Source organism: Dermacentor albipictus, chromosome 9, assembly GCF_038994185.2.
Source record: "Dermacentor albipictus isolate Rhodes 1998 colony chromosome 9, USDA_Dalb.pri_finalv2, whole genome shotgun sequence".
NCBI classification, from domain to species: domain Eukaryota; kingdom Metazoa; phylum Arthropoda; class Arachnida; order Ixodida; family Ixodidae; genus Dermacentor; species Dermacentor albipictus.
Window position 1 is genome coordinate 110,212,636 of NC_091829.1, and position 212,635 is coordinate 110,425,270.

The 212,635-nt window shown below is 47.3% G+C and overlaps 1 protein-coding gene and 1 long non-coding RNA gene across 2 annotated transcripts; one reads left to right on the plus strand and one right to left on the minus strand.

Annotated features, from left to right (window-relative positions):
• Window positions 1-5,311: 5,311 nt before the first annotated feature.
• LOC135897493 (uncharacterized) lies at window positions 5,312-17,933 on the minus strand. Its single transcript, XR_010563045.2, has 4 exons — window positions 16,484-17,933; window positions 10,776-10,812; window positions 6,592-6,847; window positions 5,312-5,976 (listed from the first exon to the last, which is right to left on the minus strand). It is a non-coding gene; the product is annotated as an uncharacterized lncRNA (long non-coding RNA).
• Window positions 17,934-75,643: 57,710 nt separating this feature from the next.
• LOC135897479 (uncharacterized) lies at window positions 75,644-204,052 on the plus strand. Its single transcript, XM_070525235.1, has 19 exons — window positions 75,644-75,684; window positions 78,404-78,533; window positions 80,283-80,409; window positions 82,472-82,620; window positions 86,457-86,568; window positions 93,218-93,357; window positions 103,479-103,635; window positions 114,397-114,563; window positions 132,817-132,964; window positions 133,724-134,029; window positions 145,296-145,450; window positions 166,110-166,242; window positions 177,811-177,950; window positions 182,147-182,261; window positions 183,369-183,523; window positions 194,071-194,260; window positions 196,108-196,292; window positions 198,568-198,709; window positions 203,777-204,052. The coding sequence occupies exons 4-19, from the start codon at window positions 82,533-82,535 to the stop codon at window positions 204,006-204,008; spliced, it is 2,565 nt and encodes an 854-aa protein (XP_070381336.1). The 5' UTR covers window positions 75,644-75,684; window positions 78,404-78,533; window positions 80,283-80,409; window positions 82,472-82,532; the 3' UTR covers window positions 204,009-204,052.
• Window positions 204,053-212,635: the final 8,583 nt, after the last annotated feature.

Below are 212,635 nucleotides of genomic sequence, written 5' to 3' on the forward strand. Positions count from 1 at the left end.
CAGCAGAGGCCCACGCCATATTGGCTGCCGTTAAACACATTAAAGAAAGTAATATCCCAAAGGCAATTATATACACAGATTCATTGAGCGTTGTAAACGCTTTGAAAACTGTCAAAAAATATAAAAACCCTATCATTGTATCTCTTTACTCAACATTACTAACCACCTATGCTTCCAAGCAGCAAATCGTGGTATGCTGGGTGCCGGGGCACCGCGAGATTGAAGGAAACGTGTTGGCTGACCAGCTAGCCACATCCATCAACGCGAACGCTGCAGACATTTCCATGACTGTCCCTGTAATGGACCTTAAGCCCTCCATAAGGAAAGCGCTCAGGGCTTTCTGGCAGCGGTTGTGGGATAAAGAAACAGAAAATAAACTCCATGTTATCAAGCCATATCTTGGCAACTGGCCGCCGGTATCAAAGAACCGCCACACGGAAGTAATACTTTGCAGACTTAGAATAGGACATACATACAGTACACACGCATACCTCTTGTCAGGTGGTGATCCACCCATGTGTGATAAGTGTGGTGAGCCACTTACCGTGCTTCACATCCTGATGCAATGCAGAGAATTAGATGCAAATAGGAAAAAGCATTTTCCATTACCTCACCGGCAACAAATTCCACTTCATCCTCAAATGATTGTAGGCATAGAACCTTTCTTCAAACATGAATCCCTGTTTAGATTTTTAAAAGATGTAGATAGTTTCCATATTATAGCCCCAGGAAATCCGTAGCACAGCCTCTTAACAGAGGGTTCTGCTGCGGTAGCTGCATTGAAAGAAAGCACCTGCCTCCCAGTCTTTGGGCTCAAAGGCTTTAAGGAGGCATATGTGCTATTTCCATATTCATGAATTTAGCCCCATGATCACTTGTCACTCGTCCTATACCCAGAGACCACTCCACGTATCACTGTGATAATTTTATACCTATATATCGTTTTATGCTTCTACGATAGCGACTAATTTTAGGCCACTTTACAGCCATGTTACACCCCATCATCGTAACTCACCAATCAGCGCTTAACACATCATTATCAGTCATGGCGCTCTTTGGCCACACCTGGCCCTTGCGCCACTAAACAACACACATCCATCCATGTCAACGTGCAGGTAAACATTCTCTAAAAGAGCGCAGACCACTATAAATAACACAGAGCTATGGTACATTGTCAATATGGAACACCGAACAATCAAGCAAATATGTGTGCACGCGTTCCCAAGGTCTAACCAAAACATATAATAGTCCCCAGTGCATAATAACAATCATCCAGTATCTGTTAATAAACATGCTCTAAAGAATAACATTAAAGTGCTGAGAAAGATGGAAACAGCAAGATCACAGTGCTATGATGGTGTGAATAAGCCACTCCCAGCAGCAAAGAATTCTACATTTCCCATAGACAAAAATTGTTGCTACATGGTTCAATACTGTGGAATCAATGCAGAATGGGTTGAATCAAGCACAAAAATTAGTGTAATTTCTTAGTGGTCTTGTGCATTGATTTGCATTTGAAAGTGACCAGCATTCGTTCAAAACACATCAAATACGTAGCTTTCACTGTCTTATGATAGACATGGACATTTCTCTATGTACAGGTGCAGTCAAAAGTAAATGGAAGGCGCAAGAACGTGGCAAACCGTGTTGCAGCGCTTTCCAACGCCGGTTCTGGTAACTGATTAGCCCGGTCGCCAGCAAGCAGCACGCGCCATCAGCCGGCACGTATCTGTAGCGTACGGCCATCACTTTTGGAGGCTCGAACGGATGCTTGTTGCTTTTCAAATGCGCCACCAAGAATTTCTCTGGCGCTACCTACAATGTGTTTGATGAGCAATTCGCGCCGTTTGATAATACTCAGCATCGAGCACTGCCACGACTGTTTAGTCATGCTTTTGCCACGAGCGGCGTGTCGCAGGGTTTGTTTCTTCTTCTTAGGTTTACATGGTATATCGCGGCTTCTCCAGTGTCCGCTCAAGAAATTAGGAACAGCAATGAACAGCCCTCGCTTTCTTGCTGCCTTCATTTTATTCATTGTAAGTGGCGCATATACCCTCGCATATGTAAGAACGAATGCACACAAAATAATCAAAAGGACACAATGCTGGTTTAGTCTGTGTTCTATGTAACAGATGACGAGGTAAAATACATGAAATGCACGCATAGCGAATTGGCCAGGTAGTAACTGTTTCGTTATGTCTCGTATAGAGGACGATAGAACACTGGACTTTTGTTAACGGAGGTTAACTGGGTTTATTAAGCATGGAGTACACAGGAATGGGTGTGGTTACATGGAGGTACAGAGAGTAGAGTGTCTTGAGACGGGGCGGCGGCCGACCAGCAGGAGAGGAGCGGGAGAGCCAGACGCAACTTGATATGTCGTCTGCTCAGAGTTCATAGAGGAGGAGGGCTGCCGCGACGGTGGGAGCGGAGGTTTCAGAAGGGGCGTGCGGCCAGCACGTGCTAAAGCCCCTCAATCTCCCAAAGTAGCGCCATTCACTTCCCTCCTCCTCCGCTCGGCGCGGCCTCAACGGTGGCGCCGCCGGTGGTGGGCCTGCCGTAGCAGACGACGGCTAACACGCTACGGGAGGAAATCCGCGGAAAAGTTCGTTCGAGTCCTGCGGAGCAGTTTTTTCAATCTAGATCTTGCTTTGTCAGTCGGTAACTGGCCTTAAGAATGTCGTGTCAGATTTGCGGAAGAAATAGAGAAAAGCATCATTATTCAAGGCGTATTTAAGGCGTAAAGCGCGCGCACGTTGAAAGTTCCTGTTGCTGAAACACGACACAAGCACGCGGTGTGCTCAGACACGCGAGTAATTACCAGAGTTTCAGGTTTTGACAGCGTGAAAGTATGTGCACGTGGTTTCGTAGGTTAATTTACGTACCTGCAGGATGCTTTTGTTCGGCCGGCGCGTGAGAGATTCCGACTGTCTGCGGTCAGCAATGCCTGGCAGCAGGGCCGTTTCTGTTCCGCGCCTTTTACAGATGTACGTAGCTCATGCACAGGTTGTGGTGGCCATGAACAACGTTTTCACACATAGGCGGTATAGATAATTTGAACACGTACCAGCATATGAAATCGTTATTTATTTATTACAGTGCAAATGGTTAGAATTTGATAGAAAAAAAAAGAAGGAACTTGATGGGACAACTGGAAAGAGGTTCAGAAAATAATTATCCCCCTCCCCTCATTGGCACCAGCAACACTCTTGTTGAAGTGCTAATTTTATCTCTGTATACAACGTGCGTCTGTATTCTTTGGCGTTGTAAGTTTTCACAAGGAAGCAGTGTTGCGTTAACTGGAACAGTCAAGGCACACAAGACAGAAAAAAAGTTGATTCTTGGGTTTTACATCCCAACACCACGATCTCATAAGGCACGCCATAATGGGGGCTCCGGATTAATTTTTTTCCAGCCGGGGTTCTTTAACGCGCCCCCAATGCACTGGACACGGGCCCGTTTTGACACGGGCGTCAAAAGAAGAGGTTGGAGGAGCCACGGCACTTACTTCACAAAGCCGCGCGTTCTTTGCCACTTGCTCGAAGTCAGCCCGCCCGATCTTGTGAATACACACTTTTCTTCGTTTTGCGTTGTGCCCGGCAGATGGTAAAGCAAAAAGCTTTATGCCGTCACTGGGTCTGTTGTGGCAACCGTAGGCGCAGCAGCACGGCATCGCAATTAAGCACTCGGCCCTAACACATTGTATAAAACTACCGCGCTCCTTCAAACCGCCTGCCGTACTTTCGTCGCGTAGGCCCAAGAATGGGGGTCGCAGCGCGCTGGAAAGAAAAGATACACAAAAGCGCGGCGCCTGCTCTGCGCCGGAAAGAAAAAAATATACAAAAGCGCGGGGCATGCTTTCACGTGACACAGATTGGCCAATGGGGGAGCGGAGGAGGCTGGGGCGACAGGAGGGGTGGAGGAGGAAGCGCCTGGGTGAGCGGGGTGGCGGAAAGATCTAAGAATGGCGCTACTTTTGGAAAATTGAGGGGCTTTAGCACGTGCGGGATGATGGCGCCATCTCTTGAGCCTTCTTGTAACATCCTTCCTTTTTTGGCGATAACCTTTCAACCGACGACAAAATCCTCGAACCTCTTGGGAAGTCTTGTGTTTCTTTGAGGTCTGATGGTGGTGCGGTTTGCCTGATTTGTCGCGCTGGTATCCTCTTCTGGTGGTGGTGTAGTGTCGGGCTGTTCTTGTTGGCTTTTGTCGGCAGTCGCGGAAGGTCTTGGTCTGATAAATACTCGGTTCCTTCGCAGCACGCTTTCACCAACTTGAACTTCATACGACCTTTCGTCAATTCTTCTAGTTATTGTTCCTTTGACCCATGTCCTGCCTTTCAGTGGTCGAACTGTGACACTTTCACCTTCGCTTAGGCTCGGCAAATCCTTGGCTTGTCTGTTGTAGTACAGCGTTGCTTTTTGCCTTTTCGCCTTTCTTTTCTCGCTCACGTCGACTGCTTTAGGTTGCAGTAGCTCCGATGGTGTTGGCAAAGTCGTTCTAGTGCGGCGACTCATGAGTAATTGCACTGGACTAGCGTTGAGTCCTTGCAGCGGAGTGTTTCTGTAATCAAGAAACGCCATTTGTGGATCTGAGTGGCTGTCTTCTGCTTTCTTGAGCAGCATTTTTGCCGTCTTTAAGGCTGATTCAGCCATTCCATTGGAACGCGGGTATCCTGGGCTTGACGTTTTATGTTCAAAGTTCCAGCTTTTCGAAAAGTTGTCGAATTCCTCGCTGGTGAATTGAGGTCCGTTGTCGCTTATCAGGATTCTTGGTATTCCGTGTCTTGCAAAGTGAGACTTCAGTTTGAGTATTACTTGAGTGGAGCTCATTGATTTCAGTTGGTCCACTTCCCAAAAGTTGCTGTAGTAATCCACTGTGATCAAGAAGTTATTTCCGTTCAATTCGAAAATGTCGCATCCAACTCGCTCCCATGGATAGCTTGGTTCAGAGTGAGGACAGAGAGTTTCTCGTTGCTGGGAGTGTGCGTGCTTTTGACACACTTCGCACCCTGCGATGAGGTCTTTTAATTCTGCATTCATTCCAGGCCTATACATCTCCTTTTGTTAACTTTTGTTAACGGAGGTTAACTGGGTTTATTAAGCATGGAGTACACAGGAATGGGTGTGGTTACATGGAGGTACAGAGAGTAGAGTGTCTTGAGACGGGGCGGCGGCCGACCAGCAGGTGAGGAGCAGGAGAGCCAGACGCAACTTGATATGTCGTCTGCTCAGAGTTCATAGAGGAGGAGGGCTGCCGCGACGGTGGGAGCGGAAGTTTCAGAAGGGGCGTGCGGCCAGCACGTGCGGGATTGGCGCGCCATCTCTTGAGCCTTCTTGTAACAGTAACGTATGCTCAGAATGTCGAACGTAACAACGGGATTCTTTATTTTTCTTAGTAGGAAGAATTTCATCGAGTTAGTTTCACAAGAACAAAAAATACAAGGTGCAAAAGCAAACGCGGTTCAGAATTGTGTGTAACTGGCATTAACATGAATGGCTGCTTCCATGCTCCGCTGCAGAGAATCGTACAGAGATTGCACAAACTCGCAGTCTTGCTTAATGCGGTACTATTCCGCTGCAACAGCAAGCCACACTTCTTCTTTGCTTGTTGCACCCAAGTTCATGTGTGCCAATTTCGATTGAAGAACTCCCCACATTTTCTATAATGTTGAAGTCCGCGCCCTTTGGCATCTATTGCAGCTGTCAAACTCCTCGCTCTTCTAAGAAGTCTTTGACGACTTTAGCTTTGTGGACGGGGCTGTGGTCCTGCTGAAGCCAGTAAAAGCCATCCTTAAAGGGCCCGTCCAGGGCAAACGGGACGAGGTAGCTGTCAAGGATATCGCAGTGGCACGCCGCATTATACTTTGCTGGAAGCTGCACAAGTGGGCCCAGTTTATCTCTGCAGATAGCTCCCCAAGCATTCACAGCTGTGCGCCCACTGCTGAGCACATTGTGCAAATACCCAGGCTCATACCTGCGTGAAAAAAAAAAAACTTTATCGTTAGACATGTGGGCAAGCGCCATTCTAAAACTCGTTTTGCTGATGTGCAGACATGATCCTTAGCTTCCAGACAAAGTTAAAGGTCTCTGGAACAAATTCCAAAACGGCCACTCGAGCATTGCACACACAAAACAGCATCCAGATTATCACCCTTATTGCTCTGCCGCTGCATTGCCAGCCTGTCTTTATTTCACAAATTCTTCCAGAGCCCTATGCACATCGCACCTTATATTCTTCCCCCAGCATGCATATCTCATCACACCAGCCATCACCTACAAGTTGCCTGTCCACGGTACCGCACCATCACTTTTTCTAATTCCTTCTTTCTTCGTGCAGCTGCAGGCTGGAACAGTCTTCCAAACAACATTGCCATCATCAATCGCCCCAGTCTTTTCGCTGAAAATGTAAAAACTTTCCTGATATTGTGGAATTGTACTGTTAATTCTTGCCACCCCTTATGTAACACTCATTTTGTGGGGCCTTTAAGGTAATAAAATGAAATGAAATGAAATTATTCGCCCACGCCGAAGATATAGCACTGGCAATTACAAAGTTTGACATCAATAAGAGAATAATGTTAAATCTTACCTGCAGTTGTACAGGCGCCATAGGCACCCTGCAATGCAGTTTGTAGATCAGGCTGCGCCATCTGGCGGTTGAAGCAAGAAGCTTGAAGGCGTTCCAGGTGATCACGCGCGCATGGGGACGCTTCTTTGCTGCCATTGCCTCAATTGTTCAGTGTGCGCTTTTAGAGCTTCTGTCTTTTGCATCCGAAAGAGAATCTGTGCACCAGTTGAAGGTCCAACGGCGTCATCGGACTCTTGTCATCAGCCCCCTGCCAAAGCTGTCAAGAAGAAAAGTGGGCGGAGGTACTGCTCTGTAAAAGACTGTCACAGTTGTGAAGGGTCGCCAGGCGTGAGGCTGTACAGCTTTCTGTCGCAGCCTTGGGAGAAAAGACGCAAAGGCAAAAATGGATTATCGCTATGCGACGAGTCAAGTAAGTAAATTCCTATTTGTAAACGGAAATCGCTGCATATTACGCAAGCATCCAAGGATGATGTTCATATTTTAGTTTGTGGCAATCGGTTAACAGATTGTTGGCCAGTGTACGGGGAGTTTTCACGTGGTGGTTGCTTAAGCTTACTGTTTGGTCAGTTTCGCGGTTTGTAGGTTGATAACCTTTCCATTGAAATTGCAGGCATGGTACTGAGGATATAAAGAAAGCGCAGTACAACCATTGGCAATAGCTTGAGACGCACTGTGCTCAGCCTTGTGGCTTGAGAATGATGATCAAACTACTCGTAGACGTGTTCATCGCAAGTAATGAGGAACTGAATGTTCAATGGGAGCCATTCTCCGTATTGGTCGTGCTTTATTTTGTTTCGATGCTACATGCTCTTCGCGGCAATGTCATACGTGGTTGACTTCGGCGGACAAGAAACGCCAAACGACCTGCGCTGTCATGCGCTTTTCCTGCCGACCGACCACTTGGCTATTTGTCCATGCGATTATTCATGCGATTTATCCCGAACTGTTGTATTGGTACATAATCTGCTCTACGATGCTCTACCATAAAGAAAAGTTGTTGTGACACTCAAACTGGGGAGAAAACAGTGTGCATGAGGTGCATCAGGTTAGTAATACATGGAGAAAGCATTCATATGTGCAGCGTATTTTCCTGTTGTTTTAATCACGACCCTTCCATTGATTGACTCTACTACACCTGTTGCAGCAGATTGATGGTAATTACTCATGTTTTACTTATTTCAGTTTTGGAGACTCCTCAGATTGGCAGCCTAATTGGGATTCTAGGATGTGCTTCAAACATTTCGTGAATGGCGAGAAAAGCACAATTGAAAGCCACCCAGGCTATGTACCTACAATTTTTCCAGTAGTGTACAAGAAGAGGTCCACTTCACATACTGACTAGATTTAATTTAATAGGTAAGCTTCTCTCTGATGTCCTATTTGGGTTTTCGTTTGCGTCAGAAGCTGGGATTGTTGAATATGTTCCGTCTTTTCCCATTTAGCTTCACCATGGACCAGTTGGTCTCTACTAATAAATGTGAGTGCATGCGTGTACATGTGCCCAGTGCAAAAGACGTGTACTGAGAAGGTTCAGTGGCATTCAAGCTTCTGCAAGACTTCTTACGTTTGGGATCACTGCAAGTCCCCTTAATGTATTCAAGGGTGCTCTTCCCTGAGCTGTGGAACATGTCATTTTGCTTGCACTTATGTGGACACTTGATCTCGAGAAGGTATGTTTCTCCAGCCAAACAAAATATACCATTTGGGCTACCACACAGCAAAGGCTGGTCGGGGTGGATGAGCAGACCCATCTGAAATAATTTGCAATTATGTTACAGTCAGACACAACAGGTGCTCGAGGAATATGTGTCTTGTCAAAGGCTTTCATAATAGTGGTCAAGTAAGATACTAGTCTTTCAATCTCTTCAAAGCTTAATGCATGAGCAAGTCTAATGCAACTCAGTTCCACAATGTGCATCATATTTCGGTGGCACGGGCCAGAGCATCTTTTTAATTATCAATCATTATCATAAACACGCTTCAATCATATCAGACACGCTTCAGTATAAAAATTTTCGTTACTTTGGCTCCCTCCCTCATCTTGCAAGAACATCCTTATGTTACTTCAAAAATGTACTTGCTGGAGACACAGCACACAAATGTATTTGAGGATGGCTGCAATAATGTACATCTTGGATTTTCGCCAACCATTTCCACTCTATCTGACGTCGTGCGAACTTCAATTTTTACTGATGACTTGTTGCCAATACATGTTCTTACAACCTGCAGTTTGCACAACTGAAAGACATGGCGAACACACGCACATCATCGATGTGCCTCTACACAAGTTGCCAAAATATTCTCGATATGGCCAAATGTACTATTGATGCACACGACTGAGTTAAGGCGGCGCGACTTATCAAGGCCCTTCGTGCAGTAGAGGAAACCACCAATTAGCACTTTTTTGTACGAGATGCCGCAGTTACACGTCTCTTCCTTTCCGAAAAAACACAAGTGCTCTCGGGAGTTCTTTTGCAGATTGTACCCCCTTAAAAAGTACTTCATTAGCCGGTGCTTTGACTGGGCATCCTCAAAGTGGGAACATTTGTCCCATATGAGAAGGTGTGACAAAATAAAACTTCTCAACGACTTGCCAGCCAGCATAGCGTGTGCCGTTTACAAGTTGAACGAGCTGCCCATTCATGCCCTCAAATGCATATGCTGAATAATTCCATAATGGACCCCCATACTTTCACTGATGCAACAAGGTGTTGTGAAAGGTGGGCGTTGTATATCATGGGTGCTATTCCATACAGATCTTGGTACTCCCTCACAAACTCATACATTGTCCTGCCAGCTTTGTTTTTCTGCAGCAACTCTGTCAGCAAGAAGAAAGTGCATCACCCTGACAAACTTCAATCAATTCTTGTAATAAACTCTTGGCAGAATCTTATGTAGCACTACTGCAGAATAACGACAACCAGTTACCGTCGGTCTGGTGCTTTCCAGTACTTCCCTAGTTTAAGCGAGCGTGGCAGCCTAGAAATCTCCCAGATAGGTTTCAAAAGATGCAGCCGCTGGTCGATTTCATCAATTTTGCCTCCAAGACTGTATGGAAACAACATGGAGCTGTCATACCACATGAATGCCATGTGCCTAACAAAGGAAAGCCAGCGCACACAGTATGCATGTAGTCGACAACTAAACCTGCAGGAAATATTAAAAAATGCCAAATCGAACAGCACGTTTGAACCTACTGGCCCTTGCGCCATTAAAAACCACATATCATCATCATCATTATGGGCACGTTTGAACCTTTGACACCACATTGGGCTTGCAGTGTTGCCTCTGCTTTAGCAGCATTTCGCAAAAGTGTCTCGTGTTCTGGGCGCTGGTCGAGTAGAAACAACAGGGTACACTCGGACATGACCGCTGCCTTTCCTAACAACTTGTCCCTCATGCATGCACCATGCACAGCCATAAGAGCCATTAAATTGGCTCATGTTCATAACCATGGTTCTGGCCACTGTGTCGACGCAACAGCGCCCTGGAAAAATTTGCACATTTAGAACATTTCAGGTCTGTACACTGGAAACCACTGCTGGAAAGAATGTTCATTTGTTCAACAAATGGCTTGAGAAAGGAATTCATTTAGGTCTTGTGGTATGGAACCACAACCGAGTTAGAAGCATGTGTTTCGTTCTCACTTTTTGGAGTAATTCATTTATTTGAAGAAGCAGTGGCCAGATGCTGTACCCAGATGACTCGTAAAGAGGAGCACCATCTGTATTCCACGTTACTGACAAGTCATGAGTAGACATTGGCAGCTTGTGGTAACCCTGGCTTGTCGTTAGCTCGCCTACATCATATGACAACTGTCTAGGCAACAACTAAAAGTTTAGTGCAGCGAGCGAAAGTTTGCCCTTGACTTGTTTGGCAATGTCTAATATAAGAAAATAGTTTTCATTTTTTTCTAGTGTGTTGAAAACAAAATCAGCACCACTGGTGGAACAGTGTAGTTCCTGTGCCTATCTCTTGCCCAGATAAGTGAACAAGATGGGCAATAGAAGTGCAATGTGGCATTCTCCCTAGCATTTGTAATTTGCTTAAACAAATGTACTTCGACGTTGGTATGGCAGCTTCCTCAGGCACGTGGGCTTCAATGAGCTTTGGAAGACTCTCAATTGCCTCCTTTGTGGTGTTATGCCGCTGGTAATGTCCAAGAATAAGCACCATGCTCTCACCAACGGTCACACGTGATCCAGGGTACAGTGGCTCATCCTGCGAAATGAAAACAGTCCTGAATACTGAACCGTCATACATCACATCACCTGTATGCAGGATTACAATACATAAAAATTGTCAGGTTGACGGGTTTATGTGCACAGTAAAAGTTGCAAGTTAAGCCTTGTGAGAAGAGTTAGTTAAAGCAAGAAAAAAACAAGCACATAGGTGCAAGCTATGCCACATCAAGAATTCCCATTTACCTGTTCCTTTCCTTTCTGCTTCTATACTCAAATGCTTTGCTTGCACTATTTTGTTCTGTGGTTGTTGAAACACAGGTTGTGTTATACTTCTGTCAAACGGGCACCCACAAACTCTTTTTAACTCCGTCGTCTTTATTATCTCAACCATGCAGGGGCGCCTGTGTCAGCAGGCGTTTGGTGTGTTGCGACACCACGTACCCGAGCACACGAGGGTTGGACCCTCCCGCATGTAACCGTGCGCAGCATAGCCGTGTCCGGGGAAAGGGGGATCCTGGGGGTTGAGCCGATGCCGGGTGTTTGGACCGTTAAGGCCCCCCGGCGAAGGCAACACGCCTCTTTGGCCTCTGCTTAACGTAGACGGCACCTCCAGGCTGTCCCACCTGGGGGAAATCAGCAGTCGCCTTTTCCTGTCTCCCTCTTCAATCTTTTTGTTTCCTATCTTCTTTCTTTTACTGTCACTCAATACACTCAAAAATCCAGTACTTAATGAACTCTATTCCTTCTTGTGTAATAGCGTACACATCTAACCAGCATATTGACACGTGTACTTTATCGGGCGACCACGTTTCGCCGCCTAAGTGTTATCGCACAGCGCGGGACGCGCCTGCATGTATCCGAAGTTTCTGGAAAGTTATCGATGCTTCTATTCGGTGTCTGTTGTCGCCGTACCTTATGTTATCTGATTTCATCGCCTGCCGCGAATGGTGTAGAACTTTGTGGAAGGCACGCGGGTCCGAATGATTAGTCTGGAACATTCGACGACTGCTGTATAAAAGATGACGCGCTTGACCCGCTGATCAGATTTTCGACGATCGCCGACTGTGTTCGGCGCTCTCATTGTGCTATAAGTGTAGCCTGTTTTGTAGGCACAGGTTCGCCCAATAAAAATCTAGTTTTGCCTTTCACAGTATTGCTACTGTGTTCTTTGACGTCACGACCACGTGACATCTGGTGGAGGTGCTTTGCGTTCACGTACTGCCCCCTCAAAGCCGTGACCCAAGCCCATACGCGGAAGACAACACCAACGTCGCCAAAAACCAGCGAGGTAGCCGCAGGCTACAGGGACTGCCCCCGGAGGACGGACTTTTGCCTGAGACGACCAGGAATATCGCCACCAAGTCCACCCCAATGGCAGCCCCAGCGTCCCCCGTCGTGCTGCAGCAGCCCAGGGAGCCCCCGACGTTCCGCGGTTCAACGTTCGAGGACCCGGAAAGCTGCCTTGAGACGTATGAGAGAGCCGCTACATTTAACAACTGGAACAGCGACGACAAACTGCGACATGTCTTCTTCGCATTGGAAGACGCGGCCAGGACGTGGTTCGAGAACCGAGAAGCCACCTTAATGACCTGGGGCCTGTTCCGAAGCGGCTTCCTGCAGACATTCGCAAGCGTCGTACGCTGAGAACGAGCCCAAGCGCTATTAGAAACCTGGGTGCAGCTACCTAATGAGGCAACCGCGATCTTCACGGAGGAAATGAGCCGTCTCTTCCGCCACGCTGACCCAGAAATGCCAGAGGAGAAGAAAGTCCGCCTACTCATGCGTGGCGTGAAGGAGGAACTTTTTGCCGGAATGGTACGAAGCCCACCGAGGAGTCGACGAGTTTCTTCGTGAGGCTACCAGCATCGAGAAGACACTCGAGATGCGAAACCAGCAATTCGACCACCGCACGAACTCGACAAACTACGCCGAAGTTCAGTCACTGGCCACCGACGACCTACGCGAGACTATCCGAGCGGTCGTGCGGGAAGAGCTACAGAAGCTGTTTCCATCATCACAGCCTCAAGTGGCTTCGATTGCCGACGCTGTACGTGAGCAACTCCAACGACAACTCGGAGTAGCCCCTGAATCGCCGTAGCCTCAGCCGCAAGCGATGACCTCCGCCGCCTTCGCCCGCCGTCAAGGTCCCCCTCCACGACCGCGCCAGGGCCCCGTCACCGCCGCCCAGCGCAGCTACCCGAGGAAGACAGACGTTTGGCATGCTCCTGACCACCGCCCGCTCAGCTACCACTGCGGAGAAGCGGGTCGCATCTACCGACGATGCCCATATCGGGAGATGGGACTGTGAGGTTTCGCCATCAACGCTCTGCGCCCGCAGCTAGGCAAACGCCCTCGCGATATCGCCGACTACCTTGCCGCTACTCAGTGGAGCCCTCGATGGCCGTCCCGTTCGCCGTCCCCAAGCCGCTAACTGTCGCCGCAGCACCGACCATACACCGGCCCAACCCAGGGCCGCTCTACGAGCCCATATCCAGAAAACTAAAACCAGCAACCGATGGAGGTGCGGTTGCTGTTCGTCGAACTGACGAAGATCCTCCGCTGCCGACGAAGACGACGAAGGGACCATCTCGACGACATAATAATGACCCGCCGCCATCCCGACGAAGTCGGGAAGCCAAGACTACACCGACAAAAGACGACTTGACGACGCGACGTTCCAGCTTCAGTTCAACACGACGCAGCTGTGATCCGACGCCAAGACCTAACTGCAACGCCAGACAAAGAACCACTGACCTCGACGTGCTTCTCGACGGCCACGCAGTTGCCGCCTTAGTGGACAAAAGGGTCAATTACTCTGTAATGAGTGGACACAATGCTGCCCAGTTGAAGAAAGTTAAGACTACATGGGAAGGCCCTCAACGTTGAACCGCAGGAGGGCACCTCATTACGCCGACTGGAATCTGCACGGCAAGAATAACTATTCCTGACCGGACTTACCCTGCCACCTTCGTTATCCTCCAACAGTGTTTACGAGATGTCATTCTCGGTATGGACTTCCTGGACCAACACGGTGCAATCATCGACCTGAAGTCGAAGTCAATAACGCTGTCGGATGATAAAGCGATGCAGCCGGAGAGCCCTCCTAGTCACCACGCCTTGAGTGTGCTTGAAGATCAAGTGAGCATCCCGCCTCGCTCCAGCATTGTTATTTCGGTTGGCACCAAAACACCCGCTGATGTAGAAGGCGTCATCGAAGGCGACCGACGTCTACTGCTAGACCGTGAAATTTGCGTCGCAAGAGGGATCGCTCGACTGCATGGAGGGAAAACCGAAGTGTTGCTGACAAACTTCAGCCGGGAGTTCAAGCACACCAACAAGGGCACGACGATCGCGTACATCGAGGAAATTCTGGAAACCAGTAACGCATTTGTCCTCTCGGATTCCGCCCCATCTACCCCGACGACTATGGTGCGTCAGGAGAGGGTGCACGGTCTGCAAGTGATCATGTTGAGGTGCTGGTAGTCCACACAGAACCGCATGGAACCATCTCATAACATGGACGATGGAGGATGGCCATGGACTCGTAGATCAAATTACCTCGCGGCAAAGCATGTCACTAACTTGTTCATTGATTACACGACGTTCTGCAGGAGATGCACGATATAGACGTTGCCGCAGTGGTAGTTTTTTGAGCCAGTGTCGGTGCAGTGTGTAACACTTCACGTCCGGCTCAGGGAATAGTGCCCAAGATCGAAAGAACAAAATTCTAAGAGGCACAAAAGCTGCAAATGCTGGACCAGTGTAAGGCCATCGACAATACAAGAACCAAACATACCACTGGGCGATGTCAGATGTAAAACTGCAGTGAGCGCAGTGTAACTAGCAGAGTAATTGTCGTCGGGCATGTCCATAACTTGTACGTCGTTGAGTACTTCTACATTGGTACAAGACATTCCCTGCGGAGTCCTATAACATGGTATGGGAATGGCTTGCAAATGAAAATGGTACTGTAGCCCTGTGTGATGGCCACTGCCGCAGAACGTAGCAGCAGACCTTTCCGAGTTGTCAAGTGGATAAGTGGAGACGGTAGTGCAAGAGCATCTGAAATTCTGCTGCAGTACATGGACACGAGCATTGATGCATTAGGAGGAACGTAGGTGGTGGCGTCTTGGACGAGTAGTTTCCTCGAAAGTGAAGATTTCTCAGTGAGCAGTAAATCTAACAGTGGCGAGAGTTCTGTTTTGGCCTGTGCACAATGCCGTTGGCTAATGGCATTGTGACGTGAGACCAAATCCCAGCCAAGGATGTCATGAGAGCACGGGGGAAGGATGAATTCTATGTTGTATAGAATGTTGTCAATAACAAGCAGGGCAAGCCGCGAAGGAGTTAATGTGCTGAGTACTAACTTTGCAGAGGGACAGTCCAGAAAGGGGCACTGTAACTTTCTGAAGTAAGCTACAAAGCTTATTGTCCATAACACATACGGCAGCTCCTGTTTCCACAAGTGCATATGTGCGAGTTGCAAACGTCAACAAAACAAAAATGTTTGAGGGTCTGCATTGAGGACTTTCACATTTCAACGGTGCTTCAGCCCTTGCCTCTACGACTGTGACAATTAGTTTTACTCCTCCCGAGTTAGCGGTCGAGGGCGAATTGGTGACAGTGAATGGCAGGTAGTTGGCATTGGGCACAGTGTCGGTGACATAGCCGACGGGGAGTCGTAACATAGATGGTTGGCTGGCTTGTCACTGGTGGTGCGGCGCTACGCTGCGGCCTACTTCTGCACATGGTTACAAAAGTATGCAAAATGACTGGCGTAGCCGCACGCAAAGCATATTGGTCAGTTGTCGGGAGTACACCACCGGTTTTTGCTGGGGCAGGTCCCATCCATGCCAGAGGATGCATAGTACGAGGCAGCTGCTTATGACTGCATGGCAGGCTGCAATCGGGACCTAGCCACGACGTTGGTATAATGGAGAGGCATACCTGGAGATAGCGGTTGAATCCTTGCAACGACTTCAGCATAGCCGAGTGGTGCATTTATCGCGACCTGTTGGGGCGTCGGAACAACTACAGCGTAGCTTAGTGGTGCAGCCGCAGGAAGATGTTGGCGCTGGTCTGGCAAGATCTCGGCAATTTCTTGCTCGATTGCGTGATGGAGCAGATTTGAAGCATAAGATTTGAGGTAGGCTGTTTTATGTGCAGCGGCTGAGCGATGGTCATCAAAGAGAGCTCGCGTGCAACTTCCTGACAAACGCTTTGATTTCTGCTAGCAGAGCTGATTGTTCGGAGTTGGTAGCCAAACCAGCAATGTGTTCATTGCACAATGAAGGGCAACATGTCAATGAGCGCTGCCTGTGGAGCTCCTCGTAGCTTTGGCTTAGAGTGGTGATGTTAGTCACGGACTAAGGATTCTTTGCAAGTAGCGTTGAAAGTATCATCCTCTATTTCTTTCATGACACTTCAGGTTTTGTTGGGCTCCACCATTGCTGCAGCGACTCTCTTGCAGAAGTCAGGACATCTGCAATGTAGCTGATAAATGATTCACCCGGCTGCTGTGCACATTCTTCCTAACGCGACCTTCAATGCAGATTGCGCACAGCAAGGCGGCCAAACACATCCACTACACAGGTGTTGGACAAGGACCTCATGATCTCGTGGTTGTGTCAAAGGCTGGCCACAACCGCAAGATAGAAGAGCACGTTGCTTAGTTTAGTGGGATTGCCCCATTTGTTGTGGGCACTTACCGTCTCATATGACATCGGCCAGTCCTCCACGCCAGTGTCTTCCATGCCACTGAAAATGGCAAAGTCCCTGTGGTGAGGCACACCAGCGCACGACCGACTGAGGAGGCGCTTTCTGGGATGCGTCTTCAGGCATGGCTGAGCGTCCGGTACGGGATCAAAGTTCCAGGATTGATTTTGTAAGCCAAAGCACTCGCCATCTCTTGTAAAGGTGTTTATCACCAGTGTTTGGGCCGACCGTCATAGTAGGGCACGGACTCGGCATGGGCGGTGTTCCTCGAGCACACACTGGAGGTTGACCCACTAGAAAGTGCTGGAGAGGATGGCCCACTACAGCGTTCTTCATCACACTATAGTTTAAGTGTGCAATTTAAATTTGACAGCACTTTCTTTAGAGAAGAAAATAACGGAGTTTTGAGACACGGAGAGGCAAACTATAGTTGGTACCAACTACAAGTTTACAACTCTGGAATGCAACACTTGTGCTATATGTTGCCAAGTCTTCTAAATCACGGATTCTATCAATTTCAATTTGTTTTTGTGCTTCAAGCAAGTTTCACGTGAAAGTTAACGCGAGAGCATAATTTCATATACATGATGTCTCCATTGTATTTGCTACCTTGTTTAATGATGTAATCTGATGAAATTTCTAATAAAGCTGTGTTTCCGTGAACCCTTGTAACGGGCAGCGGGCTTGTCAAGCTGCCAAATGGCAGCTTTTATTCACTGCTGCCGTCTGTCAAATAGTTGAAATAAATGCATTGATAAATGGAAAGGACTAAAGCTGTGAATACTGAAATGCATAAAATTGTAAATACTGCAAGCACAGCAGCCTGTCATGCTTTGCTGGCAAACGAAAGCATGCAATGAAATCTGACAAAGTGTGAAATGATCTCGCAACAAGTTGGCCAGCAGTGACCTGAACCAGTGGAAAGTTTTCAAATGTTGCCTCTTCTCAGTTCTATTGCACCATTGAGAAATGCAAAAACAACAGTAAGGTGGGTGTGAAGGTTGCAGTTGTAGAAAGGCACTTTCCAGTCGCATCAAACATTTTAAATGCCTAAAATGCTCTCTGCGTACGTACCAGCCATGTGCAGCTTTCTGGCGGAGTCAATTTTTTTAGTGTCCTTTTTCTGACGATTCAGTTCGCAAAGCTGTTTATCCCACACTTCTACTTTGGAAAGGCATTGATAGGAAAGTTGCTCATGCTTTCTGTGGGAAAATGCAAGTCGCCATTCTACAGAGGCCAATCACTACGTTGATCACGAAGTGCTACAACCATCTGTGGAAATTATGCATTGTTATCGCTCCTGTGTGGCTGCAGTAATTATTGACAGTCAACGTGAGATGAATTTCAGCGTAATTTTTCTTTGTCTCATACAAATACAAAGGCTCTTTATTTCACATACATGCTCTTTATTTCAACTACAAATACAAAGGCTTTAAAAGTTCTTTCAACTGGCTACATAGCCTCTTCTCCTTGAGGTGGCATGAGTGGCTCCAAGCTGGTAGGTACAATTCCTGCCTCATAATGATTCAGAATGTCAAGCATGTGTATTTTACACGAACCCAAAAGATGGTCAGGCACCTTGCTCATCTGACCATTAAGGGATAATAAAAAGTGTTCATTGTTCGATATCTTTGTGTGTAGCTCTTTGGTTATATCATCAAGAAGTCTGTGTCATCTTTCTTGCGTTTAGTTTTTGGTGTTTTTTCGAGAGAAGAGGTTGGTGAATTGTGTAAAAAGGCAGTAGAAACATCTTGTGGAGAAGGCAAAGTAGGAAAAGATTGTGAAGAGGAAGAATGAGCTACGGAGCCTGAAAGATAAGTAGAGGTAGAAGGGGCATAATTAATAGTGTTTGTTTGTGTGGTGTCTGTGTCGGTGTGATGTCCTTGAACCATGGGCAGAAGTATTTGTGAAGGGCTTTCCGAACATTGGCTGAGAATTTCTTGAGCAGAATCTTCATCAAAGTCGAGGTTGGTTGTCGTTCTGCAAAAGAACACACTTTGAATTTCACTTTGTTGCTTTGCAATTTCTGCGCTGAGTGAACAACTGTTTGATACATAATGCCTTTTTGACATATGGACTTGTTTTCGCCAGGGCAACAGCTGAACATGTTGTCATGTTGACTGACTTGTTTCCCTAACTCATGCCTGCCAATTCTGCTGAAATTGTAAATAAAGAAATTGTGATGGTACCTGTACTGCCCTTTTATGGCAATGCAAGGCACTAGACGGAAGCATTGAATAATCAAGGAGTACAGGAGACATACGTAAAATTCTTGGGAAACATTTAAAAATATTATACAGCTACCTTATTCTTGCACAAGTACAAAATTGCCAATCAAGAAGGTCAGACAAGGAGACAGTGCCGTGCCATTCACTGCATGCATAGAGTAAGTATTCAAGCTTTACACTGGGAAGGCTTAAAAGATGAACGGCAAATATCTCAACTTTCGGTTTGTAGATGACATTGCACAACACTGGGGATGAATTGCAACAAATGAGTTAGGACTTTAAACCGAGAAGATGTAAATCTAGGTCAATTACTCAATGGGATCCCCGATCATGAGAAGGAAATTTACAGCATGTAAGCATGGGTTGGAATGCATACGACAGACATTATGAAATCCTGACTGCGATTGTTAAAAAAAGTGTACAGTCATTGCATTCTACTGGTGCAAACATATGGGGTAAGAATGTTGAGGTTAACAATGAAGCTGAAGTTAAGGGCTGTTAGTAGGATGTTAGTAGGTGTAGCATAAAAAGACAGGAAGAGCGTGGTGTAAATCGGAGAGTAAACTGAATAGCCAATATTCTAGTTTAAGATAAAAACTGCAGTTGGGCAGGCCATGCAATGCGTAGGGCATAGACTTACAGAATGGGTGGCGAGAAAAAGGCGCAGTCAAGAAACGTGGAAAATGAGGTGATGAGATGAAATTAGGCAGTTTGCAGCTGCAAGTTGTAACCACCTAGTGCAGCACGGGTAAGATCAGCCTTCGTCCTGCAGTAAGAAATGGCAGATAATGTTGATGCTTGGGGATTGCTTGCGCCAAGCAAGCAATCCCTGACAACAAATACAACTTGAAGCGTTGAACCTTGCTCTAAATGGTGCCTGGCATGATGACAAAATGAGATGACTTTAGGCATTCATGCCGGGCATATCAAGTCAAGCATTGGCTTAAAGTTAAGATGCATTTCTTAATACAAGGTCAGCCGAGCTTGCTGCTCCTCTAAGTATATAAATATCAGTATATGAGTAAATAAAGCGCATTCATCCCCCCCCCCCTCCAAAAGAAGAAAAGGTGTGCTCAGGGCAACACTCCCCCCCCCCCCGCTTTTTTTTCGTGTCCGTAGGTTAAAACGCAAACACTTGCAGGTTTGCCTATGTTGACTGCTCCAATTCTTTTCAATGTTCATGTGACCACCCATCCTGTTTAGAGCCATAATGCACTAAAGATAATGCGTTCAGTGAAGATATGTTTACTCACGGCCGCGGCTCCAGAGTGTCTCGCAGAAAAAGCATATCATTGAAATGTTTCCACGTGGATGTGGGCTCTCCAGCGGCTGCACCACTCTTCTTTTTTTGCGTCCCTTCGCTTCTTTGCAAAAGTGTCCCTCAGGTTGCGCCATCTTTTGCTGATTTTTACGATTTCATTTGCAGAGAAAAGGCACAGTTGATACATTTTCTCTAAATCAAATCACATAGTAGTGCCATAGTATTACCAGCACCTAAATGTTGACATGCTATTCAATAAGTTGTCTATTTGACCTGCTACTGAAGTTTTCCTGAGCACAGAATGAACACAAAATTACAACTGATGCATCTGCCCTGTACTAAAGCTCCAATGAACATAATTATAGGGTTTCTGGCAAAACCATTAGAAAATGTAGCTTGTTTGCGAGCTGCATGTTCTGCATAAGCTTGTGGCCAGCTCTGCATTTGATATTACTTTGCTGTGTGAACATTCTTTCAGTGAGTGTATGTGACCGCTACCTTTTTCGGTATTTGGCCGGAATAATTTTAACAATTCCACTCCCATGCCGTTATGCCGTTCCTTTTAGCGCTTCGCCAGTAGTCGGAGCGGAGCTCCGCCGGAATCATAGGCCGTGAAAAGAGTACGATACTTTCGCGCGGAATAATAATAATAATAATAATAATAATAATAATAATAATAATAATAATAATAATAATAATAATAACCGGCTTATTAATAGGCTTATCTGCAACATCAACTAAATGAACGGTCTAAGCTACACAGTGGTCCTTCAAAACGAACGGACGGGTTTGCGAAACGCCAGAAACAGGCAGCCAACTTTCACGACACATGGCGATGAAATGACGATTATCTGCGCAGTTACACCACACGCGCGCGCGCACACATAAATTGACCTCGTTGCTGGGCTACATGCTAGATGTTTGGTAGTTAAACACTGAGCACTCGCCGTTCGTCCCTGCTAGCCCTAAGCTCTTGGCGACGGCAATCCAGCTTGCGGTGCGAAGTGACGTATTCCTCTAGTCCACGCTTGTTTGGTCCCACAGCGCGCGGTGCCCGCGAACCAATGAAATTAACACTTCATTCTCGTTGGCACGAACTTCGGCGGCGTTCATATTGCTTTTTCGACCGACTCGCGCCGCTTCTGTCAAAGAAACAAAAAAATGGCGTCCCTTGAGCAGCAGGGCTGTCGGAGGTCGGGGGCTACGTCATGTCGATGCCGCGCTGTCATTGGCTGCGGCCGTCCGACCGACGCGGCAGTCGCACGACAATATTCAGCCGGTTGGTCGCATGCGCGGCCTGCTATCCGACGCCGCATGCGGCAGGTTCTGTTGGGAAACCGTTGAGTGCGGCAGCCGATGCGAATGGTCGTACGACCGATCGCACGGAAAACCGCACCATGTGTCTCCTGCACCTGCCACCTTCGTTATCCTCCAAGTGTTCACGAGACGTCATTCTCGGTATGGACTTCCTGAATCAACACGGCGCAATCATCGACCTGAAGTCGAAGTCAATAACGCTGTCGGAAGATAAAGCGATACCGCCGGAGAGCCCTCGTAGTCATCACGCCTTGAATGTGCTCGAAGATCAAGTGAGCATCCTGCCTCGCTCCAGCATTGTTATTTCGGTCGGCACCGAAATACCCGCTGACGTAGAAGGTGTCATCGAAGGCGACCAACGTCTACTGCTAGACCGTGAAATTTGCATCGCAAGAGGGATCGCTCGACTGCATAGAGGGAAAACTGAAGTGTTGCTGACAAACTTCAGCCAGGAGTTCAAGCACATCAACAAAGGCACGACGATCGCGTACATCGAGGAAATTCTGGAAACCAGGAATGCGTTTGTCCTCTCGGATTCCGCCGCATCTACCCCGATGACCATGGTTGCCGAACCAGACTACGACATTAATCCAAGTCTCCCCTTGATTAAGCAACAGCAGCTCAGAAGTCTGCTCCGGCGATACAAAGGCTGGTTTTCGACGTCATCGAGGATTCGACAAACACCAGTCGCCAAGCATCGCATAATCACCGAGGAGTACGCTCGACCACTCCGCCAGAGCCCTTACCGAGTTTCGCCGCGAGAACGTGAAGCTATAAGAGAAGTCGACGAAATGCTGCGCGACGACATCATCCAGCCGTCGAAAAGCCCGTGGGCATCCCCTGTTGTCCTGGTGAAGAAAAAGGATGGAACCCTACGTTTCTGCATCGATTATCGTCGTCTGAACAAGATCACGAAGAAGGACGTATACCCCCTCCCACGGATAGACGACGCATTGCATCGGCTCTGCAACGCTAAATACTTCTCCTCGATGGACCTCAAGTCTGGCTATTGGCAAACAGAAGTCGACGAAAGAGATCGCGAAAAGACCGCCTTCATCACCCCAGACGGTCTCTACGAGTTCAAGGTTATGCCATTTGGACTGCGCTCGGCGCTTGCAACGTTCCAGCGCGTGATGGACACGGTTTTAGCTGGATTGAAGTGGCAGACCTGTCTCGTTTACTTGGATGACGTCGTTGTATTCGCCGGAAATTTCGACGATCACCTTAGGCGGCTTGCCACAGTACTAGAGGCCATCAAGTCATCAGGGCTCACTCTGAAGCCAGAAAAGTGCCGCTTCGCTTACGATGGGCTTCTGTTCCTAGGCCACGTCATAAGCAAGTCTGGAGTCCGCCCTGACCCGCAGCCCATCGACAAGAAGGCAGTGCGTAGATTTCTTGGCATGTGTGCCTACTACAGGCGATTTGTCAAGGACTTTTCACGCATCGCTGAGCCGCTGACACAGCTAACTAAATGTGACGTCGAGTTCAAGAGAGAAACGCCGCAGGCCGACGCATTTCAAGAACTAAAACGACGCATGCAGTCACCGCCCGTACTTGCGCACTTCGACGAGCACGCCGATACTGAAATCCACACTGACGCCAGTAGCCTAGGCCTCAGTGCCGTCCTAGTCCAGAGAAAAGATGGACATGAACACGTGATAGCTTACGCTAGCCGGTCGTTGTCAAAAGCGGAAGGCAATTATTCTAGAACCGAAAAGGAATACCTCGCCATCATTTGGGCTACAGCGTAATTTCGCCCTTACCTATATGGCAGGCCATTCAAAGTGGTCAGCGACCATCACGCATTGTGTTGGCTAGCTAACTTAAAGGACCCTTCAGGACGGCTGGCACGGTGGAGCCTCAGACTACAAGAATACGACATCACTGTAACATACAAGTCTGGACGAAAACATTCAGATGCTGATTGCCTATCCCGCGCCCCCATTGACCCGCCGCCGCAAGATGACGAGGATGACGACGCCTTCCTTGGAATAATAAGCGCGGAAGACTTCGCCGAACGGCAACGAGGAGACCCGGAGCTAAAAGCCCTAGTCGAGTATTTGGAAGGGCACACCGACGTTGTCCCTAGGGCATTTAAACGTGGATTGTCTTCGTTCGCGCTTCAAAACAACCTACTCGTGAAGAACATCTCACCAGTCCGCGCCAGCTACCTTGTTCCGTCGGCACTGCGTCCAGAAGTACTGCACGCCCTACATGACGATCCGACCGCTGAGTACCTCGGTTTCTCCCGGACGCTATCGAGAATACAAGAAAGGTATTACTGGCCGCACCTAACCGCCGATGTTACCCGTTACGTCAAGACATGCCGAGACTGTCAGCGACGCAAGACACCACCAACAAGGCCAGCGGGATTACTACAGCCGATCAAGCCTCCTTACCGACCTTTTCAGCAGATCGCGATGGACTTGTAGGGACCGTTTCCGACGTCAACATCCGGAAATCGTCGTGGCGACGGACTATCTCACCCGCTTCGCTGAAACTAAAGCTCTACCGAAAGGCAGTGCAGCCGAAGTGGCGAAATTCTTTGTTGAGAACATCCTGCTGTGGCATGGTGCCCCAGAAGTCCTCATCACCGACAGAGGAACGGCTTTTACAGCAGAGCTCACGCAAGCCATTCTGCAATACAGCCAGACAAGTCACAGGAGGACAACTGCCTACCATCCGCAGACGAATGGTCTCAAGGAGCGCCTGAACAAGACCCTCGCCGACATGCCAGCAATGTACGTCGACGTCGAGCAGAAGACGTGGGATGCGGTCCTGCCGTACGTAACATTCGCTTACAACACGGCGGTGCAAGAAACAACACAGATCACGCCGTTTAAGGTGGTTTACGGCAGGAACCCGACGACGACGCTCGACGCCATGCTGCCGCACGTCACTGACGAGTAAAATCTTGACGTCGCTACCTATCTCCTGCGCGCCGAAGAAGCTCGACAGCTCGCCCGCCTACGGATCAAGAACCAGCAGCGTACCGACAGCCGACACTACAACCTGCGACGACGCTTCTTCGAATACCAGCCCGGCGACCGTGTTTGGGTATGGACCCCGATACGCTGACGAGGACTGAGTGAGGAACTATTGCGACGCTATTTCGGACCCTGCAAGGTCATCGTATTGGCGCACTGGACTTTGAGGTCGTGCCAGACGGCATTTCGCATTCACAGCGGCGCCGCGCACGATCTGAAGTGGTCCACGTGGTGCGCCTTAAACCCTTTTACGGACGCTGACGAACTTCCTTATTTTGTTGTTTTCTTTGCTACGAGTGCTTTTCTTTATTACTTTCGTTTGTTCGCAGCATCGGGTCGATGCTTTTGTTGAGGGGGGCAATGACACGTGTACTTAGCTTTATCGGGCGACCACGTTTCGCCGCCTAACAAGTGTTATCGCACAGCGCGTGACGCGCCTGCATGTATCTGAAGTTTCTGGAAAGTTATCGATGCTTCTATTCGGTGTCGTCGCCGAACTTTATGTTATCTGATTTCATCGCCTGCCGCGAATGGTGTAGAACTTTGTGGAAGGCACGCGGGTTCCAACGATTAGTCTGGAACATTCGACGACTGCTGTATAAAAGCCGACGCGCTTGACCCACTGATCAGATTTTCAATGATCGCCGACTGTGTTCGCCGCTCTCGTTGTGCTACAAGTGTAGCCTGTTTTGTGGGCACAGGTTCGCCCAATAAAAATCTAGTTTTGCCTTTCATAGTATTGCTACTGTGTTCTTCGACGTCACGACCACGTGACAATATCATTATATGCTGGGTGCCTGGCCATAGTAGCATCGAGCGTAACGTTCTGGCGGACGAGATGGCCACATCAACGGCATCGCAAGCTGTTAACCCTACAGCTGAGGTGCCTGTCACAGATCTGAGGCCTTTCTTGCGAAGGAGGCTGCGAGACCACTGGTAACGCATGTGGGACGCGGAAACATATAATAAGCTGCACCTGATAAAGCCACAGTTAGGATTCTGGCCCTCTACTACAAAGTCGCGCCGAACAGATGTCCTATTCTGTCGTCTCAGAATAGGACACACATTTGGCACCCATAATTTTCTGCTCACCGGAAGTGAGCCTCCAACCTGTGGTAGATGCGGGGAGATGCTTACCGTACTCCACGTCCTCCTGAGTGTCGGGAAGCCGAATCTGAGAGAAACATTTTTCCTTAGCATACCGGCAGCGCTTTCCTCTTCATCATGCAATGTTTCTCGGTCCAGAACCTTTTTTTTAATACAGACACAGTCCTAGGTTTCCTCAGAGATGTGGTCTTGCATCTTATTAGTCCCATACATTCGTAGCGCTTCCTCTCTTTAGAGGATGCCGCTGGGATAGCTGTGCTGCAGTGGCGTAGCCAGAAATTTCCTTCGTGGGGGGCTCACTTTGCCGCTCGGCCTTCTCCTTACAGAATTAGTCGAGGTATCTATCTATCTATCTATCTATCTATCTATCTATCTATCTATCTATCTATCTATCTATCTATCTATCTATCTATCCATCCATCCATCCATCCATCCATCCATCCATCCATCCATCCATCCATCCATCCATCCATCCATCCATCCATCCATCCATCCATCCATCCATCCATCTATCTATCTATCTATCTATCTATCTATCTATCTATCTATCTATCTATCTATCTATCTATCTATCTATCTATCTATCTATCTATCTATCTATCTATCTATCTATCTATCTATCTATCTATCTATCTATCTATCTATCTATCTATCTATCTATCTATCTATCTATCTATCTATCTATCTGTCTGTCTGTCTGTCTGTCTGTCTGTCTGTCTGTCTGTCTGTCTGTCTGTCTGTCTGTCTGTCTGTCTGTCTGTCTGTCTGTCTGTCTGTCTGTCTGTCTGTCTGTCTGTCTGTCTGTCTGTCTGTCTGTCTGTCTGTCTATCTATCTATCTATCTATCTATCTATCTATCTATCTATCTATCTATCTATCTATCTATCTATCTATCTATCTATCTATCTATCTATCTATCTATCTATCTATCTATCTATCTATCTATCTATCTATCTATCTATCTATCTATCTATCTATCTATCTATCTATCTATCTATCTATCTATCTATCTATCTATATATATATATATATATATATATATATATATATATATATATATATATATATATATATATATATATATATATATATATATATATATATCATTCAACGACCAGGGGAAAATCTCAATGACGCTGTCTTTTGTTAGAATGTATTGCGCAGGAGCAGCTGTCACCGCTCGTGTATTGCGAGCAATTGCTCCGAAATTATAGTCGCAACAGAGAGCACATGTAAAAAAGCAGGAGTTCTGCAAAATATACGAGGGCGAGTCAAATTAAAGTGAGCCAATGCGAATATATGATAAACGGGGTACTTTGTTTAAAAGTAGTCACCATGAGTATTTAGACACTTGTCCTATTAACGAGTCGCGTAATTCCCGTCTCATAAAACTCCTTGGGTTGCTGCCTCAAAAATCTGTAAATGACTACACGTCACCTTCCGACACGAATCTGGTTCCCTTGAGCAGATTTTTCAAATTTTACCAAATGTGGAAGACGCAAGGAAAGAGGTCTGGGCTGCATGAGGAATGTTGCAACGTTTCCCACTTGAACTTTACCAGTTTCCCCCGCAGGGGCGTCTGCGCAAGCAGGCGTTTGGTGTGTTGCGACACCACGGACCCGAGCACACGAGGGTTGGCCCCTCCCGCGTGTAGCCGTGCGCGGCTTAGCCGTGTCCGGGGAAAGGGGGATCCTGGAGGTTGAGCCGATGCTGGGTGATCGGACCTTTAAGGCCCCCCGGCGGAGGCAACACACCTCTTTGGCCTCTGCTTCACGTAGACGGCACCCCCGGACTGACCCACCCGGGGGAAATCGGTAGTCGCCTCTTCCTATCTCTCTCTTCTCAAACCTTCGTCTATATCTCTCACTTTTTTACCTTTCCTGTCTTCTTCTCTCTTCCAGTTACTTCCTTTCTCCACGGCGGCAAGGGTTAACCTTGTGTGGATATCCTACCTTGGGTACACCATATTTGGTTATAGTGACGGCGTACGGCTGGCGTCGTGCAGGCTTGGACACAAGCCCTGCCGCGTCCCCTCGTTGGGCTCCGTGGTGGGCGGTCGGCGCTGTTGCCGAACACACACACTTTCCTATGGCAGCTCAAATCTCTGTTGTCCATGATCGGCGTCTCAAAAGATGCCGCACCGAAGTACCGTTTCAATTCTCCTTTCGAAGCAACGCCCCATCTTTCCCCAAATACTATGTAGTTCACAGTGAAAGTAATACACCTATTAGAAAGCTTTCTCCATTCCTGGTCGCCAAATGCCTGAAAGATAAAATCGGACAGACATACAAAGCCTCCAAAATGTCTAGCGGGGACCTCCTCCTAGAATTAAATAGTAAAGACCAAGCAGATAAGCTGTCTGAACTTACCAGTATTGGCGAGGCGACAGTGACTGTTTCAGCCCACAGAACACTCAATACAAGTAGGGGAGTAATATCTGAAGAAGACTTTATTGGCTTAAGTGACGAGGAACTGCTGGAAGGTTTCCAGGAACAAAATGTGACAAAGGTGCAAAGAATAGTAATCCGTAGAAACGACCAAGAAATCCCCACCAAACATATCATACTTACATTTGGTACAAGCGTAATGCCTACCTCTCTGGATGCAGGGTACGTGAAAGTAAATGTCAGACCATATATCCCGAACCCAAGACGGTGTTTCAAGTGTCAAAGGTTCGGACATGCTTCACATGCATGTCGAGGACAAACAACTTGTGCTAAATGCAGCTCCAACGAACACCAATCTGAGAATTGCACTTCTTCCCCACATTGTGTTAACTGCAAGGGAGATCACCCAGCTTATTCACGGTCCTGCCCTTGCTGGAAAAAAGAAAAAGAAGTCATTGCTCTAACTGTAAAAGAAAAAATTTCGTTCTTTGAAGCCCGAAAGCGGCTTTCGTATCTTCCGCGAAGAAGTTATGCCGAAGTGACGCAGGCGGGGGCAGCGTCACAGAGGCCTCCGGAGTCCTCCGAGCCCACGCGCAGTGGTGCCGCAGTGACTCCTCCCGCCCCCGTGGTGGAAGCAGTCAGTACTGCTCCACCCTCTTCGACGGCCCTGCAGACACCAGCCCCGCAGGGACCTAAGATCAAGCGAGCCCCAAGGCCCGAGACACGTGTCTCGGCGCCTAACTCTCGATCCTCCAGCGCCTCAGAGAGAGCGATGGAGGTCGACGCGAAAACCCCGGTGTCATTGACACCGAAGGACAAGCGCTCTCTTGAGCGCGGTAAGAGGGACAAGATCCCAATAACCACCCAAAATAAGAAAGCGATAACCTGAAGGTTATCGCTCATTTGTATTAGCCTTTTTATCCATGTCACCTATAATCCCACCTCTTAGTTTTTCGTAGTGCCAGTTTTACCTTTCAATTTCAAGATGGCTTTTATTATTCATTGGAATTGTAGAGGGCTTTTACACAACTTAGGTGACATCAAAGACTTGTTAAGTAAATTCTCGCCTGTGGCCTTGTGCTTACAAGAAACAAACTTAGGCGAAAAGCACAAAAACATTTTAAAAGGCTTCACTGTTGTGCGGCGCGATCGTACTCAGGCGAACCGGCTTTCGGGTGGTGTAGCTATAGTCCTACAGAGTGGCATTGCAGCTAGAGAAGTTGCCATTAATACTCACTTAGAAGTCGTTGCAGTCACGGTTTTAGCACATAAAACCATTACCATTTGTTCAATGTACATACCACCACATTCACATTTTACTGTAAGAGATCTGGAGTTAGTTTTAAACCAGCTACCTAAACCTTTTTTAATAGCAGGTGATTTTAACGCTCATAACATATTATGGGGTAGCAAAACAACTGACACCAGGGGACAAACACTTGAAGATTTTATCCTGACTAACGAAATAAGCCTTTTAAACACTGGTTCGGCAACGTACTGCTCCCCAAGCACAGGAGGTATGAGCTGTCTTGATTTGGCGCTGTGCACTCCATCTCTGTTGATAGATTTTAAATGGAGTGTTATTAACAATCCCTATGGTAGCGATCATATGCCCGGCATTATTGAAAGAACATCTCCTTTCCCTACAGTACCATTAAGATCACCCCATTGGAAACTCCATCTAGCAGACTGGCCTCTCTTCAGCGAGAAGGCCAGTCTCGATGACATATCAGATGATCAAACAATAGACGAAATGAATGAAAAGATTATTGCCTCCATACTTGCTGCAGCAGAACAGACGATCCCGCAATCCTCCGGTTTCTTAAGGAAAAAACTAAAACCCTGGTGGACGAGTGAATGTACACAAACTAAAAAAGCACAAAACAAAGCTTGGGGTATCTTTCGGCGATACCCAACACAAGATAACCTCCTGTATTTCAAAAAAGCAAAGGCGAAAGCCAGGCACACGCGTAGGCAAGCCGAACGACAGTCATGGCAAGCATATGTATCCTCCATCAACAGCTCAATAACATCCAAAAGAATGTGGGATCAGCTTCGTAAATTTAGAAGCCAGTACGCTCCTTATACAATCCCCATACTCTCGCCTCCAGGTACACAGACGAATTTAAAAGAACAAGCAGACATATTAGGGCAGCATTTCCATAACATATCAAGCTCACTAAACTACTCCACTGAATTTCAAAAGTACAAACAATCAGCAGAAAAACAAAAGCTTCCGACAGCAGGAAGTTCCGAGAAACCATATAATGCCCCCCTAACACTTTCCGAAATTAACAGAGTACTCACTACTGGGAAAAAAACAGCGCCAGGTCCAGACAGAATACATTACACAATGCTCGCACATCTATCTTCAAAAGCAGTTAAGACATTGCTCCGCTTCTTTAACATAATCTGGGAAACAGGAAAAATGCCGAATGCGTGGAAAAAAGCCATTATAATCCCTTTCTTGAAAGCTGGAAAGCATCCTACAACAGCTACCAGCTACCGACCTATAGCACTCACAAGCTGTCTCGCCAAGTCATATGAATCCATTATAAACATCAGATTGACGTACGTCCTCGAAACTGAGAACCTGCTCGATAATCATCAGTGTGGGTACAAGAAAGGCTGCTCCACAACAGATCATCTAGTTCGGTTAGAACACGAGATACGTGCAGCCTTTCTACAAAAGCAATATTGTCTTACAGTGTTCTTTGATCTCGAAAAAGCGTATGACACAACATGGAGGTTCGGTATTTTAAGGGATTTAGCGGATTTAGGGATCCGCGGCAGAATGCTTAAATGTCTAGCTGATTTCATGTCCGATCGAACATTCCAGGTGCGTTTGGGAACGGTGCTGTCCAGCGTATTTATTCAGGAAAACGGAGTACCTCAGGGATGCGTATTGAGCACAACACTGTTTGTGGTAAAAATGAACTCGCTCAATAATGTAATTCCATCTTCTATAATGCATTCACTATATGTGGATGATCTTCAAATTGCATGTCGTGCATCGAACATGGCAACCTGCGAACGACAAATTCAAATTACACTAAACAAACTAACGCAGTGGGCATCTGAAAACGGCTTTCGCTTCTCAAGTGAAAAAACGATTAGTGTTGTCTTCACACAAAAAAGAGGCCTACAACCAGATCCCATCCTTAAACTACAGGATGCCACACTACCCGTGAAACAAGAACACAAGTTTCTGGGTGTTCTGTTTGATAAAAAGTTGAACTTTCTCGCACACATCAATAGTATTAAAATCAAAGAAAACAATGCACTTAACATTCTAAAAATCCTCTCCCGGAAACGGTGGGGCTCTGACCGTAAATGCCTGCTACACATCTACCGCACTTTGGTGCGTAGCATATTAGACTATGGTAGCATTACATATGGTTCAGCCAGACTATCTTACGTCCGACGACTTGATCCTGTCCACAACTTAGGACTACGACTAGCATGCGGTGCTTACAGAACATCACCTATACAGAGCTTACATGTTGAATGTAATGAACCTCCTTTACAGCATCGCAGAGCGCTACTAACGTTTTCCTACATACTCAGAATCCGATCCTCACCACAACACATATGCTACAACATCGTCACAAAGTGCAGCTCACGCTTACATTACACAAATAAACCAAACATGATTAGGCCGCTTATCTTGCGATACGAGGAATACTGTCGGGAATATGACATCCCTCGGGAAGTCTTCCAGGTTGCCAGAAAGCCAGAACGTTTACCCCCGTGGTGTGATTTCACAGCGTTATGTGATTGGACACTAACACATCTAAAGAAAAGAGACACACCACATCAACACATTATACAAGAATTCCGCTCTCTTCAAGACAAGTACATAAAATACATAGAATTTTATACTGATGGCTCTAAAACGGAAAAACACGTGGGTGTAGGGGCTGTAACAGAAAATTGGGAAACATGTATTCGATTACCTCAACATGCCTCTGTCTACACAGCCGAAGTGTACGCGATATGGACGGTAGTTCAAAAGATCATTGCTGACAAACTTGAAAACACTGTCATCTACACAGATTCATTAAGCGTACTGAAGGCTCTACACATGAAATCCCAAAGTGAACCCTTGCTCGGCGATATTTTGAATGCATTAACGTCAAACAAATATGGCAGATCAATTAAGTTATGCTGGGTACCAAGCCATGTTGGAATATTGGGTAACGAAGCGGCGGATAGATGCGCATCAATGGCAGCGTACAAAAACATTCAAAATACAGCACTTCCATATAAAGACAGTGTCAATGCGATTCGGAAGGCCTTGACGTCAAAATGGCAACGCGATTGGGACACTTGTTTAAGCAACAAGCTTCATCTAATTAAACCTGTCATTGGAGAGTGGAAATCATGCAGTCACCAGCAACGATTCTACGAGGTGATCTTGTGTCGACTTCGAATTGGACACACACATCTGACGCACAATTTCCTTCTCCGAAAAGAAAACCCGCCAACTTGCGAAAAATGTAACGAAGCTCTTACAGTCATGCACATCTTAATAACATGTCCACACATCGATACACTGAGACGGAGGTTTTTACACAGCCTGTATAAATTGCACATCCCATTACACCCTACCCTATTACTAGCAGATGACCCCCTAGTGCCATTTCCTAACCTCTTCGACTTTTTAGAAAAAACTGGCTATTTACACCAGCTATAATGTAATGCAGGGTTACCTGCCCTAACGGTCCTTTTATTTTGTCTTGTGACTGGCGCAGCATGGCCTTAGTTGCCTTTGTGCCACTAAACCCAAACTAACTAACTAACTAACTTTACCAGTTTCTTATTAACCACATCAGCGACGTAGGCACGGGCAATGTTGTGAAGCAACATGTTCCCAATGCTCAATTTTCCACGTCGTTCGTTCTTGATTGCGACACGCAGCCGATCCCACCTTTCACAATCTCTGAAACGATTTAGAGTCTCTCCAGGTTTAGAAAATTCGATCAATAATGGCCCCTAACGTTCTAAAAAGAAGTCAACACTTTTCCGGCAGAAATGACGGCCTTTCTTTTCCTTGGGAGTGGTGAATTCAAATGCTTCCACTGTAAGCTTGGCCGAAGTGTTTCAGGCTAGTAGTAGCGGCACCATGAGTCATCCTCGGTCACAATTGCAGACAAAATGTCGTCACCCTCATCTGGGGTTCTTTGACGTGCACTTAAATCTAAGTACGCGGGTGTTTTCGCATTTCGCCTCCATCGAAATGCAGCCGCCGTGACCGGGATTCGATCCCATGACCTCGTGCCCAACGAGGTCATGGGATCAACACCACGCATGTGAACGAGCCCAACACCATAGCCACTGAGCAACCACGGCCTTTTCAATTGTGTTGGGGATGATTGCATGGTGGATCGTCTTTGTAACTTTCATGTCCTTCTTTGAACAGTTTGCTACGATGCTTCACAGTGGCCAATGAAACGCAATGTTCAACGCATACGGCAGCCATTTGGCGAATAATCTCTTTTTGGGAAACATCTTCATTTGTCAAGAACCTCACGGCACCAAGCTGTTCAACTTTTGGAGTGTCCATTATGTCACGTAACCCTGTTCAACCCAGTGTATGAGAACATTAAAGAACATTTAACCTCACCTCTGCATGTCACTTGTAAATGAGATGCGTATGTGCTACGCGCATGCCTCGAAAATAATGAACCGAACCATTATTGCGCGGGGCGGGTCGTCTCACTTTCATTTGACTCGCCTTCGTACATTAGAAATGCGAAGATACAATGGAATATACATATGTGAAGATACAGCGTGATACAGGGCAAAAATTGGCACTGGAAACAAAGTTCACTGCGCATATACAGAAAACCTCGCAACAAGATGTTTAAATATACGTATAAGTCTCCAATAAATCTACGTGCCTAAGAAAAAGTCACTATATATAATGCGTCAAACAAGGCAAATAAACAGCTTGCGCAACCACAGATTCACAGATCACAGCACCCCCCCCCCTCCCTCCACTCCCAAGTCGCGGCGCGCTTCCTCCCCGCTTTTCTCCCTTGCGCACACAAGCGAACGCGTTGCAATCCGTCGAGTCCCCGCAATGCTGGCGGCGAGCGACTATGCATTGTTTCTTTTTCTCGTCTGCTAGCCAGAAAGCGTCCAAAACTCTGCCAGGTGAAAATGCAGTCGGCCAGAGAAAAACGAACGCGCATCCAAGTGCGCCGCGTGGTTGTCGATGCAGCACGAGGAAAACACATGCGCTCTGGCTGTATTGGCAGCCCGTGGGTTGCGAGAACAAAAAAGAAAGATGAGAAAGAGGCTTAATGTATCCTCGCGAATAAAAGTCTAGGTATAAAAATAAATAACAACTTAGTTACAATTGTGGCTTTAGTGTCTTGACATGGATGCTTTGGCGCAGGTAAAAAAATCATATTCTTTTCTGTGACCTGATGGCACAAATGAACCACCACAACGCTTTGTCTCATCGGACCTCGCTGCGTGCTTTGTCAACTTGTCTGATAGTATGTTGAGTTGGCTTGTCTCGTTGTTTGGCCCGATGTACGACTTTAAAAGTTCGATGCACCTTTGGCGTCAAATGTTTACAACAGCATTAAACCCACAAAATTCCGGAATCGAAAATTTAAAGCATGACTTTGGAAATGTCAATGCACCTTTCGCATCAAAATGTTATGAGAACTTTATACCCACAAAGTTTCAGAATTGAAATCCAAGCGCTCGGTATATTCCGCGGCCTCCACGAGATACCGAGCCCGCTCGCCATCAAAACGCCCTTGAAATTTTGTGCTCGGTGGGGCTCCTTGCGTTACGGTATGTGACTCTCGATGCATGGGCGTTTCCGCGAAATCCAGCCCGATTTCGCTATGTTCGCGCTAAAATGTCTTTTCGAGCATGAATTCAGGACATTCTTGACAAAATCGAGCACGATTTCCGGTGCCGGGAGTTGTTTTGGTCGGCGGCGCATGACAGCACGAAAAAATTTCGGGGGGGGGGGGGCTCAAGCCCCATAAGCCCCCCCCCCCCTGGCTACGCCCCTGCTGTACTGTATAGCTCATGCCTCAAGGCCCTTGTGTTTCTAGGGCTCTGGTGAGACAGTTGTGCTGTAGCCAATTTTTGTATCTTACATATTCTGCATATCATATCATATTCTTACGCGGTGCAGTGTAAGGCTCATAGTACTCGTGATTAGACATCGCCATCATCTTATAGCACGTAGATTTTACGCACTTTACAGCCACAGAACCACAGAACTCACAGCCTTCACAGAACTCATTCCACCGCGAAATCACTAACACTGTCTTGGCGCTCTTTGGCCATATCTGGCCCTTGCGCCACCAACTAAACAACACTCACTCACTCACTCACTCACTCACTCACTCACTCACTCACTCACTCACTCACTCACTCACTCACTCACTCACTCACTCACTCACTCACTCACTCACTCACTCACTCACTCACTCACTCACTCATTCTCCACTCCTGCATCTCTTCTTCAGTTTCTGCAATTAGCAGATATATTGCTATAACAGAGGTCATACCCCTGCGGCTGCATAATACAATAGTGAGCGTCTTCGTTTTTCTCGGGTTGCTCCGCCCACCGCGCTACGCACTTCCGCTGGGCGTTCGTTTTGCTCGCGCTGGACGGTTCTGGCTACCCGCGGGCTGCCAGAACCTGCCAGGACGATTTTGGTCTGGCTGCTCTCTGGAAGTTCTCTGGCTAGCAGACGACTAAAAGAGGCGATGGGCGCTCGCCGCCATCTTTACGGGGACTTCACGGATTTCAACGCGGGCGCTTGAGGACTTCAATTTATCTCGCTCAGCCAACTGTATACGGTCATCTCCGGATTTCCTTGCTTCTAGCGTTATCTTTTTAGGTTCTAACGCTCCGTTCCGCATCGCGAAGCGGTGTGATACGAGCCGTGGTGAACCGTTTGAAGCTTTTATGTGTGTGTGTCCCCTGATTGCTTCTTCGCGGTGGTAAACAGCGCGCCGCGCTCTTATGCGTGCATGTTATCTGCATCGTGTTCCACGCAAGTTGTAGACGCTCATTCACACATTGCGGTACATCTTGGTTTCGTCTTTCTCTGGTGGCGTTCCTTTTCACATATTTCGCGTATGTATATCTCTCCTTTCTCTGCAGTTAGCGAAGGCTTTGCAGTCAGCCCGTGTTCGCTCCGTCTCTCCGTCGTATGCTTAGGTGGCAGCTCGAAACCGATATGTGTTCGAACTGCAGGCCGTTGATCTAAGAATACACTGATTGCACTGGGTACATTTAGACACACGTACATTGGCTTATTGCTCTGATGATTGCGACCAATGTTGTTTTTCGTGTGAAACGTTTCGCTGGTCACAGGCGACGTGCATTTTCACGCGCCAGCCGCGTCCAGCTCCTTAAATGAGAAGCACCATCAGCCACAACAAACTTTCTGAAATCGAAGCTCAAGCAGGTCGGCGCGAAATTTTATGCGTATGAGACGTACCCGATAACCTGCTTTCTCATGTCTTGTGATGATACAGCGCCAACTCATCAATGTCGCCGGTGGGCGACGTGATCGCTGCGAACAGGGATCTTCCAGCTATCGCTTTCGAGTATACAATCACGATTTCGCGTCTTGTCATCTGCCGCGTCGGAGGCCATCTGTTGCGCTGCGCAAGGCGAGGTTGGCCCAGTACGCGTCCTGCGACGAGTCGCGCGAAATCGCGCGAAAGCGATCGTATTCCTGAATGCAACTATACATTTTCAAGGTGGCAACGCATAAATGGGCCGACTACGCCGAGCGCGCGTCGGCCTCGACGGGCGCTGCCATGCTGGTAGCATGTTTACATTTGGCCAGCTGTACCGGCGTTCGATTTTGCAAACTTCGGGCAGGTTCGGGTTGTCTTGGGATCCCAGCCCACGTGACTTCCTGTCAGAACCGGAACTAGCTGGCTGCCGTCTGGCTACCAGCGGGCTGCCAGAACTGCGAAAATCGAAGAGGCCCAGTATTTGGGGCTCACACACGCCTTTGATTGGGGGCACACACACGCCTTCTGCATCCATTACTGGATGCAGAACCAGGTTGAGCAGCACATTAGACCTTGCGGGAACACATGGTGGTATGCTGGCCTACCAAGTCACCACCTTTCATTGCACTCTCACCGGAAATTTGGTCCATGTACACAGCTATGAGAAGAAAAAAAAAACACGTCCACATTTTCCGCAAAAGCTCCGTGCTCACGGATAGCTCTGACGTATATTTCATTAATTCTGATACGCTTCAGTCAGGGCAGTCGTTCACTAAGTCACGGCAAAAATTCATAGCACAACCGATCGCTAATCAAGTATCGCTGCTTTTTAGCGTCAGTGCGCCAGAGGTTCGCGTGAGCAGCACCCGGTTCTAGATGTGTCAGAAAAAGAAAAATATAAATAATATTGCTAACAGAACTGTATATAAAAGATTACTAACGCTCAAACAAACAATAAGGCACAAAAGGCAGTGCAGGTTCAGCATACAATGCAGGTATAAACTGGGAAGCAGTGACCAGAAGCAGAGGTACAGCGCAAACAAACTAGCTGTAGCCATTTGTCAGGCGGGGCTGGAGTTCTGTTGCAAATTGTACACTGCTGTAAATTATGTGCAGATGTAATAAAGCCCACGGACGCGCGCGCGCGTCCGTGGGCTTACACACGTGTGTCCACGCACGCACGCACGCACGCACGCACGCACGCACGCACGCACGCACGCACGCACGCACGCACGCACGCACGCACGCACGCACGCACGCACACACACACACACACACACACACACACACACACACACACACACACACACACACACACACACACACACACACACACACACACACACACACACACGGAGACAAGAATGTATGAAACACGGAGACAAGAATGTATGAAACATTGAAACCGCAAGTTATGTACAGATGGAGAAAGCGAGACTTGAAGAAAACAATGGAGAAATCGGTAACATGTTATAGTAATTCAATTAAATTCTGGAGTTTTACGAGCAAAAAGCACGGTCTGGTTGGGAGGCACGTTAAAGTGAGGGATCTGGGATGAATTTGGACCACCTGGGGTTCCTTAACGCGTACCCTATGCACGTGCGCTAGCTTGTTTGTCGTTTGTCTTTTTTTCCCGCCCTCATCGAAATGCGGGCGCCGTGCACTGGTTAGGATTAGACTCCGCGATCTCGTGCCCAGCAGTGTAACGTCATAGCCGCTAAGCCACCACGGCGCGTAACATGTACGGATATGAGTAGTTGTACAGAAGATACACCATTTACAGTGCCTTTAACCACGTGCTGCATGCACCTATAATGTGCTGTCAACGGTTCCTGTCTAATATAAAACGAAGAAAAACACTCCATGTTGTCCGTGCCGCCCTAATAACAGCTGCGCCCTTGACCAAATTGAGGCGATTTATGTATTTCTCGTTTCTGTAACAGATTCCTACTCGGACGGCAAGACTCGCGGATGACCGTTCGTGGGTGAGACCTCGGGATCTGCCATGCAGGCGAAGCGCATGTCGATGACAGCGGTATAGACCAGCTGCAACGGCGTGAGCTAGCTAGCCGGCACGCAGAAGCGGACGCTCGTACTGCAGGATAATCGTGTCCCCAGACGAACCTCCACAGCCCAGCATACAGAACAACTCACCATGCAGGCGAGGCGAGGTTGTGCACATTGGTACGGATCGACTGCGTGCCACCATGCACGTGCGCTTGGCGCGAGCTTGCATGGAGCCAGATGCCCAGATGGCTTAGCTCAAGGCATTTTGGAGGCGACGAGCGCGCTATTGTCACGAAAAACTGGCGCGCCCTCGTATGCGGCGCAGCCCAGCCGGTGCTGACACTTTCCCCCGTCCTCTTGCAGACCCCCTAACGGTGCTTGCTTTACGCGCGCAATCGCGACATTCGAAGGCGCTGGAATTCCGAAATAAAGGAATGCGCGGAACGGGTCGTGTATACCTATGCTACAACGGGGCCGCACATGCAGCCACTCGATGCGTCCATCTAGAGAACTTTGTTTTAGGTTCGACTGGGCAACTGAAGTATTGCACGTCGGGCGCTCGCAGGGTAGCGTTCGGGAAGAATCGAGATATGGGGAGCCGCGATAGTTCCCGTGGCTTTACCACATATGGTGAGCAGATGCGCGCAAGGTAAAAGTTGGCCACGTCCCGTTGGGCGGTCCAGGTTTCCCGGGTTCCCCCTCATCCTTTCGTGCGCGCACTTCCACCCGTCGTAAAAGACCGCTGAAATAAAGATAAGTTGAACTCCCGTCAACCAGGTGGGCGTATGGTCTTGCTCTGTTTTTTTTTGTTTTGCTCTCCTTCCTCGTGATTTATGATATATGTTGTTCTGTTAAATCATCTTTCTTTGATTGAGGAGGAGGAGGAGGAATAACCTTTATTTGTGCACAGCGGATTTGAGACCTAGGCCTCTACCTAAATGACGGCCTCCAGCCCTTGGGCCCTGGCGGCATCTTCGGCCTGCTGGATTGCCTTGAGTTGGTCTCCCGGTGCACAGCTGAGGATGATAAATTTGTCCGCGGTGTAAGTGCTGTTGAGGATTCTTTGTGGGTAATTTCCACGCAATAAACATGAATTCTCCGCGAGCGAAGCGGTACAGAAGGTACCTAGAGCCTGAGCGATCGCGCTATGCTCCCCGACAGATTTGTGACAATCAACGCGTGAGGCAGGGCGATGCGGCGCATGCTGACGTCTGCGAAAGCTCGTCGGCCAGCGACGAACGCCGGTCAGGCTTGCTAACATACTCAGATTTCCGGTGGCTGATGTCGACGAACCGGACGAAGAATTTTTTTATTCCGAAGAAGCTGACGAAATCCTACAAGAACGCTTCGACTTACGAGCAGAAGCTGCTGCTTGCGAAGGAAAGGCTGGAAATGAGTGTGCAGATGTAATGCGACATCCGTGATCAGAACAGACTGACGATTTCGAGGATCAACGAGCTGACAACGGCGGCGATAGACAAACTGAGGGCCCCGCAGAACAAGCTTATGACCGCGACGAAGAGGAAGGTGAGCACTGCGAATTTAGTGACGACTTCCCCGAAAAACAAGCTGATGACCCCGACGAAGAGAAAGGTGACGACTGCGAATTTAGTGGCGACTTCCCCAATGGTAGCGACGACTCGACGCCCGATGACGCAGACGACAATGACATGAGGCATTTCTTCGAGAAGTGTGAGAAGGAAACCTTGCCTAATCAGGCCATGAATAAAGCCCAAGCGATGCGGCTTATTGTGGCCTATATTTTATATGCAGGACTGATATGGTCACAAGTGGCTGGACTGCTGAAGCTTAGTAACACGCTGTGTGTGACCGAAGTGGTGCCTGAAACAAAGTACCTCTTTAGGAAAATGTGGCAAAAGAGAATGAAGTGACTTGGCGTGCACTTCTTTTGCCAGCTTTGTTATGGTTACCTTGGATTCCAAAACCTCAAGGACAGATCAAGGGATTGCGCTTGTGACCAGTGTAGAGTGACGCAAACTCTAAGCTGGCTGTTCTTGAAAGGCAGCTTATTTTTGGTCTTTGACTTGAAGAAACAATTGCTCAGTGTGCTCTCGCAAGCCTCAACAGAAGTGTTTGAACGATTAAAATCAGCAGCATCCACACTATATGGGGTGTATTCTGATATCACTGATGGGCGCCTGTACCGCAGCATCAGGGAACGTGTGAATGCAGAGTGGTGTGACATCACTGGACTATCAACACTGATGGATCACCAGTGTTTAAGTCCAGCAAATACAGTGTGTGGCCCATTCAACCTTTGATTAATGAACTTCCATTTGACATTCGCTTCTGCAACATTGTTGGAGCATTGTGGCTTGCGAAGTGCCACCCTCCAGGGCACCTGTTCATGCAGACTTTTGTAAAAGTGTTCAGCAACATGAACACTATACTTTGGCAACATGCTGGAGAAAGAATTACTTCAAAAATCTTCTTGACACGCTGCTGCGTTGACTTTCTAGCAAGAGCTTCATTGTTAAATATGAAGCAGTTCAACGGCTTTTATGGCTGCTCATGGTGCTTGGAAAACGGAACTGCTGGGGAACGTATGTTGAATGTTTTTCTTGTTATATGAGTGCTCAGATGTTGCAGTTGTGTCCCTGAACAAAAGTTTTCCTACTGTTATAGCTTATATAGCTATGTTATAGTCCGCGGCAAGGCTGTACAATGTATTTATCTGTTATTTTGCTGTCGATAGGCTGTCCGGTTGCGCACGCACTCGAAGCAACCGATCTGGTTAACAGGGAACGCGCATCGGCACGTGCTGCCTGCCTGGATCACCGATGTTCGCATCAAGATGCCAAAGGACCAACATCGTCTTCGTTCTCTGTCGCCCACTCTCGCCCCATCGCTTTGGCCACCTGGTCTCGGCCAGCCCATTTAAGTCTGACTACCATCTACAAAAGGACTGCTCCCGCTGACACCCGTCGCAGTTGGCGGCAAGGCTGTACCATGTATTGATCCGTTATATTGCTGTCGACAGGCTGTCCGGTTGCGCATGCACTCGATGCAACCGATCCGGTTATCGGGGAACACGCATCGACACGTGCTGGCTGCCTGGATCGCCGATCTTCGCATCAAGATAGCAAAGGACCAACATCGGCTTTGTTCTCTGTCGCCCATCGTCGCCCCCATCGCCTTGGCCATCCGGTCTCGGCCAGCCCTAGCAAGTCTGACTAGCGTGTAAAAAAAGATTGCTCCCGCTGACTCCCGTCGCCGTCGGCGGCAAGGCTGTACCATGTTATCATCATCCTGGTTACGCCCACTGCAGGGCAAAGACCTCTCCCATACTTCTCCAACTACCCCGGCCATGTTGTCCCTGCAAACTTAATCTCATCCGCCCACCTAGCTTTCTGCCGTCCCCTGCTACGCTTCCCCTCCCTTGGAATCCAGTCCGTAACCCTTAATGACCATCGGTTACCTTTTCTCCTCATTACGTGTCCTGCTAATGCCCATTTCTTTTTTTTTGATTTCAACTAAGATGTCATTAACTCGCGTTTGTTCCCTCACCCAATCTGCTCTTTTCTTACCCCTTAACGTTACACCCATCATTCTTCTTTCCATAGCTCGTTGCGTCGTCCTCAATTTAAGTAGAACCCTTTTCGTAAGCCTCCAGGTTTCTGCCCCGTAGGTGGGTACTAATAAGACGCAGCTAGTATACACTTTTCTCTTGAGGGATAATGGCAACCTGCTGTTCATGATCTGAGAATGCCTGCCAAATGCACCTCAGCCCAATCTTATTCTTCTGATTATTTCCCTCTCATGATCTGGATCCGCCGTCACTACCTGCCCTAAGTAGATGTATTCCCTTACTACTTCCAGTGCCTTGCTACCTATTGTAAATTGCTGTTCTCTTCCGAGACTGTTAAACATTACTTTAGTTTTCTGCAGACTAATTTTTAGACCCACTCTTCTGCTTTGCCTCTCCAGGTCAGTGAGCATGCATTGCAATTGGTCCCCTGAGTTACTAAGCAAGAGAATATCATCAGCGAATCGCAAGTTACTAAGGTTTTTTCGATTAACTTTTATCCCCAATTCTTCCCAATCCAGGTCTCTGAATACCTCCTGTAAACACCCTGTGAATACCATTGGAGAGATCGTATCTCCCATATGATCCGTTATTTTGCTGTCGACAGGCTGTCAGGCTGCGCACGCACTCGAAGCAACCGATCCGGTTATCGGGGAACACGCATCGACACGTGCTGGCTGCCTGGATCACCGATCTTCGCATCAAGATACCAAAGGACCAACATCGGCTTCGTTCTCTGTCGCCAACCGTCGCTCCCATCGCATTGGCTATCTGTCTCGGCTAGCCCAATAAAGTCTGACTACCGTTGCAGTCGGCGGCAAGGCTGTACCATGTATTGATCCGTTACTTTGCTGTCGACAGGCTGTCCGATTGCGCACGCACTCGAAGGATGCGATCCGGTTAACAGGGAACGCGCATCGGCACGTGCTGCCTGCCTGGATCACCGATGTTCGCATCAAGATGCCGAAGGACCAACATCGACTTCGTTCTTTGTCGCCCACCGTCGCTCCCATCGCCTTGGCCATCTGGTCTCGGCCAGCCCAATCAAGTCTGACTACCGTCGCAGTCGGCGGTAAGGCTGTACCATGTATTGATCCGTTATTTTGCTGTCGACAGGCTGTCCGGTTGCGCACGCACTCGAAGTAACCGATCCAGTTATATCAGCGAACACGCGTGGACACGTGCTGGCTGCCTGGATCACCGATGTCGCATCAAGATGCCGAAGGACCAACATCGGCTTCGTTCTCTGTCGCCAACCGTCGCTCCCATCGCCTTGGCCATCTGGTCTCGGCCAGCCCAATCATGTCTGACTACCATTGCAGTCGGCGGCAAGGCTGTACCATGTATTGATCCGTTATTTTGCTGTCGACAGGCTGTCCGGTTGCGCACGCACTCGAAGGATTCGATCCGGTTAACAGGGAACGCGCATCGGCACGTGCTGCCTGCCTGGATCACCGATGTTCGCATCAAGATGCCGAAGGACCAACATCGGCTTCGTTCTCTGTCGCCAACCGTCGCTCCCATCGCCTTGGCCACCTGGTCTCGGCCAGCCCAATCAAGTCTGACTACCGTCTACAAAAGGACTGCTCCCGCTGTCTCCCGTCGCAGTTGGCGGCAAGGCTGTACCATGTATTGATCCGTTATTTTGCCGTCGACAGGTGAGTTCAAACGACCACCTGCCTGCGTTTTTTCTATTTTGCTCTTTGACGCAACGTGCACCACAATGCCTGATTGTAGTATTTGTGCTGAGCCATTGCCGCAAGACGAAAAGTTTCTGACGTGCTCTGTTTGCATTGACGCTTTTCACCTGGGTAAAAACAGCTTCATCATCATCAGCCTGGTTACGCCCACTGCAGCGCAAAGGCCTCTCCCATACTTCTCCAACAACCCCGGTAAAGTACGAATTGTGGCCATGCCGTCCCTGCAAACTTCTTAATCTCATCCGCCCACCTAACTTTCTGCCGCCCCCTGCTACGCTTCCCTTCCCTTGGAATCCAGTCCGTAACCCTTAATGACCATCGGTTATCTTCCCTCCTCATTACATGTCCTGCCCATGCCCATTTCTTTCTCTTGATTTCAACTAAGATGTCATTTACTTGCGTTTGTTCCCTCACCCAATCTGCTCTTTTCTTATCCCTTAACGTTACACCTATCATTCTTCTTTCCATAGCTCGTTGCGTCGTCCTCAATTTGAGTAGAACCCTTTTCGTAAGCCTCCAGGTTCCTGCCCCGTAGGTGAGTACTGGTAAGACACAGGTATTATATACTTTTCTCTTGAGGGATAATGGCAACCTGCTGTTCATGATCTGAGAATGCTTGCCAAACGCACCCCAGCCCATTCTTATTCTTCTGATTATTTCCGTCTCATGATCCGGATCCGCTGTCACTGCCTGCCCTAAGTAGATGTATTCCCTTACGACTTCCAGTGCCTCACTGCCTATTGTCTCTTCCGAGACTGTTAACAGTCTCTTCCGAGACTGTTAAACATTACTTTAGTTTTCTGCAGACTAATTTTTAGACCCACTCTTCTGTTTTGCCTCTCCAGGTCAGTGAGCACGCATTGCAATTGGTCCCCTGAGTTACTAAGCAAGGCAATATCATCAGCGAATCGCAAGTTACTAAGCTATTCTCCATTAACTCTTATCCCCAATTCTAGAACACCCGCCTCACGTGCAAGAGGTCCGTGGTCCGAATCCCGGTGCCGGCAATTTTCCACCTGATTAAAAAAAAATCCGCGTGTTGATAAAATTGCACAAACAGGCCTGGAGTGGCCTGATCCCGGTGACCAGAACCGGTAACACACTCCCTCACCAGAGCAGGATTGGCCACCCTGGTGCAGTATTTGGCCACAAGCTCCTATATGAACACATCAATCAAAAACAGCTTGGCGGTTGCTTAATCAACTTTTTCAATAACGTCAGCAGCAAAACGGGGATTCGTAGACTGCCCGGCATGCAAGACGCAAGCCGCCAAGCAACCTGCAATGGGTAATAAATCGGATGACGGAGCACTAGAACAACTTTTCACTGTAAACGATAAACTGGACCGGCTGACGACTACAGTCGAAATGTTGGCTAGTCGAGTGGAAGAACTACGACCTTCAAAGCTATTGAAGAAAAAAACTGCACAAACTGTTCTGCAGATGCAGTGGTCGCTCGATTCCCTTCCTGTTAAAGGAGTACTGACACAAAAAAAAAATCCATGTGGTTTTTTCTGCCTTAATAAGTAGTTAATGACCCAGTAATCACGGCACGAGACCTCATTTACTTCAGAGCACGACAGGTAATTATCTGCAGTCTTTTTTGTAGCGACCAGTCCAAGTTCCGGTTTCAGAGAGCAACGAAACGGTCCACCGGGAGTGTAAACAAAGTGGTCACGTATTCGCAAAAAGCCATGACGTATGCTCTGCCTCGCAGCCAGCGTGCGGCGCGCCGGCACGCGAGCTTCGTGTTGCTAGTCGTCTGCTACGCCTGCACGTGGTTTGCCATGTCCTCGCCATCATCGTCGTCGTCGTCCTCGTTTTCGTCGTTCAGCGGCGACGATTTCCTGCATGTGGGAGTCGCCGCCGTATTAGACGTGGCCAATCACTTTCAATTTGACCCAAACAAAACATACTCCTCAATAGATCTTAGCATAGCATCTCCTACTCTTCTACCTTACTTTCAATGGAAAGTTATTAAAAACCCATACGGGAGTGATCATTTCCCTGTAGTTCTAAGCACACTATGGCTAATGAATGCCTTCCACAATTACCTCGCTGGAGAACTGACTCGGCTGACTGGGAAACGTTCAAAAAGCTTGCTTGTTTATCCTGGGGCGACATGTGTGCTTTAAGCATAGACGCTGCGGTTCAATATTTTACGGCTTTTCTCCTTGACACCTCCTCCAAATGTATCCCTGTAACAAGTGGATTGTCCACAAATGCCGTCTTCCATGGTGGAACGATGAGTGTCGAAAAGCGCGAAAGAAGCAAAACAAGGCATGGGGTTTACTTCGGGATTCTCCGACAGCAGGAAATCTAGTCAATTTCAAGCAGGTCAAATCCCAGGGCCGAAGAACGCGGCGACAAGCTAGAAGAGAGAGTTGGAGAAAGTATATATCAGGCATTAACTCCTACACTGATGAAACAAAGGTTTGGAATAGAGTTAATAGAATAAAGGGTCGACAGTCTTACTCTCTGCCTTTAGTGAATACTCAAGGCGACAGCATGGAAGATCAAGCGAACTTTCTTGGCGCACATTTCGAACAGATATCCAACTCGTCGCACTACTCTGAAACATTCCAAAGGTGCAAAAGGCAAATAGAAAGACAACCATTAGAAAGGAAAAGCACAAAATACGAGGCATACAATAGACCCTTTTGCATGGCAGAGCTTCAGGCAGCCCTAAACAGCTGCAACCAATCTGCCCCCGGATCTGACCGCATCCTATATGAAATGCTTAAACACCTGCCGCCTGAAACACAAAAAACCCTTCTTTGTCTCTACAATTCTATATGGTCGTCCGGCCGCATTCCCTCTGCTTGGAAAGAGGCCATCATAATTCCTATTTTGAAACAGGGTAAGGACCCTTCTTTGGCAAATAGTTATAGGCCTATAGCATTGACGAGCTGCTTATGCAAAGTTTTTGAAAAGATGGTAAACAGTCGCCTGGTACATTAACTAGAAATTAACAAGAAATTAGATCAATATCAATGTGGCTTTATAGAAGGCAGATCAACGACAGATCAGCTTGTACGCATGGAAATGTATATCAGGGAAGCGTTTGTGCACAAACAGCTTGTGTTGTCCGTGTTTCTTGACATGGAGAAGGCGTATGATACCACGTGGCGCTTCGGGATCCTTCGGGATCTTTCTGCAATGGGCATTCGCGGCAACCTGCTGAGAATAATTGAAATCTATCTCTCTAACAGGACATTTCATGTTAGAGTTGGCAACGTGCAATCTCGACCATTCATACAGGAGACAGGCGTACCGCAGGGTGGAGTACTGAGCTGTACGTTATTTATTGTTAAAATGAATTCCCTCCACACCGTATTACCTCGCACTCTCTTCTATTCCGTGTATGTGGACGACGTACAGATAGGGTTCAGGTCATGCAACCTTAGCATTTGCGAGAGGCAGCTACAACTTGGCTTGAATAGATTCTCAAGGTGGGCGGACGAGAATGGTTTCAAATTGAACCCCCAAAAGAGCACATGTGTCCTGTTTTCTAACAAGAGAAGTGTACTACCACAACCCGATATTAACCTTAATGGAGAAAGACTAACTGTTAGCCCTGAACACAAATTCTTAGGTGTTATCCTGGACACAAAGCTTAATTTCGTCCCCCACTTAAAATATCTTAAAGAAAAATGCCTCAAGACCATGAACCTCCTCAAGCTGCTCTCTCGAACAACCTGGGGCAGTGACAGGAAATGTCTGCTGAGCCTGTATAAGAGTCTCGTACAATAACGCCTCGATTACGGAGCCGTGGTGTACCACTCCGCAACTGAGAGTGCGCTCAAGATTCTCGACCCAGTCCACAACCTCGGTATACGACTGGCAACAGGCGCCTTTAGAACTAGCCCTGTTGAAAGTTTGTACGTCGAGGCCAACGAATGGTCCTTACATCTACGCAGAACATTCTTAAGTTTTTCATACTACACTAAAGTAAAATCAGACACCGAGCATCCATGTCATTCCATTGTTAGCGACCTGTCCGCTGCCAGACTTTACAGTAACCGCCCACGTATTAGAACTCCTTTGAGCCTACGTTTGGAAGCAATGTCAGAAGAAATAAACATCCATCTCCCAGAAAATATCTTAATGCCTCCCACTCGCCTTCCGCCGCCTTGGGATTGGCAGACCATAGACTGCGATACCTCGTTTGTCGAAATAACAAAACATGCATCTGAGGCACACATACAGTCACACTTCCTGGAACTCCAAGCGAAGTACTGCTGTGCCGAATAGTATACAGATGCTTCCAGATCATCTGCTGGTGTCGCATATGCAGCTCTTGGGCCATGTTTTTCCACCTCGGATTCTCTAAATCCCAACACAAGTATTTTCACGGCTGAGGCGTACGCGATACTCTCTGCTGTAAAACATATCAGACAAACAAATATCAATAAGGCCATCATTTTCACAGATTCATTAGGCGTAATAAGGGCCTTAATGAGTTTTCGAAAACATAGGAATCCTGTTTTTAATAAACTATACATAGAACTATGCTTAGCTTTAATATACAACCAAAACATCGTCCTATGTCGGGTACCTGGCCATAGGGGCATAAAAGGCAATGTAGCTGCTGACGAAAGTGCAACGTCAGTCGTCTTTAATGAAACGGATGTTAATAGACCCATAGCAGCTACAGAACTTAAGCCCTTCTTACGCCATAAACTTAGGAAGTACTGGCAACATCAATGGGATAATGCAGTACAGAATAAGCTACACGTTATCAAACCAAAATTAGGGAACTGGATAACTGAAAGAACAGCAAGGCATAAGGAAGTACTTCTGTGTAGATTAAGAATAGGACATACGTACGCCACTCACTCTTACCTTTTGACGGGAAGCGAACCTCCGACATGTCCCAAATGTGGCAACAGGCTTACAGTTATTCATGTTCTTATCCAATGCACTGAAATAGAGGCAGAAAGAAAAAAGTACTTCCCCTCCGCTTATCTCCAACACATACCATTACACCCAGCATTCTTTCTGAGCAACGAACCTCTTTTTACTTTTGGAACAGTATTAAACTTTTTAACTGAAACTGACACCCTAAATGTAATTTGGCCAGGCTACTTGTAGCACGGCCTCCACCTGGAGGTCGTAGCTGCAATGAAACCATTTTCTAGAGCACGTGCCTCCCAGCCCTTGCTTTCAAGGCCTTGCTGAGGCACTAGTGCTACAGCCATTTGTTGTTTTACTGATCATCCATATCTCATGAAACATCTATTTTGATCGCAGACACCATCAATCAAAGTCATGTTTTTATACTTGGATTTTACGCACTTCAGAGTGAATAACTTTTAGGCCCTTTTACAGCCACATTGCATCACATGTATATTTTCCACCTTTTAGCGAATATTTTTAGGCCACTATGCAGCCGTGTATCATATACTCCCCACAATCAACACTCACATATCATTGACAAGCACGGATCATCGACTTGGCGCTCTTTGGCCACATCTGGCCCTTGTGCCAATAAACTCTACAAATCAATCAATCAATTGGTCCAGAACCGCTTTTTAATACAGACACAGTGCTACGTTTTCTTAGAGGTGTGGTCTTACATGTTATTAGTCCCATGAATTCGGAGCGCCTCCGCTCTCGAGAGCATGCCACTGCGACAATCGTTTTGCATAGCACATGCCTCCAGGCCCTTGTGTTTCAAGGGCTCTAAGGAGGCAGTAGTGCTCTGGCATTTCTCATAATCTGATGTATTTTACCTATCGTATCATTCTCTTTATATGCATCTAAATATTCATAGTACAAGTCATACGTCATCGCCATAATATTATCATACAGATTTTACGCACATTAGTGCGTATATTTTAACGCCCCTTTACAGCCATGTCACACCAACTTCATAGTAATCATAAGTACACTGCAAACCCATTAGCACAGACATGGCGCTCTTTGGCCAAACCTGGCCCTTGCACCAAAAAAAAAAAAACACCCATACATCATCAGGTCTTCTTAGGAATCTCGATGATGTGCAAGAACTTATCCATAAACACAATCCAAAAGTGCTGTGTTTAGAGGAAACACAGTTAAAATCAAAATACACAAACTTTCTTCGATAGTGTGTTACTTTTCGCAAAGATAGCGATGATGCTGTCGCATCATCGGGCGGTGTTGCAATTGTAATTCAAGAAAGCATAGCCTGTCAACGTTTACAACAACGAGCAGCTCTTGAGGCAGTGGTGGTTCGAGTTGTTCTGCTAAACAAACTTATCCCTATTTGCTCGCTTTATATACCCCCACACGACAAGCTAAGCAAGCATGAATTTCATTCCTTTATATATGAATTGCCGGAACCATATCTTGTTCTTGGCGATTTCAATGCACATAACTACCTGTGGGGTGACCCTCGTATAGATGCGCGAGGACGTCTTGTTGAACAATTCCTTTTTTCTTCTGGTGCGTGCCTGTTGAATAAGAAGGAACACACATATTACTCTCTTACAAACAGAACCTATTCTTCAATAGATCTTAGCATAGTTCCCGTCTGTACTGCCTGACCTTGAATGGGAAGTTACCGACAACCCTTACGGCAGTGACCACTTCCCTATGCTGCTAAGGTCACCTAAAGAAAACGAATATCCTCCACAAGCTCCTAGGTGGAAGATAGACACAGCCGACTGGGAGAAATTTCGAACTCTCACTAGCATCTCATGGGCTGACATGTCTTCTTTAGAAATTAATGCTGTGGTGGAGTATCTTACAACATTCATAATAGACGCCGCATCAAAATGCATATCCGAAGTGAGTGGTTTAGCATGCAAACGGCGCGTCCCGCTGTGGAACGACGAATGTAGGACCGCCCGTAAGAAACAAAACAAAGCGTGGGGGTCGCTGCGCGCCTCTCCCACTGCGGAGAATCTTATTAACTTTAATAAAGCAAAATCCGAAGGCAGGAGAACGCGCCGACAGGCCGGAAGGGAGAGTTGGCTGAAGTTTTTATCGAGTATTAACTCGTTTACAGATGAGGCGAAAGTCTGGAACCGCGTAAATATAATTAGAGGGCGACAAACATATTCACTGCCTCTGGTAAACACACAGGGTGATACGCTGCAAGACCAGGCAGACTCACTTGGGGAGCACTTTGAGAGTGTGTCAAGCTCAAAACATTCGGAATGCTTTCTGAAATATAAACAAATAGAACAATGTAAGCTACTCAAAAGAAGATGTCTACAGAATGAATCGTACAACTGCCCTTTCAGTATTGCCGAGTTGAGAGCTGCCTTGAGCTCATGCAAGAGCTCTGCACCGGGATCTGACCGAATCATGTATGAAATGATCAAAAACCTATACAATGACACGCAAGTTACAATACTCGCACTTTTTAACACTATTTGCGCTGTGGGGTACCTTCCAACCGCATGGAAACAAGCCATTGTGGTCCCTGTTTTGAAACAAAGCAAAGACCCTTCCTCAGTGGCAAGTTACCGCCCTATAGCTCTCACAAGCTGCCTTTGTAAGGTATTTGAAAAAAAAGGAATAATCGGCGACTAATTCACTTCCTTGAACTTAGCAAAGCGCTAGATCCCTATCAGTGTGGCTTTAGAGAAGGGCGGTCCACAACCAATCATCTTGTACGTATTGAAGGATATGTTCGTGATGCTTTCGCACACAAACAGTTTTTCTTATCGATATTTTTCGATATGGAGAAGGCGTACGACACAACGTGGCGGTACGGAATCTTGCGAGACTTATCGAGAATGGGCATCCGTGGCAATATGCTAAAACTGATAGAAAGTTAGCTGTCCAACCGTACCTTCCACGTGAAAGTCGGGAGTGTACTATCACGTCCATTTCTACAGGAGACTGGTGTACACCAGGGAGTTGTGCTCAGGTGCACGCTCTTCATAGTTAAAATGAACACACTCCGCGCTTCATTACCACCAGCTATATTTTATTCCGTATACGTGGATGACATGCAAATAGGTTTTAAATCCTGTAACCTTGCAGTGTGCGAAAGACAAGTACAGCAGAGCTTGAATAAGATATCTAAGTGGGCAAACGAAAATGGATTTAAAGTCAACCCCCACAAAAGTTCATGTGTTCTCTTTACAAGAAAAAGAGGCCTGGTTCCAGACCCGTGCATGGAACTAGGTGGACAACAAATACCTGTCAACAAAGAACAGATATTTCTAGGTGTAATACTTGACTCAAAGCTTACTTTCCTCTCGCACATAAAATATGCCAAACTAAATGTCTCAATACTATGAACTTACTAAAGACGCTATCACACACAGCATAGGGTAGCGACAGGAAATGTATAATGAATATTTATAAGAGCCTTATTCAATCTCGGTTAGACTGTGGCGCCATAGTGTACAACTCTGCCGCCCCGAGTGCACTAAAGATGCTGGATCCCATCCACCACCTGGGAATCCGTCTGGCCACAGGCGCATTCAGAACTAGCCCCATTCAAAGCTTGTATGTAGAATCGAATGAGTGGCCACTCAATCTGCAGAGATCTTACATCAGTTTCACGTATTTCCTTAAAGTGCACTCCAATAATCAACATCCATGTTTTAACACTGTTAGCGATATGACCTGCACTACACTTTTCCATAATTGCCCCTCTGTAAGAAAGCCTTTCTCGCTTGGAGTGAGAGAGCTTAGTGATGAGATACATGTCCCGCTCCTCGAGCTTCACCTAATGCATCCAACCTAATTGTTACCGCCTTGGCAGTGGCAGGTCATAGAATGTGACATATCCTTTTTAGAAGTCACAAAATACGCACCAGAGATCGAAATAGGAACTCATTTCCTAGAACTCCAGCACAAGCACTACTGCGCAGCATTCTACACAGATGCCTCGAAATCTAATGCCGGGGTGTCGTATGCTGCCGTCGGCCCATCCTTCTCAGAATCCGATGTACTACATCCAGAAACAAGTATATTTACGGCCGAGGCCTACGCATTACTGTCTGCTGTGAACCATATAAGAAAATCAAAACTTCAAAAGTCAGCTATATATACAGACTCCCTAAGTGTCGTGAAGGCTCTGATGTCGCTTTATACACACAAAAATCCAGTACTTAATGAACTCTACAGCCTCTGGTGTAAAGCGTATATATCTAACCAGCGTATCATTATATGCTGGGTGCCTGGCCATAGGAGCATTGAGGGTAACGTTCTGGCGGACGAGATGGCCACGTCAATCGCATTGCAAGCTGTTAACCCTACCGCTCAGGTGCCTGTCACAGAATTGAGGCCTTTCTTGCGAAGGAGGCTGCGAGATCACTGGCAACGCATGGGGGACGCGGAAACGGATAATAAGCTTTACCTGATAAAGCCACAGTTAGGATTCTGGCCCTCGACTACAAAATCGCGCCGAACAGATGTCCTATTCTATCGTCTCAGAATAGGACACACGTTTGGCACCCATAATTTTCTGCTCACCGGAAGTGGGCCTCCAACCTGTGGTAGATGCGGGGAGAGGCTGACCGTACTCCACGTCCTCCTGGAGTGTCGGGAAGCCGAATCTCAGAGAAAGAGACATTTTTCATTAGCATAGCGACAGCACATTCCTCTACATCCTGCAATGCTTCTTGGTCCAGAACCGCTTTTTAATACAGACACAGTCTTAGGTTTCCTCAGAGATGTGGTCTTACATGTTATTAGTCCCATGCATTCGTAGAGCCTCCTCTCTCCAGATAATGACACTGCGATAATTGTTTTGCATAGCACATGCCTCCAGGCCCTTGTGTTTCAAAGGCTGTAAGGAGGCAGTAGTGCTCTGGCATTTCTTATAATCTGATACATTTTACCTATCGTATCATTCCTTGAAATGCATCTAAATGTTCATAGTACAAGTCATACGTCATCGCCATAATTTTATTATACAGATTTTACAGATTTTACGCACTTTAGTGCGTATATTTTAAGGCCCCTTTACAGCCACGTCACACCAACTTCATAGTAATCATAAATACACTGCAAGCCCATTAGCACAGACATGGCGCTCTTTGGCCATACCTGGCCCTTGCGCCATAAAACCCCATACATCATCATTCCTTTCTGTCGGCACAGGCCGCGAAGCTAAACATTTCCGAAGTCAAACCGACCGATGTTTGTGCTGTTCACCAACTTCCCGCACCGAGCAATACCATTCCTGTAATCCTTGTGGAAATGCAAACTGTCTCGGCCAAGCAGGAATGGCGATTACCCGCGCCTCCTCAAGAACCAGGCGGCCTGCACGCTGCTCGCAGAATAGGTGGGGCTCATCAGCGACCGGATGCCCGACCAAGGCGGGGTCGAGACGGTACCGGACGCGTGGTGAGCTGCGCCGGGCGCCGAGGCGCGGCACCGTGCCTCGGATGCGGTGGTTTGCGGATGGGGGCGGCCGCCAATGAACCCGCTGCGCAAGAGTAGGTGGCCGTGGACACGTAAACACCTTGCGAGCGACGTCGGAGGTCGAGGGAGGTCGGAATCGCGGCGGGCGCTCCTGCTCGCGGGACTGCCATCGGTCAAGAACAATATGCGATTCGTGTCCGTTTTAGCCGCCTTCAGGCCGATCGCGCGTGCGACGTGGCCGTCTGCCGGGGGAGGCGAGGCGTTTCGAGGGAGCGGTCGCGGTGTTGTCCTTTGGACGTGCCGGCCGAAGGACAACTAATTCGAGCTGCAGGAGGAGCCCTACGTGAGCTTGATCGTGACAGCACCTTGCCGCGGCTTTACTTAAATGACAATCTTTCGCGTGCACAACGGGAACTGTATCGGCTGGCAAGGCAGAAAGGCAAAGAAAAAAAAATTAATTCGTTTGGACCGAAAACGGAAGCATACTGGCTTAGAGGGACGAAGCTGCACCTATTCTGTATATAAATGAGGCAACTGATCTCGAGAGTATTGCATGAACATGAACAAAGTTGCCTTCACGACATGTAATGATCTGAACGACGTCTGTAGTTTCTTTCCAAGTGCTAATGGTTGCGCCTTGCACGCTGTTCACGTCAACATTCGCAGTGTCAGAAGCAGTGGGACCATTTTCAGCTCTAAATCACTCCTTTGAACTCTTATTTCGATGCGATCGTGCTTACTGAGATTAACATTCCGTCCGCCTGCATCAATCAGTATCAGATAGTTGGATACCATGTTTTTTCATACACACGGCCAATTAAAATCCGCGTCACATTGGCGATAACTGAGCTGACTCGTTTTCCCAACATAAAATTGTGGCAGTGTGCCTTTGCACACCTTCCTTGTCACCAATTCTGCTTGCGGTTTATCGCCCACCGTGTTGCAACGGTCGTATATTCCTGGATGAACTGGATGCCGCCCTGGCCTCGATGTGGTCAATGGACCATGTTTGCCTAATTGGCGATGTCAACGTAGATACGCTACGCCCTTCAGCGACGACAGTTAGTAGCTATATGGACGTCATTTCCAAATGGGGCTAGCAAAACACGATCTGTGAACCTACGCGCGAAGAAGTCCTTGCTGGTCATTTTGTCACATCTTGCATAGACCATATAAATGTACGTGCACATAACTTTATTGTCAAATCTGCCGTTATTGCAACGAAACTTGCCGATCATTACATGGCCTGCTGCTCTCTAACAAATGACACTACTGACTTGGTCGCTCCAAACGAAGTCAAACAAATCTCAATCGTCGACCCCTTGGCTTTCGACAAATTCGTAATGAATCACAACTGGTGTAACTTTTTGATGACTGTTCCTCCAGCGCTACCTGTGACAAATTTGTAACACTGCTCACCGATTTCCGGCTTGCAGCTACACGGGTCTGTAAAATCAAACAACATAACTTAAACCAAAAATGGATGTCGACAGCAATACTCGCAGCAATAAAAGCAAAAAGACATGTTATGGGTTCAAACAAAGAGAAGTCCTAATTGTACTGCTTTGCGGCTTCGGTCCAAAGAGCTTGGAAATAAGGTCAGTACTGTGGTACGTCTAGCAAAACGTAATAACATACGAGCAAAATTTGCGGACGCTCGTTGTGACAGGAGGAAAATATGGTCCCTAATTAACAATCTTAGAGGTGGTGATGTAAACGCTAGTCGCCATGTTGATCTGATGTCTCGCTTTTCTTCAAATGGTACTGCCACCACTGATGATTTTAACTCTTTTTTTTTCAAAAGTGTGGTGTAGCGAGACCTCATCCAGACATTTGCACATTGCAAACTAGTATTTCAGAATCCGCCTTTCTTCCCATGTTTTGGGAACATGATCTGAAACCAATCCTTTTGAGTCTAAAACCGAAGATGTCCCCAGTAATTGATGGTATTTCAATATTAGAGCTGCGCAGAACTTTCGAATTAATAACAGATGTGCTACTACTCAGTTTAAACAATATTATTACCACTTGTACCATTCCCGATAACCTTAAATGCGCTGGTCATTCCTTTTTTTAAAAGTGGCGTACGCAACAATATCGAAAACTACCGGCCTATTTCAATCCTTTGAGGCGTTGGGCAGATATTGGAAAAACATCTGCTCAAGACAATGAGCAGCTCTGAAGCAACCATGGCGTGGTATCTCCTATCCAGTATGGCTTTGTGCTGAATCGGGGCACGTAGTTGCTCCTTGTAGATTTTTTCGATACACTAAACTCTGAATTTGAACACAATCAGATTGCTTGTGCACTGAAATTTGCACCTCTTCTTTCATGATGTCGGCGATCGAGGCCACTTGAGGCTGCGACGAAGGCAAGACTTTGCGCAGTTCTTCCCGCACTATGGCCCTGATGGTCTCGCGCAGATCGTCCGTGGCCAGTGATTGAATTCCTGCGTAGTACGTAGAGCTTGTACGGCGGTTGAATTGCCGGTTCCGCATTTCGAGTATCTTCTCGATGCTGGTGGCCTCGCGAAGGAACTCTTCTACGGTCTTCGGTGGGCTTCGTATCAAAAGTTCTTCCTTCACACCACGCATGAGAAGGCGGACTTTCTTCTCCTCGGGAATATCCGGGTCGGCATGGCGGAACAGACGATTCATTTCTTCCGTGAAGATTGCAACGTTCTCGTTAGGCAGCTGCACTCGGGCGTCCAGCATGGCTTCGGCCCTTTCCTTGGGCACGACGCTCGTAAAGGTGCGCAGGAAGGCGGTACGGAAGAGGTCCCATGTCGTCAAAGTCGACTCCCGGTTCTCAAACCACGTTCTGGCGGCATCTTCCAAGGCAAAGTATACATGCCGCAGCTTGTCGTCGGAGTCCCAGTTAAAAGTCGCGATTCGTTCGTAGGTCTCCAGCCAGGATTCTGGGTCTTCAGTCGCTGCTTCATGGAAGGTCGGTGGGTGCCGAGGTTGTTGTAGGATAACGGGCGACGCTGGGGCAGCCATTGGAGTTGTTTTGACCACGCTCTTCTTTGTCGACTCAGGTAGAAGTCCGTGCTCTGGGGGCAGTCCTTGCAGTCTGCGGCTAGCAAGCTGGTCTTGGGAGATGTTAGTATTGTCCTCGGGCTTCGGGCTTGGATCGCGGCTTTGCGGGGGCGTTCGGTACATGAACGCACTAGCACCTCCACCAGATGTCACGTGGTAGTGACGATAAAGAACACAGTAGTAGTACTGTGAAAGACAAAACTAGGTTTTATTGGGCGAACCTGTGCCCACAAAACAGGCTACACCTAAAGCGCAACGATAGCGGCGAACACAGTCAGCGATCGTCGAAAATCTGATCAGCAGGTCAAGCGCGTCGGCTTTTATACAACAGTCGTCGAATGTTCCAGACTAATCGTTGGGACCCGCGTGCCTTCCACAAAGTTCTACACCATTCGCGTCACGTGATGAAATCTGATAGCACAAGGTTCGGCGACAACAGACAACCGAATAGAAGCATCGATAACTTTCCAGAAACTTCGGATGCATGCAGGCGCGTCCCGCGCTGTGCGATAACATTTGTTAGGCGGCGAAACCTGGTCGCCCGATAAAGATAAGTACGCGTGTCAGTATAGTATAGTATAGTATAGCATCTTAAGCATAGTATCCCCGACCTTAGTACCCCACTTAGATTTGAAAGTTATTCAGAACCCTTACGGCAGTGACCATTTTCCTGTGATCCTCCAATCTACAAAAGAACATGATCCTTTCCCACACGCCCCTCGATGGAAGATTGCATCTGCAGACAGGGAAAAATTTAGGACTCTGACGTATATGCCTCGAAACGCTCTTAACGATTTTAATATAAACGATGCTGTTGTTTATTTTACCGCTTTTATGATGGACGCCGCATAGGAGTGCATCCCACAAACAAACGGGACCCAGCAAAAAAGGCGAGTGCCCTGGTGGAACGAGGATTGCAGGAATGCACGGAAAAAACAGAATAAGGCCTGGGACATGCTGCGCCGCTCTCCAACAACTGAGAACCTTGTTATTTTCAAACACATAAAGTCCCAAGGAAGACGAACACGGCGCACGGCTAAAAGGGAAAGCTGGGAAAAATACATCTCCGGTATTAACTCCTACAAACAAGAAGGAAAAGTATGGAGTTGGCTGAAAAACTTAGTAGGCCATCAACCTTACCTCCTGCCTTTGGTCGATGTCCAAGGCAATAATCTTGAAGACCAGGCTAACGCCCTTGGACAGCATTTCGAACATGTGTCCAGCGCCGAACAATATTCGGAGCTTTTCCACAAACTAAAGGAATCTGCAGAAAGCAAGCCGTTCAATAGAAAGTGTCGAGAAAACGAACCTTACAACAGTCCCTTCAGTGTTATGGAAGTCAGAGCATCATTAAACACTTGTCAAAGCTCTGCTCCCGGAGTCGACCGTATTATGAGATGATAAAGCATCTGGACTCTAGCGCTCAAATGGCTCTGCTGTCCCTCTTTAACACTATTTGGGCAACTGGGTTCCTTCCACTGGCATGGAGAGAAGCCATCGTGGTACCCATTCTAAAACAAGGTAAAGATGCATCCTCAGCGGAAAGTTACCGTCCCATTGCTTTAACAAGTTGTCTTTGCAAATTTTATGAAAAAATGATAAACGGCAGGCTCTTACATTTCCTTGAAGAAAACAAACTGTTCGATCCTTATAAGTGCGGCTTTAGAGAAGGCCGTTCTACAACAGACAGCCTTGTTCGCATAGAAGCAAACATCCGCGAAGCTTTTATACACAAACAGTTTTTTCTGTCTATCTTCCCCGACATGGAAAAAGCATATGATACAACGTGGTGGTTTGGAATATTACGAGATCTTTCGGAAATTGGTATCCGTGGGAATATGCTCAACATAATAGAAAGCTACTTAACAAATCGCACGTTCCGCGTTAGAGTTGGGAATGCTCTGTCCAGACCATATACACAGGAAACTGGGGTGCCGCAGGGAGGCGTACTCAGCTGTACGCTTTTTACCATAACAATGAACTCCCTACGTTCAGCAATACCACCTGGCGTGTTCTACTCCCTATATGTAGATGATATACAGATCGGTTTCAAGTCGTGTAACCTCGCCATCTGTGAACGACACATCCAAATTGGACTGAACAAAGTGTCTAAATGGGCCAGAGAAAATGGCTTTAAAATCAATCCCAATAAAAGCTCATGTGTGTTATTCACACGAAAGAGAGGACTGACCGCAGATCCCAATATAGACTTAAACGGACAGCGCATACCTGTAAACACAGAACACAAATTTCTGGGCATTATTCTGGATAAAAAATGAACTTTCCTTCCGCACCTAAGATATCTTAAGCACAAATGCCTAAAAACAATGAACATTCTAAAAATCTTGTCGCATGCAACATGGGGCAATGACAGGAAATGCCTCATGAATGTCTACAAAAGCCTTATACGTACACGCCTAGACTATGGGGCCGTGGTTTACCAGTCTGCCACCCCAAGCGCCTTAAAGATTCTTGACCCCATTCATCACTTAGGTATCCGCCTGGCTACCGGTGCCTTCAGGACGAGTCCTGTGGAGAGTCTCTACGTTGAAGCCAACGAGGGGTCGCTTCATCTTCAGAGGTCGTACTGCAGTTTCCTTTACTTTCTGAAAGTTAACGCGAACCGCGTCCATCCGTGTTACGAAACCATAAATAACCTTGCATCTGCAACGCTGTTTGATAATCGACCTGCAGCTAGAGAACCATTTTCTCTGCGCGTTAGAAAACGTTTTGAGGAAATGGAAGTTCCGGCTCTTGAGCAAAACCTTATGGCCCCAGCAAAGCCACTGCCGCCGTGGCAGTGGCAGCACATAGAATGCGATACATCCTTCATAGAGGTTACAAAACACGCTCCAGAGGCACACATAAGAATGCATTTCTTAGAACTCCAGCACAAGTACCCGTACACAGAATTTTACACTGGCGCTTCGAAGTTGCACGCTGGCGTTTCCTATGCAGCTGTCGGCCCATCGTTCTCCGAATCCAACGTTATGCACCCGAAACGAGCATCTTCACCGCAGAGGCTTACGCAATACTGTCTGCTGTCCAACAAATCAAGAAAACAAAGCTACAGAAAGCTATTGTATTTACAGACTCCCTATCTGTCGTAAAACCTCTGATATCACTCAAGGCCCTCAAGAATCCCATACTCATTAATCTATATTCACTCCTGTGCAAATTATATTCGTGTAATAAACAGGTCATAGTATGTTGGGTGCCTGGGCACAAGGGCATCGAGGGCAACACGCTCGCTGATGAAATTGCCAAATCCATTACAAAAAAAGCTGGCAACTCTTCCATAGGTATCGCACCTTCAGACCTAAAGCTATTTTTGCGCAAAAGACTTAGAAGGCATTGGCAACAGATGTGGGATACCGAAACTTCCAATAAACTCCATTTAATTAAGCCACACTTAGGAAATTACGAACCAATAACAAAAACAAGGCGACCTGAAGTCATTTTCTGTCGCCTTAGGATAGGCCATACCTATGGCACAAACTCTTGTCTATTGACCGGTAGCGAAGTTCCAACCTGTTGTAAAAGTGGCGAAACACTGACCGTCCTCCATGTCCTGCTGGAGTGTCGGGAAACGGAATCTGAAAAAAGCACTTCCCTTTAGCGTACCGACAGCAGATCCCTTTACACCCATGTATGTTCCTTGGTGCTGACCCACTTTTTAACCCAAAAACAGTTTTTAACTTTTTACAAGATGCTGACATTCAGACTGGGTTTTCAGTCTACAAGATGCTGACATTCAGACAGATTTGTAATGCTGACGCATTACAAATACTAGGCCCACACGTTTCGTAGCACGGCCTCTAATCAGAGGCTCCTGCTGCGAAAGCAGCGCTTTGTATAGCACTTGCCTTCGGGCCCTTTCAGTTAAGGACCTTGTTGAGGCAGTAGTGCTACTGACGTATATGCATTTTTAGTACCTCACACCTACACGGTAAAACTTTTAGGTTAACAGCACACCTCACAAGCCATTGTCATTATGTTAACATTTTTATACCCTGCTTCTTGTCTTTTGCCTCTATACAGCCACACTATCTCGTCATAGACAGCCACCATACCCTTTGTTGTTACGTTTCTCACCGAGTACATAACACCATTGCTTGGCGCTCTTTGGCCATGACAGGCCCTTGAGCCACAAAACCCTATACATCATCATCATCAACGACGTAAATAACCGAGTTATTGTAGCGCTTTAGTCGTAATGGAATCAATGTGCTTTGACCAGGACAGGTTAGTGGTGAACGGGAGACCAAGATATTTATACTCAGAAACGCGTTGAATTAAATTATCATTGAATTCGTAGCTGAAAAGGAACAGGTTAGCTTTATTAGAGAAGGACATAACGACAGTCTTACGGAAGGTAATGTTCATTTGCCATGTTTCACACCATTTAAAAAATCTGACGAATGATTCACTAAGGCGAACATGCTCGGAGGGAGATGAAATGATGTCATACACTACGCAGTCGTCTGCATACATTGGGATTTTAGACGATATCTCGCGTGTCAAAACATTAATATATAGTAAGAAGAGTAGAGGACCGAGCCTTGAGTGACGCCTGATGACATATCCACCACCGAGGAATTGACCGAGTTAAACCTTACGAATTGAGCGCGGTGATACAAAAACCTCTCTATCCAGTTTACTAATTGAGGGTTGTTAAGAATGGTATTTAGATTGGACAGCAGTTTTGAGTGAAGTACGGTATCGAAAGCTTTGGAAAAATCTATGAATGTAGCGTGAATTTGAAATCCCTTATCCAGGCTAGAAGCTATGTCATGACAAGTTGTGTTATGGTGCTAAAACCGCGTTATTTGATTCAAGGAATGTTATTTGATTCAAGGAATTCCATAATGTGTTTGTATGTTATTTGCTCTAGTATTTTGCATGAATATGGTGTTAAAGATATTGGCCGGTAGTTAGAAAGATGCTGCTTACTACCTGACTTATGTAACGGAAGCACCTTAGCCATCTTCCATGATGAAGGTACTATGCCGGAAGTTAGTGATTTATTGAACATAAGAGTAAGGTATCGTGAAGTCCATAAGGCATACCGAACGAAAAACAAATTCGGGATTCCATCAGGCCCTTCACTTTTCTTTGTATCAAGATTTAGTATGAGGTTTAAGACACCTTCTGTGCATTGAGTTAGACGCGTGATCCCAGTGATAGCGAATCTTGTTAATAAAGACATGATCATAGCGCATTTTTACAACAAAACCTTTGTCGCGAAATGAAGCGGAGGCCTCCGAGAGCTTTTTGCGAACAGATCTCACATTTGAAGACTGGTCATCGGTGAAGCGCAATCGGAATTTCCGAGTTTAGTGGCATTTTTGAAGATTTGAAGCTTTTCCTGGAAACTTAAAATCTTCATTATTACCGGGCGCCGGTGGCCTTCCCGAGGCCGACCAATCCTGTGACATCGTTCGATGGACGGACATTGCATCATCAGTGTCTCAGAAAATAGCCGTGAAACATTAGCTCATAATGTTTCGTGAGTTTCGCCAGTCGGTTCATCAAGACCGTGTAGAATTATATTGTTGCGACGGGACCTGTTTTCTAATTCATCATTCTTGGAAAGTAGCCGTGTCACAGTTGTCGCAAGCGAAGTCACCTCTGCCTGTAGTTTGGTGCACAGGCCATTGACCGCAGGGGCGTTATCTGCTGCGGTCATGCGATTGTCTAAGTCCTCGAGAAGTGAAGAAACAGCCTTGAAGTTGTTTTGACTGAGGCATGCTTCCAATTCATCATTCCGCGTGACATAAGCCTGTTCACTGTGGCTGTTAATGCCAGAATTTTATTTTGCACGTCATCAGATACAGAGCCGGATGCCGAGAATGAAGATTCAAGTGAAGCTAGATGGCTTTCAAAGGCCTTGAAACGGAAGTCAACGAAAATTTTAAATATCTTGCGCAATTCGGTTCTGGCCAGCGAGGAGCTGAGCAAACATATCACCAACGTTGTGAGTGTCAGCAACCGCTGCTGGCGACCTATGGCGGGTAGGGGCGCATCCGGACTGCGAGTTTAGCTCTGTGTTCGCTTGAGGGTTCCTTCTAGGAGGCCCCGGGTTCTTCTCAACATCACCACTCAACAAAAGGCTACTAACAAGATGCACAAGCTCTTTCGAAATGTACGCAGAACAGGAACTGCAGCATCGTGGACAAGGCAGCAGCAACAAAAAGGGGTCGTCAGGTCGAATGCAGTAAGCATCATTAAAGTGACATACCTGCACAAAGAGCAGAATTCGTCTAAGCATGGTTGCGGGGTTGCTGTCACCTTGCCCACTGAAGAAAGCGGCCAGTGGTGCTGCTCTTATAGTCGCAGGTGCTGACGTCACAGCATTGGATACCAGTAGGATTGGACAGTCCGTGATTACGTAGTCGAACGGAGATAAGTTGAAATCGGTGGCGGTCGGGCCAAGGCTGTCTTCACCAAAGAAGACAGGGCAGGCCAGGCACGAGCGAGATGAATCCTGTATCCATTGTTCCGAAATCGACGACGCATCCTGGACAGCCGGAGGGGGCCCCGCTGTAGCAAGGAAACCGAAGAGAAACTGCACAAAGAACAGAATTCGTCTAAGCATGGTTGCGGCGTAGCTGTCACCTTGCCCACTCAATCTTGATAGATTTGTCAGAAATGGGCATCCATGGTAATATGCTAAACCTAATAAAAAGCTACTTGTCCAGTCGTACCTTCCGGGTAAAAGTCGGCAATGTACTGTCACGTCATTTTACACAAGAGACTGGTGTACCCCAGGGAGGCGTGCTCAGTTGGACACTCTTTATTGTTAAGATGACAACAGTTCGTGCTTCCTTACCACCGGCCATTTTGTATTCCGTCTAAGTGGACGACATTCAAATAGGTTTCAAATCCTGTAACCTCGCAGTGTGCGGGAGACGAGTACAGCATGGCTTGAACAAAGTGTCAAAGTGGGCAGAGAAAAATGGATTTAAAATCAATCCTCACAAGAGTTCTAGTGCTCTGTTTACAAGAAAGAGAGGCCGGGTTCCGGATCCTTGCTTAGAGCTGTGTGGACAACAGATACCTTTAAATAAAGAGCACAAGTTTCTAGGTGTTATACTTGACTATAGACTCACTTTCGTCCCACAAATTAAACATCTTAAAGAACAATGTCTAAATACAATGAACCTAATGAAACTTCTATCCCAGACTACACGGGGTAGTGACAGGGAGTGCTTAATGAATCTCTACAAGAGCCTGATTTGGTCACGATTAGATTATGGTGCCGTGATCTATCATTCTGCCGCCCCGAGCGCGCTAAAGATCCTAGACCCTGTTCACCATCTAGGTATCCGCGTAGCCACGGGTGCTTTCAGAACAAGCCTGATTGAAAGCTTATATGCCGAATCGAATGAGTGGTCACTCCACCTGCAGAGATCATACATGAGCTTTACGTTTTTCCTTAAAGTGCGCTCTAGTTTTGAACATCCATGTTTTAGTACCGTTACCGATATAAGGTGTGCTACAATTTTCCGCAATCGCGCCTCTATAAGACAGCCTTTCTCGTTGCGTGTGAAGGAGCTTAGCGATGAAATGCATGTCCCACTCCTCGACCATCGCTTAATGCACCTAACCAAGCTCTTACCTCCTTGGGATTGGCAGGTAATATAATGTGACGTATCCTTTATAAAAGTTACAAAGCATGCTCCAGAGGCCGAAATCCGAATGCATTTCCTGGAACTTCAGTACAAGCAATCCTGCGCAGAGTTCTACACAGACGCTTCGAAGTCAAACGCCGGGTGTCCTATGCAGCCGCCGGCCCATCCTCGGAATCCGATGTACTGTATCCGGAAACGAGTATTTTTCGGCCGAGGCCTACGCATTACTCTCTGCTATGAAGCATATTAGAAAATCAAAACCCACTTTTGAAATATATGGGCAACGAATACCCGTAAACAAGGAACACAAATTCCTAGGTGTTATACTTGACTCCTGGCTTACATTCATCCCACACTTAAAATATATTAAAGCAAAATGTCTCAAAACAATGAACTTACTTAATATCCTATCCCACACAACATGGGGTAGTGACAGAAAGTGTTTATTGAATCTTTATAGCAGCCTAGTTCGATCACGACTGGACTATGGTGCCGTGGTTTATCACTCCGCCGCTCCGAGCGCGCTAAAGATGTTAGACCCCGTTCATCATCTGGGTATCCGCCTCGCCACTGGCGCATTTAGAACAAGCCCCGTCGAAAGTCTATATGCAGAGTCAGACGAGTGGTCGCTACATATTCAGAGAACATACATAAGCTTCACCTACTTTCTTAAAGTGCGCTCTAACAAGGAACATCCGTGTTTCACGACAGTAAACGACTTAACGTGCGAAATACTTTTTCGTAACAGACCCTCCATGAGACTTCCTTTGTCGCTGCGTGTAAGAGAACTTAGTGAAGAAATGGATGTCCCACTACTCGAACATCGCCTAATGGCTCCTGCTAATCTATTACCGCCCTGGGAGTGGCAGGTGATAGAATGTGACACATGCTTTGTTGAGGTCTCGAAGCACGCTCCTGAGCTTGAAATTGCTATGCATTTCCGAGAGCTTCAATCGAAGTACTCCTGCTACGAATTTTACACAGACGCGTCCAAATCCCATGCTGGCATATCCTACGCTGCTGTTGCTCACTCTCTTTCTGAATCTGACGTGTTGAACCCCCTAACAAGTATCTTCACTGCAGAAGCCTATGCAGTGCTGTCTGCAGTAAAACATATAAAGACACTGAAACTTGACAGAGCAATAATATTCACAGAGTCGTTAAGTCTTGTAAAAGCACTAATTTCTTTACAAAAGCATACAAATCCTGTCTTCAATGAAATCTACACACACTTATGTAACATCTACTCATCACACAGACGTGTAGTAATATGCTGGGTTCCTGGCCATAGACGAATCCAAGGAAATGTGTTTGCTGACGAGATGGCCAAATCAATGCCATCGCAGCGTACTCGTTCTGCTGCAGTCCCTGCCACAGACATGAAGACTTTCCTCAGAAACAAACTGCGAAGCCACTGGCAACGCTTGTGGGACGCAGAAACGAGTAATAAGCTTCCCGTAATTAAGCCTAAGTTAGGTTTCTGGCACCCAACAACGAAGACACTAAGAACAGACGTCCTGTTCACTAGACTAAGAATAGGACACACGTTCGGCACTCATAACTTTCTCCTTACTGGTAACGAGCCTCCAACCTGTGGTAGATGCGGCGACAGGCTTTCTGTCCTCCACGTCTTCCTGGAGTGCCGGGAAGCCGGAAGAGACAGGAAGAAACGTTTTCCTTTTGCATACAGCCATCACGTCCCTCTGCATCCGGCCATGTTTCTTGGTGTAGAACCGCTTTTTAAGACCAAAGAAGTCCTCGCTTACTTGAAAGATGTTGTGCTACACGTGACAAACCCAATTATTCCGTGGTACATCCTCTTTCCAGAGGATACATCTACGATAGTGTTCTTTGTATAGCACATGCCTCTAGGTCCTTGGCTTTCAAGGGCTCTGGTGAGGCAGAAGTGCTCTAGACATTTATAGTATCTTACGTATCTTATATATTGCATCATTCTTTCTCAATGCCTTGTAATGTTCATAGTACACGTCAATAGTCATTCCCATAATTTTATTACTCGTATATTTCATGGAATTTGCATCAACTCTTTTAGGCCCTTTTACAGCCACGACACATTAAGATCATAGAACCCACCTGTCCACTGCGAACTCATAAACATTAGCATGGCGCTCTTTGGCCACACCTGGCCCTTGTGCCATTAAACATCAAACATCATCATCAAGCCACTGGCAGCGCTTATCGGATGCTGAAATAAATAAATAATAAGCTTCACTTGATTAAGCCAAAACTGGGTTATTGGCCCTCCGTAACAAAAACACGACGAACAGAAGTCATATTCTGTCGTCTCAGAACAGGACACACATATGCCACACACACTTTCCTGCTAACTGGAAATAAGCCACCATCCTCCGGTAGATGCTGTGAAAGGCTCACCGTCCTCCACGCCCTCCTGGAGTGTCGGGAAGCCGAAACAGAGAGAAAAAAAACACTTTCCGCTAGCATACCGGCAGCACATCCCCTTTCATCCTGTGATGTTTCTTGGTACAGAACTGCTGTTTGACACCAGAGCAGTCCTAAGTTTCTTAAACGATGTTGTCTCACATGTTGTTAGCCCTACAAATTTGTAGCACGTCATCTCTCCAGAGAATGCCGCGGCGATAATTTATTTTTGTGCAGCACATGCCTTCAGGCCCTTCCGTTTCAAGGGCTCTCTAAGGCAGTAGTGCGTCTTGCAAATGTTTGCCTACATGTATCTTAAAATATGATCTATCTATCACAATGTATCTTTTGTGTTCTTAGTAGTACTCATTAGTCATTGCCATAATTTTATTAGATATAGCTTTTATGCCATTTACAGAGATCGCTTTTAGGACCCTGTACAGCTACGTCACAATAACTCACGGAATTCATCTCACTGACGTGGCGCTCTTTGGCCACAAGTGGCCCTTTCGCCATAAAACAACAAATTCATCATCATCGGCTGTAGTGAAGATTCGGGGCAGGAGCCCCGCAGGGGCGTCTGCGCAAGCAGGCGTTTGGTGTGTTGCGACACCACGGACCCGAGCACACGAGGGTTGGACCCTCCCGCGTTTAACCGTGCGTGGCTTAGCCGTGTCCGGGGAAAAGGGGATCCTGGGGGTTGAGCTGATGCTGGGTGTTCGGACCTATAAGGCCCCCCGGCGGAGGCAACACACCCCTTTGGCCTCGGCTTCACGTAGACGGCACCCCCGGACTGACCCACCCGGGGGAAATCGGTAGTTGCCTTTTCCTGTCTCTCTCTCCCTCCAGCCTTCGTCTTTCTCTTACTTTTCATCTTTCCTGTCTTCTCCTAGCTTCCGCTTACTTCCAATTTTTCCAGGCAGCAAGGGTTAACCTTGTGTGAGTAACCAACCTAGGTTATTTCATATTTGGTTATAGTGGTAATGTACAGCTGGCGTTTGCAGGCTGTGTTTCACAGGCCTGCAGCGTCCCCTTGTAGGACTCCACGGTGGGTGGCTGGCGTTACTGCCGAAATTACAATCTCATATGGCTACCTCCTTTCCCCCACTACTTGATCGCTCCCTGAAGAGGGGGCGCACCGATGATGTTTTAGAATTTTTCGCCCGTCAAAAAGAAACTTTTCCACGCTTCCACGTAGTCCACTCCGAAACACCAAACAAACCCGTAAGAGCAATCTCACCATTTCTTGTATCCAAGTCTCTGACCCAAGTTCTTGGTACAGGTTACAAGGCATCCAGAATGGCAAGTGGTGATCTCCTCTTGGAGCTCCGCAACCTGAAGCAATATGAAAACTTACCCAAGCTAGTATCATTTGGTGACGCCAAAGTGACAGTAACTCCGCATCGAACTATGAATACCACCCGTGGCGTGGTCTCCGATGATGATCTCTTGGAGCTGACTGAGGCTGAGCTCTTGGAGGGCTTCAGTGAGCAGAACGTCATCAACGTTAAGCGAATTAAGATGAGGCGTGGCAACAAGGAAATACAGACCAAACATCTGATACTCACTTTTAACACAAGTGTCCTGCCCGACTCCATCGAGGCCGGGTATATCAAGCTCCGTGTTCGGCCATACATCCCGAATCCCCTGCGTTGCTTCAAATGCCAGCGTTTTGGTCACAGCTCACAGAGCTGCCGAGGCCGCCAAACCTGCGCTAAATGCAGTGCTAATGAGCACACTTCTGAATCTTGTGAAAACTCTCTCCACTGCGTAAACTGTGAAGGCGAGCACGCTGCATACTCGCGGTCGTGCCCATTTTGGAAGAAAGAAAAGGAAATAGTTACGATTAAAGTAAAAGAAAACATAAGTTTCAAAGAAGCACGCAGGCGGGTATCTTTCCTGCCAAAGCACACCTTTGCCGAAGTGGCGCGTCAGGGGGCAGCGCCACAACGGCCTCCGGCGGCTGTCCGACCCACACCCAGTGAGGCGGCAGTGACGCCATCCGCCCCCCCGGCGGCTGCAGCTGACGCTGCTGCGCCAACACAGCAGACGGGGCCATCGACCCCGAAGGTGGGAGCAGCCGAGGCTGCCCCAACCTCCCAGGCCCCTTCCAGCGCTGGCAACAGCCGGCGCAGCCAAATCCCCCAGGGAGCCCCATCGGCCTCCGGGCTGGTGGGCGCAGGGATCTTGCCTTCCGAGGCAGGGCCCTCACAGAAAACTCGCTCGCAAGCGCATGTGTCCGGCGCCTCACTAGAGGCAATGGACACTACACCTAGCCTCAAGGCGCACCAAGCGCCCAAGGAGCGGCGAGGCTCCCTCGAACGCTCCAGAAAGGGCAAAACCCCGATTACAGGGCCTCGAAAGAGCTCTGTAATCTAAGGCATAACATCCGTTTCCTGACACACAGCACCTATTCACTTCCAATATGGATACACAAATAATTCAATGGAACATCAGAGGTCTTCTTAGAAACCTAGATGATATGCAGGAACTCATTCAAAAACACAATCCAAAAGTGCTGTGTTTACAGGAAACACACCTAAAATCCAAACATACAAAGTTTCTCCGACAGTACATAACTTATCGCAAAGATCGCGATGATGCTGTCGCATCATCGGGCGGTGTCGCCATTGTTATCCATAAGAGCATTGCGTGTCAACGTTTACAGCTACAAACGCCTCTCGAAGCAGTGGCGGTTCGAGCTGTTTTCCTAAACAAACTCATCACCATTAGCTCTCTTTACATACCCCCACATTACAAATTAACGAAACATGAATTTCAATCCTATGTAGATGAATTGCCAGAACCTTATGTTGTTCTTGGCGATTTCAATGCGCATAGCACCTTGTGGGGAGACTCTCGCATCGATGCGCGAGGTCGTCTCGTTGAACAGTTCCTTTTTTCTTCTGGAGCGTGCCTTCTAAATACGAAAGAACCCACATATTACTCTCTTGCAAACAGATCCTTTTGGTCAATAGACCTTAGTATAGTCTCCGCGTCTATACTGCCTGAACTCAAATGGGAAGTTACGAGCAATCCTTACGGGAGCGATCACTTCCCCGTACTGCTAAGAACATCTAAAGAAAATGAATTTCCCCCACAAGTTCCTAGGTGGAAGATAGATACAGCCGACTGGGAGAAATTTCGAAATCTATCTAGACTCTCATGGGCTGATATGTCTTCTCTAGAAATCGATGCCGCTGTGGAGTATTTTACAGCGTTCATAATAGATGCCGCATCTAAATGCATATCTGAAGGAAGCGGTTTGGGATGCAGACGGCGTGTCCCTTGGTGGAACGAGGAATGTAGGATTGCTCGTAAGAAACAGAACAAAGCATGGGGGTTGCTACGCGCTTCCCCCACTGCAGAGAATCTTATCAACTTTAAGAAAGTAAAATCTCAAGGCAGGAGAACCCTCAGGCAGGCCAGAAGAGAAAGTTGGCAGAACTTTTTATCAAGTATTAACTCGTTTACAGATGAGGCGAAAGTCTGGAACCGCGTAAATAAAATTAGAGGGCGGCAAACACATTCACTCCCACTAGTAAATACACAGGGCGATACACTGAAAGATCAAGCCGACTCACTGGGGGAACACTTTGAGAGTGTATCAAGCTCAAATCATTATTCACAATCCTTCCTAAAATATAAACAAATAGAAGAATGCAAGCCACTCACCAATAAATGCAGACAGAATGAACCGTACAATTGCCCTTTTAGTGCTGCCGAGTTGAAAGCTGCCTTGAGCGCATGCAAGACCTCTGCACCGGGATCCGATAGAATCATGTATGCAATGCTCAGAAACTTACACAATGACACACAAGTAACACTACTTACACTCTTCAACACTATCTGGGACGCAGGGTACCTTCCAACGGCATGGAAAGAAGCCATTGTGGTCCCTGTTTTGAAACAAGGGAAAGACCCTTCTTCAGTGGCAAGTTACCGCCCGATAGCCCTCACAAGCTGCATGTGTAAGGTATTTGAAAAAATGATAAATCGGCGACTCATCCATTTCCTTGAACAAAACAAAATGCTTGATCCCTTTCAGTGTGGCTTCCGAGAAGGGCGCTGCACAACTGACCATCTTGTACGTATTGAAGGACATATTCGTGACGCGTTTGTACACAAACAGTTCTTCTTATCGATATTCCTCGATATGGAGAAGGCGTACGATACGACCTGGCGCTATGGAATCTTGAGAGATTTGTCAGAAATGGGCATTCATGGTAATATGCTAAACGTAATAAAAAGCTACCTGTCCAATCGTACCTTCCGGGTGAAAGTAGGCAATGTGCTGTCACGTCCTTTTGCACAAGAAACCGGTGTACCCCAGGGTGGCGTGCTCAGTTGCACACTCTTTATTGTTAAGATGACAACACTTCGTGCTTCCTTACCACCCGCCATCTTTTACTCTGTCTACGTGGACGACATTCAAATAGGTTTCAAATCCTGTAACCTCGCAGTGTGCGAAAGACAGGTACAGCATGGTTTGAACAAGGTGTCAGGGTGGGCAGAGAAAAATGGATTCAAAATCAATCCCCATAAGAGTTCTTGTGTTTTGTTTACAAGGAAGAGAGGCCTGGTTCCGGACCCCTGCTTAGAAGTGTGTGGACAGCAGATACCTGTAAACAAAGAACACAAATTTCTAGGTGTCATACTTGACTACAGACTCACTTTCATCCCCCACATTAAACATCTTAAAGAAAAATGTTTGAAAACATTGAACATAATGAAACTTCTATCCCAGACTACGTGGGGTAGTGACAGGAAGTGTTTAATGAATCTATATAAAAGCCTCATTCGATCGCGACTAGACTATGGTGCCGTCATTTATCACTCTGCCGCCCCGAGCGCACTAAAGATGCTAGACCCTGTTCACCATCTGGGTATCCGTTTAGCCACAGGAGCTTTCAGAACGAGTCCCGTACAAAGTTTATATGCAGAATCGAATGAGTGGTCACTTCATATCCAGAGAACATACATCAGCCAAACATATTTTTTGAAAGTCCACTCTAATCCCGAACATCTCTGTTTTAACACCATTAATGATATGACATATGCTACACTATTTCGTAATCGTCCTTCCGTAAGACAGCCTTTCTCGCTGCGTGTGAGGGAGCTTAGTCATGAAATGCATGTTCCACTCCTCGAACTTCGCCTAATGCATCCAGCCAAGCTGCTACCTCCTTGGGAGTGGCAGCTGATACAATGCGATACATCTTTCATGGAAGTTACAAAAAACGCTCCAGAAATTGAAATCAAGATGCATTTCCGGGAACTCCAGCACAAATACTCCTGCACGGAGTACTACACAGACGCATCGAAGTCACACGACGGGGTGTCTTATGCAGCCGTCGGTCCATCCTTCTCGGAATCCGACGTACTGCACCCGGAAAGCAGTATCTTTACGGCTGAGGCCTACGCACTGCTGTCGGCCGTGAAGCATATAAATAAATCACAATTCCAGAAATCAGTTATATATACGGAGTCCCTTAGTGTTGTGAAGGCCTTGATGGCATTCTCTAACCACAAAAATCCGGTAATTAACGAACTTTATTCTGCTCTGTGTAAAGCGTATATAGGTAATCAGCATGTCATCATATGCTGGGTGCCAGGTCATAGGGGCATCGAAGGTAACGTTCTTGCGGACCAGATGGCCACGTCAGTTGCATCGCATGCAGTTAATCCTACTGCTTCGGTCCCTGTCACAGACCTGAAGCCTTTGTTAAGAAGGCAACTACGAAGCCACTAGCAACGCATGTGGGACGAAGAAATAAATAATAAACTCCATGTAATAAAGCCACAATTAGGTTTCTGGCCTCCTGTAACCAAATCCCGTCGGACAGATGTCCTATTCTGCCGTCTAAGAATAGGTCACACTTTTGGCACACATAACTTTTTACTCACGGGAAACGAGCCTCCAACCCGTGGTAGATGCGGGGAGAGGCTGACCGTCCTGCACGTCCTACTGGAGTGTCGGGAAGCCGAATCCGATAGAAAAAAACATTTTCTCTTAGCATACCGCCACCACATCCCCCTTCATCCTGCCATGTTACTTGGTCCAGAACCATTGTTTGACACCAACGCCGTCCTAGGTTTTTTGAAAGATGTCGTGTTGCATGTTATTAGCCCCACACGTTCGTAGCGCTTCCTCTCTCCAGAGGATGCCGCTGCGATAATTATTTTTAATAGCACATGCCTCTAGGCCCTTGTGGTTCAAGGGCTCTGGCGAGGCAGTAGTGCTGTAAGCAATTTAACATCTCGCATATTTTAAACATTGCATCAATCTTTTACGATGGATTTTAAAGTTCATAGTATTCGTCATCAGTCATCGCCATAATTTTATAGCACGTAGATTTTACGCACTTTACAGCGACTATTTTTAGGCCACTTTACAGCCAAGTCACATCTTCCATAATACATCCATAACACTACCACCAGTCATGGCGCTCTTTGGCCAAACCTGGCCCTTGCGCCACAAAACAACACACATCATCATCATCATTCGGGGCAGGAGCATCAGCGGCAATTGGTTCATGGCTGGTGGCATAGGGGACAAAGGTCCAAAGGGGCGGGAATGAGCGGCGGTGTATATCCGAGGAGGTGGTGGCCATCGGTTGCGGCAGTGACGAGCGACGTGGCCGATGCGACAGCAGTGGAAGCAGATTGGCCTGTCATCAGGGGTACGCCATTCGGACGGGTTGCGGCGAGATGTGGCAGAAAAGGACTGCCGGGGACGAGGAGGGCTGCTAGAGAACTGGGGAACCGTGGGTGGAGACGATGAACACACGGAGTTGAGACCCATGTTCTCAAGTTCCTGTCTTACGACGGCGTGAATCAGCGCAATCGTGGTTGCTGGTGGATCGGGAGGTGTCGCGGAGAAAGCTGGTAAACAGGCGGCCTCGAGCTCGCGGCTAACAATACGGGTTACATCGTCACAGGGGGTGGTCTGACGCGGTCGACCCTCGCAAGTCAACGTGCCGTGTCGACAAGCAGTGTTGGGTAGCCGCGTGATGTGATGTGTGATACGGCGGCTCTTAGCTTGTTCAAGGTGACGGGATTCTTTGAGGATGGCGTCGATAGTCGAGACGTGACTGAAAACAAGCAAATTGAAAGCATCGTCGACGATGCCTTTTAGCACATGCGGCACTTTATCCGCTTCAGACATCGTATCGTCAGCTTTGCTGCAGAGAGCCAAGACGTCGAGGATGTACGAAACGTACGGCTCTGTAGATGTCTGAACACGAGACGCAAGAGCCTTTCTCGCGGCAGCCTTGCGCCCAATGGGGTCGCCGAACAGTTCCCTGAGCTTTTCTTTGAAATTGTCCCAACTGTTTATCTCCCCCGCAGGGGCGTCTGCGTAAGCAGGCGTTTGGTGTGTTGCGACACCACATAGCCGAGCACACGAGGGTTGGACCCTCCCGCGTGTAGCCGTGCGCGGCTTAGCCGTGTCTGGGGAAAAGGGGGATCCTGGGGGTTGGGCTGATGCTGGGTGTTTGGACCTTTAAGGCCCCCCGGCGGAGCAACACACCCCTTTGGCCTCTGCTTCACATAGACGGCACCCCCGGACTGACCCACCCGGGGGAAATCGGTAGTTGCCTTTTCCTGTCTCTCTCTCCCTCCAGCCTTCGTCTTTCTCTCACTTTTCATCTTACCTGTCTTCTCCTTTCTTCCGCTTACTTCCAAATTTTCCAGGCAGCAAGGGTTAACCTTGTGTGATTAGCCAACCTAGGTTATTTCATATTTGGTTATAGTGATGACGTACAGCTGGCGTTTACAGGACCTGTTGTTACAGTCCCTGTAGCGTCCCCTTGTAGGACTCCATATGGTGGGTGGCTGGCGTTATTGCCGAAAATTCAATTCCTTATGGCAACATCCTTCCCTCCACTTCCTGATCGCCGTCAGAAAAGAGGGCGCACCGATGAAGTATTCCAGTTTTTTGGACAGCAAAAAGAATCTTTCCCTCGTTTTCACGTGATCCACTCTGAAAAACCAGATAAAGCAGTAAGAACTATCTCACCCTTCCTTGTTTCGAAGTCATTGACTGAAGTTTTTGGTCCTGGATATAAGGCGTCGAGGATGGCAAGCGGTGATCTCTTGGAGCTCCGCAATCAAAAACAATATGAAAAATTGTCAACACTAGTTTCATTTGGGGAAACCCAAATAATTATAACCCCGCACCGCACGATGAACACCGCCCGTGGTGTTGTCTCTGACGATGACTTGATGGAGCTCACTGAGGCTGAACTCTTGGAGGGCTTCAGTGACCAGAATGTTATCAATGTTAAGCGAATTATGAGGCGAGATGGAAAAGAGATAAAAACGAAACAGCTGATACTCACCTTCGGCTCAAGTGTCCTTCCCGAGTCCATCGAGGCTGGTTATATCAAACTTCGTGTTAGGCCATACGTGTCCAATCCTCTTAGATGCTTTAAGTGCCAAAGGTTCGGTCACAGTTCACAGAATTGTCGAGGCCGGCTGACTTGTGCCAAGTGCAGTGACAAAGAACATTCCTCCGAAACATGCCAGAACACTCCACATTGTGTCAACTGTGATGGCGAGCATGCCGCATATTCGCGGTCCTGACCGTCCTGGAAAAAAGAAAAAGAAATTGTGACCACAAAAGTAAAAGAAAATATCACTTTGAAAGACGCACGGAGGCGGGTATCATACCTGTCTAAAAGCAGCTTTGCCGATGTGGCGCGTAGGGGGGCAGCACCACAACGGCCTCCGGCGGCTGTCCGACCCACAGACGGTGAGTCCGCAGTTACGCCATCTGCCCCCGCGGCGGTTGCAGCTAGCGCTGCTACGTCACACAGCAGACGGGGCCATCGACCCCGAAGGTGGGCGCAGCCGAGACTGCCCCAACCTCCCCGACCCCTTCCAGCGCTGGCAACAGCCGGCGCAGCCAAATCCCCCAGGGAGCCCCACAACCTCCGGGCTGGTGGGCGCAGGGGTCTTGCCTTCCAAGGCAGGACTCTCCCTGGTAACTTCTCGCTCGGAAGAGCACGTGTCCGGCGCCTCACAAGAGGCAATGGACACCACACCTATCCCCACGGCGCGCCAAGCGCCTAAGGAGCGGCGAGGCTCCCTCGAACGCTCCAGAAAGGGCAAAATACCGATTACAGGGCCTCGAAAGAGCTCTGTAATCTAAGCACTTCCGTTTCCGTACACACAGTACATATTTACTTTCAACATGGATACACAAATCATTCAATGGAATGTCAGAGGTCTTCTTAGGAACATTGATGATGTGCTAGAGATTATACACAAACACAATCCAAAAGTGCTGTGTCTGCAGGAAACACACCTAAAATCACAATACACAAACTTTCTCCGACAGCATGTTACTTTTCGCAAAGATCGCGATGATGCAATCGCATCATCGGGAGGTGTTGCAATTGTAATCCAAAAGAGCATAGCATGTCAACATTTACAGCTACGAACGGCCCTTGAAGCAGTGGCGGTTCGAATTGTTTTGCTAAACAAACTTATCACTATTTTCTCGATTTATATACCCCCACACTACAAACTAAGCAAACATGAATTTCAGTCCTTCATAGATGAATTGCCAGAACCTTACGTTGTACTTGGGGATTTCAATGCGCACAACAGCTTGTGGGGCGACTTTCGTATAGATGCGCGAGGTCGTCTTGTTGAATAGTTCCTCTTCTCTTCCGGTGCATGCCTGCTGATTGAGAAGGCACCTACATATTATTCTCTCGCCAACAGAACATTTTCATCAATTGTCCTCAGCCTAGTTTCCCCGTGTATACTGCCTGAACTCGAATGGGAAGTTATGAACGATCCTTACGGGAGCGACCACTTCCCCATACTGATAAGAACATCTAAAGAAAACGAATATCCTCCACAAGCTCCTAGGCGGAAGATAGACACAGCCGACTGGCAGAAATTTCGAACTCTCTCTAACATCTCATGGGCTGACCTGTCTTCTTTAGAAATTGATGCTGCTGTGGATTATCTTACAGCATTCATAATAGATGCCGCATCAAAATGCATATCCGAAGTAAGTGGTTTGGCATGCAAACCACATGTACCGTGGTGGAACAGCGAATGTCGGACCGCCCGTAAGAATCAGAACAAGGCGTGGGGGTTGCTGCGAGCTTCTCCCACCTTTGAGAATCTTGTCAACTTTAAAAAAATAAAATCCCAAGGTAGGAGAACCCGCCGGCAGGCCAGAAGAGAAAGTTGGCACAAGTTTTTATCGAGTATTAACTCGTTTAGAGATGAGGCCAAAGCCTGTAACAGGGTTAATAGGATTAGAGGGCGGCAAACATATTCACTACCTCTAGTAAATACACAGGGCGATACACTGAAAGATGAGGCCGACTCACTTGGGTAGCACTTTGAGAGTGTATCAAGCTCAAATCATTATTCGCAATCTGTTGCAGTGCTTCAGCTCCCTGTTGTAACGACTCACATAGGATGGAGTGCACATCAGAAAAGTATGTAGCTGCAAGAGGAATCTGTAGTTACCACAGAGAAATCCTGTTGTACAACAGAAATTTCTGTAGTACTGAAGGCAACCTCTGTTGTCATTTTCAACTGGGATAGTGCTTGAAAAAAAATATAAGGATTGTCGGCGTAAGTTCCGCATCTCTGCTGCAGATTCACGCCCTGACTTCCATGCAAAAACAATGCAGGCAAAACTATTCGATTTTACTTGAACTTTAGAAATCTGCTAAGCAGCACTAACAGTAGTTATACGCAGGTGCAACAAATCTCCAACCGTGTCTTCATACAGCCTACACGTACTACTTTATTGCTTAAGCACTGGTAGCTCGTATGCCTAATGGTTAGTACATTCACCATTTCATAGGAGCTTACCGCAAAATATTTTCAGTCTTTGGTAACGCTCACATTATTGAGCTTAAGAATGCAAGGTGGTGGTTAAGCAGCCCGGGTATTTGTTATGGCCATAAAGTATTAATGTGCATGGCTAGAACTTTGAATGTGCGTCTGCGCCTAATCTCGGCCCCGCCAACTTGTGTGTCTTGGTAGTCCACGGTCAAATGCCGTGTAGTGCATGGAGTCACTGGTGAGTCTCTGGGTATGTAGCACTAAGTATCTGGTGATGTTCAATGAACGTACGTAACTCCAACTTGGGTCGGCGGGTATGTGCCACTGTTCAATGACCCTCTTTCACGCTAGGCATGTGCTGCTCTTCATTAAACCCCTTTCGTGCCACCTTGGGCCACTGTGTTTGCGCTGCGTTTCATAATAACTATTATATGAAACGTACGATGAACAATTATTTATCAAGCAATAAGATAGATTGCTAAAAGAATTTAAGTCGCCAATCACCTATGATGGATGCACCGGCAATTTTCTTCCACGATAAGGAATATTGATAACGGCATCGCGATTCGGATATTCTGTGTGATCAATACGAAGCCACTATTAGTCGTTTTTCCCGCGGCAGGAGCGAAGGGCTTGTTAATAATTATTTTTAGTTTCTCCACAAACACAAGGAAGAGGACAAAGAAGAAGAGCCAGTTCTCTCGGCCGTCGGTCACGGGGTGGGCCATGTGAACGACGCAGGTAACGACCATCTGAGCGAGCCTGATCTGCAGCCTGTTACAGGTACGGGCGAAACTGTTTCTCGCCAATGTTCTTCCGTAGTTCCTGAAAATGAGTTTCACCGCGTACGCGCGTGATCGGTCTTTAGCCATTTTTTTTTGCACTCACTGACGCGGAAGTAAGACGCGCCTGCAAACAGTGATTGATGTATCCGGAGCCAACACTTCGACAAAGACGACTTGTCTTCAGCACTCGGGCATGGGGCCCAGTACGGTGACAACTGCGCCAACACGAGACCCTTTGTCGGAAAGCTGGCTCCCGAAACATCTCTGGCTGGCCACTGTCTGTCAAGTTGTCTTTATCCTCCTGTAAATATATGTTTTGTTAGATACCCGCATATAATATTTTCGCAAAAGTTCCGTTGGTAATAGCGGCCACTCAGCTGCCCCATCACAGCGCTGGAACCACGTGTGCAGTTGGCTGTGGTTTTTCCGCCAACTGTTGTCCCTGTGAGGCGATATACCGAACCAACCCTGGCCAAGAGAAAGGCCAGTTTGAGTGAGCAACTAAAATATTTTGCCACCGTCCGCAGAGAGACGCCACGGAAACGGCCCGATATATTGAGCAATAACAGACGCATGTGCGGGATGCGTCCAGCGAACCTCTCTGTCCACGGCCATGCACGTTGCGAGGAGCGTATGCGCTTTTACGTTTTTACGCTTCAGCATACCGGTTCCCAGTAATGTCAGCAGCTGGACACATACGCCTCAAGATTAGCGTCGACTTTGTGAACGTCACTTTGCAGCATGTGCTATTGAAAACTGGTTCCTGCGTACGCCCATATGGGATACGTGTTATAGCGCTGCTTTGGGCAAGCGAAGTTACAGCGTTGGTTTTCTATAACTAGAGAGTCTACTGTGGAGACCCCGCAATTTTCGTCGAGGCTTAACGTAGACGCGACGCTCATATGATGGCGCTGATTCCAAAGGCAAGTTGCTAATTTGCACGTGACGATGGTTTACAGTAACCTAATACGCAAAGCTGTATATGTCCCTTCTGAAAGGTTACGTTGGCGTGCCAAACGACAAAGGCGTAAGGAAGTGGCAGGCATCGGCGCGCAGAAACGAAATACAAGTCACATGCAAAGTGTTCGTGCGGCGTTTCGGTCTGTGTTAGCACATTTAGTCGTAGAACACATTGCGAACTATCGGCGTCCAAGCGATCAACTTCCATCAACTTCCATCCAAGCGATCAACCCAGACGCCCGTCGCCAAAAATGTGACGCCAGCCGCCCATTTGGCCTTGCGAGATTTCGTCCAACGCGCGGCAACGAATGCGAACCAATCCGCGGACAGAGTTAATTAATTCTACGGTCATGCTTCGGACTCTGGTTCGTATGCTAGTAATGGTGGACAAGCTGCATGACGACGCATACAGAAATTCAGGATTTCCGCCTAGTTACGCGCGTCTTATCGTGCTTTTGAGGAAGTGTGGCCTCATCGTGGATCGGTGCAAGTATATTGTTACGATTGGCCAGCGGGGGTAGTGACCTTCTAACCTCTTCCAGCCCGGTGCGACGAATCGCTTCGTGAAGCCAACAATGCGCACCCCTCGGACAGACCTGCAGCGCCGCCAACACGCTTGGCGGACCGAGTATTGTTGTTTGGTACACTGTCGCCTTCACGGACCAATGGGCGCAAGAAAATTTATGGAAGAAGGTGTTATAAGGCGTTTTCTCGCGGCGCCCAGTAATCATCACGTTCCTTTGACAGACGCGGAAACTAACTGCGGGACCCCCCCTCTCCATCTCAGGAACCAAGACATGTCTACTTGAGTCAAGCGTGACAACCGCTGTCTACGATGCCTTACTCCTTTCGGTGGCTTCAGTGAAACAAAGGCACAAAGGTGCGGGAGTGAGTGTGGACTCTCGCCCTATAAGGTACGACAACTTTGGACGCTCAGATTGGACAAAGGTTGGATGGCAGTTTCCATGGCCTAGGGGTCCAGGGAGGACAGAAGGGGTTTTAAGCAGCCGTTGTCGACTCCTCATTGCTTCGGTTTCAGTCATGCTAGACTTATGAATTGTAACGTTCTCTACTCTTCATGTAAATATTGTAAATAAAGCCAGTTCTTCTCATTCTCGATGAAAACACGTTCCTCCCTTCAACAACGTCCTTAGCGTGAATGAGTCGGACTACGGCATAGGCCAGCTACCCTTTTTTTTACATGCGAGGCCACAACTCTTACAATATATGTTATGTGAGAAATGAAGCAAAAAACGTGGCGCTTGGTGGTGCTCCTGCAGCTCGAGGTTAGAACAAAGTGGTATTATGTATTCTGCTTTCTGGCAAGTGTAGAAAAGCAGACGTGGTTATATGCTTATGCAGCTTGAACACTGCTCAGCTGGCAGGCGACTACAAATCATGCAGTTGCGTTTCTAGCAGCAGGCGTTCACGTTACTTATGATGGCGTATTTCACAACGTTACTAGGCTGTTAATAACATTGCTAACCTAGTCTACTAGCGTTGATATTTCCCTTCCACACCCATTGTCAATGCGGCACTTTCCCGAAGGTTTGGTAACGAGGCGCCTTTATCGGCGCCGGCAGGTTCTGGTCATGCAATATAGATACGAGTTCTGCGCATAATTCAGCCAAACGGACACCGGAAAGACATCTTAACAAGCCGAAAGCTGGGACGGTGTGACAGGGATTAGTGAACCTGATAGCGGGACAAGTTATCTGCAGAAGAACCGCAATCGTATACGGTTGTGTTTAGCGCATTTATAGTCTGTGCCCCCTATGTGGAAGACGTGGCTTGGAATAGCGCTCGATTTTTTTTCTATGATTTCATTCACTGGCAGCGTTATAAAAAATTACCACTTTCATTGAATATAATTGCTTGAAGCGGCAACACTTAGCCGGGTTATACGGGTGGCGGTGCTTAGTTTCTTTCATTTGCCGGCTCGCAGCGAACGATTACAATGAAAGGTGTGCGCGATCGTTCATTGCGATATTATCAAAACGACAGCTAATATCAAGACCTACTACTTTGTCTATTGCGTAGATATTAAATTGCTTTCACGCTTTCTGGCCACACTGATAGCGACTCGGCGAACGCATGGCGGCGTCGGCCTCTTTTTTCGCTCGAGGCAGTGCTGTGGTGGCTAGAAGCCAGCGAACATTGCAAGACGTGGCGCCGCCTATGGTGAAGCTAATAGCTTTCTCTGGCTTTATCGCCCGTTTGTTGATCTGTGGTTGCCCGTCGGATGAATCTTGTTGGGGGTTGCTGGTTGGAGGACAGAAAAAAGAAAAGAAAACGTTCATGTAAGAGACGCGTTCGCTCGCTTTGCAAGGACACGCTGAATCAATTTAGATTCATAAGGTATTCAGAAAAACTACGCTTCTTGACTTCGAGGTAACAGATTGATCATTAGAGGAAAAAATGACCGCCAAAGTTTGATTTTAGAATTTCTGACTGGAACACGAGGGCGGGTATGTCAGTGTGACGTCACCGATTGGAAAGCATTTTTCTTTGCGTGTCTGTGCGCGTGTTTTGACCGTTGCGATTTCATTAAAGTTTGTGACGCTTCCTCAGTTCAGTCTATATGGCTCTTTTAGAACGCGATTTAGTCCATTTTTGCAGAGAAAAAGTTCACTAGGCCCGAGCAGACGTCTTCAAAATCCGCGACGGGATGACGAGTTGTTGCGGGATTGAAGCTCGCGTCGCCATCCATTTTTCGTATTTGCCTATTTTCTGGCTTGCCGAGCGTCTTCTCGGGGTTAAGAGTGGCTATTTTCGTACTGTACAAGGGTTTTGCAAATACAGTGAAAATCGTCTTCCGCTTTAGTGTCCATTTAGCAGCTCTTATATGCGTAGACACTATCGGCGGCGACGTCCTCGCCGTCGAAGCCGAAATTCATTAGGCCCGTGGGTCTCTCGTCGTGCCAGTAATTGGGCAAAAAAATGTGCCGTCCCAATTGCGACGCCTTGCTCTGGCAGGCTCCGGTGGGTGCCTGCCCTCGGCAGACGCGACAGCGTGGTCCCGGACCTGCAGCGGGCGATGGTGACTCTCGCTGGAATCCTGGGCGCCTGTCTCACGCTGGCTGCCTGTTGTCGCGCTGCCACGACGGAAGCCGAACCACCGAGGCGTAAGTGGCCACCGTTCTCTGCGCAGTGACATCGCATGCAGGGCACGGAGGGTACAAGTATACACTCACCCACAAAAGAGTTTACGGACCACGGGATCTCGGAAAACGTTGAAGTTCCGTGCAGCCAAGAACAGTAGCCATCGAAACCGTACGTCGTAATGTTGTTCGGATGTACTAGAAGAGGCTGGAAGTGCGAATGCCGGGCTTGCCTTGCGAGGCTGCAGGTACATTCAGCTTTGTCTGAAATCCCTTGGTGTGGAAAATTTTGTGGAGCACTGTGCGTTTCCGAGCCCTAGTCACGCTAATTAGAGATATCGTAGCATGGTTCTCAGCCCTTATATATATATATATATATATAAGGGCCAAACCTGGCCCTGGCGCCATAAAACACCACACATCACACACATATATATATATATATATATATATATATATATATATATATATATATATATAACATACAGTAAGGTAGTATACCGCGCTACGTAGTGCAGCAGTTATGTCTCTGCGACGTTTTCTACGGAATACGTACTTCATATATTGCAGCTAGAACTTGTGTGCGTAAGGTCACTTCAAGTCGCGTATTATTTGAGCACAGATGTACTTGTATAGTATGTGACCGAAGTCTTGGCCACAAGCGCAAGTGGTTCGCCGTGGACGCTGGTCGCAAAAACATGTCCCAATGCGTGTTCGGTGGGGGAAATAGGTCCATGTTTGTCACGGCTTCTATCTAATAATTACGTATTATCCACTGAAATGAAATTATAAGACCTAATATTACGCTGAATAACATGACCCATATGCATTATTTTTTGCATATGTGCCACACAATTTTTTTTTGGTTTACGACTGTGATCATTCAGAGAAGTTCCTCTAGAGAATGATCGTAGCATTTCTTGTAATGCATAAAAACTAATATATGGTTATCTTTTACTTTTCCGTAATATTACAATGACAGAAGCAGGCACGTTGTTGAACAACAAGGTGTACTAACCACGCTCATGGGGTATGTATGGAGAATTACCAAAAGTAAAACACAGACAAAAGGTTCCAATACATGCATCTAAGTCACTGTTGTCGAATCTTGCAGCGAAGGTATTCCTGATTATGCGTCGTTGTCAGGGTCATCAACGGGGCACTAAGATATTAAATCCGTAAGCATTTCTTTGTCTACCCAACGAGGAAACTCGTCCGTCCATCGTTCTGTCACGTAAGACGAACCATTATAAAGGAATTGTTGTATGAAACAAAGGAAATTCGAAAGAAAAACGTTGGCCGTGGTGAGTTTGGAACCTATAACTCCACGACCCGATTGTCTTACCCTCTAGGCTAAATACCCGCGCTTGCAGAAAGTTAATATATCTGAACCATATGAATGTGTTCTCCCGGCGGTACAAAACAAATGTCAAATGAGAACGGGTTCTATGAAGCTTTGGTAAAAGATTTGGTGATGATGGTATAAAAGCCATCTCTAGGTCGACATGTAGAGCCAGCTTCAAGCATTGCAGACATCATAAAAAGAATCCAGTTTTGCGAAAATTATTGCCGAAACGCGGCACATCCCCAGTGTGGTTGGGTGGTCTCGGAATGTGCATTCCGTTCAGGCGTTCCTTCATTGACAGATATCCCACTGATTTCTTAGGCCCCATGTGCTTCACGTCGCGCAACACACATATAAGCAGTCAATGAGTTGATAAGGAGTGATGACGGGTTATATGGGTCTCATCATGGTTGATAATGGTTCGACGCGGTAGGGTAAGGTACTAAAGAGCGGTGAGGGCTTATAATGGTCGGAGCAATTCTGATAAGGTTAATAAGCGCCGATAAGGGTTCATAAGAGTCGGATCAAGTTCGATAAGGTTATAAAGACCGATGAAAGTTGATAAGGTTTGGATGGTCTCCAATAACGTTGATAAAAACAGATAATCATTGATAAGAATTGTATCGATTGCGATAAGCTTGATACCAACCGATAAGGATGGATAAGGCTAAGACCTAGTCCAATAAAGTTGAAAGCAACATATAAGGGTTGGATCTAGTCCGATAACGTTGATAACGACCGAAAAGGTTTGATGAGGGTTTGTACTGGTAGGATCCAGTTTTATAAGATAGACAATGACACCGGGCTGCACGAAGAGGAGCAAGTGGCACTATGCTTACGCATACTTAGACAACTCCCGGAGGAGCTTCTGCCTGGATTTGTTTTTAGGTTTCTTCGCTTGTGAAGGCTTCTAGTATCTATCGTGCAGTTTTATCATGGTGCTTAAGGTTACATGCGTTTCATTGAAGCATGGGCAGCGTAGACATTGTTCGCAGCGGAATGACAGTTAACGAACGTGCGCGCCTTTGGAAGTTGAGATGTGTAATGGTTAATTCCGTTGATTTGTACGGTGCTGCATCTCGGATGGCGATCCACCATATGGCGGTCGTGCTCGTAAGGCGAGAGTGAGAGCGCTTCCGAGCGTATTTAGCTGTAGCGGCGCTCTTAAAGAACCAGCCTAGCCGAAAATTAACACGTGCTGCCTTTCCTCGGGCGCCTTGGTGCGCCGGATTCCGTGAAGTATGATGCGGCGAGTTAAAATTCTGGGGTTTTACGTGCCTAAACCACTTTCTGATTATGAAGCAGGCCGTAGTGGAGGACTCCGGAAATTTCGACCACCTGGGGTTCTTTAACGTGCACCTAAATCTATGCACACTGGTGTTTTCGCATTTCGCCCCCATCGAAATGCGGCCGCCGTGGCCGGGATTCGATCCCGCGACCTCGTGCTCAGCAGCCTAACACCATAGCCACTGAGCAACCACGGCGGGTACGATGCGGCGAGTGTTTACATAAATGCGACAGTAGCGTATCGCATTTCTTAGCGCGTCACGCCATTGGATAAGGTGCATCCCCTTGCGTCCGCAACAATGGTTTCTAGCAAGGCGGTATACTTGTTTCCGGTGGCTGCATTTCACCGGTGACTAAAGCAGCGCACGCCAGGGCTGGCGTCTCGCTTTTTCCTCTGTCCCTCCATGCGATACACCAGCGTTTACAACCAGCTGGGTTGGCTTAGTGGCTATGTTGTTGCGCTGCTGAGCACGAGGTCTCGGGTTCGAATCCCGGCCGCGGTGGCCGCCTTTCGATGGGGGCGAAATGCAAAAACGCTCGTGTCCCGCGCATTGGGAGCACGTAAAGTGGACTGCACTTTACTCGGCAAAAGACCGACCCCAAGGGTGGGCCAAACCCCAAATCCAGTTAAAATATGCACAGAAAGGTTTCATTTAACTGAGGAATCATGTTCTTGATGACGTGTATTTGTTTCAATGGGAATATTTACGCATCAATTGTTTTGTCACTGCGTGATTGCGCAGAAGTAAGGCCAGAAGCAATAATGCCTGTAAGGGTCGTACAGATGGTATACAGTGCCGTCCGGCATGCGAGCTATTCACCCAGTAACCCAGTATTAGCCGCGATGAGGGAGGGTTCGCAAAGAAAGTTTTAATTTAATAAAACGTCACGTGTTGTTAGGTGCACGGTGACCTGCGTCAGCGGCTCGGTGGCTGCGTCTTTGTACTGCCGAAAAGGAAGTTGCCAGTTCGATTCTCGTCTCAGGCGACGAAATTCCTCCAGTAGCGGAATGCAATGATGCCCGTATCTTCAGGCGCACCTTAAGGAACAGCAGGTGGTCAAATGTATTGGAAAGCCCCCTACAATGGCGTCCCACATAGCCCGCGTTGGAGCTCTGCTAAGCTATAACCCACAATTTTTTAAACTTTGAATGCACGGTGACCTCGCTGTGAAAACCAGGGTGCCCTGTTTCATCACACGTATTTTTTTTATTGTTCACCTGAGGCAGGAGAAGGCAGCTGCGACGAGACCAGCTTGGCCGCCAGCCTGCGGCAGTGTGACGCAAAGTTTGGTTCTACCAGCGCACAGGACACCGGGCTCAACGCGAAGACGGCCTGCTCGTAAGTAAAACCAACTCAAAAAAGAGTTTTATTGCAGGGAACTCACGCACAGCCTGACTACTTTAATCGTTGCCATTGTTATGACAAATACTGCCCGAACTTTATTTTTGTCTTGAAGCAGACCTTTCTTGAGGACAGTACTAATAAGGGACTACTAGGTATGGCTCATTATACGGATGTATTTTTTGAACATTGACCGAATCTTTAAACATCGACTGTGGCATATAACACAAATCCGCTCATAGAGCTGGATTTATGAGAGGGGCGGGTAATAACACTGCAAATGAGAATGTGTAATCGAATAACTGTAGCACGTATCCACTGAACTTTCTAACTGATTAGCGCACATATTACAATGCACAAGTTGGACGAACTTTAAAAATGGCACACGTTTCGAGATAAGCGCTGGGAAACTTGTAGTATAAATGCGCTGCCGTTCCACGAACTTTGTTAACAATCGGCCTTGTTATGCGTTGAATCTCTGAGGCTACTGGAACGCCACTGCAGTTTGTTGCAAACCTTCGTTAAGGTGTATCTCGAAATCGATTTTCAGTAACACAGCGTTTTAAGCATGTTAATATGACGTGATTAGGCTTACAGCGCGCGAAAGGACGATGACACGGAAAGTCGTGAAATAAATTACCCTAAATAAACACTGTTGTAAGTCAGCGCCTGTGTGACCACGTATTTTTGTGTCCACGTCTTTTCACGCGCCATAAGCCTCGTCGAAATTGATGTCATCTTCAGAATTCCTTTCAAGTAGATCCGACTTTCGAAGTCAACGGCTGCGCACTGAATGCTTTCGGCGCAGCGCACCCGGCACAGGACAAAAGTGACAGAACACACGCACACATAGCGCTAAGTTTCAACAAACTGTTTATTTGCGGGATCAAGCACACATATGACCGTCACTAGGTGCGCAACAGAACACGTGCTCTGAACATACTCACATGGATAGCGCAACGTGTAGGTCACATATCATGCGATTAACATTCTCGCCAACCGCAAAAATTCTTTTTGTTATAGTCAAATGGACGGTTTGAAGATACATGTTTCACCATAGATGGCTATGTACTCTGCTTCAGTGATTAGCCTTATCAACTCCTTCACGCCTTTATCCAGAATCACAGTATCGATAAAGATAGGAAGGCATGCGCATTTCTTGCAGGGAAGTGCAAGAAAGCCATCGGCTTCTTGTTTAGATTGCCTTTATGTCCACGTAGCTTATTAGTAAAGCACCTGCCAGTCTGCACGACGTACGTAGCTCTGCTCGTCGTTGGTAAGCGGTGAATGACATCTGTCTCTGTCTTTCTTTGCACACCTTATTTCCTTTGTGCACGCCGGTCTGCTCTTCCTTCAAAGTCTTACTGCTTGACTTGTTTGGTGCTGAGAACGCTACTGTGATGTTAATAGGCTGCGCAATTTTCTTGGGGTGCTGTAGTCGGTGAATGTGTGGTATCACTGCTAACAGTTTTTTTATCTCTATTACGGCTTGCTGTTGCGATTTCTTGGGACTGAATGGGATTTAGCAGTCCTTACGCTACGCATTTAGTGATATGGCCTGCATACGCGGAGATACATAGTCAAAGAACGCGTCCCTTATGTCGAGCTAGTTATGTTTTTCCAGCACATAGCCAGCGGTGCATTTTCACTACGTGTCTCTTTCCGATATAATCGCCCTAAACGGGACATATGCTTTACAGGTCTTTGCGCTAAAAAAAAAAAAAACGCTTTCAAGGCACGTTCGTTCTTCTTCTCCATACTCTTTGGCACCTTTGTGAGATTCGTCTGTTTGCAAAACCCCTACATACCGATTGTCATACATCCTCAAGACAATCTGCAGCGTAGTAACATTGGAGTTACGTTCTCAGCACCAAAGAAGTTTAGTCATTGCAGAAAACCAATACCGAGGTGTACAAGGAAGTGAAGCTGTGAAAATAAATACAGATAAAGGTATGTCCAACGGAACAGAGATGTTCTTTATATCAACGACTTCATGAGCTTTCCAAACCGACCAGACTGGCCGGTGCCTTAACGAAAGGCTACGCGAACATAACAGCAAAGTAAAAAAAAGAAATAACCTTACGGCTTTCTTGCACTTCATTGCAAGAAATGCGCATGCTAAACCCTCTATAACAATATTGGTTTGAAGGGAAGCCCTAAAGTTACACGAAAGAAGGGTTCACGAACTGGAAGCACGCGGTTCCTTTGTGTTTGGCCTTTATTTTTGTGAAGTATTTTTTTCTTTGCCACAACTGTGCTCACCTTCGCACACCTATATAAGCAAGCCAACAGTCTCGTAATGCTGGTTGCCCCAAGTAACTTGAGCCAAATACTAAACATCTGCAAATGCGACGTAGCTGTGCAGAATCCAGATAATGTTGTTAGGCATCGCGTGACGTTACTCAGACTATTTATTGCATTTCGCCTAGTTACACACTGATTCTTCATCCAATAATCAACTTCTCAAATATTACAATAAGGCGAAAGGTGCCAACGAGAAAATTGTAAAGTAACATGAAAAATATTCCAGCAGAACGTTTTGTTGGGCTAGTTGGTGCATCTTACTGAAGTACTAAAGCGTCAAACAGACGACACAAGATGCGCTCGTCCGTGCCTTTTGTGTCGTCTGTTTGGCGCTTTAGCACTTCAGCAACATGAAAAACTTCCGATCGAGATTTGTATTTCTCAATACGTGGTACATAAAAGAGTTTTCCATAGACTGGGAGAAGCCCGCGAATACACGCAAAGTGCCGCGAGTGGTCAGCCGGGCGGCATTTTTTCGGCGCAGCCTCAAGTAGCCTCAATTGCTGACATTATCTGAGAGGAGATGCAGCAGTCACTTGGAGTCATTGAATCGCCTCAGCCGGACGCGACGACCTACGCCACCGTAGCCTGCCGTTACTTTCCCACTCCGCACCCGCGCCAAGGCCCGGTAACCCTGCAGATCCGTCGTCCACCGCTGCCGCTTCCAGCACGCCCACACGTCGCTTCAAACAACGTTACAAGGAAGACTGACGTTTGGCGAGCAATCGACCACCGTTCGCTCTGCTATCAGAGTGGAGAAGCAGACCACGTGTGCCGCCAGTTTTCGTAGCACGAGATGGAACTGCGAAAGTTCGCCGTCAACGCGCCGCGTCACAGCTGGACGAACGACCAGAGACATCGCCGACCACCTGGCTGCGACTGAGTGCAGACCGTAACACCCTTCCGGTTCACCGTCACCTGGCTGCCATCTTTCGCCGTGCGCCGACCGTGCACTGGCCCTCGCTGTGCCGGTCCTTAGCCCATATCTGGAAAACTAAAAGCAGCAACCAATGGATGTGTGGTTGCTGTTCGTCGAAATGCCGAAGATCCTCCGCCACCGCCAACAACACTTCAACTTTCTACTCGACGACGCACCAAGGACAACGGGGCCGTGCGACGCGCAACCTAACCGTAACGCCAGACAAAGAATAGCCGACCTCGACGTGCTACTCAATGGCCACGTGGTCCCCGCTTTAGCGGATGGAGGAACCGATTACTTTGTCATCAGTGGATCCTGGGAAGGTCCTCGAAGTGGTACATACTATGCGGCGTTTGTTGTGTTGCCACAATACTCCCGGTACGTAACCCTCGGCATGAACTTCCTAAGCCAACACGGCGTAGTTATCGACTTAAGATCGAAATCGATAACGCTGTCCACGAACGAAGTGACACCACCGAATAGGAGTCTGAATTGCAGCGCCTTGAACAGGCTCGAAGAGGAAGTGACTATTCCACTTGGCGCCAGCAGGATGATTTCCGTCGGATAAGAAGATACGAGAGACATGTAAGGCATCGTAGAGAGTGACCAACAGCTACTTGACCGTGGCATAGCCATCGCAAGGGAAATCGTGCAATTGTGCGGAGGAAAATCGCAGGGAATGGTGACGAACTTCAATCGTGAGTCTAAACACCTGAACAAGGGCACGAAGATTTAATGCATGGAAGAGGTTACAGCAGTCAGCGATGCGTTGGTCCTTTAGGATTCAGCGGAACCAATAACCATGGTCCATGTTACTGAACCAGACTTCCATGTTATTCGAAGTACCCCAAGCCATCAGCAAGGACAGCTCGAAGGTCTCCTTCAGCAATACATGGCCTGCTTGTCGTCCTCATCAAGGATTCGACGACCACCAGTTGCTAAGCACTGCCTAATAGGCGAAGAATGCGCTCGATCACTCCACCAGAGCCCTTACCGCGTTTCGACGCAAGAACCTGAAGTTGTAAGACAAAAAATTACAGTCTCTTAAAGGGACACTAAAGCGAAAGAATAAATCAGTTTTGACTAATGAAGCATTGTTTGAGAACCCTGCATGCAGTCATTAAAAATAGTTTGATTATTAGATGAGAAAATGAAGGTCCAAGTATCAGTATTTGAATTTCGCGCCGAAACCCCAGCGCCGGTACGTCAGCGTGACGTCAGGGACTCCAAAGTATGTTTTCGCATTTGGGCCGCGTTGGCTGAATAAAGATTCCCGAAACTTGCCATGTTTAATATTTAACGACCTTGTGGTCATTTTTTGTTGTCTTCCCCTGTTCTCGTCTTTATTAGCGGTCAATAGAGAATTTTAGTGCGTCCGGTATTCCGGCAAGCGCGGGCGGTTTGCCGGTTTAGCGGGGGTGTGAACATGAGCGGCCAGCTTGGTGGCGCCAGCTGGTGGCGCAAAGCTCAACCACACAAGCATAAAGCTAATTACTAAGTTCTGCTTAGCTGCTGGGGTAAAGTTTTGTCAGCAGCGTGATCGTGTTCACAATTACGCCGCTGCCAAACATTTGCACCAGCAGCGAAGCAGGATATAGTGGATTACTGCAGTATTAGCTCTGTGTTTGTCTGGTTGAACTCTATGGCACCAGGCGGCTGCACCGCTCTGGTCGCTCACGTTTACGCCCCCGCAAATCCGGCAATCCGCCCACACCACCCCGGTTTGTCGGAATAGCGGACAGGCTAAACGTTTCTAATGTTTTTGACGACCGCCGAATGTGGTCGCCGCTATCGTTGTGCTTGACTCTTGCTTGTTTTTTTAGGCAAAGGTTCGCCCAGTAAAGTGTTACTTTCGAGATTCATAGTTTTCGCTAGTCTGTTCTTCACCGTCGCTACAACGCAAAAATATAGTAACCCAGCAAGTGACATGCCTTTTCAGGCCATGCAATTGAATCATTAGAGAGTTAAAGCTCAGCGAGCCAGTGGGCCCGCTGGATCGCTGTGCTTTTAAGTCTCTTTTAGGAGAGGAATGTTTTCTTGGCTCGATTACAGCAACAGCGTATTATTTGCCGTGGTATAAGGGATTCGCAAATTATTTATTTGTGTGCACGTATTTGCTTTAATAAATGACGCCTAAACTAAACAGAATTTCAATCACAAGTAATAATGAAAATGGCTACAGTGCGTCTTATGAACGAAGTTGTACCAAATGGTAGGAAATATCGAGTGCCACGCAAGGACCCTAATAAGCTTATTCGTGAAGCTGACCTATAGGAATGGTGCATTATGTTAAGATGTAATATATATTAAACATACTGCATTGCGTGCTCGGCTGGACGGCATTGTGTGTACTTGTTTCCTGAAGTTCACTTTCACGGAATAATAATTACGTAATTTCACTATAAAGTAAATGTGACATTTGCGATTGTCCTAAGATATAGCTTAATTGTAAAAATGAGAGGCCAAATGAGGCTAACCATTACTGTCATTACTATGATAAATTAACTTCAGGAAGGCTAGCTTCTACGATCTCATTATGAGCCGCGCCATAGTGGGGGACTCCGAAATAATCTGGATCACTTGGGGTTCTTTAACGTGCACCTAAACGTAAGTACACGGGTGTTTTCGCGTTTCGCCCCCAGTGAAATGTGGCCGCCATGGCCGGTATTTGATCCCGCCACCTCGCACTTAGCAGCCCGACACGTTAGCCATTAAAAGCAACCACTGCGGGTTTCAGGAAGGTGAGAAAGCACACGAACGAAGCTAAGCTAATGCCTTGTGCATGCTGTGCGTCATTCCCATCGTGGCTTCGCCGTCATACTGAGGGCGCACGGCATGACATTTGCACCGTAATTTTCTTGTCGCATCGTTACTGTACAACCGCGCCGTAAACCTGACGACCATAAACAGGCTTGTTGTAGATGGCAATGAAAGCCTGCTCGAATGTGGGTATTTTTGGTTAAGGTGGTTTGCGCAAACCATGCACCGAGACTGCTGCGTCCCGGGCAAGCATGTTGTGGCACCACCTTTTATAAATGAATTACGTTACTTTCTGAAAGCAGCCCTAAAGTCAGGCTTATTTGTAGTTTGATTACCTTTTTAAAAGCGAAGTACTTATTAAAACAGTTCAATTGCCTTTTGCGAGTAACATTTGACTTGTGAGATGTGTGTGATGCGTTTTTTTTTCAGTAATATTAATACCCCTCCAAACACAGGCAGCTGATACGTTTCCGCTTTAACTGAAATAATAATTCTAGTTTATAGAGAAAACTGTCTGTAACTCGATGTCGCCGCATTGAAATGGCGAGATTGTGCTCTGCGCCAGAAGCGATGATACTTATTCACGTGGCGGAAAAAAAAGAACACTCTCTTAAGATGGTACACGTTAACGGCATACTGATTCTTGAGTGCCATCTACTTCAGGGCAGTCGGAGAATACAAGGTGTGCCTGGTGGAACTGACGCGAGTCAGTGGATGCGGAAACTCTTCGCTACTCGCCAGACGACTGCAGCGAATGGATAAGTTCGCGCAAGAGCAACCCCTCTGCGTTGAGCATGCGAACGGTAAGTACCTCTGCCATAGTCGAAATACATGTGTTGGAACTGCGCCAAGGAAAAATTGTGCAGATACGACGACGATTGTTGTCCCTGTAACGGAATAGCCCGGACGCACCAATGAAAGCTCACAACTTCCCCATCGCCCCCTCCCGCAACTCGATTTCGCAAGAGATTGCTCAACAGTAACCCTCTCCCCACCTCAACATGCACCCTTTCCCTTGGCACCTTTGTATGGTAAGTCCAAGTACCGCCCACCACGGACTATGGTGTCTTGATGCGTCTTGACGCACATGCTCTCCGCGCGCGCCACAGACCACCGATCGCCGCTAACTACGGAAAAGGACAAAGGAGCACAAAAAGCATATTTACTTTACAACTTGACTATCACGTTCCACGTGACAACTTTCCAGCCAGAGTGACTGCTCTAGTGAAAGGGCTAGAGACCGGACGGCTCCCAAGAACTAGTTTGCGCGTTTTGTGTATCTCAATATGAGTCCTCAGCTACTCTAAAAGGCTGCAGCCTTGGGGGAAGAAGAAGAACAAAACTTTATTGGTAGAAAGGACTCCGTTGCCCCTAAAACGGGGTAACGCCGTGTGGTTGGGTCCCTATTCCAAGGCACGGCTGGCCCTTGCCATACTTTCTGCCTTCCGTACCAGCCCGAGCTGATCGCCGAGGGCGGAGCTGGATAGCAATGCCTCCTACCTCGCTCTCGTATCACCTTCTTGTTCTTCTGTGTGAGCTGTGCACTCCCATGTGATGTGGTAGAGTGTTGGTGTGCTGATCATGTCCCTGTTGGAAGAAGGAGAAGAAGGTGATTGCCCTAACAGTAAAAGAGATTTCATTTTTCGAAGTGAGAGAGAGGCTTGCAGTCTTACCTCAAACAAGTTATGCCAATGTGGCGCGGGAGGGGCCAGCACCGCATCGGTTGCAGGAGCCTATGGCGGTCACAGCCAGTGGCCCCGTAGCAACTACATCCGCACCCTTGGTGACAGAAGCTAGTGCTGTTCCACTATCATCCAAGACGGCCCTGCAGGCACCTGTTCCACAGGCGCCAAGGCTAAACCGGAAGCCAAGGCTCGAGACGCGTGTCTCGGCGCCTGGCTGTCGACCATCCATCGCCTCAGAGAAGGCGATGGAGGTCGATGCCAGAACCCCGGCTTTATCGACGCCAGAGGAACAGCGTTCTTCTGAGCGCTCTAAGAAGGACAAGTTCCTTGTAAAGGCGCTGAAAAAGGGACAGATAACCTGAATGGTTACCGTCCATCAAACGTGTATTATTCCCTATCGCATGTCGCCTTTAATTTTTAAGATCACACACACCAGCACATTTTTCATTTCACAACCATGGCTTTCATCCTACACCGGAACTGCAGAAGTCTCATACAAAATGTAGGTGACATCAAATACGTCATCATGCAACATCTTTTCGCCACTTGCAGTGTGTCTTCAGGAAACGAGTCTCGGTCCGAGAACTAGTCAAATCCTCAAAGGTTTCGCTGTTGTTCGAAGGGACCGCGAATGTTCCAGTCGCTTCTCAGGAGGAGTCGTTATATTCGTGTAGGGGGCTCTCCAACACGATATGTCCAATTGAATACATCTTTCGAGGCCGTAGCCGTCACCATTCTATCTCAGAAAAACATCACCATTTGCTCACATTTGCTCACCCCACACTCATTTTGCTACTACACACTTAGAAAATTTAACAGATCTATTACCGCAGCCATTCGCTTTAGTAGGAGATTTTAATGCTCACGGTAATTTTTGGGGCAGTGTCAGAACTGACCAAAGAGAGCAGCTGGTTGAAAATTTTATTCTATCCAATATTATCTGCCTTTTAAATTCTGGTGCACCGACCTACTTTTCACCGACTTCCCGCACTTTTAGTTGTTTAGATTTAGCTTCTTGCTCGCCATCTCTTCTTAATTATCTCAAATGGGAAGCGCTCAACACGTCATATGGTAGTGATCACTTGCCCGCAATCATCAATCTTATGATCGCCACCAACCTTAGTCACTAGGCCACGCCGGTGGAAAATACAGCTCGCTGACTGGCTCGTTTTTATGGAGAATGCGAAACTGGAAGTGGTGTTTTTGCCAGAACTAAGCGTTGAGGAACTCGACGAAACAATCACTAAGGTCATAATATCAGCGGCAAAAAGGGCAGTACCTCAGTCATTCGGTATTGTGCGCAAAAAGCTAAATCCCTGGTGGACAAACGAGGCTACTGAAGCTAAAGAAAAAAGAACGAAAAAGGCCTGGGAAATCCTACGGTGTACCCCACTTATAGCAACCTTTTAAATTTTGAACAGGCCAAAGCCAAAGCACGATTTATTCGAAGAAAGGTGGAGAAATCACCATGGCAAAATACATATCTTCTTTCAGTAGTACAATAACATTAAAACGAGTGTGGGACCAGGTGAGGAAATTTAAAGGAGAGTACTCATCATACACAATACCAGTAGTTACATGTCCAGACACACAAGCAACACTACAGGACCAGGCTGATTTATTAAGCGAACACTTTTACGTCTCCAGCTCAGCGAACTGCCCGAATGCTATTGCAAACTACACGAGAAATACTATCAGACTTATGATATTCCTCATGAGATCCTGCGGGTTGCTTAAAGGCCACCAAGATGTGATTCGACATTAACACATCTACAGAAAAAAAAAGACATTCCACAAGAACACATTATACAAGAGTTCCGAGCTAGTCATGAAAGATATAAAACTTGCACGGAGTTTTACACTGATGGATCTAAAGCACAAAAATACATGGGCGTCGGGATCATAACGAAAATTTGGGAAAATAGCATTCGGATAAATAATTTTTCTTAAGTCTTTACCGCCGAAGTTTATGCGATATGGAAGGCAGTTAAGAAAATTACTACCGACATGCAGAAGGATGTTGTTATTTATAACGTCTCATTAAGGGCTCTGAGAGCTCTAAACTTAAACTCCGCGTCCGAACCCTGCTTGGCAATATCTTAAACATAGATTCTGCTGGGTCCCAAGCCATGTTGGGATAGCAGGGAATGAAGCTGCGGATAGAAGCGCATCCATGGCAGTGCACAAAAGCATAACACACATAACACTTCCATACAAAGACAGTATCCGATTAATTCGCAAAGCCCTAGCATCAAAATGGCAACAAGAATGGAACTGGTGCATAAATAACAAGTTACATGTGACTGAACTTCTGCTTGGCGAGTGGAAATCGTTCAGTCACCAAGAAGGTGATCATCATCCATGACGTGATCTTATGTCGACTTCGAATCGGACACTCTCATCTAAAGGCGGAACCGCATGGCGCGATTTCAGGCGCGATTGACGCGCGGATGGTGCGGCGCGTCACTTTGACCCGTGCCCAGCATGCATGATCTGTCACGATATCGCGCCGCTGCGTGCTGCTGCTCGGAGTAGAAAAGAAACGCGTCGCGCGGTGCATCCACCAATCAGAGTTCAGGTAAGTCACGTGGCATTTGGTCACGTGGCATTTTGGTTTTTAGTTTTGCCACAAGATGGCCCCGTTCTCTGCGCATCTCCAGGCCCCGCACACTCTCATCAAGTTGCAGCGATCGCCACAGAGGGTGAAAAATCAACCGCGGCGCGTTCTAGCATAAGCGCGCAAATGGAGCTACTGTAATTTGGTCGCATACTTTAATTTGTATTTTTCCTGCTAGGGGCGTTTAACGCGGCTAAATATTGGAACTACAAATGTACATATAACTGTCAAACGTAGTTAACGTGCAATTTCTTGCAAAGTAAACACAGAATTGCTTTTATAAAATTTATATTATTAAAACCTGCGCTTTATTACTTGAATAAAGGTTTTGAGATCTCACTAACGTGTGATAAGCAGCAGCCCACTGGTCTCGATTGCAGTCCGTGCCGTTTATCGATTCAAATTGTACGGCGGCTATATTTGCGAACTGGGTGGTCGTTTCTGTTGTGCAGCACCACGCAGGTTCGTTTTAATTAGACAACAATAACATCTCAGCCAGTTTGTGCGTCCGACATTCAGTAGCCACTACCAGGCGAGCGTGTTTAAAGACGGTGAATTTTATCACGTGTGGCGTTTCACTGGCGTAATTGCTACATACACGGGCTCCGTCGTCGGTGATCTGCCGCCTCTGGCCGCGCTATGACGGGTTGCTTGAAAAAATGTACTAGCTAGCGGGAAAACTCGTCGCTGGAACCGAGCAGTCTGTCTGGAAACTACTCAAGAAACGGATTAACCTTGCAGCCTCTTGGTGTGCACCGGTGAGTGAAAAAACACTGCTTCGCACTTTCATCTTCTTCGGTTGCGAGGCGGATAAAACAGATTCCTGTAGTGAAATTTATTTTCAAAGTGGAAAATCACAGTAATGTTCTTGCTCTTCAAAGGCAATTCAGACAAGGCTCTTGTTATTTTGACTCGTTGCTAAAATTCATAGCACGGAGTACAGTATCAAAAATAGTTTTGGCAGTGTCTGCATGAATGATACACTGCGATAAATTCACATCACATTAGTGCAAGTGTACATCCGGTGATACAGTTTGATTAATACAGTTGATTAATATTAATATGATACATAATGTAATTACTATGTTTATTACCTAGTAGCTGACAAAAAAATTAATCGAGGTTTCACTAAGCACAGCCTGCACAAGGACACCATTGAAAGAAATGCACACTCAAAACAGTGTTGTGTGTGTGTGCTTTTCTTTCATGGAGTGTTTTGTGCACTGTTCTTAGCCATACATGAATACGTACTCACCCATGCCTCCACTATAGTAATTGAGGCTTTCTTCTTTTGCCTCCAGCCTCCAAATGCTGCATATTTGATCACCCCTTTGGACTCTATTGTCGCTGGACGTACAAGTCAACCGTGAATGTGTCGCCACAGAGCCAGAATCCCCGCAAGGTATGTTTCTGAACACTTCAACTGGAACTGTGATTTGCTCATTAATTGGACAAACTTGTGTTTCACCATTCTTTGCTTGCATGTTTGTCATGGCTTCATGATTTCTCTTTTCAGGAAGCACGAAAGAGATATTGGTTTGCAAGCTACCCACGCCAAGCCATGAGAAGCTCAACGGTCGCCATAATGACAACAGGTCCTCTTGAACTATGTGCCTCACCATGAAACGTTTGCAATTTTACCAGAAAGAGGGCTGTCAGCGCTATCAGGAAAGCAGCAGTCTACAGTTTTGTATTGTACCGAGCGAGAATGCTAAAATTTGAATACAAGCTTGCTTGATTTTAAGGGCGTTTTATGAAAATTGGAGAAGTCACGAGTTGAGTCCCAGCTTGTTTCTTTTTCGTCATGTAGCAAGCTCCTACGTGGTAATGCACAAACTCTGTCATCTGCTATTTGCAAATCAGATTGACGGACATTACCATCAAGTATCACATGCTCCATCATAGCGTTAAGTTGTTACATGAAACTGCAAAGAATTTTAAAACCTTCAAAACCGCTCAGTGCAATATTGAGGAAATGATGCGTCATGTTCACTGAAACTCTGGCAGTCACTCTTCACTTTATTATTCTATTTTTTATTTAAAGTACACTCAGGGCCATATGTCATTAAAGGGGGGAGTGGATGCAAAGCAGTAGAGTAAAACAAAGGAACAAGGGCAGTCAGTTCTGGCAATACAATCATTCTCCTGATTATACAATGTTGTTAGCTAATGTTTTGCAAAAACGCTCATTATCGGTGATGGCTACAATACTTGAGGGAAGGTGGTTCCATTCCAGAGATGTGCGGGGGATGAAAGATTGAAAGAAAGACTTCGTGTAGCAAGAATCAATTCCTGCGCTACTGCGATGATCGATGCAGTTTGAAATGCACTTGAGGCCGCGGTGTGAAGTCGTCGTGAAGTGTGGTATGATGGGAAATTTCATGAAATAGCGAAACATGGCGACTGCAGCGATTAGCTAGGGGAACAAGTGCTGGTTAGTTTCATTAAGGTTATACTCGCTGTATTGTTATAATTAGAAAGAGTGAAACGAGCAGAGTAAGTTTGTGCTAGTTCAAGTGAAGGAACAAGACTAACGCGACTGGGATCCCTAACCGCACATGCATATTCAAGTTTTGAGCGTATTAGCATCTTGTAAAGGTGTAGTTTTAAAGTAGACAGTGCTTTGGAAAAGTTGCGTTGTGCGTACCCGAGCAGCTGAATAGCATTGTGAATGACACTCCATATTGGTGCAACTTAAATTATTTGTAACGTGTACACCAATATAATTATAGGACATGAAAACTAAGGGAACATTGTAAAGATGGTGAGTAATAGGATTAGAATTAGATCTGGATATTGGAATTTGGATTTGTTAACTACAAAAGGCACATGTACAGTCTGAATCAAATCAGTAACTAGGCTAGCCTTGCACCCTAAGAGATGGCTAGAACAGGCAACTTCACACAGCTGGCCTACTCCACACTTCACAAACATGACAAACCAATAAAATCAAATTTTCTTTCTCTTCAAACAGCAGATGACATATCTGAGGACAGTGTGTTCACAAAAATTTATGAAATATACTTGAAGTTTGGCTTCACATTGATCCAACCAACAGTGGACGAGCAAGGGAAGCCTCAGCATGGGAACTTATCTTCGTCACGGCCCTCACAAATATGTTTGATTGTTGAAACGTTGGCTGCAGGCTGATGCTTCCCTTGCTCACCTGTGTTACTCAACTGAAGTGTTCATCTCCTGGTAGCCTTTCTGCATTGTTTGAAAATGCAACCCGAGATGTTTCTTCAACATGAAACCGTAAATTGCATTTTACAAGGATCTGTGAGCATTCATTGGGCATGCTTATATGTTTATTTAGTGTCCTTGTTTATACACAATATTTGCAGAGGACCTTGTAAGCGCTGTCGTCTCCGTAACGTTCCTCGACTTTCTACGAGTACTCCACTTATGTCAAAGCCTTTACTGCTGCGCCTGAACACTAAATGTGCAGCAGAAATATCCAGAATACACAATATGTGATCTAAAATTTAGCATAATATTTTTTCCCTGTACACATCGTGCCTATTGCCAATGCGTTATGAAAACAGTGTAATATTGCAGCTTGAGCTTACCTTACTGACATCTTTGCCGAGGACTTCTTATGTTTCTTTTTTCTAAATCTAACTGACATCGTCGAATGCAGACAACATACGTATGGTATGAAACACGTCAAACAGCACTGTACGCAACACAAGTACGAGTGTAGCCGAGCACAATATCGTTGTCGTTGCTTTAGCGGCACGCCAAACACGATGAGAAAACTTCGCTGGATTTCAGTTTTCAATTCCGTTAAAAAGATTGCTATCTATCTGGGTTTCTGTATGTTGTAAACTCAGTGACTGACACCATTAGCTCCTCATGACCTGTACGAAAACTGTGGGCATGTACTGCTACATTCATGATTGACATTAAACAATGTAAGTTTACTTGTCTGGCGTGTTTTCTTGCCAGTTGAGGCCTCTCGATCGCCTGGCGATATAATAAAGGTATCGGTAGTCATTTTAGAATATCGTACGCACGAACACCACTCCGAAAGCGGTAGCGAAACGCCCAAAACCAGCGAATGAGCAGCGCAACGAACCCAACCAGCCGATACCGTAGCGGGCATATTGCTCACTACATAATGATTATGATATTAGTTTTGATTTTGCCAGCGCCACCCTCGGTCGCTCACGGCCAATCTCGAGGGGTGCGCGCGCTTAAGCGCGCGCTCCCCTGAGACCGGCCGTGGGTCGCATAATTTAGTTCACAACGCCACTGCTACTCTTATTTCAGTTGCACTGTGAAAGGTACAGTTTTCCTTCTCTAAGTTTGTATAGGTGTTTTGTGGCATCTGGACGGAACCTCTCTGGCGCAATTTTTTTTCTCGGCAGAATTGGCGCGTGCGCTAATAAAAGCACGTGCTACAGTGATATCGTTCGCGCATCGTGTTCACCTAAATTGGACAAAGCAACCTTCAACGAGGTCGTAATAATTGAAGTGGAGACGCGTCGCGTCCTGTGGGACGTACACGACCGCAATTCCAAGAACAACATCAAACGTGACCAGGCTTGGCGAGCTATAGCAGATACCCTCAGCCTCTCAGTATGCCGTTTAATAGTAGCAATCGCCTCTTCTGCTCGGTAGTAAGCGACCGACATTCTATTTTCTTTGTGAAGTTGTAAACAAGCAGCGGTCGCTATGCATGCGGAAGGTACATAGTCGCAGTTTCGTACACAATATTGCTGCTTGAAATCAAGCTTGATAAATACATTTCGGAAAAAAATGTCGTGTCTAATCACAATAATATCACATTTAGTGTAGTGTTCTGTGTGTTTAAGGGCATATTATATATGCGGTAACAGAGACAATTCATGTCGTCGGGAGTTATGTTGTCTGGCATCCCGGAAAACGCGACGCGAAAGCGCCGATCCCTTTTTTCGTGCGGGTGCTCGCGCGTCGGCGACAACGCGGGCATTAGCCGCTCGTCACCGTTTTTCGCTCGCGGAAAACGCGCCATCCGGTTCCAGCTTTAGTCGCTTTTGCGCCATTAAACTCGAACTAGCTCACTTTTTCGGCCCTACTTCGGACCCTACAATGTCGTCCGACATGTTCAAGATAAAAAATTTTAATCTGCGAACGTTGCTTCCGGAGTTCCCAAAGGAAGAGCCTTGGGCCCTCTTTTCTGTTTTATTTATTGACTTTCCTAAAGATATTACTGTGCCAATACAATTTTTTTTGCAATGAGGCGATAGCTACGCCTGACAGTCAAATGAAACTAATTGGAAAGATTGGATGCGGTTTGTAGACGTTCACAAGGAAGAAGTCAGGACAGGCGCATGTCCTGTCTTTTTGCTTGTGAACGCCTACAAAGTGCACCAAATCTTTCCAAATATAATGAACCAACTTGCCCAACAACGCATCTTGCTAAAGTGAAACTAAGTTTAACTCTCCAGAACACAAAAGAAACTGCCGATGTGAGTGACAGATGATATTAAATGCGTTTACGTCATTTGATGTAAGTAAGCAGAAAGAAACGTATTTTGGAATCCACGCTCTCTTTAAGTGACAGTAAGCTTAGCAAATTCCAGAAACAGAATTACTTGGGTTTATGAATAACTGATGATTTAACATGAAATTTGCCCATAGATCACGTTTACTCCAAGGGCGTCGTAGAGCCTCCTGGGAAAATTGACTAGAAGTCCTCAAATAAATGCTTGTTTTAGAAGTCGTCACTATGCTGAATAATTCAGTTTAGAACTAAAGTCATATAAGTCCCATTAAAAAGTAATAGCTTAATTTTGGAAAAGTAGGATGGCTTGCTAGAGGTATATATTTAATAAATACCGGTATTTACGCTGTCCAAATGTGCTTTGGAAGCAAGCCCACCTTCCCTTACTTGGTAAGATCAAGTAAAAGTTAACAAATTGAAACAAATTGAAATAGAATCCGGGTAACGTACGAGATGCCGAAATAGTAAGTATATTACGTCTCCAAAATCACACAATGATTGCTTTAAGCACACGTTTTTGTCCGCGGACTATGAGTGAATTGGACAGGTTTCCTAAGTGGTTCGTCTATACGTGTGAACTTATTGTGGGAAACTTTGAATGAATGGATGTTCCCGGACGTTGTATACTGCCATTACATCCGTTTTTTAAGGTATTAACTTATCTTGTGCTTATTCATTTTCAAGTGTTTACGTTATTCATGCCTTGCTGCCTGTGCAATGGGAGTGTCTTATGTTGTAGAGCCTCTGTTTTTCTACCTATGTACTAGTCCTAGTTGGGCTTACACTATTCATAAGATGATGAACGAACGGGTGAATAAATATTTAATTTGGCTCGACTTGGTAATTGCGACCAGTAATTAACTATAGACTAGCGCTAGAAATTATGCAAAAAGTAATTATTCGTAATGATATAATGATATCTTTAAAAGTGACCGCATAAATTGGTCATGGCATGACAAAAATTTACACGAACTTATCTTAATGTCAGGGTTACGCCTGTACATATCTCGAATGAAAACAGAGTGCGCTATGTATCAATCCACCTCGGCAAAAGCGAATCGCCTTGCTGAGCAACAGCGTTGCAGTAATGGAGGGTTCTGCGAATTAATTTGGTGATATGATGTTTCGTTACAGCGTCCTCGCAACTCGTAATGGAGGCACCTAGGGTGAAGGGAGACACGTGTGCGACACATAAAGTGTGGAATACGCAGTTCCTGTGCGCCAGAAGTTTCAACGCCGAAGTGGAGGAGCTACAAGAACACGTAGGCGATCGGTCGAAAGAAATTTGCAGGCACGTACTAGAATGCTGATTAAAGGGCGTCTAGACTTTTACCGTGACGGTCACCTTAACCGCCTTCGAGGTGTTCAACAAACTTTATAACCGCGCGCACCGAATACAAAACGCCGTGACAATCAGATTTGTCGAACATGGCAGCGCTAAGCGCCAATCCAGAGTTTGAGCGCCAGTTCGCACAAGGCCGTTACCGTAATACAGGATTGCCGGACGTTGGTGGCGACATCGTGTGACGCTTCGTCCATCCACAATGCCTTACAGAGAAGAGTTCGTGTTCCATGCATGTTTTTGTCGAAAAAAAGAGAAACACTTTAGAAGGCAACGTGTTCATTATTCCGCCGCTGTGGAAAGTTTACTCTAGCGGCGAAGTAAAATAGATTTGGTTATTGCGATATTCGCTTTGTATGTCTGAGCTGTCCACAACCATAAGCGCCACCACTTCGACCGCTCACGTTTACGTCTCCGCTCAACAGGTAATCTGCCCGATTAGCCTGTCTTTACTAAAACCTCTCTGATGTAAGAAAAAAAAAACTACAGTGCGTGAACGTGGAGACATGAATATGGCATAAACAAGCACTTCTTTGTGTCATCTTCGTTTCTTGTCCTTACTGCACTGCAGTTCTTTTTCTAATAATGAAACATTGACTAGCCTGACAATGCATCCTATTGCATCATACACATTACATCATCTGGATAAATGTTCCCAAATTGGTCGATCGACGAAGCGTGAAAGCGCCAGTGTGATGAGAGCCGGCTTTGTGTTCTGACGAAATAGAGGGGCTCGCCCATTGGGCCTCACTAATGCTAGCTAGAAGCTTAGTTTAGTTGGCGTCGCGCGGAGTGCGACTGAAAGGCGGACAATGGAGGAGCTTCTTGTCTGGCCCTGCGTTCTGCGTGGCCGACGAGACTCACAGCTTTCACTACACTGTACGGAGTTGGTGTTAAGCTGTGAGGGAGGAGACGACACCAGTGGGTAGGGTGCCATTATTTGTGTCTCATCATGGTGTGTCCTGCACGCGGAAGAATGCCCCGCAAGGGCGTCTTTGTCAGCAGGCGTTTTATGTTGTAGCGGCGCGGCTATCGCCTCAAAGCCGGCGAAGAAGAGGAGGCTTCACATGCAGGCAGCGCGAGAATAGAACACGCTAGCGTGCTCGACTTGAGCGGCCGCGGTGTTGACCGCTCCGGTGATCTCACGGCAACATGGCTGGTCGGCCTAAATAAGCCATGGCTACGGGGATTTCATCTTCGCACCGCCTCCCACGAATTGGTGACTCGGACGACCGAGCCCAGCCATGCCAGCGTCAGTGCACCGATTTTATTAAGGCGAGTAGAGACGTGGCTTCACGCGATCCGGCAGACGTCCCGCGATTGTAGGGTGTCCAGGAATTCTACATCGGCATGTCGGACATCTGGCTCATCCAGCTGCACAGCTATTTCCTTCTCAACAAGGTTCCAGGTTCCGGCTGCGTTCCGGATTTCTAAATAAACCATCGGCCTAAATAAACGGTGGCTTCCTCTTCGCACCGCCTCCCACAGTTTGCTGCCACACCACGAACACGAGCACATGGTGTTTGTACCCTCCCGCGCCTAGCCGTGCGTGGCTTCGCTGTGTCCAGGGAAAAGGGGATCCTGGGAGATGAGCCAACGCCGGGGGTTAGGACCTTTATGGTCCCTCGGCCGAGGCAACGCACATATTCGGTCTGCGCTTCACGTAGTTGGCACCTCAGGCCTGACCTAACCGGGGGAATTGGCAGTCGCTTTTTCTTGTCCCCCTCTCGTACCTTTTTATTTCTCGCTTGCTTTTACATCTTTCCTTTCCTCTTTTCACTTCCGAATTTTTCGGTGGTGAGTCATCGAACCTTGGATGTGTTGGGTTATAGCGGCGATGCATGGCTGGCGTCTGCAGGTATACTTCTAACCTTGTAGGATGCGCTCACTACCATCGGCTACCACCGCAGCCGGATTTTCCAAGGGTATATGAGTAATGGTTGTCCCCCCTTACCTGATCGCTCCCTAAAGAGGGGGCGCACCGATGAGACAGTCAGTTTCTTTATGTAACCCAGTCTTTTCCCAAGTATCATGTTGTGCACAGTCAACACGAAACCGATGGTCCACGTGATCTTACCTTTTCTTGTAGTCAAATGTCTCGCCGGAGCAATCGACCCAGGTTATAAAATAACAAAGATGGGAAGCGGCGATCTTCTGCTCGAAGTTCGCGACAAAAAGTACAGTACACCAAGCTCTCGAAACTTGTAGCGTCTGGGGACATTCCTGTTTTGGTGGGCCCACACAAGTCGATAAATGCCGTTCGCGGTATCATCTCGAAAGATGACCTTCTAGAACTCAGTAATAGCGAATTACTTGAAGGATGGCATGACCAGAACGTGTTCAAAGTCCAAAGAATAACAATCAGACGGAATGATAAGCAAATACCAACCAAGCGCATAATCATTAGTTTCAGAACCAGCAACCTCGCTGAGTCTATTGAATCTGGTTACTGTAAGCTTCGTGTCAGATCATACATTCGAAATCCGCGTCGACGCTCAAGTGCCAGCGTTCTGGACATGGGTCGCAAAGCTGCAGAGGGCGCACTACTTGCGCTAAGTGTAGTTCTACTGAACACTCTTCGGACAGGGGTGCGATCTTGTACGCGTTCCAAACTCGAACGGAGGCGGTCCGTTCTTTCCGTCACGAAATTGGCGGTCCGTTCCGCTGCGCTCGTCCGATAGCAGACAACACGGAATGATTGACAGCAGATATCACTTCTCAATTGGCGTCATGGCGTTCGACACCGTTCAAACTGACCAAGCGTGTACGGCTCGGTGGAACGGACCGCCTCCGTTCTATTTTGGAACCCGTACTAGATCGCACCCCTGCACTTCAGCAACCCACTGTGCCAACTGTGAAGGAGACCACTCTGCCTACTAGCGATTGTGCCCCTCGTGCAAAAAAGAGGAAACAATTAGAGAAATTAAAGTAAAACTAATCCTATCTTTCCTAGAGGCACGTAAGCGTGTCTCTCTTCTCAATCAATCCAGTCGTTCCACACCGATGTGACGCACTTCCTTTGCTTGTTCTTTCAGCTTCGTTGCCGTTGCGTACAGGTCGGTCGGTCGTCCACACGGTCCACCTGTGACAGGCGTCTCCTGTTGAGTCCAGCGGTTTCGGCGGTGGAATGTTGACGATGGCATGTTTGTCCAGTTTTCGTGGCGGTTCGTGTTTGGGCGTTTTCAACGAGGAAGGCTACGCAGTCGATACGAAAGATGGTGCAAAACCGCGCTCGCCACTTCGGACACCATGAAACCCGCAGGCATGAGGGAACGAAGAATGCCTTAGTGGCAAAGGGCTCTGGTATATACACCTCCCACCTGGGGAGAGCTTTTGGGCTGAGACATGCGCAATGGTCGTGTCGCGGGCGTGCACATGATGCTTTCTGCCACAAGCTACAATTGATGACTTTCAACTTAATTGCTCCCCTTGTAATGTGGTTACATGCGAACGTCAACTCCAGTTAGGCATAAACACCATAGTATAGTGGTCTAAGGAAAATGGCTTCGTTTCTTTCTTGGATAAAACTATATGTAAGCGTCTTAGTCTACAGCTAGGACTTGCACCCGGCCCAACAATACAAATTCAAACAAAAATCTCCGGAAAGAATCAACACAAACTTGTTTGGGCTATTATTGACTAGCTCACTTCCAAGCGCACATTTAATGTAGGAAAAAGAAATCTCGAAAATTAATCCATCTATGAAAACTCCTGTCCCATTAGTTTCGAGGTTCAGACAGAACATGCCTGGTTTTGCTTATACAGAGCAGTTATGCGGTTGTATTTGGACTAAGATGTGTTTATGGCCTGGCACAAAAATTTTCATTCATGGTTCTTGACGTTTTTGGTTTGGCTCTGGTGTTTTTCGAGTGTCTCCTATAAAGACGTTGTATGCGGAAACGAACTAATGGTCTTTGAAACGCACAAGACTATTCACTGAAAACAAGTTTACAACAAGGATTTGTCATGCCCAATGCGTGTGTGTAGAATTCCAATTGCGACTCTGCGCTTCGACATTTTTTACAACGAACATACAGCCATTGTTTCTATATAGATACCAAAAGCTACATAACGCTATATCTCACAAGAGAGGCAAAAAAGCCGTTTTCTTTATTTTTGTCATGTGGACCTTCTTATGCGCCCTGGGTGGTTAAGATGTAGAGTACTACTTCTGGAATACGGAACGCACTCTACATGATCCGAGGCTTTATTGAGTGAATATTTTGAAATAGTATCGAAATGTAACATTAACGTGAAATATTTTACAGAAGTTCCAAAGGGATACAATTATGTGGGTGCTACAATAGCATCAGTAGCATGAGTCAAAAACAAATGAGACATTAGAGTTATGCGACTGTGTTTACTACAGAAACCTGTGTAATCTAATCGGAACTTTAAGATATTCTAACAATAGATAGTGACAAACACCTCGTATTTAGAGACTGTCGGAGTTCTGTTGAAGCTGTCGTTTCTAGTCGACCTTCAGAAAGTGGTTTACTAAACAAAACTACAGAAACGAATCTACGGAATGTGATTGCAAAGCAGGAGTTTAAATGTAACTTTTTGTTGAGATCCTAGCCACACAGGAACCCCCGGGAATAAGTGAGCAGATTTTGTGCCAGCTGGCACAAAATCAAGCTAGGCGATATCGGCTTACCTTAGCAAGGTTATAAGTGCTCTATGAAAACTGCAGTTTTAGCACACGGGCACAAACTGTGAGACCAGAAGAAATATCATATTCCTCTAAAATGGTGCTCATATGAGGGCGCCGTAGGCATCTAAATAAATCAGTAAATAAGTCCTGTTCTGCGGGAATGGTGCCATTGTTGTCACATGTAGTGAAACGTTCAATGCGGTCGATCTATTTCACGTAGAAATTGGTCACAGGTAGCTAAACCTCAGTGTTCCCTTAAATAAACCACTGCCAACCACCACTGACGAGTGTTTATCATTAGTAGATATTTTAATAAGGTCTGCGGGGTTTGCAAAAATGGAGGCAGTCTGAATTTGCTTTTGCTATGAAAACACAATTATTTTTCAATCCCCGATTTCATTAAGGAGCAAGCTTCCTTTCTGACATGAAAATATTTTGAAAAACTTGAAAGCCGCAGATACCCTTGAAAAATTTAGTTCACTGTCGCCTTCTGTAGTTTTACCCATTCACATGGAGCAATTTTATTCACTTTCTAATAACCGTCTGATTCTAGAAGGTTGCGTCTGGCGCATTATAACCTACATGGCTGCTGCGCCCGAAAAAATCTGAAACCCGTTGGCAGTTTTCTTCATATGGTTTGAACTAAAGGAATATCGAGGCCTTCGGGTCTCGTTGTAATTGGTCATAAAAAAGCAAGTCGTATATATATTATAATACCGAGACGGATCAAGTTGTCCAGCGCTGTTTATTCCAAAAAAAGGCAACGCCCGCAGCTCACGCGCGAAGAAGTCGAAGAAGACGGAAGATGATGATGGCTATGTACAAATGAAAACGACGAACTACGTTCATAGTGCGTACACTAACTTCCCCCCGTCATGGAAGCAGCCAGCCTGGCCGCAGGTTAGAGATTATCTAAACGGGGAGTGAAGGGCTTCATCCGCGACTCGTGAACAATTTCGGCATTCCGGCGGCGCCGGTCAGTGACGGAGTGTACTGGGCGGACGAGATAGTTCACTGCAGATGTTTGCTGCACAACGGGGTATGGACCAATGTAGCGTGGAAGGAACTTCTCACAGAGGCCTGGGGTGCGGACTGGAGTCCAAAGCAGGACTTGGTCTCCTGGGTGAAAACGTAGGTCACGGCGTTTGTTGTCGCAGTAACGCTTGCGCTCAGCTTGGGTAGCTTCTGTGCTTTGCCGGGCGATTTGACGGCAATGTGCAACTCGGGCAGCAAAATCTTCTGGAAGCGACGCGTTAGGCGAAGAAGGTGCGAAAAATCGTTCTCTGTCGAATATGGTGGAAGGAGATCGTCCATACACAAGGAAGAAAGGGCTGTAGCCGGTAGTCCGTTGAATAGCAGTATTATATGCGAATGTCACAAAAGGAAGAATTTTATCCCAGTCAGTGTGGTCAGGAAGGATGTACATGGCAATCATGTCAGACAGCGTACGGTGGAAGCGCTCAGTAAGGCCATTGGTTTGCGGATGATAAGTAGAAGTAGATTTGTGGACGGTATTAGTGGCTCGAAGAACTTCCTCGAGAACTTGTGAAATGAACGCCTTGCCACGGTCACTGAGAAGAACGCGAGGAGCCCCGTGGTGCAAGACGATGGCGCGCAAGAAAAAGTCGGCGACCTCAGAAGCGGTGCCGGATCGCAGAGGGGCAGTCTCGGCATATCTTGTTAAATGGTCGACCGAAGTGACAATCCAACGGTGACCGGAGGGTGTCAACGGCAAGGGACCATATAAATCAATGCCAACAAATTCAAAAGGTGCGTCCGGGCAAGGGAGAGGTTGTAGTAAACCGGCAGGAGGGGATGTCGAGCGTTTGCGGTGCTGACATGACGCACAAGAGGCAATGTATTTGGCCACCGTTGTTGATAGGCCAGGCCAGAAGCAGCGGGTCTTTATGCGGTCGTAAGTCTTGTGGAAGCCTAAGTGGCCAGCCGATACATCGTCGTGAAGTGCCTCTAATACGCGCAAGCGAAGGCAGCGAGGTAGAACTGGGACGCACCGTTGACCTGTTGGGTGGTAAACGTAGCGGTGTAGCACGCCACCTTGAAGACGGAATTGTCGAAGTCGGCGTCGCAAGCGGCTGTTGGGTGGTTCAGTGAACCCACTAAGGCGATCCATGAGAGCTCGACAGTAAGAGTCGGCCCGCTGAAGCGAGACGAAATCAGAGCGTGATGAAAGCGTAACTTGGTCCAGGGGCGTTATCGAGAGCTGGTGGGAGGCAAGCGTAGCATCGGAACGACGTGGTTGGGAAGACGACGGCGCGTTACTGGGAGAGGGTGAGAGTGGGCAGCGAGACAATGCGTCTGCATCATGATGGCGTTTTCCAGACTTGTATGTTATAGTGAAGTCATTTCTGCAAGCGCAGTATCCAGCGTCCTAAGCGTCCTGACATGTTTTTCAGTGATGACAGCCAACACAGAGCATGATGGTCGGTGACGATGCTGAAGTGGCGGCCGTAAAGGCATGGGCGAAATTTCTGAATCGACCAAACGATAGCCAGGCACTCTTGCTCTGTAATGGTGTAGTTCCGCTCAGCTAGAGAAAGTGTTCGGCTGGCATATGCTATGACTTGCTCTTTAGATTCTGTATTACGTTGCAGAAGTACTGCGCCAATACCTTGTGCGCTTGCGTCAGTATGGAGTATGGTGGGGGCACGATTATCGAAGTGGCGAAGCACTGGTCCGGAAGTAAGATGCCGCTTGAGAGCTTGAAAAGCCGACTCGCAGTCGCTAGTCCACGTGAAAGAGGCACCGGTAACCAGTAGCTTGTGTAGAGGAGCTGCTATTGCTGCGAAGTTGCGTATAAATCTACGAAAATATGACGCCAAGCCGAGGAAACTAAGTAGATCTTTCTGTTGCTGGGGCCGAGGAAACTGAAGAACGGCACTAATCTTTTCGGGGTCAGGCTGGATGCCAGCTTTTGAGACGACGTGACCCAATACTTTTATTGTTTTGCTTGCAAATTTGCCTTTTTTATTGATTTGGAGACCAGCATTCGCAAGGCACTTGAGAACTTCGTCTAATCGATGAAGATGTTGGCTGAAGTCAGACGAAAAGATTACAATATCGTCCAGATAACAGAGGCATGTGTTCCATTTTAGACCACGAAGGACGTCGTCTATCATGCGTTCAAATGTGGCAGGAGCATTACAAAGGCCAAAAGGCATCACGTTAAATTCATAAAGGCCATCCGGTGTAGCGAATGCGGTCTTTTCTTTGTCAGTCTCGTTCATCGGAATTTGCCAATATCCTGACCGAAGATCAAGGCTGGAGAAATACTCCGCCCCTTGTAGTGTGTCCAAAGCGTCGTCAATTCGAGGTATTGGATATACGTCCTTGCGTGTGATCTTATTGAGCGCTCGATAATCCACGCAAAAGCGAACTGAGCCATCTTTTTTCTTTACCAGGACCACGGGAGACCCCCATGGGCTAGATGAAGGTCGTATTATCTTCCGCGCAAGCATGTCAGCATGCTTGTTGCCAATCGGACGTACGGCGATACACGATACGATACACGATACACGATGTTGCCAATCGTTCGGACGGCGATACACGATAGGGGCGTCGTCGTATAATAGCGGAACCATCGGTTTCGATGCGGTGTGTAGCCGCAGGAGTTTGGCTCAACACAGGGGAACAGCTATCGAACCAGGCTTTGTGTTTTGCCAAGACCACCATTAGGGCTTCGGACTGCGCGGCTGTTAGGTCAGAACCAAGAACGGCTGGAGGAGGGAAAGAATCATCCAAACCTGAGGTTGGGGCTGGCGATGAAGAAGGGCGAAGCGCGACTAGAGAGATAGGTTGAGTGTCGGCGAGGGTTGCCACAGTCATCCCTTTGGGCAGCATCACAGGATCTGGGGTCGTGTTGCAAGCAGACAGAAGGGCGCGGCCGCGTGAAAACCGGACGAGACAGGTGGCAATGAGAATTCCGCGAGAAGTACAGCGGGAAGAAGGGGCGACTAGGGCGTCTCCGTCGGCGATTTGACTGGATGTTACGGCGACAACGTCTTCGTGACCAGGACGCAGGACGTAGTCGGCAGCCATGGTCAAGTTCACGCATGAAAGTGAAGAGTCCGCAACAGGTTCAAGCTCTGTATCCGTGATGTGGACAACTTCCTCTCTACATGAAATGACGGCTGAAGCAGAATGTAGGAAGTCCCAACCCAGTATAATTTCATGGATACACGTTGGAAGGATGAGAAACTCGATGTGGCGGCGTATGCCATCCATGAGAACACGAGCAGTACACTGTCCGTCAGGGTGAATGAATGCATTATTAGCACCACGCAAAATAGGTCCAAGATAAGGCGTTTTTACTTTACGGAGCCGCGAACACAGATCACTCCGAAGAACAGAAACGGCGGCACCGGTATCGATGAGAGCTAACGCGGGAACACCTTCGACAGTCACAGAAAGCATGTTGGCCGGGCGAACAGGAGGAATTTTTGAAGACCGATAAGAAGGAGTTTCCCCTCCAAAAACTGCAACAGTTAGTTTTCCGAGTGCTGGTCGACAAAATGGGAAGTGGGGCGAAGCGGTGATGTAGAGCGCCGGTAAGGGGATGGAGAACGACGTCTGGCCGAACGGGAACTATGAGGCAGATTGGGAGCAGCTGGTGGAGACGGAGAACGCTGTTGCGGGGACGAGTACGGTCCGGAATAGTAGTCGTCTGATCGGCGAGTGCGGTCTCTTTCGTGCTCGGCATAGCCTCGCCTTTCATCCTGCTGGCGCCGGCGGCAGAAGCGAGATATATGGCCGCGTATACCGCAGTAAAAACAAACTGGACGAGGTGGACGCCACTGAGGGTACGATGGCGCAGCAAGTGCTCTGGTTCCCATCGATGCCAAATGGTCATAGGAAACGCCAGTAGGCACGGAAGGCACGGTAGGGGTGGGTGGCGAAACAACATCCGCGTAGGTAGGTGTGGAGCGCGCTACCGGAGCAAGATGCGTCGTGCGTGTAGTCATCGCTGTCAACTCCTGCTTTACGACCTCGCGCAAGTCGAAGGCGGGGGTTGGGGCGCAGGCAGCAGGTGGACGCCTGAGGTCTTGTAGGTGAAGCTCTTCGCGGATGATGGTGCGGATAAGAGCACGTAGATCTGGAGAATGGGGAACCAGAGGATCGCTGTTGTCATGTGGAAGACGAATAGGCTGCAGCTCGTCGAGGCGTTGACACGTTGAAGTGATGTCTTGGACAGAAGCCGGATTTTGCACGATTAAGGCGTTGAATGCGACAGGCCCAATGCCTTTTAAGATGTGGCGAACGCGTTCGGCTTCCGTCATGCTAGGATTCGCACGGCGGCACAGAGCCAAGACATCCTCTATGTATGAGGTGTAAGACTCTTGGGGAAGTTGGCGCCGCGTTCCCAGCTTCTGTTTGGCGACTTCTGCACGGCCAGACGAGGAAGCGAAGATTTGCCGCAGCTTCGAGGTTAACGTGGACCAATCCGCGATGTCGGATTCGTGGTTGAAATACCACGTCTTTGCAACACCGGTCAAGTAGAAGGTGACGTGCCTCAATTTCTGGGTGTCGTTCCACTTGTTGCAAGAACTCACGCGGTCGTAGTGGTCAATCCAATCGTCTACGTCATCACCGCGGAGTCCTGCGAAGACAGGGGGATCGCACTGAGGGCTCGTCACAGTCCAAGAGGGCGCCGCCGGCGGGGTCGTCTCTGTGGTAGGGTTAGAGGCGCCGGAAGGGCCGGGGTTGGAAGTGTCCATTGTTGTAGGGGTAGCTGGGTGCAGGCGGCGACCGGAACGGAGCTCCAGGGAGGACGGGAACGCGAGAGGACGTCGGGATCTTGACGTACCCAGTACCTCCACCACTTTATAATACCGAGACCGATCAAGTTGTCCAGCGCTGTTTATTCCAAAAAAGGCAACGCCCGCAGCTCACGCGCGAAGAAGTCGAAGAAGAGGGAAGATGATGATGGCTATGTACAAAAACGACGAAGTACGTCCATAGTGCTTACAATATATATATATATATATATAGTGTCTGAAACAAATCGAAATCTCGCTTCTTTTCTCCAACCATTTCTATAGATCCGTGCAGCGCTATCACAGCTGCCTAGACGCCGCGGTGCGCGGCGAATCGTGCGAAGAGGACGCCGAGCTCAGGAGACACGCCAGGTACTTTCGCAACGTGTTGACCTTCAAGTTCAGCGACCTCTGTCACGCGGAGTTGGGACTTTCTGCTCTGAAGCCCAGAGGTAAGCCCGTGCGTGTGCACTAAGCGTGCAACACATGCATTGAAAAATGATTTCAGTTTCTTCGCAGCGTAAAAATGAGTGTTAGACAGGCAACCGTTCAGAATATGAATCGAGATAGCCCTGTTGATATAAAGACCAGGTATTCTGTGAATGAACCGAGCACTGCTTTTCTCAATAAACGGGAATTCACAATTTTAAATTATGCATAAAGAGTCACAAAGAAATTATGTTCGGCGCCCTCTGCGGGCAAAACATTTCAACAACCCGCAGGGGCGTCTACGTCAGGAGGCATTTGATCTGCTGCGACACCACATACCCGAGCACTTGAGGTTTGGACCCTCCAGCGTGTAGCCGTGCTTGGCTTAGCCGTGTCTGGGGAAAGGAGAATCCTAGGGGTTAAGCCTATGCCGGGTGTTCGGACCCTTAGGGAACCCCGGCGGAGGCAACGCACCTCTTCGGCCTCTGCTTCATATAGATGGTACCAGATTGACCCACCTGGATGTATTCGGCAGTCGCCTTTTCCTGTCCTTCTCTCCAATCTTCTCCTTTATCTCTTGCCTTTTCATCTTTCCTGTCTTCTTTTCGGTTCTACTCTCTTCCGACTTTCTGGACGGCAAGGGTTAACCTGGTGTAGTTGTCTAACCTTGGGTATCTTAGGTTATAGCGGTGAGGCATGGCTGGCGTCTGCAGCTATTCTAGCAACCTTGTCGCGTCCCCTTGTTGCTCGGTGGTGGGTGGCCTACCATCTCCGCAAAATTTTCCAATTTTATATGGAAAATGCCTTTCCCCTTACCTGATCGCTCCCCAGCCGTAACATTCAGTTTTTTCATGCAATCAAAACATTCTTTTCTGAAATACCATGTTGTACACAGCTAGCACCCGAATGATATCGCCATTTCTTGTTGCAAAATCCCTTACGGAAGCAATCGGTCGAGGTTATAAAGTAACGATGATGAGAAGCCGCGATGTTCTTCTTGAAGTTGCCCGCCGGTGTTGCTCAGTGGCTATGGTGTTAGGCTGCTGAGCACGAGGTCGCGGGATGGAATCCCGGCCATGGCGGCCGCATTTCAATGGGGGCGATATGCAAGAACACTCGTGTCCTTAGATTTAGGTGCACGTTAAAGAATCCCAGGGGGTCAAAATTTCCGGAGTCCTCCACTACGGCGTGCCTCATAATCAGAAAGTGGTTTTGGCACGTAAAACCCCATAATTAAAAAAAAGTTCGCGAGAAACTGCATTATGACAAACTTTCAAAACTCGTAGCATTTGGAGACATTCAAGTTTCAGTGGGCCCACGTAGGTCGCGAACACAGTGCGGGGTTTCATCTCGGAAGATGACCTTCTCGAACTCAGTGAAAGTGAATTACTTGACGAATGGCAAAAGCCGAACGTCGTTAAGGTACAAAGGATAAGGCGGGATGACAAGCAAATACCGACCAAGCATATAATCATTGCTTTCGGAAGCAATAGTTAACCAGAACCAATAGAAACCGGGTACTGCAAGCTTCGCGTCAGGCCGTATACCCCAAATCCGCGTCGATGCTTCAAGCATCAGCGCTTTAGGCATGAGTTGCAGAACTGCAACGGGCGTGCTAATTGTGCTAAGTGTATTTTTTCTGCACACGCTTCTGACCTGTGGACTTCAGCAAGCAAATATGCCAACTGTAAAGATCACCCCGCCTACTGGCGGTCGTGCCCCTCGTGGAAAAAAAAGAAAGAAATCATAGAACTGAAAGTCTACTTAACCTATCTGTCCCATAGGCACGTATGCGTTTCTCACTGCACAGTCAGTCCAGTCCTTTCTACACCGATGTGGCGCACCGGGGGGCAGTGCCACATCCTTCGGTGGCCGCCCAAGTCACGAGGAGTGTGACGATGGTCACGCCCTCAGTCCCTCTGGCAGGAGCAGCAAGCCCTGCTCCGCCTCTAGCTAAGAATGACCACCATACCTCCGGGCCTGCAGGTCCCAGCGCCTGTGGAGACAGGCCCGGAAGAGCCCATGGTGTGCCCTCCGAGCGGGCGTCATCCAGCGCCTCCGAAGAGGCAATGGATGCAAGCAGCACTGCTCCGGCGTCTCAGACTCCGAACGAACGGCGTAGCTCTGTGGAGCTGGCCAAGAACAAAGATTATAGAGTATCATGGGGCCTGGAAAAGTCTCGTGAGCTAACTTCACACACATCACGAAACACTTCCAATATGGCTACACAGATAGTACAATGGAATGTGAGAAGTCTGCTCCACAATCTCGATGATATAAAGGAACTCCTAGATAATTTTAATCCAAGGGTACTCTTCTGTGCAAGAAACACATCTCAATTCTACACACACAAACTTTCTTCTGCAATATGCGATTTACCATAAAGACCGCAATAATGCTCCTGCCTCGTGTGGCGGCGTGGCCATAATCGTAGGTAAGGGTGTCGCCTGCCAGCATTTCTATTGACAAACGCCCCTTGAAGCAGTTTCAATCAGAGACGTGCTGTTTGATAAGCTAGCAACAATTAGTTCTCTCTACGTCTCTCCCAGCAATTGACTTTCAAAACCGAATTTCCCCGCAGGGGCGTCTGCGTCAGCAGGCGTTTGGTGTGTTGCGACACCACGTACCCGAGCACACGAGGGTTGGACCCTCCCGCGTGTAACCGTGCGCGGCTTAGCCGTGTCCGGGGAAAGGGGGATCCTGGGGGTTGAGCCAATGCCGGGTGTTCGGACCTTTAAGGCCCCCCGGCGGAGGCAACACACCTCTTTGGCCTCTGCTTCACGTAGACGGCACCACCGGACTGACCCACCCGGGGGAAATCGGTAGTTGCCTTTTCCTGTCTCTCTCTCCCTCCTACCTTCGTCTTTCTCTCACTTTCAATCTTTCCTGTCCTCTCTTTATTTTCGTGTTACTTCCGACTTCGTAGGCAGCAAGGCATTATATCCAGTCTTGGGTATATGTATTCGGTTATAGCGGGGTTGTACCGCTGGCGTGCACAGAACTGAATATTTTCCTTCCTGTGTCGCCCCCTGGTTGGGCTCCATCGTGGGTGGCGGCCATCCCTGCCGAAAACACCATTCTACCAATGGCCACTTCTTTCCCCCGACTACCTGATGGCCCTCAGAAACGAGGGCGCACCGAAGATATTTTCCAAATTCTTGGAAACAAACTGCCAAACTTCCCCAGATTCCATGTAGTTCATTCGAACAAACCTGAAAAGACCATGAGAATGATTTCTCCTTTCCTAGTCTCTAAGAATCTCACTGAAACTGTTGGTGCAGGCTATAAAGCAACGAAAATGGCAAGCGGCGATCTCCTTCTGGAACTCCGCGATCCAAAACAGCTTGAAAATCTTCCTAAAGTTCAGTCATTTGGGGAAATCCCAGTAACAATAACCCCCCACCGAACTATGAACACCAGTCGTGGTGTTGTTTCTGACGACGATTTGATGGAGTTAACAGAAGTAGAACTGCTTGAAGGCTGGAGTGAGCAAAACGTGATCAATGTCAAAAGAATCATGCTAAGGCGCGACGGGAAGGAAATAAAAACCAAGCATCTTGTGCTGACTTTCTCTTCAAGCATTCTGCCTGAGACACTACGAGTCAAGGTATGAGTCAGTATGAGGAAGCTACGAGTCAGGCCGTATGTTCCGAATCCCCTTCGCTGCTTCAAATGCCAGCGTTTCGGCCACAGTTCCCAGAACTGCCGAGGCCGGCAGACATGCGCAAAATGTAGTTCCCGTGACCATGCCTCTGAAACGTGCGAAAACGCTCCACACTGCGTTAACTGCGATGGCGAGCATGCCGCATACTCGCGGTCATGCCCGTCTTGGAATAAAGAAAAAGAAATAGTCACAATCAAAGTAAAAGAAAACATATCATTCAAAGAGGCACGCATGCGGGTTGCATACCTTCCTAAGGCCAGCTTTGCCGAAGTGGCGCGTCAGGGGGCAGCGTCACAACGGCCTCCGGCGGCTGTCCGACCCACAAGCCGTGAGTCGGCAGTTACGCCATCTGCCCCCGCGGCGGTTGCAGCTAGCGCTGCTCCGTCAACCCAGCAGACAGGGCCACCGACCCCGAAGGTGTGCGCAGTCGAGGCTGCCCCAACCTCCCCGGCCCCTTCCAGCACTGGCAACAGCCGGCGCAGCCAAATCCCGCAGAGTGCCCCATCGACCTCCGGGCTGGTGGGCGGAGGGGTCTTGCCCTCCAAGTCGGGACCCTCGCTGGTAACTACCCGCTCGCAAGAGCACGTGTCCGGCGCCTCACAAGAGGCAATGGACACTACACCTATCCCCACGGCGCGCCAAGCGCCTAAGGAGCGGCGAGGCTCCCTCGAACGCTCCAGAAAGGGCAGAACTCCCGTTACAGGGCCTCGAAAGAGCTCTGTAACCTAAGGCATCACCTCCGTTTCTGTAAACACAGCACCAATTTTTCTTTAAATATGGATACACAAATCGTCCAATGGAACGTCAGAGGTCTCCTTAGAAACCTTGATGATGTTCAAGAACTAATCCACAAACACAATCCCAAAGTGCTGTGTCTACAAGAAACAAACTTAAAACCCAAACACACAAACTTTCTCCGACAGTATATAACTTTTCGCAAAGATCGCGATGGTGCTGTCGCATCATCGCGCGGTGTTGCCATTGTTATCCATAAGAGCATTGCATGTCAACTTTTACAGCTACAAACGCCTCTCGAAGCAGTGGCGGTTCGAGCTGTTCTCCTAAACAAACTCATCACCATTAGCTCTCTTTACATACCCCCACATTACAAATTAACGAAACATGACTTTCAATCCTATGTACATCAATTGCCAGAACCTTATGTTGTTCTTGGCGATTTCAATGCGCATAGCACCTTGTGGGGAGACTCTCGCATCGATGCGCGAGGTCGTCTCGTTGAAGAGTTCCTTTTTTCTTCTGGAGCGTGCCTTCTAAATAAGAAAGAACCCACATATTACTCTCTAGCAAACAGATCATTTTCGTCAATAGATCTTAGTATAGTTTCCGTGTCTATACTGCCTGAACTCAAATGGGAAGTTACGAGCAATCCTTACGGGAGCGATCACTTCCCCGTACTGCTAAGAACATCTAAAGAAAGTGAATCCCCCCCACAAGTTCCTAGGTGGAAGATAGATACAGCCGACTGGGAGAAATTTCGAAATCTATCTAGAATCTCATGGGCTGATATGTCTTCTCTAGAAATCGATGCCGCTGTGGAGTATTTTACAGCGTTCATAATAGATGCCGCATCTAAATGCATATCTGAAGGAAATGGTTTGGCATGCAGACGGCGTGTCCCGTGGTGGAACGACGAATGTAGGATTGCTCGTAAGAAACAGAACAAAGCGTGGGGGTTGCTACGCGCTTCCGCCACTGCAGAGAATCTTATCAACTTTAAGAAAGTAAAATCTCAAGGCAGGAGAACCCGCAGGCAGGCCAGAAGAGAAAGTTGGCAGAACTTTTTATCAAGTATTAACTCGTTTACAGATGAGGCGAAAGTCTGGAACCGCTTAAATAGAATTAGAGGGCGGCAAACATATCCACTCCCTCTAGTAAATACACAGGGCGATACACTGAAAGACCAGGCCGACTCACTGGGGGAACACTTTGAGAGTGTATCAAGCTCAAAACATTATTCACAATCCTTCCTAAAATATAAACAAATAGAAGAATGCAAGCCACTCATCAATAAATGCCGACAGAATGAACCGTACAATTGCCCTTTTAGTGCTGCCGAGTTGAAAGCTGCCTTGAGCGCATGCAAGACCTCTGCACCGGGATCCGATAGAATCATGTATGAAATGCTCAAAAACTTACACAATGACACACAAGTAACACTACTTACACTCTTCAACACTATCTGGGACGCAGGGTACCTTCCAACGGCATGGAAAGAAGCCATTGTGGTCCCTGTTTTGAAACAAGGGAAAGACCCTTCTTCAGTGGCAAGTTATCGCCCGATAGCCCTCACAAGCTGCATGTGTAAGGTATATGAAAAAATGATAAATCGGCGACTCATCCATTTCCTTGAACAAAACAAAATGCTTGATCCCTTTCAGTGTGGCTTCCGAGAAGGGCGCTGCACAACCGACCATCTTGTACGTATTGAAGGACATATTCGTGACGCGTTTCGATATCGATATCGATATCGATATTCCTCGATATGGATATCGATATTCCTCGATATGGAGAAGGCGTACGATACGACCTGGCGATACGGAATCTTGAGAGATTTGTCAGAAATGGGTATTCATGGTAATATGCTTAACGTAATAAAAAGCTACCTGTCCAATCGAACGTTCCGTGTGAAAGTAGGCAATGTGCTGTCACGTCCTTTTGCACAAGAAACCGGTGTACCCCAGGGTGGCGTGCTCAGTTGCACACTCTTTATTGTTAAGATGACAACACTTCGTGCTTCCTTACCACCGGCCATTTTGTATTCCGTTTATGTGGACGACATTCAAATAGGCTTCAAATACTGTAACCTCGCAGTGTGCGAGAGACAGGTACAGCATGGTTTGAACAAGGTGTCAGGGTGGGCAGAGAAAAATGGATTCAAAATCAATCCTCATAAGAGTTCTTGTGTTTTGTTTACCAGGAAGAGAGGCCTGGTTCCGGATCCCTGCTTAGAAGTGTGTGGACAACAGATACCTGTAAACAAAGAACACAAATTTCTAGGTGTCATACTTGACTACAGACTCACTTTCGTCCCCCACATTAAACATCTTAAGGAAAAATGTCTGAAAACAATGAACATAATGAAACTTCTATCCCAGACTACGTGGGGTAGTGACAGGAAGTGTTTAATGAATCTATATAAAAGCCTCATTCGATCGCGACTAGACTATGGTGCCGTCATTTATCACTCTGCCGCCCCGAGCGCACTAAAGATGCTAGACCCTGTTCACCATCTGGGTATTCGTTTAGCCACAGGAGCTTTCAGAACGAGTCCCGTACAAAGTTTATATGCAGAATCGAATGAGTGGTCCCTTCATATCCAGAGAACATACATCAGCCAAGCATACTTTTTGAAAGTCCACTCAAATCCCGAACATCTCTGTTTTAACACCATTAATGATATGACATATGCTACACTATTTCGTAATCGTCCTTCCGTAAGACAGCCTTTCTCGCTGCGTGTGAGGGAGCTTAGTCATGAAATGCATGTTCCACTCCTCGAACTTCGCCTAATGCAACCAGCCAAGCTGCTACCTCCTTGGGAGTGGCAGCTGATACAATGCGACACATCTTTCGTTCAAGTTACAAAGCACGCTTCAGATATTGAAATCCAAATGCATTTCCGGGAACTCCAACACAAACACTCCTGCACGGAGTTCTACACAGACGCATCGAAGTCACACGACGGGGTGTCCTATGCAGCCGTCGGTCCATCCTACTCGGAATCCGCCGTACTGCATCCGGAAACTAGTATCTTCACGGCTAAGGCCTACGCAATATTGTCGACCGTGAAGCATATTAGGAAATCAAAACTCAAAAAATCAGTCATATATACTGACTCCCTAAGTGTTGTGAAGGCTTTGATATCATTCTGTAAGCACAAAAATCCTGTCATAATCGAACTTTATTCCGTCTTATGCAAAGCATATGTATCTAACCAGCATGTGATTATATGCTGGGTGCCAGGTCATAGGAGCATCGAAGGTAACGTTCTTGCGGACCAGATGGCCACGTCAGTTGCATCGCATTCTGCTAATCCTACCGCTGCAGTTCCTGTCACAGATCTGAAGCCCTTCTTACGGAGGAAACTACGGAACCAGTGGCAACGGCTATGGGACGCGGAAACAAATAATAAGCTCCACGTGATAAAGCCACAGTTAGGACACTGGCCTTCCGTAACAAAATCACGCCGGACAGATGTCCTATTCTGTCGTCTAAGAATAGGACACACATTTGGCACGCATAACTTTTTACTCACCGGAAACGAGCCTCCAACCTGTGGTAGATGCGGGGAGAGGCTGACCGTCCTCCACGTCCTTCTGGAGTGTCGGAAAGCCGAATCTGAAAGAAACAAACATTTTCCTTTAGCATACCGCCAGCACATCCCCCTTCATCCAGTAATGTTACTAGGCCCAGAACCGCTGTTTGACTCCAGCGCAGTCCTGGGCTTCCTGAACGATGCCGTATTACATGTTATTAGCCCACACACTCGTAGCGTCTCCTCTGTTTAGAGGATGCCGCTGTGATATCTGTTTCATATAGCACATGCCTCTAGGCCCTTGTGTTTCAAGGGCTCTGGCGAGGCAGCGGTAATTTCACCATCTAATATATTTTCTGTATTGCATCACTCTTTCACGATGGATTTTATTACACATAGAACACGTCATTTGTCATCGACATAATCTTATTACATATAGATTTTACGCACTCTAGAGCGACTATTTTTAAGGCCCCTATACAGCCACTTTACATTAACCCCATAGAACTCATAATTACATTGCGAACTTATCAACACTGCCTTGGCGCTCTTTGGCCACACTTGGCCCTTGCGCCAATAAACACAACATATCATCATCATCATCAAAACCGAATTTACTTATTTATGATTTATTTATTCAAAACACTTTCAGAGCCCGAGGGCATTACAGAAAGGAGTGGTTAATACATATACAAGTGTGCAATGATACAATTTATGAAAATACAAGTTAACAAAATAAGTAATCTTCAATGGCACTTCTGAACTTAGTTTTCATAATGGCAGCCATGGATTCAGGAAGGTAGTTCATTCTGCGCTGGTTTTGGGAATGAAATAATAATTATACAAGTTGGTTCGGCAAAATGGCACACCAACCTTGAACTTGTGGCCCACATGCGATGCAATGTGCTTCGGTTGAAGAAAAATATATCTTTTTAACACTTCATTCTGATGATACATTTTGTGAAAGAGGCAGAGACGAAGAAATTTACGACGTAAAGACAGATCAGGCAGGTTTAGCGTGTTCTTCATTGTGGATACAGAAGCGTAGCGGGAATAATTGATAGAATAAACTGGGCTGCGCGATTCTGAACAGATTCAAGGGAAGCGATTAGTATGGATTGACTGGGGTCCCAGATGCTGGATGCTGTCAGGATTGGGAGCTCAATCCCATCGCTCGTGATCCGTTGTCAAGATTGGAGTCCGGCATGAATTCGAAGGTAGCTGGCCCATGCCGTCGTCCAACTTATCCATGTTCCTCGAGAACGAGGAATATGGGTTTATTTACCGTATTTATATCAGTCTAACATGACTGTTTGAGAAAGTACATCAGTCTAACATGACTGCTTGAGAGAGAGCCTCAGTCCAACATGACTGCTTAAGAAAGGTGTCTCAGTTCAACGTGGCTGCTTAAGAGAAGAGTGTCGAGCATCCGCAGAACAGCAGTTTTTTAAACACTCGGTTCTCCCGCGATACAAGGTGACGCGAACGTTCGTTTAGTCATCGCAAACTAGCCGCCTCTCCGCAGGACGGTTTACACACACACATCCACGCACACACGTGTTCACGGTCCGAAACCGACACCACACGAATTTCGTAGAACTCGGAGCCGTTCCGCGTAGCGCGTTGTCTTGCGTCTTGGTGGGTGCGTGGGAAGGAGCCTCCGTTGGCGTTCCCGCGGCAGCTCCCCCGCCCGTAGGAGATCAGGTCCGCGTTGTCGTGTTGCGCACAAAGCCTGCTTCGTCGAACTCCTTCAGTCACAACGCATCCTAGCTGGAGCGACGGAGAGTGGAGGATGCGCGTATTGATACCGACAAAATGTCGACTTAGCCACGCCGTGGCTAGAGGTTGGCGGCGCCATTCCAAGATGAGGTTGCCACCGCTGGCGTAACTAGCTGGCAAAGTTGCAGTGCAGCTGGCTGTTCTTAACAATGCATATTCCAGTTTTGGACGGACTAAAGTTTTATAAAGAATTAATTTTAAGGAAGACGGCGCTTTGGGAAAGTTATGGCGCAGGTAGCCAAGAGTGCGGTTAGCATTGCGGGTTACATAATCAACGTGCACGTTCGAGGATAGGTCGTTAGTAATATTAATGCCCAGGTATTTTTAGAGGTAACGGGATTCAAGGGGGCTCCTTTAAGGTAATAGCTGTGGTTTGTACTGTGAGGGCGCCGGGTTATTCTCATGGTTTTACATTTATTAACGTTTAATTGCATAAGCCATTTTTCACACCATAGAGATAATTGATCGAGATCTTTTTGGATATTTAGTGAATCAGATACATTTTATTTTGTTGTAAATTGCGCAGTCATCTGCAAAAAGCTTAATTGATGAAAAAACAATACTGTCAGGAAGATCATTTTTATATGTACAAGAAACAACAAGGGGCCCAGTACAGACCCCTGTGGTACGCCGGACGTAACAGAAAACAGCGGAGAAGAATAATCGTTAGCAGTTACATATTGAGTACGGTTTGAAAGAAAGTATTTAATCTAGTTAAATACGCTAGTGTCGATATGAAGTTTACTAAGCTTGAAAAGGAGTGAGTCATGAGGTACTGAGTGAAATGCCTTTGCGAAATCGAGAAAAATGCAGTCTATATCGAAACCGAGGTCACTAGCTATATATAGATCATTAGTAAACGTTAGTAGTTGGGTCTCACACGAAAGCATTTTCCTAAATCCATGTTGAGAATTATTAAAAAAAAAGAATTGTTCTCGAAACATTCAATTAGCTGCGAATGTATGATGTGTTCTATCATTTTGCATGGTATGCTAGTCAGTGAGATCGGATGATAGTTATCTGCTGAATGAACATTACCCGATTTTAAGATACGGATCACCTTTCCCACCTTCCAGTCGCTGGGTAATGTGGAACACCGTAACGATTGTTCACAAAGTTTTGACAGTATAATTGCTGAGTACACTGCGGTTATTTTTAGCATCTTTGAGTTGAGTAGGTCAGCACCAGCGGAAGAGGATATCTTCAGATTGTCAATGAGCTTGGTAACGCCAACCCAATCTATAACAATCGGGTCCATAGGGGGAAAGCTTTGGTCAGGTAAACGGAGTAATAATGCAAGGGCAGCTATATTGAAGACGCAAACAAATGCGTTGTTTAAGACTGTGCAAGACTGGCTTAGAGGAAGCATAGTGTCATCGCCATCAGATAACTGTATGAGTCGTGTTGTTGAACCACTGACAATGCTCCAAAATTCGCGAGGGTTTGTTCGAAGTACCCATGGCAGGGTGTTGTTAAGAAAAAAATCTTTTGCGCACTGAATCGCACCGGTATATTCTTTATGAACTCGCTGATATGCTGCGCAATGATGAGTATTGTTAGTTCGCTTTGCGCGACGGAACATTCTTTTCTTTTTATTTGATAGACCCTTTAACGGACAGTTGAACCATGGTTACCGGGAATTGTAAATGATTGTCTTTTTCGGAATATATCGTTCAACGAGATGTAGAATCTTTTCTTTATACCTGGTCCAGTTTTCTTCTATGGAATGTTTGTCGAAGTTGCTGATATAGCCTTCTGTAAATAATTTTAACTCAGCTATTATTGAACTTGCATCAGCTCTATTGTAGTCCAGTATTAGTTTATATTTTTTCGCATTTCTGTTTGGTGTTTTTAAGGTAAAGTGAATCGATGAATGGTCACTTAATCCTGGGAGGTAAGTTAACTCAGAAACTAACTCTGGAATCGTACTAAATAGTAGGTCAAGAATACTGGAAGATGTTGCGGTTGTACGAGTCGGCTCATGACCGAGTTGAGTAAGTTTAAAGTCAGGACAAAGATTAAGGAATTGGATACATTCAGATGAAACGCTTTTTACGGTAGTGGAATCGTTGTTCCATAGCATTGTAGGAAAGCTGAAGTCGCCCAAAATAAACAGAGGCGAATTGGGAAACCTAATTACAAGGCTATTAAAGACATCGTAAAGATCGTTACAAAACGAAGATGAGGCAGCTGGAGGACGGTACAATGCACAGAAAATAAATTCATGATTTTCAATAGATACACTTATGCAAACAACTTTCAAAGACGATACGACTGGAACAGCCGAGGATGCGAGCATGTCACTAACAGCAATAAGTACACTCCCCCAGATCGGACGTCACGGTCCCAGCGGTATATATTGTAATTCTTTTCACATTGGAATATTTCGGCGTCCATTATCTTAGCAGAGAGCCAGATCTCAGTTATATCAATTATATCAGCAGTGCATGAATCTATGGCTGATGATAAGGCGACACGTTTGTTAAGAACGCTTCGCGAATTAGTAAAAAGCAGCGATACATCGTTTCCGTCTTTCTTAACCGTTCTCAGCTATGATGAACTTGAAGTTGTGCCGCCATTGCCCCGCGCGTGCGTCTTAGCAACAGGTTCTATTTCCTGCACCGAGTCAGTATCTGCGCAGTAAGCATGCATTTTATTATTCATGATGAGTTTGTTATGTCGCAGTGAACATGACTGGCCCTTCGACTTACTAAATTCAATCAACTTCTTACGCGATCGACGGTTTGATCTACAAAAATCTTCAGCGACAGTTATGCCGGAGATTTGAATTTTAATTCTTTGGGAGAAGATCGTGTCCTTGAGGTTCGCTGAACAGAATTTGGCAATAGTAGGGCATGGTTTGCTGTAATTAAAACTGCCCTAGTCTGTGTGCTCTAGAAATATCGCCATCGGATAATTGCAAGTTAAGCTGTCTTGAGAGCAAATCACGCACAGTGCTTTCTAACTGAGCCCATGTTTCAGCTGAATTGTCAGGGATGCCGTAAAAAAAAAAAAAGGTTGTTGCGTCTGGAATGGTCTTCCAAGTCGTCCAGACGGGATTGTATTAAAACGTTCTGTCTCTGGACTACCTCTGATACAATGCTCGAGGTTTCAGTTTCAGATCTATTGCATTCAATATTTTCAACGATTGCCTCAAGAGCAGTCGACCTATTCGTCACGTCGCAAACTTTGTGTGCCAGCGCTTCTCGGTTATCTTTCAGCTCATGGAAGGCATCCATTAATTCCTTGTGGCGTGTGTCAACCTTTCCACAGAGGGCTGCAATGGCAGTTAGCACATCACTATGGGTAGGTCCGCGATTCATTTCAATATCACTGCAGACCCGCAGTTGTTTCGTAACAAGTACACATTCACATATTGTTATGAACAAAGCACTTGGGCACGGGCGAAGCAGCAGGCAGGCATTATTCGTATGCTTGGAATAAATCGTTAAGCAATTACTAACCTGCATATAGTAGAAAAAGGGATTCGTGAGCGACGACTGCATCGCTGCCGCTGTCCCTTGCCCACTGAAGAAAGGTAGCCGAGGTCCGTCTCTTATGCTTTGGTAGGACAGCGCTGTCGATGATGACGCCCTTTCGTCATCAGTAATGAAGAATGTGATTCTGCGCATGTCCGTGTCGTGTAGGCTACAACAGGCGATCGCCGGTTCCAATACCAAACGCTCAGGTAGTAGTGGTGCCGACATTGTCGCTGACAGCTCAGGAGACCGAGGAAGCCATGGTACGAGCAGCACGACAAAACTGCACATAGTAGTAAAGGTGATTCGTGAGCGACGACTGCATCGCTGCCACTCTCCCGTGCCCATTGAAGAAAGGTAGCCGAGGTCCGTTTCTTATACTTTGGTAGGATAGCGCTGTCGATGATGACGCCATTTCGGCATCACAAATGAAGAAGATGGCCCCGCATGGGCGTTTGCATCAGCAGGCGTTTGGTGTGTTGCGACACCACGTACCCGAGCACACGAGGGTTGGACCGTCCCACGTATAACCGTGTGCGTCTTAGCCGTGTCCGGGGAAAAGAGGATCCTGGGGGTTCGGCCAATGCCGGGTGTTCCGACCTTTAAGGCCCCTCGGTGGCGGCAACACACCCCTTTGGCCTCGGCTTCACGTAGACGGCACCCCAGGACTGACCTACCCGGGGGAAATCGGTAGTCGCCGTTTCCTGTCCTCTGCGATCTTCGTCTTTCTCTTTCGCCTTTTTCATCTTTCCTTTCTTCTATTCATTTCTTTTAATTTCCTATTTTCTGGGAGGCAAGGGTTAACCTTGAGTAATATGTACAGTCTTGGGTATGTATATATTAGGTTATAGTAGGGATGTACCGCTGGCGTATGCAGAATAGAATATTTCTAATCTTGTGACGTCCCCAGGTTGGGCTCGGAGGTGGGTGGCTGGCATTCCTGTGGAATACAGTAATCATATATATGGCTTCTAGTTGCCCCCACTCCCTGATCGCTCCCTGAAGAGGGGGCGCACCGATGAAACCTTCAACTTTCTCTTGAAACCGAAAGAAATTTTTCCCAAATACCATGTAATACACAGTCAGCATGAATCCAAGACGGTCCGCACAATATCCCCATTTGTTGTCGCAAAATGTTTGCCAGAAGCAATCGGCCCTGGTTACAAAGTAACTAAAATGGGAAGCGGCGACCTTCTTCTCGAAGTGCGTGACAAGCTCCAATACAGTAAATTGACTAAACTTGTTGCGTTTGGTGACATTCCTGTCTCTGTGGGACCCCACCGGTCTATGAACACTGTGCGTGGTGTTATTTCTGATGACGACCTCCTTGAACTTAGTGAGAGCGAGCTGTTGGAAGGATGGCAAGACCAAAGCGTGGTAAAGGTGCAACGAATTAAGTTAAGGCTCGACGACAAGGAAATTCCAACAAAGCATCTAATAATAAGATTTGGAACAAGTGACCTACCTGATTCATTAGAGACGGGATATTGTAAACTACGCGTACGACCGTACATTCCCAATCCGCGCCGATGTTTCAAGTGTCAGCGTTTTGGGCATGGGTCTCAGAGTTGCTGAGGGCGTGCTACTTGTGCAAAATGTGCATCTAAAGACCACACATCAGACAGCTGTTCTTCCACAACCCACTGCGCTAACTGTGACGGAGACCACCCCGCCTCTTCCCAATCGTGCCCGTCATGGAAGAAAGAAAAACAAATAATCGAACTGAAGGTCAAACTAAACATTTCTTTTCCAGAAGCGCCCAAGTGTTTTAGTGTCCAGAGCCAATCGAATCCGTTCTATATATGTGACGCGCCGCGGGGCAGTGCCACATCTTCTGGCGGCCGCGCAAGTCACACCGAGTGTGACGGCAGTTACGCCAGCAGCCCCCCTGGCGGGAGCAGCCACTGCTGTTCCGCCCCCTACCACGAACGGCCAGCACACCTCCGAGCATGCCGGTCCCAGGCCCACTGCTCGTGCAGACAGGCCCGAAAAACCCCCGCGCGTGTCCGCTGAGCGGGCGCATCCAGCGCCTCTGACGAGGCGATGGATGTAACAAAAACTTCTCCGGCGTCTCAGACGCCGAAAGAACGTCGTTGCTCCCTGGAGCGCGCCAACAAAAAAAGAATTACCGCGCATCAACGGGCCTGGAAAGGCCTCGTGAGCCAACCTAATTGATATCTCTTATAAACACACCATAAAACACTTCCAATGTGGCCACACAGATAATGCATTGGAATGTGAGAGGTCTAATACACAATCTTGATGACATTAAGGAACTCCTTCGCAAGTTTAATCCAAAGGTGCCGCGTGTGCAAGAGACACACCTCAATCCTTCACATATCAACTCTCTCAAACAATATGCCATTTACCGCAAATATCGCAGTGACGCTCTCGCCTCGTCAGGTGGTGTTGTTATTATAGTTGATAAGGGTATCGCCTGCAAGCATTTACATCTGCAAAGGCCCCTTGAGGCAGTGACAATCAGAGCCGTGCTATTTGATAAGCTAGTTACAGTTAGCTCTCTCTACATCCCTCCGAGCCATCAACTTTCAGAACAGAATTCGAGAGCTTTATCGCAGAACACCCCGAACCTTACATTGTAGTGGGCGATTTAAATGCACACAACACCCTCTGGGGAGGTTGTCGTTGTGATACAAGCGGGCGCCTATTAGAAGACTTCCTTTTATCTTCCGATGCATGCTTACTAAACGAGAAATGACCCACATTCTACAGCGTGGCGAACAAAACGTTCTCATCAATTGACTAAAGTATAACATCAAGTACACTAGTGCCATACCGGGAGTGGAATGTGATAAAAAATCCATATGGGAGTGACCATTTCCCAATTGCCTTAAAATTAACAAAAGGCGATAACTGTACCCCACATCTACCACGTTGGAACGTCGACTGTGCTGACTGGAAACGATACAGAGAGCTGTCACATTTGACCTGGGATGACATCTGTACTCTCTCAATCGATGATGCAGTGTCATATTTGACGGCATTTATAACTGACGCTGCATCAATATGTATCCTTTAATCGAACCGAAGGCCCTCTAAACAACGTATTCCTTGGTGGAATGAGCAGTGTAAGGAAGCTCGCAAAAATCAAAATAAGGGTTAGAGTCGCCTTCGCGACTGTCCAACTACCGAGAACTTGATTAGCTTCAAGAAAACGAAGTCCGAAGGTAGAAGAACGCGCTGCCTAGCCAAAAGAGAAAGCTGGCATGAATACTATAAGAACTGATCAAACACCTACACCCTGAAACCCACAAAACAATACTGTTACTATTTACCTCCGTGTTCTCTGGCGCCTGCATTCAGTCCACCTAGAAAGAAGCAATAATTATTCCAATATTAAAAGATGGCAAGGACCCAACTTCGGTCAGCAGTTATAGGCCTGTAGCCTTGAGAAGTTGCCTATGTAAATTGTTCGAGAAAATATTAAACCGGCGCCTACTTCATTTCCTTGAAAGTAACGCTATTAGACCCCCTACCGTGTGGTTTCAGGGAAGGTATATTTAGAACAGATTACCTTGTGTGCATCGAAACGAATATTTGTAATACTTTTGTGCATAAGCAGTCGTTCTTGTCGGTATTTATTGATATATAAAAGGGATATGACACCACATGGTGCTTCAGAATTCTCCGTGACCTGGCTGAAATGGGAATCAAAGGCAATTTGCTGAATGTCATCCAAAGTTACCTGTCTATGGGCAGTTTCCGTGTTATAGTTGGTGGCGTGCTTAACTGCACTCTATTCGTTGTAAAAATGAACTCGCTGCATACTATCATACCACGTACAATGTTTTATTCGGTGTATGTGGATGAAGTGCAAATAGGTTTTAAATCATGTAGTATTTCCATCTGTGACTGACGTGTACAGCTTGTGCTGAAGAGAAAGGGTAGTAATTAAACCCGCAAGAAAGCACATGTGTTCTCTTCTCGAACAAGAGAGGTATATTACCTGACCCCGCTATTCATCTTAATCGACAACTGATCCATCTGAGCTACGGACATAATTTTTGGGCCTCATTTTACACTCTAAATACACTTTCCCTCTCGGCGTTGCGGGGGAATTGTGTTTAGGACGCAATGTTTGAACGCATTATGTTTAAGTCACACAGGGCGGAGCATATATCGAATCATTAGGGTCTCGCCAACTATGGCGCCATAACTGCCAAGAATATGTGATGAGATATTGACGGCACTGAAAAGACCAAGATCTAAACCCTATAAATTCGAGCTTCGTGGCGTAAGCGCGAATCATTATTTTAAATTGGCACAGAAAGTCGCGATAAACGATATGTCACGTCCATTCCTGGTACAAGATTGGTTTTAGAGCCGGATGCTGACCACGAAGGCACTTATTACGCAATTACGCTGTTAGCTGGTGTCTCTCACGTATCGTTTAACATCGCAGTCTTGGCAGCGCAGTCTTTAACAACGCAGTATATAGGCGTGTGCGCGTTACTTCCACGCGTATTCGACCTGAAAAAGTCCAGACAAACAAGGCACGCTACCTTCGCGGCAGCGATTGGAACGGGATAACAATGGCCGTGGCGAACCGTGATGCCGCTTATTGCAGGTCACCGCGCATTAGTGCTTTTGTTGTTGTTACTTATAATGCAATACTAAATCTTTGACTGTTTTCAGTAGAAAAGTGGCGTTATTTTTACGTAACGGCTTGTGGTGATAGGTAGCAGTGGCGTAGCCAGGAGGCGGTACACCAGGGACGTGCCCCCCCCCCCCTCCCTAAATTCCTGGTTTAGTAGCGCCTCCCTCTTACAGTTCCTTTTCATGGGCATCCCTCATAGGTATCGTTTAATATTGCACACTTTGTTTTATAAAGGCGTTTGTCCTAGTAGGCTCTATAAATTTGGCGTATGAGTGAGTACGCCAAATTCTGTGGTCCCCCTGTGAGAACAAATTGAGGTCCGTAAAGGTGGACTAGCATATTATAACGGTAAAGGCGGACTACTTTGGTAAGGCTCGAAAATATCGTGTCAGCGCTTCTGTAATGTCAAGCGTCCTCTGACGGCCGAAACCGCCCCGTGCACGCCTGGTACCTCCTCAAGTAAAGGTTCTCCGCGCAATGGGGACCGCGAGTGGCAGCTCGGCGGAGCAGTCGTGCCAGGAGGACAAGGCGACCAAGGAGTTCTTCGCCTGCGGCCTTCTCTTCAACGTCATTGTGAGCCGCAACCCGCCCAAGGAGAGGATCTGCACGTGAGTCTGTCACCGACGTTTACCCACCAATAGAGGAAGGGAAAAACGAGGAGGGAGCATTGAGTGACTCGAATGGAGCCCGACAAGTCGGCTAAGGTGAATCAAAAAGTTGGAACGCCGTACAACCTCTAGTTGAAGTGGGTCAAAGACAATGTATTCCTGCTAATTTTGGGGGGTGGGAATGGGACGTGAAATTTAGCCTGCAATACGGTACAAATAACTTGCTAAATAAATTAAATGAACAAGGAAGAGACAGAATACAGGCATATAATCAACATTTATTAATGTAATTGTTTCAATAGCCATGTACGTCGATCTTGCCTTCGTGAGCGTCGACGCTTACCAACGCGAACATACCAACGGAAACAGCTTTAGACTGTGCTATCTCCGGGATAGGCTCATATTTAAAAAAAAAAAGCTGTGCTTTTCCGGAATCGGCCAACGAAAAAGGCTATAAATCCAGATTTTCATACTGAAAGAACGGGGCAACTCACTAAAGAAGACGTCTCTAAAACTCACCCACATTTTGCTGCTCTCTCGCTAATCCCCGTATTTAGAAACACACCTTCTGTTGAAGCCCATGCTTGTCCTGATCAAAGTGACGCCTGGCGTGAAGGTGTATACGATGTTCAATCCGTTTCCTTCGGTGCGTTCACGACAGTCTGTGGCCTGTCGTGAACGTAACTTGAAGCATGGGCTTCCAGTTAAGACGTATTTCCGAATACGGGGCTAAGTTACCGACATTGTTTTTTTTTGTAGGGCGTACAGGAACATGGAGAAGTGCACGAGGGACCTGCAGTGTGCGAACTCTGCGGCCACCTTCAACGTTCACTCCATGCGCGTGGCGGACGTGCTGCTTAGCCCGTACGACAAGTACTGCCGCGGCTTCGTGGGTTCGGACATGACGAACCGCACCGTGCCGCCGCCACCCGCGGCCACGACCCCGCCGGTATGCGACGAGGAGCTGTACATGCAGCAGTACTTCGAGTGTGGCCTCATGTACATGTTCGGCTTGCCCGGGGCTAACGAGACCGAGTACAAGACTAACAAGAGCCTTATTTGCTCGTAAGTGTATCCGTGGCGGAGAAGCCTTGCCAACTCCCTTATACCCAGCATTTCAGCGATGACTTCAAGCACGTCAAGGAAGGCTGCGCCAAGGGTAACGTTGGTATTGCTCGGCGATGCCTTTATACCTGCCAGCTCTCCCCAATTTTTCGTTATGTTTACGAATGTGCGCCCGTTTTGTGGTTTCAGGAATGTCGCATCAAGTTTTACGAAAACTCATTTTCTTTGCGAGAATGTTCGCACGACGTTCGCCGTGATTTCGGCTTCAAGTGTCGTGATGGCGACAGGATGCAAGATAGATAATTGCTTCAAGCAAGTTTATACAAACTATTTGTTAAAGCACGCGAAATTGTCCGTGCTCCCTGTGATGTAGAAACAGTTTGTTGCTTCCCATTATTTGATTTTCTGAGTTTGTAGCTCATCCATGTTCAGCGTCTAAAGTTAAATCCTCGTTACTTGTACACGTGTACTTATGAAAGCTGTAGAAAAATGAGCGCCATCTCCCCCGCTTCCCACCGTGCGCAGGATGTTAGGAATTATAATGTCCACAGAATGGCAGGTATGCCACATTGCTCGTATCGGAGACATGGGAGTTAGTTTTCTATGGCAGTTACTTTTTCAAAGGAGAAAAAGAACAATGACAAAAAAGTGAGTCTTATCGAGCTTTTGACAGGCCTGAAAAACTTTACGTAGCATACAATAAAGAGCTTGAAAATACTCAAAAGAAAGGAAAGTGGCAGAACAGAAAAGAGCTGCATGTGTAATGAGTATGTTCAGCTTAGCAAGAGTATGTGATATCACACAACCTTGTGTCAGCACCACAAGTAGAAAATAATCTTTTAAAGTACAAAGTGTGTAAGCACGCGCACTATCATTTCGATAGTAACTGCATAGCATTTTAGTTAATTATTCATCACAGCTTCTCTTTTTAAATAACTCTGTAGCACGAGAGGGAGGGAAAAAAATTTAGGTCTTGATTTGAATGTAACAGCCATTTGAATACAACACACGAGGGCGAATCAGAACTACTTTGCCTCTATAATTTATTAGCCGAAATCAGGTACGTACTTGTAATTACAGATATACAGACTACTCCACGTACGTTACAGCATTTTCCACATAGTCCCCACAGCGGTTCGCACAGTTGTCCCATCGCAGCACTAAATTTGAGATGTCTTTGAGGTAGAATTTGTCCGGCTAGCTGTGCAACGATTGTCACATTCATGTCGTGGCTTCGCTGCAAACGAATCGCTGTCTTGCCAGTGTAATATGCGGATTAATTACGAGACACTAGGCACAGTCTAATTGCACCGGCAGTACACGAACGCTGATCACGCACAAATCAGCACAAGAGCCCTCTTCGTCGTCCTCCTCTTCACTACAATGGCCCCCGGGAGAGAAGAGAAGCCATCTTGGCGACTTACGGCGTAGGTATGATGAGGGGGTCATAGTACGGCTTAAGTCGGTTGACATGAACCGTGTCGCGCCCGCGATGCCTAAGGTCGGGTAATGGTGTCACAGGTTCTACGACGTAGGTGACAGCGGATGTACGGTCTATGACGCGGTAGGGGCCATCATAGCGTGCAAGTAGTTTAGTTGAAAGGCCAGGGCTATGACGTGGGACCCACGACCAAACAAGGGAACCAGTCGGAAAAAGTGGTGTAAGCGCGCCACTGTCATGCTGCAGCTCTTGACGACCTTGAGCAGCGGTCGTAAGTGTTCACGCGAGCTGCCTACAGTCCTCGGCGTATTTGGCGGCTTCAGACACAGGCGTGCATGCGGAAGCATCGGGTCGGTATGGTAGCAGTGTGTCCATAGTACACGAGGGCTCTCGTTCATACAGCAGAAAAAAGGGCGAAGCGCCAGTGGTAGCTTGTGTGGCCGTATTATAGGCCTACGTGACGAACGGCAAAACAGTGTCCCGGTTACTGTGGCCCGAGGCGACGTACATAGTTCAACATGTCACCGAGTGTGCGGTTGAACCACTCTGTCAAGCCGTCCATTTGCGGGTGGTAGGCTGTAGACTTGCGGTGAACGATGCTGCATGCAGCGAGAAAGACTTGGATTACTCTGGACAAGAAGACACGTCCCCTGTCGCTGAGCAGTTCGCGTGATGCGCTATGTCGAAGCGCGAAGTTCCGCAAGATGAAAAAATTGGAGGACGCTTAAGCTTCGCATTCAAGAGTGGGACGCGACATCGTTCCCGTCGACCCGCCAAGGGGTATAAGACAATGCGCTACGGCACAGCGATCACTTACGATGCGCCCCGCATCGGACTTAGCGCCCACCTATCACGCGGTGAGCGTCGAGCAACGCAGCGTTCGGCGCGGCAACGAAACGTGCGCCTGAGCGAACGGAACGAACCAAAGAACTCGGTGTCTCGGAGGGGAAACGATCTACGCCAGCCAAACGTCGTGATCGGCACGGGCAGAGAGATAGATAGTAATCTAAACCGGGAGCACGGCGAAGCGTCGTCAGGGGAGAGGGAGTCCCGCGACGCGCCTGGCAGCGGTCCCAATGCGCGCGCGGCGCGCCTCCTGTCGGGGCAGCGCCATACATTGAGAGGAGGGGGTCTTCTGTGTTTGCCGCAAGATGGCTCTGCGTGTGCGGAAAGCGCAGAAGAAATGCAGCGGAAACGCACTTCGCAACTCGTGTAATTGTGACTTCTGTACGTTACATGTTCATAATTACCGATATACACCGCAGTACAACTTTCCACGGCTCGTTTCGAAGGCAACACCGCATTCACTAGAGGCGCGTTTGCACTGCTTGGAAGCATCGAACTCGTGGCTGAGTGGTAGCGTCTCCGTCTCACACTCCGGAGACCCTGGTTCGATTCCCACCGGACCAATCTTGGAAGTTGCTTTTTATTTATGAAGCGCCTGCCGTGATTTATCGCTCACGGGCAACGCCGCAAACGCCGACACCGACGCCGACGACACCGGCTTTTCTGCGACACGAGCTCCTTAACGCTATCGCGTTAAAACGCAACTTCGGGCGCAGAGGCTGTCGGGAGTGCGGTAGTCTCGGCGTAGCGCGTCAAGTGGTCCACACCTACAATTATGCAACGTTTACCCGAAGAGCTGCAAGGAAGTGGCCCGTATAGGTCTGTGCCGACGCTGTCGAAGGGTCGAGACGGGCAGGGCAGCGGCTGTAGCTCACCAGGAGGGCGCTGTGGAATTTTACGTCGTTGGCACGGCGTGCAAGCGCGTACGTACTGCCGGACGAATTGATACATGCCGTGCCAGTAGAAACGCTGCCTTAGCCGAGTATACGTTTTCAGAACGCTGGCGTGAACATTATGAGGAGCAGCATAAAAATAAGCGCATATGTCAGAACGCATGTGTCGTGGTATCACGAGGAGCCATTTGCGACCATCAGGCAAATAATTTCTGCGGTAAAGGACGTTGTCGCGTACCGCAAAGTGAGCGGCTTGGCGACGAAGTGTTCCAGAAGAGGGTGTGGCGGATGGGTCGTGGAGGAAATTCAGCGTAGTTGAAAGCAGGGGATCCTTACGTTGCTCGTCCGGCATATCAGTGACGTTGAAGGCTGACATAGATGCGAAGAGTGGAGACACTGAAGCCACATCATAAGGTAGCGGTGATCGGGAAAGCGCATAGGCGTCAGAGTGCTTTGTTCCCGATCGGTAGACAACGTGGATGTGATATTCTTGTAAGCGAAGTGCCGATCGGCCTAGGCGACCTGATGGACCCTTCAACGAGGACAGCCAGCAGAGGGAATGGTGGTCGGTGACAATGTCAAAAGGGCGACCATATAGGTATGGATGAAATTTGACGAGCGCCCAAATAGTGGTCAAGCACTTCTTTTCTGTTACAGAGTAGTTGGCTTCTGCCTTCCTTAGCGGCTCGCATACGCCGCGACGTACTCCTCATAGCCATCTTTCTATTGTGCGAGGACTGCACCAAGTCCGATACCGCTGGCATCCGTGTGTACCTCTGTAGGCGCTGTGGGATTGTAGTGTCGAAGAATCGGTGGCGAAGTGAGTAGTCGACGTAGTTGCTTGAAGGCGTCGTCACAGGAAGTGGACCACGTGGAGATGCGATTGGTAGCGGTGAGCAAATTGGTCAGTGGTGCGATGATAGTTGCAAAATTGCGCACAAAACGCCGAAAGTAAGAGCAGAGGCCTATAAAGCTGCGGAGTGCCTCAAGAGTAGTGGGCATCGGAAACTCTGCGACCGCGCGAAGCTTGGCTGGGTCAGGAAGTACACCGTCCTTTGATAACAACGTTTACCAATAAATATTGTTAACTTGCGGGCAGCAAAACGGCACTTTTGGATGCTGAGTTGGAGGGCAGCAGAGGTGAGGCAGGTCAGGATCTCACGCAAGTGAACGAGGGGCGTCGGGAAACCTGGCGAAAACACCACGATATCGTCAAGGTAGCAGAAGCATGTTTTCCACTTGTAGTTAAGAAGGATGGTGTCCATCATACGCTCGAAAGTAGCGGGCGCGTTGCAGAGCTCGAATGGCATTACGGTAAGTTCGTACAAGCCGTCGGGGGTGATGAAAGCTGTCTTCTCACCGTCATCTTCTGCCATCGGCGCTTGCCAATAGCCGGAGCGAAGATCGAAAGATTAGAAGTACTCCGCACCTTGTAAGAAGTCGAGGGCGTCATCTATCCGAGGCAGCGGATAGACATCTTTACGAGTGATCTTATTGAGTCGACGGTAATCCACACAGAAGCGTATTGACCCGTCCTTCTTGCGTACTAATACTAGAGGAGACGCCCAAGGACTGTGGGAAGGGCGAATGACGCCACAGTGCAGCATATCGTCGACCTGCTCGTTAATGGTTTGTCGCTCGGCTGCCGACACGCGGTATTGTCGCTGGCGTAAAGGAGGATGGGAACCAGTGTGGACACTGTGAGTGACGGTTGCCGTGCGCCCCAGAGGTAGTTGTTTACAATCAAATGACGACCGAAAATTCTGAAGAAGCGCGAGAACTTGGTGGCGATACGGAGGTGGCAGATCGGCGTCTACGACAGATTCAAGAACGTCCAACGACAACAATCCCAATCATGATGACGATGACATGCACAGCGCGACAGAAGTGAGGGCGTCGAGCTCATAACAGGCCGTGTCGCCGGAAGCTTCGAGAATGTGAAGCGGGTCAAGGGGCTGAACACGCCCTATTGATTCGCCGCGCAGTAAGGTAACAGGGTACTGATACGGGTTACACACAAGCATAGAGGATAATCCAGATACAGTGGTGAGGACAGCAAACGGGAGAGGTAGGGCCTTGCGACGTAGAAAAATAGGCGACGGTGTAAAAAGTGCTGTAGCGTTTGGCGTGGTAGAGTAAGAGACGGACACAAGCACAGACATTTCGTGTGGTATGTCCGTATCGGATACAACGGTGAGCTTGGAGGCTTTATCTTCAGAAGGATCAGGCAGCGGGGAATCGGCAAGCGGGAAAAGCGCCACTTCAGCCGGAGCACAGTCGATGATTGCACAATGGTAAGACAAGTCCCAGCCGAGAAATATGTCATGTGAACATGAAGACAGCACGAAAGATTCAACAACGTAGACAATGCCGTCTATGACCACCCTTGCAGTACATCGAGCAAGCGGGGCTATATGCTGCGCAGACGCAGTGCGTAGAAGCATACCAGACAACGGCGTTGTGACCTTGTGGCGGTTACGACTATGCTTTTCGTCGATAACAGAAATTGCAGCCCCAGTATCAATAAGCGCAACTGCGGCGGCTCCTTCGACCAAAACGTTCAATAAATTGCGTGGCGACTGTGCAGGCCTTGTAGAAGTCGCGAAGCTTGCAGTTCGTGCCTGCGGAACTACAGCAACTAGTTTCCCTTGCTAAGTGACTGGCGGCGACGTAAGGGGGAAAGCGAGCGACGACGTGGTGACGGCGACCGATGCGTGCTGACAGGGCGTCGTGGAGGCGGCGAGAACTCTGGGTTGGGAAGCATCGTATGCCCGGTAGTATCGTCGGAATAGCCATATCCAGGTGTTGCGACAGCAGTGTTAGCAGGTGGCATGCGAAGATTGCAGAAGCGCGCGGTAAGGCCGGCGATACCGCAAGCGAAGCATATGGGCCGGTTGTCGCGTGTACGCCAAGGGGTTTGAACTGGGCGTCGAGACGGAATTGGGGGCGACGCGGGAAAAGATGCAGTGGGAAGTCGCATTGGCGCAGGAAACGCGAAAGTCGGCGGGGCTGGTCGCGCGGCGACTTCGGCATAGGTCAGAGGTGCAGCCACGGGAGGGCAGGGTTGAACTAACGGTAAAGACCCAGCAAGTTCCTCGCGAATGGCCCGCCTAATGGGAGCAACCAGAGATGTGTCAGGCTGGGGAGGTCGATCATTGAGGGGCATCATAGACAGTTGGCGCGCAACCTCCTCACGAATGAAATGTTTGATCTCCACAGAGAGCCATGCTGCTGGCGTGGAGATGGAGCGAAGCGCGAGGTCCCAGAGAGAGTCGCCAGGTGCAACAGCGCTGCGCGCAGGGACCCTTTGCCGACGCAGCTCATCGAAGCTCTGGCAAAGAGTGACGACAGCAGCGACAGAAGTAGGGTTGCACGCCAGGAGCATTTGAAATGCGTCGTCTTCGATGCCCTTGAGGATGTGCTTCACCTTGTCTTCTTCACTCATGGTGGATAGCAGGGAATGAAGCTGCAGATAGAAGCGCATCCATGGCAGCGCACAAAAGCATCACACACATAACACTTCCATACAAAGACAGCATCAGAGCGGTTCGTAAGGCCCTAGCATCAAAATGGCAACAAGAATGGAACTCGTGCGTAAATAACAAGTTACATATAACTAAACCCCTGCTTCGCGAGTGGAAATCATGCACTCACCAAGAACGGTTCTATGAGGTAATGTTATGTCGACTTCGAATTGGACACACGCATCTAACACACAACTTTTTACTTCGAAACGAAAGTCCACCAACATGCGAGAAATGTCACGAAACGCTCACAGTAACCCACATCATTATATCATGCCCACACACTGAAACACAGAGACAGAAACATTTCCAAAATTTGTATCACTTACATATACCTCTGCACCCTGCCTTAATATTGGGCGATGACCCACTAGTGCCATTCACTAACCAGTTCCAGTATTTAGGTGAAACCGATTATCTACATCGACTTTAAGGTAATAGAGCTATAACTACCTTAACATTGGATCTTATACTGTCCTGTGACTGGCGACGCATGGCCTTAATCGCTTTTGCGCATTAAACCCGAATTAACTAACATTCTAGGTAATTCACCCAGGCAATCTGCCCGTGGTTTGTCGGTACGTCTGTAACGCATAACACAATGCGCTCCATAAAGAAAAACAGGACAAATTGGAAAGAAAAATTCGAACAAATATGTTGGCGGTGGAGAGTTTCGAACCTATGAGCCCACGCTCAGAAATCACTGGTCTAAAGCACGCTTGCAGAAGGCGAATATATCTGAACCATGTGAATGTCTTATCGCGCAACATGGACGGACAAACAGTCATTGGGTTGATAAAGAGTGATGAGGGGCTATTTGCGGCTGATCGCTGTTGGTGATGGTTCGACGCAATTGGATATGCTCAATAGTGATAAGGGATCATCATCATCATCATCATCATCATCATCATCATCAGCCTGGTTACGCCCACTGCAGGGCAAAGGCCTCTCCCATATTTCTCCAACAACCCCGGTCATGTACTAATTGTGGCCATGCCGTCCCTGCAAACTTCTTAATCTCATCTGCCCACCTAACTTTCTGCCGTCCCCTGCTACGCTTCCCTTCCCTTGGAATCCAGTCCGTAACCCTCAATAACCATCGGTTATCTTTCCTCCTCATTACATGTCCTGCCCATGCCCATTTCTTTTTCTTGATTTCAACTAAGATGTCCTTAACTCGCGTTTGTTCCCTCACCCAATCTGCTCTTTTTTTATCCCTTAACGTTACACCTATCATTCTTCTTTCCATAGCTCGTTGCGTCGTCCTCAATTTGAGTAGAACCCTTTTCGTAAGCCTCCAGGTTTCTGCCCCGTAGGTGAGTACTGGTAAGACACAGCTATTATACACTTTTCTCTTGAGGGATAATGGCAACCTGCTGTTCATGATCTGAGAATGCCTGCCAAACGCACCCCAGCCCATTCTTATTCTTCTGATTATTTCTGTCTCATGATCCGGATCCGCAGTCACTACCTGCCCTAAGTAGATGTATTCCCTTACGACTTCCAGTGCCTCGCTACCTATTGTAAACTGCTGTTCTCTTCCGAGACTGTTAAACATTACTTTAGTTTTCTGCAGATTAATTTTTAGACCCACTCTTCTTCTTTGCCTCTCCAGGTCGGTGAGCATGCATTGCAGTTGGTCCCCTGAGTTACTAAGCAAGGCAATATCATCAACGAATCGCAAGTTACTAAGGTATTCTTCATTAACTTTTATCCCCATTTCTTCCCAATCCAGGTCTCTGAATACCTCCTGTAAACACGCTGTGAATAGCATTGGAGAGATCGTATCTCCCTGCCTGACGCCTTTCTTTATTGGGATTTTGTTGCTTTCTTTATGGAGGACTATGGTGGCTGTGGAGCCGCTATAGATATTTTTCAGTATTTTTACATATGGCTCGTCTACACCCTGATTCCGTAATGCCTCCATGACTGCTGAGGTTTCGGCAGAATCAAATGCTTTCTCGTAATCAATGAAAGCTATATATAAGGGTTGGTTATATTCCGCACATTTCTCTATCACCTGATTGATAGTGTGAATATGATCACACTATCATAATGGGATCATAATCATAATCATAAGGGATCATAATGGAGTAATTCTGAGAAGGTTGACAAGGGCCAATCAGAGTTCATAAGGGTCATGTCAAGTCCGATAAGGGTTGAGGAGGGTCGGATCATGTTCGATAAGGGGTTGATAAGTGTCGGAACAATCTTGATGAGGCTAATAACGACCGCGAAAGGACGATAACGGCTGGATCGAGTCTGATAAATTTAATCGCCACCTATAACGGTTGATAACGGTTTCCATACTGCTCGGATCAAAAGCCAAAAGAGATCACAAAGCTAATAAATCGCACATACTGACGTGTTCTTATTTATCCTTTTCTTGGGGACTGAATTTCACCCACCCACAACTTAAAGTTATGGCTCAGTGTAAGATGCGTCTGCATGGTTGGAACTATCTGGAATGCTATTGGTGATTCTATCCGTTGTCTCTTGTCTCCGAAGCTTGTGTAATCTGATTGCATGTGCGACGAATATTGTGTAGTACTTTCTCGAAGACACGTGGTCACCAGCGATTGCTCTGGAACCTTCGATGACTTATGTATAAAAGTCGACACGATTGACCGGCAGATCAGATTTCCACGATCGCTGACTGCACTCACCGTTATCGTTGTGCTTAGAGTGTAACTTTTGTAGGCACAGGTTTGTTAAGTAAAAAGCTAAGTTATTCGCCGTATTGCTGTGGTTTTCGCCGTCACCACTACGTGACAATATAATGAGCCCTCTGCTGCTTCGTCAATCACGGTAAACGTACGTCGTGTGTAATGCGTGGAGATGAGCAAGTGTCACAATTCTTGCGTATACCTAGACTCCATTGGAGTATTCGCATAATTCTTTTTCGGCTAGCAATGGCCTTGCAACACTAGACAGTTTTAATTGAACGTTAACCTAATAGCGCGTTTAAGGGAAGTAGCATAACCGTTCTGCAGAGAAACTTTGCAGAAAGCGAGTTTTAGTATAGCGTGGTAGCGACGTTTCCGTGCGGGATGCAATTTATTACACTTAAAATTTCTCATACTTATGTACCTAAGTGATTCTATCTATTCGCCAAGTTAGCTTGTCCGCAATTAAAACCGGGGGCGGGCTGTACTTATACTTTCCATATCTGCCGATCCGCGGTGAAATCAATACAAGCAGTACAAGTTGTCGACCATGACCTCCGAGATCTCCGGATGTCGAAGGCAATACGCCATTAGGCCTCGACGCCTTCGAAACTAGCAGCCATCTTGAAAACTCTGCAAGGCTATCCATAATACGCTATCATCGAAACGGTCTGAGACTAAGCGAAAGCCGCCTACACAGTCACTTACTGCGAAAGAAATAAATTTAAATGCGCAATGTCAATTTCACTTCGAAGCAGGCGGCTTGGACTGCCGCCATGCCTTATGTAATCTGTGTAAAACCACGCAAAGACGGTAACGTTAAATCGGAGAAATAGCGTGCGTACGCTGAACGCAATAGACTGTGTCGTTTAGCGTTCTGCGCATGCACATTTCGATCCCGCTCAACCGCTCTTGCGCTAAATTAAGCCTGTCTACTTTGATTGCGCTGTCGGCAAGTAACATCACCAGTGACACCCAGCGTTTTCCATCGTCGGTGACTGCGTGCGCTTCGAAATGCGCCTCGAAATACCAAGCTTGTTGGGCCTTCCGAAATTTCGTCGAATGAATGGATGGTATCTCCCGCTTGTATCAGGTAATGAGTCCGTCGTGCCATTCCTCGTTGTCATGCACTGCTGCCTCGCGGGAAGGAATCACAGCGCGATAACTCATATCCGTCAACGAATAGTTTTTTTTTTACTCGAAAGCGTTTCTTTTGATGCCGCCCTCCACGGGGAGGGTCTAGTGCGCACGGCTGAGCGCGATGCCGATTGCACGCATGATGTCGCCAAAGTGATCGGTACAAGAGACGCTAAAAACGTGCACCACCAGCTTCACGACGTTTTGTGCACTTGGCGCTGCCGGTTGCTAGACACTTGGTTGAGGGTTGCTGGAGGTGTCTGTGCAATGTGCTATGTAATTATTGTCCATAGCTCCGGCAGGGTATTAGGTTTGTTCTTGTACAGTCATCCTTTGATTACAGACCGCATGCGTTATTTGACGAGCTGCAGGTCTTGCGCTATCATATCCTACGTGATTTTGCGATGACATTCACAATAATCGCCACAATTTCGTTTATTTTCTCACTGTACTGTTACGTTCGAACGCCCATTACATGTACTCATCAGTAATGTTGGGTTATTGTACACTTGTCAAAGGAAAACGTGTTCATTTGCTCTGCACTCATGCTTACGCTCTCTGGCCGCACCTGTCCCCTGTGCCATAAAACAATAAAAGCCGTTCGTCATCTACATTCATGCGTTTCCTTGATCAGTCAACTGCGATGTAAGTAGTGCTTGAAAATTAGTTTCGTTGTTTTGATCACTGTCGTTACTACCGTCATTAGTTTTATCACTGTTCGTGCTGCTTATGCTTTCGCACACCTCTCTACTTGTCCAGCCTCATACATAGCCACAAGGTGTGCGTGGACAACATCAGGAAGGTAAGCAACTGCCCAAACGGCATCCCCATCCAGGGCAATCTTGACTACTTCGACAACGAGCTTCGCAAGGCCCCCAAGGAGAAGTGTTCCGGTTTCACGGAAAAACGTACGGGTAAGACCAGGACTTTTGCGAACGGACGCCAACCCTGCAGTCGCAAAGCGCGTATGTGAATCGGGTCAAATGCCAACCACTGTGCATATGTTAATTGCGTGTCCTCAGTAAGATAACGTCGAACATAATTATATGAGTGCATTTTGCAAGTAGCATCAGTCGTATATCACTTTTGGGACCAGTCGTATAAGTCGTATAGAACTTTACCCTTAGTCGTGCGCCCCAAGCTAATTTATCTGATTGCCCAACTGCAGTCAACTAACAATAATTCAAGTCCAAACTCAGAATTACTTCAAGGTTTACGATGACACATTTCCGCCCATAAAGTGTAGAGAAACCAGGAGTGCATGCCACAAGTTTTGCATGATGTTACAATATTCCTCTTCACTGGCTTGTTTAGTGCAGTGGGCACTATTCACATGCATGACCGTACCGGCTATTATGGCGACAGAATATCGATGGCTGTGGAATAGCGATTTGTGATTAATTTTTTTTAGTGAGTCCAGTTTTTTTACTACTTCGAAGCGAAGGACAGAAATGGTCTAAAAATGAAGCCGATTAAATATATTATTGATCTTCTTAGCCTGTGTGTGATACATATTTACAACTTTTCCTTACGAACTGGCATTTTCCCACAGAATATGAAGAATGCTAAGGTGACCGTAATATACAAATGTGGAGATAAAAACATTTTCCGGAATTAGAACTATTTGAATCCTTCCCCACCCCGCAGAGGCGTCTGCATCAGCAGGCGTTTGGTGTGTTGCGACACCACGTATTCGAGAACACGAGCGTTGGACCCTCCCGCGTGTAGCCGTGTGCGGCTTAGACGTGTCTGGGGAAAGGGGGACCCTGGAGGTTGAGCCGATGCTGGGTGTTTGGCCCTTTAAGGTCCCCCGGCAGAGGCAACACACCTATTTGGCCTGTGCTTCACATAGAAGGCACGTCTATGTGAAGGAATTCCCCCGGACTGACCCACCCGGGGGAAATCGGTAGTTGCCTTTTCCTGTCTCTCTCTCCCTCCAGCCTTCGTCCTTCTCTTACTTTTCATCTTTCCTGTCTTCTCCTAGCTTCCGCTTACTTCCACTTTTTCCAGGCAGCAAGGGTTAACCTTATGTGAATAGCCAACCTAGGCTATTTCATATTCGGTTATAGTAATTACGTACAGATGGCGCTTCCAGGATTTGTTTTTACAGTTCCTGTAGCGTCCCCTTGTAGGGCTACACGGTGGATGGCTGGCGTTATTGCGCGAAAACTACACATTCCTTTATGGATAATTTCTTCCCTCCACTGCCTATCGCCCTTTCTGCAAAACCAGATAAGTCAGTAGGAACAATCTCAACCTTCCTTGTTTCCAAGTCATTGACTGAAGTCTTTTGGTCCAGGTTATAAGGCGTCGAGGATGGCAAGCGGTGATCTCCTCTTGGAGCTCCGCGAGCAGAAACAATACGAGGAATTGCCAAAACTAGTGTCATTTGGGGAAACGCAAATAACTATAACCCCGCACCGCACGATGAACACAAGCCGCAGTGTTGTCTTCGACGATGACTTGCTCGATCTCACTGAGGCTGAACTCTTGGAGGGCTTCAGTGACCAGAATCTTATCAATGTTAAATGAATTAAGATGAGACGTGACAGTAAAGAATTCAAAACCAAGCACCTGATACTCACATTCGGTTCAAGTATTTTGCCCGAGTCTGTAGAGTCCGGGTACATCAAACTTCGTGTTAGGTCATATGTGCCAAATCCCCTCAGATGTTTCAAATGCCAACGTTTCGGCCACAGCTCGCAGAGCTGCCGAGGCCGTCAAACCTGTGCGAAATGCAGTGCGTATGAACACACGTCTGAAGCTTGCGAGAACTCTTTGCATTGTGTAAACTGTGATGGGGAGCACGCCGCGTATGCGCGGTCGTGCCCGTCTTGGAAAAAAGAAAACGAAGTAGGCACGGCCAAAGTGAAAGAAAATATATCGTTCAAGGAGGCACGCAGGCGGGTGACATACCTGCCTAAGATCAGCTTTGCCGAAGTGGCGCGTCAGGGGGCAGCGCCACAATGGTCTCCGTCGGCTGTCCGACTCACACCCAGTGATGCGGCAGTAACGCCTTCCGCTCCTCGCCCCCCCCCCCTCCGGCGGCTGCATCTAGCGCTGCTACGCCAATCCAGCAGGAGGGGCAGGTCCCCTTCGGGCAGGTGCCCCAAAACACCTCGTCCAACGTGCCGAGGCCTTCACGCCAAAAAAAGCGCTCGGAAGAGCGCGTGTCCAGCGCCTGGCAAGAGGCGATGGACACAACCACCAGCAAGACGGCACCACCAGCGCCTAAGCAGCGGCGAGGCACTCTCGATCGCTCCAAGAGAGACAAAACTCCCGTCACGGCTCCTGAAAAAGGCCCGTGAGCTAATCCTCGTCTCCTAAACACACAGCACCCAACACATATAGCATAATGGATACACAAATAGTACAATGGATTGTTAGAGGACTTCTCCATAACCTCGACGACATTAGAGAAATAATACACCGACACAACCCCAAGCTGCTGTGCGTTCAAGAGACGCACCTCAATCTTACCAATACAAGTTTTCTTCGAAACTACACCATCTTCCGCAAAGACGGTGAGGAGGCTAATGCCTCCGGCAGCGTAGCAATAATAGCCGACATGGCGGTAGCTTGCCAACCCGTCGCCCTTAACACGCCCCTTGAGGCAGTGTCAGTTCATGCCATCCTTTTTAATAAAGTAGTAACTGTGTGTTCCACTTATATACCGCCGAACCAGCCTCTCGAAAAAACTGACTTTTCTAACCTCATTGACTAGCTTACCGAGCCTTATATACTCGTGGGAGATTTTAACGCTCATAACACAATGTGGGGAGACTCGCGATGTGACGCTAGAGGTCGACTCATTGAAAATTTCCTTTCGACCTGCAGTGCGTGTCTCTTTAACAAGAAAGAACCAACGTATTATAACCCACATCATAACTCGTACTCATCAATAGACCTGGCGATCGGCTCCGCTTCTATCTTTCCTGATTTAGAATGGTATGTAATTAAAAACCCATTCGGAAGTGATCACTTTCCAGTAACGCTGAACTTCGTAAACAAACATGACTTGCATTCACACTTCCCTCGCTGAAAACTGGCCTCAGCTGACTGGGAACGTTTTAGGGAGTCCACTCACATATCACGAGATTTTATACATAATTTTACTATAGATCATGCTGTTCCATACTTCACCGCTTTTATAATTGACGCCGCTGAAAAGTCTATTCCTCAAACAAGAGGCACTTCGTCCAAAAGACGAGTCCCCTGGTGGAATGACGATTGTAGAGAGGCGCGGAAGAGACAAAATAAAGCTTGGAGGAAACTACGCGAAAGTCCTACAGCAGAAAATCTAATAGAATTTAAACAGGTTAAATCACAGGGAAGAAGGACGCGACGACTGGCAGAGAGGGCAAGCTGGCAGAGGTTTCTCTCTGGCATAAATTCGTATACTGAAGAATTTAAAGTGTGGGATGGGCTGAAAATGCTTAAGGGGCAAGAAATTCATCCGTTGCCCCTAGTAAACGGTGAAGCAAACCGCTTGGAAGACCGTGCAGACGCCCTTGGCGAACACTTCCAGCACGTTTCTAGTTCTAACCATTACTCCAAGGCATTTCTAAAACGCAAAAAAGTAGCAGAACGCAAGGCTATCGTCCGCAAATGCAGACAGAACTAACCCTTCAACGCGCCTTTTACCATCGCCGAGTTGAGAGTCTCCCGGTCTGCATGTCAGAGCTCCGCTCCTGGACCGGATAGGATCATGTACGACATGATTAAACACCTCCCCACTGGTACTCAAATTACTCTGCTAGCACTTTGTAACGCTATATGGGCTGCGGGATACCTCCCTGCCGCATGGCAGGGAGGATCAGAAGTCCTTCTTATCCGTGTTTCTCGACATGGAAAAGGCGTACGATACAACTTGGCGCTACGGTATCCTGCGTGACCTATCGACGCTGGGCATCCGCGGCACTATATTAAACATTATAGAAAGCTACCTGCACAACCGTACATTCCGAGTGAAAATAGGAAATGTGCTGTCGCGTCCATTCATACAGGAAAAAGGGGTACCCCAGGGAGGCGTACTGAGCTGCACGCTCTTTGTAGTTAAAATGAACACGCTTCGTAAAACATTACCCCCATATATTTTTTATTCCGTCTAAGTAGACGACATACAAGTATGTTTCAAATCCTGGAACCAAACAGTCTGTGAGTGGCAGGTACAACAGTGCTTCAACAAAGTCTCCAACTGGGCGAACGAACACGGGTTCAAAGTGAACCCCAACAAAAGTTCTTGCGTTCTTTTCACCAGGAAAAAAGGGCTTGCGGCAGATCCCACTGTTGAAATATATGGGCAACGAATACCCGTAAACAAGGAACACAAATTCCTAGGTGTTATACTTGACTCCAGGATTACATGCATTGCCCCCCAGGGGCGTCTGCGTCAGCAGGCTTTTGGTGTGTTGCGACACCACGTACCGTTTCCTGTCGCCGTTTCCTGTCCTCCTCTCCGATCTTCGTCTTTCTCTTTCGCCTTTGAGATCTTTTCCGTCTTCTATTCATTTGTTTTAATTTCCCATTGCCTGGGCGGCAAGGGTTAACATTGCGTAATATATCCAGTCTTGGATACACACACACACACACATATATATATATATATATATATACATATATATATATATACACACATATATATATATATATATATATATATATATATATATACAGTAAGGTACAGTAGGAACGTCCCCAGGTTGGGCTCCGAGGTGGGTGGCTAGCATTCCTGCCGAATACAGTAATCATATATATGGTTTCTAGTTTCCACCCACTCCCTGATCGCTCCCTGAAGAGGGGGCGCACTGATGAAACCTTCAAATTTCTCTTGAAACCGAAAGAAATTTTTCCCAAACACCATGTAATACATAGTCAGCATGAAACCAAGACAGTCCGCACAATATCCCCATTTGTTGTCGCAAAATGTTTGACAGAAGCAATCGGCCCTGGTTACAAAGTAACTAAGATGGAAAGCGGCGACCTTCTTCTCGAAGTGCGTGACAAGCTTCAATACAGTAATTTGACTAAACATGTTGCGTTTGGTGACATTCCTGTCTCTGTGGGACCCCACCGGTCTATGAACACTGTGCGTGGTGTCATTTTTGATGACGACCTCCTTGAACTTAGTGATAGCGAGCTGTCTGTAGGATGGCAAGACCAAAACGCGGTAACAGTGCAACGAATTAAGTTAAGGCGCGACGACAAGAAAATTCCAACAAAGCATCTAATAATAACGTTTGGAACAAGTGAACTACCTGATTCATTTGAGACGGGATATTGTAAACTGCGCGTACGGCCGTACATTCGCAATCCGCGCCGGTGTTTCAAGTGTCAGCGTTTTGGGCATGGGTCTCAGAGCTGCTGAGGGCGTGCCACTTGTGCAAAATGTGCATCATATCACATCAGACCACATATCAGACAGCTGTTCTTCCACAACGCACTGCACTAACTGTGACGGAGACCACACCGCCTATTCGCAATCGTGCCCGTCATGGAAGAAAGAAAAACAAATAATCGAACTGCAGGTCAAACTAAACATCTCTTTTCCAGAAGCGTGCAAGCGTTTTAGTGTCCACAACCAATCTAATCCGTCCTACATTGATGTGACGAGCCGGGGGGGGGGGGCAGTGCCACATCTTCTGGCGGCCGCGCAAGTCACACTGAGTGTGACTGCGGTTACGCCATCAGCCCCCCTGGCGGGAGCAGCCACTGCTCTACCGCCCCCTACCACGAAGGGCCAGCAGACCTCCGAGCCTACCGATCGCAGGCCCACTGCTCGTGCAGACAGGCCCGAAAAACCCCGAGAGTGCCCTCTGAGCGGGCGTCATCCAGCGCCTCTGACGAGGCGATGGATGTAACAAAAACTTCTCCGGCGTCTCAGACGCCGAAGGAACGGCGTTGCTCCCTGGAGCGCACCAACAAAAAAGAAATACCCCGCATCAAGAAGCCTGGAAAGGCCTCTTGAGCCAACCTAATTGATATCTCTTGAAACACACCATAAAACACTTCCAATATGGCCACACAGGTAATGCATTGCAATGTGAGAGGTCTAATACACAATCTTGATGACATTAAGGAACTCCTTCGCAAGTTTAATCCATGGGTGCCCTGTGTGCAATAGACACACCTCAATCCTTCACATATTAACTTTCTCAAACAATAGGCCATTTACCGCAAAGATCGCAATGACGCCTGCGCCTCGTCAGGCGGTGTTGCTATTATAGTTGATAAGGGTATCGCCTGCAAGCATTTACATCTGCAAACGCGCCTTGAGGCACTGGCAGTCAGAGCCGTGCTATTTGATAAGCTAGTTACAGTTAGCTCTCTCTACATTCTTCCGAGCCATCAACTTTCCAGAACAGATTTCGAGAGCTTTGTCACAGAACTCCCCGAACCTTACATTGTAGTAGGTGATTTAAATGCGCATTACACCCTCTGGGGAGGTTCTCGTTGTGATACGAGAGGGCGCTTATTAGAAAACTTCCTTTTATCTTCCAATGCATGCCTACTAAACAAGAAAAAAACCCACATTCTACAGCATGGCGAACAAAACATTCTCATCTATTGACTTAAGCATAACATCAAGTACCCTAGTGCCATACCTGGAGTGGAACGTGATCGAAAATCTATATGGGAGTGACCATTTCCCAATTGTCGTAAAATTAACAAAAAGCGATAAGTTTTCTCCACATCTGCCCCGTTGGAAGGTCGACTGTGCTGACTGGAAACGGTACAGAGAGCTGACACATTTAACCTGGGGTGACATCTGTACTCTCTCAATCGATGATAGAGTGTCATATTTGACGGCATTTATAACTGACGCAGCATCAATATGCATCCCTCAAACGAATGGATCACCCTCTAAATGACGTACTCCTTCGTGGAATGAGCAGTGTAAGGAAGCCCGCAAAAATCAAAATATGACTTGGAGTCGCCTTCGCGACTGCCCAACTACCGAGAACTTGATCAGTTTCAAGAAAATAAAATCAGAAGGTCGAAGAACGCGCCGCCTTGCCAAAAAGGAAAGCTGGCAAAAATACATCTCTAGTATTAATTCATATACAGACGAAAGAAAAGCCTGGGACAGAGTAAACAAAATAAAAGGCCGCGAAACTCATCCTCTGCCATTAGTAAACACGCAAACAGATACTCTTGAGGACCAGGCTGGCTGTCTAGAGCACATTTCGCGCACTTTTCCAGTACATTTCATTACATGGATACATTCCTAAAATTCCGGCGACAAGCAGAACAGATGACTCTGGGTGGCAAAGGCACATCCAATGAAGTATACAATCGTTCATTTGGAATGGCTTAGTTCCAAGCCTCACTGAACTGTTGCAACAGGTCCGCTCCAGGAAGTGACAGAATAATGTATGAGATGATCAGACACTTACACCCTGAAACCCAAAAAAACACTACTGTCACTCTTCAGTTCCATGTTCTCTGCCGGCTACGTTCCTTCTGTCTGGAAAGAAGCAATCGTGATCCTTATTCTCAAAGAGGGGAAGGACCCTTCCTCAGCCAACAGTTATAGGCCTATAGCTCTGACTACTTGTCTATGCAAATTATTTGAGATGATTATTAACCGTCGCCTCATCCATTTTCTTGAAAGCAACAAGATACTCGCTCGCTTTCAGTACAGTTTTAGGGCGGGTAGATCCACAACAGATCACCTTGTCCGCATCGAGACAAATATCCGTGATGCCTTTGTCCACAAACAGTTCTTCCTGTCAGTATTTTTAGGTATGGAAAGGCATACGACACAACCTGGCGTTTTGGAATCCTCCGTGACCTGTCTGAAATGGGAGTTCGAGGCAACTTGCTGAACGTGATTCAGAGTTACCTCTCCAATAGGACGTTCCGTGCTAGAGTTCGTAACGTTCTGCCTCGTCCATTTACGCAAGAGGCTGGTGTTCCACAAGGTGGTGGGCTGAGATGCACTCTTTTTAATGTCAAAATGCACTCGAACCAGACTGCCATATCATATACTATGTTTTATTCTGATAGGTTTCAAATCGTGTAACCTAAGTATCTGCGAGCAACAAGTACAGCTTTGCATAAATACATTATCTAAGTGGGCGGTCCAAAACAGTTTCAACCTAAGCCGACAAAAACGTACATGCGTCCTGTTTTCAACAAGAAAGGCATACTAGCGGACCCCGCAATAGATCTAAATGGAGAACGGCTATCTGTGAGCCATGAACACAAATTTCTAGGAATCTTTTAGACAGTAAGCTGACTTTTGTAGCACACCTGAAGTATCTGGAATCAAAGTGCCTCAAGTCTATGAACCTGCTGAAGCTCTTGTCACGTACATCTTGGGCAAGCGACAGGCGGTGCCTTTCAAAGCTGTACAAATGTCTAATTCAACACGCCTTGACTACGGAGCAATAGTCTGTAATTCTGCCGGACCTAGTGCTCTGAAAATGCTACATCCTATTCACCACTTAGGTATCCGCCTTGCTACAGGTGCCTTTAGGACTAGCCCTGTGCAAAGCCTCTACGTCGAATCAAACGAACGGTCATTGCAATACCAAAGAATATATTTAATTTTCTCCTACACTGTAAAAGTTCACTCAGATGTTAAACATCCTTGTCATTCTACTATATGCGACTTGTCTACTGCTAGGCGGTTTCCTAACCGCCCAGCCACTAGGCCCCCTCTGTCCCTCCGGTTGGAAGCACTCTCGGAAAACACAGCGGTCCCTCTTTTACACAATGTCCTAATGGCACCTACATGGCTCCCACCACCTTGGGAGTGGCAGACTATCCAATGTGACATCTCTTTCTTAGAAATATCGAAACGAGCCCCGGAGGCGAACACATATTCGCATTTTCTGGAACTCAAGGAGAAGTACTCATGTGATGAATTTTGCACAGACGCTTCGAAGTCTCCAGCTGGTGTTGCTTACGCAGCTCTGGGAACCTCACTTTCAACATCCCGGCCAATAAACCCACACACCAGTATCTTTACAGCGGAAGCATACGCCATTCTTAAGGCTATTCAACACATACGGCTCACAAATATCGCTAAGGCTATTGTCTTCACAGGCTCATTAAGTGTAGTGAGAGCCCTAATTAGCTTACGAAAGCATAAGCTTTCGGTTTATAATGAGCTGTATAGCTCGTTATGCTCCGCACATATGTGCAACCAAGCGATTATCCTATGCTGTGTACCTGGCCATAAAGGTATAAAAGGCAACGTAGCTGCTGACGAAAACGCTACGTCAGTGAGTTTTAGCGACAGAGATGGAAATATCCCCATTCCTCCCACAGGCCTCAAGCCCTTTCTGCGCCGTAAATTGAGGAATCATTGGCAAGCAGAGTGGGATACACAAACATTGAATAAGTTACGCATTATAAAACCAAAATTGCTGAATTGGATAAGTGACAAAACAGCACGGTACAAGGAAGTACTTCGCAGGTTAAGAATAGGACACACTTACAGTACTCACTCTTACCTCTTGACTGGCTGGGATCCTCCTACTTGTAGATGCGGCGATAGCCTGACAGTCCTCCATGTCCTTATCCAGTGCCCTGCAATAGAAACAGAGAGGAAAAAGTATTTCCCTTCTGCATATCGGGAAAATATACCTCTCCATCCTGCATTTTTTCTTAGTGACGAACCATTCTTTAAACTGCAAATAGTCCTAGACCTTTTATCCGAAACCCACACCCTGAAAACCAGTTGGCCAGGCAATTTTTAGCACATGACTAACAGCCCTGCATTCAAGGGTTTCTTGAAACTCTGGTGTCAGTGTTATGTTTTATTGCATAATGTTTTAACGAAAGCCCATTGCCATAGCCCACATCACTGCCTAGTCACCGTCATTATTTTAGCAACTATATATTCTACGCCACTTACAGCTACAGGTTTTAGGCCCTTTTACAGCCATGTGACAACTACCATGACGAATTCATTGTGCACGTCATCCGTAATACATCCTCAACATTACCACTTGTCAGGGCGCTCTTTGGCCAAACCTGGCCCTTGCACCATAAAACACCGCGCATCATCATCAGGCTTACATTCATCCCTCACATAAAATATCTTAAAGCAAAATTTCTTAAAACAATGAACTTACTTAAGATCTCCTCCCACGCAACATGGGGTAGCGACAGAAAGTGTTTATTGAATCTTTACAGGAGTCTAGTTGGATCACGACTGGACTATGGTGCCGTGGTTTATCACTCTGCCACCCCGAGCGCGCTAAATATGTTAGACTCCGTCCACCACCTGGGTATCCGCCTGGCCACTGGCGCCTTTAGAACAAGCCCTGTCGAAAGCCTATACGTCGAGTCATATGAGTGGTCACTCAATTTTCAGAGAACATACATCAGCTTCACCTATTTTTTTAAAGTGCGCTCTAATAAGGAACATCCGCGTTTCATGACAGTAAACGACTTGACGTGTGAAACACTTTTCCGTAACAGACCGTCTATGAGTCTTCCTTTGTCACGGCGTGTAAAAGAACTTAGTGAAGAAATGGATGTCCCGATACTCGAACATCGCCTAATGGCTCCGGCTAATTTATTACCGCCCTGGGAGTGGCAGGTGATAGAATGTGACATATCCTTGGTAGAGGTCTCGAAGCACGCCTCTGAGCTTGAAATTGCTATGCATGAGCTTCAATCGAAGTACTCCTGCTACGAATTTTACACAGACGCGTCCAAATCCCATGATGACGTATCCTACGTTGCTGTTGGTCCCTCTCTTTCTGAATCTGACGTGTTCAACCCCCTAACAAGTATCTTCACTGGAGAAGCCTATGCAGTACTGTCTGCAGTAAAACATATTAAGACACTGAAACTTGACAGCGCAATCATATTCACAAACTCGTTAAGTCTTGTAAAAGGCACTCATTTCTTTACAAAAGCATACAAATCCTGTCTTCAATGAACTCTGCACACACTTATGTAACATCTACTGATTGCACAGACATGTAGTAATATGCTGGGTTCGTAGCCATAGAGGAATCGAGGGAAATGTGCTTGCTGACGAGATGGCGAAATCAATGGCATCGCAGGGTACTCGTTCTGCTGCAGTCTCTGCCACAGACATAAAGGCTTTCCTCGGAAACAAACTACGAAGCCAGTGGCAACGCTTGGGGGCCGCAGAAACGAATAATAGGCTTAACGTAATTAAGCCTAAGCTAGGTTTCTGGCACCCAACAATGAAAACAGGAACAGACATCCTGTTCACTAGACTAAGTTCACTAGATAACTTTCTCCTGACCGGTAACGAGCCTCCAACCTGTGGTAGATGCGGCGACAGGCTTTCCGTCCTCCACGTCTTCCTGGAGTGCCGGGAAGCCGAAAGAGACTGGAGGAAACATTTTCCGTTTGCATACAGCCATCACGTCCCTCTGCATCCGGCCAGGTTTCTTGGTGTAGAACCGCTTTTTAAGATCAAAGCAGTCCTCGCTTACTTGAAAGATGTTGTGCTACACGTGAGAAGCCCATTATTTCCGTAGTGCATGCTCTTTCAAGATAGTTTTCTTTGTATAGCACATGCTTCTAGGTCCTTGGCTTTGAAGGGCTGTGGTGAGGCAGAAGTGCTCTAGCAAAATTTAGCATCGGATATATTTTGTATATTGTACCATTCTTTTCTCAATTTATTTTAGTGTTCATATTACACGGCAATAATCATTGCCATAATTTTATTACGCGTAGATTTTATGCAATATACTCAAACTCTCTTACGCCCCTTTACAGCCACGTCACATTAAATTCACAGAAACCATCAGACCAGGACGAACTCTGTGACACTAGCGTGCTCTTTGGCCATTCCTGGCCCTTGCGCCATTAAACATCAAACATCCCTCAATCAATCCTTCCCCTATTCTCCAAAAGACTTGAAAAAATTATTCATCTTATCTGTTAAGCAGAAGACAGTGTATGGCGAAGAAACTTTGTCATAGGCACGAGCGTTACTGGCGGTATTAGGGATCGAAAAGAAAAATGTAATTGGACCAAGATGTATTGCACTCTGTTATTCTCTATACCGAAGGTGCGAAACCTTTACCTCGATACCGGCGCGAAATAACTAAGAAATGTGCGGTGGATATATCAAGCTCGCGAGGTTGACCCGGTGTATCGGAGCGTCGCCCAACGCCTCAAGACCAGAGTTACGGAGGGGGGGCTGTTAAGCCGCTGATCTCTGAAACGTGCAGAATAGGCGGCGTGGCGCACTGAAGTATACAAGCACTTTCTCGGCGCGGTAATAGAGTGTGCGTGAAGCGCTGGAACGTACGGCTAATCCCTACCGATACCTACCTACCCATGAATGTAGGCGCGATGACACTGTCACCAAAGGTGGGAAGCGGTGACTTCGCAAGCTCCTTTGTAAGGTGTGAATGCCTACGGCAAAGGACCCACAATGGCAAGAAATTTTCACAAGGTCAATCGCCTGCGCGGAGACACTGTGACGAATTTCCTAAAGGGAGAACAGCCCACTCATCGAAAGCTCATGCAGGCCATGGTAGTGACAGCTTAGAATTCGAGAAAAACGGCCCTTTGACGAGGCGCTTCTAAATTGCCGGTGTGCATATCAGTTCTGGAATTCTATGAGAGCGGGCCTGCGGAGCGGGCCTGACGACAGAAATTAGAGGCACCCACGCAGCGAGGAATCGCCAAGAACATGGAAATAGGGGAGAGAGAGCCATGACGGGAAAGTGTGCCGAATGCTTGCCTGAAGTCTAACAGCTCTGTAAAAGAGATTAGGCACGTCGCAGTAGGTGGTGGCTTGGGGAATGTCGAAGCAGGCCAGCAGTTGCCACCTCCCCTTTTTCTTAGTTTACTGAAATGTATTGAAAGGTTGTATGAAACTCATTCATTTCAGTATAGGTTGTAATCACTAACCTGATCAGTCAGTAGTACTCAGTACGATGCAACACTAGTCTGGGCCGCAACCACTTGGTGGTCGAACAGCGAGACTGAACTGGCCGTACGTAGGGACAGTAGTCCTAGGCTCTAACTTGGGAAAATTAGAAGAGTAATGCGCTGTTTATTTCTTTGTTTGTCATCAGTGTTCTTGTGCCAACTGAATTTGAGTGTGCGAATATTTTCCGTACATTATATTGTCATGGCGTCACGAAACTTGAGGCACAAACCGACTTGTAAGCAGGAACAGTAACAAGTAAGGGCTGCTTTAATACCGCGCGCTAGTCACTGCTTCTTCTTCCTTTCCATGAATTCTTACAAGGGCCGATATGTTAGCTTATTGTCGTCGTCCTTACAGCACTACAGATTCGGCATTTGCCCCCCTTCTAAAGGAAGCATCGATCCAAATGTGCAACTTAAGCGTATGCACACACGAAACGCTAAAACGTGTCAGTTATAAAAGTAGGGCTTCATGCGCACCACATGCACTACTTCAGGAAGATACTTGCAGCGCCGCGAACAAGTCTCGCCATCTGGCACGACCTCTTAGTTCAGGCGTCGCACAACTGTGTAGGGCACAAGATATCGCCTTAGCAGTTTTTCTGAAAGTCCCCGACGCCGAATGCGCATCCGAACCCAAGCTCTCTCGTCGGGTGTGTAGGCGACGAATTTGTGCTGACCATTGTACTGCATCGCGTCCTTGTCTTGCTGGTGGCGGATGCGTACATGTGCAAGCTGTCTGACTGCCTCGACACGTTGAGCAAATTCTTCAGCAACTGCATAGATATCGTCACACTCCTGCGGCAGCACTGCATCCAATGTTGTCGTGGCTTCGCGACCGTGTACCAAGCTGAATGGTGTCATACGAGTCGTGTCTTGTCGAGTGGGGTCATACGCGACGGTTACATAAGGCAAAATCTCGTCCCAGTTCTTATGTTTCTCATCGACGTAGATGAAAAGTACGTATGCTAGTGACTTGTTGAAACACTCCGTTAGTCAATTCGTCTGGGGATCATAGGGTGTCATTTTCCGGTGTGGCTTTGCCGCTGAGTTCGAGAACTGCATCTAGAAGTTCGGCCGTGAACGTGGTTTCTCAGTCAGTAGTCAATACCGCTGGGACACCGTGCCGATGGAAAATCGAGCTGCTTCAGCTTCTGTGCCCCGCTGGGTAGCTTTTGTCTACGCATACCGGGTAAGGTAGTCGGTGGCGACAATAATCAGCCGGTTCCTGTAGTTGAAGTTGGAAATGGTCCCATAAAATCCATGACAATTTTATCGAATGGCGATCCCGGCACCTCTACAGGATGTAGGAGACCATCTGGCCTCGCAGATCGCGCTTTGTGTCTTTGGTAGACAGGACATGGAGTCATGACGTTTACCATCGGCTGCCAGCTCGGCCAATAATACTTGCGCCGCAGTCGGGACAATGTTCGTGTGTGGCCTAGATGACCTGAGGTGGCCTCATCATGACATGCTGGGCGAATTTAGTTGCGAAGCGAAGCAGGCGCGACCAGTAAGTCGGTGCTTTTGGTCGTTTTTCTTATAGAGAACATTGCCCTGCATGCAAAATGACGCCAGGCTTCGTCCAAAGAGTCACGGTACGTCGTTGCCTCTGCCTTACAGGAAATTAATAAGTGGAATCAGTTTTATGTCGTTGCGCTGCTGCCGAGAAATGGTAAATGTATCGACGACTCCCAAGAAATGCAGCGTCTGGGCCATTATCCTCAGTGACAGAAGGCTGTATTTTATTTATTTATTTATTTATTTGGTATACCTACATCGCCTGCACGGCATTATCGTAGGGGAGTTAAAATACAGGTGGTCACAATGGAAACATATTCAGCAACATCAAAAGAATGCATCAGTAAATACAACATAGTTTAAGCACTGAAATTCGCAAAAGCGGAATAGAAACTAACAAAGTGCAAAAGAAAGTGAGTAACAAAGTAACTAACTAACAAAAAAAAACAAAAAAAACAAGAAGTAGCGCATGTGCAGAGATGAATAACAGAACAATCAAAGAATATGGCTCTCGACAGCATTTTCAAAACTAGAAGCTGACATCACTTCATTAAGGAGCTCATTCCAATCGTTAATCGTGTTAGGAAAAAAGGAATACTTAAACACATTGGTACGGCACTGATAAGCTCTAATTTTGTTAGCGTGGTCTCTCCTAGATGAAACGTAATGCAGCTCCTTAATGAACAATGTTTTGTCGATACCAGTTTTACTTTTTATATATTATAAAGGAATTTCAATCAATTGGGGACCGAGGGAGACAGTCGGTGTCAGCGTGCTTTTTCCATGGCTCATATACGGCGGTGATGTCGAACTCCTGATGCCTGAGGCTGCGGCGTGCTAATCGACCAGAGGGGTCTTTTAATTAGTAAGCCAACAGAAAGAGTGATGGTCACTGACGACGCGGAATGAGCGACCGTACAAATAAGGGCCAAAATTAATAACAACCCACACTACGGTGAGGCGTTCCTTCTCCGTAGTGAAATAGTTTTCTTCTGTACGTGAGAGAGTTCTGTTGGCGTAGGCTGTCAGTTTTTTTGGAGCCGTGTTGCCACTGCACCAGCACGGCACCCATACCTACATTGCTCGCGTCGGTATGAAGTGCTGTCGAGGCGTTCTGCTCAAGGTGTGGAAGAACTGGAGGAGTTTGCAGACGTTGACGTGATTAGTTAAATACCATTTGCTCGCTGTTGCCCCACACAAAGGGTAGATCCTCTCGCGTTAGTCGCGTCAAGGGTGGGGCAATACGGGAAAAGTACGCAAAAAACCGTCGGTTATAGGTGCACAGGCCCGAAAAGCGTCTCACTGCCTTCTTTTCAGATGGTGTGGGGAATTTGGTCACGACGTCTGTTTAGCCAAACACCTTCGTTACTTACGACATGGCCTTCCTACCGCATCTCTACTGAACCAAAATAACACTTTTCTGGCTTTAACTTGAGGCCAGCCGAGCTTACGGCGTGGAGAACAGCCAGCAACGGAACAACCGTAAGGAAGAGCCGTAACGAGCCTGTTTAGATGCTCTTCATATGCAGCCGAAAACAAGATCACATCGTCTAGGTATACCAAGCACGTTTGCCACTTTAGACCTGAAAGTACGAGGTCCATTAAACGCTGAAAAGTGGCTGGCACTGGACACAAACCGAAAGTAAGCACCTTAAATTAGTAAAGGCCGGTGGGCGTCACGAAGGCGGTTTTCTGCCGATCTCTCTCATCGACTTCTTTCCGCCAATACCCATTGCGTAGGTCCATGGAGGAAAAATAGCGTGGCTGGCGCAACCTGTCTATTGAATCGTCTATGCGTGGTAAGGGGTAGACGTCTTTCTTTGTTACCTGATTTAGCTTGGGGTAGTCAATACAGAAGCGTACGCTGTCGTCTTTTTCTTGACCAACACCACGGGGGACGCCCAAGGACTCTTCGAAGGTTGTATCACATCAATGTCGGCAATTTTCTTCGCCTGTTTCTGTATTTCTTCGCGTTCCTTCGGACCACACGGTGGGGATTATGTGGAATTGGTCTCGTGGCATCTTCCGTAATTATCCGATGCTTCGTCAGCGGTGTTTGTTTGACCTTGGACGTAGACGAAAAGCAATCTTCAAACTGCTGTAGCAGTTATAGCAGGCGCTGTCTCTTAGCGGGCAACAGGGTAGAGCTAACGATGACAGACAATGTTGCCGAGGCCGGAATGGTCGTTTCATTCATGCTGTGGTCGTGCACAGCGAAACAGTGCTTTACTTGTACGGTATCACCACAGCACGCAATTGCCGTGTCCTTCGAGACGTAGTGGCGTTCGTTGCTAAAGCTCGTAAGGAGCACTGCTGCGGGACCACGACTTAATGGCAGAATGCCGCTTGCAATCGAATCGCCTTGTGTGAGCAATAGCAGGCCGATTTGGTCGGCTATCACATCACCATGATAAGGTATCTCGCTAGAGACAGACGCAAGGCAGCAGGTTCGCGGCGGTATCGTCACGTCCTCAGCTAGTCGTAAACGCTCGCGCTGTCTATCATAGTTGCCGTCTACGTCAGGGCTCGCGGAAAACGTGACCAAAAGCTCTGGGTCGTTCATTACAGTGCCAAAATCCCGCTGAACATCTAACCCCTAGATCAGTTCCTTGTAGCACTCGGGGAGGATAGCGAGCGTGGCAACAAAGCTTGAATTACCGTTGTGGATTCTGGCTCTACATTTACCCGCTGGCGTCATTAGCTAACACCCGGTGGTTCTGGTGTGTGGACCTGTCCATAGTGTTTTCACCTTTTTAACGTGGTCAACCAGCTTTTGAAGCATAATTGGGAAATCAGCACCGGTGTCCACAAGGGCTGTCACGGGATGTCCGTGAATAAAAAGGCTGAGGTCTGCGCGAACACATTCGTCAACATTACTCGTCGTCGTCATGTCGTCTTGTTGCGGCAGTTGGAGGGTCTTTTCGGTGTCTCGACAGATGGCAACCTTACCCCCGGAGGTCACGGCCGTTAGTTTCCCCGGCGAGGACTGAGGGGAAGGCCCCTGAAGGCGGGAAGTTGCAACAAGACGACATGAGGACGGCGAGTAATGTTGACGGATGTGTTCGCGCAGACCTAAGCCTTTTTATTGACGGACATCCCCTGAAGTGAATGTTTGGCGGCTGGGGTCAGAGCAACGTCGAGGTGACGGAGAGTGCCAGCGACGACATGGCGTGGCGGCTTGGTTAGACGAAAAATGATCTTCGTCCAGGGCACGGCAGTATTCAAAGCGTGCGGACACTTGACTTGGGAAGCCTCCAAAATCGGTATCTTGATGAGGGCAGTGACGAACAATGTGATCCGGTTCCCCACAGTAGAGAAGCAGAGTGGTCGGCAGTTGCCAGTGCCCCACTTGTCAGTTCGGCGAGCTGGTGGTCGTCGCCCAGGCTCCCGCTGCTACGATGGGGTGGGAACAGGTCCCAGATGGAACGGCGTGAACTGCGGTGGTAGAGCTGGAGGACGACGAACTACACCGGCATAGCTCCACGGGCGTGTTTAGGGGCACGGCGCGGGCGATAAAAAGGCTTGCCGCAGCTCCTGGCAGAACACCTTGGCAAGTGAGTGCGGGCTCGGTAGACGGAGCAACCAGGGTTTGTAGTTCCACGCGCAGTATTCTGCGAATCAGTTCTCGCAGAGGGCTTTCGCTAGTGGAGGCTTAGCGGTGCCGCTGATGGGTGTGCTACTGCGCTGGCGGTCAATGTGCCGACATCGTTGTCGAAGTGCCCGCTCGATTGTAGTAGCTTACTTTATGAATTCGTACACTGTGTTTGATAGGTGTTGTAGGTTGCCTGAAAATAACTGTTCTTTAATTACTCGCATAATATGGCGTACTTTCTTATTCTCGGGCATATCGTGGTCGGCTCGGCGACATAAACAGGCCCTATCCTCAGCATACATGGCGACGCTTTTGTTGGGTTGCTGTAAGCGCGCTTCGATAAGCTGTTGCGCGTAATCCCGCCGGTCGTAACAGGAGAACGTCTCCAGGCGTTGGCGTCGAAAGTCGTTCCATATCTGGAAGTGCTCTTCCCAGTTCTGGAACCACGTGCGACCGCTATCTTCTAGTACGAAATAAGCTTGGAAAAGTTTTTTGTTCTTCGCTCCAGTCGTGGACATTAGCAGCTCTTTCGTACTGATCGAGCCAGTCCTCAACGTCTTGAAATGCATCGCGACCAAAGATGTCCGGAACGAGAGGATGCTGAAAAGTCACCTGGGAACGACTTGTCGTCATCTGTGAAGGAGAAAATTCGCCGATGTGAAGATTTCCAAGCTTGTCTGAGCTGGAACCGTAGTGAATTCGGGGCTCAGGCCTAACAGGCGGCGGCTGAATCGGTGCGCTGGAGTAATGACGAGAGGTGGATTCCTTGCAATGCGTGTGGGGGTCTAGTAGGAGTCGCGACCCTCAGGTGGGCAGCACCTCCACCACTGTCGCGGCGTCACGAAACTTGAGGGACAAACAGACTCGTAAGCAGGAAAAGTAACAAGTGCAGGCTGCTTTATTACCGGGCACTAGTCACTGCTTGTTCTGCTTGCTTCTCAAGTATTTTTGCAAGTTCCGATATGATTGTTTATCGTCGTCGTCTTTGCCGCCCCCGCAGGGGCGTCTGCGTGAGCAGGCGTTTGGTGCTTTGTGACACCACGTACCCGAGTACACGAGGGTTGGACCCACCCGCGTCTAGCCGTGGGCGACTTAGCCGTGTCTGGGGAAAGTTCGCCAAGGGCGTCAGCCAAAGGAAACGCCACTGGAAACGCGCTGGAAGTGTTCGCCAAGGGTGTCAGCTTGGTTTAAAAGCGTCCCGTTTTGGGCGAGTTGGTTGTACATGATTCTTATTAAACTTTAGCGCGCACAAAGCCAGGACGTGGAACGAAGAAGGGACACTCAACATGCGCAAACTTCAACTGGCTTTTATTGTGACAGCGACATATGTACACGTTTCCACGATCTGAAAAAAAATAGAGGATGGCAAGAAAACAAACAAACCACGTGCAAAACTGCATAGCCACCTGTGCCGGCAAAACCAATCCTTGTCACTGTCATTCACCATCCAGAAACCTCACTTCCTTATCACTCAATGGTACAGACGGGGCACTAACACAACTTTGATTATGCCAAATAATTTCTCTGGCCTCAACTATGTCCCTGTTTAGCCGATTTATGTTAAACATAATATTGTGCATCTGTTAAAGATAGGATAACAACCATTGCATGACTTGCAGGGAACTTTTTGTTTAGGATATTTAGCATGATCACTGGCACCACACAGCCCAGCAAACATTTTTGACCGCCTTCCCATGTGGCGTCCCAAAGCACATATTAAATAGTGGGGACAACCCGGGTTGCGGAGCAGCGCCCCTTTCCGAGCGATGAGGTTCCGTAATGGCCGTGCACTAGGCCGGGAACACGTTTTTACCGGTTGGTATTCATCGACAGATACCTTAATGGTCTGCTTCCCACGGCCACGGCGGATGTTCTACAAAGCCGTCGGTGGTCACACAAGTCCCAAGACAACGCCTAGAAAGCTGTATAGGACACCCTTTAGAAATGTGAACCCCGAAAAATAATCGAGTAGCAGGCCGAGAGATTTGCTGCCCATTTGAAGAACCGGCCAGTTTCGGGAGACACCTGTGCTCGAACCCAGTACCTTCCGCATACGGGGCGCACGTTCTACATAGAGGCCACCGCTTCGATTCACGAAGTGAAACTCTGACCTTCATTTCTTTTTCTTCTGATAGTCAACCTGTTAAAACTGAATTAACGAAGATAGTGTTTAGCAAGACTGCTTTATCGGACTAAACTGATGTAGCGTTTCTCTTAATGCGCCTTCAAGACCTAATGTCTAGGGCAGCCAACTACGGTATTCTTGCACGTTCGACCCCGAGCGACATCATTCGCGTGGCCGGCCAGTATAGCAGGCAGCGATGGTGCGATGTGTACGACCTTTTTTGGCCTGCAGTAATATTTCCCCGTGGTATAACTGACGACATTACCCGAGGCTCGTGTAAATGCAAGAACGCCAATGTCACATGCATCCGGTGCAAGTTAGAGAACCACAGGCGGTCCAACTTAATCCGGAGTCCCACATTACTGCATGCCTCGTAATAAAATTTTAGTTTCTTCGCACGTAAAGCCCAAGAATTCGATGAATATTTAACGCTGCTTGTTACTGTACGCAGCGCGAAGACGATTTCGCAGCAGTTCGGTGCCGCACTGCCACATCCGGGAGTACGTTGGGTCGTACTTCACCTGCGGCACGGTGTTCCTGGCGGCTACAATGCCAGACCCACCGGCTCTTGACGAGCTCTGCAGGTAAGCCTGTGCCCATGCGACGCTGCGATGTTATTCGCGAAGGCTCGTGTTGAAACTTTGCCGCTTTTAAGGTGAAGGTATTTCAATATGCTTCTATTCAATTTTCTTCGTTAGCCCGCCACGATCGTTGAAACACTAGTGGCGGACGCCCGCTTCGCGTTGTGCGACGCCTGTTTCTGGAACTACGACCGGCGTTACTATTGGGTAGCGTCGCGTTGTCGGCAAGCTGCAGGCGTCCAGTAGACCATGGCGACCAGGCAAGGACGAGACGATTTATTGTGCGAAACTTGCACCGTTTATTCAATCGTTGGTTAAGGATAAGAAGAAAAAAATGAATTAATTGAAAAAGTACATTGCGGGGCCCCTGAAATAGGCCCACTAAAATCGTAGGCGGGATCTTGCTCACGTCAACATCACGTGACATGCATTGAGTCGCTCCGGTGCTTGGCAGCCGCTCCCACTTTCTCAGGTGACGTTGCACTTGCTTGCCTCCGCTGCCGCCAACCCGCGGGTCGGGGATCGTAGGCGGCTGATCCTTTCTCCCAGGTGACGTTTTCACGGTTTTGCCTCCTCTGGCGGCAACCCATGGAGTCTGGTCGAGGATGGGCGGCTTGGTTCCTTCTCCCAGGTGACGTTTGCACGTGCGTGCCTCCGCTGGTGGCAACCCAGGGATGCCGTGTGGTTCGCGGAAAGCGTTCTCCCATCGAATTGGGCAGTTCTTGGAAAGGGTGCTCCCCTTAGTCGCACACACGAAGGGGCCTGTCATCACTGCGGGGCGCCTGCCAGACCGACAACCACTCGAAAAAAACCATAGCAAATTAGGAATCCATCCTTCGTTTCGGTTGAGCAGGGTCTTTCGAGCATCCTTTTTTTCCGGTTGTTACACGCCAACCCTAGCAGCGTGTCTGTCACGAGACGTCACGAAAACTCCACATCTTAAGTTCGCGTTACACGCTGATTATGAATCTTTGGGCCGACGAAAAGAAAATCAGTTCTTTGCGATTCCACGCCTTTGTCACCATTCAGCCTTCCGCAATCAGTAAAATGTTTTCGGGCCACGTCCAGTTCGCCTGGTTGCAAGCAACGTTACAAAGGCGTGGAAATTCACCACGTCACAGTGGAATCTGTGCACTAAAGATGCATTCATATGCCGAACAGAACTGAAATTTCTTTGGGATAACCGGAGATTACCCCGTTCCGAAAGCAGTAGAAGATGGCACACTGATCGTTCCGGCGATGTCTACGTGGAACTGCGGGCAAGAATTGATTTCTTTGCCTATAATAAAAATTTGGCGTGGTATTATGGCCTTTCTGAGCACCTTCGGCACGTATATGACATCGCTTTGTCAAATCTTCTTCATTGGCAATTCATTTTAGTAGCATCTTTAAGGCACCGCTGGACGCCGTCGCGATCGTCGACGAGCCAATGCAAGCTAAACAAGGAGAAGCGGACCAGTCGGAGACGCCAACACCACTCTCTTTATATGGTTATCTGCCGTACTGCGTTAACCCGCACCCCCACCATCCCTCGACCCCCAGAAATTAAGTGGCATACCCCTCCCCCCCTCCCCGCCCACGCAACCACTCCTCACACGTATTCCTAAAGCGGCGCCAGTCAATCTTATGACTTGACAGATATTCGGTGGTCAAGGTTTTGCTGCGTTTTGCACTCCTTTTGGATGACGGTATGGGTGTGAAGGCTAGATTTCTCATTGATTGAGTTACCCGCGTGATCAACTGAAGATGCATGTAGTTGTCACTATCTATTGCAACGGTCACGCGCATCGTTGTTGCTTCGTTAGTTCAACCTTTTTTATTTAGGCTGATCCAGGGACCAGGAAAGGGATTCGGTTCATAGTGAGCTCGTGGAGAGTTGCGACAGGAGTAACCGCCAGTTGCGTTTAAGTTTTGCTTTTGCTGCGTTATTTTCTGGCAGATGCTGGAACGCTGGCAGCCTCTCGGAACCATATACCCGTGATATAGGCTAGATAAGGCGGAAAATAAAATGATGGGAAAAGCGTCCATCTTCAAACCCTGTAATAACCGTTAAACCCATAAGCGATATGAATGTCATCCGTTACCTCGTCTTTTTCCCTGATTGTACAGCACTTTTCGTGCAAAATTGGCATCTGGAAAGAACAGTCGCAAGGAGTTGAGCAACTAAGCGATGTATCAAGGGAGAGAGCCGAGGCAACAGCCAAACGAGAAGGAAAAGCGAAAATTAACAAATTTAACGATTGTTTGTGAAGGTATTTATGGATCAACGTCTTTTTATTTAAAAAGCTATTAGAGAACACGCCGTCGGAAGTGGACAATGATCTGCCTGTTTTGAATGACGCTTTTACAGTTATCAGTCGAGCCGCCTGACGTAGCCACTTCTCTGCTGTGCTTACGTGGGTGTGTTCTAACCTTGCGAGGTGGGCGCCGTGTCTAGAACCGCAGCCTCCTGCGCTCTACGCGGTTGTACGGGACTGGCGGCCACGCATGATTACGCAACTTCTCAAATAACGATGCGAGTTGGTTTAGGCGCTTGGTAGAGCAGTAAACGAGGGATAGAAAAGAGCTATGATTGTTCCGCAAGCATATATTTCTCTATGATTCTTCCAGAGCTAATTAAAAAAGCGCTAATAGAAATCTTTATTTCACACTTTCACTTGTTTATTTGTTCTTGGCAGTGTTCTTCCTGTGTTACTTCCCTGCGCGAGTCCATTTCGTATGATTCCTTGTTTACTAAGTGAAGGAATCCCCGCAGGGGCTTCTGCGCAAGCAGGCGTTTGGTGTGTTGCGACACCACGTACCCGAGCACACGAGGGTTGGACCCTCCCGCGTGTAGCCGTGCGCGGCTTAGCCGTGTCCGGGGAAAAGGGGATCCTGGGGGTTGAGCCAATGCCGGGTGTTTGGACCTTTACGGCCCCTCGGCGGCGGCAACACACCCCTTTGGCCTCGGCTTCACGTAGACGGCACCCCCGGACTGACCCACCCGGGGGAAATCGGCAGTCGCCTCTTCCTATCTCTTCCTCTCGAATCTTTGTCTTTATCTCTTACTTTTTTACCTTTCCTGTCTTCTCCTCTCTTCCATTTACTTCATTCTCCTCGGCGGCAAGGGTTAACCCTGTGTGGTTATCCAATCTTGGGTACACCATATTTGGTTATAGTGGCGGCGTACGGCTGGCGTCGTGCAGACTTGCATGCAAGCTCTGCCGCGTCCCCTCGTTGGGCTCCGTGGTGGGCGGTCGGCGCTGTTGCCGAATCTTTATATATTTCATGGAAACTTCTTTCCCCAAACTTCCTGATCGCCCTCAGAAACGAGGGCGCACCGAAGATCTCTTTCAATTTTTCGGACGACAAGTCCACAACTTTCCTCGATTCCACGTGATTCACTCAGAAAAGCCAGACAAACTAGTGCGATCCATTTCACCCTTTCTTGTTTCCAAGTCTCTGACCGAAGTTTTCGGTACAGGATATAGGGTGTCGAGAATGTCAAGTGGTGATCTCCTTTTGGAGCTCCAAAATCAGAAGCAGTATGAGAAGCTGCCGAAACTTGTGTCATTTGGGGAGACCCAAGTAACAGTAACCCCGCACCGTACCATGAACACAAGCCGCGGTGTTGTCTCGGACGATGACTTGCTGGAGCTCACGGAGGATGAACTCTTGGAGGGCTTCAGTGACCAGAACGTTATCAATGTTAAAAGAATTAAGATCAGGCGTGACAGCAAAGAAATCAAGACCAAACACCTTATATTGACTTTCGGCTCAAGTATTCTGCCCGAGTCTGTAGAGGCCGGGTACATCAAGCTCCGTGTTAGGCCATATGTGCCAAATCCGCTTAGATGTTTCAAATGCCAACGCTTCGGTCACAGTTCGCAGAGCTGCCGCGGCCGTCAAACCTGTGCGAAGTGCAGTGCACACGAACATACTTCTGAAGCTTGCGTGAGCACTCTCCATTGTGTAAACTGTGAAGGCGAGCACGCCGCATACTCGCGGTCGTGCCCGTCCTGGAAAAAAGAGAAAGACATAGTCATAATCAAAGTAAAGGAAAACATATCATTCAAAGAGGCACGCAGGCGGGTAGCATACTTGCCAAAGAAAAGCTTTGACGAAGTGGCGCGTCAGGGGGCAGCGTCACAACGGCCTCCGGCGGCTGTCCGACCCACAGGCAGTGAGTCGGCAGCTACGCCATCTGCCCCCACGGCGGTTGCAGCTAGCGCTGCTCCGTCAACCCTGAATGAGGGATCATCGACCCCGAAGGTTGGCGCAGCCGAGGTTGCCCCGGCCTCTCCGGCCCCTTCCTGCGCTGGCAACAGCCGGCGCAGCCAAATCCCTCAGGGAGCCCCATCGACCTCCGGGCTGATGGGCGCAGGGGTCTTGCCCTCCAAGGCGGGACCCTCTCTAGTAACTTCTCGCTCGCAAGAGCACGTGTCCGGCGCCTCACAAGAGGCAATGGACACTACACCTACCCCCAAGGCGCAACAAGCGCCTAAGGAGCGGCGAGGCTCCCTCGAACGCTCCAGAAAGGGAAAACCCCGATTACAGGGCCTCGAAAGAGCTCTGTAATCTAAGACATCTTTCAGTTTCCGTACACACAGCACCAACTTACTTTAAAAATGGATACACAAATAATTCAGTGGAATGTCCGAGGTCTTCTTAGAAACCTTGATGATGTGCAGGAAATCATCCACCAACACAATCCAAAAGTGCTGTGTTTGCAGGAAACACACTTAAAAATCCAAACCCACAAACTTTCTCCGACAGTACATAACTTTTCGCAAAGATCGCGATGATGCCGTCGCATCATCGGGTGGTGTGGCGATTCTCACCCATAAGAGTATAGCATGTCGACCTTTACAGCTACGAACGCCCCTTGAAGCAGTGGCAGTGCGAGCTGTTCTGCTAAACAAACTTATCACTATTTGCTCAATTTATATACCCCCACACTACAAACTAAGCAAACATGAATTTCAGTCCTTCATAGATGAATTGCCAGAACCTTACGTTGTACTTGGGGATTTCAATGCACACAACAGCCTGTGGGGTGACTCTCGTATAGATGCGCGAGGACGTCTTGTTGAACAGTTCCTATTGTCTTCTGGTGCATGCCTGCTGAATAAGAAGGCACCCACATATTATTCTCTCGCCAACAGAACATTTTCATCAATTGACCTCAGCCTAGTTTTCCCGTGTATACTGCCTGAACTCGTATGGGAAGTTATGAACAATCCTTACGGGAGCGACCACTTCCCCATACTGATAAGAACATCTAAAGAAAACGAATATCCTCCACAAGCTCCTAGGTGGAAGATAGACGCAGCCGACTGGCAGAAATTTCGAACTCTCTCTAGGATCTCATGGGCTGACCTGTCTTCTTTAGAAATTGATGCTGCTGTGGATTATCTTACAACATTCATAATAGATGCCGCATCAAGACGCATATCCGAAGTAAGTGGTTTGGTATGCAAACCACGTGTACCGTGGTGGAACAGTGAATGTCGGACCGCCCGTAAGAATCAGAACAAGGCGTGGGGGTTGCTGCGAGCTTCTCCCACCGCAGAGAATCTTGTCAACTTTAAAAAAATAAAATCCCAAGGTAGGAGAACCCGCCGGCAGGCCAGAAGAGAAAGCTGGCACAAGTTTTTATCGAGCATTAACTCCTTTAGGGATGAGGCCAAAGCCTGGAACAGAGTTAATAGGATTAGAGGGCGGGAAACACATTCACTCCCCCTGGTAAACACACAGGGCGATACACTGCAAGACCAGGCAGACTCACTTGGGGAATATTTTGAGAGTGTGTCAAGTCAAACAAATTATACACAATCCTTTCTCAAATACAAACAAACAGAAGAACGTAAGCCACTAACAAGAAAAGGTCGAGAGAATGAGCCTTACAACCGTCCTTTTGGTATTGCTGAATTGAGAGCTGCCTTGAGCGCATGCAAGAGCTCCGCACCAGGATCGGATCGAATCATGTATGAAATGCTCAAAAATTTACACACGGATACGCAAGTTACACTACTCACACTTTTCAACACTATCTGGGATGCAGGGTACCTTCCAATTGCGTGGAAGGAAGCCATTGTGGTCCCTGTTTTGAAACAAGGAAAAGACCCTTCCTCAGTGGCAAGTTACCGCCCGATAGCCCTCACAAGTTGTATTTGTAAGGTCTTCGAAAAAATGATAAATCGGCGACTTATTCATTTCCTTGAACAGAGCAAAATGCTTGATCCTTATCAGTGCGGCTTCCGAGAAGGGCGCTCCACAACCGATCATCGCGTGCGTGTTGAAGGGAATATCCGGGAGGCATTTATACATAAACAGTTCTTCCTATCGATATTTCTCGATATGGAAAAGGCGTATGACACAGCGTGGCGCTACGGCATCTTAAGACACTTGTCAGAAATGGGCATTCATGGCAATATGCTAAACACAATAAAAAACTACTTGTCCAATCGTACATTCCGGGTAAAAGTCGGCAATGTACTGTCACGTCCTTTCATACAAGAAACTGGTGCACCCCAGGGAGGCGTGCTTAGCTGCACGCTCTTTATCGTGAAGATTAACACGCTTCGTGCTTCATTACCGCCGACGATTTTCTATTATGTCTATGTGGACGACATTTAAATAGCTTTTAAGTCCTGTAACCTCGCAGTGTGCGAGAGACAGGTACAGCATGGCTTGAACAAAGTATCAAAATGGGCAGAGAAAAATGGATTTAAAATCAATCCTAACAAAAGTTCTGTTGTTCTTTTTACACGAAAGAGAGGCCTGATCCCGGATCCTTGCTTAGAACTGTGTGGACACCAAATACCTGTAAACAAGGAGCACAAATTCCTAGGTATTATACTTGACGATAGACTTACTTTCATACCACACATTAAATATCTGAAAGAAAAATGCCTAAAAACAATGAACCTAATGAAACTTCTATCTAAGACTGCGTGGGGTAGTGACAGGAAGTGTTTAATGAATCTATATAAAAGCCTCATTCGATCGCGACTAGACTATGGTGCCGTCATTTATCACTCTGCCGCCCCAAGCGCACTAAAGATGCTGGACCCTGTTCACCATCTGGGTATCCGTTTAGCCACAGGAGCTTTCAGAACGAGTCCCGTACAAAATTTATATGCAGAATCGAATGAGTGGTCCCTCCATATCCAGAGAACATACATCACCCATACATATTTTTTGAAAGTACACTCTAATCCCGAACATCCCTGTTTTAACACCATTAATGATATGACATATGCTACACTGTTTCGTAATCGTCCTTCCGTAAGACAGCCTTTCTCGCTGCGTGTGAGGGAGCTTAGTGATCAAATGCATGTCCCACTCTTTGAGCTCCGCCTAATGCATCCAGCCAAGCTGCTACCTCCTTGGGAGTGGCAGCTCATACACTGCGATATATCTTTCATGCAAGTTACAAAACACGCTTCAGACATTGAAATCCAAATCCATTTCCGGGAACTCCAGCACAAACACTCCTGCACGGAGTTCTACACAGACGCATCGAAGTCACACGACGGGGTGTCCTATGCAGCCGTCGGTCCATCCTTCTCGGAATCCGACGTACTGCATCCGGAAACTAGCATCTTCACGGCTGAGGCCTACGCAATATTGTCGACCGTGAAGCATATAAGGAAATCAAAACTCAAAAAATCAGTTATATATACGTTCTCCCTAAGTGTTGTGAAGGCTTTGATATCGTTCTGTGAGCACAAAAATCATATTATAATTGAACTCCATTCCGTCTTATGTAAAGCATATGTATCTGACCAGCATGTGATTATATGCTGGGTGCCAGGTCATAGGGCCATCGAAGGTAATGTCCTGGCGGACCAGATGGCCACATCAGTTGCATGGCATTCTGCTAATCCCACCGCTGCAGTTCCTGTCACAGATCTGAAGCCCTTCTTACGGAGGAAACTGCGGAACCACTGGCAACGCCTATGGGACGCTGAAACAAATAATAAGCTCCATGTGATAAAGCCACAGTTAGGTTTCTGGCCCTCCCTAACAAAATCACGCCGAACAGATGTCCTATTCTGTCGTCTCAGAATAGGACACACATTTGGCACGCACAACTATTTACTCACTGAAAATGATCCTCCAACCTGCGGTAGATGCGGGGAGAGGCTGACCGTCCTCCTGGAGTGTCGGGAAGCCGAACATGAAAGAAAGAAGCATTTTCCCTTAGCATACCGGCAGCGCATCCCCCTTCATCCTGTTATGTTACTCGGCCCAGAACCTTTATTTGACACCAACGCAGTTCTAAGTTTTCTGAAAGATGTCGTCTTGCATGTTTTTAGCCCTACATGTTCGTAGCGGGTCCTCTCTCAGAGGATGCCGCTGCGATAGCTCTTTAGTATAGCACATGCCTCTAGGCCCTTGTGTCTCAAGGGCTCTGGCGAGGCAGCAGTGCTCCAAGTAATTTTACCATTCTATATATTTTTATTTTGCATCATTCAACGATGGATTTTAATGTTCACAGTATTAGTCATTAGTCATCGCCATAATTTTATAGCACATAGATTTTATGCACTTTACAGCGACAATTTTTAGGCCACCTTACAGCCAAGTCACATCTTCCATAATACATCGTTAACATTACCACTTGTCATGGCGCTCTTTGGCCAAACCTGGCCCTTGCGCCACAAAACAACACACATCATCATCATCATAAGTGAAGGAAGGGTGTGTCTCACTTGTAGATCTATATTTGTATCTGTATTTCATTTCTTTTTTGCAGGTTTAATTACGAGTATCTGTGGTGAACGGTGGGCAATACTCAGATTTAAACTAGTAGAGGTTCCCCCTCCCCTAATTTCATTTATAAAAGTTACCTTGGGTTGCCTACCCCTACCCTCCACCCCCCCCCCCCCCCCGCCGAGAAACATATCCCGGAAATGTGGTTGTCGCCAACACAGAAGGGTTTATTAAACCAACAAACGGCTCAATGCGACAGCCATGGTGCTTACGGGCAAACGCTCACCGCAAGACCTATAAAGTACTCGCCCGCGCTGCGCTAGGGCTAACCGGTGTTGTGAAGACGGGGTTCCGTGCTGCCAACGAAGTTTCCATGGATGTTGCCGTGACAGGTGCCGGGAGAACGGGTTCTGAGCGACGTTTAAGAGAGGGAAAAAGGATTATAGTGAAAAAAAGTACATGCTTGAGTTTTACAGTACAGCTCCAACTAACGGAGAACACTATGGTTGCGTCTTAGCATGTCCGAGTGTCACACCCTCCCCGAGCGTCCCCCTCCTCCTCACAGGTGTCTGGATCCGCTTTTTATGCACTGCTTCGTCATTGTTCAGTCACTTCCACCAATCCGGCGTCAGGAGACTGATGAGCTCAGGTCGCACCAATCTGGAGGTTTGTTGCCCTTTCCCTCGAACGGGTGTTTTGCCTAAACACACGCACATCACTGGGCACAAACAGGGGAACTGGGATGGTGCGCTGACTGCATCTCCAGCGTGGTCGTGCCAATTTGTGCGGCAGACAGGTGTGAAAAAGCGTAGCCTTACACGGACCTCAACTCCTGCGTGGGCAGGCCAATGTGGGCTGTTGACAGGCGTGAAGAATCGTCGCCTTGCGCGGACCTCCACTCCGACTTGGACGTTCAACATCACATTTTGCGAGGCCGTCGGCTCGTTTCCCATAATTGCTTCATCCGTGACCGCAGTTTTGTCGCAGAGTGGACGGCCGACCATAACGGCCTTGATGGTCTCTTCGTGACGATCAGGAAAGACGGCTTTGCTGTCTTCAAGCGGGCTGCCTTGAAATAAATGATTAGGCGTGACAGCTGCATGTCGCCAGGGGGGCATGCCCCGCTCTGAAGGGCCGCCGAGCACAACACCGCCATGCACCATGCACGTGAACCACCATGCACGTGGTCCACCATGCACGTGATCCACCATGCACGTGAACGACAATTCGTGGCAACAAGGCTCCAACGTCACCAACTCCTTGCGAGCCTGTGATTATCTTCCTGGGTTGCCAGATCTTCGGAAGAAATAGTAACAGAAACATTTCGAGAAGTAGCCAAAAAAGTCGCCAACTGCGGCTGAAGCTTTCATTGGTAGCCAGAAATGTAGCCACGGTGCGACAAACGAACATTTGCACATTTTTAACGCGAAAATAAGGAAGAAGCGGCGTGAAAGACCTGTAGTCTCCTGCTGCGCGGATGACAAACAAAAATAACAACAAAACAATAGTCATCACAGGATATTGTATCATAATTTACCATAATGTCGAGCTGATGTTGTTTGAAAATTTCTGCCGCACAATTGCGGTGCCTTCTCTATAGCCAAAGTAGTATCGCTAGTTTCAGTAGAAAAAGCTTGCCGGACGCCGTCATTGCCCAGATGGCTATAACCCTATGCCACCATGATTTCACATAGTACGGCCCCCTGTGAACTCTATGACGTCACACATGTTTTACACTCCCTGGTACGCAGTCGCATAGTCAAATAGACATTGGCACCTGTAATGTCATGGCTGCCATGACGCGTTTTTCGTTGTTGCATTAATTTCTGACCCCAAAAACCATGTTCTTCGAGATTCTCTAAAGAGGTAACCGTCGCTGGGGATGATATTAGGACACCACGTAGCTAGCCGTTGAGATGGCATGGTGACACACTTTCATTTTTTATGGAAAGCATTTCTTCAAACCCTCTTACGCACTTGTCATCCCCACGTGCCAGCACTCCAGTCTCACCTATTAGCTTTAGGCATCAGCATTTCTCGAAAAATGTGCAGCAATGTGAACTACTCCCTGCAATTGTTGTCAGGGCATATCAATGTTCGCGAAGTTGCTCATTTATGCAACACCCTGTATGACGAATGTGTTCTTTGCCGCGTGCAAGGAGAATCCGATAGATTGCTTTTTCGGCACATTGTAGAAACACGTCCATTTTTCTGCACCGTGCGTGCTTTCTTGCCATTCCAAGTTTCGTTTACTGCGCTGCATAAGTTCTTAAGTCTGGGTGGCGCGGAGAACAAAGCAGCAACACCGCGTGCATGTCGCCCATCTTTTTATGCGGTGCCAAGCGTTGTGTGAATACGGTGCAACGGCTGCTTTACTGAAATCAGTGACTTCTTCTTTCTTAACGTAACGGACTTATAATTTCTGTGCGCATTCTTTCGCTGATTCCTGGCATCATGCCTTCCGGATAACGGCTGTCCTTTAATCGTTGTAACTATGTGCTAAGGTTATGCTCCTCACGCTTATTTAAAGGTCAGTGCAATCAATCTTCACCGTTAAAAATTAAGCACGCCCGACAAGACTGCGTCAATAATCATGGCGCCTCGCCTAACTAGATCGCTAATCTCGAGGCTACGGCGCCAGTAGCGTTATGTTCTTTGCCTCCTTACACCGATAAGAATGTCTTTTGCCGCATTGCAGGAGCGTAGCTTGCTCCTCAGCTTAATTTTATTTTACGCTTAAGATAATAGCGAAGATATACTGGAAAGTATCTAACGCAATTTGAGGCTGACGTCACTGCCTCTGAGGTGTCCGAGGTCCCGTGGACTTGGGTGTGCCCACTCACATGAGCGTTGCGACGTGCTTCTGTACAGGTTACTCGCAGAGTTTAAGAAGTGCGTCGCCGGCCTCATACAGTGCCGAACGGACACCGACCTCACAGCGCGGTTGGACTCCTTCTCGTCAGTACTGACTCAGGGCTACATGGAGAGCTGCAAAGGTCGCAACATAACCGGTAAGTTGCACCGCCTCAAACAACAAGTGCGCAGATTCAATGAACATTTCTAAATGTGCGTGAACGAACCTTTCGTCAGGCGGTTATTGAATATGGTACTTACGAAATTCTGAAGAAACCATCAACAATCATTGAAAGTGTAAGCGTGTAGTACGAACGAACTAATGAATGATCGAACGACCTAACAAAGAAACAAACTAACTAACCAGCGATCTAACGAAGGAAGGAACGGACGAGCAAGCGTACCAACGATCGAACTAATGAACCAACACTCGAATGAAGCAACCATTTAACCAACCGATCAACCAACGATCGAAAGAATGAGAGCCTGACCACTGACCATCCACGGAAGCGGCCGCAAGAGGCAAACAAAGCCATTCGCTTTAATATTCAGATACAAGGTACGTTTTGTAATCTATGTAAAGCGAAGTTTTTAGGAAGCGCGCGGCACATCTGTAGCACAAATAGCTGGACGCGTAAACCGTCACCGCGCGGCTCGCATGATCCACGCGACCATCGGATTAGGTGGTCTGTTCATCACGCCATCTCATGGCTGAACCCAGTATACTATCTGCACGACCACGGCCCAGATCCACCTTATTAGTCAAGAAGCCGACCGAGATGACGCACCCAAGTTGGGAAAGGAGGCATAGAGTGATATTGTGGGATCGAAGGCACATATTTGTTGCACTGAGGATATTTAGGCACCGTGTGTTGTTTAATTGCGTAATCCAATAGAGAATAGAGCGAGCGACCGGGAAATGTGCAGGGTTATAGTACAGATGGCTCAACACAGAGGCCGATACGGTATATGAGTGCTCTCCTGTGTGGCACGACTATGAAATTCGTGACGTCACGCTGACGTCTAGTTCTTATGGGGTCTGAATTTGAATGGTGCCTAGGACATGTATTGTAGTTAGGTGGTGTGTATGGCCGAGCAATAAGATGGCGCTCCTAAATCTCAGTTTCCAAGTCACAAAAGCAATGAGCGGCAAACTTTCTACAGAAACAGGTTTCAAGAAGTGAAATCCGTGGGGCGTGGGCAACAATCAAACTTTTAAAAGTTAGCCTTGAAGTCCAATGTCAGCTTATTGTGGAGACAACTGCGCCAAAGCTGGAAGATTGGCTAGATTGCTGGTAGGATTTCGAGAGGCGCCTAGCACCACAAGTGGACAGGACATAGAGATTATAAGTGGGGATACATAAAAAAGTCAGTGTTTATGATCATCTTGCACAGCTCATCTGATCAGGGAGAAGCCTCACAGCTTGCAATTCGTTGTGTCCTTTTCTTCACGCGTCATGTATCAGTGGTAGCTGCATGCGCGACATAATGAGTGTATTTTATAGAAATGTGCGAATAGTAATTCTCCAGACTGTATTCAATGCGAATGGTATAGTGCCAGAAGCGAATAATAGCGAAAACTCGTGGAACATTTTTCGGCAAGTAAACAGTCCTTTTCACCACTTATATAAGGAGGACGAACATCTATGGTCACATCCTGGCATTTTAACAACGTTAGCATGTCTCTGGCATTACATTGCACTTTATGGAAACTTCTATTGCGATAGCAATTTATGGACACTGCAGGCGAAACTTTACCGTCGGCGCCGCCGCCACCGTAGCCGTGATGTTCCACACAGATTCATGTATATGTATGCTAATTGTTCACCTGCGCCGCATATGCTCGGTAGATCATATACCAGTTAACCGCCATACCTGCTCAAACCAGGTGTCATGTTCCTGACTAAATTATTCCTCGGAATTTTTCACAACTGCTGCGCGCAAACAAACTTTATGACACAATTAATTCACAGTGCATGCAGTTTCTTTTAGACCATTGAAAAGTGCAAGACAGTGCCAGGGCCCACAATCTCAAAGTGGTGCAATCTCACTGGCGCCGTGCTTTACGGGCAGCGTAATGGTGGTGATAGTAACATGTCTATCTTTTTGTAAGAATTCGGCTGCCCCATGACAGAAGTCATATGGACGAAATGGTAATGGCACCTGTGCGATGCAATTATATGCCCTACGGGGCACGTTAGATCTTTTCATGGTGCCAGAAATTTCGGTGCGCCAGCCAATGTGGCATCCGCGTATAGTAGGACCAGCGTTTACTTAAATGATCGTCCGAAGAATTTAGGCGCGACGCGGAACCTTGCAATCGCAGTCTGTAAGGGCGAAACTGCTTATTGTTTTAATAAAAGCACAAATGGGGAATTAGGATTCTTATTTGTGGTGCTCATTGGTGAGGGTGTAGAATAGCGGCTTAGCCGGAAAAGTAGGGCCCTCTGGGTAGCGTAGCGTGCTTTATAACACAATGTCTTGGATTTTGTGTCCACTATGGCCGACAGGATGGGATTTATTGCACTTTGGCTACAATTTTACGCTTGGTCGTGTACAGCTGGCCAAGAACTATCCGAAAATGATTCATGCCTACCAATAGTCAGTATTCGGTTCGAAAACAGAATCGAATGTGGCAATATGCTGGTCGTCGCTCGAAACATTCGAATATTCGCACACCCTTACTATTTAAACCTCATTAATCATTATGCCAATAACCATTATGCTTATAAGAGCTGTTATCAAGTATTCAAAGTCAGACTAGACTCGAGATTTAAGGGAAACAACTGTGTTGCGTGGTTACGGTATATACGCATCCCCTCCGCTTGCCGTCCCCACCATCTTTCACCACTCTTTTTTAATGCGATAGCTATTATGCGGACACTCCAGGCGCATATCCAGCGTCGGACTCACCGTGATGTTCCGCATAAAGTCCAACTGCGATGACATCGTAGCCGTATGCCGTATGTGCGAGTGAAAGTGTGCGAGGGTGAGCCGACGGCGGGGGCTCAATCTCACTCGCGCAAGGCAGGAAAGCGGAGAGGAAGCGCGCGGTCTTTCGTCGCGCGCAAGACACCGGGGGGAGGGCAGAGAGGGCGCGGTCTACTCAGGCGGCCGCGGGGGCCCCATCTTGAAAGCGATTTGCGATGGGCACAGATTGCGCCGAGTGCTGATAGCGTCGCGTCTGCTGCGCTCTAGAGCCTTAGTTCGCGTTAAAATAGAGGCCAAACGAAGGTTAGTGGGCTCGCTGCTGATGCGGCGCTTCCTCACTCCAGTGTTTAGACAGCGAGTGTGGGCGTTCATCGAGTGAGATGTGTTCATGTTAGCTTACGCAGGCGTGACACCATGCTTGTTAATTTCGTTCGTAAGCGAATGTTTCCAACATGATACGGCTGATAAAAGTACTATCCGTACTTCGTACAGCTATCCACTAATTTGCTGTAGAAATCAATCCTTCGTCTTTCGCGTGAAACTATACTTTTTTGTCCCTTTTCCTTTTCCTCCTCTGGAGGTTAGCAGGTTAGAGTATAACATCTGAAGCCGACATTTTTGCCTTTTCTCCAATAAGTTCCCTCTTCTTTCTTATACTCCCTTATACGGGCACCAGCGAACTCTATTGAGCATGAAAATCCCTAATGGAGATTTACGACAAGGGAGTTCCGGCCGTGTCACACGGCACAGTGAGAGGTTTCGGCGGGGGCCGCATGGGACACAAACAGCGCTTCTGCGCTTATCTCGGCGGGCAAATTTTCACATATGTAGTTGCCCCTAAAGCAACCTATCCGTAGTTTTCTTAACCTATCCGTAGTTTTCTTACGTAGTATGCAATAGTGATGCGTGTCACAAGAAGTGCACGGATAACCAAAGAAATGGCGGAATAACCATTCCCTATGCGGGATGGGGGAGCATTGCTGTACGAAGTACAGGCAATGATGTCCTTAAAAACTGACGAGAAACTGCCGTTATATGTAACGGCAGTTTCTACGCAGTGTATTACGCAGTGTACTACGCAGTGTATTACGCAAGAAAAAAATACTATTGCTAAACTATAAGTGAGCTAGTTATGAAGATCTTGTTAGCGCGGTTTTATTAGTAGCTGTAGCTACCTGAAAGCGAGAGTACTACATCCAGCCATATATAGTGGTCATTGCCGAATCCCCTTCCCCAAAAGCTCCGTTAAACTTAGCGGAAGTGAGACCGTGTCACACCGAGCGCATCTACTTTCAGATAAAGACGACGGAGTTTCGTGGGTGCGCGTGTGACAGGAACATTAATCATTAGACATGTAGCGTTTATCACCAACTGCCTCAACTTTCTTAAGTAATTGTGAGTTCGTCATCTTCTTGTTACGTAGGCTACTGTGACAGGTTCATCCTGATGAAGGACTACTTCTCTTGTAGCCTGACGTATTACCAGGCGCACAACGAGTTTGGCCGGTCGTATCTCCTGACCAAGCAACACAGCTGCAAGTAAGTACCCGTATTACGGCCAGTAATGAAAAATACTATGGTCCCGATTGTTCACATAATAAATGTTCATTGTACGAGAGAAAATAATGACAGCCCGTGCTCACCTTGAACAAATGTTCATTGAATTTGAGCAACGGTGTGGAACAGGCATCAGTCATACTTGGTGTCGGTGGCCTTAGAACATCAGATTTTCTTCAACTTAACGACGTCCTATCTCCTTCAGCCACGAATTACGATGCGCCGTCAACAGACGTGTGAAGTTCACAGAACTTTATCTAAAGGTGTCGTAGGCTCTATTGGAACTGAGTAAATGTAGCATGTATAAGTAAGTCTTCGTAATTACGCAGAAAATACATTTCTGTTCAATGTCCAGTCAGTAATGTCACATTGTTTCATTGAAAAAAATTGGCCATATGTACCAATTCATTATAACGATGAACGCAAAACTACTGCCTAACCATTTCAGAGGGTACACCGCATGGCGGACATCCCGTCAAACCGGGTAGAGCCTTCAGAATTGTGATCATGGGTCTCGGTCCTGTGCAGTCTAAAATGATCCGGAGTAACATTGCGTAAGCAGGGGGATCCCCGAACCCGAAGCTCAGTTTCCACTTATTTTCTTTCCTTGCCGCCGCGGTGCAGATTACTCGCAAAAAGAACTCGCGTCCACAAATGTGGATGCCGTGGCTGGAGGATAGCATCTCATCTTCGGTACCGTCCGTGACATTTGGCATACCGCATTTCTAAAACGGTTTACCTATTACCGCATCATATTTAGCCTTAAAAGCTGCCGCAAACAATGCCCCAGCTCCTAAAGTTGCAGCCAGACGTGTGCATTGGTTAGGACTACAGCAGTCTTGAATGCCGACGACGATGGCTTGTCCGTACGGCAGTTTCGGTTGTCGCACTCAATTTTAGCGCGCATGTATTGTCACTTTTAACGTTAAAAGACATACATTAAAAGATAACTGCGCGTCAGACTCGAGTAAATCCGGTATTCGCCGAACGAAGAGGATACGTGACACTGCAATGTGCACGCAAGCCAACTTCTGTGCGAGTCACTGCGACTAAAATGGCGTGTTTGTTGTTTTCTCGCTCGCATTGCAGACTCATCGAAGATTACAGCAAGTGCGTCTACGAGAAGGTGTTGAAGAACACATGCGAATCACTCAAGGACCTCTTCAGCAACGTTAGAGACGTGCGGAGCTACATAATCAAGGTCTTTAACAAGAAGCATGAGGTGTCCTGCTCCGTACCAGCAGGTGAGATCGTACGGCGGGAGAGGAGGATGACCGTCGCCAGTACTCCAGAGTTGCTCACTCACTTTTAGACAGGTTTTTCGAGGCAGGATACCGCCTCCAAGAATGGTAGCCGAAGAAAGCTATTGCACAATTATAGTTCATCCGGCATTCCCGCAAGCGCGGTTGGTCTGTCGAATGAACGGAAGCCTAAACGTGAATGGCCATTTTGCTGGCGCCACCTGGATGCCAAGTGTGTTCTTCGCGGCTGGCGTAATTTTTCGACAGTGGCGTAATCGCGTCCACGATAACGCCGCTACAAATCTTTTGCACCAGCAGCGAAGTAGAATATAGTTGCATGGTTACTGCAATGTTATCGCTTTGTGTGGTTGACCTCTGCGCCACCAAATGGCTGCACCACTCCGGTCGCTCATGCTTACGCCGCCATTCATCTATCATGTAACAACGCGCAAATATCAAGTTTACAACTCGAAAAACCAGATCGCAATTATGTAAACCGCATCTAATAGCACATCTAAAGCGAACAAATTTAATTTGTTATGCATGATTTTCAAGTACACCACCCAAATTTTAGGAGTACTTTTGCAAAGCCTTCATAAACATTGCAAGAAATTCACGTAAGACATAGGCTGATATACCACAATTGTCCATTTTAGATGTTCTGATGCATAATTTAAAGAACGGCGATATCTCTTCTTGATGCGGACGGACAAATTTGTATACATCGGACTTCCATATTTTAACACACGATTATGTAAAAATCGTCCTAAAAATTTAAGTCATAAATCGAAATTCCGCTTGCAACAGTCACTAGAATTTAGCCTGTTCTCTCAAATGCCGCACATTTTATTAAAGTTGGCCGAGGGGATATCTCAGAAATGCATTTGTGCGTTTTACATGTATTTGAATAGGCGGTGTCGGAGTTTGGGCCTAGCTAAAGCTTCCTCTTAAGGATAGGGTCTGCGCCGGCGCCAAGATGATGCTCAGCTTCGTCGCGCCGCCTTAGAGTGTGTATGGGAAACGTCGCGTCTTTGTCGAAACCATCCACATTTGTCACTATCAAAGAAAGTGTGAGCTGAGAAATCGTTTTTCTGGGCAATCACTGCATAAACCTTGAAAAGGGTTGTTTCATGTTAGAGTAAAAAATTAAAGCCTACTGACAATGCGGAATACGCACGCACGCTGACGCAAACGCACAGGCACACAGAAACACGCACGCAGTAGTGCACACTCACAAGCGCGAACGCGTGCGCGCAAGCACGCACACGTAGAAGCTCACTCATGCACACACGTACACAGCCATGTATTGAAATACAAACGCGCATGCACGCTAACACTGCGAAGAAAGGCTCCCGGCAAGCGGCAACAGCTGCGCACGACCACGCCAATGAGAACCAATATGGCGCCTGCGATTTCAAAAGGCGGCGAGGACCCGACTCAAAGGGTGTCTGCACCCTGAACGGTGCCCCTATTATTGGGGTGTCCCAGGTTGCTGCCGTACGCTTCTGCGGAAACCCAATCAATCGCAAAGGGTGAAAAGTTTGCGGAGAAGCTAAAAATCTCTATTTTAGTACCTTGCGTCAGATATACACTTATAAACTACTTAAGCAATACTTGCGAGAACTGATCTATGCACAGCTGTCAGTTGGCTGAAAAAAGGACACGATTAAGCAAAAAAAAAACATAGGAACTCTCCTGTTCCTTTTGCGATCACGCGCGGTAAGATAGTATGGCGTGAGAACGCTAGGGACGTAATATTATTGTCCTCCTTCCGTTCACCTGCTTACGGACGCACTAACTGTGAAGGCGCTATGTCAAGTTTTTGTCTACAATCTCCGAACTGCAAGCTGTAACTGGCTGTCGCTACCATGTACGTCGGTCTACCTAATTCAGCTTCTAATGCCGGACACTGTTCTACAGAGAACTTGTGCCGTACTACGAGTAACGGGCGCCATGAGTTGACCGCTTAAGCACAGCTCGCTTACAAGCCAACCCAGTGAAGCTATGACGTTAAGCTATACCAGTCTGTTTCAATTTCATTTCTGCAATTATCACTGAACGAGGGGTAAAATTTTGAGGTCGCGTTCACTTGTGTGTCACGCGACGTCGCGAAAACTGCGAACGCCCGCGTTTATTATGACGTGGACACACTGATTATTCATGATTAGGCCTAACATAAGAACAAACCGTTGCTTTCAATTCTGTGCTTTTTCGTCGTTCGGCAACTGCTATTGATCAAACTCCTTTCCGGTAGCGCCTACTTCGCCTATATGGCCCGTGGCGTTAGAATGCGCGAAAACGCACTACGTGAAAGTTACGTGTGCGCACTAAAAGTGCATTACCAAAACAAAATATTGCGGTCACTGACGAAGCCAAAATTATTATTGAGGTTTTGGAATTCATGAGGCGTACCCTGTTCATTGCACCCATGTGCGTTAAAAGAGGTAACATGCAATGGTAGATCGTTTATACATATTTAGCATATGAGTGGGCATAGTACTTAAATTTAGGAACGCCAGATGTTACGGGAAGAACATCTGATGTAGTGCTCTTAATACTGACGGTCTGTGGGTGGTTACCAAGACATTCCTTCATCCAGGTTTAGACATGAGATTGCAAATTCAACAGAGAAAGATTTATTATTAAGCGTTGATGGACTAATTTGTGAAATGCATTTGTGAAAACAAGGAAGATTACGCCGTTTATTCTACTTGTGTATAAAAAAAATAACGAAGGCCTTCCGAGAAAACCCACATTCTGCTTTTGTACTTTTCAAGTTAGCTGTGCATGTGCTTTGTACAAAAAGCTGTTCGCTCTGTTTTATTGTCACTGCATGCAGTTTTAGCGTAATGTCTTAAGATACCGCCGATGCGATGAGTGTGAAAGGAGGGTGCGGAGCTAAAACTTAACTTTTGAATCATTGCATGGATATTAGAGAAATTCACAGGTTTATGTATGTTCATATTGTGCTGCATATATTCTAAATTTCATTAATACAAATCGAATAGAAAATAAGTTACCGCCGTCATACGGACCAATTAGGCATGTGACCTTAGGGAAACTATCATTTCAGCAATAATGAAGACGCCCTGGTTGTTTTTGTTACGCACCTTTTAGGGGGTTATCGTGCAGGATAAGGTCAGTCGCATGTTTTCATCACATTTCTGCAACAATGTCATCGCTTTGAGGGTAAGCTGAATTAACCTCATTGTCATGTCACATATTCAGAATTCTTTGCGGTAATAAATCTTTTTGAAAGAAACAACTACCTCATCATAATCCTGACGAAATTTCAGCCCAGGAACTATTTGAAACCGTGTTTTGACGAATAAATATGGAAATGGTAGCTTTCCCACAGGTTTTCTTCGGCCAGAAATTATAACTTGAGAAAAATTAGGGCAACACTCTCAGACCACGCTATTCCATCTTAAGACCAAGAATAATTAATAAGAGTACCGTGCTACATAGGGCGGACCTTCCTCTTCAATTGGAACCTGCTGTGACGCATTTACTTCAAGTCGTTCTCGCTGTGTTTTTTTTTTTTACAGCTTTAGAGCAGTCCAGCACCCTTGGCTCGCCGTCACTGGTACTACAGCCAGAATTATTCCTTTCTTGTTTAATTTTTACTTTTGCGGTCTGCTGTACTCTCTGTGTAAGATCTTCCATTATTAAAACGCGCGAAATTCAAATTTTCTGTCGCGTGCATGCAGTCCACGCTCGGTTTTTTGTCCGCTCTGTGGCCGCGTCTCGAATGGGAGCTATCGACGGCGAGCGAGAGTCACCGTCACGAGAATTCATTTTTTTCTTTTCTACGGTTTCGGATGAGCTTCTTTTTAACTCTGGGAATCCAAAATAAGGAATGTTAGAAAATGCGTTTTTCTGGCGAAAATCGACATTTTAGCCCCGCATGGGCAAAGAATTTTCGCTCAAAGAATTTCGCAAAGAATTCGCAATTTCGCAAAAAATTCGCAAAGCAAAGAATTTCGAACGCGTACAACAGCAAGAAATGCAACCAGGGAAAACAATTCATCCATAGGACATCAGAATCATGTGCCATTGTGCATACAGTATTTTGGATGCAAATAGCGTATCCGCTGGACATCCAATTTCGAATATCCTATTACGGACGTCCCAAGGATATCTCAACTGAACGTGTTGCAGATATTTTACATGGATGTCCCATGGTTATCTAACAAATACTTTTCTTTTACATACTCGTGAATATTTGTTTTGCAATTGAGGCTTTATTTTTGAGTTTTTTGTAACATAATCATGTTTTCTCGCATGTCCAAGTCACAATCCGAAGCTTCATATCTACAGCTCGTGTGCACTTCCTCCTTTACGAATTTTCTGACGCATTTTACTTTGAAAACTTCAATTGTTTCACGAAGGCACTTGCGCTTCCTGGAAGGCCTAGATGATGGGGGAGCATGCTGTACTTCCGCACACCAGCATGCGCGCATAACGTTTGCACGTGATGTACGCATCTGGTTTTTATGCGTGGGTGCTTTATCCATTGCATCTATCACACAGCATGTAATGTTTGCTGTAATGAACATTAAGGTAAATAGTGTGCAAGAGGCCCTGGCATATGTCCACGAAACGAACGCAGCATGTTCCAAAAATGTTTCTCGCTGACATGCTGGTTTGTCTGCAGGACACGGACAGTGCCGCCAAATGGTAATCTGAGTGACGCCCACAGGACGTATTCGATACGTGCTTAAGTTATCCATGTCCTGGCAATGGATGTCCATAGGATATCCAAAGGACGTCATTGTTGTCAGTGGGTATAGACGAAGTCCGTCCCGCGGATGTCGGCTGGGCCCGTTCATACAGTCACGGGCCTGGGTCGGACCTGGGCTCTGCACAGCGCGCCCGCGGGCTGAAATATTTGTCCCGTGCAGTGCTCTTGCGTAACAAAGTGACTAAATAAAAGAAAAAAAATAGACAAAGCATCGCACAGCTAACACGGACCTCGTCGTCTCTCTTCCAACTTTGGCGCATTAGCCGACAGCCCGTACATTGTAGCGCCCTCCCGTGGGCGGCGCCTAGAGCCCGGATAGCGCGCTAGGATATAAAGACGGCGCCTGTTTGTGGCACGCGAAGCCACGGCTCGCGGTTTTACACTGGGGAGTTGCTTCCTGCTGAGACCTGCTACAGCGTCTTCGGCCGACCAGCTACTAGCCATCTACACTGCGATACAGCGCTTTCGGAATTTTCTGGAAGGATGCCGGTTTTACGTGCTCACCGATCATAAGGCACTGGCGTATGTTTCCCGCACCGACTCGTCGAAGTACGTTTTACGCGAACTCCGTCATCTCGCGTACATTTAGGAACTTACAACCGACGTCCGCCACGTCAAAGGGGCCGACAACACCGCCGCTGAAGCGCTTTATCGTGTAACTGCGGTTGACTCTCCGTCTCCAATCATCGACTCGTCCGCATTCTCTTCCGCACAGCAGAATGACAGAGAGCTCGCCGGTTTTCAGAACCCACGTTCTCGCCGACTACGGCTTGGGCCTCATCCATGCTGGCCTGAGCCCATATGGTGCGATTTCGCAGCAGACCTTCCCCGCCCTTTTGTTCCAGCTTCACTACGTCGCACCGTTTTACACTCTCTGCACGACTTATGTCATCTAGTTATTCGGCCTACTCAGCGCCTTCTCACCCAGTGCTAGCCTGGCCCGGAGTTAACGGTAATGTGCGTGCTTGGACGGGCACGTATTTGCCCTGCCAGATGACAAAGGTCTCCCGATACCAGGACGCCTCCCCTAAGCCTTCCTTCTAGCCGGCCGTGGTTTCGACCTTGTTCATCTCGACATGGTGGGCACCCTACCCGTGTCCCAAAGTTATCGTTATATATAACCATGATGTAGCCTTTCGCACGCTGCGCGGAAGCTGTTCCCATTCATGACACCATCGCTGAGACTGTGTCCCGCGCTTTCATTTCTGCGTGGGTATCTCGCTTTTCTTGTCCTGTCACCGTGACAACACACCGTGGACACCGATTTGAGTCCTCCCTGTTTGCTTGTCTTAATCGCATTCTCGGCGCCACACATCGCCGTACCACTGCATATCACGCGTGTGCCAACGGCATGATGGAACGCCTTCGCCGACAACTAAAGGCCGCAACGGCTACCCGCTTCTGTTGCGGCACCTGGATTGACGCCTTGCACCTTGTGCTCATCGGTTTACACACGGCTTTATAGTAGTTAATGCGCGTCTCCCCGGATACATTACACAAACGCTGCTACCAGCCCAGCCACAAGCGTTCCTACAACGCTTCCTGAACTGTGTTAAAAGACCTGCGGCCCACTCCATCACGTCCTTCCCGCCACAATACAATTTTCATGCACCCTGACTTGGCCACTTGAACACACGTTTTCATGCGCCGCGACGCTGTCGGAGGACCGCTAACCCCGGCCTGCGGCGAACCACTGCACGTCCTGCACCGCACCCCGAATACTGCCGCTCTCCTACAGAACGGCCGTGAAGAGACAGTCAGCGTAGACGGCCTTTAGCCGGCTTTCGTGGAGACCGCGATGGAAAGTCTCGCATCGCCGCCTTACCTCATGCTAGTGCGTCATAGCCGGCCCTCAGTCCGGTTTCGACTTCCAGACAAGGTGGGGAAGGGGGGGGGGGGACTTGTAGTCCTCTACATTGGGCAGCGCGTAGAATCCGAATAGCCCGCGCCCACATGAGCAGAAAATAAAGACGGCGCTGGATCGTGGCACGCGGATCCACGGCTCGCGGTTCTATTCAGACGTTGATCCGGGTCAGATGTTTCGTCTTCGCTCCTGAGGCATAAGCCTATAACTTTTTACATTCCGTGACATTCGACATCAAAGCACAAGTCTTTAGGATCCAAGAAAAAGTGCCTTTTTTGTAATATCTTTTTTAAAACATTCCTTCGCGTTCTGTTTTAGTAGGCAATGGACTATAGCGACAGATGGAACGGTGCTCGCCAGGCGCGCTTGTTTTTATAATACTAATAATAATAACTTTATTGGCATCACACGTATATATGATGCTGGAGGCCTGCAGATAAAGCTGTCATAATTGCAGCTTGACAAGGCTGTAAGCCCCCGCACCCGCAACTTCATGTAGCGCTCAGAAAATCATGCAAAATGTAACATAGAAATCCAAAGCATTGAAATTTGTGCATACAAAAGAAAAGGAGTTTATTCAACTTTTGTGGTATCGTGTTTTAATAGTCCGGAAGTACGAACCGCATACATTGAAATTTCAGGACACCATACATCTAACGAAGGTTTTGAATTCACAATCAACTGCGTACGTCTAACAAAGCCTAACCTTACAATCAGTTCAATAAACAGAAGTTAGTACATTAACAAAGATAAATCCATGCAAAGGCTTGGCTCAAGACAGAGAGCGTAACTCCGACAATAGATTACCGCTGGAAATATGTGCAAAAATCATTGTAAAGAAAGTAAAGAAATTGGAAGAATAGCGAACTGATTACGTGTTTTTTTTTCTAGTTATAAAGTCGTCACGAAGTTTCTTGAAAGTAATGTTCTCAGGTTGAATGTTTTTCTTATGCAATGTATTTAGCACTCTGGGTAGGTGGTTTTTTAACATTTGTAAACCATATGTTGTCCTACATTTGTTGGCTTCCCATCACTCGAAAGCTCGTGTGTTATATATGGTAGAATGTTTTTATAGGTTTGGTAACTGGCGTAAGAAACAAGTATTGTTCTTTATCTCTTGTTTATCTCGTTTGCACAGACGATAATCATGTCTTTGTGACAGGTAATACCTTATACGTGAGAAATAAAGGTTCAGAGGGATAAGTCCGTGGGGACATTTGCCACAGCATGAAGAAACCTTTTTAGTGGAAGATGAACTTTATGCAGATTGTTTTGTATTAACGCGACAGCGTTAATGAGCTCATGTCGCAGAAAAGCCGGTGTCGTCGGTGTTGGCCGTGAGCGATAAATCCCAGCAGGCACTTCATGAATAAAAAACAACTTGCAAGGTGGGCTGGGTGGGAATCGAACCAGGGTCTCCGGAGTGTGAGACGGAGGCGCTACCACTCAGCCACGAGTTCGATGCTTCAAAGCGGTACAAAAGCGCCTCTAGTGAATGCGGTGTTGCCTTAGAAACGAGCTGTTTCTAAGGCTCAGGCTTGCGTCGCTTGCTCAGGCGCACATTTCGTTGCCGCGCCGAACGCGGCGCTGTTCGACGCTCACCGCGTCCGATGCGGGGCGCGTAGTCACTGCGCCGTAGCCCACTGTCATACACCCCTTGGCGGGTCGACGGGAACGCTGTCGCGTTCCACTCTCGAAGGCGAAGCTTAAGCGTCCTCCAATTTTTGTTGAGACCTAACCTAAATAGCATTATTTAGTCTCGAACAAAGTAAGGTATTCTAGAATAGCATCATTACATTATGCGGTAGCAAACTTGCATTTCGGTATACGAGTCCACCCACTTGCGATAGTGTTTTTGTTACGTAGCTTATATGTACATCACAAGAAATGGTCTCGTGAAAGACAACACCTGATGCTTTAATATACGGGACGATTTCAACTGGCGTTGATTTCAGCAGGACATCTTAATTTGTGGTGTTACGGATATCCGAGGATGATGACAATCTGAAGCCACATCATCACGGAATTCCCATATAATACGGCAGTACCAATATTACCTCGAGGTAATATTGCAAGAAACTGTATATACTATTTGCTTCTTTCCCAGTCACGTGACTTGTAGTGTTTCACTGCGGTAAACACGCTCTTCCAGTTACTATGCATCCATGTCCAAGTACATTGCCACCAAAGATCCTCGTCGTGGTAGCTTGCCAGCATGCTCATGTTGCATTGCTGAAAAACAAATGCAGAATCTTGTATGGCGGCCTGCGTGGAACCTGAAACCCTGAGACAACAACGTGAATAAAAAGCTCTCGAATCATCTACGCCACTATGTGCTATTGATACCACGTTGCACTTAACCCGCTCTTCAAATCACGCATCAATGAACTGCGCCCCAAGTGCGTTACCAATACCAGCATCACCACGAGAAAGCGGTTTCTGTACGTGCCACACTGCGGTAACAACACTAGGAAGCTTTAGCTGTACGTGATATGTTACAACGATACTTTAGGGTTACTGCACGTGCGCCAGCTCTTCGTGGTACCACGGAAAACATGCCAAGACATCAACGCTGTAGGATGTTATCGCATACAGTGCTAGAGCCTTGAATCAACTCAATGTTGCAGTGAAGAATCAGACTTCAGAGCTTTCCGCACCGCCTAGGCATAACAGATGCTACTGCTGTCACGCCCACCTGCTAAAGGGAAATCAAAACAACCCGTCTTGGTGCCGCCTCTCTAGACCTCGGAGCTTCGAAACAAAGAGCTGATCTCAATAATACCGAGAAACAATCGCGCCTTCTTTGTTTTTACGCATGGGACTAAGCGATGGCTGATTTTTATATTGATTTCGTTCCTTTACCACGGAGAGCAAGCAGCGAGGGCGAATTTGGAACGAAGGGGATGGTCTGAAGTCATTTGGGCAGTGCTGTTTTTGTGCGCGGGCACTTAGCCTGCTGCAGTAAACGGTACAAGACGCGCATGGGACATTGGCATAACGTAGCGCGTATCACGGATAGGCAAAGTTCTCTAATAAAGCAGCGTCGAGGTTAAGTAAGTCAGGCGAAGCCATGGACAGGAAACGAAAGAGACGTTGGGAAAAGGGTGAATGAAAATGTCTTGGTTCTCCCAATCAGTCGGCTTGCCTGTCACTATTTGGATGGTTCCTGCGCCTGATTATGCCCGAAAGAGTGGAAGCATCGTTGAGCCTCATAATGCGATATCTATCATTGTCCCTTCTGCGAGTTCTGGACAGTGATGTTTCGTACTTCAGAGAAGAATACCCATTCCTAACATAAAAACTCCAGATTTTTGCCACTTTTCCCTGCACTACTCTGAAAAAAATCCCTCAAATATCTCTGAACATAAATAGCGGGAGAGGCGTAATCTTTGAAATAATATCTTGCCAACCACGAATATCAGGTGAAGAATCTCACATTGAGAAGCATTACATGCTTTATTTCACCTTTTGCTCGAACTGTATAATGAGAACTGAGTTTCTAACGCGGCATGCTGTTCGGTTCTGAACATCTCCTCCACGAGTATTTGAAACGTTTAGGGCCGACCACTGCCAACGCCCTGAAGCGTTTCGATTGTTAGTAGTACAACTCATGACCAAATATTGACGCAACATGTTGAAATTGATGGTTGCTTGCACGAAACTGCTATTTACCCATGCATATTACAGGAACGAGAAAATGACCGACCTATGATTAGGCTACTGCAATGAAATTGAAATGCTGTGGATCGACGATATAATCTTTTGCCTACTGGCACAGTTTCAGTATTTATTTCATGAATCAAATTCCTTATGATACCAGTACAGTTCCCTTTGGCCCGACATTATGGCGCCAAATTCCCCCCAAAGAGGAAAAATTCTCTGCGCGCGACAAGGCGGGCTCTGGGTGGAACTACGATATTTTTTTTATGCAACACCCTGCAGGTATGCAAAGGCAGCGTGGACCCGTTGCTGCACTCCAGAGCTCGTGCGACGAGTTCGCAGCCGTGAAGAGAGTGCTGCTGTGCGGTGTCTCCTTCCATCGGATGCTTCCAGCGGCCAGCCCTGCCCAGAACGGTTCCTCGTCCTCGGAGTTGACTCAAGTGGACAATGGAGAGACTGTAGCGCTGTGCCCGTGAGTGCATTAAAGGGACTGACAACCACTTCTTATAGTGCGCATTTTTTTTTAGGGCAATTAAAAGCTTACCGGCCAGAATGTCTAATCATACAGTGGGAACGCGGAAAACGCCGTGGAACATTCCTTATCAGAATTTTCCCATCTGCGGTGGGGATAGAGTCGTTCATTTCAAGCATGCTGGAGACAATCAGCGCGATAGCGGCTATACGGCGCCGTTAGCGGCAGCCAGACAAGTGCGGTCGTAGCTGTGAAAATGTATTTTGTTTATCGAACCGATGACCCTGCGATTCGTTTTTTTCGGAATTATCAAATTATTGCTACAATAATACCCGCGCGCTTTCCTGGTTTCCTGTCCGCCAGATTTGATCTTAACAACTAAAGGGTGTTTTTAATCAAGCCAACTCAAGTTCCGCACAGTGAAAATACGCTCTTAGACGTGATACTCAGTTCAGCTTGTTGCCGCAGCCGCGCTAACGCCTTTGATTTCCGAAGCTTGTCGTCTCTAGAAGACCTCAGCGAGCTGGAATGAATGATTTTAGCTCACAGGCATGCACAGAATTTCGAACGCGTACAACAGCAATCATGTGCACCGCTCATGAGCGTGGCCTTGTTTTACTAAGTAATGCGCATGTAATCAAGCGCGCTAGCCTAATTACGTACGAACAGCAATTTCAGTTATTAATTATGCAGCACCAAATAACTGCCGACATACGTACAGTAGTATCATATACTAGATTCGAAGTACCAAGGATTCACCGGCAGTTCGCGCCACTTCCTGGATTTTGACGCTTTCTTTGCCAATTCAAAATTAGAATTCCCACCTAAATCGGGAACACCGTACTCGATTCTATCACTATAATTCGTAGTTATTTAATTTCCGTCAACGCATCACAACAGATTCTCGACATTTATTAGTCCCTTCCGGGCTTACTGGCACAACATTAGTTTCCGGGTTTCTTTTTCGCTTTATATGACGGCCTACTTCGGAACCCCCCTCGCTTACCCCTCCCCCCGCCCCAAGGAAAAGGAAAGCTGTCCCGTTAAATTTTGCAGGAACCATCGGCGATGCTTGTGTAAACTAATAGGCTGAATAAGCGAGCATGCGCACACATTGCAACGTCTCCTGTTCTGCCCACCTCCTGGCAAACAGGGCAGCTCTACATCTGGACGGCGAGCGACTGGAGGGTGCTGACGGGACGAATTCCAGTCTCAGGGCACCTTCTTCCCTCTTACACATTTGTCTGCGGGTCCTGGCGACGCCGAGCAGGCTTTAGCACCGAATTTTTTTCTTTCAATTGCCCTACTTGTGCAAATTGCTATACTCCGTTTCATTTATTTTATGATTGGCTTTATGCCCGTTGTATATATTGGTGGGGTGGGCATACGCCCCTTTTCTTTTAGTTTTTTTTTTCCAAATCGGGGAGACAAAGCAGCATCGCCATGATGTATAATCATACAGAACTTCAACCGATAGTTGATATTTACAGCATAAATTGTATGCATTTCAATCTGAAAACAGTGAAGCGCCCAATAGCAGTCACCGCTATAGTGTAGCGCTTGTTTCATGACTACAAAATTACAGCAGCATACCGATAAAGGGAAATTAAACACGGAAAATAACATTTAAAAAGTTGAGCTTGTGTAGCAAGCATTTTAGCTTCGGCGTTGTACACACACACAAAAAAAGACACTTCTTAAATGAGGCAGCGCAATTCTTGGCGAGTTTGATTTCACGCGGAATGAAATTCGGAGAGATTGATCCATTAGACTCCAGTTGTCTGGAGGAGGCCGGCCTTAGCGACACTGAACCTCAGTATTTTATGCATTCGTTCGCCTGCTTCAAGGTTGGTCAAGGAGATGAAGTACTGCGTGTACTCGGCTACCAAAGATTCTGGGTGCTCGGAGTCGCTGTTCTTCAACACAGAGGTTTCCCTGGTCAGACGACGACTACTCGCAGAGTTTGAAGGCGTCTGCAATGATACGCTGCCTTGGAATGAAAACAGCACCGATTCGATAAAGAATCGCCAAGGTACGCAAACCTAAACTCCAGAGAGGCTTGCTTGTTCGTGCTTGTACTGGTTAGATTTTCTTCCACCGGTGTTGTAAGCATGCACCAAGCTCTCCGCTGACTAAGCTAGGCTTGTCTTATATGGGCGTTTCTTTCTATCAAAACGCACACTTTCAACGCGGTTTCCTTGAAGGATCTGAAGTCCCGTGCAGGGATTTCATAGTTATATAACCCGCTGGGCATCTGATATCATAATTAAGAGTGTGTAGTTTTTGTAGATATAATCACTGACACCTGCTCAAAAGACGATGGTCCTAGTGTAGCCATAAAAAAGCCACGTGCACTATAATCATAATCTAGTATCATTTTACGTCTCTTATATGGGAACGTACAAGATTGTATACACGATCCCATATCAAATGAGGGTATTAGTACGGATGGTATTGTTCTTTTTTCCTAATACGGTACGCTTAAAAACATCAACTCAAGGACGTAAGTGAAATTCAGAAGGCTTTTGTAACTTTTTAGGTAGCGGGGCGTGAACTACTGCTTAACAGTTCTGCGTAGTACGCGATTGGCGCGTGGCGAGCTTGAGTCGTGCTTTCGCAAAAACCTCCAGGGTAAAATTTAAGTTAGAGTACGAATTCAATTGCTGCGTAGCGTTACTCTTTTGAATCAGCCGATAAGGCTAGCACTCGCTGTCTATAGCGCACTCGTTGGCATTAGTCCGCACTCTTCTTATTGTTGTGTTACATGAGACGTACGAAGGGCAAATGCAACACTTGTCTATTCTGTTTACGAGCGTGGATAAAAAATTACACGAATACTTCATGCACACCATGTTTAGCATGCACGCAGCGCACGTAGTTCCGCGCTAAATACTAGTGCCCTGCTTGGCACCAAGTAGGAAGACATCTGTTGGGACTCGCGGGACAAGGTGGAGTCACGAATGACATGGAGAAGCTGCGAAAAACGAGAACAAAGGGGGTTAACCGAGGGGCTCGATTTTTATTAGTCTCATCATATGACGCCAACAAACACTGACACCAAGGACAACATAGGGGAAATTAGTTGTGCGTAATAAATGAAATAAATAAACGATAAATTAATGGAAAATGAAAGTGGATGAAAAAACAACTTGCCGCAGGTGGGGAACGATCCACAAACTTCGCATTACGCATGCAATGCTCTACCAATTGAGCTACCGCGGCGCCGTTTGCCCATTCACTTTTTTGGCTATTTATGTTTCCTAGTAGAACCTTGGAAGTGTTAGCCAGTGCCACCACTCATAAACCTTGGCCGTGGATGTGGAACACCCTTTCTGCCGCAGGCGTCACGAGAACGTGATCTTTTCGGGCGAAGGCAACCGGTCAATAAAACCACACATGCTGCTTTAAGGCATCAATGTTGCCGCATTCGAGACCCTCGTTATGTAAATGAACGAGAAGAAAGCGGGTTAACCGAAGACCGGACTTTCATTAGTCATATCTATAGGAAGCCAACAAACACTGACACGAAGGACAACACAGGGGAAATTACTTGTGCTTAATAAATGAAATGAAGAAACAATAAATTAATTGAAAATGATAGTGGATGAAAAAACAACTTGCCGAAGGTGGGGAACGATCCCACAATCCTTGTGGGATTGTTCCCTACCTGCGGCAAGTAATGGCAGTACGCGGCCATCGAGGGCCGCTATCGCGAGTCTGTTAGCCATTTCGTTCATGAATAATCTTTTATGGCCGGGCACCCAAAGAAATCTAGTTAACTTTGTCTGCGCGGGGCACTAGAAAATAAAATGTACCTAATAAGTGAGTTCCACTAATTGCTGTGAGCGATGAGCATAAATATAAAAAATCCATTGTTATGACTACCGCGGATATTTATGAATATAGATTGCGTAAGGATACCATAGTTAGAAATTCAGCCAGAAATACGTATAAGTCTGGACTCCTGACGGAGAATGACAAGTCTAGAGCAGTGCTCGAATCTTTGCTCATATATTTCGTCTGCTTTGTAATTTTCACTTCACCCACTTGTAATGAACGTGGCCTTCCGTATTCCGGCTTTAACTTTATTCTCAAGATATTTTAGCTAAATTATGAAATTGCTCAAAAACGTTTGTTTTATTACACTTCATGTAATTTCGGTGCAGGTATTTTTTCTACTTATGAATGGCATTATTATTCTAAGACAACAAGAAATTTTTGCCGTTAATACTCAGGCCTAACTACACAACTGTAACGTTGGAGACAAGACAACGATAGACAAAATGTTGTTCTTCTCGAACCCACAGGCTGCGAGCTCAAGGAGTTCACCCAAGAATGGGAGACGTGCGAGGCGGCCAGAGCTAACGAAGTGGCCCACAACTATCGGAATGGCACAGGTACACCAGGCGGGAATACCGTTAGCGACCGTCAGCGAAGTAGGTTTTGCAGGTAAGCTGCCAATGGACTTCAAATGAGGGCCGTTGATAGATGATGATTTATCAATGGCGCCTTGTTTACGCAAGTCGACACAGAGAAATTCGATGCAGTGGTTCAATAACATTGAAGCCATTCCCCTAAGCTTCGAAGCCATTCCCAAAACTTACGAAGCTATTGTTCGCTGGCCGCAAGTGGTCCTCACAGATTACCTCTGCTGCTCTCGTGGCGTTTCTTGGTGTTACCTTTCTATTAAGTTCACCTTTGTAAGATTTACGATTAGGTGAGGTGTTTCAACATTATGGTTTGCAGAGCGACATACTCTCAAAAAACTCCCTCCGTGTGCGCAATGTCTCACTACGAAGCCCGGTGAGTCATGGGCTAATCCTTCAAGCGACGTGAGACCCGTCCTTGTATGTATGTGACAAGAAGAGGCATGGAATGTCTTTGCGTCAGTAGAGTAACTCTTCACCATTACGGCTAATCGTATTTGAACGCGTTTGGGGCACGTCAGTATAACTTACCAACGCTCTACGTACCATGTCTCCGTGATGTATTGCGTCATGATGTGTGATAGACACTGGTCGAACATCAGTGTCTCAGGCTGGCGCCAACGTTTTGTAAAAAAGACCTGGGTTAGAAGGCGCTTCGTTGAAACACTTGGAATTTTTTGTGTCTTGCATATTTGTCATCCTTCTTCGAGTGCAGCTCTTTCGCGCCCGTTCCCGCGTTTCCTGTCGCCGTCGGCCTCGTCGTAACCAAGGTTATCATCCACGCGCTGCTCTAGCTGCGCGCGCTCCTGCTTCCACATCACGCGCGCGGCGCGAGTCGTGCTTTCCCCTTGTCCTCCAAAGCCGGATCACGTGTTCTCGCCTATCCTCTCGCCCCCTTCCTCCGCGCAGCACCGTTACATTGACTCTCGCCGCTATCGTCCACTCCGCCCTCGCTATCCCTTCTCCTGCTATCGCGGCACTGCCGCGGTGCCGGCAGCGGGCGCTCCTTGCCGCCTCGCGCGTGATCCACGGCTCTCCGCTCCTCCGTCTTCGCGTCGTGTGCCTGTACGGCTCTCAGCCATATCTCTCACTTCTCCGTTTGCGGGGCGCGTTCCTCAGTGACATTTGTCACCTCTGGTAGTGCTTGCGTCTGGCTGTCCTTCACCCGCCTCCACTCTTGCCCTATACCGCCCCTAACCTGGCGCAGGGCCGTTGCGGTGACTCGAAGGACAGTTATAGCGTTTCGTCTCCTTACTTCTACTTTCCACTCCAATATTGTGCGGCCACATTGAGGCCTGCCTGTGATTGAATGAGTGTGTGACCTCTACTCAATACCCCTGTTCTCCACCCGTTTCCTCATCCCACCTCAGAAGAAACATTAAATAATAATTGCTAACCAACCCCCTCTCCGCGGCAGTGACCCACTATAATATGGCGTGATGGCGCGTCGCTGGAGCGCCGCCTTGATATCGGCGGATCGCTGTGTGTGCTGCCCACTCCGAAACGCAGAACTGCATCCGTTCGGAACTACGTGTTCTGTATGCGGTTGCCTGTTGTTGAAATAAGACAGCAGCTGCGCTCAAAGATCGTATTACCAAGAAGCGTAATCGTCGGCCAATTATTTCATCGTGCATTTGCACGCGGTGATTATTAACCAGCTGTGTGCCATATTCTACGTGCTCACAATAAACGTTATTGATATCATCAATATCATCATCATCATCAAAAACGTTTGCTGGTCTCAGCGGGGTCCTTTATTGTGGTCCGTCAGGGTCATCTTGGACGCTCTTGACAGAGTTTAGCTGGAGCCCTTTGTCCAGGGCTCCAACGGCCTCACCTACCCCGCGTGCCCGCTGCACGAGATCAATTCGGTTCTCGCAGCGGTCGTTGGCCAGCAGTGCCTCCCATTAAGTTGACATTCCCATGTGGTGTGATATAAGGTGGGCTTTTTACTGCAACCCGGGCAGCTAGCTGCGTATCTGATGGGGTGCATTTTACTCAGTAGGTATAAGTTGGGGAGTTAACTGGGGGTTCAGATTCTGACGGAAACAGTGCTATGACAAGGGCGAAGTGAGGGCACACAGGAAAACAATATGTTGCGCTGAATTCCATATGCTTAGGTTAGGTTAGGGTACGCACATGTCCTTTGTTCTGTTTCCACGGAAATCTGAATAACCAACTTGCTGATGCTTTGACACTAATCACGAGTTCAGCGCCATATTTTGTGGTCCCTCTTCTCTCGGTCGCGTCTATACTTTGAGCTGAGTATGCTTCGACAAGGGGTTTAGTCGAAAGGGACATTGCTGACAAAAGGGTCCGCGAAAAAAAAACAAGTTCCTTTGTCGAAACGTTGGCTCTAGCCTTACACAATACTTGTTCGGCCACATTGATTCATTCAAGCCTCCAGCGGTGCGTGGCACTTGCGGAGTCGGCGGACGTTTGCGCGCATGGGTGAGTAAGAGCGGCTACAAGAGAGTAAGTATATGGGGGGACTTTTGCTCCTTGAATATATGACTCAGCCTAGGCACTACTGACGAGTTTCTTTGCGCGTGTTGTATGCGTTTGTGCTTGGGCCTGCCGGCAGAAGTCGCGGGGCGCGGTAGTGCTGGACTTAGCGTCGCAAGTTGGCGGCTGGACGTAATTATATTTATTAAATCGTGTTTTTTACTAATTGAAACAGCGCGTCATTATTTCTCATTATTGGCGGCGCCTCCAGAACACCAAAGTGGCAATGGGGACACCAAACTAGAACCCGGACTGGTCCGTGGGTTGGGGCTCTCCGAGGCCTGTGTGTGCCAGGGGTGTATAAGATCGGGTATCCCCTATCGCGAATAGCCAATTTTTTTACGCGAACGCCCCCCTGGCACGCTTCGGCCTCCGCGGCCCCAAGACATGGGCCGCCCTGCTTTCATATTTGATACCTCCGCTACCCCTAGGGTGCCCTGGAGATTCTGCGCCACCTGCTTTATTATAACCTCAAGTGCTCTCCTGACGCCCCCGTTTGCCGGTTACATGTGCCCTCCTAGAGCAGTGCTTGTAAAACATTCAATATATCGTCGCGACGAAGAAAGCAACCCGCGACTTACACAACACCAGTCAGAACCTTGCCCCTTCAGACACAGCGATCACCAAATCGTGCGTCCGTGCCCACTGTCTCACCGCGCGGGCAGCCAACGGCGGAGCGTAAAGAAAGTCAACCGCACTCCGCAATGCCGCCATGTCTAGGGGGCAAACGCATACAACATGCTCTAAGAAACCTCCTCCGTAGTGCCTAGACAGAGTTTCATATTCAAGGAGCAAAGGCCCCCATATTTTCCTTCTCGCACCCGCTCTTACTCGCGCCTGCGCAGAAACGTCGAGCGCCGCGAGAAACGCCACGCTCCGCTTTACCTACTAGCAACTGTAAAATTGCGGTTCTGGCGTCCGCGTGCGCCCGGCCGCGCTGCTGTATCTTGAAAGCCATTTGCGACGGGGACACCGTCTGCCGTGCGTTGTGTTTACGCGGCTCAGTTCGCGCGGATGCGACAGGGGGCACGGAGGCCAATTTGCTCGCTGCTGCTGCCGCGCTTCCTCACTCCAGTGTTTAGACGGCAAGATTTCGCGGTCATTGAGAGAGATGCGTTCATGTTTGCTTGTGCGCGCGTGACACCATGCTTGTTGATTTAGTTAGTATGCCCATGTTTACAAGTTTATACGGCCGATAGAACTACTATCCTTACTTTGTACAGCTGTCCACTAATTTGCTATCGCAACCGATGCTTCGTCTTTCGGGCGAAACCCTAACACCAAAAAAAGGAGACAGGAGAAACGATACTACACCGCTTGGTTGTGTCTATGCTTTGTGCATGCGTGATAAAATAGTCCCTCTTCTGAGCTGTTCCTTTTAAAAAATGGTAGCGGCGCATCTGTTTGTCGTGTTCACCATGAACTAAAGAAATAAACGAGTAGATAGAATTACGCCCCGCAGCCAGCGCACGCGAGCCAACTCTCTGTGAAGCGGTACTGTTCGCTTCTTATCTCTCAAAAAATCTGCCTAACACCTGATCCTGCGTTCGGCAGACTTCGATTGTGCCTGGTTACCGGCAGGTTTAATCGAATGCACTTTTGTACGAGTTCTTTCCCAACCGCTCCGGTCGTTGTTTTCGAAGTATACATTTATCGTCTTTGCTACAACATGCCAGTTGCGCAGCTTCATGATGCTGTCGCACCGTTGTTTTATCGGTACAGGACGCTAGCGTTGAGCGTGGGTCAGTGGAAGACACTAATTAGGATACACCGCTGCAGAGGTATAACAGACGCACAACAAGAACACCAGCATGAAAGAGGCCGCGCTGGTAACGACTGATTTATTTCACAAGAGCAGAGGGAAAGGACAACAACGCATATGAACGCCTATGCCCAAATAATTATGCGCAGGACATGAAAAATGTACAAAACTAACAAGGCACAAAATAATGCATGGCGGACTGAAGAACGCGCTGTAAAATTCATACGTGTGACCTTATAATTAGGACTTCGCCTCGACTTCTACTGTTTATTTAGACCATATGCGACCATGCTCCGCGCCCTTTGCAGGCCGGCCACATTGAAAATTTGCCTGTGCGCGAGCACAATCGATGATTAGCATACGTACAGGTCGCGCTTTCATGAGATCAGTAAGATTAGATAAGATAAATTTGGTTAGATAGACGAGATCAAATGAGATTTTTTTTACTAAAATTAGACTGATGAGAGAGATTAGATTGTTTCAGCGCATGGGTGTTTCTGTGCAAGATTCTACGTCTGCTGTGTTATGAGATGCATCACTTGTTATAAACGCTCTCTCGTCTATGTTGTGCGTTTACCACACCTCTGCAGCACTGTATCCCAGTTATGCTTTCTCAGCTAGGCCCGAGGCAAGTCCTGGTCAATGGGGGGCAGTCCCTGTCGCATGATCACGTGTTGGGCCCAGTTTACCGGCTTCGGTTTTATTGCCTTGCGTTGCTGCCTGCTGTGTTCTTTCGTTCCCTAAGTGATACTCTGTAGGTGGCGTACATTCCCCGCACCGGAGCTTTGCATGAGTAACCTGAAACGTAGCTTCGCTTCACAGCGACATTTCTGGCTTCCTGCGGTGCCTGCGTGACTCGGCCGGCAGACATCACTGCCCGGCGCTGGCGCCGGGTGCATCAAACCCGGGACACAACGAGCTGTTCGAGCGGCTCGGGTACATGGCTTGTTCCTCGTCCGCCTGCTCGTCGCTGGGCCACCGTTGGGCTCTGAAGCTCGTGGCGCTCGCCGGCACAGCGCGCTTCGTAGCGCGCCAGCCCCATGGCTGGTTTTAGAGTAGGAGGACCGGGCGCAATAAAGCCACGCGCAGCATTCGCGACGAGCGATCATGAGGAGAAGTCCATTTCGACAGCAAAATGAGAACATTGAGCCGGTGCGAATATTCGTTTTTTAGAAAACCTCCTAATTTCCCGAATTTTCGTATTAGTGATTCGTTGCGAAGAGGTTTCGTTATTGCAGTGTTGCCGCAGAGATGGCGCTGCGTATTAGCAGCACTGTCTCGATCACGGTCGGCTAGTGGTTTCGTTCTTTTAGGCAACAACGCTAAAGTCAGGCGTTCTCTTAGTACGGTTGCAAAGCTATAAGCGATGTTACCGTAATATGTTTTCGTTGCACCCAGGTAGCGTTACATGCAGTTTAAGTAAGCGACCCTTTATGCTGACCAACATGAAGGATATTTACGTCGAAGGAAACGTTAACTACGATCAACCTGACCAGCAGACAATGAGCTCAGGGATATACGGAAAAGAAAACTGTTCGTTTTAACTGGAATAGAGAAGCAATAAGCAAACGCGACGTGAAACTACATGAACAGACACTTCCGGCAGGTCGAGGCTGAACCCAGATGTTCCGCATTGCGCGTGCGGTGGTTTTCCATTGGCCTACAGATGAAAACAGGAACAATACAGACTTTTAGCTCAGCGGGTTCACGTTTCGCTCCGCTCGCGGTCTCCACTGTTCCGCCAGCGGAGCGGCTCGCGAAAAAAAGAATTTTAGCCCGGCGGATCACTCACCCGCTCGAGCGGGGCGCTCTGCTCCCCCCCCCCCTAGTGATCCGAATAGGAGTTACTGAGAAATGAATTTGAATTACGCTTGCTTTTATAATGCAAGAAATGTTGAATAAGGTTATATTACATATTCTCAGCACATTATTTGTTAATAATATACTGAGTACTAATGTACGGGACAGCGCCGCAATTGCCGTCGTCGATGCAGAACTGCCGGCGTTCATGTTCGCGGCTGCCATCTTGCATTTCCCGTACACGCCCGCGCGCTCTTACGCACGCTCGCGCGCTGCTTATACCCTCCGCTGGGGAGTGCTTTCCAGCGGGCGTAAATAGTGTTCCTGTATATGCTCCCGCAGGGAGCAGAGTTGCGCATAACTTTTCCGGCGCCGCTCGCACCGCTATTGGCAGAGCGCGAAAAATGACGTCAAATGATCCGCGTCGCTGCGAAGCCAACTTTACGGGCGCATCGCCGACTCGTACGAACTTGTCGTTTCCGTCAGTGCCATCGCCATCGCAATCAGAAGACCGCCGATCGTGCGTTCAGAGGAGCAGCTGCGGGTTTCAGGTACGGTATTCGACGATGTGAAGTCAAGGACCTTGGTGAAGTGATACGAAACACATGGTACTGGCACTTGTATTCCAGTATGACGGGGTGCAGCGCACCATACTGCACAAACCGCACGGAAGGCGGTAAAGCGCTCTACGCTGTGCCAGTGGAACAAAACTTGTCGTCCAAATAAACATACTGGAAATCTACGTTGTGCTTTGGTGAATGCTGTTTCCTGTGGGCGGGAGTGGAGTGAAAGCACTGTTGAATGACGTAAAATTTTTTTGCCTCTGATGCGATAGGTCACAAAGCTTTGTAACTTGGCTTTTTGGCCAAAGCCAGCTTGAGTGATTTCATTGACTTGATACAGTGTCTTCAACTACTGGCTCTTCTCTGAGTGGTGAGAGATCAAGAAAAATGTGTTGTCATATTACAGTCTGCACTGTGTGAATAATTACTCTGCAAGTTTGCCATCTTGATGTGATTAGTGCAATAAAAATATCCTGTTGTTACTCTTAATAGCTTGTTGCCTTTCCAGTTTCTTTGAATTCTGCCCCCAAGGTTCCAAGAAGCAGCACACTTGGCCTGCTGCCAGCAGCCGTTCATGCATTCCCTTGTATGAAATAAATTTGATCTAGAAGCTCTTGCATCTTGAATCTTTTTCTACTTGCAGATTTGCTGCTACTAAATAGCTGATTAGTCTGTGGTATGAATTAATCGTAAAAGTAAGCTTTGCTTAAAATGTGCGCATGTGAACATTATAAATGCGCTTAAATCTGTGTCTGCACCGCATGTATCATAAACGAGCAGCTGTTGTGAACGATGGTTAGTGATAAATGACGCTCTGTTAACGGTCACTGACATAACTGCAGGCACGATAGCTCTCTTGGCGACGGTCATTAATCGGCTGGTTTCGGCAGCCAAAATGCGCTAAGTGTCCACCTTACGTGTGTGAAGTTTTCTTTAAACACTCTTTAAAACATTTCTTGCCTTCTGACCATGATAAGACAACTTCTATGTATGCTGAAAATCATTGCACCGCTTTTTGTGGCGACGTACTGCGCGTTTGCGAGCGAACTTTGGAGCTGTTCGAGCCACGGGAGTATTTTATTTTGGGGAATCGAAGGCGGTCCTACCCCCTATTTGTACGTTCGTGCGTGTGTTTGTATATGCGCGTTTACATAGGTACATACAAAGTTTCGGTTGGTTGGAAGCCCACCCCCTCCGGCTGCACGAATGACTCGTTCGAGCGTAGCCTGTATTAAGAAGTGCCCTTTGCTAAGCGCCTGCGAACAATTGGCGCTTGTAGCTCGCGACCACTAGAGAAAAAGGCGGAACACCGCGCGGCATTTGGCTCCTGCGCGCGCGAGGAGTGGCTTCGCTGCACAGCTGGAGCACGACGGCGGACCTGTGCGCAACTCTGGTTCCTGCGGGAGCATATACAGGAACACTAGGCGTAAACGCTGCTCCGTAAAACCGCTGGCCGCCTCAGCGTTGTGCGCATGCGCAGTAGTGTCTCCGCTCGCCCGCTCCGCTCCGCTGGCCGTAAACCCGCTGGGCTAAAACTCTCTAATAGCTCGCTGGCACAACCCACCGCCCCGTTTCAAAGGGAACACTCGTAGTATTCATGCGTCCATCCATCCAACCGTGGTGGCTGTGCTTCCGTATACTTTTTTGGGGAATTATCATGTGTAGAGTAGTATATATATCTTTTTCATTTCATTTCATTTCATTTTATTTCCTTAACGACCCCGTAGTAGGGGTATTCCATAAAGGGTGGGAATACAATATATACAAACGTGTTATAATGCATTCAATTCCGTAAATAATAAGTTGTTATATCTTGAACAAATTGTGGAGAGCAGGTGATGACAACAATTTGATAAGGAAGGCCATTCCAGTCTTTAGATGCTCGGTAGAAAAATGAGGCTGAAAATGTATTTGTGCGTGAATGTGGTTGTGCTACCTGCTGGGGATGGCCAATGCGTCGTGACCGGCGCGTTAGGGGAGCAATGTATGGTGGTCGATTGAGCGTCGAATAGTAGAACCTGTGGAAGAGGGAAAGGGTAGCAATGCGGCGACGAAGGGGAATAGAAGCGATAAGGAAGATTCTTTTTTTAAACATGATATGCTGACGTTGTAAGTGTATGTGGAATGAATATACTTGGTGGCGCGATTTTGAACTGTTTCGAGGGTATCGGCGAGATATGCTTGATGCGGATCCCAGATGGCAAATGCGTATTCGAGTTTCGTTCTTACCAGTGATCTATAGGCTAACAGTTTTACATACAATGGAGCGAGGCGACGGTGACGTCTTAGAAATCCCAATGCCTTGTCAGCCGATGAAATAACATTAGTGACATGCGCATCCCAGGTTAGATCATTAGTCAAGGTGATACCTAGGTATTTGTAGGATTCCACTCATTCCACGGTGACGTCACCAATCCGATAAGAAAAGCGAAGAGGGTGACGACGACGGGTAAACGAGACGAGCTTGCATTAATTAGAGTTGAGTGTCATCAGCCAAACATCACAGCATTCTTGTACCCGGTTAAGGTCGGATTGAAGAGTTATTTGGTCAGTGATGATATTGACTGCGCGGTAAATTACACAAACATCGGCAAACATGCGGATATGGCAGGACACATGCAAGAGTGAGTCGGTAATGCAAATTGAGAAAAGAAGGGGGCCAAAGACGGACCCCTGTGGTACGCCTGGTGTGACGAGCGTAACGTTTGAAGTGTGGTTAATAAATGAGACATACTGTGAGCGGCTAGTTAAAAATTGCTCAAGCCTTTTCAGGATATCAGGATGCAAATGCAAACGAGAGAGTTTTAGTAATAGGCGTTGATGAGCAATTTTGTCGAACGCTTTCGCGTAATCCAAAAATATGGCATCTGTTTGTATGCTACGGTCAAGATTATCATGAACATCATGAAGAAATAGTGCAAGCTGGGTCTCGTAAGAACGGCCCCTGTGGAACCCGTGCTGTGAAGGATGAAAGAAGTTGTTAGCGTCTAGAAAGTTCATAATATGAGAGTAGATTACATGCTCCATGATCTTGCAGGGAACACTGGTCGATGAGATGGCGCGGTAATTTAGGGGAGAATTTTCGTTGCCCGATTTGTAGACTGGAGTAACCTTCCCCATCTTCCACTCGTCTGGCATGGTGCCTGTGGAAAGCGACTGTGAAAAAAATACAGAAATTCTGCAAAAATGTGTTTCGTGTTTTTTAGTAGTTTAGAGTTAATGTCATCTATGCCAGATAATGAAGACAACTTAATATTTCCTATCACAGATAAAAGCCCACGCACTGTAAATGTGATGGCTGACATGTTGCATTGTATATTTGGGGTTGGCGGGGTTGGAAGTGTGTCCGTTTCATTAGTGAAGACTGAAGAAAACGCGTTGTTGAACATATTAGCGCAGGTTAAATCTGTTACTAATTCAACCAGCTCGTTAGTAATATTATTGATATGTGCTTCTTTGGGGTTTATCACCTGCCTGAATTTTCTTGGATTAGTAAGTAAAATGTTTGGCAGGTCATAGGGAAAAAAAGGTTCGCTTGGCATCGCGAATTCCGATTAAGTACGCAGTTTCGGCAGCGTAATATTTCTCCCACGCAACTGAGCTTGCCTTAGCTTTAGCGTGGCGATAAAGGCGCTTTGTTTTATTTTCTAGTCGTTTTAGGGGTCTCGTAAACCATGGTTTTTGTCGATCGGATCGAATGGTTATCCTGGGAATAAATTGGTTCTTTAGTTCACACAGTTATCATAAATCGAATGGTTGGAAGTCAAGAATCTGCCTTGTGAGGTAGAACCTGTGGGAGAGGGAAAGGGTAGCAATGCGGCGACGAAGGGAGATAGAAGCGATAAGGTAGATTCTTTTTTTAAAAATGAAAATGTAAGTGTATGTGGAATTAATATACCTGGTGGTGCAATTATTGTAAAGACCCTAAACTGCGTCTTAGGTCTTTACAATAAGATCTTCACAACTGGCCATATACCTTCATCGTGGAAGGAGGCAATACTCCTGCCAATACTCAAACACGGCAAATACCCTTCCTTAGTTAATAGTTATAGACCAGTTGCACTGACCAGCTGTTTGCTTAAGGTATTTGAAAAAATGATTAACCGTCGCCTTGTGTTCTTTTTGGAATATAATAGTATATTGGACACTCAACAATCTGGCTTCCGAAGAGCAAGGTCTACAACCGATAATCTTGTTCTCCTTGAGTCATATATACGTGATGCATTTGTACACAGCCAATACTGTCTGTCTGTATTCTTTGACCTTGAGAAGGCATGTGATACTGCCTGGCGATACGGTATTCTGCGGGACCTGGCGTCCTATGGAATTGGTGGTTATATGCTGAAGATCTTACTGAATTACCTATCTGAAAGAATGTTCCGCGTAAGAATTGGTAGTGTACTTTCGCGCACTTTTGTTCAAGAAAACGGCGTACCACAGGGAGGAGTGCTAAGTTGAACACCATTCCTAATTAAAATGAACTCTCGCCGCTGTGCTATACCACCCATGGTGTCTTATTCTGTCTCTGTGGATGACATCCAAGTGAGCTTTAAATCTTGCAGTCTTTGCATATGTGAACGCCAGATACAGCTAACTGTTAATCGGCTCACCAAATGGGCAGACGAAAACGGGTTTAAATTCAGTGCAGAGAAGACCACCTGTGTGCTGTTTTCCCGACGAAGAGGGGTATGTCCTGACCCTTGCATTACGGTGAATGGGAGAAGCCTGGTAATTAGAAAGGAACAAACATTTTTGGGTGTAATCTTCGATACTAAGCTAACCTACATGCAGCATTTAAAAGAGTTGAAACTGAAATGTGTGAAAACAATGAACCTTTTAAAGATTCTATCTCATCAGTCGTGGGGAACAGATAAGCACTGTGTCCTATCTCTTTTTGAAAGCCTTGTGTTGTCACGCATAGACTATGCATGTACTGTTTATCAGTCGGCTTCAAAGACAACACTTAAGCTACTCGATCCTATCTATCACTTAGGTATCCGCCTAGCACTTGGTGCCTTTCGTACTAGCCCTGTCAAAAGTCTCTGTGCAGAGTCGGATCAGTGGCCACTGGCTTATCAGCGCACATATCTCGGAGTCACCTATGCAACAAAAACGATGTCGCTAAAACAGCATCCATGGAAAGCACTCATAAATGACCTGTCCACAAATCAGTTGTACTTAACCCGGCCTTTTCACGCCCCGCCGTTCCCAGTAGCGGTAAAATCTGTAAAATCGGTAAAATCTGCAGGAAAGTGACTATGCTGAACCCATCCCACCTTGGGAGCAATGTCCTGTCACTTGTGACTTGTCCTTTAGAGAGCTTAAGAAAAAGAGTTGTCCAAGTGCCCTCATCCAGCAACATTTCATGGCTCTTGAAGACAAGTACAGATCTACTGTATTTTTCACTGATGCTTCAAAGTCTGCAAATTCGGTATCATGTGCAGCCCATTGCCCAAACTTCTCCAACACTAAAACCTTGCATAAACATAGCAGCATCTTTACAGCGGAAACGTACGGTATTCTGACCACTATTGACTATATAGTACAGCACAAGATAAAAAAGTCGATAATATACACAGATTCCCTAAGCGTTGTCACAGCCCTGTCCTGTGGCAAAGCAAGCCGAAACCCTGTAATTAACCAGCTCCTTAAACATATCCACGTAGCGCATGCACAAAACCTTGCTCTTGTGTTATGCTGGGTGCCAGGCCACTCTGGGATTGCAGGCAATGAAATGGCGGACAAAAATGCTGGGGAAGCGGCTCATCGGGACACATTGATGTTAGCTGGGTACCTGGTGTAGATATGAAACCTGCGGTACGAAAGGCGCTCCATAATCATTGGCAAGCTGAGTGGGACAAGGAAGTTGAAAATAAGCTGCACCTGCTTAAACGGCAATTAATGAAACCTTTCCCACTGAAGCTTGATAGACACATGGAATTCACCCTGGCACGACTCAGAATAGGTCACACTTATGGCACAAACAAATACCTCTTGACTGCAACTGACCCACCGACGTGCACACGCTGTGGTGTGAACCTAACCGTCCTACATGTCCTCATTCAATGTCCTGAACTTCACCGACACCGACTGGCTCATTTTAGAGAACTGTACTCACACCATATACGCCCCCCCCCCCCCCATCCCTCGATGTTCTTATCAGAGGATGCAATATATAACTTTAAAAGAGTGCTTAATTATCTTGCGGAAGTTAACTTTCTCGACATCATCTGATACCATCCTAACATTCAGATTGAAGCCGAAGCTGAAAGAAACATTTTCTCTTAGCTTACCGGCAGCACACACCCCTTCATCCTGTTATGTTTCTTGGTCCAGAACCACTCTTTGACACCAACGCAGTCCTAGGTTTTTTGAAAGATATTGTGTTGCACGTTATTAGCCCCACATGTTCGTAGCGCCTCCTCTCTTCAGAGGATGCCGCTGTGATAATTATTTTGAATAGCACATGCCTCTCGGCCCTTGTGGTTCAAGGGCTCTGGCGAGGCAGTAGTGCTGTAAGCAATTTAACTTCTCGCACATTTTAAATAATGCATCGTTCTTCTACGATGGATTTTAATGTTCATAGTATTCGTCATTAGTCATCGCCATAATTTTATATCACTTATATATCACTATTTTTATCACTTATATCAATTTTATAGATTTTACGCACTTTACAGCCACTATTTTTAGGCCCCTTTACAGCCAAGTCACTTCTTCGCAGAACTCATTATCATCACTGCGAAATCACTAACACTGTCTTGGCGCTCTTTGGCCATATCTGGTCCTTGCGCCACTAAACCACACACATTCATTCAACATTCAGATTGGGCCTCACAGGTGAGCTGCAATCTGATGCACAAAAGTATGTCTGAGCTCTTGCACTTCTGCGTAGGCAAGAATTGTACAGCAAGGGACTCAGGCAATCCGCAATAATTTGCCATGTGTGCCCATAACCAATGCATTTAAGGCTTTATATTTATCTTCCTAGTTATTTTAGAATTCATTCACTAGTATTTACATTTTTGTTACGTGTAGGCCTCTACACAGCCTCTATTTTAAGTCATAGCACTAAACCCAGAATTTTACTAAACGAAAACACAGGTCTTGGCGCTCTTTGGCCTTAGATGCCCTTGCGCCAATAAACTCCAACCATCAATCAACTCATGTTCTCTCTCTCTCTCTTTCAGTACCCATTACGCTCCCTACGTGTAGGGTAGCAAACTGAACTCAGTCTGGTTAACCTCCCTGCCTTTCCTTCTTCCCCCCTCTCTCTCTTTCTACAAGCCCCATTTGTCCTGAGAACATAAGAGAGCTG

Excerpts from the sequence above, each read along its gene's own strand:
- LOC135897479 (XM_070525235.1), top strand. The coding sequence starts at position 82,533 with ATGGTGACTCTCGCTGGAATCCTGGGCGCCTGTCTCACGCTGGCTGCC. Across the intron at positions 177,951-182,146 it reads CAAAGGTCGCAACATAACCG|GCTACTGTGACAGGTTCATC; the intron begins GTAAGTTGCACC and ends CTTGTTACGTAG. Across the intron at positions 194,261-196,107 it reads GAGACTGTAGCGCTGTGCCC|GTTGGTCAAGGAGATGAAGT; the intron begins GTGAGTGCATTA and ends GCCTGCTTCAAG.